Source organism: Talpa occidentalis, unplaced genomic scaffold (assembly GCF_014898055.3).
Source record: "Talpa occidentalis isolate TD23 unplaced genomic scaffold, MPIMG_talOcc4v2.1 talOcc4.4, whole genome shotgun sequence".
In the NCBI taxonomy this organism is placed as follows: domain Eukaryota; kingdom Metazoa; phylum Chordata; class Mammalia; order Eulipotyphla; family Talpidae; genus Talpa; species Talpa occidentalis.
This window is the reverse complement of record NW_023604295.1, coordinates 62,515,544-62,759,336: the sequence shown is the minus strand read 5'-3', so window position 1 is coordinate 62,759,336 and position 243,793 is coordinate 62,515,544. Positions and strand designations below refer to the sequence as shown.

Genomic DNA, 243,793 nt, shown 5'->3' with positions numbered 1-243,793 from the left:
TACTGCTCAAAAGTGTGACCTGAGGGGTACAGCAAGATACCAAGAAACTTTTTTTGAAATTTGAATGTGTGAACTCTTACAACTCTGCTAATAACCACTTAACCAATTTATTAACCATCTGTCCCCAAAATTAGGGTTGAAGAGTACTTTTAACATCTTATGTTAGAATACTGTGTGCACTTTGGAAAACACGGGTTTAAATAATATGCTCATGCTTATCATCAAGCTCCATCCCTGATACTCAAGACACACAGTCTTGATCCACAGTCTGCAGCATTAGGCATTAATTATCATTAAGTGTCATTTAGGAGCTTCCTAGAAATGTGGGTTCCCAGGCCCCACTCCAGGTCCACTGAATCAGAATCCATGGTTTGACAAGATGCTCAGGTGCTGTTTATAGGCATTTAAGTTTATTAAGCCCTGCTGCCCAAATCCAAAAATCCAAGTAGATTTTAGAATATAAAACTTAAGTAATGAGTGATTCACCATCCAACAATGCAATCTGTATTATCTTTAGGGAGCTGAAATATTAGCAAGTTCTTCTAGACTTTGCTCAAACATAACTCTGAATATGACATTCACTGGCCTTGGTTTGACCCCCTGTTAGCTTCAAAACCAAGCTACTGCCTCTTCTTGATGAGGGCCATTCAAACATGGCAATAAGCTATCTTATCTCCCCCTTGATTTAAGCATTGCCAGGTGTAACTAAATCCCCACCCTCTTAGCTTTTTCTCGTTAGGCTTTGAGTTTCTTTACTAACCTATTCAGACTAAATAATCTTAAAGGACTATCACAATTTCAAAGTTGTTTGCATCTAATAATAAGTAGTAATAGGTAGCAGTAGGTAGAAGGAGACAGAAACCCAGAAGTTATACTTTCCATGGGAATGCTGAGACACAAAACACTGTCTGATGGTGCAAACTTCTATTATAATAGCCCCACTAAAGAGCACTGCTTTATAATTCTTCTAGTTTCTGAATGCAGCAACTATTTAGCACTTAAAAGTGAAGTGCATATGTAAATAAATGAAAATAAGCATTTTGTTTCTGTGTAAATTTGAAACTTTGAAGAAAAAATCATGTAACCCACAACTCAGCAAATCAATTGATTTTGTTTTTCAGTAATGTGCCACACACACGTCTCACCCCTAGAAATAATCTTAAGTAGCTTTAAAATTTTTCTTTCTTAGTAAAAACTAAATATTTTTCCATATTATGATATAATTTTCATAATAACCAAGCGTAATTATTTCCTTATTGCAGGATGTTAACATTCATAGCTAGCTCTGAAAATGTCCTTTTTTCGGTGGTTTCGCATTTCGATAATTTCCTTTCAGAGAATTAAAAAAGAATTCTATTAACACAGGAAATAGAGGGCATGCAGATTTGTTTTGTTTCAGGGTTAGTCTTACATAAGAAAAGCTGTAGTTGGAAATGTTTGAGATTTTTTTTCCAAAATTTTTTGGAGAAAAGGGTTGAAAGCACAATTCTTTTTCTCTCTAGTTCCTCCCCATAGCTTCCTTTCCCTCACTTTCTTCTAGATATTTTTATTCTTCTTGAGGTTTTTCTCATTCTCTACTCTCCCTCCCTCCCTTCTTCAGAGGGTTTTCAGAGCAACAGCCCCATCTCTCACCTCGGCACTTAACAATAAAGCTTGTGTATGTGTGGAGAGAAGCTGAAAAATAAGACAGATGGTTCTTTCATTACCAGGTTATTTGGATTAATTGAGCTGGCTATCTTATTTTTTTCAAGGAGACTGACTTGGATCCTGTGCATAACCAGCCGTGAACTACAGTAATGTAATAGTACTGCTGGTTTGCTGTTTGTTAGGTTTTTTTTTTTTTTTTTTTGGTAATTTCATCATCATGTAAAGCACTTGTGGGGGGGGGGGTCAGAAATGAGTTTACTAAAATAATGTTTTCATTAATAATTTTTAAAAATCACTTTGTTTCTTGGAGAGCTGAGCCATTCTTATGAATGGGCTTATCTTTTCTTTTTTTCCAGTACTCGTGAGTGAAGAAGCAGCACAACCCATTGTCTTACATAAGTTCTTGTGGAAAGATTCCAACAATTTAGCAGATCACCTTCTGAGCCTCTTTGCCTTCAGGAACCGAGGGCCTTTGGGGAAGAGATTTCTAAAAGTGCAGGTAAGCCAACCTGTTGCCTGTGAGGCAACATTAAGGCAACATTAATGTCATAGATTTCTTAGATATATGCTTGAATTCTTGACATGTTCTTATATAATGCATTTTCCATGCTTAAACTACCCATAAAATACCCTCTCCTTTGTGTGCAACTGCCTGTTAATTTACCTTTTATTAGCTTAACATGTGGTCAGAGGGCCTTCTATTAATTTAGCCAGTACTGCTTAGCATATTCCAAGTTTGAGCTATGGAAATCTTAATTACTATATACTCAACCTGAGTGGCCCTTCTCTGGGTCTGTTATAAGCCAATATGGAAGTAAAAGGGTAAGAAAACTGAAGTTGAAACTAGAACATTATGCGGATCACAAGTATATGTAGAGGTTCTGCTGTTAAGAAGCTGTGTAATGTTGGGTAAGACCCTTCTCTCTCTGATCTTTGTTTTTTTGGTAGACATGGAAACAGCATTCATTCTGTCTTTAAATGCTATAATTAATAATAAATTTATTAAAGTACCTTAATAGGGCCTCCCCGGTGGCGCAGCGGTTGAGCGCTGGGTTGCGAAGCTGCCCGCGGCCTCTGCGGCGCCGGTTCGATCCCCGGCTGCTCCCCGGCCACCGGAGGAGGGTCCCACATGGCGTGCAGACTTCTCCTGCCGCCCGCTGCTCCCCTCAGCAGTGTACTTCGGTCCTTCTGCCTGCTCTGCTCCCCGCTCTGGCTCTGGTGAATTCTCTCACCCTCCCGCGCTTCTGACTGTACCCAGTGCATGTATAAACAAAACAAACAAACCAGCAAACAAATAAATAAAGCATGCCTCTATAAAAAATAATAAAAAAAAAAAAAAAAAAAAAAAAAATAAAGTACCTTAATACACTTTTTTGGACTTAGGTTAAAAATTATTCCTGGAACCTCATGTACAATTTTAGATAGTAATTTATTTATTTATTTATTCATTTATTTATTATGTATTTATTTTAAAGGATTTTTTTTAAAGGTTTATTTATTTATTTATACAAGCACTGGGTACAAGTCAGAAGCACGGGAGGGTGAGAGGATTCACCAGAGCCAGAGCAGGGAACAGAACAGGCAGACTGACGAAATACACTGCTGAGGGGAGCAGTGGGCGGCAGGAGAGGTCTGTGTGCCATGTGGGACCCTCACCTGGTGGCCGGGTATCGAACCGGTGCTGCAGAGGCTGCGGGCAGCTTCACAGCCCAGCTCTCAACCGCTGCACCAACGGGGAGGCCCTTAGATAGTAATTTATAAATTTATTCTGACAAAACTCTGGAACTCAAATGTCCAGGAGGAATTAGCTGCAAGTTTTACTCATGAATCCGTTGACTTTCTAATTTCTGAAGGCTCATTAGAAAACAATTATTCTACCAATAAATTTGTTTATTTTTATTTAAATTTTTAATTTTTTTTATTTTGTATATTTTTTACATCATTTTTCATTTTTGCACAATGTATGTACTTTCATCTTGGTTATATTCCCCATATAATTCCCACCCCCCTTATTTTGACCTAATCACTCCTCCCCTCCTCCCCACCATAGTGTGTCTCTGGTTTATAGTTGCTTGTTGATTTTGATTTTTACTTTATTATAATTAGTCTTTTTCCTGGTCCCTTATTTAGGTTTTCTAAATTCCTGCTATCAGTGAGACCATCCAGTATTTTTCATATTCTTTCTGGCTTATTTCGCTGAGCATGATCCCTTCCAGCTCCATCCATGTTGCTGCAAATTGCATATGTTTATCTTTTTTGATTGCTGAGTAATATTCCATGGTGTATATGTACCACATCTTCTTGATCCAGTCATCTATTTTTGGGCATTTGGGTTGTTTCCACAGCTTAGCTATTGTAAATAGTGCTGCTATAAACATAGGGGTACAGGTGCCCGTTTGAATTAATGTTTCTGTGTCCTTTGGGAAAATACCTAGGAGTGGAACTGTTGGATCATCTGGAAGCTCCATTTTTAGCAGGTTGAGGAATCTCCACACAGCTCTCCATAATGGTTGGACCAGTTTACACTCCCACCAGCAATGCAGGAGAGTTCCTTTTTCTCCACATCCTCGTCAACATTTGTTGTTGCTAGTTTTTTTAATATGTGCCATTCTCACTGTCTACCAGTAAATTTGTTACAATACTGTTTTGTTTGATCTTTGTGTAAAGGATACTTATTACTGAGAAAGTTATGCTTTAGTGGTACTGGTGAATTCTGACATTGACAATGGTTTTGGAATTTAGTCATTGGGAATCTCTTGAGCTTTTCATTGTTCACACCGAGATTATTCATGATTAGCTTCAAAGTCCTTCCCTAGCATAGTTCTGAGCCTGTGGATCTGCAGAGTTCTTGAGTACCATAAATCTTAACTGGAGAGAGGGCTAGATTCAGGTTTCTTACTGCTAGAAACATCCTCATTTAATGGAATCTGGGCTATAATCATCATGATTATTTGTGGAATGGCCTTTCCTGTCAATGTTTACATTGCCTGGCATCAAGAAGGTGGAAATATCTTGAGTCTTTATGGCATAATGGTGAAGGGGGTTCGAATCGCTCAGCCACATACTTATTGGGTGTCCCTGGATAAGTTATAACTTCTCTGGACATTTGTACCTTCTGATAGCTGCCTTTCAAAAGATAGTTGAACACTTTTTAATTTTAATTGTATAAAGAATTATATATTCTAGTATAGAATTGAAACATTTGAAACATATAGACGGGTTCTGTCTCATAAGTGTTCAGAAAATTTTAACCTTTTTATTTTGTCTTAGAGAAGTTTTATTATGAAAAGCATAAAAAGGAATGGTTTCTATAGCAGAGATAGATTCTAATTCTTAAGATGCCTTTTGCTCATGATATACTACTATTTTGATTGCTTTTCATTATGTATTCAAAAGCAGATGAGTAAGGCCTCTGGTTATGGAGTCTTTGAAATGTTGCAATGAATGCAGATTAGTGGAAGCTTATTTTTTTAAGATTAGTATTAGCATCATGAGTTCTTTACCAAGAATTTGAGAGTCAGTCTTTAATGAGGGTTCGGTGTATTGGGCAGAGCAACATTGTGACTTAAAATATGTATTTGGCCATTCAGATGAGCAAAACATATATTTCTTACATATATTTGCTCTTGATCATGGTTGCTGGCTCACAGCTCCTAAAACCTTGGGATTTCTTAAGTATCGAAAGTGATAAAGGTTTCTCTTGTTAAGTTAATAATGGTAACTTTTGGTAAACACCTGAGGATGGATGGGGCTAGCTGCCAGGGGAACCAACCATGTGATTAGAAGGTTAGAACTTCCAGTCCCATCCCCTGACCTCTGGGGAGGGGAGACGATTGGAGGCTGAGTCAATTGCCAAGGAGTTGATCATGCTATGTAATGAAGTCTCTGTAAAAACCCACGGGTAGGGGACTTCAGAGAGCTTCCGGGCTGGTGAATACATGGAGATTTGGAGAGGATGGTTGCCTGGAGAGGCCATGGCGATTTTGTGTCCTTTCCCCACACCCTGATCCATGCAGCTCTTCTAGCTGGGTATTCCTGAGGTACATATTCTTTTTTTCTTTTAAAAGATTTATTTATTCATGCATGCAAGAACCGGGGTACAGAGCAGATGTGCGGGAGGGTGAGAGGATTCACCAGAGACAGAGAGGAGAACAGAACAGGCAGGCTGACTGAAATACACTGCTGAGGGGAGCATTGGGCGAGACAGGAGAGGTCTGTTGCGCCATGTGGTTATCTCCGCGGCTGGCCGGGATTGAACTCGCGCTGCAGAGGCTGTGAACAGCTTCACAGTGCTGCACTCAATGGCCTGTGCCACCACACAGGCCAGGTACATATTCTTTGTCCTAAGTCAGTGATCTAGTGAGTAAGCAGGTTTCCCAAGTCTTGGGAGATACTCTAACAGATTAGTAGGACCCGAGGAGGGATTCTGGGAACCTTTGATCTCTAGTGAGTCAGAAGCACAGGTGACAGCCCAGGCTTGCAGCTGGGGAAAGGAGTAAGGTCTTCGTTGGCTAAGCACTCTACCTGTGGTATGCAGTAGAGAGATAGTGTTTAAATTGAGGTGAAGTCTCAGACACCCTGCTAGTGTTTATAGTGCTTCATCTTTGCTATTTATAGTACTATCAGATAGTATCACTATTCCCATTTTACAGTTGAGGAAACTGAAATATAAAGCAGTTAAGCGACCTCCCACGGTCATATGACTAGTCAAGATGTAGAGCTGAGACTCAAAACCCATATTGGCAGTTTTAATACCTAATTATGTTGCTGCCTACACAGAACAAATTGTATGAAGATGAGAAGATGGAAGGATCAAATTATGTGTAGGGTAAGGAAAAATGTCAGGCTTTTCTGCCCTCCCGCCATCAGGATAGATGATGGAACCCTGTGGTCCTGAATGCATGCCTGATGGCGGGCACCTGGAGTAGGGTGTGGGCATAGGTAGATGGGATTCACCTGGGCTGAGACTGGGCTTTTAAGGGCAGCGTCACGGGGACGCCAGCAGCAGCAGAAGCAGAGAACGCCAGAGAGCCCAGAGAGAGTGCGGATTTGCTGGGGGCTGGGAGGACTGCCAGCCTCCCAGCCCCCCAGCACCCCTGCCTGCCACGTACCCGCTGAACCCCAATAAAAACCTGCAAAACCACTGAGGACTCTGACTCCTCCTTTACCTGGTCTGCATGGGATCAGAAAACCTGCACTGTGTCCATTCCTGCCCTTACATTATGGAAGTCTTAAATTCCAGGCTATAGTAACTTTATGTTTATTTGGTAGAAAATGAGAAGCCACTGAAGATTTTCCTGTGGGGTTGGTGACAAAATTAGGCCTGAGCTTTGAGGATTTTTTGCCAGGTACAGCATAGTAGGTGGCTTAAGGGGAAGAAAGATTAGCGATCATTGCTAGTAGCTAAGAAGTGATGAGAATGTGATTTGAGAAATAGGATTAAGACTGGAGCACACCTGCATTTAGTTGTGCCAAGAAGGAAGAAGGACCTCAAGGCACAGGCAGAGAAACTAGAGGAATGAGACCATGGCCAGGGGAAGTGATTCCGGAATTGAAAACCATAGTTTAGCTAGTATTGGAAGGAAACAAAGACTGGTTATTACTGTGCACCATGATTGGACAGAAATTGGCCTGGAAGGGAATCCATGCAAAAATGTTCTCTGTAATAACTGACTCTGCTACTTTTAAGTGAGGTCAACTTTGGCAATTTTTAAATGTTTCTAAATCCTAGCTGCTTCTCCTGTATGACGGTAAAATAAGACCTTATTCTATCTAAATGCCCTGAACTCTTGCAGTCATTCCAGCTTTGAGAGGTATAATTCTTGGGTCCAAGTTGTAATAAATGGAAGTATTGTAAGGGTTTGACTGGTGATTCAGATGGCATTTTAGGTGAATCAGAAGATGCAGAAGGAGGTGTGTGTCCTCTATATTCTTAAAAATACCAGGAGTGTCATCGATAATGGTTGGAGAAGGAAAAATAAGACTGAAAATAATATAGAAATGAAAATGTCAAAGAAACTAAGAGAAAATACAAACATTCCCTAGAATGAGAAATTTTTCTCAAAGCCACTTATTTTCAGAGAGAATCTGACTACTTTCTACAGAAAAAAAAAATGTTGATTGTCATATTGTGATTTATAAGAAAAATATGTATTTGGTCATTCAGATTACCAAAATACACATTTCTCATGTATTTGCTTCACTCACAATTCCTGGCCCATAGCTCCCCAAACCTTCAAATTTTCTAAGTGTTGAGAGAGATAAAGGTTTCTCTTGTTAAGTTAATTAATTAGAGTAACTTTTGGAAAACACCTGAGGAGGGGGCTAGTTGCCAGGGGACCCACCCATGTGATTAGAGGGTTGGAACATTCAGTCTCCTGACCTTTGAGGAAGGCCAAGGATTGGAGACTGAGTCAATTGCCAAGGAGTTAATCAATCTTACTGTGTAATGAAGCCTCCATAAAAGCCTAAGGGGCGGGGCCTTCAGAGAGCTTCCAGGCTGGTGAACACACAGAGATTTGGAGAGGATGGTTGCCTGGAGAGGCCATGGCAACTCCATGTCCTTTCCCCATACCTTGGTCCATGCAGCTCTTCCAACTAGGTGTTTCTGAGGTACATATCCTTTGTCATAGTCGGTGACCTGGTGAGTAGCAAGTTCCCTGGGTTGTGTGAGATGTTCCAGCAAATTAGTGGTAACTGAGGAGGTGGTTCTGGAAACCTAACTCCTTTTAGTTAGAAACACAGGTCTCAGCTTGGTATTCCACTAAAACTGAAGTGGAGGGTGGTCTTGGTAGACTGAATCCCTTACTCTGGCATCTGATACTATCAGAAGTAGATAGTGTCTGACTTGAGTTGAATTATCAGTCAGGGTGCTGGTGTCTGAGAATTGCTTGTTAGTTTGGGGAAACCTCTACTTGTTGACATTGGAATTGGGTCTAGGAATGCTACACAACTGGAAATTTTAAAAGGTCAAACCCAAAAGACTTTCAAAAGACCTTAGACCTTAGAATGAGCTACCTTTTTTTGGGGTGAAACCCTGATCCTCTCATTGGGATTTAATTCCTCCTTGATCTTCTCCAGGGTGCTTCTCAAACACGGATCACCTGGTGATCATGCTAAAATGCTGATTTGACGTAGTGGACCAAGGTGTGGAGCAAAGACTGCACTTTCACCAACTTCCCACCTAATAGCCAACATTGCACATCCATAGATCAAACTTTGAATATAATATATAAATTATATATATAATATATAATATATAAATATAATATATAAATATAAATATAAATATATAAAATATATAAATATAAATATAATATATAAATCCAGGGTTCTAAAATATTTAGCTTTACTTTTTACAACAAATAAAAATAAACAGTTTGTAATAGTGTAACTTAGCTCTCTGGCCAGACTAAGCTCTATTCCCCTATACTAAATACTTATGAGAATTTGATTAATTAATTTGATTAATTCTGCTGAATTTGATTAATTTGATTAACCAATAGGTTAATTGATTCTTAACTCCTGTCAATGGTATTTGTATTTGTATTTGTATGTTCAATGGAATCAAAATTTGAATCGTTACAGGTAAGGACTTTTTTTTTTTTTGAGAGATTAAAGGTGGTGTTCAAAAATAGACACCAGAATAAAACATGATGTTTTCATATAAAGCTAAATATTAATTCATTTTGTGACCCTGAAGACATGTTTCTAATGAAAGACTTGTACTTGAATAGTCACCAGTTTTCCAGTAAGCAAAGACTGAAAGAAACCAAATGTCTATTAATTGGTGAACTGATAAACTAATAATGGTAAAGGCATACTATCAAGTATGACTTAACGATGAAAAGTAATGAACTTCTGGCACAAGCAACAATTTTTTCAAAAGCATTATACTAATTAAAATAAGTTAAAAATACATATTGTATTCCAATTATATGAACTTTTAGAAAAAGCAATACTATAGTGATAAACAAATCACGTTCTTCAGGACAAGAAGTGGGTGAAGGGAATTATTTGCAAAGAGGAACATGGGGACTTCTGGGATGAATGGAAATGTTTAATATCATGATTTTAGTGGTTTTATATGACCAATTTTCAAATTCATCAATTTGTACACTTTAAAGTGGTGAATTTTATTATATAAAGTTTTTTTGTAATAAAACTAATTTTTAAAATGGCCACAATCTTTAACCTGTTAACAATATCTAATACTACTTGGCACTATTTTATCAGTAAGATACTAATAAAAGGAAATAGAGAAAAATCCAGTCTGGAAGAAGAAATGGATCTCTGGGAGAAAATATGAATAAACAGTAGGAATATAATTCCCTTAAAAGCTACTTTGTGTATTTTCAATGTAACTGAGTCTAAAGGGAAAGATCTTGAAAACAGGAACTCTAGTTCATTTATTTTTAGCAACCAGAATAGTATGCTGTTAGCTGAATGATTTTAGTGTGTCCCGCTGTGCTATTTAAAAACAAAATTCTGCTGAAAAGTCATTTCTCTCATTTCATATTCTTTGCACTGAGCCCTCCAATTTTCAGGCAGGGGGAGGACTGGATTATTTATCCTTGGCAGCGAAGGTTTAGCTTTAATTAGGTGAAAAGTTCTGTCTACATATGCTAAGGCTGAAGTCTGGCAAGACTGGCCTGTGCAAAATACTGAAAGGGGATGTGCGTGCCTGTAGGAAGTAGCTGCACATCGCTATTAGCAGACCCCAGAGAGAAGAGAAAGTTCACTTGAATGTTCTGCCATGCGGAAAGAAAAGAAACTGTTTTAGAAATCAACCAGAATGTATACAGTTGGTCCAATTTGTTGAAACTATAGAAATATTTTGGGGTAGGAAGTAAGGTACTTAAACTATAATTTTCTTTTAATGAAATCAGTAATGTCAGATTTTTCCCTTAATTTTTATCAAATTGCAGTAGCTCAACATAGCAGATTGAAATGTAGCTATAGTATATAAATTCAGGTATATTTTTAATGCTATTTAATTTTTTTAATTATGGCCATTGAGTATTTTTAGATTCTTCTGGTAGAAATCTCAGCCAACAGACTACTGATTTCTTAAAATTATTTCTTTAGTTGTGAAATGGTTATTCACATTATGCTTTTAAAAACTAAGTATTTTAATAAATGGATACATTTTGTTTATTTCATTCCTTGTTTTCTTGAAGGTATTAAATGAATATATTTAGTAAGTTTATGATGTTATAGTTAAAAAACACAATAATTATAGTTTAAAAGTTTCCCATAATGTACCATTTAAGAAAAAAAAAAAAAAAAACAGACAAACCTGGGTTTTAATTCTGGCCTGTGCTCTGCATACTAAGCCTCTCTAGCATGGGATGATAATGCCCCTGTGTTCTTCATCTTGTATGACAAGGGCTTGGTGTGGTGCTCCACCTTTAGTAAATTCTATTACCTACATGATCCATACTGGAGGAGGAGGTCCTTACTATGTAAATAAGGCTACTGGTAAACTTGTATCATCCAATCAATAAAAACAACCACATATAAAAGAGGGGCAGTAAATGTATTAAGGAGGACGGAGGCCATTGTATGTGTCAATGTGAGGTGTCCTGTGTGTCTCCATGAAGGCTTGGTCTATGTGGATGGTAAGGTCTTAGCAGGCTTAGAGGACCTATAGAGATAGGCAAAAAAATTAGATACCAATGTATGGCTTGAGCTGCGGTTAGTGCAAGTTCTAAGTTTGTTGCCATGAGTATGGGGTTGCTGAGAGTAGTCATGAACTGAGCCATAAACCTCAAGAGGAAGGAAGGCAGGAATTGGGACAACTTGTCTGTTGGACAAGTTCACACAGTGTCCAGTGTATGTCATTGTGAGCACAGGATTGGTGGAGAAGGGCCTACCCCAGGGCTGACAACCCATCTGTCAGCAGTTCTGCCTGGTAAACCTGGGAGATTATCTGTGGACAGGACCCCTGGATGAGGGGAAGTCAGGGCTGAAATCCTGTCATGCATGTGTGATGTGTGTCCACAGTGCTATGTAGAACCAGAGGAAGTGGCCTTTTCTAGTCTGTACAGATACAGTTATTGGGTGGCACTTTTGAGTAACAGCTCACTGGGTGTTTGAGGAGAATGAGCAGCAGCAGAATTTACTACTACTTCTGTCATCAAGGAAACAGAATATAAGGTAAGAGTGGATGAGGACATGGTTAAGGACCCGAATAGTGATCTGGAGTTTTCAGCTACAGAGCTATTGGGGGGCTGAGAGAAAGACATTGGAAAACTAGGATGTCACTCAGGAACCCTGTAAGAGGAAGCCAAGCCCAGTATGTGAATGGGCAATTCAATGTGAGATCAGCAGGAATGGGACCAAACTGAGCTTCTTCCCAAGGTCTCCTTGGGCTCCTTGCTTTGAGCTAGGAACAGCCCCAGAGCTTGGGGTGGGGCTAAGCCTGCAGCAGGGCAATAGGAAGTACCAACAGCAAGGTCTAGGGGACACTGGGTGCAAAGAGGCCAGGCAGGTTGGGTCTGTCTGTACTTATCATCTGGAAAAGTGAATTTGAAGCATGTTTCTTCCTTACGTGGTGCATGTTGATTGAGATACCAGCCTGGTTTTGTATTTGGTGAATAGAATAATATTTCCCAAATTATTGCTAACCATGGTTTTTCTAGCTGGTTGTTGGAAAAGCTCTTTTCAGTTTGAGAGCATTAAAAGAGTCTGAAAATAAAAATCTAATTATTTTCAATTGTCATTCAGTGGGTTTGTTTGGTTTTTATAAACAGTGCTAGCCTGCTTGTGCTCATCGCTAAGACTCCAGAGATTCAGATCAAATAGAGGCTCGGGAATCAAGCCCCCAGGTGGATCTGCTGTTTTGGGGAGTGCTAGAGCCATTCCATCTTCACCAAATATCTTTATTTACCTTTCTGGGATTGTCACTGCCGATGGAGCAATCTCAGGGAGTTATAGCCTATGATTCTCTTTTGGATTCACCTCACACCTTTTGACTTGAGAAACAGGCTGACATGGAGAATAGAAGCCTGAGATAGAAATGGTCAGATTTGAGGCTTGTTTCAGTCTGTCTGAAACTATGTGATCTGAGATGATGTATTCAACCTCCAGAATCTTTCAGTTCCTTCCTTCTTTAAGATCGCACCTGCACATCCATTTATCAAACTGTTTTGAGCATTAAGTGATGTGATAGATGTATAAGTGTTTCATGAATTTTAAAAGCTCAGGCAAATAATGTGTAATACATATATAGTACATATATACATATATTTGAGAACAAAGCATGGTTCCACTATTGAGTCACTTTGGCATATGTGGATTATTCATATATTGGGTTATATAATTTAGTTTGAGAAGAAATAAAAATTCAGTGTCTATTGCTGAATCCCACTTGCCCTTGCTGCTCTTGACTTCAGAAGATAATTGCCTTTTTTTTTAGATTTATTTATTTATACAAGCACTGGGTACAGTCAGAAGAGCGGGAGGGCGAGAGAATTCACCAGAGCCAGAGCGGGGAACAGAACAGGCAGTCTGATGAAGAACACTGCTGATGGGAGCAGTGGCAGCGGCAGGAGAGGTCTGTCGCACCATGTTGGACCCTCGACAGTGGCCAGGGATCGAACCGGCGCTGCAGAGGCTGCGGGCAGCTTTGCAGCCCAATGCTCAACCGCTGCGCCACCAGGGGAGGTCCGACAATTGCTTTTTTATTTAAACTTTGTAAAGGACGTTTTAGGGACTCTGGTCTTCAGAGCAACTGCTGCCAAGAAGCTGGCCTCTGTCATGTAAACTTTTGGTAACTGAAGCTACACTGAAGGGCCTTATGTGTTTTGTTTTGTTTTTAAACAGGCACTGTGTTAAGTTCAAACTGCTTTTCCTTTGAATGCTTTTGTTCAAAACAATATGGTCATTCCATTTATAGAATTATAATCAGGGAACTCATTTGTTTGTGGAAGCTTCTTCCTGTGAGCAAGCAAAACTATACATGTTTATCACAAGGATATCCTGGCTGGGCCTGGTCTACTTTGCAACTTGAGTATGGATACTTTGAATCACCTATAAAATACCAGAGTGACTAAGTTCCCTAAATTTTTCTCAGATTCTGTGTGCAGTGGGTATTCAAGAGTAGGTTCATTTTATGTAGGACCTGAAACCATAAAACACTTAGAGGAAAACATTGTTGATAAGCTCTATGATACCAGCCTCAGAGTTGTCTTTGTGGATTCATCTCCAACAGCAAGAAACAAAGGAGAATATAAACAGATGGGAGTACATGAAAGTAAAAAGCTTCTGCACAGTAAAAGAAACCAATGTTCAAATGAAAAGGCAAACTACTGAATAGAAGATATTTGCAAACTGTCAGACAGGTGTTAAAATCAAAAACATAATAACAATACAACTCAACAACAAACATACAACCTGAAAAGGGGCAGCTGCTCTAAAAAAGCATTTCACCCAAAAAGACATACAGATGGCCAGGAGACACATGGAAAGATGTTCTACATCACTTACCATCAAGACCCCATGGAGATTTCATCTCATACCAGTTAGAATGACTTAACCGAGAGGTCAAGAAGGAAGGTACTGGTGAGGATGTGAAGAAAAGGAGAACCTCATGCACTGTTGAGAGGAATATAAGTTGGATTTTTAAAAAAGATTTATTTAATTATTTAATTATTTATTTATACATGCACTGGGTACAGTCAGAAGCGTGGGAGGGTGAGAGAATTCACCAGAGCCAGAGCAGGGAGCAGAGCAGGCAGAAGAACCAAAGTACACTGCTGAGGGGAGCAGCGGGCGGCAGGAGAGGTCTGCGCACCATGTGGGACCCTCCTCCGGTGGCCGGGGAGCAGCTGGGGATCGAACCGGCGGGCAGCTTCGCAACCCAGCGCTCAACCACTGCGCCACCTGGGAGGCCCATAAGTTGGTTTTGAGGTTACTCAAAGTTAAAAACAGAAGTACTATCTGATCCAGTAATCTCTCTTCTTGATATTTGAAAAATATGAAAACACTGATTCAAAAAAGTATATTTACCCCTTTGTTAATTGCAGCACTATTCACAACTGCCAAGTCATGGAAACAACCCAACAACCCAAGTGCCTGGCAACAGATGAGTGGACTAAGATGTGGTGCATATTCACAGTGGAATACTGTGAATACTACTCAGTCTTAGAAAAAAAAAAAATGAAATCTTGCCATTTGTGACAACATAAATGGACTTTGAGGGGTTTATCTAAGTGAAATAAGTTGGAAGGAGAAAGAAAGATAAATAACATTTGTAGAATATTTCTAAAAAGGCAATCAAACAATCTTACAAACTAAAAACCCTTAAGACATTACACAATGGTGGTTACACACTGGTGTAAGACATTATACAGTGGTGGTTACTAGAAGGGAAGAGGCAGGGAGGGAATAGATGGTGACTAGACATTTGTGGTGGGTGTGATATGAAATATACAGTTGCTGAAGTGAGAAACTGTACACCTGAAACCTAGACAGTGTAAACTGATACCTCAATAAAATGAAAAGAAAAAAAAAAAGAGTAGGTTCATTTTACTTTTTGAAGGAAGAAAAGTTCTCTCACGCTTCTGTGTTTTCAGGTAAGCCACATATTGCTGAATGAAAACAAAAATCTTGCTTAGCCATACTTCCATGCTTTGTAAAATAATACATAAATTTCCTAAAGAAGGTCTTTTGGGGGACAGATAAGTAAATTGAGTTGCAAATACTGACTTCTAAAGACTGAGTTCTTTTGAAACTGCCAATTGATAGTCCTGTGTGTTCTTGCATAAATGAAGTTATTCTGTGTGAGGACGTAGATATTTAGAGTATGTAAGCAGGTTGCTCTAGTGATTATTTTGGCCCATGGTAAAAATACTGTCTAGGATATTCTTAAGGCTAGTATTAGTAACTTTTAAAACCATCTCAGTACAAGTCTAACTTATGGATTCTAGAACTTCCAGAGCTGCTGGACACTCCTGATGGAGATGTTCAGCATGTATGACAAAAGTGGCTTGTAGTGATGTTTCAAAGCCACAGGGTACATACATAACTCCACTGTGGTTTTGGAGTATGTGTGTGTGTCCTGTATTCATGTTGGTTGATAACCTACATTAAAAAGCATTACGCTGGGCCTCTCCTGGTGGCACAGCAGTTGAGCGATGGGCTGCAAGGCTGCCCGCAGCCTCTGCAGCACCGGTTCATTCCCTGGCTGCCAGCGAGGGCCCCACAAAAAAACAAAAACAAAACAGAACAAAAAACCATTATGCTGAGGTCAGGTCAGTCAAAGAGATGAGACAAACCAAGTCCACATCAGCTTGCTGTCACCACCAATAGGCTCTTTTGTCGTCATGAAGCCTGGCTCAAGGCCTCTGGCCAGTACCTAATATTATGAAACCCTTCTATTTAAGGGATTGCCTTTTAGGGCCCAGATCCTTGACCCTTCTCAAGTCATGCAGTCCAGGAGGAGGAAGGCCATCTAACACCTGTTGAACGCATTGAAGGGCCAGGCCCTGGCCACTGTTTTATCTTCGATTCCTCAGTTAGCCACTTCAGTGATGCATCTAATGTCCCAAATAACTCATTGTCTGAAACTTTTACTGTGATAGCCTCAAACTTTAATTCTCTCCACCTCTTGGATTTAGCAATTTTCTAATAGGAAACCATATATATTTTACCCACTAAGTATCATGTAATTTGTTTCTTGCCTTTTTACCAAGAAGAATTGGAAAACTTTTTTGAATAACCTACCCTACATGAAGATAGCATACATTACAAATGGGTGAGGAAGACAGAGCAAAGTAGAAAGGGAGGCACAAGTGTGCTTGGCTTGCTTTGCCATGGAGGCTACTGGGCTTTGACCTAGTCATATCTTCCTAACAGGCTCCTTCTCTCCAGATGTGGGGCAAAAACAATCACATTTGTTAAGGTGAAACCCACATGATCAAGAAATACTTAAATTATGTTTAGTATATTCTGTGAAGGCAAAGGAATGCTTTGAGATTTCTATTTTAGCTAACTTTGCTGTTAACTGGCATGCAGTATTACATTATTACCTTTTGAATACTCTCTCCTCTCTAACACAAGAAAGTAGTACAGAAGCCACCAGCTTTGAAACCGTGGGACTGATTATTGGTCTAAATATGAATCACATTGTACTGGAAGGAGGATGAAGAAAGTCAGAGAAAACATTCTTGTTCTGCACAAAAAGTGCACATTTCCAAAATAACAGTTGTGTGTCCTTTCTGTTGGCTGTTCTCTGTTTATTCACTAATGCTTATATTTGAGCCATTGAGTACATCCATCTGTATAACTATCTTGCTTTTTTCTTTATTTTGTCCCTGTGTTTCAGGTGGGCCAGCCATGAAAGCCTACCTCGTGGCCATAATCTTGAGTGCTGTCTTCCTCTACTATGTGCTGCATTGTATATTATGGGGAACAAATGTCTATTGGTAAGTTTAATTCTTGCTTTTCATTGTTTTTTTTTTTTTTTTAACATTTTATTTATTTATTTATACAAACACTGGGTACAGTCAGAAGTGCGGGAGGGTGAAAGAATTCACCAGAGCCAGAGCAGGGAACAGAACAGGCAGACTGATGAAATACACTGCTGAGGGGAGCAGCGGGCGGCAGGAGAGGTCTGCGCGCCATGTGAGACCCTCGCCCGGCAGCCAGGGATTGAACCGGCGCTGCAGAGGCCTCCAGCAGCTTCGCAACCCAGTGCTCAACCGCTGCACCACCAGGGAGGCCCTTCATTCTTGCTTTTTAAAAGTAACTCCCAAACTGGCTTTTCACACAGACACACAAATGATATTAGAAGGCCCTGTAGGAAAAACCCCATGACATTCTTGGACTCTGGTACTTGACTTTTAGAACATGAGATACTTGGATAAGCGTCTGTTGATAAAATATAGATACCACATATGGTTTCGTTGTTTAAAAATGTTTGGTGACTGATGAAATATGTACATTTTAAAACAACTTAGACTTGCAGTATCACATGTTAAACTTCGAAGAGGCACAGGTAGCTTTTTTGCTGAGAAAATCTCTATAATAATTCTTTAACCTTTGTCATCATTGTCAGTCCTTTGACTCAGAATAACTTTGGTTGACCTATAAGTAACCAAAGTGGTTATGTGGCAATATATACTCACATGAAAATAAATCATGTGACAACTTCCAGTCTTAAACAAAAGTTCAAAATTTTTTTTTTTTTTGCTAGTGGTTTAATATTAGAGCCCAGACCAAGTTTCTGGCTTGTGCTTAGTATATAAAATATAAATTGATGTTTCTGCATTTAATTTCATCACAGATTGAAACATGGTTGTATGTTTTTCATGGAAGAAAGTTAGGCAAATCTTCCCTGGGGAGAAAAAACAAACAATGCTAGTGGGTAGGCTTGACTCTTAAGTTTTTAGGTTTTGAAATTAAATAATTGAGCTCAAGAAATATATAGCTTGATAAATACCACATGGATTATACCATAGGGATCTCCTATTTGCCACATTCTGTCTCTGTCCCACACTTACTGAAACACTAGAACGGAAAACAAGAATCTTACTAGTTTGCTAATTCTGTACAAATCCTATTGTTGGGCACATGGAAATGATAAAGAAGACAATGAAAAGGATCTGAATTCAGCACAGTCTTTTGTCATTGGGATCTGAAGAGTGTTTATGTCACTCCTAAGCTAACATGCTGCTCCAGTCATAAAAAGTACTGGCAAATTACCTCAGATGGGTGTTTGAACTTATGCTTTAAAAACTATTCAAGACAGAAAATCTCCTTTTGAAAAAAAGCCGAAGTTTGTCTTCACAATGTCCTAAAACAGTTGGTTTCTTATGTTTCAATAATCTTAAAAATTATTTTAATTATTGAAAGTGATAGCTTGCACTTCATCTTGTTCTCTGAATAAATTTATTTTTTATTTATTTTTTTCAAAGATTTATTTATGCATATGAGAACTGGGGTGCAGGCCAGAGGTGTGGGGGTGAGAGGATTCACCAGAGACAGAGTGGAGAGAGGAACAGACAAATCTACTAAAATACAATGCTGAGGGGAGCAGCAGGTGAGACAGGAGAGGTCTGCTGCGCCATGTGGGTATCTCCCTGGGATTGCTGCAGAGGCTGCAGATAGCTTCATAATACTGTGCTTAACCGCTTGCACCACCAGGGAGGCCCAATTTGCTTTTTAAAGATTTTTATTTATTTATGCATACAAAAACTAAAGTGTAGGCCAGAGGTGTGGGGGGTGAGAAGATTCACCAGAGACAGAATGGGGAGCAGAACAGGTGGATCTACTGAAATGCACTGCTGAGGGGAGCAGCAGGCGAGACAGGAGAGTTCTGCCGCACCAAGTGAGTTAGCTCCCTGGCTGGGGATTGAACTCAGTCCATGGTGGTTATAGCGCTGAGCCTAACCCCTGAGTCACCAGGGAGTTCCCCTGAATAAATTTGTTTTTATGGCCTGATTTAGCTGGTTATGTATCTTCCTTACATAAAGATTAAGGGATTCTTGCCATTTGTGGTATTCACAAAATATGCTGTTCTGTATATGTTCAGAAACCTAACAGTTCTAACTTTGGGGATTTGATACCAAAAAGATCGAGATTAATTCTGTCCATAAAAAGTTTAGGCTATTTTCTTTTCATTTGAATCCTGTGGATTGTATAAGAAAACTGCTTGATTTTCATTTTGAATGAATTCTTCATATAATTTATGATCATAATATATTCTTTCATTAAGCTGTTTTCTTCCTCCTTTGCTAGGTTTGGATACTGCCACCTCTACCCCCTACATTTATTTTTGTTGTGCTCTGCCTTTTTACAATACCCTTTTAAATTGTAGAGACAAGTGCTCCATTCAGGAGACACACAAGGGCCTAACCTGAGCCAAGAACAGAGCTAGATTCCACTCTAAACAGTGTGACTTCTGGAGTCCCAGATCACAAGGCAGGGTCTGTGGAACCTATAGTTTGGTGTTTGCTGCCAGTGTGTGTGCCCAGATGTGGCTTGAAGGACCTAGATAGCTGTGTGCACTTGGGGTGAGTGGGGTTTCTTAGGTTTTCAGGGACTTCTAAAAAGTGAGCCTGGCGGTGGCTTCCATGGTGCATCACTCCAGCCCTTCTCAGAGGGCCCTTTGATTCGCTGCTGTTGGAACCACTTTTGGGTTGCTCATCCCCTGAACCTTTTCCACTCTCTCACCTTGCGTCCATGAACCCTCAGTGTGTGCAGGATTTGGAGAAGGTACTGTCCTACCTCAGGGGATGATGTTTCATTGCCTGCCCAAGAAGCCGCTCTGGTGGAACCGACTGGGTTCCCAGAGCATTTGCTTCCCTTTGGGCTGGCTGCCCAGTTCTGGTTTCTGACTGCCACTATTTTTGTCTCACAGGGTGCCACCTGTGGAAATGAAGCGGAGAAATCAGATCCAGCCTTGTTTATCAAAGCCAGCTTTTGCTTCTCTCCTGAGGTAAAAATATAAGAGAAACTGTGACTTACAAAATGTTCAAAATGTGTTTGTAATAATTTTCCACACTTATTTACTTTTTTTATACAAGTCTTAGCATATAAAGCAGACACCCTATATTTAAGGAAGAGCTTGAATATCCTGTCTCTTTTTGTGCTTTTAGTCAGAGCTCTGCATATATTTTAAGAAAAGGCATTGAAGAACTCAATTAGACCAGTGTTCTTTTCACACAGGTGAGATTAGAGAGGTCTGTTTGTTTTGATCATAAAATAGTGAACTGTTCTTCAGGGTTTAATTTTTCCTCCTTGTTGTTCCCATGTATTTTCCACTCTTGTCATTTTGTGACTTCTTTCTTGTCTCTCTCCTGGTTAAACTTTATGGTTAGAAACTTGAACTGATTTTAAATGAACTGTATCAAATACAAATAATGGCTCATCTACGTAGAATGCAAATAAAGATAGTTTATTATAGTTATCAAAGCATGTAGAAAATATACTCTTTCATCCACAAGTGTACTTTTCTTCTGTGACCTAAACTTTGACAGAGTGCTGGTCAAATATTTCTAGATAAATATAAATAAGTGATGGTCTGGGTTTTGCTGAATTAAATGTATAAAACAAGTACAAGCTTCTTAGCACTTTATTCACTAAGAATAAAGATTTCTAATTTTTAAATTTATTATATTACTACACCTTTCTGTTTCTGGTCCCTAAGCTTGGGACTGCTTATACCTTTAAAATCAACCAACTCTGGAAAACTGTGGATCCTTAAAACCTTTTTGCATGTGACCACATGCTGCTCACAGTCCACCCCTGGGGTGTGGCTACTTCTGGCCACTGAAAAACTAGAACAGTGTTCTTAAACTTTATGAACATGACTCATAGTGAGGAATGCATTTTACTTTGGTAACTACTTCAATAGTACTTTCGATTTATAATAATAAAAGAGTTTTACCCTTCCTACTCTAGATAGCCCCTCTTCTGCCTATGCACTTTAAAAAATTGCTGATTATGCAATTCCACTCCTAGGTATCTACCCAAAGGACACAGAAACATTAATTCCAAAGGACACCTGCACCCCCATGTTTATAGCAGCACTATTTACAATAGCTGAGCTATGGAAACAACCCAAATGCCCAAAAATAGATGACTGGATCAAGAAGATGTGGTCCATATACACAATGGAATATTACTCAGCAATCAAAAAGATAAACTCATGCCATTTGCAGCAACATGGATGGAGCTGGAAGGGATCATGCTCAGCGAAATAAGCCAGAAAGTAAAAGAAAAATACTGGATGGTCTCACTCATAGCAGGAATTTAGAAAACTTAAATAAGGGATCAGGAAAGAGACTATAATAAAGAAAAAATCAAAATCAACAAGCAACTGTAGACCAGAGACACACTACTGGGGGGGGGGGCAGGGAGAGGAGAGGAGAGGAGGCATTAGGGTCAAAATAAGGGGGATGGGAATTATATGGGGAATATAACCAAAATGAAAATGCATACATTGTGCAAAAATGAAAAATGATGTAAGAATTACATAAAATAAAAACTATGCTCCCACTCCATGCCCAGGAAGCAAGATTGGGCGACTTGAATGGATAAAGGGAGTGAATGGGATTCCTATGGACACTGGACTGATAAACTAGAGAACCAGAACTTTAGTCAAGACACACCCAAGACTGATTGCCATAACAAGTCAATGATGCCTGGAGTATAAAAATAGAGGCTCTGGACCCTTACTGGGTGCAGCAGACCTTTCCTGTCTTGGCTGCTGCCCTCCTTAACAGTGTATTTCAATAAATTCACCTGTTCTGTTCTCCATAAAAAAAAAATTGCTGATTATGACTCACAAAATTGATTTCATGAACCACCTACAGGTTATGAGCTGCAGGGTTTAAAATGCTGCTCTCTAATTGAGGTTCTCTCCATCTTTTGAGAAAAAAGATTTTCTTTCTGAGAAAACTCAAAAGAGTGATTTATTCAAGATTGCCCAGCAGGTGCGTTAAGTCTACAGTTTTAGCAACGGTAGATTTGCATTTGTCCACTCAGAATAGTATTCTCTGGGGGCTGTGCTTTCTCCTTCCTAGTAGCAAGCAGGAGAATGTCTGCTGGGAAGCTTGGAGGTGTTATCTGCAGTGCTGAAAGGAGGAATCCTTTCCTTGGAATTAAACATGGGGGTGAGGGTTTCAGTTTAGTTAAATATGCGTTAGTGACCCCAGATAATACTCTATAGTTATTTCACTTGTCATTGCTTCAGTTTCTTCGTCTAAGTTGATTAATGAAATCTATCTTCCTTTCCAGGCTATTGTAGGAGTGACAACAGTAGAAATAATGTAATATGTCACATTATAATGTAATATAATATAACATAATGGGATAAACTCATATACAATGTAGTGTATAATTATTACAGGTAAGAATGATACTTAGTGAGTTCCTACAGTATGTGGGACACAGTGCTGAACAATTATTTCATGTAGAAATAAAATGTGTCACCTACATGACTTAGTCAGGTCTGAGTGAAAATAAAATTAAGCCTGCATCACCATCCTCACCCCTACCAGTTTCAAAGAACAGAGTTCTATATTGCTTTGCCCCCAGGGTACGAAAAGTCCTCTGGTTCACCTTCCCAAGAAGAGCAGGAAGATCCTGAGTCATCTTTTAGACTAAGTCAGTTGCTCTGACACTTCCTCTTCCTGTAGCAGATCCTGAATTTGGGGATCAACCCTGATCCCCAGAAAAAGATCTTTGAAGTTTGGCTGGAACCCCAAGGCTGTCATTTTTATGACTAAATCTGGGCTGTGCATCATGTCTCCAGCAGGAAGGGCTGGTCTCCTCCTGTTTCCTTAGTCTGAATTTGATGTGAGTTCTCAGCTCTAAAGATACAAAGCTCCAGTGAGGTGACTTGCCCAAGAGTAGTGGCTTTTGAGTGGTAAAGCCAGTATATAACTGACTTTGTTTTACCCCTTCTCCCTTACACAACTGCAGTGTGAAACCCAGTGTGAAACTCCGATCTCCACTTGTAGCTTTTTAGACTAAGAAAGGCTGGCAGGTCAGGCCCTTTGAGGGGCCCGGAAGGATGAGCAGGATTGGCAGTGCAGCATCCAGTCCTTGCTGTAGATGAAAATAGCATTTTAATATCAGCATTAAGATCTCAAATTAAAAAGACCTATTTTCCCCTCCTGCTTTTTTTTTTTTAAGATTTATTTATTTATATAGCACTGAGTACAGTCAGAAGCGTGGGAGGGTGAGAGAATTCACCAGAGCCAGAGCGGGGAACAGAACAGATAGACTGACAAAATACACTGCTGAGGGGAGCAGTGGGTGCAGCAGGAGAGGTCTGCGCGCCATGTGGGACCCTCGCCCGGCGGCCGTTCCCCTCCTGCTTCTTAATTGTTCTAGAAAGAATTAATTTGATTTAAAACTCAATCACTTATGAAACATACCATGCTGCTTTCTCTGTGCCAGGTGCTAAAAGCAATAAAAAGTGGAAGTAGAGCCCACCCTCATCAAACTTTCTTATGTAAGAGAGGAACTGAGGGAGAGGTAGGAGAGAGAATCTTTAAGACAGAGCTGGTGATGTGGAGAATATGCCATAGTTCTGTGATTGTGTCAATCTTAGCTTAATCACATCCTTTCTAGCATCATCTTTTATTTTTATTTTATATATTTTTTATACCGTTTTTCATTTTTGCACAATGTATGCCTTTTCATCTTGGTTATTGTCCCTGTAAAATTCCCACTCCTCTTGTTTTGATCCTGCTCCCTTCTCCCCGCCTGTAGTGTGTCTCTGGTTTATCGTTGCTGGTTAAATTTTGATTTTTACTTTATTATAATTAGTCTTTTAACTTTCATAACTGACCTAACTTGCATACATCATAGCTTTTCATTTGGGAGTGGCTTAGCACCATACTTTCATTTCCCCTTACTTCCTTTGTTTCTTCCTACATGTGGCTGTCATTTTACACTTGGCGTTGGTGAGATTTTTGACTTTAATTTCATACCCCACCCCACTCATGCCTCATCTCCGACCCTGACGCTGTAATATAATTTTGGTTTCAGTCTCTTGGTTTCTGTTCCGGATGTGTAGTGCCACTACATATCCCAGTCTGATGACTTTTTTTTTTTAAAGATTTATTTATTTATTTATACAAGCACTGGGTACAGTCAGAAGCACGGGAGGGTGAGAGAATTCACCAGAGCCAGAGGGGAGAGCTGAGCAGGCAGAAGGACCGAAGTACACTGCTGAGGGGAGCAGCGGGCGGCAGGAGAGGTCTGCGCGCCATGTGGGACCCTCCTCCAGTGGCCGGGGAGCAGCCGGGGATCGAACTGGCGCTGCAGATGCTGCGGGCAGCTTCGCAACCCAGCGCTCAACCACTGCGCAACCGGGGAGACCCAGTCAGTGTGATGACTTTTAAATGATTTTGAAAATAACTATACATTCATAGTCAGTGTAATGATATGAATGATAGGTGACAGATATTTTCAGTTGTGTTCTTAAACACCTGCAAATATTGTAAGCGTTTGAGAAAATCATTTTTTATCTTTTTCTTTCAGGTCTCAGCAAGTTCACCCTTTCCTGTGTGCAGCAGATTTTAAAAAGATTGCTTCCTTTTATGGTAGCGATAAGTTTGATTTGCCCTATGGGATAAAAACATCAGGTCAGTAGATCTTCTTACCCTGTTCTATTAAATTTAAATATTTCTATTAAATTAAAACCACATATTTATATAATTTTAGGGACTTTTAATCTTTCTGCTTCATAACGATTCCTAAAGAAGATGATTTAGGGGTCCAATGAAGGGAGTTAAATTTTAAAATATAAATCTTAACTTGTTTGGAGGCAATGTAGAATAAAAGTACAAAAAAGGTAGCTCTTGTTGAGAGGTAGCTTTTTGTTTTTGTTCTGATGCGTTGTTATTCACATGGGTTCTTATGCTTTATTTTATTCTGATTTAGAATAGCAGGATAACCCTGTGAGTTAACTTCTCCTTGTGCCCCATTTTACACTTTACCTGTGAGTTTATTTTATTTTATTTTATTTTATCAGAAAATTCTATCTTTGTCCACAATCCTTTAATCAATTGATATTTTAATTTTGCTAAATTTATGGGGAATTAGTTTATCTGCTAACGATAAAGCGCTTTCCCTCTGCTCATTGACAATTCATTGTTTTTGTACAACTTTATGTTCTAGATTTTTGAGAGCCTCTTACTGCCCAAGAGGCAAAATGCTGATAGTTTTCTGAGTTAGATATTGCTTATTTGATCCTCTGTGTGTGTGGTAGGGTGTGGGTAGGGGGTAAGATTTAAAACTATATCACAAAGAATTTGATAATAGGTTTAATTTGCTGATTTTTATATTAATGTCAATTTCAAATTCATCTATTATTGCTAATTTTGGGGTTACTTTTTATGACTATTTTCAGATGACATCTTAGTTTTCTCATGTTTTTACAAAGAAATCTTAGAGCATTTATCATTTTGAGTGTGCTTATTAGTGCTGGCTAATTTCAGTTGTATCATTAATTTTCATTATAGAATAAATAAAATGTGGCCATACCAGTCAGAAATGAGTTTGGGGGAGATGAGGGGGCAAACTGACTTACTGTGAACCTAAGACGCTGTGATTCTTCTTGTTAATAACAGTTTATTTGTTTTCTAGCGGAATATTTTCGACTTGCTCTTTCAAAACTACAGAGTTGTGATCTCTTTGATGAATTTGACAAGTGAGTTTATTCTTGTTTTCTATTTGACTTAATATTGGCTAAGGTGGTTCAACATGTGCACTGCAAGACACGAAAATTTATCTACTTAGGAGAATTCCATAATACTTGTGCATCACTTAAACCACTCGTTGTTATAACACTTAAAGTAAGTGACAAAATTTAGAAGCTGCATAATTGGTTGGCTCCAAAGTTTGCAGACAATCTTGATGAGCAATGCTGGTTCCAAATCAGGACATTTTGAAACCACATTCCTCATTTCTAAGCTGTTACTGAAGAAGTAATTCACATTCCTTGTTAACGAGCTCACAGTTTTCCCTCTGTGGACTATTCCCATATGTTCCCTCTGATTCCTATGAGATTCTTCCTGTTTCACATGAATATTGGATTTCAGGTTCAGTGCTCTTCTTTTTATTCAGAGTTCTATTTGAAGGAAGCAAATAGCTTGCTTAGATATACATTTTCTGACTATAGCAGGTAACTTAGTTTTTAGAAAATATTGGTGTCAGGTTAACCACAAGGAAATGAATTGCCAAAAAGTAGACTGTTTAGTAGTAGATGTGTTTTACAGGGGTAGATGTATTTCACAAAGCTTTAAGTGACAATTTAAAATTTATTTTTTTTGGAAGATTTATTTATTTATATAAGCACTGGGTGTATAGGCCAGAGGTATGGGAGGCTAAGAGAATTCACCAGAGACACAGCAGGGAGCAGAACAGGCAGAATGACTGAAATCCACTGCTGAGGGGAGCAGCGGGCGAGACAGGAGAGGTCTGTTGTGCCATGTGGGTCACCTTCCTGGCCGGCGATTGAACTTGTGCTGCAGTGGCTGTGGACAGCTTCACAGTGCTGATGCTTAACCAGGGAGGCCCCACATATGTTCTTTTCTAACCTAAAGTTTACATTTGTAGAATATGTTGCATGGATCTTTTGCATGTGTGGCTTGTCAGTTCTCTCTAAATTTTAACAACCACCCATGAAATATGTTTGATGATAATTCATTTTTTAAATGGAGAGACTGAGACTAGACAAAACACGCAGTTTGTTACAACCAGTGAGTGTGAGTCAGGGTGGGAACCTGGGTGGCTCTATCTGCAGTGCCTGGATGTCTGCCTTGAGAGTGGTAATTGTTATACCTTAAATATTGGCAGCAGGTGTCTGCAAATATTTATAAAGATTTTTGGCCCTGCAAATGTGAGCTACTGTCCAGATTCTTGACGCTATGTGGCTAGAAGTTTTGTTTTTGCCTGGTTTTTATCGCAGAACTGAATCACCTTATTTAATTGCTTTCAGAACCCCTTCTTGCTCAGGTGTGTGTGGCTTTGCCAGGCTCTTGCTTCAACCCGTGCCAACTTGGTCTTGTTATTCGTGCCTTTCCACCTTTGTCTTTGAGTGTGCCCCCAACTCTCATTATCCAACCATGTTGGATTCTTAGCATGCTCTGTGCTGGAAGGAGGCGGGGATGGTGGATTGAAAGTCATGCTGATGGCACAAAAATCTTGGGTCTAAGTTACCAAGAAACTGAGTGGAGGAAATGTATAGTCAGAGAGTCTTCAGATAGAGTGAATGGAAATGGTCATGGTAGCTAGCCTCATTCTAGGCTTATTCTTCTCTCCCTATGCTCTAGAAGATGCTTGCATGTTTTGGGGTGTAGCAACTGAACACAGACCTTCTCCCTACTTCTCATTCTCTCTCGATTCTGTCCCTTCCAGAAAGATTCAGCATTTTTGTTGCCTCAAATTGGTTCTCGCAGATCTAAGTACCAGTTTTGTTCAGCGATCTTACTAAGCATGCACAATGTCCTGACTTGTTCTGAGATTGCACTGAATAGGAACCGTCAAAATACCAATTGCATTTATGAGACAGAAATTTTTCTCTTTTCACAACTGTCATATAAGTGAAGTCTGCAGATGAACATTCCGGCACCCTCTGAGGAGTGCTGTGGTCATTAGGGACCAAGCTTCTTTATTGTGATTCTATCATTCCTCAATACACAGCCTCCTCCTTATGATCCAATGTGATAAGTGGATCTACTTTGTTGCCAGTAGGGAAGAGGAAGGGGAAGAACAGGGCATGCCCCACCCATTAAGACTTGCTTCCTCTTCTATAAGATATCACATCTAATACCCCATTACATCCAGCAATGTGCTGGAGTATTACATGGAGCCAGTTGGTCCCAACTTATGAAAGTTCCATTTCTTCCCAAATCCATGTCCAGTATCACCAAGATGGATGCTTGAAATGAGCCATGTACTTATACATGGAGTATTTATACTGTGGCAAATGGTACAAACCAGGCCTTCCTCTATCACCTGCATCCCCAAAGAGTATTGACTGTAAAACATTTGCCAGTAACTACTGATTATATCCCATTGACTAGGGATGGAATCACAAGGCCACACCGATCAACAAGATGGACTGGAAAATGTAGGCTCTGTTCTAGATGGCTATGTGTCCACTCTTCAGTATTTCCTACCATTTCCCTGGTCTGCTTCTGTTCCTGCACCTAGTGTCAGGATTTCGAAGTCCATTTTGTAACTATAGCAGCTGATTGTAGTGGGTGAAAATCTTGGCAGCCAACAGTGTTTTTTTTCTCTTGAGAAACTTATGCTGTGAATGATGTTGAAACATATTGGTGTTGTAGATCATTTTGAAGCAGTATTTCTCTCTCTCTCTCTCTTTTTTTGGAAATATTTTTATTTTATTTATGCATTCAAGAACTGGGGTATAGGCCAGAGGTGCAGGGTGTGAGAGGATTTTACCAGAGACAGAGTGGGGAGCAGAACAGGCAGATCTACCGAAAAAGAAAAACACATTTTTCTGTCCTCAACTCTCACCCTGAAAATCTTAGGTAGTAAATGTGCCAAGGGATCTCTCAGCTCCTGCTTCTGAGTCAGCTGATCCTAAGTTTGGGAAAGAGAAAAAGTCTCAAAGAAATGTTGACAATCCATTGTTGGGGGTGGAATTCACATAACATAAGATGGACCATTTAAAACTGAGTGATTGAGTGTATTTTGTACACGCATAGAGGTGTGCAAGCACACCTCTGGTTAGTCACAGAAAGAAAATCATTTTAAAAAACTATTATAGCAACCTTTTCCACTTTTTTTTTTTCATATTTGTCCTTTTATGGAAATACTCAGACTAGCTGTCAGAGAAGTACTTTGGCAGCAGAGGGGTGATAAATGTCTGCTAGAAAAGGACGGCTTGGAAAAATAGTTTGGGGGGGCATTTTTGGGTAGGACTATGCATGGGCCATTAAACCAAAAGGTCAGCATTTGTAACAAAAGCATTGAGTCAGCAGGTCATCCTGATTGCTCCTCCGCCTTGGACAAGTTTCTAAGTTTCTGAAACTTGGTTTCATATAAAAGAGGGGGGTAGTATTATACATGCATATTATAGCAGTGTCAATTTTAATAGTTGTTAATAGTTAATAGTCAGGTTAATGTAACCACAGGGGGAAACTGGGTAAAGGGTAAACAGGACTTTTCAGTACTATTTTTACAACTTCCTGTGAATTTGAAATTAATTCCAAATAGAAAGCTTAAGTTAAAAACACATAGGTGTTTTCAACTACTCAAACACATGTGCATGAATGTTTATGGCAGCATTTTCATAATAACCCCAAAGTAGAAACAATCCAAGTCTCCATTAGCTGCTGAAGGGATACACAAAATGTTCACCCACACAGTAGAATATTACTCAGGCACAAAAAAGAATGAGTACTGATTCATGCCACAGTGCAAGATGAACCTTGGAAGCATGGTGCTAAGTGAGAGACGCCAGACTCAAAGTCCACACACCGCATGGTTCTATCTATAGGAAATGGCCCAAGTAGACACATCTGGAGAGACAGAAAGTCGTTTAGTGGTTGCCAGAGACTGGGTGAGGGGAGAATGGAGAGCAACTACTACTGGCTGTGGGGTTTCTTCCTTGGGTGGTAGAACTGTTCTGCGAGCAGCCTCACAACACAGCGCTCAACTGCTGCGCCACCAGGGGAGGCCCTATAGAAGGGTGATTTTATGGATTATGAATTATATTTTGATGAAAAATTTTTTTTTCAAAATGGAGGCAGTTGGGGTTACCCTAAATTCTTTTCTTGACTCTGTACTACTTTGAAGACATTTATTTTTAATTTTTTTTTTTATAGAGGCATGTTTTATTTATTTGTTTGTTTGTTTGTTTTGTTTATACATGCACTGGGTACAGTCAGAAGCGCGGGAGGGTGAGAGAATTCACCAGAGCCAGAGCGGGGAGCAGAGCAGACAGAAGGACCGAAGTACACTGCTGAGGGGAGCAGCGGGTGGCAGGAGAGGTCTGCGTGCCATGTGGGACCCTCCTCTGGTGGCCGGGGAGCAGCCGGGGATCGAACCGGCGCCACAGAGGTCGCCAGCAGCTTCGCAACCCAGCGCTCAACCGCTGCGCCACCGGGGAGGCCCGGCTCTGTACTACTTTGTTAGGAGGGTGCAATGAGGCCTTGCACCTAGCAGTTAGGAGTGACAACGCTAGTTCTCTGGGCCTCTTTGTCTTGCTGCCATGGGTTTCTCAGAACTCAGATCCTTTCTTTATTTTCCAAAGCACGACTCACACAAGGTGACCATGTTTCATAAACTTCACTAGCAAATGAGGATATTTTAAGGGAATTGCCTAACAGGAAAGGAATACTTAAAATTCTTTTGCGGTCCTGACCCCACTCAAGCTTTGAGGTCCTGACCCCTCCTGGCTATTGTGTAACTCCCCAGCACCAGCATGCACCCCACGTCCAGGACTGGCTTGCTTCTGAGTGGGAGCACAGCCTCCCACAGGCAGAGCGGCAGAAACCCTGACTCATGAAATCTCAGTTCCCAGTTAAAAGGCACAAATCAATTCCCTATCCCTAATCACCATCATTGCATTCTGAAAGCATGCCAGACTCTAAGAAGAATGCTGGAAACCCAAATGGGTAGTTAGACAGTAACTGTACATAATTATCTTACCTGACAGAAGCACTATGCTCTATCAGTTGCCTGCTGCAGGGCCGGGGATTTGTGCAAGCTGCTGGGCAGCCCACCCAGGCAGAATCCTGGCAAAATCCGTCAGCATTAGCAGGGCAGGGATGGATCAACATCCAGCTAGGGTAGGAATACCTCTCAGGCCACATAAAAAGAAAAAGACCTGGACATCAGCAGTGATTTTATCAAAAAGGCCCCTAACTCTGTGAGGGAGGGTAAGCTCTGCATTGCTCCCTGGCCATCTGCTGTTTTGCAGGGTTTCCTTACAGGATTGCAGGTTCTGCCACGGGGAGAGCTGGAGGGAGAGGGGAAGCTGGTTCTGCATTACAGAGGGCACCCGTTTGGTGAAGATGCAGGAGCAGTTACTACCTATTCTGCAGTAGCTGCTGTGGTCAGATGAGGATATGTTATGTCCCAAGCAACACAGAGAAACAATATTCAGTGATTTCTTTGCTTCCCAAATGGGCAAACTGAGATCAAGAGATTAGGTCTGTAGGCCAAAGCCCAGGGGGCAGAGGAGGGAACCAGAACTAGCAGTCAGATCTCCACCCACAGTTCACTGCATGGTGTTTTGGGATCTTCTGGCTGCAAGTAACACTCTTCCTAAAAGTGATTTTAGCAAAGCAGACATTTATCATGTCCCATATCACATAGATATGTGGTTCGTGGCTCCAGCTGGTAGGGCTGGCTGCCTGCTCTGTGGCCTCGGGGTGGCATGGCTCCAGGTAGTCCCTCCACCCAGGTGGTTGATTATCTGATCTGCACACCTCACAGCTGGGCTGTGTGTGGCCTGCACATCTGCACACAGTGTCTCTGGTTCTGGGACTGAGCAAGTCAGTGATGTCAGGCAGCTTCTCCATGGCGCACTCTGCTTTCCCTCTTCATTGTAAAATGACTGCAGCTGCTCTGAACTTATGCCATCACATGTCAACATTCCAAGCAGAAGGGAAGGGTAGAGAAAAGAAAGTCCTCTTCTTTTCTGTTGAAGCTATTCTTTGGCTCCAGGCAAAATCTTTTCCAGAGTATCTAATAGACCTTCCTACTGTCTTGTTGGGAGGGTCACGTGGCCCTCTCTAGACCAACTATTGGCAGAGAAACGTGCTGACCACTGTTAGGCTTGGGAGAAGTAGCATCCGCTGTGAGGCACAGGGGGACTGGTGCTGGGAACATGACCAGTGGATCTGCCATAGAGGGAATAACATGTTTAAGTGTATGTGATGCTGCTGAGGGAATAATGAATGTCACAAAACATTCAGAAAAGAAGACAGATCACGTTTGCTTCCGTGTATTGAGGGTGCTGGCATTTCCTTCTGCATTGACTAGTGATTCTTTTGGATGTGCCTGACTTGATGAGAAAGAGACCTTCACCTGGCGGAAGTGTACTCTCTTACCATTATTGTTTCAGCAGCTTTCAGATTTTCCATTAACAGGTTCAGGCACTCGGGAATGATTTTGTTTTCTGGGTGAGTAGTTTGGGGCATGTGCTGTTTCCAGGGCGCAGGAGGAAAGAACAGGTAGGTACCTGCTTCTCCAGACACAAAATAGAAAAATGACACCCACACTTAAAGTAACAACCAAGCCGATTTAAAAAATGCACAGCCTATGTATCAGGAAGTTTTAGATTGGAGGATACAGAAATGTAGTGAGGCAGGTCTTCCCTCTGGGAATCCCCATTCACTGCAGCTGTTTTGCATGAAAGTTGTGTTCATTAATTTTGGTGAAGTTATACAGTCACCCAAATGATACCTGGAGTTCCTGATTCACACCCCAGGAAACAGGGGAAGCAGGAACCCGGGCCAAGTGGATGAAGCCAAGGAGAGGGTGAGTCAGCCCTTGCGTAATACGTGGAGACCTGCTGAGACATGAGGGGAGCCAGGAGTTACGACCAGGTGTGTGGGGGCAAATAGCGCGTCACCAACCATTTCACCTTTCCCAGAATCGAAATACTGCTTGCTGTTAAGAGGTTATTGCCCAAGAGTATTTCTAGGGACAACCCCAGGAGTTGCTAGTGTTATGTATGATCCTCAGTAAAATGTGTGGGCCTTGGCCATACCCCTTATCAGGCACAAAAGTGCAATTTCCTTGGCAATATTTCTTTCAAAGGCATTGACAAACTTTTCCTACAACAATGGGCCTTGCTGCCTTCCCCTGCCCGCTACAAAGCTGACAGAGAAGGAAATATAAAGTGAAATCCCTAAAAACATGAATTGTAACACATCATTAGAACTGGAGCTCTTGAGTGAGATGGTGTCTGAATGATTGCTTTGCCCCTTTTATTTAAGATTTATTATTTTTTTTGAAGATTTATCTATCTATGCATACAAGAGCTGGGGCATAGGCCAGAGATGAAGGGGGTGAGAGAATTCACCAGAGACAGAGTGGGGAACAGAACAGGCAGACTGACTGAAACACACTGAGGGGAGCAGCGGGCGAGACAGGAGAGGTCTGCTGCACCATGTGGGTCTCTCTCTGGCCGGCCAGGGATCAAACCCATGCTGCAGAGGTTGTGGATTGCCTCATAGTGTGTTGCTCAAACCCTTGCACCGTCATGGAAGCCCAAGATTTATTTTATTTATGCATACAAGAACTGGGGTGTAGGCCAGAGTTACGGAGGTAGGATGGGCTGAGAGGATTCGCCAGAGACAGTGGGGAGCAGAACAGGCAGATCTTCTGAAATACACTGCTGAGGGGAGCAGCCGGGTAAGACAGCAGAGGTCTGCTATGCCATGTGGGTTAGCTCCCTGGCTGGGGATCTAACTCATACTGCAGATAGCTTCATACTGCTGAGACTTAGCTAGTTGTGCCACCAGGGAGGCCCTGCTTTGCCTTTTTACTAAGTCCTTGAAACTGCTGTGACCATAAGTGTGAGGGGACTGAGAGACTGGGTGCAAGGAGGGCAAATCCTTGGGGCTGCTGTAGAAGAGACCTGGCTGTAGCCTTAACTCCCTCTTTTCTCTTGACTAGGAAGCTCCGTAGGCCTGTGAGTGTGTGTGTGGGGGCTGTGTCATATTATCATCATGACAACAGACAACAGCTTCTCTCATGATGCTCTTCACCCACACGTGGATCACACCAAGGGGGCATTCCTGAGAACATTGCCATAGAGCCTGTCAGGTTACTGCTGAACAGTGATTGTGGTTGTGTCTGGGAATGAGTTTAGTTACCTCTTTGGAGATCCAGCTTCAGAGATTGGGCTTCTAGTTCAAGAGTCCTTTGCTCCAGGATAAGAACCCTGGGGTTTGTTGGTAGCTGTGGCCTCTCCCTGGAAGGGGAGTGACCTCCAGCCTTTATTCCAGAAAGAGAGTTAATCTGGGCACCATGATAATAGATCTTCCCCCTCCACCTTCAGGAAGGTTACCTCACAGGATCAGTGCTACCACTGAGAGCTGGTCCTTTGCTAGCCGCTCTCCCTCCCTAGTGCCCAGCCTTGATCTGTGTGCCTTGGGGGAGGTGGAGGCAGCTGGGAGGTTTGGCCCCTGATTTGCAGTCAGTGGACCCCAAGGCTAGGGATAGAAAGGTCAAGCAAGCTGGGTGTGGGGATTGCCTCTGCTCCTTGGTGGCTCTGGTGTGAAGAGAGGAGGATTTTGAATATTTTCTAGTGTTCCCATCTCCCCCCTGCCACCTGCCCACAGAGAACCTTTGAAAAAGTAACCTTCCTGGGCCTCCCCGGTGGCGCAGTGGGTTGAGCGCTGTGCAATGAAGCTGTCGGCAGCCTCAGCAGTGCAGGATCCTGGCCGGCCAGTAAGAATCCCACATGGTGAGGGAGACCTCTCCTGTCACACCCGCTGCTCCCCTCAGCAGTGTATTTCTGTCATCTGCCTGTTCTGCTCCCCATTCTGTTTCTGGTGAATCCTCTCACCCTCCTGCGCCTCTAACCTGTACCCAAGCTCTTGTATAAAAATAAATAAATCTTTAAAAAAAAAAAAAGAAAAAGTAGCCTTCATGGAATAGGGAATAATGTTACATTTGCAAATAAAAGCATTTAGGGGTAGTGTCCCTTTCATAGTTATGGCCAAAACAAAAGGAGTTTGAAAAGAAACAAATGTAGGGCATCTTGTGATGCAAGCATCTCTGGAACACACAGGGGGTGTAGGGCCACAACCTCAGAATGACTGCTGGGCTCCCCTTCCCCCGAGACAAACACTCCCTATCCCAGGCTGTGCCTTCTGTGAAATTCTGACTCTTCTTGTTTCTATAACAAAATACACTGGCTTAGGCATGATTCTTTAATATTAGGGAGTTTAGAGCCCCAAATTAAAATGTATAAAAAAGTTTAAAGTGTTACAAACTTATCAGATAAATAGATAAGCTAAACAAATTCTAAGTTAAAAAGGGAGTCATGAATATAGGGATGTGGACACTGTCTCTTTCAACCTGACAGGGCCAATGCTTAGTTGTTTTCAGTGGCTCCTGTATTCCTGCATTCTCTGTTTAAATATTGTACAATTTTGCTACTCATTAATTTCTGATAAGCCTGACAGTCCGGAGTTTATCTGCTCTGCTGATTTCATGGTTCTTAGAAAGTTTATTTTTTTGCTGGGGGGTGGGGGGGAGCGGCTCCCAAGTGGCATAGGGGTTAAATCTCAGTGCTATCACACTCACCACTGGCCTGTGTTTCATCCTGGCCAGGGAGCTAATCTGTAGACCTTTCCTGTTTCACCCTATGTTCCCCTTAGCATTGTATTTCAGAAGATCCACCTTTTCTGCTCCCCATTTTGTCTCTGATGAATCATCTCACCCCACACGTATGGACTATACCCCAGTTATTCTATGCACAAATAAGTAAATCTTAAAAAAAACCCAAACAAACAAATTAAAGGGCCTCCCTTGTGGCCTAAGGGTTAAAGTCTCAGTACTAGCTATCAAGCTGTCTCCAGCCACTGTGGTATGAGTTCTATCCCCAGCCAGGGGCCAGGGAGGTGACCCACATGGTGCAGCAGACCTTTCCTGTCTGGCCCGCTGTCTGTTATGCTCCCTTTTCTGTCTCTGGTGACTCCTCTCACTCTCTCCCCCTTCCCTGCACCTCTGGCCTGCACCCCAGTTCTATGCAAAACAAAACAAAAAACAAAACAAACTTTGATTGTTTCTATTCCTGTATCATGAAGGCCCTGGAAAGACAGTCTCAACAGGCTTCTCCTTTCTAGTTCTGACTTTTAAGGAGAAGGACATGATATACTTTGTCTTTTCCAGGTGGGGCCTGTGGTGATAGATGGCTGACAGTGGGTAGGGCACGGCCATGTACTCAAATAACTGATGGGGCGTGAGCCATCTGGCCCTCGGCTGACTCCAGCCAGCGTGGGTTATCTCCCCTTTCCGCGCTACTTTACAGCTCTTTGCCAGCAACACAGAGTGAGCTCGTAGTATGTATTGGTTATGCCCACAGACCAGTACATTTGGGGTCTGAAGTGAGCATGGGCTGTACAAAGACGCTGCACTTACCCCACTGGATGGCATGGGGTTCATCTCTGTGCATACATCGTAGAGCTAGAACCTCAGGACATGGCATGGGCAGGCTGGTGAAGAATGTACACGTACGTAACATTCAACACACTCGTATCAGTGTTAATAGGCAGGATCCTATGTCAGTGGTGCTTTTGTAGGCCTGAATCCAAATCCACAAGGTCATTCTTTGTAGCATGCCTTTGAAATGATACCTGACAATTTTCTGAACCTTTTTTTGTTTGTGAAAAGGGGTATCAGGCTCAATTATCTCAGTGGGTGGTTGTGAAAATGAAATGAGAGACTGCGTATAGACTGGTAAGAGTTAATAATTGCTGCTTCTGTGACATAATATGTAATGTTACTTCTTGATCTTGTATTTTAATAATTTATCCCTAGGTCTTTAAGTCACAAGTGGTTCTTTTCCTACAAGTGTAACAAGTGCAATTTGGCAATGGGTTTCTGAAGATTCGAACAGGTTTTGTAATCACCCAGTTCTGTTAAAAATAGCTCAATTTCTCCCTTATCTATTTGCCCAACAGCGTGCCATGTAAAAAGTGCGTGGTGGTTGGTAATGGAGGAATTTTGAAGAATAAGACATTAGGGGAAAAAATTGACTCCTACGATGTAATAATAAGGTAAATATATTTGCTATTTGCTGACCTACAACTGTTTCAAAACAAAATGGTTTCCTTAGAGCTGTGCTTTAAACAAAAGGGGAATTGTTTTCATGTTTATATACATTACACAATCTCATCTTTCAGTTGCTGGTTAAAGGTGGCCCGATTTCATGCCATTCATTTAGCAAATACTTATATGGACCCCTTAATATGCCAGAAATGGTTATAAATACATTTGGTTGGTAGCAATGAAAAATATCCTTGCTCCCTCTGAATTAAAAAAAAATGTGATGATGATTAATTACTTTAGATGGTTGGGCTCTGAGGAGGAGGCATCTACGCTGGACCCAAGTTACCATGGAGGTGTAGCCCCGGGAAGGTTGAACAATGCAGGAAGTGAGAATGTTTGTTGCAGCTCCTCAGGAGGATGTGAGCCTGGCTGTGGGAGGTGCAGTGAGAAAACTAGTGTGGATGGAGGGCAGCAGGCTATGCCAGGCCCTCTAAGCTTAGACTCTAGGATTTTAAGGAATTTTTGGAAGATTTTTAAGCAAAAGTAATGCAATCTGGTTGTCTTTAACATAGTATGGCTGTATCTTGAGCAATGGCAGGTGAGAGACTAATGAGGTCAGGTATGTTGCTGTGTCAGGCAGAGATGGTGGTGGCTTAGAACAGGATAGTCATGGGAAAGGAGGTACGTGGATATAGACTGAGACATGTTTTAGAGGTAGAGTTATCAGAATTTGTTGCTGTATTTATTAGATATGGTTTTAGTTGAGGGTGGCTGGAATAGCGGTACCATTTATTGCGTTGGGGAAATTACAGTGGCAGTAGGTTTCAAGGAGAGTCACTATTTCTCTGTAGACAGGTTAGCTTTGAGATGCTTATTAGATTTGCCTGGTTAAATCAAGAAGGGAGGTAGATAAATATGATGCACTCTTGATGGTCAACAGTGTAGAAGCTGTATTTAAACCATAAACTGGCTAAAGATAACCCAGGGAGAGAAGAGTAAGAAGAGGTCCCTGGACTGAGCGTTGGAACAATCAATACCTTAGAAGCAAAGACAAAGGAATAAAAGAGATGGAGAGGATCCTTCAGTAAGGCAGGAAGAAAGTCAGGAGAAAGGTGAGCACAGACACCAAGAGAGCACTGTGCTTTCAAACAGAGGGAAGGATGGAACAGGTCACCTGCAGGTGACAGGTCATGCAAGAGAAGGACAGAGGTGGTCACTGGATTGGAAGCCTGAAACTGGGCACTCATGACAAAAGCAGGTTTGGAGACGGGAAGTGAGGGCAGTCGTGCGATTGAAGTGGGTTGAGGAGAGAATGCAAATGAGAACGGAGAGATACCAGCATGGGCACTCTTAGGGGAAATTTGTGGAGTTGAGAAATCACATCATAGGTGGAGATGGTTATGGACTCAAAGAAGAATCTTCTGTTTTGTAATATGCAAGAGCGTATTAATAAACTGTTGGAAATGAGTAGACAAAATGGTTGGTTTGGTAAAGAGGGGCTGGAGTTTGGTGCAGAGTATGGTTGATCCTCTGTAATGGAAATGAAAATCAGGGTTGTGGTTACAGTTTCCCAGCGTCCCGCACATATAGTTACGGGAAAATGGGGCCATCTCTGTTTCTATTTGGTTGTTGAAATGTTGGGGTGAGGTCCTCCTCTGTAGGTGGGTGTGTTTTGAGAGTGTCTGTGTATAGTCTTTTGAGAGGGAAAGCTTTTACAGTGGGGGCAATACCTCAGGGTCACCCAGCAGTGTTTGCAGGATTTGCTGGGGTACAATTTTACAAACATTTCCACAGAGAAAGGCGATCTTATTTTCTGTTTATCCCTTTTATTTTATTTTTTAAAGATTTATTTATTTATTTATACAAGCACTGGGTACAGTCAGAAGCGCGGGAGGGTGAGAGAATTCACCAGAGCCAGAGCGGGGAGCAGAGCAGGCAGAAGGACCGAAGTACACTGCTGAGGGGAGCAGCGGGCGGCAGGAGAGGTCTGCGCGCCATGTGGGATCCTCCTCCGGTGGCCGGGAAGCAGCTGGGGATCGAACCGGCACTGCAGAGGCTGCGGGCAGCTTCACAACCCAGCGCTCAACCGCTGCGCCACCGGGGAGGCCCCAGTTTATCCCTTTTAAAGCTGTAAAAATTTACCCACAGAAGTTTTGAAGCACTCACAAATTTCATTTTTTAAAATCTGATCACCTAGAACCACAGCAAGTCCTTGTGGGAAAATATCACAGCACATTATGAAAGTCACTTCAAGTGTTACTAAGACTGTTTTATGTTACATAGTCAGTGGCAAAGGTGAAACAGTGTTTATGCTCCTAGGGGACACGGTTGTGGAAACAAAGCATTCCTTTTAGTAGCATGCCTTCATTACATGCATAAATACTGCATGTCTAACCTTGGCATTGGGCATACACAACCCAACAGTGGATCCTTTGTGGTTTTTAGTTCACTCTAGCAATAGACATTCACTTAATTGCGCTTGGCTATAATACAGCAATTTTTATTATTAGTTTATTTCAGATTGCAGCAATTTTTTTAAAAAAAGATTGATTTATTTATGCATGCAGGAGGGTGAGAGGATTCACCAGAGACAGACCGGGGAACAGAACAGGCAGACTGACTGAAATACACTGCTGAGGGCAGCAGCAGGGAGCCAGGAGAGGTCTGCTGCTCCATGTGGGTTGCTCCCTGGCCTGCCCAGGGATCCAACTCAGAGGCTGCGGATTACTTGGTAGCGCAGTGCTTAACCCCTTGCGCCACCAGGGAGGCCCAGATTGCAGCAATTTTGATGGGACTTCACTTTAAATGTGATTACTCTCGCCTGTCAGTCACTTAGATGCACGGCCATGTCCTACATGACTCTGTAACCCTGGGCAAGTAACTTTATCTCTGGAACCTCAGGGCCCTTATCTGTACATCTGAGAGGTTTTGTCTGGTTATCGGTGTCTTAGCTCTAGTGTACTGTGGTTCTGTGTTCCCATTTGTTTTATTTAGTCTTCAATTTCCCTGGAGGTAATACTGAATTATCAGTGGCCCAACTATTTTCAAATAAAAGGAATACTTCTGCCTTGCATCAAGCAGCTGCCACAAGAAAGGGAATTATCTCCTTGGCTGTTAGCGTGAAATACCAACAGCTTGTGGCTCCTGAGCACTGACTATAGGGCTGATGATGCTGGTCCAATTCTGAAGCGTCTGAGAACTGGGATGGAGAAGGCTCAGACTGCACTTGTGTACAAATCTTGTGTTTTACCACCCACAGGATGAATAATGGTCCTGTTTTAGGACACGAAGAGGATGTTGGGAGAAGGACAACCTTCCGACTTTTTTATCCAGAATCTGTTTTTTCAGATTTCAGTCACAACGATCCTAATACTACAGTGATTCTCACTGCTTTTAAGCCACTTGATTTAAAGTGGCTGTGGGAATTGTTGACAGGTGGCAAAATAGTAAGTTGGCAAAATCAATCTACCTTAATACTTTTTTTCCTTAAAAAAAGATAAACAATGTTGTGTTTTCTATATTCTTATTTTACTGCAGAACATTAATGGCTTTTGGAAGAAGCCGGCCTTAAACCTGATCTATAAACCCTATCAAATCAGAATACTAGATCCTTTCATTATCAGAATGGCAGCTTATGAACTGCTTCATTTCCCAAAAGTGTTTCCCAAAAATCAGGTATGTACTTTTGTTCATTTTCACACGAAAGACCGCTGGGGTGGGTTGGCATGTCCTGGGGCTCCCAGACTGCCTGAGGACTCTGCCTTGTGAGGTGGCCTCTGAGGGCCAAGTCTGAGTGAGTGAAATAAGATATCTGTGGATACTGTTTCTCAGGTTGCAAAACCAAACCAAAAACAACAACAGCCTTTCCAAGGGCACTTCTGGGGTGCCTTTCTGCATGCCTTGTGGCTCAGCTGCCACGGTCTTATCCTCAGTGCTCTGAGGTGAGGTGTGCTTGATCAGGGAGAGGACGGCTAATGGGCAGGCTCCTGGACTCAAGGGAGCAGGACTGGCCTCAGGACATGTGTGTGATCTTTCAGGATCCAAAGAACTGATGCACTCTGTGATAACAGTATCACAGGAATGCCAGAGGAAAAGGTGAGAAAGGACAATAAGGTAGTCCAGAAATATTTCTGCAGTCATGGAGAGACTTTGGCAGTGACTTATCAAGAAATGGTAATTTTAGCAGTGTTGTTTAATTCTTTGATTAAAACCCACTGACTTTGACTTACAGCGTGTTTGTCCACATTCCCCAGGAGGCAACTCTTGACCCATCATGTCTGATATGTCTCCCCTTTGAAGCTTGAGTACTGTAGAACATAACTCAATGGAAATGAGGTTTTCCATATTTGTAAAGTAGGGGAAATGCAAAGAATTAAACATACACCATGTGTCTTTTTTGGCATGATAAAAATTATAAGAAATTCTAAAGCATTGCATGCTTCAAATTGACAAATTGACAATTGACAAAGGGAAAAGAGAAAAAGAAATCCTACTCCTGTAGCATGCCTCCCATTTTTGCTTTTTATCTCCTAGACTATTTTCTAGGCATTTACAAACATGCACATATAGGCTTTTCACTGTTCAGTAGAATTTTGACTATATGATCGTTCTATTTGTTGCCCTTTAATTAACTCTTTCCCTATTTATGGCCTTTTAGGTTTGTATCAGCTTGTCTTGTTTCAAGGGCTCCCCCTTTTTCCCCTTCCCCCTGCACAAATGTAGCAATGCACAGGGGTGTTTTTACACACTTGTGTGATTTCCACAGGACAGACTCCTGGGAGTGCAATTTCCAAATCAGAGCATAAATACTTTATTTTTAAAGATTTATTTATTTACATAAAGTAGAACCGAGGTATAGGCCAGAGGTATAGGGAGTAAGAGGATTCACCAGAGACAGAGTGGGGAACAGAATAGGCAGGCCGACTGAAATACACTGCTGAGGAGACCAGTGGGCAAGTCCGGAGAGGTCTGCTGTGTCATGTGGGTATCTCCCTGGCCGGGGATCGAACTCGTGCTGCAGAGGCTGCAGATAGCTTCATAGGTTGCATCTTAACCCCTTGCACCACCAGGGAGGCCCAGAGCATAACTATTTTAAATGTTAACTCGACTTCTTAGTAATTTTGAGGGGAAAGGACAACTTCTTAAATGTATGTTTTGTGATTTTTCATCCCTTATTTTCTTAGCTGAGACATGATCAGATTTATCCCTTGCTTTTTGTTTTAGCTGTAGCATCTCTAAATCCAAACACACAGAAACACCCTGATCATCCTTAGAGATGATGCTAGAACATGTAACTAGATAAAAGCTCTGGCAGGACATGGTAGCTGAGAAGCCAAATGAGGATACTACTATATTTCAAAGGAGAGGTCAGCCATGTTTGTTCAGAGATTAATCACAAATCATAAACCCTGGTTCTGGAAATAGGTCATATTGGTGATATGGGCAGAAAGGAAGAGAAGGAAAGCCTACTTGAATTGGGTTAGAGATATCATGGGAAATGAGCAAGCAGTGACAAATCTTTAATAATTTTGTCTTGAGAAAAAAAAAAAGAGTACCGAGAAGTGGAGTAAGAATTGGAAGAGGCCATAGGATAAGAAAGTTAATTTTTAAAGGATAAGATGCTATGTTTGTGTGCTGGAGGGATGGCTCAAAAGAGGAAAACCTTGATGAAGGGAGAAGGTGGATAATGGTAGAAGCAAAGTGACTGAGAAGTTAGAGGGGATAAAAAACAGTATACTAGAGGAGGTTGGCCACAGGTAGAACAGGGACATCTCGCTGAAAATATGGGTCAAGATGATTGATTTGAGTTGGAGGATGATATAGCTCATCTGCATGCTTCCGGTTTCTCTGAAAAATTATTGTCAATTCAAAGTAGCAAAGAGGAGAGGGCTATTGGAGGGTAGAACGTTGTTAACCTGAAGAGTAGGAATGGAAGCTTACTTAGGGAAATATAATTGGATTGGTAGATATACCGGATGTCCTCTTGAGACGTCAATCATAAATATAATGCGTGACCAGGCAAGTATATTGTTTCTTCTTGCCCTGTTCTGTTGCTGGGGTGTGGGCTTAACCAGGAATAAGTCTGTTAATAGAGGTTTTATGAGTGAAGAGTGCAGAAGAGAACTAAAGGTTTATGTAAGAGAATAATTATAACCTTGATGAGTGAGTGTTCTAAGTTGTGAAGACAGGACTTAGAGGATGTGAAACGGGACAGTGATGGGAAAAATGTGACCGAATCAATGAGATTGGATGACTCCTGGATTGTTAACTACTAACTTCCCTCTCCATCAGATGGTTAGGGCTTGAGGTGGGGTCACAGTTGTACTAGGGGTAAAGAAAAGCTCCTGCAAAAGGTTGTTAGCCTTTCAGACAAGCCTGCTTCCTGAAATTTAATTATTCTTTAAAAATTTTTTTCCTCAAAAATCATAATTAATCCTATGCAATCTCTATGGAGTCTGCAAGAAACATTTCTAAAGGAAATATCCTTAAATTGTTTGGTTTAAGATATATTTTGTTTTTGTTTTGTTTTGCTAAGTCCTGCCTGTCTAACATCTATTACAGTATTTTTCAGGATATATGTAATATAAAAGGGATGGCTGGATTTGATTTTGATGTTATTTTTAAATTAATAATGATCCAAATTGAGATTGTAGCTAAAATGTGTCTACATCTGAAATTTTTATTTTTTAGTCTGAAACTATTACAATTTGTCATTGAAACTCCTTTCCCTAGAGCTAAATTTATAATTAGAATTTTAAGAAATATTTTAAGGCTAACTTATGTGATGCTTCTATCCATTTGTAAATTAAGCTGTTTTATGTTTCATACACAGGTGCAAAATCCTCAGGCTTCACTTTTTTCACAAGGAGTCTAACTCAGCATGCCTTTTTTTTTTGTTTTTTAATATCCTTGTTTTATCACAATATAGGATTTTTTTCCCTTAGGTGTTTTGACAAATTTCCCCACACCTAAGCACACACAGTCCACCATGCTCTCCTTCCTTTCCCTCCCGCCCCCAATCTATGATCACCTTTCAAAGTTGGTCTTAAAGTTTGTCTTTGCCGGATTCTTTTCTATTTTCTCTGTATGCCACATATAAGTGAAACCATCAGTATTTCTTTCTCCTCTGGCTCACTTCATTTAGAATAATTCTGTCCGCTTCTATCCATGTTGCCACAAATGGCATGAGTTTATCTTTTTTTGATTGCCGAGTAGTATTCCATGGTGTATACATTTCACAGCTTCTTGATCTACTCATCTGTTCTGGGTCATTTAGGTTGTTTTCATTTCTTGGCTATTGTAAATAGTGCTGCTATACCCATAGACGTGCAGGTTTCCTTTCAAATTAGTGTTTTTGTGTTCTTTGGATAGATACCTGGGAGTTGGAATTACTGGGTCATATGACAAATCCATTTTTAAGAGCAAGGCAGCAGTATCCTTTTCCTTGAGCCTTACAATATTCCTTCATTTGATAATTGTCCTCTGGGCTAATACTACAGTTGTTTTATTTAAAGATTAAGATTTCAATCACGGGCCTCCCCGGTGGCGCAGCGGTTGAGCGTTGGGTTGTGAAGCTGCCCGCAGCCTCTGCAGTGCCGGTTCGATCCCCGGCTGCTCCCCGGCCACCGGAGGAGGGTCCCACATGGCGTGCAGACCTCTCCTGCCACCCGCTGCACCCCTCAGCAGTGTACCTCGGTCCTTCTGCCTGCTCTGCTCCCGGCTCTGGCTCGGTGAATTCTCTCACCCTCCCGTGCTTCTGACTGTACCCAGTGCTTGTATAAATAAATAAATAAATAAATCTTTAAAAAAAAAAAAGATTTCAATCACACCTTATATTCTTTTCAGTTAGGGTATTATCTGTTTGGGGTTTGAGCCTTAGGACACAATGAACATTTAGTTAAGTATTTCTCTCCTAATTAAATGTTCTGCTGTCCCTTTTAAAATAAGATTTAGCCAATCAAATATGTCTTGTAAACAATTATCTAGTTTGGATTCTTTAATTTTCATTTACTCTCCCAGAAACCCAAACACCCGACGACAGGAATTATTGCCATCACACTGGCATTTCACATATGTCATGAAGTTCACCTTGCTGGTTTTAGATACAACTTTTCTGACCTCCAGAGTCCACTGCACTACTATGGAAATGCCACCATGTCTTTGATGAACAAGGTAACAGAAATACATTTTTGTATAATCTTTGATGGAAAGCCTGTATTTCTTCTCACCCTGTCATTTTACGGAGGGAACAGGTCCTAAAAGGTTGTGGGCTTGACAGGGTTTCCAGACCTACTAAAATACTGAAACTAGGACTCAAGTCCAGAGTTTTTACGTAGCAGCAATTCCCAATTTGTGGGAATAAGTATTAGTTATTGTCAAGTATCATCGAACCCGTATTATACTAAGCCTTATCTTAGATATTGCATCTTTCGTTATTAATAGATAGACATCCTGCCGTTTGAAATAAGACAAATTCACTTAAAAGCACAGTCATGCTCATAGTAAATATTTTGTATTTTTTTCAGTTATGTAGATGATAAAGTCTGTAACATTTTAGCCCCAGGAAAGAATTTTCACGCTCATCTTGCATAGAGAGTATTGGTGGTAGATTTGTTCCTTAAAGATTTTTAAATGACTAGATGGGAAGGATTAGTCTATTTTCCTAATTCACAGACTAGTGGAGCATCAAAATGATAGGATTAAATGTTGCCTGTTTTGTTAGTGAAATATAAGATCAGTCCAGTTAAGGCATCATCCCCAAATACTATATATAAGCTGAAGTGAGTTTAATCTGGAAATCAATTTTTTTACATTTTAAGACACTTTGTTTTATTGAACTTCAACATACACTGTAAAATGCACTCTTGAGTGTATGGCTCAATAAATTTGTACATTCATATTATTTATGTAGCTATAAAACATTTCTGTCACCCCAGAAAGCTGCCTCATGCCTAACACTAATGTCCTGTTTTCTTAAGTAACCTGTTACTGGGTTATTCAAAAGCTTTTAAGATTCAGTATATTCCATTTAATGTTAAGATCTTTATCCCAGTCTTAAATTTTTGTCTTTTTCTTCTTTAGAATGCATATCACAATGTGACTGCAGAGCAGCTATTTTTGAAGGACATTATAGAAAAAAACTTTGTAATCAACTTGACTCAAGACTGACGCTACAGACTCAGAAGAGGATGCTAATGCTAACAGTATTAGTTTTATTTTTATACTGCAATTTTTAGTTTAAAATGTTGGCTGCACTCATCAGAAAATTATGTATATTGTTTGCTGTTACCTGGTGATTCATAATCACCAGCTTAATTTGTGTGAATATATTTAATTTAAGGAAACCAAGATAGATATATTTAGTTAAAATGTCAGGAAATGTTTTGTTTGCAGTTTTTTTTTTTTTTTTAAAAGCTCGTTTTCTGAGATGTTTTAAATGTCTTTTATAGTAAACAAGCAAATTTAGTTTAGCACAACGAATTGTGAGTATAACATGACATTTTGAAGCATTTCTGACTACTGTAAATTGGTGGGGAACTGGCAGGTGCTTGGGCCTTGATGTGGTGAACTGAAATGACTTCAGGCCTATATCTGGATGATTGTTTAGTAGTTCCTTTCTGTTGTCTCTGAAGAAACTGAATCTTAAACCAGTTCTGAATATACAGGAGAGTTATGGAAACTGGCTTTCCCCCCTCCCCTGCAATTAAGTTACCATGATAATGATGAATAATTTGGTTATTCACTCAAAATAGTATCTTTACCAAAGAATGTAATTACTAAAGTTGTGACTATTTTAAAGAAATAAAGTTTAACTTTATACAAAGATGTTCAGCTAGGCAAGCTCAAAGGGAAAAATTCTTAAACATTTCTTGCCTGGTTTAATTTATTCACTAAATTAGGAAAGATGAAGATGATACAGTAAGTAAATCCTTAAGAAGAGTCAAGCTGTTTTTGGATTTAAATTGTATTTTCATGAAAAACTGAATTGTCCACATGATTAAATCTCAACTTCAAATGGAAAACTTACCTACGTGGGTGCACCAGAAAAGAATCCTGTGGGCTGCAGATAAGCCAGAGTGAGTCCTGCAAATGTGGTGAGCTCATCTTTTTTCCTATTTTAATGAATGTGACCAAGTTAACTGGTGGAGGGGTGCAAAGATAAAGGAAGAGCAGTAGAAGTCATTAGGTGGAATTAAAATCTGTTCAAAGAGGTATGAATTCAAAGAGCTGATCTTTCAAACAATTATCACTGTGCAATACTTAATGGTGTTACTGAACCCTCTGTAAAGAGGTTTGTACGGCGTAAAATAGTAGATCAGGTTCAGAAACAGGAATCAATGAAATAATTAAAAGCTGACTAAAAGGGAGAAAACTAAGGTAAGTTAGCCAGATTAATTATGGATCATGTTAATATCTACATATGGCCACATGTGGACTCTAGTCTAGTACCTGCCTTTTCCACCTTGGTTTCCTTTGATTCTTCTAAACTTGAGGTACAAAAGGCAAGTGGACTCCACATACAGAGTTCTCATACCACACAGCTCTATGATGTTCAGCTGAGGGAAAGTAACTTGGTCTTAAGAATGACAGAACAAGTCCAAAATAAATGGTGGCATTTTCAGATGTTACTGGTCATGATATCTCAGTGTTAACACTGAATCTGGCATTTTCTGTAATAGGAGAAAAGCGTACAAACCTCAGAGCAATACATATATACAATTTATTAAAAACACACAAACACATTAAAATCTCACTATTTATACAATCTAAATTCTAGCAACATATACAAATACTGAGTGACTACAGTACATGCCGAGGTAAGAAAAGTACATTCTGGGAGATTATCACTGACACTCAAGCCATTTTTATTTCCAATATGCATTTCATACATGTTTTTTCCTACCTTTCCCAGCACCCCCTACCCTCCCTCCCCACCACCAAAAAAAAAAAAAATAAAAATAAAAAGAGATGAAAAAACTAGTCACAAGTTGGATTAAATAAGAGTTGGTGCCACAGTTAACCTAAAAAGTGTATTAAATAGCACGCAACTCTTATTTAGGTTTTGCAGTTTAGGGACTTCAAGTTCAAACTGAGAGGCAGGGACAAGGTTATTTTGTTTCAGGTAGAGCTTCACGTTTCTTATGGTGGTTTCAAAAGCTCTCTATCCCACCTACTCAGTTCTAATTTTATCATCTGACATGGTGTTTCTGTATTGCTCTTGCTCTCCAGGTAACAATGTGGAGCCAAGGCAGAGAAGTTCAACCATTATCACTTTCCATAGAATTATGTCACGTTTAGATGAGCTCATTTCCTGCTCCCCCCTGGGGGGAGGAAGGGCAAGTATATGCATAATGTCAACTTCAATTACTGTATAAAAAATTTTCTACTCGAACCATTTCATCAGTGAATAAACCCATTGTTCAATGCAAAGTGCAAATAGTGAAACATGAACTTAAATAACTGGACTAGATCCTGCACATACAATAGGATCTATTTACTTATAGCTTTTAATAAAATATAAATCAGCATTCACAATATCTTTAACTGTGCTGGTTTCCTAAGATCAAGTAACAGCGAAGTTAGTGTAATTTTATGAAACCTATAATGGCCACATTTGCTACACCACTGTCTGATTCTACTTTTATAATTGTATTGGAAAAAAAATCCAATAAAACACAGTGACTTAATTCTTGAAACACCTAAAAGACTTAAAATTCAGAATTTTTTATGGTTACTTTCACAGTTGTTACTTGATTGTCTCCAAAGCTATATATATAATACATGACATAAAAAGTAGAAAAACAACAAAAACACCAATTCTTCATTACTATGAAAACAAAAACTCAAAAGTACAAAACCAGAATCACCCTTTGTATCAGGCTCAGCTCTTCATTTGGAAAGTAAGATATATAAAAGTAGTAAAAACTTGTGTAAAAATCATTGGTAGTTTAACAGCAGAGTGGCAATTATGAATCAAGTCTTAAAGTATGCATTATTTAAAGAAAACATTTGCCTCAAAGTTCCATGGGAAAAACAATCAGGTGCACACAATTACATAAAAATAGCAAGCATCTTTGGAAAAATGAAATAGTTACTGGAAACATTTCTCTTAAAGCTTCAAACAGGCATGATTTGAAGAAAAGTATATTCTCTGTACTAAAGATGAATAAAAAAATAAAGCAATTGGTTTACTCTCTTCCCACCTGAAAGGGGATGACTGCATTAATACATGTGCTTTACACATTCATATGTTTTAAAAAGTTCAATATCTGTGCTTTTTGTTTCAAATATTTTGAAACAAAATATGTTCTGGTGTGGACAAGAAAAAGTAAATGAAAATAAATCCAACAATCACACAACTAGAAAGCAGAAATCAATAGTTCTGTTTTTGATCACTGATATTCTCGGAAGCAAGCAAAATGAACATTGTCCATTGTTATTCAATTTAGTGACTTGACATAATTTGGAGGCAGGGCAAAAGAAATGACTAGACCTTCGTGAGAAAATACATCTCAATATTAAATCTAAGTCTGTAGACTAAGATTTACAGAAGAGGGAATGTCAAATTTATATATTTTAATCATGTCACCTTGACAATCTAAAAGGTGGTTTTAATACTACATGAAGAAATTGAAGATGACTTCTGGACAAGTGACAAAGAAGTTGCCCAGAGATATATAAAAAATAAGACCTGAATATTCACTTGCTAGGATGCAATCACATCTGTTCCCTAGATTTGAGATATAGGGCTACTCACCAGACAGATGAGGGCACAATCATGCAGAGCTGAAGAATACATCTGGGTTTATATTATTATAGTTTACCATAAAAATTTTTAAAATTCTATTTAACAGTAAGATAGCTTGAGATTAAAAATCTTTAGTGAAAGAGGACAAATTCTGGTTACTTCTCGGCGGAATGATTTTGCCTTTCACTGTCATAAATGTAAGTATTTATGGGGTTCACTTAAAAGTCAAGTTTTAATCATTCTCCTAAGGAAATTCCCACTGCAAATACAGTTGGGTGCAAGGGACAAAATCGCCTTTATAACTTTAAATTGTAAAGTTGTTCCTGTTTCCACAGAGAAGTATACTTAGGATAGATTCATGAAGTTGATAAAGCAATCATTACCCACTGGGGGAAGAAAAAGTCTTATAAACTTAACAGAGTTGGCCTCCAAGGACCCCAGGAGGAATAAGCAGGCATGAGACCAAGCCATGTACCATGAAGTGTTAAAAGCTCTTAAGGGTGTTGAAAGTGGGAAAAAAAAAAAAAAAAAAGTCACCCTGCTCATTACAAGTCAGTTTCCCAGCTACAGATTTTCCTAAGGAAAAGACAGACAACTGCATATGATTGCAGTCAAAACAATGATTCTATCAATTTTTTAAAAATCCAGAAATCAATACAGGAGTAAAAGAGGAGGAAATCATGATAGTACCTACCTTTCACAAAGAGTAAAATTTCAAGCCATTAGACATTTCTAGAACAGTACCATGCATTATTGCCAGTCAGGCTTACAGAGCCATCTCTTAAGTTCATTAATGTATCTGCAGCATTGGTAATAAATACGTTCAGTGATTAATTTCTTTGAAGTGCATAGTAGGAAGCCTTTTCTGTATTAAAAAGTGTCTTACAGTAGTAACAAACAGGATGTTCAAAATGTAATAGGCAAGCAGTAATTGCCACATAACACTTTTAAGAGCAAGATGGCAAGATTAGTAGTTTCCTGTACCTCGGGCATCACATTTCCTCCAACCACATCTGTGACAGATACATAATACATTCTATATATTACTACCACTAATACAAAAAAAAACAAGGCCATGTGCTTTAAAATGATGCTTTGTAAAAAGCAGCATCACCCTCAAAGGATTTCTTTAAAAACATCACATTCACCATCCCTCCCTGCTCCTGATACCTCCTGTGTGCTCTGTGGCACCTGATACACCATTTCCTCTGGCGCACTTGGGCCCTGCTTCCCACCTTTTGGGGTATCATACTGGGCCTGGGCTGAGGAACAGCTGTCAGTCCTGGAAAGAAGAGTGTTGTATGTTCCCACTAAAGGGGGAGGCTGGTTTCCTGTACCTTTGAAAGTAGACGTTGAAGGCAGACCAACTGAAGCTGTGGGGTGTCCTGATATATCCATGACGATTGGGGTTGCATATTCTGGTCCAGTTATTGGGAGTGGTTCAGCGTAGGCATGATAGACTTCTTGCACAGGGGAGTTGTAAGGATCGAGGTCAGCGTAGCCCACTTCTTTCCCTTCTTCTGGTTTAAAGGTAGATCTTGGATGGAGTGTGCCAACAATTCCTCCCACAAGTGGCTGTGCATATTCTATAGATACCACAAAACATGACAAAAAAGTTATCTCCCTTATACAGCAATCAATTAAGGGTGGCAGGTATAGGTTCACACTAAAAGCACTTCTTTGTGGCACTTTTGCAGCTATCAACACAGACCTATGGATGTCCCTGAAAGAAACATCTTAAAAAATTAACAGTACGTTAATATGCAAGAAAGCCTCCTTCATGTAGTTTTGCATGAACAGTGTTCTTTACATGTATAGATAGTATTTTATAGGAAAAGAAATATTCCATGGTTGCTATAATATCAGTCTTGAAAAATGATGAGTTTTTCTTCCTTTTCCAATATTAGGAAATGTTTAAAATAAATATGTATTTGATTAATTTGATAAATACTGTAAGGCTTGCTATAGCTTCCCTACTCCTTTTAATACCCTGACAGCCCCAACAAAACCCAGGCAAACAGACAAAATGCCCAGAGTTTTCAGAAATTAATGCCCCAATTTTGAACAGAACATCTAAGACACACAAATAACTCTCAAGGTCATATTTTTATAAAGTCCTTCCAGGGCCTCCCCAGTGGCGCAGCGGGTTGAGCGCAGCGCTGTGAAGCTGTCCGCAGCCTCTGCAGTGCAGGTTTGATCCTGGCCGGCCAGCGAGAATCCCACATGGCATGGCAGACCTCTCCTGTCGTGCTCGCTGCTCCTCTCAGCAGTGTATTTCTGTCGTCTGCCTATTTTGCTCCCTGCTCTGTCTCTGGTGAGTCCTCTCACCCTTCCGCACCTCTGGCCTGTACCCCAGCTCTTATATAAATAAATTTAAAAAAAAAAAAAATGACAACAACTAACATTTAAAAAAAAAAAAGTCCTTCCAGAGGCCTTCCTGGTGGCATAGTGGTTAAGTCTCAGAGCTATCACTTTTACGGTCTGACTTCGATCCCTGGCCAGGGAGTTAACCCACATGGCGTAGCAGACCTCTCCTGTCTCGCCCACTGCTCCCCTCAGTAGTATATTTCAGTCAATCTGCCTGTTCTGCTCCCCACTCTCTGATGAATCCTCTCCCCCGCCCCTCCCCAACCCCACACCTCTGGCTTACACCCCAGCTCTTGTATGCATAAATAAATAAATCTGTGTGTTTCAGTGGGTCTGCCTGTTCTGTTCTCCACTCTGTCTCTGGTGGGGCCTCTCACCCTCCCGCACATCTGGTCTGTACCCTGGTTCTTGTATGCATGAATCAATAAATCTTAAGGAAAAAAAAAAATATATATATAAATAAAAAGTTCTATCTTTGGAACAACAGCTCATCTCTTACACATGAAAAAGGTAAAAGACACTGTACAAAGCAGTTTACAGCAAGCACAGCAGCTTCTCCCTCTACCATGTGTCTGAAGGCTACCATGTCATTACCTGCAGAGTCTGTCTGCAGCACTGTGGTGACTTCTCTTGGGCTCAAGTGATTAACCTCACTACTGCTGTAGCGAACTGGAGTTTCCTCATGTTCCACAGATTTGGCAGGGAGAAACTGCTTCATTCCTTTCCACCAACCTTTATTGTGATTGTAAGCAAAAGAGATCACTTAATAAAAACCAATGTCTGAAATAACCATATGTTAAAACAGCATATTGAGGAACAAATTCTGTTGCTTTCAAGTCATTTCTATAACAAGTACCTATACAAATTAGCCTTTATGCTTGAGTTTTTATTTATTTATTTTTATTTGTATTTGCTACCCGTATTGTGGTAAAATAAGAAAATGTGTCAGATTCACCATTAAATTGGTATTAAGGACAGTGGTATTAAGGACATTCACATTGTTGTGCAACTATCACTGCTATGAATTCAGCAAAATAACAAGACAGAGTCAACACTCAATAATCAGTTGCATTTCTGTACACAATGAACAATCTTAAAGTTACAAAAAAAATCCATTTACAACAGCATTAAAAGAATAAGATGCTTAGGAATTAACCAATTAGATGAATGACTTGTATAACAAAAACGATAAAACATTGCTGAAAGTGCTTCAAGAAGATATAAACGAATGGAGCACCACATCCCATATTCATGGATTGGAGAGCTTAATAGTTTAGATGTCAGAACTACCCAACATGATCAACAGATGAAATGCAACCCCTTCAAAATCCCAGTGACATTGTTTGCATAAATAGAAAAAGCCATCCTAAAAGTCATGAGAAATTTCAGGGAACTCTGAATAGCAAAACAGTCTTGAGAAAAATAAAAAAACTGGAAAACACACACTTCTGATTTTAAACCTTATTACAAAGTTAGTCATCGAAACTGTGGTATTGTCATGACAACCAACATATATAACTAGTGAAACAGAATAAAAAAACCCAGAAATAAAGCCTTACAAATACAGACAAAAGGCTTTTGACAAGGCTGCCAAGATCATTGGGAAATGTATACTCTTTTCAACTAATGATGCTAAGAAAGCTTAATCTCTACAAGCAGAAGACTGAAGCTGAACTCTTACTAGCAGCATATACAAAAATAAATTTAAAACTGACCAAGGACCAAACCTGTAAGACCCAGAACAATAAAACTCTTGATACTGGGTTTGGTAATGATCTAAGGGATATGACACAGAATACACAAACACAAAAGAAAAAAAATAAATTGGACTTCATGAAATTTTTTTTTTTTAATTAATGTATCTTTTTTGTGAAATCTTTAAGATTTAGCTCTTTAAGGGTAGGGTAGAATTCACTAGTGAATCTATCAGGTCCAGGACTTTATTTTGTTGGGGTAAGATTTTAGACCTTTGATTCAAACTCTTTATTAGTTATAGGTCTATTCAGATTTTCTATTTCTATGTGATTTTTGTCTTGGTAGGCTCTATGTTTCTAGGAATTTATCTGTTTGGTCTAGTTATCTAATTCTTTGGTGTAAAATTGCTTACTGTACTCTCATAATCCTTTTTATTTCTGTAACAAAGGAAGCTATGTACCCATTTTCATTTCTGATTGTAATGCTCTGTGTCCTTTACCCTTTTTTTTCTTAGTTTAGCTAATGGGTTTATGTATTTGGTGATCTTTTTTAGGAACCAATTTTTGGTTTCACTGACTTTATTGTTTTCCCATTCTCCATTTTATCTCCAATATTTACTATTTCCTCTCTTCTGGTAGCTTTGGTTTTAGTTTGTCCTTTTTCTAGTTCCTTAAGTTGTTCAAACTTATTTTTTCAGAACATGGTAGGCACCTCTACCAAAAGCACATACTATTATGGACATAGTTTGTCTACTGAAGGGTTAGTTTTAATAAGTTTTTCTTAGAAAGTATTTTCTAACACCCAGCCTGGGGAGCTGGCAGCACGTGATGTGTCCCACCACTGCTCTTTTCTGCCATGGCCTCAGCTGTGATTGGTTTTTTGGATCCTACCAGTTTTTCCAGTAGTTAGCCTACAAAGGGGGAGACCTGTAGGCTACGAAGGGGATGACCTCTGATGTCACCTGCAGCAAGCTGTCACACAGAACAGGAATTCATGACAATTCATCATGGTAGAGAGGGCAGACCTCACAGAATTGCTGGACTCCACTTGGTAACTATCCATGGTAACAACTCACTGTATTGCCAGGACCTCAGTCTTGTGCTTCTTACACAATGTTTGTAAACACTAGGAGGAAAACTAGTTTCCTCAAGAGAAACAGAAAATTGGGACACCAGGCAAGTTTTCCAGAAGAAAAAAGAATAAGCATTTTATAAGAAATTCTTACTCTCCACTTCATTAGTGACTAGAAAAAGAGTTTGCAGAAGAATAACGCTATTTTTCTAACAGTGCTGAGAATGATTTTCCTTTCTCACTACTGTTACCTGAAAAGCAAGGAATTCCCTCTAATGGAAAGAGATGGAAAGTTATGAGTTACCTGCCCGGTCCCAGTAAGGTAAGTCATAGGTGCCTTCAGTTTTTTTCTTTCTGGAAAAATACAAGAGAAAAAAGTTAGCATAGAATAGAATGAATTCACTAATAAGACAGCTTTGAAACTGTAGACTAAACACCAAAGTTAATAATTAGTCAAGAGTACACATTTCCAGATCTACCCACTGAAGTCTTCTATTTCATTTGACATTCACAGTTGCCACTGCTGAGGCTCATAAATTCTAAACATAAAACCAAACATTAAGCTAAACATAAACTGTCTCCTGAAATATTATAGTTAACTTGCTATCCAATTATTTCCCAGTCAAACTGGATAAAGGAATAAAAAAAGGCATTATAAAGACTAAAGACCCAGCCCTGACATGTGGGTTTATGGAGAAATCATGTTTAATGGTCAGTATGTTTTGGTTTCAAATATAAATTTCACAATCAGTTCACAAGGTTCACAGAACTGTAACACCTGAAGACACATTGTCTTCTGCATTCTTCTTTTTCCCCCACAGAAGTTACATAGGATAAGTCAAAGCTGTCACTAATAGGGACAAAGTGGTGGAGGGAGAACAGGATTCTCCAGGCCTGGGAGGTATGAGCCACTTGTGCAAGAAGGTTCTCTCCAAGCCACTCCTCATAATTCTGAATTGTCCTCCCCCAGGAGTAATCTCCCTTCCCTCCATTAAGAATTACTATTTACTAAGCAGCTTTTACAAAGAGAAAAGCAAATAGAACATTTTCTGATTCAAGAATTTAAATCCATTAAAATTAATGATTTGCAAGTAAAACAGAAAGCAGAAATTATTCTAGCGTAAACACGAGGACAGATGGTTATGTGATTTGCTTAAGTTCCCAAATGCAGCTTGCATAAAAAAGGTTCTATACCTATTTGGAAAGTCTTCTCTAGTACAATGCTGTTTTCATTCTTGATATTAAAAGCATCCTCATTTTGAAGTTGAGTTGTATTTAAAATACACTTTTATTGCTTCAAAATAAGGTACTATGTAAAATTTGTGGAAGAGAGGGTGGGGTGGGTGAAGTTATCAAAAATTTGAATTGGAAAGAAATAATAAAATGCTGGTGTAATTAATTAATTAATCTTTTCCCTTGAAACTCTTCTAATTATTATAAGAAAAGAAATCAATGATCTTTTCTATATGGAAATCATATGTTCAAATGGCCAGAACAACATCTTTAATGGTATAAATGTAGGCCAAGGTTGCACTATAAAGGATTTTTTTTTAATTTTTTTTAAAGATTTATTTTAATCAATTAATTAATTAATTTATACAAGCACTGGGTACAGTCAGAAGCGCAGGAGGGTGAGAGAATTCACCAGAGCCAGAGCGGGGAGCAGAGCAGGCAGAAGGACCGAAGTACACTGTTGAAGGGAGCAGCGGGCGGCAGGAGAGGTCTGCGTGCCATGTGGGACCCTCCTCCGATGGCCGGGGAGCAGCCGGGGATCGAACCGGCACTGCAGAGGCTGCAGGCACCTACGCAACCCAGCGCTCAACCGCTGCACCACCGGGGAGGCCCTATAAAGGATTTTATATACTTAATCTCAATTGACAAAACTTCAGCTTATTCACTGTAAAATGCTCAGAACAGCATTTGGCATGGGCTCAGAATTCACTAAGAGCAGCTGTTTTTATTCTTATCCGCCTTGCTCTTAATGACATCTCCTTTACTCCTTGTCACAAAGCCAGTTGTCAGCAACTTCAACTACATTCTTAGCAGTAACTTCAATTCTGCAGTTCAGATATTTTGTCCTGGACAGGCATGTAATTCCATCTGCCCCTCAGGAGTCTGAATGTCCATCCCAAACTGATCTCAGCACTTGTCTCTTGCCTCCCTCTCAATAGCTCTGCTCCTCAGTCCTCATCCCACGCCCCTGTGATTTAACCAGAGGATTAGACTCGACTGACTGATGACTTTTGGGAGCAGCCATGATTAAGAGCACAGGCACTGACACCTGGTCAGAAATTCTACTTCTCTGTGGTAGCCAGGTGACACAGGGCAAGTTATTTATGTGCTTGTGCACGCTTGCTCGCTCTCTTTCATTATCTGTCATCTGGGATTTTCAAACAGTACCTGCTTCATAGGTTGTTCTGAAGATTAAGTTAAAACATGTAAAAGCACTCAGAATACCTAAAAACAGAACTTCCTGTAAAAAATCAGCATTGCTGCTGTTCTTATTGTTGCTACCCAATGGCATGAAAGCATCATGAACTTTCCTTCCTGGACTCGCCTTTCCCTACCGCCCTCATTCTGATTCCACAAGTCTCTGCTCAGCCCCTCCAACAATGTGAATCTGGGATCCACATGCTCCTCCAGCACCCCCCCCAAAGCACCTATTACATGGTCAGTACATGGCAGATACTTTCTACACTGTGTCCTCTTCTGTTCTGTAAATTCTGGGGTTCCCCACTAGACTCCAAGCACATGACTCAATACTTGGTACAAAAAGCTCAATATTTAGATGAATGAATAAAGTCATTCTCTTTCTCAAACAAACATGCCCCTCCTGTTCTGTTATCTCAACTCTTTTTTTTTTTTTATTTTTTTTTTTTTATAGAGGCATGTTTTTATTTATTTATTTATTATATTTGTTTGTTTGTTTTGTTTATACATGCACTGGGTACAGTCAGAAGCGCGGGAGGGTGAGAGAATTCACCAGAGCCAGAGTGGGGAGCAGAGCAGGCAGAAGGACCGAAGTACACTGCTGAGGGGAGCAGCGGGCTGCCGGAGAGGTCTGCGCACCATGTGGGATCCTCCTCTGGTGGCCGGGGAGCAGCCGGGGATCGAACCGGCGCCGCAGAGGCCGCGGGCAGTTTCGCAACCCAGCGCTCAACCGCTGCGCCACCGGGGAGGCCCTGTTATCTCAACTCTTAACATCTCTACTGATCTAGCATCACAAGCCAGAGACTTCAGATCATCCTCGACCCCTCTGACCCCTCCCTATTCCTTAGCAGGCAGCCAGTTGTGTATTCCCTTGACACCATTATGAAATCTCTCCTCCATCTATTCTCCCTGTCCTACAACTCTGTGCTATGTCCTTGCCTGGCTTATCTTGCTGCCTCTTCTAGTCTCTTTCCTCTCCAGTTCACCCTCCAAAACTCCTGCCATTGTCTTTCTGCAATTATCTGATACTATCACCTCTACACTACACAAGCCTCAGTGATTTCCCCGTATTTGATTTCATTTACAGACTGAAATGTAAATTGCTCTCTTCCTACAAAGTCCTTTCTGATCCAGGCCCAGGCTACATTTCTATGATTACTTCTTTCATACCAAGCATCCTGTGAAATGACTAACTCTTCTGAGAACATCTCACATCTCTGTGCCTCCACCCAAGGAATTCCCTCAACCCCTGGGAATGCTGGGACATTCTCTACCCACCTCTGTCTAACCAAATCCAGCAACTTTAAGGCAAAACATGACAAACTTGAGAATTACTGTTTCTCCAAAAAAAATTTCTGATGACTCTTAATGGTTCTGTAATACTTCATAAATGAACTCCTCAAACCACATTAGTGAAATGTGAGGATCAGCTTGTGTCAATTAATCCTGCTAAAACCACTTTGAAGATAGGAATTGTGTCTCATTCTTTCATTAAATATTACTAAGCACCTACTATGTGTCAGATACTCTTCTTATTAATGTGTATATCTCAGTGTTTAATGCAGAATTTGATACAATAAAGGCACTCAATAACCATGGAATTAAACTTGCTCATTTTCGGGCCTCCCTGGTGGCGCAGAGGTTGAGCGCTGGATTGTGAAGCTGCCCCCAGCCTCTGCAGCACCGGTTCGATCCCTGGCTGCTCCCCGGCCACTGGGCGAGGGTCCCACATGGCGCGCAGACCTCTCCTGCCGCCCGCTGCTCCCCTCAGCAGTGTACTTCGTCACTCTCTCTGTTCTACTCCCACTCTGGCTCTGGTGAATTCTCTCACCCTCCCGCACCTCTGACTGTACCCAGTGCTTGTATAAATAAATAAAAATCTTTAAAAAAAAAAAAAAAAAACTTGCTCATTTTCATATAGGAACAAAGGAGAAACATGTATTGTCATTCTAATGACGTTATTACCTCTACTCTCAAAAAGGTGAATGGAATTTTAGTTCATGTTATATGATTTGCATTTGGAAACATCCCCTTTAGGAACAATAAGGTGAACTAGTTTGGACCTACCTGTTTCTCCAATGCCACGCACATACTAGTATGAGAATGAGAGTTGTGAGGACCATGACCAGCACAGGCACAAGGACAGCAGCCAGGGCTACATCTGAAATTAAAAAAAAGGTACATTACTTCCAAAGTCAGAATCATAAAGGAAATACATGAAGGTCAACCTATCATCATCCAAGATTTTTCTATCTCAAAAAACAACATACATATTATTTATGAGATAACACTAAGCTCGAGTTTGTGACTGCAGAACCTTTCATAAATTCATGGAAGTTGGTCATACCATTTTCTCTTTTCATATGTTTTAAATTTTTTTTCTTAGTAAGGTTCTAAATCACCAAGACAAATGATAAACTGGGAAATATTTGTTTTCTGCATATATGATAAGTTAATAAAATGAAAATGTTATAGGATTCACAAGTCAAAGAGCAGAAAAAAAGATGAATGAGCAGTACGTTAAAAAACACAAATGACCATTAAACATGTCAGTTTTACTAGTAGACAGACACAGACCTAAAATAAGATGCTAGTTCTGTTATTCAAATTGGCAAATATTTGAAAGAATGACTAATTATTGAAGAAGATTATCAGGAAACAGGTATCTGTGGAAATATAAATTGAGACAGATAAGCATTTGGGGGTAATATATATAAAAACCTCGTACGTGGCAATTCCTTAGCTAGAATTTTTTAGGAAAAAATTACGCCATTCAAAGATGTATCTTTCTTTCCCATCAAAATTTTATTGACTTGCCAGTCATTTACACAAATATACAAGTTTGGGTGCACTGTTTCATATCTCAACACATGCCCATGCTCTCCTTCCCTGCTACCAAAGCTCCAATGCCAGTACACTATTTCCTAACTCACTCTATATGCTCCTCCCTCCCACACCTTGCTAGTAACCACCGGAATTCAATGCTCAGAGATGTTTGTCTTTGTACCTGTGTAAGAGTGAAGTTAGAAATATTCATGTCCAACAAATGAAAGTAATTCATGGTATCACTCTTATAGTAAATAATTACCCAGCAATTGGAAATAATGTTGCAAAACATCATGCAAATTGTTTATAGTTATGGGAAGATAACGATGTAGTACAAGTGTGTATATCAACAGAGCAGAAATTCTTACAAACTTGGAGGCTGCGGGGACTTGGAGATCACTTAATTCCCTCATCTTACTGTACATATAAAGAATCCTGGGCCCAGATACAGAAAATGGTTTAAGGTATTGGGAATATTATTTATTCCTTTATGTCTCAACCCCCTCCTGGCCATAAAGATGATAATGCAGCAATAGCTGACACCAACTGGGGTCTAAGTGACTGGCTGGCAAGTGACATCTTAGTTACTCCTTATAAATGTATCCAAAAGATAGAAAGATGATCACCATACAGGAAAGGGAGAGGGTAATCACGATATGAGGCCTCTGAGAAGAAGGGTGGAAGGGTACAGATGAAGAGATCAGCCCAGGGCAGTTCAGTGCAGAGGAAAAGGGTACAGGTGAGTTTGTAGGCTCCTCAAAAGGAGTTTTCCTCTAATGACTTCTACGTTCTTTATGAAGTGGAAGAGGTAACTTAAAAGTGGGTGCAGATCTTTATTAAGAGTTTGGAAATTTAGGGAATGTTTACAACTATAGCTACCCAGGAAACAGAAAAGACTAGCTAATGCTGAGAGTGCTGCTGAGGGCTGGCCTGCAAGCTGTAGCAGCACAGACCTAGCCATGACAGGACTATCTCCAGCGTCTCTCTCGGCCTGAAGTGCGCAGAGCGGAAAGTATGACTCAGGCTAGAAAGCACTAAAAATTTAGAATGTGCCCTTTTCCCAAAGATTTGTAGATCAGATTCAGAAGGATACAACTGGACTTAACCGTAGATCTTAAAACATTGGCTTAGCTTTGAAAAAATAATAAAAACTCTATATATCACCATCCCAAAGACAAGGAAACAGGACATCTTGAATTTAAGAAACCTGCACATTCTTTATCTTTGTAGGCTTACAGGATTATAGTTTTGGAAGAAAGCATTTTAACAACACTATTAGTTGTGAGATTTTTAGCATTTTCTATCAGATTTTAAGAGGAATAATACTTCTAAATGACTACTTTTCCATCCAGGCACATGGTCTAGGATTCTGGCTACACACATGCTTCTGCAAACGGCTAAAAAGCTCTTTGTGGGACACCTGTCTCTGAGAACTCTTGCTTATCTCCAGTTTCCCAGCAGCATAAAAAAAGAAATTGGTCTTTTTGAAATACCTTAGAAGATAGGAAAGAAATCAACATGTGGAAAGTTGGAAAAAAAGTTAGCTGACTCAACAAATTTTCAGAAAAGGAGAATGATTAAAGTTCTATTTGGCACAAATTATTCTGAAGAATTGCTTCCTCTTCTCTGCACTGTCCTGGGAACAAGTGTTTTGTTTGTTTGTTTGAATCTGCCAACACTGAAATGAATTTGTCTATGATACTGAGGTTTTGTCCTTTCTGAATTCAACTGAAATTATTTTTCAATAGCTAGTAAAATCAAAGAACAAATGTGTTTCATCAATGTTAACACCTTATTGTTAATAACAAAAATTGAAAGTAAATTATACTGATACACTTGTATTTATAACTTTAAAACATATAACTGAACATTTTAAAAGCAAAGAACAATAGCTTTTTACGGCTATGTTATTTCAGAATTTCTTTCTAAGTACTAGTTTTCACCAAACCCTTTTTCCCCTCTTCTCTTTTTGCCACTGCATTTCCTAGCCAACAAATTAGTATGTAATTGGGAAAATAAGTTTATTTCCTATTATTTTTTTAAAAAGATTTATTTATTTATTTATACAAGCACTGGATACAGTCAGAAGCACGGGAGGGTGAGAGAATTCACCAGAGGCAGAGCGGAGAGCAGAACAGGCAGACTGATGAAGTACACTGCCGAGGGGAGCAGCAGGTGGCAGGAGAGGTCTGCGCGCCATGTGGGACCCTTGCCCAGCGGCCAGGGGTCGAACCAGCGCTGCAGAGGCTGCGGGCAGCTTCACAACCCAGCGTTCAACGGCTGTGCCACTGGGGAGGCCCGATTTCCTATTATGGTTTTAGTTATTTCTAGAAATACTATATTTCTGAGCCCAAGATTCCAAATATTTAGCTGTAAAAGGTAAAAAAAATTACAAGAGGAGGTCTAGAATGAAGCATACATGTCTAAATATTTAAAGACCAGGTTGACATAGAAGTCAGAGCAATGCAGTCAGTTTGTTCCCTAAGGAGGGGAAGCAAGTTTTTTACTGTACTTGAAAAATACTGTTAAGAAAAACTGAGGGCTTAAAAGCTGGAAATGCTTCTGAAAACATAAGCTTTAAACAAACACTACCAAGTGTCAAATCTTAGATTTGCCTACCTTTGGTTACATTTGGAGTTACAGTAGTATTTTTGATATCAGGAGTGGCAGTTGTTTGCTCTGTCTGTGCAGGAAATTCATTGCTACTGCGAGGTTGTAGTGGTTGAGTAAATTTTGGGGCACGACCTTGAAAACAGTTTTAGAAACTCTTTAATCTTTCATCTACAACAACTTGATTAAAATAAAGTTCTTTTATAATGTTTTTATTATATTTATGGAAAATTAAACCACAAGTTTAGGAAAGATCTAATTTTCACATTTAAAGCAGGCATACCTTTGGCTATTTTTGGAGGGGCTGTAGTGTTTTTGAGGTCATTGCTGTTCCGAGGAGGTGGCGGTTGAGTAAGTTTTGGAGGACGACCTTGAAAAATGGTTTAGGAGTTTATACATTTTGTTTACAAATATCAGTTAAAAGTAATAATTGTAAATGTCTTCAACATTTCCTAGAAAATTTAATTGTGCACAGTAATTTTAAATCTCAGAGAAATATGCCATAAATATAGCCTGTGTTAAAAGTACAAATTTACTGAGATTTCTCAGTTTTGAAAAAGCTGAATTGTTTAAAAGTAATCTTAGGAAGGAGAATGGGGAGGAGGATGACACTGAATCCTAAAGTCATAAAAAATGTCATTACAATATGACATAGTACTTATTCAGTTCATTTAATAAATATTTAGGGAGGGCCCCCTACATGTTAGGAACTACGATAGTTTGAATATATAACCATCAACAAAGTATTAAAATATTATGTAAAATTAAGGGAAGTTATTCCCACTTTTAATTCAAAGTGAAAAGCAAGTAGACTAAGGGTACTGCTATAATCTTGAGTGCTTATGTGATACAAATATACTAAATGAGACCTGATTAAAAAGTTATTAAGATGGAGACTAGATTTGGAAAGCATATTTTATTAGTTCATAATGATGTTATTGCTTCTTCCAATTTGTAATTTTGAAAATGATTTCAATCTAACTTCTTAATAGGACAACTTTCTTTTAAAGTATACCCTTTTATGAAAATATTCTAATTACAGCTTAGACACTTACATCATTATTACTTTCTCTGAGGACAGTAAAGTCATTCTTAATTAATCCAGTGAAATAACATGTCTTAAACATACTGTAACTTTACCTTTAGGAATAAACTGACATCCAAGCAGTTCCATTTTCATGGCAATTTTCTGCTGCCACTGAGTGGGATTCACTCTAATAAAACGTGCAATAATTGGTGGCAAAAAGTTATTACGCACATCCTGATGATAATCTTTGTTTCCTTGAAATATCTTTAAAAAAACAACAAAAAATTGGTACTTTAAATAAACAGAGGTCAGGCCTAAATTGCTCCACTGAAACAGGTTTTTTTGCTCTGGGATGTAAATGAGATCTGCAAAGTATGACAAGATGATTTAATTTCTAAGAAAATAAGCTAATCATAATTTGATAAACTGTATATTCTTCATCAAAAATTTAAAAAAGGAAAAAGTCAATAAAAATGATTTTTAGGTGATTTAAATGTCCCAAGAGTTCTATAACTTGGCAATTTCAGATAAGGGTTTCAACTGCAGTGAGATAGTTTATTGTTATTATAAGACACTCCAGTGCTATGCAATTACCAACTATTTAAATATAACTGATGATAAAGGTTTAAAAGAAAATACTCTATTGTATACTTGTTATAATTTTTCTTTGAATAAACAGATGCCCACACTCACATAACAGCTATATACCTCCACCTACTGGATACACTACAAAAAGACAGTTTCCCTATTAACCTTTTTAATTCCTTATTTCTACCTCAATCAGAAAAGTGACAATGAAATATTGTTTTCTGCCCAATTTAATGATCATACTGAATAGCAATAACTGTACTACCTTAATGATCTTTAGGTTAAAATATGATCTTAAGTGACTCATTATTTCAACTATTCAAGCAAATAACAGCAGCATCTCACACTACAGTTCATATAATGTAAGTGAATTGCACAGCCAGTCAACAATACAATAATGATTTCAAACTGTGTCTTCTGACTTAAGTACAGGGCTCCAGTAAGCAGAAAACAACACCCTCTTCCCTTTCTTCCTTCAAGTCAAATCACCTCGGTATTTTCTAAAAACCATGGATAAGTGCCCAAAATCAAATAGTTTATCATTTGAGGTGACAGAAAGTAAATGTTTAACTCCTCAATCAAGTAATTTCCAAATATTATAGTTATTTTCATCCCAGGACACTCACATGACATTAAATTATAAACTTCTAGGCTATGTTAATATTTGTCATTTTCTAAAATGTTTGACGGTACAATCATCTCCAAAATAATAAGCTTCTATTATTTCCTCAGCTATTACTGATACAAAATGAAGGCAATTATTTGCATTTTATTATATTAGTGGAACAAGAATAATAGCTAAACATCTTTTTAGTACATAAAAACTATTGCTGAGACCTTCCCATGCCGCAGCCTCACTTACACGAAAACCTTAAAGGAGAAAGATTTTATAAAGACTAGATAAAAATAAGGCTTGCTGATTCTAACCCATGCATTTTTTTAAGAATCCCTGTGTACAGGAAGTTCTGCAAGTTATCATTAGGGTAAAATGAAACTAGAACTTAAAAGTTCCCATTCTCAAGAAATGGAATTTTTAATATTGGATAATGCCACACAAATATGGCACACTATTAAAAAGCAATGCATCATAAAAACAAGTTGTATATATTCTCATTTTCTGAAAACAAAACCAAAATCTGTCTCAGTCTATATATATTTGCTCATGCATGTGTGCATGCTTAGAAAGGATGTGAAAATGAATATAAAAATTACCCTTGAGTTGGGGATGAAAGAGAGCAGATGATGGGCTAACACAAGTACAGGAAGAGGCTAATTTCATGTAACTCCACGTAAGTATTTCACTTCTATCTGTAAGAGCTTATAGGGACTGGATTTACCTTCCTGCCTTACACATCAAAAAAGCTGAATAAAATATACAGAATAATGATTTTCAGACACTGGACAATTGACAGCATAAGGCAATAATCCCTGAGTGAAGGGAAACAAATGAGATGAGGCTTACTATTATCACAATATTATGTGAAGACAGCTGATGGTGTCACTGAGTTGAGAAAGAGCTCAGAGGTGGAAAGGTCAAGCCAACTAGAATTTACAGAGTAAAATGCAGGAGAAAAGAGAATTACACAGAGAGAAAGACTTCTACGATCTGTAGGTTTCCAGTTCTATCTTAGCGGCATGTAAGAAATGATCTATGGACAGGAAAAGAATCACCACAAGGAAGCCAGCAGAAGAATTCTTCCACCATTATGGCTGGAAACAGCTCACTGTTGCCAAAAAATGGTTTCCCCAAATTTCATAATACAATGAACACTGGGTTGAATACTTAGAACAGGATTATCTCAGCAGTGGGGAAAATTAGAACTAAAGGCTGCCCAGGTCCCACCTAACAAACCTAAAAAGCTAGCCTTAGAAAGATTAAATGATTTCCAAATAACCTAACTACATCCCAGAAAAACCTTCAAAATATTTAAAAGAAATACTGAGCACTAAACAAGGTAAAGTTCATTAACATCTGACATTCAATCAAAAATTAGCAGGTACATTAACTATAACACAAGATCAAGTGACGTAAAGACCCAGATATGACACATAAGACAGACTAGATAATGGCATTTAAAAAGATATTATACCCTGTGTATGTTTCAGAAGTAGAAAAAAGTTAAATAAATATGGATGCTCTTTGGAGTAAAAAGTGGTCAAGCATGGGAGCATTAATAAGTAAGATAGTTATGGGGAAAATAGTATTATTTAATGAGTAGAAGCTCACCAAAGATGAAGCTCATTTGATATTAAATAGAAGAGAGGAAAAGAATATCTTGAACTCTAGCAAAAGAGTTTAGAACCATATAAAAGATAATATGGAGCCCCTGCAGTTTTCTGAACAGAGAATGAGAAAAGTGGTAACTGAAGATACACAAGCAAACCCAAAATAGAGAATTGATAATCTCATATAGTTGAAACAAAGCTCATGGAGAAATTTTACTGAAAAAAATGTGTTCATCACTTCAATTACAAATGAGAGATATCTGTTTCCCCTAGGACAGCTTTGCCCCTATTCATAAGATCCTTGTGGCAGAAGACACAGGCCAGGATGCCAAGTGAAAGTGATAAACGTTCAGAAGGGACTCAGCTTTTGCCTATGCAAAAACCCTTATCTGCTCTGGTGTATTCCAGCACAATAATTTTTTACTAACTAAAACAATTTCATAATGCCATAGAAGTTAAGAAAATTCTTCAGCTAGAATGCAAGAATACTAATTCAAAAGGAAATGCACTCTCATGTTCACTGTAGCACTATTTACAATATTCAAACTATGAAAACCACCTAAGTGTCCAAAAACAGATGAGTGGGTCAAGAGAACATGGTATATAAACACCCTGGCATACTACTCACTGATCAAAAAAGATAAACTCATGCCTTTTGCAGCAACATGAAAGGAGTTGGAAGAGAATACACTAAGTAAAATTAGTCAGAAGGAAAAGATAAATACTGGATGTTGTCACTTATATGTGGAATACAGAGAAACCAAACAAAGGGTCAAAGACAAACTTTAAAACTGAGCCTTGAAAGCTGACCCAAGAACTGAGACATCCAGAGCAGGAGACAGGATAAAAACCAGGGCTGGGGGGAGATGACAATGGAAGGTGACTATGGGTGCTGAGGTGGCGCCCTGCAGTGACTACATTAGAGGGGGGGAGAGCCTATACTTCCAAAACACTAACAAGGATGTAGACCAATGGTACCTCAATTAAAAAACCAATAATAAAAATTATTCCAGCATAAAAATCTTCAGGAAAAACTTCAGAAAAAATAGACAAAAGTTGGCGAGGTAATCTTGACATGACTTTTCAGGTATATTATAACCTATTATTTAATGCATTTTTGTATTTAGTTCTTTTGTCCCCCTTACCTAGAGAACACAACTCGGGGACAACTTATGCTGTTCATCATTCTGTGAGAAAAGCATTACAAAGAAGTCACAAATTCTTTTTTAGAATTTCTTAATAAAGTATCTAAACTACTGAATTAAAAAGGCAATAAAAAAAATCAGAAGCCTACTTACCCTAGCGACCTAGAACCACAGAGAGTTTTCTAAAACCAGAGGGGTAAGGCCAATAACTAACATTACCTAAAATAACCAGAAGAGGGCAGGGGCAGCTCAAATGATAGCTTCTGTAACTTTTGGCAAAGGTTGTTTTTTTAAAAAATAGCTTGGTAATTAATTATTATGTTACCTTATCCTGCTCCACACCAGGCTCTCTGTACACAGTCCATCTCTGCCCATTGTCACTGTACAGAATTCTGTAGGCTGACACATAGTAATTATGCTCCACCATAGTGGAGCCAGTGGTTACAATGCCTGAGGAAGGGACAGTTGCTTTCATTAGTGCTCAGTCTGATCTGTGAAGTTTACTCAGTGTAGAAGCACAAATATTTAAGAGGCAATGTTTAAACATCTTCCCCTATGGCACATCACCATATCTAAATGCAAGGTGTCATCACAACAGTAACTAAACTCTTGGCTTTGTTTCCTTGTAGAGACAGGAGGAATTACGGGTGAACATAGGGAAGAATTATTCTGTTTTGGCAGCTTGTATTCATATTATGATAAAACATATTTCAGCTGAATAAGAATGACTTCTTGGGAATGAACAGATTAAAGATGATTAGTGGCATTATTTTCAGCACCAAAACAAGATGAATCTTTAGCAAAATCATCTAAACTGATCCTAACCAACTATTCTGAACATTTGCCAAGTTACTCTCAATAAATTTATATTCAGCACACATGGAATATTATTTACAGCACTTAAAATAGACTCCTTGAACATAAATTTCCCTTAATGACTGTAAGAGATGGTTATTTCAGATGTCTCAAATCACTTTACTGTAACACTACCTTAAAAGAATCTTACTACAATGAAAAAGCTAGTAAGAATCAAACACCATGCTCTCCTCTGCCATGTTTTATAAAACCATCTTTAGTAAAACCATGTCATTAAATTCGCAGTGACCTGATTTTTGGACTCTAGGGAATGTGGTGAGATAAAACCTGATGAAAATTTTAGTGGTTATGAAGTTTCCAAATATAATTACTATTATAAATTGCTTTAGAAAATTTTATCCTTTAACCTGTTATCTTTTTTTCCTTATTCAAATCTATTTGCAACCACTGATACTCATCAGTGGCAAAAGCAGCCCAAGGAGGTCCAGGTTTTTTCAGCCTGGCCTTTTCTGGCTTCCAGCTGTTCTCCTGCCCCATGTGGTCAGTCCACTCCAGCACAGATGATGCTGTTATCTGAGGATCGGCTATCACCCCAGATTCCATCCCCAGTGTTCCATAACAACCTGAAACAAAATAGAAAATAATTTGATTTCCAGATATGAAATCAAAATCTATATAAACTTGTTCACTGCAAGCTATCATAGAGTCAACACAACCATACTAATAATATACTGTAATAGAGAAATGTCAAAAACCAGGCAAACAATTCTTAGACTGTGTCTGTGTCTTGTCAGGAAATGTATAGATGTGTATTTACAAGCAACACCCGTCAGGTTAATGGCAACACAATACCCTTGCCCGGGGAGATGGTCCTTACCACCTTCTTCAGGTATTTTGCTCAAATGTCACATTCTCCATGAGACCAGAACCCCACCCACCCTGCCTCTCCTCTTCCCTTGCCTTATTTGTCTATGTACCTTTTATATTATAAATAGTACATTCTAAGTAGTAATTTACTTACTCACTCATTACCAGAAAGTAAGCTCCAAGAAAGCAGGATTTTGTTTATTCTGTTCACTGTTGTTTCACTAGCTCAGGACAGTGCCAGACAAATAAGAGGCATATAATTAATGCCTTCTGTTGAATGATTAAATTCTTCAAATTCAAAAAATCACCTTTTTTAGGAAACCTGCTCCATTAATATAAAACCTCCACTTTATTCCAGTCACTACACTAGTAAGCACCTATCTTATGACATAGCGTGACTGTGAGAACCAACAACGTGCAAGAAACAGTTACTAGTGTTCCCACATTGGCATTTTGGAGCAGGGACCTTTCTTCCCTGGAGACTGCTTGAAGCTGGTGGACGGCTCCCGGAGGAGCCAGAGGTGAGCTGGGAAGTTCACCCAAGCCAGGCCCCTTGTGGCCTGCAGTCCAAGCCCAGAGGGGAGCGGCACCCACCGCTGGGGCACACCGGGCGTGTAGGGGAGCGTGTCCCCCGCATCGCCATTTTAGAACAGGGACCTTTCTTCAGTAGAGACTTTTTGAAACCGGCAGAAGGCTCCCAGAGGAGCCAGAGGTGATCTGGGAGGCTTGCCCATGCCAGGCCCTTTCTGGCCTGCAATCCGAGCCCAGAGGGGAGCGACACCCATCACTGGGGCAGACCGGGCGCGCAGGGGCATAGGCATTTTAGAACAGGGAGCTTCTTCAGTAAAGACTGCTTGACACCAGCAGAAGACTCCAAGAGGAGCCAGAGGTGAGTCGGAAAGTTCGCCCAAGATGCCAGCCAGTACCAGCAACACAGTGTCCCAAGGAATATGGCAAATTAGAAAACAGGCAGTAGGGAGTAGAAAAACCACATGCAACCCAGCAACTTCTCAGGAAAAAGGCACCCCACAAAAAGAAAACCACCTACCAGATACAACAACAGTAACTTGGAAGAACTTGTGAGCCTTCCAGAGAGAATTTAAAATTGCCGTCATTAAAAAACTGACAGAAGTCATAAAGGAAAACAATGATAAGGGAAAAATAATCAACGATCAGAAGAATGAAATTGAGTCCCTAAAGAGGGAAGTAAAAGAAATGCAGGAGATCAAAGAAGTAATGGAGGTGCTAAAGAACTCTGGGAAAAGCAATGAAAGCAGAATAGATGAAATGGAAGAACGAATAAGTACTCTTGAAAACACAGAAATAAAAAAAACTAAAACAGAAAAGGAAAGAGAAGCATGAAGGAAAAAGACCAAAGAAAGACTTCGGGAACTATCTGACTCCATGAGTAAAGGAAATATAAGAGTTATAGGAATCCCAGAAGGAGAGGAGAGAGATGTAGGAACAGAGAAAATATTCAAGGAAATAACTGAAGAGAACTTCCCAAATGTGAAGAAGGAGCTGAAAATTGATATACAAGAAGCAAGAAGAATACCAAACTTCCATGATGAAAGGAAAAATACAGCAAGACACATAATAGTAAAGCTCCCAAGGATCCAAGACAAGGAAAAAACAATGAAGCTGACAAGAGGGAAGAAACAGATAACATTCAAAGGAAAACCAATCAGACTGACATCAGACTTCTCCGAAGAAACACTACGGGCAAGGAGAGAGTGGAGGGACATAGTCAACAGACTCCAAGAAAACAGATGCCAACCAAGAATACTCTATCCCGCAAAGCTCTCCTTCCTCTATGAAGAAAGAATAAACCTTCCCAGACAATCAAAAACTCTGGAATTTCATCACGACTAAACCCCCACTCCAAAAAAATACTACAGGGAGTCCTAAAGCCAGAACCTCAGAGGGACGAATAACAACGAAAGAAGGCCAAAAAAAAAAAGTTATTAAAAGAATAAATAAATAAAATCAAAGGAAAGATAAACACAATGGCAAATACAGACGCTAACATATCAATATTAACTCTAAATGTAAATGGACTAAAAACTCTTCAATAAAAAGACACAGAGTCGCAGGCTGGATTAAGAAACAAAACCCAAACTTTTGCTGTCTCCAGGAAACACATTTAGATATAAAAATAGACTCAAAGTTAAAGGATGGAAAACAATCCTACAAGCAAATGGACCAAAAAAGAAAGCAGGAACAGCTGTACTTACATCAGATAAAACAGATTTCAAACTCAAAAAGATAAAAAGAGACCCCAATGGTCACTACACTATGATCAAGGGGACAATATTTCAAGAAGAAATAACACTCATTAACATATACTCTCCAAAGGAAGGAGCACCAAAATATATGAGACAACTATTGGCATCTTTGAAAACAGACATCAGAGAAAACACATATGTAGTAGGAGACTTCAACACACCACTATCAACAATGGATAGATCAACGAGACAAAAAATAAGTAAAGACATTAAAGCTCTAAATAAGGATCTAGAGTGCTTGGGCTTAACAGACATCTATAGAACACTAAACCCCAAAAAAATGGAGTACACATTTTTCTCAAGTACACACGGATCATTCTCCAGGATCGATCACATACTGGGACACAAGACAAACATCAACAGATACACCGGATTGAAATCATACCAACCATCTTTTCTGACCATGAAGGCATCAAACTAGAAATAAACCATAAAAAGAAGGCAAGGAACTCTCCTACCTCATGGAGATTGAAACCCACACTAATGGAAGACCACTGGACTAACGAGGAGATCAAAGAAGAAATTAAAAAATTCTTTGAATTGAATGACAAGGAGGACACTAATATCCTAAATGTATGGGATGCAGCAAAAGCAGTAATAAGAGGAAAATATATAGCAATTGAGGCTCACATCAAAAACCAAGAAAGAACTCAAAGAAACAACCTAATCTCGAAGCTCAAAGATCTAGAAAAAGAACAACGAAAATACCCCAAAACCAGTAGAAGAAAAGAAATAATAAAAACCAAAGCAGAAATAAATGAAATCGAAACTGAAAAAACAATCCAAAAGATCAATGAAACCAAGAGCTGGTTCTTCGAAAAAATCAATAAAATAGACAAACCCCTAGCCAGGCTCACAAAGGAAAAAGGGAGAAAACATAAATAAACAGGATCACAAATGAAAGAGGAGAAATCACAACGGACACAGCAGAAATCAAAAGAATAATCAGTAACTACTATTAACAGTTATATGGAAACAAGTTCAACAATCTAGAGAAGATGGACAAATTCCTACAATTCTACAATCACCCAAAGCTAGATAAAGAAGAAATAGAACACCTAAACAGACCAATTACAAGCAGAGAAATTGAAATGGTAATCAAAAACCTCCCCAAAAACAAAAGCCCGGGACCTGATGGATTTACAAATGAATTCTACCAAACATTCAGAAATGAATTAGTGCCTATCATTCACAAACTCTTCCAAAAGATTGAGAAGGAAGGGATAATACCAAACACGTTCTATGAAGCCAACATTACACTAATACCAAAACCGAACAAGGACAACAAAAGAAAAAGAAAACTACAGGCCAATCTCCATAATGAACACTGATGCAAAACTCCTCAGTAAAATTTTAGCTATCAGAATCCAACAATGTATCCATAAGATAATTCACCACAACCAAGCAGGTTTCATTCCAGGGACACAAGGATGGTTCAACATCCAAAAATCAATCAATGTTATCCAACACATCAACAAAAAGAAATATAAAAACCATATGAAAATATCAATAGATGCTGAGAAAACTTTAAACAAAGTGCAACATCCATTCTTGATAAAAGCCCTTGAAATTCTTGGGATACAAGAAACACATCTCAACATCATAAAGGCCATACATGACAAGCCAACAGCCAGTATCATTCTCAATGGTGAAAAGCTGAAAGCATTTCCATTAAGATCTGGAACAAGACAAGGATGTCCACTCTCACCACTGCTTTTCAATATAATACTGGAAGTCCTAGCCAGAGCAATAAGACAAGAGAAAGACATACAAGGAATCCAAATAGGAAAAGAAGAAGTCAAACTACCACTATTTGCAGACGATATGATAATATACATAGAGAACCCCAAAAACTCCACAGAAAAACTAATTCAACTCATCAATCAGTTCAGTAAAGTGGCAGGATACAAAATCAACACGCAAAAGTCAGTAGCCTTCCTATACACAAACAATAAATCTGGAGAAGAAGAAATGAAAAAACCATCCCTTTTATTATCGAAACAAAAAAAAATCAACTATTTGGTAATAAATCTAACAAAAGAGGTAAAGGACCTATACAAAGAAAACTATAAAACACTTTAAAAAGAAATAGAAGAAGACACAAAGAAATGGAAAGACATCCCCTGTTCATGTATTGGAAGAATAAACATTATTAAAATGTCCATCCTACCAAAAGCAATATACAGATTCAATGCTATTCCAATCAAAATTTCAATGTCATTCTTCAAAGAAATAGAACAATTATTGATGAAATTCATATGGAATCACCAAAAACCCCAGAAAGCCAAAGCTCTCCTGAAAAAAAAAAAAAAAAAACTGAAGGGAATGGAGGCATCACACTCCCAAACTTCAAACTCTACTACAAAGCCATAATCATGAAAACTGCATGGTATTGGAACAAGAACAGACACAGAGACCAATGGAATCGAATAGAAAATCCAGAAATAAACCCACAGATTTATGGTCAACTAATCTTTGACAAAGGAGCAAAGACTATGCATTGGAGCAAAGAAAGTCTGTTCAATAAATGGTGCTGGGAAAACTGGGTCGCTACATGCAAAAGAATGAAGCTTGACCACTACCTCACACCATACACAAAAATCCACTCAAAATGGATTAAAGAACTAGACATAAGACCTGAAACCATAAAATACATAGAAGGAAATATATGTGAAACACTACGTGATATGCACATCAAAGACATCTTTACAGACACTTCACCCAAAGCAGTGATAGTGAAGGCAAAGATAAACAGCTGGGACTACATCAAATTAAAGAGCTTCTGCACAGCAAAAGAGACAATAACAAAAGCTAAGAGAAACCCCACCGACTGGGAGAACATTTTTGCACACAACACTAACAGTAAAGGACTGATCACAAAAATCTGCAAAGAGCTGATGAGACTCAACAACAGCAAAGAAAATAATCCTGTCAAAAAATGGGCAGAAGAGCTAAAAAGAAACTTCTCTGAAGAGGAAATGCAAATGGCCAACAGACATATGAAAAAATGTTCAACATCACTTGTCATCAGGGAAATGCAAATCAAAACTACCATGAGATACCATCTTATACCAGTTAGAATGGCACATATTAAAAAAACTAGCAACAACAAATGTTGGCGAGGGTGTGGAGAAAAAGGAACTCTCCTGCACTGTTGGTGGGAGTGCAAACTGGTCCAACCACTATGGAGAGCTGTGTGGAGATTTCTTGACCTACTAAACATAGAGCTTCCATATGATCCAGCAATTCCACTCCTAGGTATTTACCCAAAGGACACAGAAACATCAATTCCAAAGAGCACCTGCACCCCTATGTTTATAGCAGCACTGTTTACAATAGTTAAGCTTTGGAAACAACCCAAATGCCCAAAAATAGATGACTGAATCAAGAAGATGTGGTACATATACACCATGGAATATTACTCAGCATTCAAAAAAGCTAAACACATGCAATTTGCAGCAACATGGATGGCGCTGGAAGGGATCATGTTCAGCGAAATAAGCCAGAAAGAAAAAGAAAAATACCAGATGGTCTCACTCATAGCAGGAATCTAGAAAACCTAAATAAGGGACCAGGAAAACGAATAACTATAAGAAAGTGAAAATCAAAATCAACAAACAACTATGAACCAGAGACACTCTATGGGGGGTGAGGACGGGGAGGGGAGGGATTGGGGTCAAAATAAGGGGGTTGCAATTGTATGGGGAATAAAAAATAAAATTAAAAAAAAAAGAAACAGTTACTAGCAATATCTGACACATCGTTTAAAAAAATGAGCTATTTTACGAATAAAATTAGTTATAATGTCCACGAGAGGCTTACCACTTGTCTTAAATGTAAAAAGACTTGTAGATAAGTGTCCCCTGAAAAAGAGAAAGGCTTTGTTGGTGACACATAACACATGACTTCCCTACATCTCTTTTATTTTGTTGTATAAAGAACAAAGAATATCAATGGTTAATATCAAGTGGTTGGAAAAGAAGTGTAATTTCTAAGCAGAATGAATTTCTTTAACCAGCATAAAGAACTTTCTCTGAAAATATTGTTTCCAGCTTCATACATGATTACTCAAGTGTATCAATATAACCTTTATATATGTATGTATTTCATTTCTTTTTCATGCCTGAAATTTTTTTTTGTGGCAACTGTTTTCAGTGAAAGCACATTGAAAGATGTAACTCTCAGAGAATGAGGCTCAAAGTTTCCTGGGGTAAACAGAAAAACAGATGATTGCTAACAGAGATCGAATCTGTAGCAGGAAATCAGTATGCCTAAGTTTCAGTATTACAATGCAGCACTGCATTTCACAGTGCTCGGCAGAAGGAGTGCCCTGGGAAAAATGGAAGGGTGTGACAGCAGTCTCAGAACTCTAAGGAAAAATCACCAGAGTATACTCCTGCTTTTAGCACAACATTCAAATTATTACAAGAGGATGCAACTTTTCCTTATTTTTATGAAAGAATTCATGAAAAAAAATCAAGGATCTATATAAAGATCACCTAGAAGAAACAAAAAAACCAAAAGTAGCTGACACTATGCCAGCGACAGGCAAATGCCTGCACATGCGCAGTCTATTTTGTATAGTCAGTGAGCAAAGAATGGTTTTCACATGGCTAAGGAGTTGTAAATCAAACAAAGAACTGCAGAAATATATGACCTATAAAGTCTAAAATATTTACTCTCTGCTCTTCTACAGAAATGTTTCCTAACTCCTGCTCTATACTGTCCTGTCTTGCTTTCTGAATGAAAACTGGCCTAGGGATGATCTCTGAAGAGAAGTCAGTTTCAGTTAGGCTTAGAACTGTTTGCAGGTCTGAGCATATCTAAGAGGGAATGTTTATAAAAATAGATGACAAACACCGCATTTCCATGTAATGTTTCAACTTTTCTTGATTTTGATGCCTAATCTGCATTTCTTAAAGTAGTAGAACACTGTAGAGAGCATGAAAATACATTTCAAAAATATCTTCTGGACGTCACTGGAATACATAATAAATCTCTCTTAAAGTATGTAACTTCAAGTACTTCATTTATCCTTAATTCATCCTGGCTATAGAGTAGTTACGCCTTCTGAGCTTTAAAATGAAGAATTTATCAATGGACTTCTCAAACTCTACTCCACATTTTCAACACTTAAAGAAGAAGAATCAAATCATGTTTCCAAGTGGCTACATTTTTGATGGAAAACAACCAAAGTAGTACACAACCTTGCCTGTATTTCTCAATACACTCAGACACAGAGCACATACACAAAGTGCTATTTTATTAACACCACTACCAGTGATACTGCCGAGGTTTAACTAGTCCCTAGCCCACCCTTACCTGGCATGTTTATGAGAAACAGCACAGATACTTACACCACAGATGTGACGTTGTTAGCCAAGGAACTTTCATAGTATGGGATACCTTTACTAATTACAACACTGATCTGGCCACCCAAAATGTTTGATATGACTCCTGCATGTATGCCAGCCATGCACAATGGTGAGGACTTGAAGGGAAAAAGGAAAGATGAGTTCATTTTCTTTTGACAGTTTACAGACAATACACACTTCCTCAAGAAATTAGTTGATCTGAAGGGCTTTCTAAATAAACATGGGGTGCATTACAGATGCCGTAATAGGACAGTTTAGCAGAAGAAAAATAATATTACAGGTCACCAAAAAGAAACACTTCTCTAGACAATAAAAATCAAGATCAAGATAAACAATAAGTAAACATCTACCTTGCATGGAGTTAAAAAAACAAAAAACAAACAAAAAAAAACTATATCACAACTTTGTTCAACTTACATCTCTATATCCATGAGGGATTGTTCCAGATATCTCAATAAAGGGAAGCAGACAACCAGCTGGGCAGTACTTACTGCAAAATGAAAATAAGTTAAAGAGTACATAGTGCTGTACTTTCTAGAGAAAAAAAATAAATATATCACATTATCCATTTTTTTAGTTCAATTAAAAAAACACAACCTCACTACCCTGAGAGAACCACTAGCCAAAAAAAGACCTTTCAATCTTTCTTTCATCCATCTGTACACAAAGTGTATCTACCCACGTATGTACAAATTATCTCATATTTGACACACTGCTTTATTTTACTTCATAATGAATGGTAGATATCTTTCTATTTTAAGATCTATTCATCATTTTTGTAGATAAACCTTTATTTTTACCAACCTCTGTTGATCAAAATTTTTTTATAAATTGTCTGGTATGCATTCACTCACTCACTCATGCATTATCCACTCAATACATTTACTTGAAAGGACACTGTCCTCACTAATACTTAATCAGATTATGATTATATTATGAAAAAAAGGCACAGACATAACTGAGATGAATGTGATAAAAGATGTTCGGTACATTTATTAAGTGCTGGACAGCAAATAATCCACATAAGAGCCACTATTATTCTGATTTTATAGATAAAGAAGCTGAGAAACTGGGTGTCCCAGTCACACAGCTTTAAGTGGCAGATCAGCTTGAGAGTCTGCATTTCCAGACAAAGCTCTGCACTGCCTTGGCCAGGGATGGGACTCTGGGGAAGGGAAGCTCAGCAGAGAAGTAATGGAGTCACTGGAGAAAATGGATGGAAATGTACTCCAGTCAGAAGGAAGAGGATGCCCATGAGTCAGGCTGGCCTTTCTGTATCTGGGACTGAGGATGCCCAGCACAGGCAGAATGCAATTAGCAAAAATAACATTAAGTCTCAGAGAAGGCCGGAGATCATGCAGGGGTCTTGTGGGAAAAGGGGAGGAGTCTGGAATATAATTATAAGCAGAAAGGAGAAGTCAATAAAGGATTCCGACAACTTACATACAAGATCTGATTCACGTTTTTAAAAATGAATATTCTGGCTCCTGGGAAGAAAAGAGGTTGTAAGGAACCATGAGTAGAGGGGTGAGACACGGTTAGGTAATAGTGCAGTAGTCCATGGGAGTGGTAACAGCAGCGCATTTGGGTGGTGATAATGGAGCCGGAAAGTGGAGGGCACAAGACATAAAACACATGTGTCTGCCAGCGCTGCGGCTGCTCACCAGGAACCTCCATGAGTGCTAAAGACACATACATTCCACACAGAGAGACCTTTCTTGAAGACACACTAGAGTTTCTTTGGGGAGTGGTAGCAAGCTTGGGCTGGGTGGTGGGGTTAGTGAAATAGATCTTAGAAGATGAGAATGATTTTGCCAAGCAGGGAATACAGTGATTCCAGGTGAATGCTCTAAGAGCTCAGATAATAATCCAGAGCTGTTTCAACACAAGTAATTAGGGTAAGATTAGAAAAATGGCCCAAAGACAACTTGTGAAACATGTTGAAAGCTAGGCTAAAGGATCTGGATGACTTTTTGTCATAATAAAGAGGTTCTGAAGATCTTTTAAGTAGGGAAATGATCAGATATATAGATTAGGAAATGACCTGGCAGCAATATGAATGGCAGAATAAAGCCAGCAAAGGTTAGAAATGGGTAAGCAATGAGAAGTTAATCCTGCTCTAGGCAAGATAAAAGGGCATAAAGCAGAGAAATAGTAATGGAAATCAAACACCAGAGAATTCTATAATAGCCTAAATCATCTTCCTGTTCTTCTACCTTTATTAACAATTTTGCCAGATTTAAAAGTTAGTTGCTCTTCAAAAGTATATTAAAATTATGTTTTAATATACCCAAAGAGGTGTATTCCTGGGCGTCCTGGTGGCCTAGGGGTTAAGTCTCAATACTACCACCTTGACTGCTCTCCATGGCAGCCTGAGTTAGATCCCCAGGCCAGGGAACTGACCCACATGGCACAACAGACCTCTCCTGTTTCACCTGCTGCTTCCTCAGCAGTGTATTTCAGTGGATCTGCCAGTTGTGCTCCCTACTCTGTCTCTGGTGAATCCTCTTACCACCCCCCCACCCACCTCCAGCCTATACACGCAAAAATAAATATAATCTTAAAAAAAAAAACAAAAAACAAAGAGATGCATTCTATACCTCTGAATCATACTGTGTTGTAAACCAATGCTGTCTCAAAAAAAAATTTTTTTTAAATTATGTTTTCATTGTGGAGAAGATCCAAATGCAACAACTAAATAAAAATTCAAACGTGGTAATTCAATGGTTTTAAATATGCTGATTTATTGAAGTCTTAAAACAATGCTATGTATATTAATCTTAAGTGTGTAAGGAGGAAATAACATTTAAGGAAAGTCACAACTATGGTCATACCTGAACTCGGGTTCCAAAAAATTTGCTGCAGTGTCCAAACAAGTAATTAAATCTAAAAACAAAAACAAAAACAAAACTACTCAATAATATATAAAACAAAACTACTCAATAATATAAAACTACTCAATAATATATAAAATTTTTAAAAAAATTTATTTTCCTTGTTGAAACACCAACTATTTCCAAATCCCAAGACTTTTTTATATGGATTATAGTTCTACCCTTTCCCCCCTCATTCTACTGTCAACGCAGTTGTAAGTATGAGCCCTATAATACAAAGGCCCTATTTCTCTCTGCTCAATGTCCTTAGCTCCAAGACCTTGTGGAGAATACGGTTTCTGACTGACTTCATCTTACTTTTCTTCCCCTTATTCACTCTGAACTTAAACATGCTGTCATCTGCCACCTCGCAGTCTTTGTGATTCCCTCCACCTGTCTTAGTTGTCCACATACCTCATACCTCATACTCCCTTACCTATTTTAGTTTTTTTATTCCAATGCCAACATCTCCATAGGGTCTACCCAGACTACTATGTTTAAAATTGCAACCCCTTAACTTCCTAATTACCTTCTTTTATTTGTCTAACATATCATCTACTAACACTACGTATTTCTTATTCATAATTTATTTTCTTACCCCACTGCCTACTGGCGGTATTTTCTACATGCAGTGCTTTTTAATCTTCTTGATTTCTGCTCTGTATCTAGTGCCTAGAAAAACACCTGGTCATCCAGACTTAAATATTTGCTGACTGAAGAAGAAATGATCACAAGAACTGCCAATCCTTGCTTTATCTTTCATTAGGCTTTATTTCATCTATCAAAGCAAATGTACCGCATATAAAAAGACACTTATCTACTTTGGGGAAAGGCTCTCAAAGACAGCTTAAAGTTTCTTAATGCTCTGCCTAATTGATGTTGTTTGTTTTGTGCAGCTGTAAAGGTCAAAGTCCATAATGTGACTTTCCCTATCTTTATTTAATCTTCTTGGTTCTCCTTGTAGCTATCTATTTTGAATTCTTACTTTCTTCCAAGGGAGCACTTCAAACTCTCATGGAATTTGAGAGCAAGGTAAAGTAAATTGCACACATTTGCATGGCATAATCTGCAGTTTTAGTCCTGTAGTGGTTTTTAGCACTGCATGGACCTATAACCAAAGCTCTATTTTGATCAAGTATAGGCATATTTGACCAGCTCTCTGGCATGTGGCTTGAAGGTAATGGGGCTAGCTGGCAGTTTCTTGTGGTTTGAATTCCATGTTGGACCACACAGGTGCCTTTTCATCCCCGGCTATTAGTCTTAGAAGTTCAACTTTTAATTTTAGAGGCTGGAAACACCTTTGATGGCAAAGGAAAGTGGAAAATCAATTCTTATTAATGCTGTATAAAGACTGCTATGAATAAGTGCAGCTCAGTAATTCAGTTTGTCTGCTTTTCCTAGTCAACCATGCAGTAAGCCCTATCCATTGGTTTCCTTGTGTATTACATGACAAAGGAGACGTTGGCTCTAAAAAACTGCTACTCAACATCTTGTCCATGGACAGAACTAGCAGCAGCCATATCTGCTGGGAACTTATTGGAAATTCAAATTCCTGACCACCATCTGGATGTACAGGGAATATGGTGATGGTTCACAGGTGGTAACTATGGAGACTACAATGATGTAAGAAAAAAATTAACACCAACCAAAATAAATAAATAAATATGAAAAACAGCAGCAAAAGAATATATCCACCAGAGAGCACAAGACCGCACACACACCTGCAGTCTCTTCACCTCATTTCTAACATATTAAAATGAAATACAGGGGCCTCCCTGGTGGCGCAGGGAGTTAAGCATCACACTATGAAGCAATCCTTAGCCTCTGCAGTACAAGTTTGATCTCCGGCCAGCCAGGGAGCAACCTACATGGCGCAGCAGACCTCTCCTGGCTCTCCCGCTGCTCCCCTCAGCAATGTGCTTCAGTCAATCTGCCTGTTCTGTTCCCCACTGTCTCTGGTGAATCCTCTCACCCCCTGCATCTCTGGCCTATACCCCAACTCTTGCATGCATAAATGAATAAAATCTTTAAGAAAAAAACTGAAATACATAAAAAAAGCACTAAAATCATCATGGTGCTTCCTAGGTTATCTGTCAGCTTGGGAGGAATATAATGGCATAAGTTGATTTGTCTCTGGGTTTAAGGTGATCTTAAACAGATTATAAAAAGTTTATGAAAACTTTTTCTCTGCAAAACTGGTAACATTTTGCTCATTGGTACCTCTGTTCTACAAATTAACATGAAGGTACGGATATTTTCTGCATGTGTACTATATTGTGGGCAAACACTACATATATTCATTTGTATGTAAATAAAGACAAGTCCAAAGTCATGCATATATTGAGACCTCATTAATAAAATCTTACAAAATAGTTGCCAGATACAACAATAACAGAGATTAGGAACACAATAGGAAAAGTAAAAATAGAAACCTGGCTAAGTGCTGTACTAAGGACAGAAGGAATTCTGTAAAACTGCTGTACAACTAAGGTAGCAAACAACCTAAGGAATTCACGCTCTATTTTCAAAACCAAAACATTCCATGCAGGAAAAAAACAACTATCAGAAATCTGGACTCTATTAGCAAAGAGTTCTGTATTCTGCTTATGTTTCATTTACAAGTTGATATATTCTGACATAAGGTTGAAGAAATGGAAAATATTTGCAAAAAGTGCGGGTAAAGAATGTGACAATGAGAAAAATTTTATACTATTGGTGTTAATTCTAAAAAAAATTTGACATAGAGCAACAATAAGCCTATCAAATGGGACTATTTCCCAGACCCAGCTGTTCACAAGTCTTCAGCATTCTGTTAGAGTCTAAGGGGTCAGCGAGCAATGAGTGAACTAGTATTTATGAGTTCAATTAGGGAGTATGTTAATATCTACACTGGATAAGTTTATTTCACATGAAATTTTAAACTACTGTTTTTCTCCAAATAAATGAAGGCAAACTTTAGACTGACCAATGACCACTACAATGTTCTGGATTAGTGAAATCTAGAGCAATAAGCTTTATCATCTTTTAGATGATGATTTCATGTTTTACAAAAGGAATATCATTTTTCAGTCATCACCCCCCCCCCCCAAGAATGGGCCTTGAAATAATTGAAATGTTTTTCTCTCTCAAATTTCATTAGTCATTTACACAACTGTATCACTTGGGGGTACATTTTACTGCCGTATGTGCACATGTTTCAGTCACCCTCCACCAAAGTTCCTATGCAGATGACCTACCCTCTTTCGTCTCCTAGAAACTTTCAATGTAAATGGAGATATGCATTCTGACTTCAATGTCTATAGCCAAAATAACAAAAATCATTGTCCAGAAACATCCAAGAAATATTGAGCTTTTCCTAGAAATTGCCAATGCTAAACAGATTCCAAACAGGGAATTTAAATTTAGATCACTTACCTATATATTTATTTTGTTTTTCAAGTCTAGTGGTAAATGCTGTTTTATGTTTTAGAATGAAAATGTCAGCAGCAGCCTTTATTATTATACTAGGTTAAATGGTCTGAGTTACTGAATTTGGACCTCTGAATGTCTGGTTCTGCCGCTCATTAAAACCAGGGATGAAGAGTTCCTCTTGTGGGACTTCTAAACAGTAGTTGCTAATATGACATCTAGGGTGTCTCTAGGGTCCACATACATCTTCAATTTTCAAATGAAAATTTCAGATTCTGAGTTTGCAGTTGGAAACTGAAGAACTTTTACCAAGTCCTCTCATAATTACTGGAAGTGTTGATTATTAATATCTGTCTTTTCCTGCTACCTAATGGGGAAGTGGGAAAAACTCTGCTTTCATTGGTAGACACAACTTTCAAAAATGAGATTCATAGGTGAAAATTAAAGAGAGCTAAGTGGAAACAGAAAAGACTGGAAATCGCTGTTCAAATATCATTAAACGTAACAGAGGAATAAAACAATAAAAATCATAAAAACTAGACACAAAAGTGAAGTGGTAAACAGGCACAGCGCCCCAGGCACACTAGGCATTTCAGCTTTACACAAAAGGGCTTTATTGCATCCAACTTCTCTTAGGACAACTTAAACTTACAGAGGATGAATCCCAATTCTTAAAATGTTTCCTTGTCGTGAATAAATGAGGCTCTAAAGTCTTTTAAAAGAATTAAATTAGAACATGGCCTAATCCTGAAGTTACATTTATAACAAGACCTCTTAATTCAATCATATCTGCTCCAGTCTCGTCTAATAGCCTCTTAACAGGCCTGCCTACATTTATTCTTGCCTCTTGTATGAACTCTTCATGGAGCAGGGAAGGTCTTGAAAACAAATCCAGTCATACCACTACTTGCTTTAACAGTTTCTGTGTACTCCTAGGAAAAGCTCTTACACTTACAGTTACGTAACACCCTAGATATGTCACCTACTCACCACACTCACCCCTCCCCAGTTATGTTGGCTTCTGTTCTCCTTCCCCCAAACAGCTCCCCACAGTAAGCCCCTTGCACATAATATTCTCTTTTCTAGAATGTTCTTTGTCTGCCTAAAACCTTAACCAAACCTTCGGTTCTCCGCTTAAAAGTGACTTCCTTAGGGGCCTTCCCCGGTGGCACAGTGGTTGAGCACTGGGCTGCGAAGATGCCCACAGTCTCTGCAGCGCTGGTTCGATCCCCGGCCACCAGCGAGGGTCCCACATGGCACACAGACCTCTCCTGCCGCATCCACTGCTCCCTCAGCAGTGTATTTTGTAGGTCTGCCTGTTCTGTTCCCCGCCCTAGCTATGGTGAATTCTCTCGCCCTCCTGCGCTTCTGACTATACCCACTGCTTGTATAAATAAATAAATAAATCTTTAAAAAACAAAAAAGTGACTTCCTCAGGAGAGCTTTGATTATCAGTCTTCTACTACCCATACTCCTCTGGTCTCCTATCAGTTGAACATTTCTCTAGCCATACTTAGTGTAATTACAATTAAGTAATCATGTATTTAATGCCTTTTTCCAATCCTGTACTGTAAGCCCCACAAAGGTGTGATTGTGTCTTATTTACTGCTGTTTTTGTGGTGTCTGGTACACAACAGGAAATGAGGCACTCACTGAAGGGAATGTAGTTTTGCAACAGGATCTTACACAAAGTAATGAAAATCTATCTTACACAAAAACTACAACTCCATCAACAATACATATGACATTAACAAGTCTTTGTGAGAGCTGAACAAAGAGGCTGAAGCAAGATTTTTCACAATCTTTTCATTTCCAAATATCTTAAACTTTCAACTAGGTTGCTAAGCTGGGCCACATGTAGTAATGTTCCTTGAAAATATTCATGGAATTCAGTATGGCAGTTAAGTTTCCAGGATGGAAACAAACTGAGACTCGCAACCAAAGCCAATCAGCCTTCAAATGAATGAGTCATTACAAGAAATTGTGACTGAAAGGCCGGCCACCCAAGAAGTAGTAAAAAGAAATCCAACCAGTGTTCTCCTGAATTTAGCCAATTCACTCCACTTCAAATAAAACAAATGCTTGAGGGGCATACAAAAAAACTAAGTAAAAACTCAGAGGAGAGCTGTGAAATAATGATCTCCCAAGACAACCATGACTATTGAAAGTGTTACTACAAAGAAGTTCCAGATATGGTGGCTATTTTAAAGACCTTCGAAACTACAATTCATCTAAGCTAGTAACACAGCTACCTGAAATTTGACATAAGTCTACAACATACTGACTCTTACCTGAGATCACTGTCAATTCCTTAGAAACTTTATGCAGGATATTCAGGTGTCTATGTAGCAAAGTCCATTATTTATTTATTTATTTTTAAAATAAATTTTTTTTTTTTTTAAGATTTATTTACTTATTTATACAAGTACTGGGTACAGTCAGAAGCGCGGGAGGGTGAGAGAATTCACCAGAGCCAGAGCAGGGAGCAGAGCAGGCAGAAGGACCGAAGTACACTGCTGAGGGGAGCAGCGGGCGGCAGGAGAGGTCTGAGCGCCATGTGGGACCCTCCTCTGGTGGCCGGGGAGCAGCCGGGGATCGAACCCGAGCTGCAGAGGCTGCAGGCAGCTTCGCAACCCAGCACTCAACCGCTGCGCCACTGGGGAGGCCCAAAGTCCATAATTTAAATATCCAATGTAAGAACCTTCTATCACAAGAGAGGATACTTATTTGTGAGAAAACTTCAACTTAATAACAAGAAAGGGAAAAACATGAGGCAAAATAATTTAACCTGTTATTGTGACCAAGAAATTTGAGAATAATAATTTTTCCCCCTAGTCTCTCACCTACCAACCTAAGACTTTTAGGAAAAAAAAAACAAAACAGAATGGAAATTGACCTCAGCTTATTCTGTGTTTCCTACTCTTTTGATGGCAAGGGGAAAATGAGTATATGTGCATGTGGACAGTGGTTAAGTGGAGAAAACTACCATTTCCTTTGTGCCTACAGGCACCATATGTGTATTATTTTAGTCTCACAACTAACCCATTTATAATGAGGATCACAGAAGTGAAATGGTAGCTTTGGATCTAGGGATACATAGTACCACTTACCACACTACCTTAGCTTTCTTGGGTTTGTCAAAAATATTATTCATTTACCATGATGTTTCCAGTTCTTTTCCTTCCGTTATTCCATCCAAATGTATTTTCTTTCTTATTCTAAGGGATTTACTAGTCCTAACACACTGGCTAGGGAACACTATTTCACAGCTTAGAAATTAAGGGCAGACTCCTCTCACAGAATAGCTCTCTCCTTTATCACATTTTCATGCAATTTTTAAATAGGACATACAGTGCTTATCCCAAATCCACTGCAGTTGAGAATGAACAGATTGTGTCACCCTCAGTCACTACCAGTGCCCAACATTCTCATATCCAAGAAGTTCTTGACCGTCTTTTTCTCCTTTGTACTACGTAAAGTAAAATAAAATTTTAATTTCAAATGCTCAACTTGGTTTGAAATCATTGTGTAATATCAAAATAACTACCTGTTTTCTAATTGAGATGACTGTTTTGCCATATCCTTGTACTAGCAACTTGTCATACATTTTCTACCCCTAATGGCAGAGAGGAATGAATACCAGACCATGTGAAAAGTTTCTTCAAGACTTGCACTGCATTCTATCCTAGAGATTCAGCTAAATTTTGGATTCTATTATACTTATTAGCTTTGCTTCAAAATTTTCCCCTTCAGATTCTAAACATCAACAATCTAGAAAATATCTTTTAAAGAGCAATCTCCAGGTTACTTACAGCAGTATGAAACTTTTTTATGAAGAATGGTGATATGATCTTTAACACAGTACTATGAAATGGTAAGCTCTATACAATAAAGTTTTAAATTGATATGAAACATTTAAGTGGCTGACATTATTTCTAAAAATTATTTGTTTCAACCTTACAAAAGTGAAAAATTAATAGTTCCTTTACTATAAAAAGGGAAGTATACGGACTTGATATAAACATTAATATACATCTAATTTAGGGATCCGAAACTGATCTAAATTTATTTTTCAAATTTATGCATGTGTTATTACAAGGATATGGCAAAAAAGTCTTTCTAATCAAAGGAACATTTCATTTTTGTTTTTAAAACTATGTGGAAGCCATGGTATAAAGTGAAAATTACCTTGTTTATCTATAACCGAGTATGAAGCCAAAAATCCTCGTCCAGAAATATGGATTCCACTCATGAACAGCACTGTAATTTCATTGCTTTTTGATTCAATTGAATGGTTCATTTGTAACCCCAGACCACAGTATTTCCCTAGGAATGAAAGAAAAGCAAGTATTTGGCATGATTCTCGAAGTCAATAGTATTTACAATGCAGATAACAAAATCAGAATACTACACAAACTGGACAATTAGTATAAAATGTAACTAGGTTTAACTGCTAAAAATCACATTATACTGGAGAAAAAAAAGTGTCAAGTAATACTTGTTCAAATAACTTAAAAAATATAGTCCAGATATATATAACCTTATAAAGATTTGATATAAACAAATGAGAGGTACATTTATTCTTTAAAAATAGTACCAAGGAATTCTGAAAAAATTTTAAAAAATTCACGCAGGAAGGTGGCTAACAATTAAATCAATAGTTATTAAGTAGTCTAATTAATATGTTTCCTCAGGGTACCCCTTGATTCCTTATATCAGCACACTACTCAAACCTTTTTCAGTTCTCAAGAACTTCCAAGAACAGCTGGACTTCTAGTCAGTCCCTTCGGGTAATTATATCCAGTCCTACAACTGTAACTGTGATCTGACAACTCACGTTTATGCTTCCTCTCACAGCTTTTTCCTTGAATTTCAGATGCATATCTCCAAATGTCTACTCAAATATATGTCCCTCAGAACAGATAAAACTTTCATAAGATAAAAGGGAAGGGAAAAAATCAAAATATCAAAAATAAATAAAAATGTTTTCTTATTGGTGGTAAACTATGCAACAGATTCTAACATAAGGAGTTCCAAAAATGTGTTAAGCTTCAGCCAACCTCACTTGAGTAATAGTAATGTACTTCCTGGATACCATTTTTGAGTTCTATCTATGATCTTGGGAGTAGAAAATCCTAAGAAACCAACAACAAAAAATGCACCAGAATTAGAAGGGAGCTTAGCTCTATCACAGGATCAACATACAAAAACCAATTGTGCTTTCTTTCAAAATCTAGCAACAATCTGAAATGAAATTTTCTAACTTCCCGTAATAGCATAAAAAGATTAAGATATGCAGATACATTTTTTAAAAGTAACTCAAAACTAGTATACTTAAAATTATAAAACGCTGCTGAGAAAAACTGAAGAACCAAACAAATCGTGGACTGGAAGGCTCCATAGTAAGATGGCAAGTCTCCCCAAACTGATCTGATTCAACCAATCCTTATCGAAAGCCTATTTTTTGTTTTTAAGAGAATTTAACAAGTTGGGTCTAAATGTATACAGAAATACAAAGGACATATAAATGAAAAGCCAAACAATATTAGAATAGAAGCTGAAAGTCTTATATCACTTTATCATGCCTCTTTCAATACTCATGTCAGCCACACTTTTGGAAGAAGATGAACAGCAACAAATTAAACTCTAGGAAGATACTAAGATAGAAATAGTCTATATTCAAAAGAAGGGAGAGATCCATTTTATTTTAAATATACTAGGGGTGGGATTAACACTGTTATGAAACTTAGGAGGTCTAATTATGTTCGTGACTAAGTGGAAGTTAATTTAACCAAATGAAAGGTGTGCCATGGAACAAAGTCCCTCTTCAGCACTTGTCACTTAGAAGTGGGAAGTTATTTACCAGAGCAAGTGCACATTAACTGTGCACTTCTCATAGGGATATGGAGCTTGCTTAAATTTCATAACTCTTAATTTACAAACTTTTTAAGGAAGTTATTCAGTCCCAGGTATAGAAATATCTCTAACCTTAAAAACAAAGATTAAAATTCTCAAAGGAATTCATCTGTTGGATTTATCTGATTAAGCCCCGGAATATCGAGGCAATGATACAGGTATGTGCTGGGGAGTCAGTGAAGAAACTAAACAGAGCACTGCCCTCAGAAAGCTTAGTATAGTGGGGTAGGGCAAATGTATAATTAAAACCTCTGAAGAAGTCATTACAGTGTCTGAAAAAATTTTAAATACCATCATTAAGTAATATCCATCAGTATAGTTTCTTTACAAAATCAAGCTTCCAGGATCACTGCCTGTGGCTTGTGGGCTAGAGCAAGACAAGCTGTAAAATTTAACTCTCTGCCTTAGAGTGATTTCATGTTCTTTTTCAATGATTGAGATGCCTTGCCACAACGATTTCTCTTATGCTGTGACTAACGATAAGCTGCTGCTTTTGACTGAATTTGACATTGTTTTTAGCTGCTGCAAAGAGTCACTTGTAAAGAAAAATGATAGAAGGGTACGGAACTAACTTCCTATTAAGCAATGAGATGATTAGCTATATATTTAAAAGGACTAGTAGCAGATATTTACTATGTTAAAAGGGATTTAGCAATGTCATTAAATCCTTTTCTTCTAAAAGATAGTGTGGCTAATCTAGGCTTCTCTATAATATTATAAAGTCATTGTATAATTTGATTTTAGGAAAGGTGGCCACTTCAGTGTTATTCTTCATGAATACTTAACAGATCTGGTAGCTGGCACTCTAAAATGAATAAAGACCACATAGGAAAATATACCTTTAAACCCTGACTCCTACTTCATATTGTCATACACAAAAATAAATTCTGGATGGACTGAGGGTAATATGTGTAGAAGGGGAATGCCTTGGGAACATTTAGGGGAATGCCTTGAGAACATCTATGACCAAGAAATACAAAGAAACTTTAAAAGACAACACACAAAGTGGCAATCATAAATGAAAATTAATAACAACATTGAAATTAAGTTAAAAGCAAAAATAACTGTTTATCAAAAGATACCAATGAGGCAGTAAAAAGGAAGACCATGAGAAGAACCCAAAACCAGAATATATAAAGAATTACTACAAATAAGAAAATGGTCACCCAGTAGGAAAAATGCATGAAAGCAAACAAAGATGCTACTGAAATGACTAACAAGTGCATGAAAAGAGCACAATATCATCAGCCAATCAGGGAAATGCAAAGTGCAGCAACGAGGTATCAGTGCATGCACATACACACAAATGTCAAAAATGGAAAATGGAGAATAAAAACTGGAGTTTACCTATATGGATTGGTAAGCATAAACTGGCAGAATCACAAAAGCACCTGGCAATATATACTAAAGCTCAACACACACAGAGGCAGTGACCCAACAATTCCTCTTGTAAATACAGAAATGTGCACTTAAGTTCAGGAAACAGGTAACAGAATATTCACAGCAATTAGTGACTGGATATATGATAGATACGCCTTAGTGTTAGAAATTTAGAGTGTGTCTCTTTTTTCGTTTTTTAAAGATTTATTCAGGCATACAGGAACCAGGGTACAGGCCAGAAGTGCAGGAGGGTGAGAGGATTCACCAGACAGAGCAGGGAACAGAACAGGCAGACTGACTGAAGTACACGGCTGAGGGGAGCATCGGGCGTCAAGAGAGGTCTGCTGCGCTATGTGGGTATCTTGCCGGCTGGCCAGGATCAAACCCACGCTGTAGAGGCTGCGGACGGCTTCACAGAGCTGCACTCAACAGCCTGTGCTACCAGGGGAGGCCCTGTGTCTCATTTTTCTATATGGGGAAAAAGGCTGCAATAAACATCTTTCTAACACCACATCTTCCGTCCTTTGAAACATTTTCTTAGGAGCTATTCTTAATACTCATTTCCAGACTGCTTGTAACCCAAGTGAGCTATACCAGTTAAAACATTCTCAAATTCTAGAGTCAGACCACTTAGGTGTGAATCCTGCTTTTCAATTTACTAGCTGTTTGACTGTTGACAAAAAATTTAACCTCTCTGCCAGTTTTCTCATCAGAAAATGGAGTTATCTACCACGAGTTCCTGTGAAGACTAAATATATTAATTGATAAAAATCTTAAGAATAGTGCATGGCATACAGCCAGCACTGAAGGCATAGTATTTTCATTATTAGCCACAGATGATTCAGCTGAATTAAAAAAAAAAAGTCACCCCTAGTTATCATCATTTAATACATAAGATTATCACTACCACTTTTTTCCAAGTGGTTTGGTGGGAAAGAGAAAAAAATTTTATTTTTTTCTTTTAAAATAGGAAGATATAAGCATATTAGAGAAAAAAAGACAAGCAATACACAGAGAAAATGAAAATACTAATGACATGGAATCATTTATGAAATAAAACCTTGAGGATCTGTTTTTCCTCCTTGTAAATATCACTAGGATATGAGACATAATTTTAAAAGGCACCTTGGATGAAGATAAAAGACAGATTTGTACATCTTCAAGTATAGCTTTGAGCACACATATGCATACTTTTAAATTTCTTCTTCTATAGAATTCATCTTCCTTTAATATCTACCAGGTTTTTAAACATTTAACTTCATTTTTATAGATCCACCTACAACCTCCCACCTCCCCCAAAAAGATTCATTTAAAATGGAAATTTTAAGCAAAACCCAGGAAGAAAAAATAAGAGTGGGAAAAGCTTACAAATAAGCGAAGGTTTTTCTCTTTAATGTTCATTTTTAAATTTCACCTTGGACTAAGTATCAATAATCTCCATAGGCAAAATTAGACTAACAGATGAAAAGATGCCTAAATATTGAGGAAAAAACCAAGTGACAAAATCACCTAAGGAAATATGTGGCTATATGTAGAAAAGAGTAATAACAAGAATTTTATAGCTCAACTCCCATCTTTATAGAGCAATTATGATGTCTCAGACATCAGGAATTAAAGAATAATCAAGAAAAAAGTTTTATTCAAGGCACAATAGAATTTTCTTAGTCTACCACAATCTGCTCTACAAAGAACAGATCTAGAGAGCCAATCTTAGCTCTATTATTAAACACATGTGTGTCAGTGTAGTACCACTCCACTATGTAATTTCAAAAAGATATCCAAACATTCTAGCAATTTTAGAAGTAGTTAGATAAAATCATAACCTATATTTAAATGATATTACACATTACTACCCTTTCTATGAGAACAGGAAATAACTACCAAACAAACAAGTTTTTTAATCATCAGTTTTTCTTTTAAATAAGTTTTTTTCCAACCTCAAACATCTTATAATTTTTAAATGAAGTACTTTTTTTCTTATGTTGTCAATCTTTGGGCAATATATAATTCCTCCCCTCAGGTGTGGTCACCTTAGTTTTCCCATCGCAAAAGCACTCACAGTCCATTATTACAGTCCTTTGTACTCTTTTCTCCCCCTCCCCACCTTGTTTTCACTCAAGATACTTTGTTTGAACTTCAGAATGCCATGAATAAACTTAAAACTTAGAACTTAAAAAATTATATGTAACAATTACATATGATAATACCACCCTTAAAACAATCATTCTTGACAATCACTGAATGCCAATTCCTCTTAAAATATCTGATTATCTTAAAAGATGTCTTTTTGTAGCTGGTTAGCTTGAATGAAAATCTAAACGAGGTCCATACATTCCCTATGGAAGATATATTTCAAAGAACAACAGTTCCTTCTCTTTCTCTTTTTAAATCGCCACATATATACATACATACGTATGAAGATGAGAGAGAAATGTATTATCAAATGTATATACACAAATGTATTTTATCAACTGTAAAGACTATCTTCTTTATTGCCTCTAAACTGGCACAGGCTTGATCAGATTGTGGTTTAGCCTCTCCATTGTAAGATTGCCCAGGTGGCACTACATACACCCTACTACATCGCTGCAGAAGGCATTTACTAAGCAGTTGTCAAGTATTTTCTCTATCATAGGTATATGAGTTCCAGAAAGTTCATCCAAGACCACATATTCATGGCAATTGACACATTTTCAGTACTTTCCCACATATCACCTTACATAGCACATTATTCAATGTTAAGTATCAATACTGCTTTAGTTTTAAAACTCAAGTTAATGATGTACGGTACATGTACATTTATAAGAAAATGTCCTACCTATTTCAATTCTGCTAACTCCAATTCCATTATAAATTCTCAGGTAATTAAAATGACAATCAGAATCTTCACTGTCAAAGCCATCAAAGCTGACATGCGCTCTGTTCTGCAACCATCCCAGGCCGGGTAGGTTCACGTTAGTTCAGGCAGCTTAAAAGAGAACCTTGAACCCTTGGTATCACCCCCACAGGTTTTTTAATAGTACGCAGGGGAAACAAGCAGTGGGGAGACAACAACTTGGGCCCCCCCACGAATCTCTAGGCTTTCTCTGTGGTCTCTTCCTCTAGCAGCATGGCTCCTGCTCTCACAGCCGTTCTGCTGCAGCCATTTGTGCACCGCCACCCTTATAGCCTCAGGCTCAGGTATGCACACTTATGCATGCCCACACCATACTCCACACGTGTCCACAATTAGGCACACGTGGCCCGGGCCCATGCGCCAGAGGGCCTCCTGCATTAGTATGATCAAGGCCATAGGTGATAGCCACAGAGGCTAGCAGCATAAAAAACTGCACTCACACACAGTACAGTCTCCCCCAACTTTACACAGAGATTTCACTCCAAGTGAACAGGTTAAGAGTGGGTTGGGAGAGGACAGAGGTTATCAATCAGCAGCGAGGGAGGCATTCACAGATAAGAGGTCAAAATACAGAGAATAGAAGGATCTTGCTAGAGATGAAGAGAGGTCACAGGATGAACATAGTATGGTGCTGAAAGAACAGGAACTGGGTTCTAATTAGCTATAAAAGACATTTTATACACTCATACAAATAAATAATAGAGAATTCATATTTCCAAATAAAATGACAGAGAATTCTTATTTTATGAATAAGAGTTCTTATTTTATGATGTCAGTTCCCCAAAACGGTCTTACAAATTTTCTTGTTCAAGAGAGATGCTGGTCCCTAAGTCAAATGTTCTCAACTTGACTGCAAAGTATATTTTCCTGGGAAGCTCTTAAATACTGAGAGAAGGGGGCTACCCAATCAATTCTGATGATTCAACTGATTAGGATGAGGACCAGGTATACAATAGTATTTAAAAGTCTTCCAGATGAGTCTAATAAGCAGCCAAATAGCCATACTTGAGAACCACTGCTCTTAGCTAAAATAACAATAGTAGCTTTTTCCTAGGCATATTGTTCATTCTTCATTTTACAAGTTAGGAAACAGAGAGTTTGTGTAACTTGCCCAAAGTCACATAGCAAGCTTACAACAGAGTTAGCACTCAATATCATCAAGTTTGGATCCAAAAACCACACTCAGAGTCAACATGATATACTGCTTCCTAGGCATTAATTTATACTGTATATTTCAGCAGCAAGAAAGTGATCAAAGAAAAAAATGAGATCAATAAATTCCTCCTTCTTAGAAGTACAGTAGCATTTTTTACAAAGTTACCAACACAGGCTTATTAGAAAAGTAAATAAACACACAAGTGTTTTCCCAAAAGAAAATTCAAATTTGAGATTTTCACACATTTTCAGTAATTTCCCACATATCCTATATAGCACAGCTACTAGTCTATGTTCAGTATCAAAAACAATTTTCAATTTAAACTCAGGGTAATGGTGACTATAAGAAAATTTCCTACCTATTTCAGTTCTGCTAACTCCAATTCCATTAAAAATTCTCAGGTAATTAAAGTGACAAGAATCAGAATCTTCAATGTCAAAGTCACCAAATTTGATGCGCACTCTATCTCCCGTCTTTACACGGATCTCCCATTCACAAACGGTGCTGTTTGGATAGGTCTGCGGGTAGTTTATGGACATAAGGGTTCCACTTTCAGGACCTAGCACAGTGTGTCCACATCCATCACCTTTAAAAAAAATTAAAAGAAGATTTAAAATACATCTGACATCAGGTATTTTATATCACCAATACTTTTCACAGAAGGCAAAACTGACAGTTCTATTTATCAAAGCCAGCAGAAGTCATGTTAGTTCAAAATAATTACTACCTTTATAATTTAAAATTTCAAAGAACTTCCAATCTGAATAAAAAGTAGTAAAATGCAATATATTTCTGTGTGTGTACACATGTTAAAATAAATCCAGCCCTGTCTTGCCTGCTGCTCCCCTCAGTAGTGCTTTCGGTCCTTCTGCCTGTTCTGCTCCCCGCTCTGTCTCTGGTGAATCCTCTCACCCTCCCATGCCTCTGGCCTGTACCCCAGCTCTTGTATAAATAAATAAAACAAAATTTAAAAAATGAAATAAATCCAGCCTTTAAAATTCCTATCAATTATTCAAAGTAAACAAACTAAAAATTTCATTATAAGTATATGATCAGCTTCATTGATTTATCTCTCAGACACCAACAGGAAATCAGACACTACCCAGAGATACATCAGACTCCCCAGAAGGGCTCAGTTTCCCAAGAACATTCTCCACCTTAGGTGCCATTTGCAAGCCCAGGCTGTTACCTGTGCTCTGACCAATCAGTTATTGATTGGAAGTTTCCCCTATTCTTTCATCAGACTTGAGGCGCCAGTCACAAGTCCAGCGCAATACCATGTGCTTCTAATCAACTGGCCACAAATCTGAAGTTTCCACAATTTCCTTGTTCAGGTACAATTAATTTGCTAGAATAGCTCACAGAACTCAGGAAACCCATTATTCACCAGATCACCAATTTATTATAAATAATACTAAAGATTTCAAATCAAAAGACAGAAGAAGAAAAACATAGGGTGAAGTCCCAAACAATGGAGTTTCTGTCCTTGCGGAGCGTGGGATTGAGCAAGGTGGCATATGGAAGTGTTCTGGTTCCCCAACTTGGAAGTTCTCCAAAGCCTGCCCTTCTGAGGTTTACATGAAGGCTTCATTATATAGGCTCAAGTGATTAAATCATTGGCCATAGGCAACTGAACTCAATTTCCAGCCATTTTTCTCCCCCAGAGATCTTCGGAAGTCCAACCCTCTATTACAGGGTTGAACCTCCTGGCAAGTAGTCGCTATAGCCTTGGGTGCTTCCCCAAAAGTCAGTTTGTTAATGTCTCATTAACACAATGAGACATCATTATCATTCAACACTTGGGTAGACTGATGGTTTTGGGAGCTGTGAGATAAAACATGGATGAAGACCAAATACATATAAAAATTATGTTTTAGTCATTGAATGATCAACTGTATATTTTTTTTTTTAAAAACACATGACGAAGAGTCTTTACTTTTAAATGACTGAGTACACCAAGTAATAACATGTAACAAGTTCTTGAATTCTATCTTCTAGTAATTTTGATTAAGAGAAACTAAAAGCAGATAAAACAATTATACTAGTTATTCATTGTTCTAAGCCTTAGCCAGAAAGGACTACGGTAAGGCTTGGTGCTGCTTCACATAGGTTACAAATAACTATTTACTACTTTTTCATAGATAAAGCCCCTGACCTTCAAGAAAGCATTAGGGAAAATAATATTTAATCCCTTTCTTTCTTTAAAAAAAATAACAAAACTTCTTTTTAACTACATCTAAGAAGGAAAAAGTCAGTTTTGATATATATGTTGCTTGAGTTAATAGCATAGGAAAACAGACAATGCCTATCCATTAAATTTCTAAAAAATATGAGGTAAAAAGATGAAATCTTTGGATAAGCTCTAAATCTGTACAAAGAAGCTAGATTTGCTGTTCCTCAAAAAGTGAAGGGACAGACTATATAATATATGGAAATAATTTAATGCCTTTACAGAAGAATATAACTCAAGCCTTGCTAGAGCTTCATATTCCAGGATCTAAAATGGCATCTAAAATGCCAATCCATGGAACAGGCACTTCTTTCTTCTCCCTTATCCATTTATGCGATAGTTTTGATGGATTTCTGGCTTGATATCACAAAGGCCAAAAGGTTATCTAGAACTTCATCCCTGTTTTGCTGGAAGTAGGCCTGGAGGATGGTCATCTTCTCCTGAGTCTCCTTCTCCACTTCAGTGCTGCAAGCTGCCCAGAGCCGCAGCTTCCTTGGCCTTGAATTCCTTCTCCCTCTGCAGGCGATACTGTTCAATCTCGGCCTGAGCTTCTTTGGCCTGCTTCTTTGGCCTGCTCCGGTTCTTTCGTTTGCCAGCCTCGGACACCTTCTTGGCGGCGGCGACTGTGAGGCCAAGGCAAGCGGCCTCTCAACTGTATATTTCTTATTAATCACAACCACAACTGGTATAAGTGGCAGGCACAGAGGCAGTCTGTTTTCCATATACCATTTAACTGAAATGCTTTTTTATTGGAAAAGGCATTCTTTTTTGACAGTATTAAGCAATATTTAATGAAATTTAATTTTACATTCTACTAATATTTGACTTTTTAAAAAATATTTGACTTTTTAGTAGTCTCTCTCCAAAAGCCTGATTTTCCTCTAAAAAATGAGAAAAAAAAAATGTGTTTAATGACTTATTAAAGATTAGGAAAAATGATCTTCATATTCTGGTAGCAGCATTATTTGCTCCAGAAATGACTTCAGCAACTGGATATGCAAATGGGTAATGCAGCATTGCTCGTAAAAATTAAATATTTGCAACCATCACTTTATCATAAAATGTGTTACTAAATACCTAGAAGGAGAAGTGTAATGTTAAATGTTTCTAGCTGCTGCTTAAATCATACCATTTAGCAGCTTTACAGATGGGATGCAATGACTGATAGGAAGATGAATACACATTTTTAAAATCATAGTATATTCTCTTTCAAGATTCATTTATAATCACCTTTCTAAAAAGTTCTTAGGAAAAAAGGCTACATTAGAAATGAAACTGCTGAGTTTTAACCTCAATATGGAAACAGATGACTATAATGAAATTTTCTATTATCCCGATTTATTATTTTTAAGTACAAGGGAGGGCTGATATCATTTACTAGAACACATGAATGCTTTAAAAGTCTATGTATAAGAATTTAACATAGTATCGGAGGACCCTCAAATTACTAAAAGTAGATCTGCCATGTGACTCAGCAATTCCACTCTTAGAAATCTACCCAAAGGACAAAAAAATCATAATTCAAAAGGAAACCTGCACTCCTATGTTAATTGCAACACTATTTACAATAGCTAAGATATAGAAACAACCTAAATGTCCAAAAATAGATGACTGGATAAAGATGTGGCATATATATACAGTGGAATACTACTCAGCAAGCAAAAAAGATAAACTCCTGCCATGCCATGCAGCAACATGGATGGGGCTAAAAGGGATTACACTCAGTGAAATAAGTCAGAAGGAAAAACAAAAATATCAGATGGTTTCACATCTATGAGGTATATAGGGAAACCAAACAAGGTATAGGCAAAGAAAAAAAATATACAGGACCTCCCTGGTGGCGCAAGGGGTTAAGATGCAATCTGTGAAGCTATTCACAGCCACTGCAGCACGAGATCGATCCCCAGCCACGGAGCAACCCACATGGTGCAGCAGACCTCTCCTGACTCGCCTGCTGCTCCCCTCAGCAGTGTACTTCGGTCAATCTGCCTGTTCTGTTCCCCACTCTGTCTCTGGTGAATGCTCTTACTCCCCACACCTCTGGCCTGTACCTCAGTTCTTATATGCATAAATAAATAAATCTTTAAAAAATTAAATACAAAACTAGCAGGAAAACTATAAATCATACAGCAGGAGAGGAGGAGGGAGAGGGATGCAAACAGGGGAGTGAAAAGCACAAGAGACTATGGTGATGGTTCATGGGTGACCTGGTTGGAAGAGTTTTGTGGGGATTACAACTGAGAAGAAAAATCAAACATTATAAAAAAAAAGAACAACAATGTAAAAAATATATATGTGTATACACATATATATTTAAATAAATATACTTAATAAAAATTAAAAAAGCAGTCGTGAGTAATCCCACACTCACAATTAACACACTATTTAGTGCAAATAGTTGAGAAATAATTATTAGCTGAATAAGGAAACTACATAAAGCTATGAAAACCAAATAGCTTGAAAACTAACTCTAATGAAGAAACAGTAACTCTGTACCTAGATTCTAATGACATTACTTCCTAGACTTTGCTCAAAAAGAAATTTTATTCTCAAATCCATACTACTATTGCTTCACAGTCTACTTTTAGGGTCAGTACTAGTAATCTAGGCTCCAAAACTACTATCTCAAATAAAGCTTAGTTTTTACTCAACATTAAACTTCAACTGTCTTCTACACTTGTTATCATAGCCCATACAGGAACCAGGGATAGCAGCTCAAATATATATTAATATAGACAGTGTCATGAAATAAATGTGCAAGTTTCTGTGATACTGACCTGTTGCAAATGCAACTTAGAATGTTACACAACTGAGATTTTAAAAATCCACAAATTTTCTTTTAAACTACCACGAAAATACCGTAAATATCTCTGTTGGAGATCATCTAAATTAAAAACAGGGATATAAAAACCTGTACTATGGAACATGGCGGCGAGGAGACGCTGCGAGTAAGATCTCCCATTAAAAAAAGTGAATAGGGAGGAAAAGCGGCAGGTCCCAGTGAGAACTGGGACACGGAAGATAAACGGGTGACGCCAGCGAACTGCCCGAAGAAGAAACTGGCCATAAAAGAGGACTAGAAGGGAGGGAAGCGCAGAACCCTGCTCCCCTCCCCCGCCCACAGAGGCGGCACTCTCCGACCGGCAGAGAGGAGGAAACAACAAACCAAAACAACCAACAAGAACAAACGACATAGCAAGCGGGACCATGAGTGGAAAGGAACTATTGCAGCCACCACACCCCGTGAACGGGAGCTGAGGCGAACCCTGCAGGATTCGCCGCGGCGGCGAGCGAACGGCTCCGGGCGCCAATAGAGAAGAACAAAGACCCCAGGAGACGCGCACACAGCCCGGGCTGCCGGTAAGCTGGCGCGGGAAAGCGGCTCGCTCGGCGCGCTTGAAAAGCAAGTGCAGACCTGGATCGCGGCTGCCCAGGTCCCCGCGCCTGCGACCTAGGCTTGCGGGGAGACGACCTAGGCTTGCGGGGAGACACGCGGAGGTCCTCACTGACATGAAGGTCCCTCCCTGAGTGAGCAGGAACCAGGCGCCCAGGCACGGGAGCTTGCAAAAGGCGCCCTTCCCGCGCCACTGAACTGGGCTACAGCCCACGTCCTGGAACTGAGGGCTTTGAACTGAGACCCGGGGCACGAAAATTCGGGGCGTGGTTTCTCCACGACGGTGGGGCACAAGGCAGACACAGCACCCCAAAGCTGTTGAGGTGTACCCTACCATTCCCGCTCTGTTCTCTGTCCCACGGGGTGGGGGGAGGCGAAAAACAGCCCCCCAAGGACAATAGGAGAGATCTCTGGCGCCACCTAGCGACCAGGAAAAAAAAGTCACTAACACCCTATAAAACAGGACATTTCTTAAGACTGCTTGAAAAGGGCAGAAGGTTTCTGGAGGACCCAGTGGCCAGCCGGGAAGTTATTCCACGCCAGGCCCCTTCCGACCAGCAGTCTGAGCCCACAGAGGGAGCAGGCACCCACGTCCGGGGCAGACCGGGTGCGCAGAAGAGTGTGCCTGAAACCGGAGGCGCAGGGACTGCATCCCGCTTCGCCATTTGAGAACAGGGACATTTCTTCAGTAAAAACTGCCTAAAACCAGCAGAAAGCTCCCCCAGAAGACAGAGATGGCTCCTGGAAGAGCCAGAGGGGAGCGGAGAAGTTCACCCAAGACGTCAGTCAGTCCGAGCAACACAGTGTCCCAACGCATACGACAAATTAGAAAACAGATAGTAGGGAGTAGAAGAACCACACGCAACCTAAAAACTCCTCAGGAAAGAAGCACACCACAAAAAGAAAACCACTCCCCAGATTGCAACGACAGCAACTTGGAAGAACTTCTGAGCCTTCCAGAAAGAGAATTTAAAATTGCCATGATTAAAAAAGTGATAGATCAGAAGAAGGAAATTGAGTCCCTAAAGAGGGAAGTAAGAGAAATGCAGGAGATCAAAGAATTAATGGAGGAACTAAAGAACTCTGGGAAAAGCAATGAAAGCAGAATAGATGAAATGGAAGAACGAATAAGTAATCTTGAAGACACAGAAATAAAAAGAACCAAAACAGAAAAGGAAAGAGAAGTACGAAGGAAAAAGAATGAAGAAAGACTTCGGGAACTATCTGACTCCATGAGGAAAGGAAATATAAGAGTTATAGGAATTCCAGAAGGAGAGGAGAGAGATGTAGGAACAGAGAAAATATTCATGGATATAATTGAAGAGAACTTCCCAAATGAGAAGGAGCTGAAAATTGATATACCAGAAGCAAGAAGAACACCAAACTTCCACGACGAAAGGAAAAACACAGCAAGACACATAATAGTAAAGCTCCCAAGAATCCAGGACAAGGAAAAAATAATGAAGCTGACAAGAGGGAAGAAACAGATAACATTCAAAGGAAAACCAATCAGGCTGACATCAGACTTCTCTGAAGAAACATTACGGGCAAGGAGAGAGTGGAGGGACATAGTCAACAGACTCCAAGAAAACAGATGCCAACCAAGAATACTCTATCCCGCAAAGCTCTCTTTCCTCCATGAAGAAAGAATATGGACCATCCCAGACAAAGAGAAACTCCGGAATTTCATTGCGACTAAACCCCCACTCCAAAAAATACTACAAGGAATCCTAAAGCCAGAACCTCAGAGGGACGAATAACAACGAAAGAAGACCAAAAAAAAAAAAGTTATTAAAAGAATAAATAAATAAAATCAAAGGAAAGACAAACATAATGGCAAATACAGATGCTAACATATCAATATTAACTCTAAATGTAAATGGACTAAACTCTTCAATAAAAAGACACAGAGTTGCAGCCTGGATTAAGAAACAAAACCCAACCTTTTGCTGTCTCCAGGAAACACATTTAGCTACAAAAGATAAAAATAGGCTCAAAGTCAAAGGATGGAAAACAATCCTACAAGCAAATGGGCCAAAAAAGAAAGCAGGAACAGCTATACTTATATCAGATAAAACAGACTTCAAACTCAAAAAAATAAAAAGAGACCCCAATGGTCACTACATTATGATTAAGGGGACAATACTTCAAGAAGAAATAACACTCATTAACATATACTCACCAAACGAAAGAGCACCAAAATATATCAGACAACTGTTGTCCTCTCTGAAAACAGACATCAGAGAAAACACATATGTAGTGGGAGACTTCAACACACCACTATCAACAATGGATAGATCAACAAGACAAAAAATAAGTAAAGAAACTAAAGCTCTAAATAAGGACCTAGAGCATTTGGGCTTAACAGACATCTATAGAACACTAAACCCAAAAAAAACGGAGTACACATTTTTCTCAAGCGCACACGGATCATTCTCCAGGATCGATCACATACTGGGGCACAAGACAAACATCAACAGATACACCAAGATTGAAATCATACCAACCATCTTTTCTGACCACGAAGGCATCAAACTAGAAATAAATCATAAAAAGAAGGCAAGGAACTATCCTACCTCATGGAGATTAAAAGCCACATTACTGGAAGACCACTGGACTAACGAGGAGATCAAAGAAGAAATTAAAAAATTCTTTGAATTGAATGACAAGGAGGACACCAATATCCTAAATGTATGGGATGCAGCAAAAGCAGTAATAAGAGGAAAATATATAGCAATAGAAGCTCACATCAAGAAACAAGAAAGAACTCAAAGAAACAACCTAATCTCGAAGCTCAAAGATCTAGAAAAAGAACAACAAAAAAACCCCAGAACCAGTAGAAGAAAAGAAATAATAAAAACCAAAGCAGAAATAAATGAAATTGAAACTAAAAAAACAATCCAAAAGATCAATGAAACCAAGAGCTGGTTCTTTGAAAAAATAAATAAAATAGACAAACCCCTAGCCAGGCTCACAAAGGAAAAAAGGGAGAAAGCACAAATACACAGAATCATAAATGAAAGAGGAGAAATCACAACGGACACAGCAGAAATCAAAAGAATAATCAGTAACTACTATGAACAGTTATATGGAAACAAGTTCAACAATCTAGAGGAGATGGACAAATTCCTACAACTCTACAATCACCCAAAGCTAGATAAAGAAGAAATAGAACACCTAAACAGACCAATTACAAGCAGCGAAATTGAAATGGTAATTAAAAACCTCCCCAAAAACAAAAGCCCAGGACCTGATGGATTTACAAATGAATTCTACCAAACATTCAGAGACGAATTAGTGCCTATCCTTCACAAACTCTTCCAAAAAATTGAGAAGGAAGGGACAATACCAAACACGTTCTATGAAGCCAATATTACACTAATACCAAAACCGAATAAGGACAACACAAAAAAGGAAAACTATAGGCCAATCTCCCTAATGAACACTGATGCAAAAATCCTCAATAAAATTTTAGCTATCAGAATCCAACAATGTATCCATAAGATAATTCACCACGACCAAGTTGGATTCATTCCAGGGGCACAAGGATGGTTTAACATCCGAAAATCAATCAACGTTATCCAACACATCAACAAAAAGAAATATAAAAACCATATGATAATATCAATAGATGCTGAGAAAGCTTTCGACAAAGTGCAACACCCATTCATGATAAAAGCCCTTGAAATTCTTGGGATACAAGGAACATACCTCAACATCATAAAGGCCATCTATGACAAGCCAACAGCCAGTATCATTCTCAATGGTGAAAAGCTGAAAGCAATTCCATTAAGATCTGGAACAAGACAAGGATGTCCACTCTCACCACTGCTTTTCAATATAATACTGGAAGTCCTAGCCAGAGCAATAAGACAAGAGAAAGACATCCAAGGAATCCAAATAGGAAAAGAAGAAGTCAAACTATCACTATTTGCAGATGATATGATAATATACATAGAGAACCCCAAAATCTCCACAGAAAAACTAATTCAACTCATCAATCAATTCAGTAAAGTGGCAGGATACAAAATCAACACGCAAAAGTCAGTAGCCTTCCTATACACAAACAATAAATCTGAAGAAGAAGAAATCAAAAAAAACACCCCTTTTATTATCGAAACAAAAAAAATCAAATATTTGGGAATAAATCTAACAAAAGAGGTAAAGGACCTATACAAAGAAAACTATAAAACACTGTTAAAAGAAATAGAAGAAGACACAAAGAAATGGAAAGACATCCCCTGCTCATGGATTGGAAGAATAAACATTATTAAAATGGCCATCCTACCAAAAGCAATATACAGATTCAATGCTATTCCAATCAAAATCTCAATGGCATTCTTCAAAGAAATAGAACAATTATTGATGAAATTCATATGGAATCACCAAAAACCCCGAATAGCCAAAGCTCTACTGAAAAAAAAAGAAGGAAATGGAGGCATCACACTCCCAGACTTCAAACTATACTACAAAGCCATAATCATCAAAACTGCATGGTATTGGAACAAGAACAGACATACAGACCAATGGAATCGAATAGAAAATCCAGAAATAAACCCACAGATTTATGGTCAACTAATCTTTGACAAAGGAGCAAAGACTATGCATTGGAGCAAAGAAAGTTTGTTCAATAAATGGTGCTGGGAAAACTGGGTCGCTACATGCAAAAGAATGAAGCTTGACCACTACCTCACACCATACACAAAAATCAACTCAAAATGGATTAAAGAACTAGACATAAGACCTGAAACCATAAAATACATAGAAGGAAATATAGGCGAAACACTACGGGATTTGCATATCAAAGACATCTTTACAGACACATCACCCAAAGCAGTGATAGTGAAGAGAAAGATAAACAGCTGGGACTACATCAAATTAAAGAGCTTCTGCACAGCAAAAGAGACAATAACAAAAACAAAGAGAAACCCCACCAACTGGGAGAACATTTTTGCACCCAACACTAATGATAAAGGACTGATCACAAAAATCTGCAAAGAGCTGATGAGACTCAGCAACAACAAAGAAAATAATCCAGTCAAAAAATGGGCAGAAGAGCTAAAAAGAAACTTCTCTGAAGAGGAAATGCAAATGGCCAACAGACATATGAAAAAATGTTCAACATCACTTGTCATCAGGGAAATGCAAATTAAAACTACCATGAGATACCATCTCACACCAGTGAGAATGGCACATATTAAAAAAACTAGCAACAACAAATGTTGGCAAGGATGTGGAGAAAAAGGAACTCTTGTGCACTGTTGGTGGGAGTGCAAACTGGTCCAACCACTATGGAGAGCTGTGTGGAGATTTCTGGACCTACTAAACATAGAGCTTCCATATGATCCAGCAATTCCACTCCTAGGTATTTACCCAAAGGACACAGAAACATCAATTCCAAAGAGCACCTGCACTCCTATGTTTATAGCAGCACTGTTTACAATAGCTAAGCTTTGGAAACAGCCCAAATGCCCAAAAATAGATGACTGGATCAAGAAGATGTGGTACATATATACCATGGAATATTACTCAGCATTCAAAAAAGATAAACACATGCAATTTGCAGCAACATGGATGGCACTGGAAGGGATCATGCTCAGCGAAATAAGCCAAAAAGAAAAAGAAAAATACCGGATGGTCTCACTCATAGCAGGAATCTAGAAAACTTAAATAAGGGACCAGGAAAATCAATATAAGAAAGTGAAAATCAAAATCAACAAAAAACTATGAACCAGAGACACTTTTTGGGGGGTGGGGGGCGGGAGGGGAAGGATTGGGGTCAGAATGGGGCGCTTGCAATTGTATGGGGGAATATAAAAATAAAATTTAATATTTAAAAAAAAAAAATAAAAAAAAATAAAAACCTGTACTATGAACATAAATGAATTGTAATATAATTAACTTTTGAATGTTTTCCTTAGAGAAAAAAGCAACTATCCCAACACAGAGAGACAGTAGTCTCAAGTATTATCTTCCTATTGAAAAGATGAAAATGATTTCTGGAAGTTTTCAAGCTTTAATAATAGCCACTGAACAAATGCAGTAACAAAACATAAGTGTAATTTCTTCCTGAACAGAAACTAAGATTTTTAAGTGATGGAACTGTTGATGAATTCAGAAAGCCAAGAATTTCCTATTAACAATTGAATTCATAACTTAGCAATGGCAAATTGTCATATTTAATGTATTCCCCATATGCTAATATTTTGCTCATAAGGTTGTCATTTTAAAATAACTTTTGCAAAGAGAATACAAGCACTGTGTCTGGAGTAATTTTTAGACATTTTTGTTGTCATTTTATGTTTGATTCTGAATACACAGAATGTTTCTTGCCCTTTCTTCCATAAAGTGTAATTTCTACACAAATTAACAAAATAAATACTAACTGATGAAAACCAGGGCTTTTACAAGCATGCTGATGAAGAAAATAATTAAAATGGAGCTGTCTTTTCTCAATATCTTGTGTAGGGGGATGGCATGAACAGTCCACAAGTAACGTGCCAAGAATGTTCTAAAATATGTGATAGAGTTCAGAGCTTCCTTCTCTTGCAAACAAGATGGTATGTACCAGAAACCAAAGCTAAAAGAAAGTCTCCAATCTACTGCAATGAATTAAGTTTGAATGTTTCATATTTCAAAGATTATTGGAAAAGTTTAACCTGACAAGATAAATTACTTGGCTGGCTGGTCAACACCTAATGCTATGAAGTATGTTTAGAATAATCATTCAAAAGGGAAGACAGGGCTTATACATATTCACTGACAGCAGTTTTCAAATGATTTGCTCTGTTACTCCAAAGTAAACACATTTCACATTGTGATTCTATACACCCTTGCATATATATTCCAGACTCACCTGTACTGTGAAACAGTCTAATAAATATCAAGTCATAATGCTGAATTCTCAAATCAAGGACCTTGTCCTCACTTTTATTCCCACATTAATAAAATTCCTTTATTTTTACAGTTATTAAAAGCAAGGCCTAGCCTATCAAGATACTTAAAATATGACAAAATATTTAAAAGCAAAACTAAAATTTAGAACACATTGTTTATTAACAAATCACCTAATTCACACTGAGCAGCACAGAGGACATAGATGGATGTAGATAAAGACGTAGATGGTTTTACCTCACATCCGGCCATGTGTGGAGCATTTTTGGTTGTTCCAACAGGAGGGAGTGGGGTACTACTGGCATCGAGTGGGGAGAGGTCAGGAATGCTGCTAAAACATGACACAACTCACCAGCCAACTCTCCAGAATGAAGACTGATCAATCCCAAAAGTCAGTAGCACCCAGGTCAACAAGCGCTCACTGGGAGCAAAGGCTAGGACTTCTCTGATGTAGTTCTGGGTCAGGTCTTGACTATTTCATTTGGAACAAAAGGTAATGCTGTTTTATTCATTAAGGGTACTATTTGGGGAATAGTTTAACCCGAAAGGTCAGAGTTGCATACAAAAGATCCTTTTTATTAGTCTACAGACCTCACATAATTTTTCTGGGTCTGGAACTTTTAACATGGGAGAGTAAAAGAGTGCTGATAAACTCAGGAATAACACTTCCCCCAAGTTTTTGTTTAGCTTCATACACTGGAAAGGATAATGATCAATGACCACCTATTACTCATTTTCACAAGGCAAAATTGACAAGGACAGTGTGCTCTGGAAAAAATACTCAAAGTGGACATCATAGGACCAATCCCTTTACTCCCATCAACGATTCCAACGTTCCCAACCCGATCATCACGACCATCACTATCAACCTTTCTCTCCTTTTCCCCTAGACGGCATCCACCAGATTATATTATAACTGACCACAAGATAGAAGCCTGTTAATGTAATTTTTGCACTTTAATTTTATTTCACTGGAGAAAAAGCACTGGAATTTGATCTTACTACTCCTGCATCTGGCTGCAGATTTATCAAGGGGATTGCTCCCAGAACTTATGTTCACTTCCTCTGAGAGTATAAGGTCATTATGTGTCAAGCCAGATACAAATTTTGATACTGTTCCAGGAAAATAACTATTTTTTTTTTACTACTTATCTCTAGGGAATATAGAAAGACCATTAAACATTAAATAACAATGAATTGATACAACAAAGAACACATGCTTATTTTAGGCTGCTCAAAATTTCAAATCAAATGTTTTATTGGACAAAGATGTGCGTCTGATGTTGACTACATGTAACCCTTCAACCACCCACGTTTTAGTCACATTACTAATAAAAATTATCTTAATTATTGAATTTTACTAATACGAACATTCCTAAAAATACTTTATCAGAAGGCAACACAAATGCAGGAAGTTTGCATAAATATGCTAAAAATGTAGACCACTGAAAACTTTTACTACAATTATCAACAGGGAAAGGTTGATATCTTATACCTTACCAGTGTGCTCTCAAGGATTTTCTTATCACTGAACTGGTAGATCGGACTAAGTCTAAATAAGTGTTGCTTTTGTCACATCTTATAATACACCTTTGCGATCTTACAATACACTGAAAATAGGCATGAAGTGGTTAAGAGTATAAAAGTCCTTCTTTCATTTGGCTACAATGAAGATTTTTTTAGTAAATTATCTAGCATTGTGAATATTTAGACCAGAATTGATATCAGTCCTACTACTGTAATATTTTTTAAGTTGTATCATTACAAATCCCAGACAATTCAAATTACTACTTTAATTTCACTTTTTTTTTCCTCTACTGAGAAAAATGGATATGCACTCAATAGCCTAAAGAGGGCCACTATGGCATTTTATAGGAAAGTAACTCCCAGCTTCATTCTTTTTAAAATCCAAACTCATCTCTGCATGTATGGTAATTTACAAAACTGAATTACGTAAAGGACTGTGAGATATAGCCATCCTCATCACCCTGCACCAAGCACACACTACACAGAACACAGCAGTAAAGCAAATGGGCTGTCATCATACAGTGAATTCAGGCGACCTATCCACACTCACTCTCACCTTGACCTTATTGCTGCTAAACCTGTTTTTTAACATGGGGACACTAACAACTCAAATCACAAGGGTTAAGAATGAAGTAAGGTGGTGTACAAAGACACCTTATATGAGGGACCTAACAGATAATGACGTGCTCAAAGGTTCAGCCTTCTATTTATCATCACGTTACACCAGACTTTTGCCAATCATACGGTGATTCAGTGTATCTGGCTATAACCTAGCTAAAAATAACAGAATAAATTTACAGCAGCTGTAAAGTTTCAAGTATAGAGTCTTGTGAAAGGAAAAAAAGTGCATGAGAACATAATTCTCCCCAATGACCTCGACTCCACTTCAGTAACTCACTCTGGAGACAACCACCTGGACTTTGTTTATGCCACTATTGGAGACTACTCCCACTTCTGAAATCCCAAAAACTTTTCTGGTCAGTCTCCTGACCTTTCAGTTCTTACACCCACTGCATACTTTGTGTGAACTTGACTTCTCACTTTTCTTGCCATCTATTAATCTTGTCCTGGCTTCATTTCTTTTCCTATTCTGCCGGGACCTGCTGTGCAATGTGTTTAGTACTCTTCCCGGTACCTTCCCTTCCTAGCCACTGTGTCCTTGAGTATTTGACTGGCAAATGCTTTATCCTAGATCAAAAGACCTTTCTTTACCAAGGAGATGAGCACTACTGAAGAATTAAACCACAAAATCCAGGGAGTGGGAGGGAAGGTGACATTTAGAGTAATGGGTTCCAATCTCACACGCGCATTCAAAGACATTCAGCATTACTCTGTGGTTGTCAAATTTTAGTCTATATTAGAATCGCTAAGAGCTAATTACATGAAAGATTCTGATGTTCTATCTCCATATATCTTTTTGTTTTTAATTTAAATTTTATTTTTATGTTCCCCACACAATTACAACCCCCTTATTTTGACCCCAAGCCCTCCCTTCCCCGCCCCCCACAGAGTGTCTCTTGTTCATAGTTATTTGTTGATTTTGATATTTTCTTTCTTATAGTTATCCTTTTTCCTGGTCCCTTATTTAAGTTTTCTAGATTCCTGCTATGAGTGAGACCATCCGGTATTTTTCTTCTTCTTTCTGGCTTATTTCGCTGAGCATGATCCCTTCCAGCTCCATCCATGTTGCTGCAAATTGCATGTGTTTATCTTTTTTGAATGCTGAGTAATATTCCATGGTGTATATGTACCACATCTTCTTGATCCACTCATCTATTTTTGGGCATTTGGGTTGTTTCCAAATCTTAGCTATTGTAAATAGTGCTGCTATAAACTCTATCTCCATATATCTTAACAAGTATATCGGAAAAAATTATCTAAAACTTCAGTTTTTTTTTTTTTAAATAGGGTGAGAAGCACATCCTTTATTTATTTATTTTTTTTTTAAATATTAGATTTTTTTTTTTTTTTTTTATAGAGGCATGTTTATTTATTTATTTATTTATTTGTTTGTTTGTTCGTTTATACATGCACTGGGTACAGTCAGAAGCACGGGAGGGTGAGAGAATTCACCAGAGCCAGAGCAGGGAGCAGAGCAGGCAGAAGGACCGAAGTACACTGCTGAGGGGAGCAGCGGGCGGCAGGAGAGGTCTGCGCGCCATGTGGGACCCTCCTCTGGTGGCCGGGGAGCAGCCGGGGATCGAACCGGCGCGGCAGAGGCCGCGGGCAGCTTTGCAACCCAGCGCTCAACCGCTGCGCCACCGGGGAAGCCCGAGAAGCACATCCTTTAAATGTCCCAGAGGTTAAAAGCCACCCAAGGATTATAGGGCAAAATAACTAGTTGGACTAATTTGAAACTTGCACTCCCATGTTCACAATAGCACTATTTACAATAGCCAAAATATGAAAACTGAAATGCCCCCTAATGAAAGAGTGGATCAAGAAGATGTGATATTTATACACAATGGAATACTATTTATCGGATTAAAAACACAATCTCAAGCAATGTGTGCCAAGCTGTTGGAGCTGGGATTATGCTAAGCGAGGTAAGTCAGAAGTAGCAAAATAAATACCAGTTGATGTCACCTATAGAGAAACTAATCAAAGGAAGAGATAAAGCCAAACTTAAAAAACTAACCCTGGAAAATTTATTACACACCTGAGGAATCCAGGGGGTGGGGGAGCGGAATGGAGGGACAGCAGGGTAAGGAGGAGCACAATGGACTAAGGTGGTGGACACAGGTGCTTGGGTGGTGGGGGCACCATGGTAACAGCACTTAAAGGGGGGGACTATACTCCCAAAGTTATAAAAAAATGATATAAACCTCGATTAAAAAAAACTGTTGGACTTTTATTTATCGTTGATGAAAGTCCCAAGTTGTGGTTACTTGGAGACTGCTGTCTGGTAGAAATGCACATAATTTCTGTGTAGTTGAAAAGTAATGCCTGCTCACTGTTATCCAATTTTAGCCATTTAACCTAGAGATAAGAGCAATACACAGCTAGCTTCTCAAATACTTATTTTTGCCAAATACTCTTTAGATAGGTTTAACAACTTACTAGTGCCTCATAATGAATGAGTTGAATAAAATATTTGACATTTGTTCATTTTATATTTGTATAACAGCTACAATTTTGCCTTTAAAAAAAATTTTTACTCTGTAGGGTAGCTCTTCAGTGGGGCCTAGGATGTACTCTTTAACGAAATCTTAAAACACTGACAATAACACCAATAACAAAAGAAAACCACAAAAATTTCTTTCCAGCGACCCCAGACATCTGCTATCTTCTTCCTTCCTTTTTCTTTATTATACAGAAATTTCTTCAGTTCTGTATTCTTGATGTCATATCTTTGCCTCTCACTCTAGTTTCAGTGTATTGCAATTCAGCTTCCAGACTATTGTGGGTTGGGTTGTCTCTCCCAAAAAAGTTGTGGTCAAGCCTTAATTTCTTCTGGCACCTGTGAATGTAACTTTATTTAGAAACAAAGTCTCTACAGGTATAATCAAGTTAAGATGTAGCCATGCAGATTTAGGCAGACTAAGCCAGTAACTGATGTCCCTGTAAGAGGAGGAAAATGTGGACACACCACAAAGGCAGAGAATGCAGTCATGCAGAGCAGCATAGAAGATAGCAACTAGGGGAAGCCAGGAAGAGACAAGAAACGCTCCTCCTCCATAGTCTTGAGAGAACATGGCTATGCCAATAACCTAATTTCAGAATTCCAGCCTCTAGAACTTTAAGACAATAAATATTTATTGTTTAAGCCATCTCAATTTGTGATGCTATAGGAAACACAGACTTACCTGTCCAAAGAAACTATTCACTACAGCACTGAGTTTCTGAGCAACCAAAAAAAAAAAAAACAATGGACACTGTCAAAAAAAGGATGGATACTTATTCTTCCTTATTATTTTGACCTTTCTACAAAGAGTACCTGGCATTGCTGACCCTTTTTTCCCTCCCATCTTCCCCACTTCTTCCCTCTTTCTTAAAACTCTCCTGACCCATGTAAGTTCTTCTTTTAACTCTAATGACAACTTTTCTAACATCTTAGCTGACTTATCTTCTTACTACTGACTCTGCTATTCTTGAGAGTTCTTTCACCACTCTGTGTATTCTACCTCACCTACTTGCATACTTCAGGCATCAAGGAAATGCAAAAAGTTCCAATTTGCAACCTTTCTCCTAGTTCTCAAAGCTGTCAATTTTATATTAAGCATTTCTGCACAGAAGTCCCACAGCATCTCACACTCAACATGTCCCAAGCATTCCATGAACATCTTCTACCAGTTAAGGCATGGTACAAGGTACTAGGGGACAATAAAAATGACAAAGTATTTGATTGGTAAATGCTTTATCCTAGATCAAAAGACCTTTCTTTCCCAAGGAGATGAGCACTACTGAACATACCTAAAAATACTTGTCTTTGCACAGCTCACAATACAGTAAATTAAGACAGTCATAGAAAGTAATTTCAGGATGACAAGTACCACTGGGAAGTAATGGACACTTAATGGTGTACATGGGTTTAGAATACAGCTGACTAAGCAGAGATCCTATTGGATGAGGGAGGTGGGGGCAGGAAGGATTCCAGAAAAGAAAAAAATACCAGCCATTTAATTTGACTCTGTGCTCTCTCAAACTTAAATGTTCTTTAAGTTTTATACTTTTTATTTCCTGAATGCCTGAATTTAGTCCCTCTGAACAAGTGCAGGACCTTGCAATGGCAACCCAACAGGTTCCCCCTTGCGTTCTTTCTCCCTTTAGTTCCACTGTCCATGAGTGCCAGTGTTTCCCTTAAACACCAATTGGGTCATGGAAGTTTTTTATTTGAATCCTTCAACAGTTTTCCACTGATGATACAATAAAAGTGAAACTTTTCAGGAAGGATAAAAAGTCCACTAAAATCTGGACCCTGATTCCCCCTCAGATCTCATCTCCTACCTTTTCCCACTTCTTTGTTCCAGCCCTAGAACTATGGGTGACTCCCTACATGTGCCTACATCCCACTGCATGTTATTCTACTCTGCCATGAAGAATGTCCTTCTTCCTCATATTCATGTAGCAGAGACTCAATGTTACTGCCTTTGTGAAAACCTTCTGAAAGCTCTGGTCTTTCCCTCCATTTCTATAATTAAAATCTCTTTACTGTACTTAATATGCTTAATTATGCATATTTACACCAGTTGACCATACCAAGCTACAAAACTGTTTGTCATGCACTGCATTCTATTTCCCTTTGTAGTCACAGATATAAACAGGGCATGTTAGATTCTTAACACATGCTAATGATTTAAAAAAACAATAAACCCAACAAGCCAGAGGTAGGTAGGTAACTTGGTGATATAATATAAAGTACATAGACTCCGGAGTCAGACAGACTTGGACTTAAGTGCTAGCTATGCTAACTTCTGAGGTGCTGGGCACTTAACCTCTATACCCTCACCTGTACATGGAGATAATAAGGTGCAGTTGCATCCTGTTTTTCCCTTGGTTTAGTTCTTAACTAAGATGACACAAGTTATCAGAGAATCCCAATACTCTTCCTTCCTGATTTAAATGGATTTGGATTTCTGTTCACCACAGGGCCCTAAGGCCCTCCGACCTCTATCCATGCAAGACAGGGTATGCCTCAAATCCAGATGCACGGTGTTAGCTTCTAGGGCCAAAGGGTAACAGGAAATAAGGACAAGCCAGGAGGAAAGAGAGAAACCATGAACTTAAAAATGATCTGAAGGTGGAGATCAAAGAAAGCTGAAACATATCAATAGGTAGAAGTGGGAGAGACAAAGCAGTGGTCAAAGGGAAGGGACAAAACCAGGATTAAGTTCTGGGTACGTTTGGCCAGGTAAGGACATATCGTGGGAATAATTATACCTTGCTATCACATTCCTCTACTGCATGGCTTTAATCTTTTCACTGAGCTAGGGAGAGAACTTCCCTAGATAATAAATGGGCAGGGATAAGGGGCAGAAGGAAGAAGCAGCACTGTGTCTCAGTAGACAGTTGAAGATTTTCAACTGCAGAGTAGGGAAAAGAGAATCAAAATTTTTATTCACACACTGATGCACTCATCAGTAAACTGAAAATTTACCAATTATCCACACAGATTTGATCCCAGCCTTCACATAGACGAGCTATAGATTTGAAAACATTTAAGAGTAGTAAGTGGCTTTCAAAAATAGGCGTGCTAGTATTTAAATCCTGGTATGTCTGACTCCAAAGTCTACGTAATTTCAAAGTGTACCAAAGTAAAAACAGCAAAGATACATAAAACTCATGTATTTCAGAGTAAATAAAAACCAAACCAAACTAAAACCTGACCATTTAAATGAGTCTCCACCGAGCAGAAGCTTGACTGCCAAAGTTAAGAAAGGAAATCATCATTTAATATTTGCTATGTGCCAGATGCTAAGAAAATGTACAGCACAGATGTATGTAGTCTGCTTTTTAGAAAGGTTGTCATTGAGAAAAAGCAGAGATACCCAGTACCTGGGAAAGCAAACGGTTGAAAATGTATAAAAGCTAGTGGTACTTTGAGCAAGTTTCCAGTTACAGAGTAAGAAGCACAGCAGAAATCTGAATTATACTGAAGCACAATTCACATCCCCTGATGAAGCAGTAGTCTGGACAAGGTAGAAGAGATGCTTCGGAAGGCGGAAAGGTCAGACAGCAGGCAAAAATCACACCTGCAGGGATGAGCAGAGCAGGAGCTCAGTTCTACAGATCAGCTCTACTAAAGCAGGAGAATCAAAGTGCTATTGTTGAGCAGGAATCTCCATTTGAGACTTGTTTAAAAGTCCTCTTCTGCATTGGTATTTTACATTCAAATTAATATTCTCCAACAAGCCTTCCACAATACAAATAAAGAAACTGAATTCCTGAGCTGAGGTGACACAAATTCACTCAGAGTAGACTCTCTACTCCCTATTAAATAAATTTATTCAGTAGCAAATATACAATCAGCTTTGGTTTTGGCAATTTAAGTTTTTCTGAAAGACATACTTTACAGAAAAAGCTGCTTTCAATTTGAAGATAAACTTAGTATCAACTTACAACTCAAAAATATACAAATATAAGCTCTATCTAAAATACCATCACAGTAAATGTGAACAGAATCTATTCAGAAGTATATTAATGAAATAAAGTTGGTTAACATGCATCTGTTATGAAAAGTCAACAAGTTTTCAGACCAATGATAAATTTTATTCTGGGCCAAATAAAAAGATAAATTACTCTGTCAGCAAAAAATCTGCTGAGGAATGGCTATGTGTGCATTAACTACAGGAGAATGAGGGTAGTGTCTTCTGTGATTTCAAAATGATGTCTGAAAGAGTAAAAAAAATAAAGCTCAAAGTACAGTTCTTTAAATGCATTTCTACACAGGCTGGCTGAGGTGGAAAAAAAATCTATATATCAAAGCATTTTTTTCCACAGGTTATTTTTTAATCTGATTATCTGAAAATTGCAGAAAGTTTGGAAAAGCATAAAGAAATTACCCACAATTCTACCAGCAAGAGACAACTCTTATCATTTTATTTCATTCCAGATTTTTCCCTAAGACCTCTTACAGAGTGAAAACTCCAGCTTGTAACTTATCAATACGTATATTCTCACTATTAAAAATTTTACAGGCATTTTAAAGCATTGCTTCCCATTTCGAAACTAGCTCTCATTTCAAATTATCAGAGGGAATATCAGAGGACCCTGAAGCACATCTGTTCAACTAATAACACTGGTTCAAAATCAATGCTACCACAGACTGCATCAGGGCCCTTTGGGTAAGAAATATAAATTTTAAAAATTAGGGAGTTCAAATTCCACCTCACTTCTGAGTTTTCAGATGAAATATAACCTAACCAGTTGTTGCATTACGAACTCAGTGAACAATGATCAACAATATAAGCCAATTATACCACAAAAAAAGGAACAAATGAAAAATATTAGAAAGATTTTTAAAAAAGAATCATTTATATCTATGATTTCCCTTTGCATAATTCCTGTGTTTGACATTTCATTTTCATTAAGTTATGAGAAAACTACGTATTCTCTTATCACCAATGTAGAAACTGCAGTACCAAATTAAATGACTTACCAACACTTACCCAATCAACTGAAAAGAACTAGAAGTCAAGTCTTTTAATAGCAGCACTATTTCTATTTTTGTTAAACAATACTGTTTACATAAAATGATATGAAAGAGAAATGTATTTGTTAAATTGCTGATAAAAATGGAAATAAACCTTAGAAACAAATGAGGTAACATTACATGCTTAATTAGATGGAGCTTGAGAAATTCTAGAAAGGAAATCATCTAATTTGAAAGGAAGATATGTAACTGATTCTTTACTATTTCAAGACTATTTTTAAGCATTATATATACTATTTGTGGATTTAGAAAGAAGTAAAGCATATACAGCTTATGTAGCTATCTCCTTTCTGTGTCAAGGTACTTATTGTGTCAGCATCCTTGCTTGGAAATGAGATAATACCTATCTCAGATGGTTGTGTTGACGTTGAGTAAAATCTACATAAATCACCTACTTCTGCCATAAAGTGAGTTCTAATAAATGTTAGCCGTATCTATTATCCTGTGTGTGTGTATATCTATATCTATATATATCTATCTATATATATATATTTTTTTTTGGTGGTGGTGTTTTTTTCTACCAGGGGGGAAATACAAATACAGGCTTTCATACTTGGAGTAAAGCACTTAATATTCTAATTGATTAAAAGCATATGTTTCAGAACTCATTTAGGATAATCAAACAAAAATCTAAACACTGGGCATCTAAAATTTAAATTACACTGTATGGAAATGTGCCTATATATAAAAAGGTCAGTTTACCAAACAGATTTTTCCTTAGATTCTATTTCTACAGGTGGGTCAAGGTTTCAGCATCTTCATAATGACAGGCTATGGCCATGATTTCACTTAACTGAAAACCACAAAACAGCAATTAGTTGGATTTAAATGTGGAGATCAATTTTTTAACAAAGAAAACCTCCCCAGCAATACATAACACTCCAAATCCTTATCCTTCCCACTGCAATAAAATGGGAAATGCAATGGAAAAAATGTGTTCAATAACAGATGCCAAACTGATTCAAAACTTGCGGCTCAATGCCTGCAAAGACTACTAAACAAGGAGAAAAACATCAGCCCTGCATTCTCTTTCCATTAATGATGATTATTCAATAAACAGTTCTGTTCGTTTCTGGAACAGGTTTCCAAGGACTGTAGGTGGAAAAAAAAAGTTTGGTCACTTTTTGGAAGGGCTTACCCTTCTAACGCGAAACGCGTTAAAACTTAGCACCTCGCCTTGGGTCTGACCCAACCAAGACATCCCCCTGAATAGCAGGCTGGATTTCCGGAGAAGTTCTTAATACAAGACTCGAAGATAACCAGAATGAATTACACCGGCTTCCACAAAGCACAGTAATTAACACTCCCCGCCTTTAATAGGTTTCAGATGCTCTTTCCTTGCTTTGCTTCTGTCCATCTGCCCATTTAACAGCTGAACTTTAGGATCACATCTCCAAAACTTTTTCCTGCCACAGATTTCCCCCCAGAAGAATCCAATACCAAAAAGGAGGTCTTCTTAGCGTCTCCCTTCTCTCTTCTCAGAAAAATAAATGGCCTTACCCAAAAGTAAAGCCGCGCCAACTTGGAGGACCGCAGGCAGAGCCCCAGCCCCGGGTGCTGGGCCGGGTTCGGCCGGGCACGGAGGCGCACGGCTTCTCCCCGGGGCGCAGCGGCTTCGGCTCAGCGCCCGGGCACCCCGGGGCTCCCCGAGGCCCTGGGAGCTCCGCGCGCCACACACTGCCCGGGCTCTGCTCACCTTGCTGGGCTCCAGCGTCCTCGAGCAGCAGGGGCAGGATGAGGACGAGCAGGAGGAACTGAGGCATGGGGAAGGAGCAAGAGGAGGAGGAGCTGGCGCGCGCAGGGAGGGCGCAGGAGCCGGAGGGGGGGAGCGCGGCCCGGGCGGGGGCGGCGGCCGCGGCCCGGACTCGAGGACCGTGCGGACTGCGCCCGGCTCTCACCACCGCCCGGCTCGCCATCGCGGTGGCCGGCAGTCCGCCTGCATGCTGCGGGCGCCCGGGGAGCCCCGCAGGCGCCGGGCCACGGCCGGAGCGCGAGCGGCAGCGCGCGCCTCGCCCCGCGCCGGGACCCCTCCGCCCCTCACTCGGCTTTCGGTTCCTCCTCCCGCGCCCCTTCCCTCCGCTCCCCGCCCCGAGACCCCAGGCCGGAGCGCAGGGGAGGGGAGGGAAGGAAGAGGAGTGCTCGGGCGGCGGCGCGCAGCCGCGGCGGGGCTGGAGGACGCGCCTCGCGCGCCGAATTCCTCCACCAGACCCCGCTCGCCCGCGGCTCCGGCTCGCTGGCTGGCAGGCCGGACGCCCGCTCCGCGCGCTCCCTCTGCTGCGCGCTGGCCACGCCTCCGAGGCCGCCACGGCCAATCCGCGGTCGGCTCTGGTCCGTCTCCCTCCGAGCCGCCCAATCAACACGCTCTCTCTTCGGTCGCCCCGTTAGTTGCCCGGCCCACTTCACGAGTTGCACCGCCCCTCATCTCTCTCCTCCAATCCCCTGCGGCCTTGGGAAACGTCCCACCCGCCTTCCCCAAGTCGGGTTCCGCCTCCGCACTCGGGCCCCCGGCAGCCCCCGCGCACTGCGAGCGCCTGTTATTGTTGGGACCGCAGCCCCGGCTGATCCCGCAGAGGCGGTCGCTCGCCGGCTCAATGACTTCCGGGACTTCCCCCACCCCGCGCTCCCAGCGCCCGAGGCCCAGCTCGCTCGTCGCTCCTCCCCCGCTGCACATCAGGCCACTGAAAGGGGTGGGAAACCTGGATCCTGGATGGTTTCTATCAATAGAGCTGAGTCTATTTTTTTTTTTTCCTTAAGAAGAGAATTTTTTTGGAGTACACTTAATTGTTACAGCAACTCTGAGTTACAATAACAGACAATATTCAATTAATAAAATAATGTATTTCTTGATTTTTACGCCTTTTACTTTATGGGGGGACAACAAAGTGTATGACAAGATACATGCTTCCAAGGACCTTTAAACCTAACACCCTAACATTCATTCAGACATTCTACCAAGCGCTGATGAACACCTGCTGTCTACTTGCGAACCTATGTAAGAGGTGTCGGCTTTGCAGCAATAGTATAGAAATCTTCCAGGATCTAGTGCTGAAACAGAGATGGAAACACAGGATGAAACACAAAATAAATTGTTAAAGTCACAAGCAATTTGATGGAGTGACAAGAAGAATTGGTCTTTGGGAAAAGGAATCCATAGGACTAGGCAGTGACTGGTTTCAGAGAGGAGGAGAAAGTGGCCATCCTGCATATTTTTAATGTGGTCTCCAAAGAAGAAGATGGTGTCATTCAGGAATACAGGAAAGTGGAATGGTGGAGCAGATTGTGAATTAACCTTGGACATATTGAATTTGAGATGCCCACTCAGCTAATAGGTGAAGTTATGTAGCAGGTAGACATTGTGGTCTAAAACTCAGATTGAAGAGTGCCTTGAAGTTATGGATGGAACTCATGAACAGATGCAATACTCAAACCATGAAAAGGACTGACATCCACAAATGAAAATTTGAGATTTGGAAAGCATTTTGGAGGTCATCTTTTCAACATCCCTGCAGATCCCTTATACACTAAAACTAAACTCTCTATGAAATGTATTCAATAAGCATTTAGTTCATGCCTATGAAAAATTGCTATGCTTTAAGGCACTGCTATGCAGTGGGCAATCAAAGGACTCTACGTTTTGGCAGAAGGGGCAAACATGCAAACAAATCCATTGCTATCAGTGCTATGCTGGCATGTGGAATGGTGCCACAATACCACTCTGGGAGGAGTTCAAGAATCCATAAAACTCCAGCTAAATCTTGAATAAGAGAACAAAGAAGGTGATCTCAGGTCAGAGAGAAAGTATGTTGGTTCACAGGTGAATAGTGTTTAAGCTGAATGTTATTTTGCTGACTTAATGGGAGCGGCTGAAGACTAGTCTGGAAAAGTGGGTGAGGGCAATATTTAAGATTATGGCTAAGAAGTCAGGATTTTTTTTTTGTAATTTTGAGAAGCAACTAAAGGGCTGTAAGAAGGTGACATTATCATACTTTCATTTTAGAAAATTCAGACAGGAGAGTGAGGAATGGACTGGAATAGGAGCAAGTATGGAGGCTGCTCCAGTATTTTATTTTTTTAAAAGATTTATTTATGCATACAAGAACTGGGGTACAGGTCAGAGGTGCAGGGGGTGAGAGGATTCACCAGAGACAGAGTGGGGAACAGAACAAGCAGATGTACTGAAATACACTGCTAAGGGGAGCAGCAGGCGAAGTAGGAGAGGTCTGCGGCGCCCTGTGGGTCACCTCCCTGGCTGGGGATCAAACTCAAGCTATAGTGGCTGCCTATAGCTTCATTGTGCTGAGACTTAACCCCTTGCACCACAAGGGAAGCCCCTTAATTTTGGTTCAGTATTTTAAAGGGTTATTAAAAGTGGAGAAATAGAGAAGTTAAGAGGTTCTCAATGAGGTCCGTGTTAGGAAATGGATAAGGGAGGAAGGGGCAAATTAGAATTGCATATAAAGAGGTGAAATCAAAAGCTCTTGGTGACAGATACCACTTGTCAATGTCATATTCTTGTGCTTCAGCTTCCTGGGTGTTGCTTTGAAAATACAGAGTATGGAACTCTGGCTAGAGAAGGCCTGTGGAGCCCCTAGTGCTGTAGGTACAAGGGACTTATAGGTACAGCTGAGGGGGAAGGGCTGATGCTATTTCTTCCCCTATTTTCTTCCTACTTATCATTGTTACTGTACTGAGTTGCAAAAACAATGACAGAAGTTAGCTCTGAGATCACCCAAATCTTCTTGTAGGACCTCACACCAAATGATATAACAGGCATTAATTTCTAGAATGATGCACTATCTTTTTTTTTTTTTCCACTCCCTGCATGCTGCTCTAGCCAACTTTGTCATCTTCCTTACCTCTGGAACATGCTGTGTTCAGATATTCACAGCTGCTGAAGCAATGCTAAAGTAAATGTCCAGGACCATTTTAACCACATGGCCCAGATAGATGGACTGGATCAGAAATGGGGGTTTTAATCAGGACCCAAAGTGGATAGGTCTGGATGAAGTCATCATCACAGTAGTCAGAACCCCCCAGAAGTTAAAGTGCCCCCACAAAGTAAGCCCAGGTCCCAGTCCCTTCCTAAGGACTTCAGGTGGTGTCTGTAGGACAAGACCAACAGCTGAGCTGTGTCTTCAGTGCACATGAGTTCACTGCATTGGAGCTAGTACTTGTAGCAGCCATGGTAGACTCAATTCATCAACTGGTAAATGAATTAAAACTTTGACTGAAGTCTCGGGGAAAGACTAGGGCTTTAGGAAAGGAACACATGAGATTTGTATAGAAAGTACAAGGAAATTTAAATGTGTATTATTTGAACATATTTATGTTTACTTGTTCCATGTTAGAAATTTTAAAATATAGTTGTCAACCTAAAATTTTATTCTCCAAATGTTCCTACCCTTTCCATCATCTCTTCCTCTTTTATTGTTCTTTTTTTTTCTTATCTTATTGTAATTAATAAGGACTAGAGGAATAGAGAAAAAAAGAAACATGACAAGAATGGTTAGATGCCACCATTTGAGCTTCCAAATGAATCTCACGACTCATCCATTGCTATCGAAATAAGATTGGACAAAAACGTACGTGGAGCTGATGTCTTTGATTTGTACAGAAACATCTGAGTTTTAATGGTATTATACAATAAGAGTCATTGGCACCATCATTGCTACTCAATGCTTGTTGAGCATTAATGAAACAGAAGGGGCTCATTTAATATGGCATTTATAATGGAAACCTTGGATGATAGTATGTAATGGATCATCAGTGGACTTTATCAGTGAGTGTATATTTCTGGCAGGATATCAGAAAAAGGAAACAAACAAGAATTTACCTTTGTGATCTATCAGTGGGGTGGAAGAGAGAAGAATGTGGAAATTCTGGGGAAATATGTCCAACTTCAAAGACCAGAGCCCTGGATCTGGTTGCTGCTCTCACAGGAGCAGTTCCTTTGTCCTGCTGATTGTATGGACAAATGTTTACAGCTCAATTTGTTGCTAAATTCTGCTGAGAGGACTTTTTCTTTCTGTGAACAGAAGTGGTTTGGATACATTTTTCTCTTCATCTTACAAGCTTTCAGTTAGTTGTTTTAGTCAAATCTAACTTTCAGGGTTATTACTCATATTTTCTTAATATTTATGAACTGTTTCTTTAGGAATTTGTTATAGCAAATTTAAGACAGAAGTGTTAGAAACCTAATTTATTATCAAAGATATTTAATTAATATTACTGGATAAGGATGTCAGTTATTTTTCTTGTAAGATTAACATTGGTGTATTTTAGTAACATGACTGAATTTGATCATTTTCCAATTGCCTTTCCCCCCCACTACAATTATATTTCTATCTTTCTACTTCTCCCTCCCTGCCCACACAGTCTCGTTTTTTTTCCAGGAATGTAAGACATTTATCTAATGCACTGTTTTGTAGGTCAGAAGGTATAAACTTAGTATTTTATATCTAATGGAGACTGCAAAGGACTTTGAGTAAAAGCGTGTGAAAGCTGTCCTCCATTGCATCACAACTATGTTTAGAAATTAGAGACTACATGAATGTTTAACAGAAAACAAAAAATGAATAGTGAACATGCCAGAGTAGATGAGATAATATGACATAGGTGTGCAGGAGCTCTGTTCTGCCCCTGCAATATGCTTGCATTCTTTCCTGGAGGACCTCTGCTGGCAATATAGAACAGAATTAAATGTAGAGTTGAAATGCCTAATTGGCTTCTGAGAAATTGACTTGTTTCAGAAAATCATGGAAACATCCCTGGACCAGACTTTCTGTTGAAAGTGCTATATAACCTCAAGCAAAGCTAATCTCTCTAGGCCTCAGTTCCCATATTCTCACTAGCCACGGCTCCCTTTCATCTCACATATAAATTCTAAATCCTTAATACTAAAATTTCTATCTACTATAGAAAGCGGAGACAACAAAAGCTGATAGCTACAGAGTCCCCCTTGGGAAAGCATGATCTGTGCTGAACAGGAGTACATGCTGGCTTAGAAAATAAACTTCCTGTTCCCTAGCCCTACCCAAACCATGCCTTCACGAACTGGGACAATATGAGTAGCCCCCATTCTTTGCAGTGAAGATACAAAAAGGACCTTGGAGCTGGAAGGGTAATCTTATCAGGGAGGAGGTGGGAGAGTCAGAGGAGACACAGTTGGCAAGAGATGTGGTCAGAAACTGGAGCAGAGGAGTAGTGAGAAATAGTGAAACTTCCCAGTGGCTGGAATACAAAAAAAGCGAGAGATACCTATTATTGAAAGCGAGAGATACCTATTATTAAATAAATTCAAGTTGTCTGATGTGTGTGCTGTACTGTGTTGTCTTTCTCCCAAACTCTCCAGTAAGTTTAACACAGTCACAGCCTTGACTGAATGAAAGTTTGGGAGAAGGGGAAAGTGACCTGCAAGAGAGTGGTGTGCATGTGTATTGTGTGGGAGGTGACAATCAGGTTGATGTACAGCTTATTGACGCCACATGGAAAAGGGATGCATCCTCAGGATGTGAAATGTGAAGCAGAGATCAAAACTCAGAGAAATCAAGAGATTGCTGGAACCAGAGGCTTTGAGAAACAAACACTCCCCATCCTCTCAAAAGGAAACTAGTTTCCATTCCTGGTAAGTCAGGATACTTGAACATGTTAATTTAAATATTAAATGATGAGGTGACTATAGCCAGCTAGGGGATTCGGAATCGCCTAGGCAGCTGACATCTATTACACTAGGACAAGCACATAACCATACAATACTTCTACATTTTATTTTCTAAGAACCAAAGGAATTTTAATAGAAATCAGGAAGTATTCCTAATGTGCAGACATTAGGAATGTCTGCAACTTCAACATTTTTTTTTTGGGGGGGGGAACACCACTTAAATTTTAATTTAGTTTCTTTAAATTTAATAAGTCAAAACAATAGGAACTAATATTTTAATCAATAGCAAGTCTTTGGAAATTCAGTGTTTGAAAGGAATACCTAAGGGTTTTAAAACAAAAGATTATGTCATCCTCATGTCATGTTCACAGACTAAAGTTAGGCTACCTCTTAATACAATAAGATATAAATGAGATGTAGAATGTATTAAACATTTTTCATTTAAATAAGATTTTTAATTTTGGCACTCCATTAATCATGGCTTGTGAAATAAAAGATTGTGAACTAAAAAGAAATAATATATTCTCAGATTAATCTGCCTTTACATGAACTTCCTTACTGGTTTTAAAACCAATATAAGCAATGCTTTACATTTGACTGCCATACACTGTCATTTTGATCATTGTTAACATACTGCACAAAAATGAAAATGTGAGAGTTCTCTGAAGGAACTGATTATGAACCAAGATAACTCCTAGAAAAGAAAGAAAGGAGAAGATAATTTCCCTGACCTAGGTAATTGTTGTTTTTAATCTTGAAGGACTGGATATACCCAGTGCTTATAGAATTTTGAATAAATAATTCCATTTTTCTCAACACATATCTGGCATGATTTACTGGTGATTTCTCTAAACTGATGCTTAGTTTGCTTTACAGATATGACTATAAATGCTGTATTTATATAACCAGTATATTTGGTACTACTGACTTAAATGGAAAGTGAAAACAGACCTTCATAAGAGACATACAATAAATTATTGAGTAACAAAAGCCATTTAGTTACAAAAATTCACGCATTTTCCATTATTTTGAGCTAATCTGTAAGATACCCAAGATTAATAGTTGCATCAAATGACAAAATGAAACCATAGAAGTATTTTTTTCTCCCCCGAATCACTTATTCGACATAAGGTAATTTGGGACTTACTTTAGTCTTGTTGTCATTTGCTATTATTATCATATTGATAAATAAATAATATTATTAGGAAAATACTTCATTATCCCAACATAAATAAATCTATTCACTCTGGGTGCTCTTAATCACTAAAGCATGCAATGAATTAAATCACCTACAAAATAATATCCCCACAAAAAAGCCATGCTAACACAGCCCCAGCTTTTATTTTACTAATAACTGCAACAGTGTATATAATTAAATTAAAATTCTCTCCAAGTGAACAAACTCAGTCATTCATCCATGCATATGGCAACCATCCATTTAGACAAATTATAGTTATATGGTTCAGAATGAAATTTTTAGTACCATCTGTGTCCTAGTGAGAAATAAAATGAAACAAACAATGTTTGAAGATATGTTAAAATAGTATATTCAAATCCCATCTGTAATCCTATCTTTTTTTCTGAAAATTATTTCATAATTATGTTGTCCTTATATCCCACATGAAGAAAATTTATGTTCTTTTTTACCTATCAGGATTTTTTTCCCGGTCCTGAAGTCATTTTTTAATTGTGGGTCTCATTTCATTCTATCATATGAAATAACCTCCACCTTTATTTTCTCAATGCAAACTGATACAAGAGGTAACTAACATTCATAAATAATAGAGAAACCTAAATATCTTTCTTTAGAAGTTGCCTTCATGAACTTCTTAGAGTAAAAAAAAAACAAAACACTGTATTTAGGAGAAGACAACATGAATTGTTACTGAAGGTATCTTGAAAATATAAAATCTTGAAAAAAAAGCAAAAACAAGCAGAATTCTACATCTTCACTAAAGAATGTTAGTTTCCCCCAATCAGGTTTCCAAAGTGATACAAAAACAAGCATAAAAATTATGACACATACTTTTATGGACTAAATTCTATTGATGTGGTAAGTTCCAACAGGATCGCCTACTGGGCTTTGTAAGTTCTGAGAGAACTCATGGAAACCTGTGACCACTTCTGGGTAGTGGCGGGAAAGAAACTGAGAACCAATGTACTAGATTTAATTCTGACAGCCAGGCTGTGTGAGTTCATTCGAGTCTTTGTTTTTTTTTTTCAGATTTACATTTAAAAATTCTAATGTGTCTGTTTCTGCCAAGTTAGTGTCCATCCTAAACGCTCTATCTTCCATATTCCTTCTCCTTTGCTGTAAGAGTCTAAATGAAAGACTTTGATCCATTAATGGAATGTAATTGACCCGGTGCCCACTCTGTCACAATGTTGATTCACCGCCACAAGGAGCAATGGGCAGCAAGCCAGGCTGTGGAGTGTATAAACCCAGGCAACAGGTCAAATGTGGTGCTTGCTTAATGGGCCCCTATGTCTCGAGCAAGTGTCTTGCCTGTCACAGTGGGTACAGCTTTCTCATGGTAGGAATTAGTTGTACACAATTTCCTGTCACCTGGATCCCTCAGAAGGATGAAGTACTCTCCCTTAGAAACAAAAGAATCAGGCATTCTAATACTGGGTCACCTCCCGGGTTCAGAGACCTCAGCCAAGACGGAAGGAAGAGAATTCATGTTTAGTACACATACACCTCTGCTGGGCATTTTACCTATGTGACATTAGTGATGTCCTGTGGCATTTCAGTGAGGTAAGTGTAAATATTCACACATGGTTCTGTGATTAGGCTGGATCTCAGCTGGGTTGAAACTCCAGGCCTGTCTAATGTGAGTGTTCATGTTTTTTTCCACTTGACCACACTGCCTCGTTATTCTGGGAATTTTACTTATATCACTCAGTGACCTAGATTATTTTCAAAGTGCATTATTTTTTTTTTTGGTTTTCAGTCACAGAATTGTTATTGTACACAAATGGGCTATTTTGAAAACTGTGCTAATAAATGTCCATTTTATCTCTTCCATTTTCTGACATTTCATAAAAAATTTAAAGCCTGAATATTTTGAAAGTTGCATAAGCCCAGGTTCTGTCAAATATAGTCTTCAGAGAATACACTGGCATTCTTCATCTTTTATTAAGGTAGGCCCACAAAGATGTGAAGAATCTGAAATGAATTTCCAGTTAAAAATAGTGGATTTACCACACATAGTTATTACCTCCTTGAAATGATGTTAAAATGACATTAGAAGAATGAAGAAGGTTTGTACTATTAAGGACAAGGGCTAGAGTTTTATAAATTATGGGAATTTCAGACAAAAGGACAAGATTTTAAGAATCAGCACTGAATATGGACTTGTGGGGGGATCTAATGCTTACATATTGAACTACAAGAATCTTACACCCTTTCACGTTCCTGCTTCACAATTCCAAAGACCAGGACACAGTGTTTATATGGAAAAAAAAAAAAAAAACCTATTCTGATATGAAACTTCACTGATATTCTGGAACATTCTGCCACACCAATACTATCCTGCTTCAATTTTGTCCTGGACCTGCCTGATTTGGTTGGGAAATACTTTTATCCCATATCCCTAGAGTCCCAAGAAGCTGTTTGCATTTTAACAGCTACTTACTGGGTGGGCAAGAACACATACTGACTTGGCACCAAGCTAACCTGAGAAGTGACAGACTAATTTACTGAATCAGTTTGGCAACATAAAATTTGTGAAATTTTCCAATAAAACATACAAGAATTTTGTGACAAAGTTAATTGGTTCCTGTGGCATTTCTTCTCAAGTACCAGTAGATCTTAGAATAATCCTAAACTACCATGACGCCCAAAGTGACAAATTCTCTGTCATAAATCTCTCTTATGTCTCTGTCTCGTGCTGCCTTTCCTCCATCATGCTTTCAGTGTGGTTTGCTACATCCAACTGCAAGAAGTACACCTAGACTTCTCCGTAGCGTGAGTGAATAGGAAGGAACAAACGATGAAGTGTTACTGCAAATCGCAAATATAGTTTTATAATATTGGGTTTCTTAGCTTAGGTTTAAGGCTTTAGAGAGTCTCTTCCAGGAGCTTGTCCTTTTTTTTTTTTTTTTTTTAATAGAGGCATGTTATTTATTTGTTTGTTTGTTTGTTTTGTTTATACAAGCACTGGGTACAGTCAGAAGCGCAGGAGGGTGAGATAATTCACCAGAGCCAAAGCGGGGAGCAGAGCAGGCAGAGGGACCGAGGCACGCTGCTGAGGGGAGCAGCGGGCGGCAGGAGAGGTCTGCGCGCCATGTGGAACCCTCCTCCAGTGGCCGGGGAACAGCTGGGGATCGAACTGGTGCCGCAGAGGCCGCGGGCAGCTTCGCAACCCAGCGCTCAACCGCTGTGACACCGGGGAGGCCCTTTTTTTTTTTTTTTTTAATTTTTACTATAAAGTGACCATTCCTTTAAGATCATGAGCATCTTAAGATCCAGGTTTATTTTAATTGTGAATATCACCTTACATACCTTCTCACACCTTAAGTCACTGAATTATTTGCTATTAGAAAGCATAGATTATTGTGTATTGATTTTAGTGTTTCCTGCCATTAGAAAAAATAATAGATTTCAATAAAGGCTGGAGGAATGAATAATGTATAGGTTAAAGAATTTTGACTCTTTTGGACTCTGAAAAAAATCTCTTTCTGGATAGATTTTAGGTATGACTCTTCTATTTCCAGGTCTTGCCACTTGCTTCTGTCCTGAGACAGAATGTTTCTGTTATTTGCAGCCAAATGCAATCCCAACTGATGTATTTGGGGGGGAGGAAGACACCACAATTTACTGAAACAAAACATATACTGAATATAGTCTAAGTGAATTTTGTGTTGAAAAGACTTTGTTATAAGTTGATAATGGTTCCTTTCATGGACACTGAGTACAGAGTTATAAGGAAGCATCTGTTCTCTATTCCCCCGTCTGATTAAATAAATATTAATTAGCTTCTAACATGTTTAACAGATTGTCCTCAATACTATAGCTAGACAGACATGTTAATAAGGAATGACTCTCTGATGAGCTCAAGAGGCTTATTGGGGATTAGATAAGCACACAAATAAACACTACACAAAATAAATTGCAGTGCATGCCATAAAATAGGTGTACATGTAAAGGATGGAGATACTGCATTTTGTTGAAAGGATCTGGAAAGCCTGGAAGAGAAGGACTGAAAAATGAACAGGATTGTAGGATTACAGGCTCTAGGTTGGAAGGTTAGGGCACTATCAAAAACAGATTGGCATAAAAGGTAGGAATATACAAGGTATGATCTTAAGAGTTATTAGTGACCATTTAACTATATTATTTTTTTAAGATTCCAGAAAACTATTAAAATATCATTTTAGGTCATTGATATCTCTTGTTCACATTTAACGACGCCACCTCTGACCCTTTGTCAAAGAAAAAATTTATTTCTCCATTTAGATATAGTAGCAAAAGTAGGGACTTGAAGACATTGTAGTCTGGGCGTATTAATGTAAAGTGATTCCTCCTTTGTACCTCTTATAATTGAGTTTGAAATAGACTAGTATATATTTTCCATGACAACTTGAAATATGACTATGTTAACAATATCAGGGTTATAATAAATGTAATCCTCTTGACTAGCCTTGCCTACTATTTAATATGGATGATCTTTAATTGTATTCCCTGTCAAGCAAAAGAATATTATACAAAGGAAATGACAGACCCTGTGAACTGATAAAAGTGTGCACTTTCTGAATTATTCTACATTGTAGAAGAATCCCTAATAAATCTTTTTTATCATGGTATCTCTCTTTAAAAAAAAAATTCATTCTATGACAGACTTTGTTCTCTGATGTGGAATGGAGAGATTTCCCTTCCTCAAGTCTGCCAGGACTATTATGAAATTTTTTGCACACAACCCCTCCACTACCATCCTTAACAAATCATCCAAATGATTGACTAGATTGTATGGGTTTCAGAAAGGAAATCTTATTAATAAAGTGTATACATAAAAAATTAGGTCAACATGTGGACACAGAGATGCTGGAATAATGCCACATGTAGCCTGCTCAACTCCAGAGAATGGCATCCTGTGGAATGCCACTCTGGTTACTCTGTGGTGCACGACCTCCATGGCCATATAAGGCAGACCAGACCATTCTATGGTTTGTCTTTTGTTTTATTTATTGTGGCTGATGGGATCTCCTTGCTAAGATTCCCTGTGTTTTCTGGTTTTCTTCCAGTTCTTATCCTGGAACCTTGGCAACAGGATCTATTGGCAGATGTTATCGTGGGCTGTCTTTGGCTGCGCCCTTGACCCCCTAGATTATCCTGAAAACTAGCATTCATATCCCCACGGTCTCTGTTGTGCAATTACTAGGGATATTTTTTCACTGTTGCCATTTATTTTCTCCTGCCGGATGCTGAGGTCTTCCCCTGTCAATGACTTTTTGCTTCAAAGAGAATCACATTTTGTCTTTGTGTTGTTTTATCAGGGTAACCATATCATGTTTAGTCCACTCAGGGATACTATATTGTTGAATCAGTTGACCATATATTATATGGTCAGCCTAATACAAGGGCACAAAAGTTAACCTGATTTTCTTTTCTTTTTTTTTTTTTTTAGTTTTAAATTTGTTTTATTTCATATCTTTTTTTCATTATTCTCTTTTTTCTTTTTTATTATTTAAATTTTATTTTTATATTCCCCTTACAATTACAACCCCCTTATTTTGACTCCAAGCACTCCTTTCCTTGCCCTCCACCCCCATAGAGTGTCTCTGGTTCATAGTTGTTTGTTGATTTTGATATTTTCTTTCTTATAGTTATTCTTTTTCCTGGTCCCTTATTTAAGTTTTCTAGATTCCTGCCAAAGGACATAGAAACATCAATTCCAAAGAGCACCTGCACCCCTGTTTATAGCAGCACTATTTACAATAGCTAAGCTTTGGAAACAACCCAAATGCCCAAAAATAGATGACTGGATCAAGAAGATGTGGTACATACACACCATGGAATATTACTCAGCATTCAAAAAAGATAAACAGATGTAATTTGCAGCAACATGGATGGAGCTGGAAGAGATCATGCTCAGAGAAATAAGCCAGAAGAAGAAAAATACTGGATGGCCTCACTCATAGCAGGAATCTAGAAAACTTAAATATGGGACCAGGAAAAAAAATAACCTGATTTTCTAAGAAAGAACTATTGGTAGTGATAATGACAGGTATAAACTAGGACTTTGGGGTACTATGGAGTGACTGACTAGCTACCCTTCCTTTTCTCCAAACAAGTTCACACCTTTAAGGATCCAAGCTATGAGTGAAGTATTTCCATTGAGTGAGCAGTAGCCATTGTTTCAGTGTCCCTGAATGCATCATCACCACCAGGGCACTTTCCTCAGGACTTTCTAGAACTCTCTACTCTCCTCCATCTACGTGGGTAATCCTGGACATGGTTGGAGGCCTCTAAGGCCCTGTACCAGATTTCAGTTTGGCATCTACTCTGATAGAGGCCTATCTAATACCAGTGGCTTAATGTTTTTGAAATCCACAACTCTTTCCCTGTCTTTTTGCAAAATGCTCCTTTTTCTAACTTACTTAGCTCTTCCTTCAGAGTCCAGCCTTAGAACTGTGAGGATACCCAGAGGTTCAGTTTTACTATTTCATCCTTCCATACATTTGTGTCACATCCAACTTTGTAGGTATTATTTATGCATGTCATAAAGAGCAAACTAGTTTTCTGCCTCAAGGAGAGGAAGCTACTTGTTTTTTGTTTTTATCAGTATTACAGAACTGCAGAGTGATTATGGTTTCTCTAAGCAAGTGCCTTTGAAAGGAGAACTCTGTCTTGCTTCAAAAGCACAACATTGTAGAAAGACTGTTTCTGTCTTATTCCACTCCCCTGAGTGGAATGTGGAGAAGAGAACTGGTCTCTGTGAATAAAATTAGGAAAATGAATGGAGAGTTTCAAAGGCAGTTATGACTCAATTGTAGGTAAAAAAACTATTGTGTCTTTTTCCAAAAATTTCAGATTACTCGATCAAATTAAGACCTTTCTAACAGCTGAAAAGGAAAACATTAGAATTTTGCAATTGATGGGGAAAAAAAATCTCCATTTTTTTTGAGATCTTTATTTATTTTTTTTTTTAAATATTAAATTTTATTTTTATATTCCCCCATACAATTGCAAACGCCCCATTCTGACCCCAATCCTTCCCCTCCCGCCCCCCACCCCCCAAAAGTGTCTCTGGTTCATAGTTTTTTGTTGATTTTGATTTTCACTTTCTTATATTCATTTTCCTGGTCCCTTATTTAAGTTTTCTAGATTCCTGCTATGAGTGAGACCATCCGGTATTTTTCTTTTTCTTTTTGGCTTATTTCGCTGAGCATGACCCCTTCCAGTGCCATCCATGTTGCTGCAAATTGCATGTGTTTATCTTTTTTGAATGCTGAGTAATATTCCATGGTATATATGTACCACATCTTCTTGAGCCAGTCATCTATTTTTGGGCATTTGGGTTGTTTCCAAAGCTTAGCTATTGTAAACAGTGCTGCTAAAACAAAGAGAAACCCCACCAACTGGGAGAATATTTTTGCACCCAACACTAATGATAAAGGACTGATCACAAAAATCTGCAAAGAGCTGATGAGACTAAGCAACAACAAAGAAAATAATCCAGTCAAAAAATGGGCAGAAGAGCTAAAAAGAAACTTCTCTGAAGAGGAAATGCAAATGGCCAACAGACATATGAAAAAATGTTCAACATCACTTGTAATCAGGGAAATGCAAATCAAAACTACCATGAGATACCATCTCACACCAGTGAGAATGGCACATATTAAAAAAACTAGCAACAACAAATGTTGGCGAGGATGTGGAGAAAAAGGAACTCTTGTGCACTGTTGGTGGGAGTGCAAACTGGTCCAACCACTATGGAGAGCTGTGTGGAGATTTTTTGAGATCTTTAAATATTAAACAGGGTGAAATACTTTCTCTTCCATACTGTAATTGTGTATTGAAGGATGAAATATGGATCAAAGGCTGATTCTTTTTTTCTGACTGCAGAAATGTGAGATCTGAAATATTTAAAAGACTAAGATATTTACCAAGAACTTGCTTGGAACGTTGCGTATTTTTTTTTGTCATACTCAGAACTGAGATGGAGAAAAGCATAAGGAAAGCCTGGAAAGTCTAGGATTATGATGAAGCTGTGGAAAGAGCACATGACCTAGAATTGAATGAAAATTTGGGTTCAAATCCAAGTTAGCCCCTTGCTAACTAACCTCTCTGATCAGTGACATCCTCATATTAGAACAAGGCAAAAAAATACTTTTGTTATGAAGTTGTCTTCAAGACTTAACAATTTAATGTAGACAAAATGCCTACTAGCATGTCTACACCAAAATAAATGCTTAATAAATTTGTACTTCAGAATCTGGGGTATTTTGATCAGCGCGGAGGAAGTAAGGGAATAATTTTTAAGAAAGAGCCCAAGACAGAGAATCAGTGTGAGCTGAAAACCGGCTGGGTCTGCACAAGAAGCGGTCTGTGGAATGTGTGAAGGGCTGGCAAAAGAGCCTGCAATGAAATAAAGATAAAGAATGAAATTGGCACTCCTGGAGGAATTGGTCCAGATACCAAATTAAGGCTAAAGACATCCTGGTGTTTACATGATGCCCTTGCTTCTCTAGAGATCAAAAGGAGGCTTGTGGCAATCTCTGGCCCTAGAGTATGAAAGACATACTCTTAGAGTGACTGTACTCCCGTGGGCCAGTGTTTAGAAGTTTATAGCCTTGAAATCACAGACTTGTAGGGCAGCTGTACATGTGCTTCAGAAAACCCTGTGAGGCCCCTGAGGTTGCATGAAAAATTTGGCCTACATCTGTTTTCTGGGGGAAGGCTTCTTTGCTTTCTCCAGATTGAACAAGAGTGTTCCTGGCAATTAACTCCCCAAAATTCATTCTATGGCTCCTCCATTAAGTAGTAGCAATGCAGTTTGGAGTGATATGTCACTTCTAGGGAGGTGTGTTTCAGCTAAGAATAACCCCATGTCATCTAAGGGGATAACCCCTTAGTTTCAAATAAGAGAGAACAGAAAAATAACCTGGTTATCCATCATTTAGCTGCTTTTTTTTCTCACTCTGCAGAGAGAAAGGCTTCCCTTTTACTAAGTGCACACATACTAGGCAGCTTGTAACCCAGCCTGGAAGCCTGCCTATAGCTATGAAGAATGACTCTGACACTGTGGCTGGAGATCAGATGCATGGAAAGAACTGGAGTCCTCATGACATTGCTGAGCCACTGGTTCAAATAAGTTTGAAGCCTGACCTACAACTGAACTTGCTCTTCTGTAATTAATGAACGCTCTTATTTAATCAAGCTGGAATAGAGTTTTCTGTTATGTCTAACCAATCATATCCTAGTGGATATAATGACCTTCAAATTTTGAGAGCTAGTGGTTTATACTCCATTGAAAGGAGAAGAATCATAGGAAAGGTTTAAATGAGTTGTATAATGGTTTAAAGTCATTTCAGTAGAACTGGATAACATGATGTATTTGTGCACTTTACTTCAATTATAGTAGTTAAATGATTTATACTTTTAACTATGATGCAATTATAGGAATGCCCTTTTATAGTGGTAACGGTATAAAAGAGCACTATCATAAAAAGAAGTGTTGATGGGAAACAAGGTTTATGTATGCGGTGTCATTAATTATGCAGTGCATACATTTTATGGAATCACAAGAGTTCAGAGAAACTCAGGTATACAAAATATAATTAGGAGAGTCTATCATGCAGATAGGTGCCTCAAGACATCATTGTCAGCTGTCTGCTTTTAGGACTTGATCTGCAGTCCCCTTTGCTAGCCTGTTGCTCCAGAGATAATACTTAGGGTGCTGGCAGTGGGTTGATTATAATGTTCTCACTTCACTGGATTTTTCTCTCTAGCATACTTTCACCTAAGCCACACATTCTATGCAGAGCCTATGGGAAATTTCAAATGTTTTCTATACCACTTTAGGTCATGGAAGACTGGAGGATGAGGACAGAAATCTGTGGCCCTCTTGTGGTTAGATCTGCTGTGCTGCTATCACCATAGCCCTTTTAACATTCTGGACAGAAAGCTAGTCAAACATCCACTCTGGGGACTTCAATTTAAGTTGAAATCTGAGGGGAATTCTGTGGGTCACCCCTTGCTACTATCCTCTTTGCATTTTATCAATGACATATACAAATAGAAATTTTATTCTAGTCTGCAGATGACACAACGCTGGGAGAAACTGCTGAACATAAAGTAGTAGCTACAAACATTTGTCCAGTGCTTACTAATTCAATTTTCATTAGCTCACTTAATTCTTAGTTCATAGGGGGACTTAAGAAATAGGGACATTAAGTTACTTGTCCAATACCACACAGCAAGAAAACCATAGAGTTAAAGTTGGAACCCCAGTAGGCTGGCTCTAAAATACATGCTCTTAACCATAATGTTCTGATGACTTAAGCATGGTACAATAGTTAAGTCATTAAATGGATTCATTTATATTTGCTGAAACAAATGGCAGAATGCAGTAAATAGAAAAGGACTGAATTTATGTGAAAAAAGGACAAGGGTTTTTGTTGATCATAATTTGAATTTGTACAGGAAGTATGCTGTTTTTTAAAGAAAAGGTTAACATAACCTCAGACTTCTGGCAAAGAAAATATGATTTAGCAGAGAGGAGGTAAATATTCCACTATATTCTAACTACTCTGACCAATGGATTATTCTGGAATGCTTTGTCCAAATCTCTAGTTTCAGAGTTCATAAGCAACAATATTAGACTCAAGATATCTAGGATATTAGCCAAAATCATGTTCAGTTTGATGACCTCTTCATATGAAATTGGACAGCAGCTTGCCAAAGAGGACATATAATAACGGTTTTCAGATACTGCAAGACTTGTCACAAAGAAGAGGTATAGGCTGTGAAGTTATAGGTTTATAGGGCAACATCTCAGCTCAAGACCAAGGAACACCATCTAAATGTCCGATGTCTCCCACAATGATCAGGGCTACCTCATTGTGCAGTGAGCTCCCAGGCAACAGAAAGTTTGAAACAATGTCTGGATGACAATTTATTGAAAATCTCATTTGTTGAGAAATATAATTGGAATATCATTCCAACAAAGCTGTTAGGAATGTGGCTTTTAAAAGGTGGGTTTGAGCCAAAAAATATTTTTTTCATAAAAATATGAACTAGGGGCCTCCCCGGTGGCGCAGCGGTTGAGCGCTGGGTTGCGAAGCTGCCCGCGGCCTCTGCAGCGCTGGTTCGATCCCCGGCTGCAACCCGGCCACCGGAGGAGGGTCCCACATGGCGCGCAGACCTCTCCTGCCACCCGCTGCTCCCCTCAGCAGTGTACTTCGGTCCTTCTGCCTGCTCTGCTCCCCACTCTGGCTCTGGTGAATTCTCTCACCCTCCCGTGCTTCTGACTGTACCCAGTGCTTGTATAAACAAAACAAACAAATAAAATAAATAAATAAAACATGCCTCTATTAAAAAAAAAATGTGAACTAGAAAAAAATCAAATTAGAGTAAGATTCTCAAAATTCATATTAGCTCATCAAGACAGGCAATATTAAACTTGAAATTTTAATTTCTAAATGGCTTACCATGTGTTTTATAAAAATGCTACAAGCCCTGTTTCAAATGGATGTATTCCTCCCACTTTATGTTAGTAAGTCTCTGTTTATGGGAGTATGCTGCAATAAATTAAAGAGTGACAGTTAAGTGGGTGACACCCTGCCAAGATGCCCGTGTAGTGAGTGCACATGTGATGACTGAGGAAGGGAGAAAAGGTTAATGTCATTAGAGAAATGAATTCTGGGTAACCCCAAAGAACATGTCTTGTGAGTCATCTATGTTCCAATTTCTTTGAACTTTGTCTCTCCTGAGGGAGATGAAGCAATTACATAGACAGAATGTCTTCCCTTTCAGTACAATGCATCCCACATTCCTCCATCCATTCATCATCATCAGTGGTATTTGTGTTCAATGCTGTCATGTAGAGCTAGTTGCCAACAATTATTAAAAAGAAAACCAAAAGGTTATGCATTTAGGAGACAAAGTAAAACCAATTTTCACAATGTATACTATGAAGTCATAAATCCATTAATGGGGAAAAATCACTAAGGAGCTCTTCAAAGATACTCTTGCATCAACAACTATCTCCAGAGACTGAAGAAATAAATGAAGTGATTATCTGTCTCTCACAATTTCTCTTCTCTGAAATGGAATCCACAGTGGCTGTGACAGCTACATAGTAGCTTCCCCCCTCTCTTTTTACTTTCCATGTTATTGACATTGATTCTCATTCATTGATTGTGAAAGCCCCTTTCCTTGGATTTTCTTCATTACCTGCTTATTTTCTTCAAAGTCAAACAGTATTAATACTCGTGATTTTATCATTAGAGACATTTCATATAGAAAACATCCTGTCTGGCACAAGGTTAGTACTATCCCTCCCAATTTCTTAGAGAAACAAAGTGAGTGCTTTATTTTTTTATTTAAATTTTATTTTTATATTCTCCATACAATTACAACCCCCTTATTTTGACCCCAAGCCCTCCTTTCCCCACCCCCCACCCCCCGTAGAGTGTCTCTGGTTCATAGTTGTTTGTTGATTTTGATATTTTCTTTCTTACAGTTATTCTTTTTCCTGGTCCCTTATTTAAGTTTTCTAGATTCCTGCTATGAGTGAGGCCATCCAGTATTTTTCTTCTTCTTTCTGGCTTATTTCGCTGAGCATGATCTCTTCCAGCTCCATCTATGTTGCTGCAAATTGCATGTGTTGATCTTTTTTGAATGCTGAGTAATATTCCATGGTGTATATGTACCACATCTTCTTGATCCAGTCATCTATTTTTGGGCATTTGGGTTGTTTCCAAAGCTTAGCTATTGTAAATAGTGCTGCTATAAACAGGGGTGCAGGTGTTCTTTGGAATTGAGGTTTCTGTGTCCTTTGGGTAAATACCTAGGAGTGGAATTGCTGGATCATATGGAAGCTCTATGTTTAGTAGGTCAGGAAATCTCCACACAGCTCTCCACAGTGGTTGGACCAGTTTGCACTCCCACCAACAGTGCAGGAGAGTTCCTTTTTCTCCACAACCTCGCCAACATTTGTTGTTGCTCGTTTTTTTAATATGTGCCATTCTCACTGGTGTGAGATGGTATCTCATTGTAGTTTTGATTTGCATTTCCCTGATTACAAGTGATGTTGAACATTTTTTCATATGCCTGTTGGCCATTTGCATTTCCTCTTCAGAGAAGTTTCTTTTTAGCTCTTCTGCCCATTTATTGACTGGACTATTTTCTTTGTTTTTGTTGAGTCTCATCAGCTCTTTGTAGGGGAGTGCTTTAAATATACTTTTTCCTCCTCTTATTCTCCTCTCTTTCCTCTCCTTCCCTTCCTTTCTCACCTCCCCTTCTTCCTCCATAATCTTATTTCCACTCACTGGAACTCACATTTCCCTTCAAGATGAAATTTTCTTCAATCCCAATTATTTTTCTTCTCCTAACAAAACAGCACTTATAAAACTCTTGCTGTGTGCCAGGCAGTGTTGTAAACACATTATATACAAAGGCTCATTTCATCTCAACAATCCTAGGAGGTATGCACTCTCTTTATACCATTTCATACAGAGAAAATCTAGGGATAGAGAGATTACATAATTTTCCAAGAGTTACGTGGATAATGAGGTCTGAACACAGGTGCTGTGTTTCCAAAGTCCATGCTTGAACCAGTCACATACCATTCCTCTAACTCCAGGGTTTTCCAGACTATGACTTCTGTAGAGACTGAAGAAGAAGGCTACTAACATATGCTGGCCCCCTCATTTGTGCCAGGCAGTTAATGTATGTTATTTAGTTAGTTCACTGCAACAACCTACAGGTCAGGCATTATTATCCCTCTTTATGATGAGTTAAAAAAAAAAAGCCAAAACAACTAATGTTATACTGTAGGCCACAAAAACAGATTTCTATCTAGCAAAATCTGTAAGTTATCCTCTTTAGGACACCAGATTGTCATCTGTAACTAGAAAAAATGTCAGCAGCCTTGACCTGTGGCCTCATCTCTGACATTGTTTTCTTTCTCTTTCTGATACCCTGACCTCCTGGGCACTCTAGAAAGCTTGAATTTGTTAATTAAGCCTTCATCCTTTTTACTTTCATTTGTTCTCAAGAATTTACTGTATTAACTGGTGACTTAAGAGACCTCCAACCTTATCTGGTCCTGAGTCATATTGCTGACTCTGATTTGCATCACACTTTTTTCCTTTTTTTTTTTTGGGTTACCCAAATTCTGAAATGGAATAATGAGAGGAAATGATTAAAGGATACTATATGTATCATATTATAAGAATTACTAAGTTGACTCATATAAGACTAACATTTTTGTAGATTAAAGTCAATTAGTGCAATTTAATGTGGCTCAACATCATGTAAATTTTATAATCCCCATTTTCACTTCCATAACTTGTATGAAAATAATTACAGAAAACAGATTAATGTTTAAGGAAACCATAATCCTATTACCAGGAAAGGACAGTCAGTATGTTTTATATAATTTCATTTTTTATCTAAAGCATTTTAAGTGTAGACCAATCAGCAACGGCAACTTAGCATCTACCTTGCTGCTATATCTTAAAGGAAAAACAATATTCGTCAAGCTCCAAGACAATTAAAATGCAGTATAAAGAAATTTGCAGGATACAATTAAAGCAATGCTGAGAAAAAAATGATAGCACAAAAAACTTACCTTAGAAAAGAGGAAAGTCTCACATCAATAATCTAAACTCCCAATTTAAGAAACTAGGAAACAACAGCAAGATAATCAACCCTAATACAAGCAGAAGAAAGAAAAAAAACATAAGAACAGAAATCAGTGAACTTAGAGGAGTCTCAATAGCCACTCCCACTTTATACCCTCCTTCTTTTCCTTCAGCAAGACCCACACTGCTTGGAATAAAAGATTTGTTCTTCCAGCGTCTCTTGCTGCTAGATGTGGCAATATAACTAAGTTCTAGTAATGGAACCTAAAATTGCTGCTATGGTCAGATAAAAATAACGAGATTAAAAGTAATGGTATGTGCAGTTTCTGAAATGTTGTTTCTAAGTGAGGGGTGTGTTCTCTTTCCCCTGTCTTTGTATCTATTGCTGAAAATGTAGATGTAGTTGAAGGCCCAGCAGCCATTTTTGACCACGATTTGATTTCCACAGTTTGAAAGCCACATGTGGCACAGCAGCAAGGTAGAAGGAGCTGAGTCCCTGACTCCTGGATCCCCATCATGAACTCTGAACTGCCTGCCTACACACTGTTACATGGGAGGCAAGTAATTTCTAACTCATTTAGTCTATTTGTAGCTGAATTTATCCTTACTGTTGTATCATTCATTTCAGTTTTTATCCTATAAATGAACAATGATATCTTATTTTTGTTATACATAGTTCTTTTGTCCATTGTCTGAAAGTGAAAATTTCTGGAAAGTTATTGCTACTTTTAGCTAACCAAAGGAGAGAACACATGGTTTTTGCCTCCTTTCATATCTGGGATGGTATATTGCTAGGGTTCTTCTAAATAAGAAAAAGTAATTTTGTTATCATCACCTTTCTTTTTAATTTAGAGATTGCCTGAAAGATAGGATTGGTAAAATCAACAGATACTTATTGAAATAGAGTATTCAACTGATACTTGGAAAGAATGCTTAGATTTTAATAGTGATGCTGTAGAGGATTTTAATAATGATAAAAAACTAAGGTGTCAGATCTTTCTGATTCTTTTAATAAAAATTATTTTAATAAAATAGAACCAACTGAAATTAGAAACTGAATCTACAGTCTAGCCAGTTTAAGCCTTGTTATTATTGTGGGGTGTGGGTGGGGAGAAAGCATGGTGAAACTCTGATATCTCGGTCTTGTGGTTTTCAAACTTGATTGTGCATTGCTATCAGGAGGGAAGCTTTCTAAAGACACAGATTGCTTGTTCTCATGACTTTGGGATTGACTGACCACATTCTCTTTGAACAGATAGAAAGGCAGAGTGAAAAATTCCAGTAAACAACTGCCTTATTTTTGTGGGCATTATGTCCATTTTGGAGTAACTCTGCCAACTCAAGGGACCAAGAAAAAAATTTAGAAAGCAACAGTAAGAAGCAGAAAGCATGACATTTTTTCAAGATCATTGCTAGTTTTCTTTAAGGTCTTGGACTGATTTCTGTCAAATTTAAAACATCATATATAAGACCAAGTCTCTACTGTATTCACAGAATTGTCTCATTTTGACATAAGGATATAGAGCCATTTGCCTTATTTACATCCCCTTACAGATCCTGTGATACAAGTGACTTTATGTCACGGTGTTCCTGGAGAACATTCAACCTCTACTATAGATACTCTTGTTGGGTATGCTTCTTGCTTTAATTACTCTTCCTATTCCATATGTCTCTTCCCCTTTACTGTATTTAGCATTAATGGAACAATTTATGTGGTTAAAAATAAATTTTCAATTTTTTGAATTTTCAATTTATTCAAAAGTGAAAATGATAGGAAGGTAAACTTAGAATGGAGGTTAAAAATAGTTGGATTTGGGGCCTCCCGGTGGCGCAGCTGGTTGAGTGCAGTGCTATGAAGCTGTCCACAGCCTCTGCAGTACAGGTTCAATTCCTGGCCGGCCAGGGAGATACCCACACAGTGCAGCAGACCTCTTCTGTCTTGCCTGCTGCTCCCCTCAGCAATGCTTTCGGTCCATCTGCCTGTTCTGCTCCTCGCTCTGTCTCCGGTGAATCCTCTCACCCTCCCGTGCCTCTGACCTGTACACCAGCTCTTGTATAAATAAATAAATCTTTTTAAAAAAGTGGCTAAATTTATGGCTAAATATGAATTTAGCCATATTGTTTTCCAGATTAAACAAATCTGAGGTTTAGAAAGGAGTTAGCTAACTTGCTAAAGACTGTACAACTAACCTAGTGACTGAGTCAGTACTAGAAATTGGTCTCCTAGGACTTGATTAAGTCAACAGTAAGTGAAATAAACTGAATTCTGGCTTTTCAGAGATGTATAAGTTATTACAATAGCTTCATCCCTATTTGAGGAGGCTTAAAAAGACACACACTTTGAAAAATAGCACATTGCAGGATTTAGATAATGAAGTCTTTCCAAACAGTTCCTTAAGATATTTGATTTAAACAAAGGAAAATTGATCATTAAGGATGAATTCCTGCTGATTCCCTGGAGAAGGGATGAAAATGCTAAAGTGAAGCCACTTGGGGAGAGAAATAGTCCAGTTGGAATGTGTAAATGTTTCTCAACATTTAATAGTATCAGTATCTCAGCATTTACATTTATCATTCAGATTTATATTTTTCTTCACTCCATGTCAGTTCTAGTATGACTTAAGACATTAAGCTACAAGGAGGGAAGGAAGCAAAAGGGTCTATGGTGGTAGAATATGAGTGAGTGAGTGGTGGGTGCACTATAGTGGTAATACATGAAAAGGGTATCCCATTACCTCAATAAAAAATAAATTCCACTTTTATCACTTATCTATCATATAGCAAACATTGTACATGAACCTGTTTCTTTTCTTCTTTCTGTTACATTAATCCATTTTTAGTTTTCTGCAATTGTGCTATAATGCTTTATTTACTGTAAAATTAAAGCATATATTTATAATTTTTTTTAAAAAAGACATATAAATGCTAGCACTAGTGACAATAATGCATTTTCATGGCAAATTAGTATTCTTTTACATGAGTGTTACTGATAATGAATGCTATTTCAAAAACATTTAAAATATCAATTCATATTTTAGAGTTGAGTTATAAAGGATAATGGAGTTGCTCAAGCAAGGGAAATTTTGGATGAAATCTGGCTTTAAATGACCAGTTTTCATCCTGACAAGTTCTGTGGTCACACTATTATATGACTGAATTATTGCAGGGCAAAAGCAACAAACCAGTTGTACTAAGTTGATTAAATTCCATTAGCTAACATACCAGTTTGATTAAAGACAATCAAATTAGGTGGCCAAAGTATAAGATATTGATGTTTTATTTATTCAATGCTTTAGGTAGACTTGAACATAGCACTGGGAGGGGATCCTCCAAAAGAATGCCTCAAACCATCTTCTCTGTTTCTACCTCATCCTGTGGTTGTGCCCTTTGGTCCCTATGCTTTGGAACCATGTTGATGAGAGGAATTTACTTCCTCTCGCTTCTGTGACTAAAGGAATCAGATTCATTATTTTCAGTCTGTTCCAAATTATGAATCATCTCAGACTGTGAAAATATTGCCCACAGCTATCTGTTCCAGATGAAAAATTACATCAAAGTCTGTATACTGTCTCCATGTTTGATTACTAACCCATAGAGAAATACATCTAACATGTATTTTGTGTTTACTATATAAAATTATTGCTTAATTTATGTTATTTAATTCTTTTTAAAAGATTTATTTATGCACACACAAGAACTGGGGTACAGGCCAAAGGTGTGGGGGTGAGAGGATTCACCAGAGACAGTGTGTGGAACAGAACAGACAGATTCACTGAAATGCACTGCTGAGGGGAGAGCGGGCGAGACAAGAGAGCTCTGCTGTGCCATGTGGGTAGCTCCCTGGCCAGGGATTGAACTCATGCTGCAGTGGCTACGGATAGTTTCATAGGTTTCGTCTTAACCCCTCGTGCCATCAGGGAGGCCCTGTTATTTAATTCTTAACATCACCTAAGAAGGAAGTTTCACTTATTGTTTATATTTTATAGATGAAGAAATAAAGGCATATTAAGCTTAAGATACAGGCTTATGATATACAACTCATAATTGATAGAAATGGTATTTAAATATAAATCTTAATTGTTCACTCTTATTTCTCTTGATCAGAGTTCAGATTACAAATGCTTAAAAAGAAAAAAAAATGTATGAATCAAAACAAAATGCTAATAGAAATTAAAAACCCATACAAAACGAGAAATTTAGTAGATGCATTGATATATTAGTACTTCTGGTTGTTTGGAAACAAGAATTGTAATTACATTTTCCATTAAAAAACCTGATAATCTAGTATCTGAGAAATATACGGATAGAAAGTATTTTATAAGGTAATCTAGCTCATTCTTTACCTTACATAAGAATTATCATAACACCAACACTGAAAGTTATTTAAATTTGGGGGATTTTTTTTTAACAAGCATCTACTTGTTAGTATTCTGAATAGTTCAAAAAATTTAATATATAGATCTTGTGTTCATCAAACCAGTTGTTAGGAAAAGTGGTCATTTCTATTACACATTTAACCTATTTAGTTAAGTATCACAGTGAATACGATAGATGACATATCCTTGTGATCTCTTTGCTAGATGTATTAAGTAAGGGTATGGGCCATTTATGAAAAGTTTCACAAAGGAAGTGAGCTTGAGCTAGGACCTGGATGCTCAGTAAGATTATGAGAGTGGTAAAGCAAGCTTACTAAGCAGGAGGTAGGATCTACTTGGTGTGGTCTGGAAATAGTGAGGAGATAGCTGTGGCAGGAACTAAATTGCTAAGAGATGGTTATGTCGGTTGGGGTAGGTATTCTTAGACTTAGGAGTTTGGACGAGATCTTAAAGCAGTGTAATTATGGCAGGATTTAAGGAGATACTAAAGTGTTCAAGGATGATAATAGCAAATATATATTAGAAAGGGACAACCTTAAGTTATGAGAAAATTTAAGAGGCCAGAGCACAAATTCCAGTATGGAGCAGGAGATGTGAAATAGTATGTCTTTCTTCTGCCTCCAAAAGGAATATCAGTCAAGCTAACTGATGTTAGCACTATTTCCTGGGGTGGAAAGATAGAGCCAATACAAATTGTGTGGTAAGAGATAATTGATTCAGAGCTCAAAATTAAAGAAGCCAAATCTATTTTCTGTTTATACAGCCATGCATCATTTAACAACAGGGACACATACTAAGAAATGCAATGTTAGGCGATTTTGTCATTGTGAAACATCACAGAATGCAATTCCACAAACCACATGGTATAACTTATCACATTTAGGCTGGATGGTATACCTGTTGGGTCCCCCATCATAGGTGCAGTGCATCATTGACCAAAGCATCATTAAGAAACACATGATTTAGAGGCAAAACATGAGGTTGAAAACTGGAGATGAAGTTAAAATGAGCTTGCCCAAGAGGTGAGAAGACATATGCTGGCAAGTAAGAAGTTTGTGAGGAGGGATACAGCTTTCCTTAGAAACAGCTAGATGTCTAGCTGGCTGTCCAGCTTCAGAGGATGCCAGTTCCAGGACTTACTGGTTAGCCATTCTTAGGAAGAACAGACAGCATCACTCTGGCTTATGGACAACTAGGAAGTCAACTGCAGTGGGTAGTAATCTTGTTGGGCACAGATCCACCACAATTTTGAGGACCTTGGGGAACCAATATTGGTTCTAAGAACTTTCTCAGAAATTTGCTTTTTTTCTGAAAGGACAGAATATTTTAAATGACCACACATTCTGCATGATTTTCAGTTTTGAACCTCAGAGAAGACTGCAAGATGGGAATGAATTCAAGAAACTTGAAAAACTAAACCAAGGTTTTTTTTTTTTTTTGAAAAAAACAGCAAAACCTAAAATTAGAATCATACAATTTTAGAGTAGAAGAGTTCTTAGAAAATCTTTATAGTTCGCTACTTATGGTCTAAATTGGATTTAAATAAAAAACAGTTACTATTGGCTTAAAAGTGTTTTTATATCATCATGAATATTCTATATATTTTGTAGCACTTAAATTCCCTCTAGATTGAACTCATGAACAACTGTCAAAGTTTACAAGAACAACCTATCATGTACAAGGACATCCTACTGCTGTGAACGCATTCATTAAGGTACAAAATAAATTGGACATTTAGATGTAGATGGCAGCATTTAAAAAAAATCTCAATCTATTACCCAAAATTGAAAAAGTTGCTTTAAAGTTATTTGGGGAGAATTCCAGTGAGAAATTTCTAGCCGAGTTTATAAACTATTCTACAGTTGCACCCCACATGTAAGTAGGTGTGAGATATTTAAGGAGTAAAATCTCATCTGTTGCTGCCAGAGAAAATAGCTGATAGGGTTACAAGAATTCATGCACAGCCAGTGATGTCTGCACCAGTAGGGAGACATTTTCAAAATTCATATAAAAAGAAATTTTTTACTTCCTCTGAACATTGACCATGTGGGGAAGACAGATATTCTGCTATTGAATTTTTAATCTTAGCATGAGAAAGCTAACAACCATAAAAATATGCCTAGGTTTTTGTCAACTCTCTAGAAAGGAAATGACATGAACACCAGGACCAAAGAAACCTATGGAATATTACTTTTAGTTTGTAAGTATATGTTTATGTCTATAAAGAAAATCACAATTACAATCATATTGTTCTATTATCTCTTATTTTAATTACCTATTATTATTCTATTTTCACTTTAAGTAAGAGAGGTAGGATTATGAACTGAAAGCATTGGATATCAACTGTCACAGGTTTCTCTTCAGCATGTTGAGTACCTCCTGGCTCATTTGCATCAATGTTTTTTTCTCATTAATTTCAGTATGAGGCATAGTCTTAAAGTCATATTTTAGAATCAATCACAGAGACGTGAAATAAATCATTTTTTTCTATGTAAAAAAGACCAAGTATCAACACATCCTAACCAGTGTGTTTACCCTAGAGAATAAATCTGCTCACAAAATAGCTGTACATCCCATCTTGTTCTTATTATAGTTTAAGTCATATAATGAACTGTGAAAAGAATGTTACATGCCAGTGTACCCTGTGCTCATACTAAATAGCTTTGGAGCACATTGCAGTAAATGTCAGTTTGTCATTCCATGTTTAAAATGTGATTCTTGTGGTTTCTTTGGAGCCACTACAACTTCAATGCTACTAAATCTTTCTTTGTTTCCTTTTCTACGTACTGCTGGGTAGCTTCAAATGTGTATCACTTTTCAATATAAGCCCTCATATATTATACATTTATAGTAGCATTTTTTACAGCAAGAATAGGGGAGTAAATTTATAAATCATGTGGTCAGTGTGCAAAGAAGCCTGACATTTAAATTTTGCCACATCCCTAACTTGTTAGTAAGGTACAAAGCTGATGTAAGACATTTTCTTAAAAAAAAAAAAAATCCTGATCTAGACGTGTCTGCCTTGATGAATTAGTTAATTTAGAAAATCAAATGAGTAACATGCATGCCCAAGATGACAGAAGTATGTGAATCATTTCTATAAAAGTGGAGCCTGTCCCTCTAGTCTTGCAAACATTCAAGCTTGATTTTACATGGAGTGAATGAAAACATTTGTGTCTTGCTGGTTCAGAGTGAGAGATGCAGATTACAATGCAGCGTTCGCCACTACAAGGTTTTCGCATTAGAAGTTCTCATTTATTGAACAACTTAGTTACACACCCAGTCTTGTGTTGGACTCCTGGGGGCTGAGTCACCGGCAATGATTAGTCAAACTGAGAGCTCATCGGAAATGTCTATGGACCATTTAGACTTGTAGGCATGAGGAAAAATGACCCAGGCTAAAAATTAGTGGTGAATAAGGGATCTGTAAGGGAGGGTGTTTTCCGATAAATTAGAGGCATACCAAGAATGTAGTACTTCGTCTTCTTGCCTGTTATTTTATTAATACTGATGAAGGCAGTTGCTAGTTACTGCCCAATATCAGTCAAACCTCAACGAGAAAAACATTAAATCTGAAAATAAATTATTTCTCCCTTCAACAAGAGAGATTGAATTAGTTGATATCAAGTGCTTATCCGTGTCTAGTAGTGAACCACTGAATTTGTGTGTATTCTCTTTATTTAATGACTGAGACGGGAAAAAACTGGTGTCTGAAACACAAACATCACAAACTTAAATGCATGGAAAGGATAAATGGAAAACTAACATTTCTGTAGAGTCAGAATGAATGACACTTTATCCAATTGCAGTTTTTTCTAAAATCTTTTTAATTACAGATGTAAATGTTCTAGAAACCCACACAATGTTGACTATCTTTCTTTACTAAATTGTCTAGGAATGCAAAAGTTTGGAGTTTACGGATATTCTGTTTTTGATTTAATGCCATATGGAGGTGTCTCAGAAGAAAATGATTGTGTGATATTTAAAAATAAAAAGTTAACAAATCCTTTGAAAACTGACCAGTGAGTAACTGCTAACTCTGGAGGTTCAGAAGAATAAGTCTTCTATTAATGAATCTACAGAGAATGATATAAATAATTTGTCTTGTAGGGCAAACTGTTCAATAAAATAGTTTCATGTGAAGTCATGGTTTCACTATTAGAATTCCCAAATCAAAAGACAATTAAGATTAGGAAGGAATGACCTCCTGTATAAATCCAGGTGTGGCAGATCATTTTTTATTAACTTAAAAAAACTTAATAATGCACATCATCTATGGAGTGTTTTTTATGAGCCAGACACTGCTAGTGTTTCATGTGCTACATAAAGGCTCTGTGTGAAATGCTTCTCATTTAGTGGTCACAGCAACACTGTGAACTACCAGTGCAGTTATTACCATGCAAGTGAAGAAACTGGACCATAAATGTGTAAATAATCTACCTAATATCACACAACAATGATTTGCATCTATATTTGTGTGGCCCCAAAGCAGGTACATACATGTAACATTACAGAAATTGGAGCAATAAACCCACTTTTAAAAGCAAGTAAATCAGGCCTCCCTGGTGGTACAGCAGTTGAGCGCTGGGCTGCGAAGCTGCCCGCAGCCTCTACAGCACCGGTTCGATCCCCGACCGCCAGCAAGGGTCCCACATGGCACAGCAGACATCTCCTACTGCACCCGCTGCTGCTCCCCTCAGCAGTGTATTTCCTCAGTCTACCTGTTCTATTCCCGCTCTAGCTCTGATGAATTCTCTCACCCTCCCGTGCTTCTGATTGTACCCAATGCTTGGATATTTAAAATAAAATAAAATAAAAATAAAAGCAAACAAACCTTTTAAGTGGAATTGCTTCCACTGAGCAGATGGATTCTTGTACAGTGCTGCTGCATCACCACTCACTATCATTATTATTCTTGCAATTTATATTCAGCACAGAGAATAGTTAATTATCAAAAGAATTATGAAGTTATGTATTTTTTTATTTATGCATACAAGAATTGGGTGTAGGCCAGAAGTGCGGGGGCATAAGAGGATTCAGCAGAGACAGGGTGTGGGAGCAGAACAGGCGGTGGCAGCGGGTGAGACAGGAGAGGTCTGCTGTGCCATGTGGGTTAGCTCCTTGGCCTATGCTGAGACTTTAACCCCTGCACTACCAGGGAGGCCCCTCAAGTTATTTCTGTTCCCTAAGTTGCTCTTCACACGCATGTCGTCATCCTCATCAATGGTATAATTTGTGGCTTTAAGCATCATTTAGTCAATATTTTTCTCAAGTTTTAATTCCTTTCCACATATCCAGTCTTGTGCTTAAATACCTTTCATAGGGGAAAAGTTCTCCCTACTGGTGCTGTTGATTTTATTTTTGGACTGCTCTGCAATGAAAAAGCTCATCATATATTAAAGCTAAGATCATCTTTCTAAAGGTCTCACCCACTATTTCTAGGATAAACCCATGACCTCACAGAATAAATCATTCTCAAAATACATCTGCTGAGTAGAACAAGTATACTTCCGACAGAGTAAGGTGCTTGTTAGATAAATATGGTAGAAATCTCATGATTTTGTACTCTTGGGAAGCAGAAAGAGGATGGGAGCCAAAAAGGTGAAAATGGTTTTGATAAATGCTTTTTAAATGAATGCAAAGCTATTCTTTTATAAAGATTCATCACACAACTAGTTAAAAATAGAAGGCACAATTTTCCACAGATACATCATTAAGTCTCAAATCTTAAAAAAAAAAAAAAAAACCCAACAAAAAATGAGTTGGGTTTTTTGTAAATGATAGCACATGTACTTGCTTAAAGACAATTTTCTCAAGAGGCTACTGCCTTTCTATGCTGGATCTTTTTAACATTAATAAACTTGGAAACCATTTTTCATAGTTGTTATACACAAAACATTGGTCAATTTTAAGACTGAATATTCTCAAATTCTGAGTAATGAGGTCTGATGTTTTATAGAAAACTTCATTATGTTTTATAGAAAAGTAAAAAAATATTCTCATGTTGTTACTATTCTTTCTAAGACATATTAATCTCTCACCCAACTCAATATCAGTTATATTGTCTCTGCTTTTAATTGTGGAACCAACAATGCTCATATTATAGTACTGGTACTTAACACAGAGTTAAGTACCTATTAAGTATTCTATAACATCTGTGAATATAATTTAATGAATTAAATCAGGTAATAGAGTAATTTTTATATGGACTAACTGGCCTTATAGATTTAATGAAAAATTATGTTTTAATTTTACCTGGACTCCACATAATGGCCTAAAGGCAACACAGATACAAGATTGGAATAGTTCAGCGACTATTTCAACAAGAAACAACTCATTGAAAAGGTTGTCTGGACCTGAAACCATAAAATATATAGAAGAAAATACAGGTGAAACACTACATGACATACAACTCAGCAACATCTTTAAAGACTCATCACCCAAAGCAGTGACAGTGAAGGCAGAAATAAACAGCTGGGACTACATCAAATTAAAGAGCTTCTGTACAGAAAAAGAGACAGTAACCAAAACAAAGAAACACCCCACTGACTGGGAGAAAATTTTTGCACACAACACTAATGATAAAGGACTGATCACAAAAATCTACAAAGAGCTGAAGAGACTCAACACAAACAAAGTAAATAACCCAGTCAAAAAATGGGCAGAAGAGCTAAAATGAAACTTCTCCCAAGAGGAAATGCAAACGGCCAACAAGCATGTGAAAAAATGTTCAACATCACTCATAATCAGGGAAATGCATATCAAAACTACAATGAGATACCATCTTACACCAGTGAGAATGGCACATATTAAAAAAGCTAGCAACAAGAAGTGTTGGCAAGGATGTGGAGAAAAAGGAACTCTCCTGCACTGCTAGTGGGAGTGCAAACTGATCCAACCTCTATGGAGAGCAGTGTGGAGATTCCTCAATCTGCTAAAGATGGGGCTTCCATATGATCCAGCAATTCCACTCCTAGGTATTTACCCAGAAGACACAGAAACATTAATTCAAAAGGGCACCTGCACCCCTATGTTTATAGCAGCACTATTTACAATAGCTAAGCTATGGAAACAACCCAAATGCCCCAAAAATAGATGACTGGACCAAGAAGATGTGGTACACATACACAATGGAATATTACTCAGCAATCAAAAAAGAGAAACTCATGCCATTTGCAGCAACATGGATGGAGCTGGAAGGGATCATGCTTAGCGAAATAAGCCAGAAAGAAAAGGAAAAATACGGGGTGGTCTCACTCATAGCAGGAATTTAGAAAACCTAAATAAGGGACCAGGAAAAAGACTAATTATAACAAAGTAAAAATCAAAATCAACAAGCAATTATAAACCAGAGACACACTACGGGGGTTGGGGGAGGAAGGATTAGTGTCAAAATCAGGTGGGTGGGAATTGTATGGGGAATATAACCAAGATGAAAATGCATAGATTGTGCAAAAATGAAAAATGATGTAAAAATATATAAAATGGGGCCTCCCTGGTGGTGCAGCTGTTGAGCACTGGGCTGCAAAGCTGCCCGCAGCCTCTGCATTGCCGGTTCGATCCCTGGCCACCAGCGAGGGTCCCACATGGCGTGCAGACCTCTCCTGCTGAGCCTGCTGCTCCCCGCAGCAGTGTACTTCCTCAGTGTGCCTGTTCTGTTCCCCACTCTGGCTCTGGTGAACTCTCTCCCCTCCTGCGCTTCTGACTGTACCCAGTGCTTATATAAATAAAAAAATAAATCTTTAAAAAAATATATATAATAAAATAAAATATAAAAAGTGCTACAAAGGCAAAAAAAAGAATAAAAAATGTCTAGAAACAGCATTTATTTTTGAAATCTAGAAACATATTACAGGAATTAAAATGCTAACAGTCACTCAAAATAAGTAACTAAAATTCTCTGAGTCTCCAATTTCTTAATTTATAAAAGTTTGATGAAACTACCTTACTGTGTAATTACTGTGTAATTGGACTACTTAATTATGCAGTTACCTTGCAGCATGTATATTATCATATTATTTTGTAGAATTAATGTGTAGTAAAATTCTGGAAAAACCCACAGTATTCCAGAGTGTCTAACAGTGACTGCTTTTTACTCAGATAGGACCTTAGATTATCCCTTCAAACAATTAAAGGGATATTTATTTTGTTTAAATAATGTGGCTCTTTGGACATTAACGTCCCAACCTTCTATCATTAAAAAAACAGTTTAAAGCAGAAATAATCATCTGAAAGTAAACTCTCCGCTTCTCTTTTTTTCTTATTATACTTCATGAATTTGCTATCATCTAGTCTCTAGTTACTTTGTTGTTGAAGGAAGCAAGTGGGTGTTTCTGTGCCGAGTTTCTCCTAGGAGCAGTTTATAACAAAAGCTGTAAGATTAATGAATAGGAACTTCCTCCAGTGATGTGAGTAGATAGGAACTGTGGGAAAAAGATCTATAAAGAATGCAGTACTGGTTCCTCTGAGTCCAGACTCTCCCAATGCTCATAGCTAGAAGAATTCAAGGAGCATTATAAATCTATTCTAGCAAAGTAAGCTGGAAATTCACTCACTAAGCAATGCTGATCACCTAGTTTATGGAGAGTATGGTGTTGGGCACAGATTGGAAAACAAATATGAGCAAAAGGTGACCCTGTATTTAAAGATTTTATAATCTAATTTATAACCTAGGCATTGGAGTAACAATGCCATAAAGGGTCCTAAGAAAAGATGAAATATTGCATTCCAGGGTTCAGAACAGCGACTTGTCATTTGCTATGACTTGACCTGGGGTCATGAAAATTGAGCTGACCCTTGAAGTTGGGTTGGATTTAAGAGGTGAGCACAGGGAGGAGGAAAAAAATGTAAGGGAGTGGAGTGAATGACATCTGTTTGCCTCTAAAAATGTTCTTTAGTTTGCCTCTTTCCATCACTGCCACTGATCAATCCCTTGTTTCTTCTTGCTTGTCCATACTGTCTTCTTGTCTCCAGGCTTACCTCTGATTTATCCTTTTGAAATATATTGCCAAATATGTTACTCTACTAAGAAAACATTAACTATTTCTCACTGTGTGCCTAAAAACTAACATCCATATACAAGGTAGAATGTAGCCCTATTCTACCAGTGGTAATTTTACATCTTCCAGGACACAACGAACAATGTTTGGGGATATTTTTTAAAATCTTAGTTTAAGGGTAATAGCACCTGCTAGAAGTCGGGGATGCTGCTAAGTATTCACACATATGTGAATAGCCTCATATTCACACATATGTGGGAAGATAGCCTCCCACAACATAGAATTATTTGGCCCCCAAATGTCAGTAGTACCAAGATTGAGAAACCTGGGTCCACATAAAATTTAATTCATAGTGCAGTTATTATAATAAGGACAGCAGACTTGGGAAAAGAGATCACTGACTCTTAATAAATGTAAAACTCAACCATAGTTCTAGATTTCCATGAGCAAATAGAGAGTAACCTAATGGCCCAAAGCATTTAGCGTGTCCTGTGCATCAGCCAGTGTGTTTACACTGGCAAGGCAGTGCCTGTTTAATCCTCACTATTGTTTTTAGTGGATGTTAATTAAGGAAGCTTTTACAAACTTTATTTTCCTGAAAAAGTGACATCTCTTCCCCAATCCTGCACTCATGTATACATTTTTCTCTATGCCTGAATTTCTTTTCTTATTTATTTGTCTGGCAAACAGACTTATCTTTCAAGTCCCAACTTAAATATCATTCAAGGGGAAACTGTCTCCACACAGTGAGTTGGTCTAGCAATTTTCTATGCCTCATCTATAACTTGCTTCACAGAGAATTATGATTACTTATAATATATGTTTCTTCTACAGTTAGCATGAACTCTCTGAAGAGAAGGTTCAGGTTTCATTCATCTTTGCATGCCTAGTACTTATCATAATACTGGTACAAAAAAGAAATTGATATATAGTGATTTAGCAAATGACTAAGAAGTGATGAAAAATTATATATATATATATATATATATATATATGCTAGAAACAGGAAACAGTCTATTTTGGATGTAAAGGGAGTTATGAATGAAAGAGTAGTAAAAGGTCAGACCCCAAAGGCATTTGAGGAGTAGATTATAGAGTGATATGAAGGGCTGGAATTTGTGGTTTATTTGGGAGGATTTAGAGAAGCTATATTTTTTTCAAAGCATGACACCAAGTGGCACTTTAGAAACATAAATATGTTAATATGTTGGAGATATTAGAGAGAATTTGGTAATTACAAACCATTTAATCATTTAATCATAATGCATGTGGGGTTTATGTAAATACTGTGGTTTTTAGTGCTCAAGAGATCATGTGAACTTAATCTGGGGTCACTCCCAATCCTGCAAAAGTAATGACAAGGAGGCCATAGACTATCACTATAATCACAGTACTTGTCCCTGGGGATCTATGTTTACTGAAGAGTGATTTTAGATCAAAGTGGGGAAACCATAATGGGGAGTCTGAATAACCATTAGAATTGACCAAAGTCAGGTATGCCCTAGATGAAGTGTCTGTGCCTCTTCTTATAGACATGCTTTCTTGGTATATTTCTTGGTTAATATTGCTATTGGTATCGAGATTATCATACAGGAATCCAGTAGCTCTTATTTCTGACCACTCACAGTTTTCATTTTCCCTTTTTTATAGTCACAGCATTTTCTTTCCTTGGGGGAATTCCTGTATCTTTTTTTTGTTTGTTTGTTTGTTTTTGTTTTTTTGTTTTTTTTTTATTTATTAATTTGTTTGTTTTGTTTATACATGCACTGGGTACAGTCAGAAGCGTGGGAGGGTGAGAGAATTCACCAGAGCCAGAGCGGGGAGCAGAGCAGGCAGAAGGACCGAAGTACACTGCTGAGGGGAGCAGCGGGTGGCAGGAGAGGTCTGTCGCGCCATGTGGGACCCTCCTCCGGTGACCTGGGAGCAGCCGGGGATCGAACTGGCACTGCAGACAGAGGCTGCGGGCAGCTTCGCAACCCAGCGCTCAACCGCTGCGCCACGGGGGAGGCCCGGAATTCCTGTATCTTTCACATGGTTAAGGTACACCCACTAATCCCTGTACTGCTAACCTCTCTCTTCCCAGGCATATGTTTGAACACTTGACTCTGGCTGGGCCGATCATAGTAGTGCATCCACCTGGGCACCTAATCACAGGGGTGTGCATATCAGAATTCTGGGAGGGATCACTTTCTTCCACTTAATAAACTGTGAGGGTAAGGACTTGGATTGTCAGTAGCCATCCTCTCTGATGCATGGAGAGATTTTGCATGACGTAAAAAATAAAGTAGCCAACATAAAAAGAGAAACAGAGACCAACAGGTATAAGAACTGGATAGAGACAAACATGGTAGAGACACTAGACTCTAAACTAGTCTCTAAATCACTGGTTTCTGTGGTCTCTCAAGTTCATGACCTAGTTCAGTGTGCTTCCTAACCAGAGCAGTGAATTCATTTCCCATTTTTGCTTAAGGTACTTTTGGAGGGGGTTGTGGTCATATGCAATCAGAGGAATCTTAACTAATAGAACCATCCCTTGCCTAAGAATGCAATAATACAGGGAACATGAATCTAGCAGCAGGTAGGGAGCTGAAGTGTCGGCTCGAATTGTTATATATAAAATTTCCTTTGTTCAAGACAGTTTGTTCAATAAATGATGCTGGGAAAACTGGACTTCTACATGCAATAGAATGAAGCTAGACTACTACCTCACATCACACATAAAAACCAACTTTAAATGGATTAAAGAATTAGATATAATATCTAAAACCATAAAATATACAGTAGAAAAGAAATAGAACAAATATTGATGAAATTCACATGGAGCCACCAAAAACCCAAATAGCCAAAGCTCTCCTGAAAAAAAAAAAGAAGTCAATGGAAGCACCAAACGCCCAGACTTCAAACTATACTACAAAGCCATAATCATCAAAACTGCATGGTATTGGAACAAGAACAGACACACAGACCAATGGAACTGAATAGAATATGCAGAAATAAACCCACAGATTTACAATCAACTAATCTTTGACAAAGGAGTAAAGAATATGAAATGGAGCAAAGAAAGTTTGTTCAATAAATGGTGCTGGGAAAACTGGGTAACTACATGCAAAAGAAAGAAGCTTGACTACTACCTCACACCATGCACAAAACCCAACTCAAAATGGATTAAAGAACTAGACATAAGACCTGAAACCATAAAATATATAGAAGAAAATACAGGCTAAACACTACATGACATACACCTCAGCAACATCTTTAAAGACTCATCACCCAAAGCAGTGATAGAAAGGCAAAAATAAAATAAGGGGGTTGTAATTGTATGGAGAATATAAAAATAAAATTTAAATTAAGAAAATAAACAGCTGGGACGACATCAAATTAAAGAGCTTCTGTACAGAAAAAGAGACAGTAACCAAATCAAAGAGACACCCCACCGACTGGGAGAACATTTTTGTACACAACACTAATGATAAAGGACTGATCACAAAAATCTACAAAGAACTGAAGAGACTCAACACAAACAAAGTAAATAACCCAGTCAAAAAATGGGCAGAAGAGCTAAAATGAAACTTCTCCCAAGAGGAAATGCAAACGGCCAACAAGCATGTGAAAAAATGTTCAACATCACTCATAATCAGGGAAATGCATATCAAAACTACAATGAGATACCATCTTACACCAGTGAGAATGGCACATATTAAAAAAGCTAGCAACAAGAAGTGTTGGCAAGGATGTGGAGAAAAAGGAACTCTCCTGCACTGCTAGTGGGAGCGCAAACTGATCCAACCTCTATGGAGAGCTGTGTGGAGATTCCTCAATCTGCCAAAGATGGGGCTTCCATATGATCCAGCAATTCCACTCCTAGGTATTTACCCAGAGGACACAGAAACATTAATTCAAAAGGGCACCTGCACCCCTATGTGTATAGTAGCACCATTTATAATAGCTAAGCTATGGAAACAACCCAAATGCCCAAAAATAGATGACTGGACCAAGAAGATGTGGTACGCATACACAATGGAACATTACTCAGCAATCAAAAAAGAGAAACTCATGCCATTTGCAGCAACATGGATGGAGCTGGAAGGGATCATGCTCAACGAAATAAGCCAGAAAGAAAAGGAAAAATACGGGGTGGTCTCACTCATAGCAGGAATTTAGAAAACCTAAATAAGGGACCAGGAAAAAGACTAATTATAACAAAGTAAAAATCAAAATCAACAAACAATTATAAACCAGAGACACACTACGGGGGTGGGGGGAGGAGGGATTAGGGTCAAAACAAGGGGGTGGGAATTGTATAGGGACTATAATCAAGATGAACATGCATACATCGTGCAACAATGAAAAATGATGTAAATAATATATAAAATTAAATTAAAAAATATAGATGAAAATATAGGCAAAACACAAGATGACATATATCTCAGTAACATCTTTAAAGACACATCACCTAAAGCAAAGAAAGTAAAGGAAAAGATACAAAGCTGGGACTACATCAAATTAAAGAGATTTGCACAGAAAAACAGGCATTAACCAAAACAAGGAAATACGACACTGATTGGGAGAAATTTTTTTTTTAATAGAGGCATGTTTTATTTATTTATTTATTTGTTTGTTTGTTTGTTTGTTTTGTTTATACATGCACTGGGTACAGTCAGAAGTGCAGGAGGGTGAGAGAATTCACCAGAGCCGAAGCGGGGAGCAGAGCAGGCAGAAGGACTGAAGTACACTGCTGAGGGGAGCAGCGGGCGGCAGGAGAGGTCTGCGCGCGATGTGGGACCCTCCTCCAGTGGCAGAGGAGCAGCCGGGGATCGAACCAGGGCTGCAGAGGCCACGGGCAGCTTCGCAACCCAGCGCCCAACCGCTGTGCCACCGGGGAGGCCCTGGGAGAAAATTTTTGCACACAATACTAATGATCAGGGAATGATCAAAAAGATCTGCAAAAAGCTAATGAGACTCAATCACAACAAACTAAACAGCCCAGTGAAAAAATGGGCAGAAGAGCTAAAAAGATACTTTTCCAAATAAGAAATGCAACTGGCCAATAAACATATGAAAAAATGTTCAACATCACTCATAATCAGGGAAATGCATTCAAAACCACAATGAGATACCTCCTTACATCAGTGAGAATGGCACATATTAAAAAAACTAGCAACAACAAGTTTTGATGAGGATGTGGAGAAAAAGGAACTCTCCTGCACTGTGGGAATGCAAATAGGTTCAACCACTATGGAAAGCTGTGTGGAGATTCCTCAAATGACTAAAAATGGAGCAATTCCACTACTAGGTATCTACCCAAAGGACCCAAAAACATTAATTAGAAAGGACGTCTGTGCCCCTATATTTATATTTTTTAATTTTATTTTTTTATTTAAATTTTATTTTTATATTCCCCATACAATTACAACCCCCTTATTTTGACCCCAAGCCCTCCTCTCCCTGCCCCCCACCCCCTATAGAGTGTCTCTGGTTCATAGTTGTTTGTTGATTTTGATATTTTCTTTCTTATAGTTATTCTTTTTCCTGGTCCCTTATTTAAGTTTTCTAGATTCCTGCTATGAGTGAGACCATCTGGTATTTTTCTTTTTCTTTCTGGCTTATTTCGCTGAGCATGATCCCTTCCAGCTCCATCCATGTTGCTGCAAATTGCATGTTTATCTTTTTTGAATGCTGAGTAATATTCCATGGTGTATATGTACCACATCTTCTTGATCCAGTCATCTATTTTTGGGCATTTGGGTTGTTTCCAAAGCTTAGCTATTGTAAACAGTGCTGCTATAAACATAGGGGTGCAGGTGTTCTTCAGAATTGAGGTTTCTGTGTTCTTTGGGTAAATACCTAGGAGTGGAATTGCTGGATCATATGGAAGCTCTATGTTTAGTAGGTCAAGAAATCTCCACACAGCTCTCCATAGCGGTTGGACCAGTTTGCACTCCCACCAACAGTGCAGGAGAGTTCCTTTCTCCACAACCTCATCAACATTTGTTGTTGCTAGTTTTTTTTAATATGTGCCATTCTCACTGGTGTAAGATGGTATCTCATGGTAGTTTTGATTTGCATTTCCCTGATGACAAGTGATGTTGAACATTTTTTCATATGCCTGTTGGCCATTTGCATTTCCTCTTCAGAGAAGTTTCTTTTTAGCTCTTCTGCCCATTTTTTGACTGGATTATTTTCTTTGTTGTTGTTGAGTCTCATCAGCTCTTTGCAGATTTTTGTGATCAGACCTTTATCATTAGTGTTGTGTGCAAAAATGTTCTCCCAGTTGGTGGGGTTTCTCTTTGTTTTTGTTATTGTCTCTTTTGCTGTGCAGAAGCTCTTTAATTTGATGTAGTCCCAGCTGTTTATCTTTGCCTTCACTATCACTGCTTTGGGTGATGTGTCTGTAAAGATGTCTTTGAGGTGCATGTCATGTAGTGTTTCGCCTATATTTCCTTCTATGTGTTTTATGGTTTCAGGTCTTATGTCTAGTTCTTTAATCCATTTTCAGTTGGTTTTTGTGCATGGTGTGAGGTAGTAGTCAAGCTTCATTCTTTTGCAGGTAGAGAAACTGGGTCTCCTAGTCTTTTTAATGGTAATTGAACCACTGTATTTTAACTACACATCTGCCCTTCTCATCCCCTTTTCTGCAGCAGATTTGAGAAAGTGGAGGCAAGTTATTAGGGACCATGTGGACAAGAAAAAGCATTAGGGATGGTGAAGCAAGAAGACAGAGATTCCTGAAGTCCTTACTCTGTGGAACCAACCTAACAGTTTGGACTGCTGAAGCCTAGACTGATAGACTGAGAAATAAACTTTAATCACATTTAGGTCAATTTTAATGTTGCTTTCTCTAGGACCAGCTGAACCTGTGCATATCATGGAGTGTTTCGCCTATTATTTCCTTCTATGTATTTTATGGTTTTAGGTCTTATGTCTAGTTCTTTAATCCATTTTGAGTTGGTTTTTGTGCATAGTGTTAGGTGGTAGTCAAGATTCATTCTTTTGCATGTAGTGACCCAGTTTTCCCAGCACCATTATTGAACAAATTTTCTTTGCTCCAATGCATATTTTTTGCTCCTTTGTCAAAGATTAGTTGACCATAAATCTGTGGGTTTATTTCTGGATTTTCTATTCGAGTCCATTGGTCTGTGTGTCTGCTCTTGTTCCAATACCATGCAGTTTTGATGATTATGGCTTTGAAGTATAGTTTGAAGTCTGGGAGTGTGATGCTTCCATTCTTCCCTTCTTTTTTTTTTCAGTAGAGCTTTGGCTATTTGGGGTTTTTGGTGATTCCATATGAATTTCATCAATAATTTTTCTATTTCTTTGAAGATTGACATTGAAATTTTTATTGGAATAGCACTGAATCTGTATATTGCTTTTAGTAGGATGGCCATTTTAATAATGTTTATTCTTCCAATCCATGAGCAGGGGATGTCTTTCCATTTCTTTGTGTCTTCTTCTATTCCTTTTAACAGTGTTTTATAGTTTTCTTTGTATAGGTCCTTTACCTCTTTTGTTAGATTTATTCCCAAGTATTTGATTTTTTTTGTTTCAATAATAAAAGGATGGTTTTTTTTGATTTATTCTTCTTCAGATTTATTGTTTGTGTATAGGAAGGCTACTGACTTTTGCGTGTTGATTTTGTATCCTGCCACTTTACTGAACTGATTGATGAGTTGAATTAGTTTTTCTGTGGAGTTTTTGGGGTTCTCTATGTATATTATCATATCATCTGCAAATAGTGATAGTTTAACTTCTTCTTTTCCTATTTGGATTCCTTGTATGTCTTTCTCTTGTCTTATTGCTCTGGCTAGGACTTCCAGTATTATATTGAAAAGCAGTGGTGAGAGTGGACATCCTTGTCTTATTCCAGATCTTTTTTTTTAAAATAATAAATTTTATTTTTATATTCCCCATACAATTGCAACCCCCCCATTCTGACCCCAATCCCTCCCCTCCCGCCCCCCACCCCCAAAAAGTGTCTCTGGTTCATAGTTTTTTGTTGATTTTGATTTTTGCTTTCTTATAGTTATTCATTTTTCTGGTCCCTTATTTAAGTTTTCTACATTCCTGCTATGAGTGAGACCATCCGGTATTTTTCTTTTTCCTTTTGGCTTATTTCGCTGAGCATGATCCCTTCCAGCGCTATCCATGTTGCTGCAAATTGCATGTGTTTATCTTTTTTGAATGCTGAGTAATATTCTATGGTGTATATGTACCACATCTTCTTGATCCAGTCATCTATTTTTGGGCATTTGGGCTGTTTCCAAAGCTTAGCTATTGTAAACAGTGCTGCTATAAACATAGGGGTGCAGGTGTTCTTTGGAATGGATGTTTCTGTGTCCTTTGGGTAAATACCTAGGAGTGGAATTGCTGGATCATATGGAAGCTCTATGTTTAGTAGGTCAAGAAATCTCTACACAGCTCTCCATAGTGGTTGGACCAGTTTGCACTCCCACCAACAGTGCAGAAGAGTTCCTTTTTCTCCACACCCTCGCCAACACTTGTTGTTGCTAGTTTTTTTAATATGTGCCATTCTCACTGGTGTAAGATGGTATCTCATGTTAGTTTTGATTTGCATTTCCCTGATTACAAGTGATGTTGAACATTTTTTCACATGCCTGTTGGCCATTTGCATTTCCTCTTCAGAGAAGTTTGTTCCAGATCTTAATGGGAATGCTTTCAGCTTTTCACCATTGGGAATGATACTGGCTGTTGGCTTGTCATACATGGCCTTTATGAGGTTGAGGTATATTCCTTGTATCCCAAGAATTTCAAGGGCTTTTATCATGAACGGGTGTTGCAATTTGTCAAAAGCTTTCTCGGCATCTATTGATATTATCATATGGTTTTTATATTTCTTTTTGTTGATGTGTTGGATAACATTGATTGATTTTCAGATGTTGAACCATCCTTGTGTTCCTGGAATTAATCCTACTTGGTCGTGGTGAATTATCTTATGGATACATTGTTGGATTCTGATAGCTAAAATTTTATTGAGGATTTTTGCATCAGTGCTCATTATGGAGATTGGCCTGTAGTTTTCTTTTTTTGTGTTGTCCTTGTTCGGTTTTGGTATTAGTGTAATGTTGGCTTCATAGAACGTGTTTGGTATTATCCCTTCCTTCTCAATTTTTTGGAAGAGTTTGTGAAGGATAGGCACTAATTCATTTCTGAATGTTTGGTAGAATTCATTTGTAAATCCATCTGGTCCTGGGCTTTTGTTTTTGGGGAGGTTGGGATTACCATTTCAATTTTGCTGCTTGTAATTGGTCTGTTTAGGTGTTCTATTTCTTTATCTAGCTTTGGGTCATTGTAGAGTTGTAGGAATTTGTCCATCTCCTCTAGATTGTTGAACTTGTTCATAGTAGTTTCTGATTATTCTTTTGATTTCTGCTGTGTCTGTTGTGATTTCTCCTCTTTTATTTATGATCCTGTTTATTTGAGCTTTCTCCCTCTTTTCCTTTGTGAGCCTGGATAGGGGTTTGTCTATTTTATTGATTTTTTCAAAGAACCAGCTCTTGGTTTCATTGATCTTTTGGATTGTTTTTTTAGTTTCAATTTCATTTATTTCTGCTTTGGTTTTTATTATTTCTTTTCTTCTACTGATTTTGGGGATTTTTTGTTGTTCTTTTTCTAGATCTTTGAGCTTTGAGATTAGGTTGTTTCTTTGAGTTCTTTCTTGTTTCTTGATGTGAGCCTCAATTGCTATATATTTTCCTCTTATTACTGCTTTTGCTGCATCCCATACATTTAGGAAATTGGTGTCCTCCTTGTCACTCAATTCAAAGAATTTTTTAATTTCTTCTTTGATCTCCTCGTTAGTCCAGTGGTCTTCCATTAGTGTGGGTTTCAATCTCCATGAGGTAGGAGAGTTCCTTGCCTTCTTTTTATGGTTTATATTTGATGCCTTCATGGTCAGAAAAGATGGTTGGTATGATTTCAAACTTGGTGTATCTGTTGATGTTTGTCTTGTGTCCCAGTATGTGATCGATCCTGGAGAATGATCCGTGTGTGTTTGAGAAAAATGTGTACTCCATTTTTTGGGGGTTTAGTGTTCTACAGATGTCTGTTAAGCCCAAGCCCTCTACATCCTTATTTAGAGCTTTAGTGTCTTTACTTATTTTTTGTCTCGTTGATCTATCCATTGCTGATAGTGGTGTGTTGAAGTCTTCTACTACATATGTCTTTTCTCTGATATCTGTTTTCAAAGATAATAGTTGTCTGATATATTTTGGTGCTCCTTTGTTTGGTGAGTATATGTTAATGAGTGTTATTTCTTCTTGAAGTATTGTCCCCTTGATCATAATGTAGTGACCATTGGGGTCTCTCTTTACCTTTTTGAGTTTGAAATCTGTTTTATCTGCTATAAGTACAGCTGTTCCTGCTTTGTTTTTTGGTCCATTTATTGTACTATTGTTTTCCATCCTTTAACTTTGAGTCTATTTTTATATTTTGTAGCTAAATGTGGTTCCTGGAGACAGCAAAAGTTGGGTTTTGTTTCTTAATCCAGCCTGTGACTGTGTCTTTTTATTGAAGAGTTTAGTCCATTTACATTTAGAGTTAATATTGATATGTTAGCATCTGTATTTGCCATTGTGTTTGTCTTTCCTTTGATTTTATTTATTTATTCTTTTTAGTAACTTTTTTTTTTTTGGCCTTCTTTCGTTGTTATTTGTCCCTCTGAGGTTCTGGCTTTAGGACTCCTTGTAGTATTTTTTGGAGTGGGGGTTTAGTCATAATGAAATTCCAGAGTTTCTGTTTGTCTGGGAAGGTCCTTTTTTTTTTTTTTTTTAAGATTTATTTTTTCATTATTTAAACAAGCACTGGGTACAGTCAGAAGCACGGGAGGGTAAGAGAATTCACCAGAGCCAGAGTGGGGAGCAGAGCAGGCAGAAGGACTGAAGTATACTGCTGAGGGGAACAGCGGGCTGCAGGAGAGGTCTGCGCGCCATGTGGGACCCTCCTCTGGTGGCCGGGGAGCAGCCGGGGATCGAACCGGCACTGCAGATGCTGCAGGCAGCTTCGCAACCCAGAGCTCAACCACTGCGCCACCTGGAAGGCCCTGGGAAGGTCCTTATTCTTTCTTCACAGAGGAAGGAGAGCTTTGCGGGATAGAGTATTCTTGGTTGGCATCTGTTTCCTTGAAGTCTGTTGACTATGTCCCTCCACTCTCTCCTTGCCCGTAGTGTTTCTTCAGAGAAGTCTGATGTCAGTCTGATTGGTTTTCCTTTGAATGTTATCTGTTTCTTCCCTCTTGTCAGCTTCATTATTTTTTCCTTGTCTTGTATTCTTGGGAGCTTTACTATTATGTGTCTTGCTGTATTTTTCTTTTTGTCATGGAAGTTTGCCGCTCTTCTTGCTTCTTGTATATCAATTTTCAGCTCCTTCTTCACGTTTGGGAAGTTCTCTTCAATTATTTCCTTGAATATTTTCTCTTTTCCTAGGTCTCTCTCCTCTCCTTCTGGGATTCCTATAACTCTTATATTTCCTTTCCTCATGGAGCAGATAGTTCCCTAAGTCTTTCTCCTGTCTTTTTCCTTCGTACTTCTCTTTCCTTTTCTGCTTTGGTTATTTTTATTTCTGTGTCTTCAAGAGTACTTATTCATTCTTCCATTTTATCTATTCTGCTCTCATTGCTTTTCCCAGAGTTCTTTAGTGCCTCCATTAATTCTTTGATCTCCTGCATTTCTTTTACTTCCCTCTTTAGGGACTCACTTACTTTCTAAGCATTGTTTTCCTTAATGACTTCCATCAGTTTTTTCATCATGGCAATTTTAAATTCTTTTTCTGGAAGACTCAGAAGTTCTTCCAAGTCACTGTAGTTGCAAGCTGGTGTTTTTTTTTTTTTTTTTTGTGGTGTGTCTTCTTTCTGAGGCATTGCTGCTTTTTCTTGTAGTTTTTCTTTTCCCTGCTGCCTGTCTTCTAATTTGCCTTATGTGTTGGGACACCGTGCTGCTGGTACTGGCTGGCATCTTTTTGGTGTATTCTTTCTGGAGTTTCAGAAACTGGCCATCCAAACGAGTCAAAAACTGTTATGCCAGAAGTCTAGTGAGGTAGTGGTACTTTGAGTATGTTAATGGTCACTGTCACAGAATCTCTCCTCCTTCCGTGTTTAGTTACAAATGTGCATCTTAAAGTCCCACAGACTTCCCTGGAGGTGGGGTAGCTGGATTGCACTCTGGGTTCCAAATCTCTGGATCCTCCTCTGGGCTCCGACTTCTTGCCAGGTGGGACCTGACTTATGGGAGCCTTCAGCTCAACTCTGACTGCGCAGGGAACCTTCTCCCTCTTGCTCCACGGGGAGCCCTCTGCCAGATTCAAGCAGTCTTTATTGAAGAAAGGTCCCTGTTCTAAAATGGTGCTTTGGAGACAAGCACATTCTTCCATGCACCTGGCCTGCCCCAGCCATGGTGCCCGCTCCCCCTCTGGGTTCAGACTGCTGCCCTTAAGGGGCCTGGCCTGGGCAAACTTCCCAGCTCACCTCTGGCTCCTCCGGGAGCCTCCTGCTAGTTTCAAGCAGTCTTTATTGAAGAAAGTTCTCTGTTCTAAAAAGGTGATGTGGGTACACACTCCCCTGTGCACCCGGTCTACCCCGGCCTTGGGTGCCCGCTCTATGTTTATTGCAGCACTATTTACAACAGGTAAGCTTTGAAAATAATCCAAATGCCCCAAAACAGATGATAATATCAAGAAGATGTGGTACATATATACAATGGAATATTACTCAGCAATCAAAAAGGATAAACTCCTGCCATCCACAGCAACATGAATGGAGCTGGAAAGGATAATGCTCAGTAAAATAAGCCAGAAAGAAAAAAAAATATCAGATGGTTTCACTTATAGGAGGAATGTGGAGGAACCAAATAAGGAGTCAGGGGGAAAAAAGTGACTATAATAAAGTAAAAGTCAAAATCAACAGGCAACTATAGATCAGAGACATTCTGTAGGAGGAGGAGGGAGAGGGATTGGGATAGGGTGAGAAGAGCACAAGCAACTATGGTGATGGTGCACAGGTGAAATGATGGTGGGAATTTCACAGGGAAATCATACATTGTACAAATATGAAGAATGATGTAATAAATATATAAAAAATAAAATTTCCTTTATTCTTGATCAGGGACAGAAAGTGGGGATAATTCATCTTTAATCCTCACAATTTTGGAATTCCTTTCAAAATCCAATGTAATTATTAAAAAAATAAAATGCAAACATTCTAAATTGTAGTATCTAAGTAGCTCAAAATGTTTAAAAATACTAAAAAGAATTTTTACCTTCACCTTGGTAGTGATCCAGAGTGTGTGCCATGATAGTTAAGTCTGACAGTTTCAAATAGGACTCCTCTTTTTTGGAAACCTAAGAATTACAAAATCAGGTAATCTCCCTCTCCTTGTGATATGATTTATAGGAAATATATATATAGCCAGTCAGAGGAACAAAATACAGTTCTCATATAGATGTGGTACTTATCCACAGTTCCCAGATCACAGCTCCGAAATCCCCGGTTTCAGAGTTATAAGTCTATCGTTTGTTACGTTAATGAGGTGATTTGGAAGTACCTAAGGTTGGTGGCTAGTTGCTGGAGAACCAACCTTGTGATTGGAGGATTACAGCTTCCAGCCCTACACCCAGGGTTATCATGGAGGAATATGCCAATGGTCAATGATTTAATCAACTTTGCCTAAGTAACAAGGACTTCACAAAAATCCAAGAGCGTGGGTACAGAGAACTTCATGGTTATGAACACATAGAGGCACTGGGAGAGGGCATGTCACAAGGGTATGGAAGCTGCACACCCCTTCCTCCTAACTGGCCCTAAACATCTCTTCCATCTTACTATTCATAACATATTCTTTTATAATAACCAGTGACTTAATAAGTAAAATGCTTCTGTAAGTTCTGTGATGTGTCTAGGAAATGAATCAAACCTAACAAAGGTATCATGGGAACCTCTATTTTATAGCCAGTTGGTAAGAAGTATAGATAATAGCCTGGCTTGCAACTGGCATCTAAAAAGGAGGGTGGTCTTGGAACACTAAGCCCCTTTCTTGTGGCATATGGTGCTATAATTGGGTGGGTAGTGTCATAACTGAGAAGAATTCTCCTCTGGACATTCTGCTGATATTTGAGGGTTGTTATAGATGTGGGGGGACATCACCACTCTCCACCCTCCCTGGCTCCAAACACACATGTTGGTAATTCCTTTCAGAAACTGATTTATTCCCTATTCCTCAGTAGATAACTATGGGAAAAAAGGGCAGGATGACATCAATATACACTGATTTGGAGAAAGAAGAATGCAGACAGGGAGCAGTCACTGTGGTATGGAATTTCTGAAACCCCACTGAGTGGTCATGGTGAATAGTGGGCTCTGGGGTGGGACAGTTTCCTTAGTTCATTAGGTGATAATTCTATGTTTTGGAGGAACCTCTGTGTTTATGTATATTTGCAAGATGTGTCCTTTCCTCTTTATTATTCAGTATAGCTGAAGAGGGCAATGGGAATATATGCTATTTGGAAAGAAGGGCTAAATAACTTTCTCAGCCTATTCTTTTTAAGGATATTGAAAGCTTGGGCACAAGACTCATTCTAAGTGAAATTTTTACTTTTATTTTTGGTCAAAGCTCCTGTTTGTTTTGCAATTCATTTCCTTAATACTAGGCTTCTTATCTATTTACTTCCAGTAAATTTTACTGGTAGCCTCACTCTTTTTGAATTGTGTTTCTTTCTTCTGTAAAATAAACTGCCTTATTTCTGTGCTTCTTCATCCCCATGTCTTAATTTCTGTAGACTACTTCTGGACTATTGAGTTTAATTGGGACGATTATATCTTTAATCTAACTCTGCTTAGAAGCATTCTAACCAACTGTGTTAAATTGGGTATTTGTCACTCAGAACTTTTTTAGTTCTGAAGTACAGAAATAGTTGACTAACTTAGACACTGGAGTTTCTGGTCTTTCCCTATGATTCCCTTCCAGAATGCTTTCAAATGGTCAATTCTTTGAGTTCGCTTCTTTTTGGAACCACCACACTAAAAGCAATGAAAAGTCAACAATACATATTATTACAATATTTATTTTCTAACATATACCTCAGAAATTCCTGGCTCAATACTCCAGTCATTGCAAGCAATAATTATACCACTAGTTATACCAAATATTTTACCATTGCAAAACACATATTTTTTCAGTTTTTGATATCAGGTTACTTGTTCACTATGCACTAAGCAAATTTCATCTATTATGTTTTTTGTTACACCAATACCCCACATTCAGGTACTAGTTTCTTTACTGGGATAATTAATGCTAGCTATCACAACAGATATTTTGAAATCTCAGTGCTTATACAACAAGGTGTTTTTTTTTTTTTTTTCTCTCCACATTATATGTCCAGAAAGAGTTGGTAGACAGGAGGTAAGGGAAGTGCTGCTCCACATAGTCACTCAGGGAACCAGACGAATGGAGGAAGCACTATGCTGTAGCTACATTACCTGAACACTTAGCCCTTGAGATTTCCCTGGCACAGAAAGGGAAGGATGCATTGTCACACCACTTCTTAACCCTACTCATGGCCTATTTGCCTTAACTACTCACCCAACTCTAAGCTAATTGCAAGAGAGACTGGGAAACATAAAAAAGCACACGAACGTGGGATAGTTGGTGAGTCCAAACTGTCTCTACCCCTGGGAGCTACTATGGGAATATGAAGATGTGAAAAGAAGACTAGGCATTAGGCAGCAATGTCCTGGCAGCAAAGTGTCTGGCAGTCATTAGTTCTGCTCAACAAATATTTACAGTTCCCATTCCCAGCCTATTTATACTTCTATTTCCCTGGAGTAAGAGTAATCATTTGCTTTGGTCATTTATTGCTTGGGCAGTGAGATGTGAACAGAAGGATATGTGTTTCTTCCAGGTGGCCTCTTTAAGTGCAGCATGCGCTTCGTTGTGTAATCTCTTTCTGTTTGCCTCAGTGGTCAGTAGTGCTCTAGACAGAGATTGTTTTATTAGCCTGGGTTCCACAGTGAGGATGACTTGAAGCAGAAACCCAGTCAAATCACAATAGACATGTGGTGAGACTGCATAAATATTCCACTTTTAAGTTGCTGAAAAGTTGGTGGTGGTTTGTTACTGAAAAAGACTTCTTTCCATTCTGATTGATACTGTGTCTTCTCATCTTTGTTTCTTTAGTGCCAGCAATTCAACAAATATCTGCTGAAGGAATTTTTAAGCGACTTCATTGATTGTGATAGTATTTCTCTTGAGTACCCTTATATCTCTTATTAGTAATGACATTTCCAACTAGTCGAACTGACTTTCCTAAGTTACCAGCCTTGAGCTATATAATAAAGAATATGGACAAAGACACCAGTGGCTCTTCTTAACCTTGCTTTCAAATTTCTTTCTGCAAGTGAATTTTTGCAGAATGTTCTTCAAACACAAACCTGTACGTTGCTTCTCTTTTCTCCCTCTCATTCTATTTCACCTTCTCTTTTTGCTTAAATATTCCCCTTCCATTTCGCCAGAGGAAAATTTGTTCTTCATTTTAACAGCAAATTAAATATTAAAGTAATGCTAGAAAATAGATATGATTTAATTGTACATCTAAGTTTAATCATAAGTAGAAAATTTAATAGATTAAGATTCAAAAAATTTAGAAATTTGGACTGGAATCCTGTCTGCTGCTTAATTGTGCAGATTTTAGTTAATTTCTTCATCTATAAAATGGGAGTAATATGTGCTGAGTCTTCCACATTGTTGCTTTGAAAATGAAATTATAATAAAGATGAAATACAATGACTGTAAAGGCTCTTTTTACTACCACTATAGAAACCAAAGGTACTATTATCATTTTTTCCTGTAATTTTTGCTCATTAGTATTAAGTGGTTTTAAATTTGATGAAACCTAAAAGAAAGATTTACCTGATTGCAAATTGTCTTGGTCCTTTACACTTGTCTACTCTGCACAGAATATTTGGTATAATTAGCCAGGAAAAAACTCAAGGCAACATTTTTGAGAACCGTTCTTTACCTGCCAATTTGAAAGAAACAACTATAAACTGCAATTGAAATATGGGATTTACTCAATCCAGATTTATATTCCCTGGGAGGTTTTAGCTCTTGAACTCTTTACAGCAACAAAAATGTTAAATGGAAAAGACAGGATGCACAAAGTTATAAGGACTCTACACAGTTCACCAAACAGTTCATTTAAGCAAAATTATATTTACAAACAAGTTTGCTTTTTACTTCAGTTCTTCTCACTGGGGACTGGTAAAACTTGTAGGCAGTAGTACTTAAAGGAAATGTGGCTAATATTTTTTTTCCTGTTGCTTTCCAGATGCTCTTCTTCAACTGTACTTCTTTGTATAGTTTTGACTCATACAATGACTTTTGTGTGCTGTGCTGTGCTGTTTGTTAAACCTTACCTAACTGTACTGGAATGGTTGGGTTTTTTTATTTGCCTTTTTGGCAGTTTCAAAGAATTTTTAACCTCTTACTGAAATTTTCTCAAAGACATAAAATAGAGTCCTTCCTTACTGATAAGTATTTCTATAGAGCAAACATTGCTTTTCTTTCATATGTAATATTTGAGGTAGGTAGGCAAGATTTCTTCCTTTAACCCCCTCAGATTTACCCTCAGCTCTTATGTACCTTGCCTTTTCCCTAGTCAGGCTGGAGTATACACGGCATCAGTGGATTTCCACTCCTCTGGCTTTCTATTGAATTTGCCAATGGGACACCCTGGCAGTATATTGGAGGGAAGTAAGGAAGGAGACACTGGCAGCCTTTCTGTAAGGCCTCCTCCAGCTGTCTCCCCAAAGTGTACCCATTTATTCCCTAAGGCAGCAGGTATGACTCTCTGGGTTCCTGTGCTTCCCCCTCTCCTCTTCAATAGTTTGAATATCAGGCTCTTCTAACACTTGGATGTAGGTTACCATAATCCACATCATTGCAAATGTCTGTTTTGTAAATAAACCCTCACAAAATTAATCTATCTTGACCGCACCATCTGTTTTCTTTTGGGACACTATTCAATAGTTCAGTGACTGTCTCTGTTTGAATCTATTTTCCATGTTCCTCCTTTCTCTTTCATTGTTGCTGCTGGCACTTAAATTGTGTTTTTATTTATTTTTATTTATTTATATATATTTTTTTGTGGGACCCTCGCCGGCGGCTGGGGAACGAACCTTTGCTGCAGAGGCTGCGCGCAGCCTCGCAGCCCAGCGCTCAACCACTGCGCCACCAGGGGAGGCCCACTTAAACTGTGTTTTATATCTGCTATGCAAGTCCTTTCCATGCATTTCTCTGTGCATTTCTCTTTAGTATTGTGTCTCCGAGCTGCCATTCTCTGCCCAATGAGGGTTGTAATTTTCAGATCTGTAGACTGTTTCTTTATTTTTCCTTTTATTTTGAAATTAATTAAAAATCTAACAACAAAAGTACCAAGAATAGTTGGAAGAGCATTTTCATTCCAAATTACTTTGGCAAGTAGTTTATAAAATGCCCCATAACTTCCAAATAATTCAGTGTACACTTTTCTGCATAAGTACAATTTTCTGCATAACCATAGTAACACCACTGAAGTCAGGGAATTAACATTGGTGACTTGCTACCACTTAATCACAGATATCATTTAAGATTTGCCAATTGTGGGGCCTCCCCGGTGGCGCAGTGGTTGAGCGCTGGGTTGCGAAGCTGCCTGCGGCCTCCGCGGCGCCGGTTCGATCCCCGGCTGCTCCCCGGCCACCAGAGGAGGGTCCCACATGGCGCGCAGACCTCTCCTGCTGCCCGCTGCTCCCCTTAGCAGTGTACCTTGGTCCTTCTGCCTGCTCTGCTCCCCGCTCTGGCTCTGGTGAGTTCTCTCACCCTCCCGTGCTTCTGACTGTACCCAGTGCATGTATAAACAAAAAACAAAACAAACAAATAAATAAATACATAAAACATGCCTCTATTAAAAAAAAAAAAAAGATTTGCCAATTGTCTCAATAACATCTGTATACTAAAAGATGTTAATCTAGGATCACATGTTGCACTTAGTTGTCATGATCTCTAGTCATCTTTCATCAGGATTGGTTCCATAGTTTTCCTTTCATGACTCTGAGAATTTTATCAGGTAAGTTTATAACATGTGTCTAATATTTCTTTAGGATTAGATTTTAGATGTAGATGGAAGACTAAAAAAAGGTATGAATACCCAAAGGCTTTCTTTAGGGGATCACTTTAGAGGCTGGCTATTACAACATGTATGTATGTATGTACCTAAACTATGTATTAATGCTAGTGTCACCAAATTCATTCCAACACCACAGGATTCATTCTAGCCATTCAATGCCAGTGAGAAAGCGCCATTATCCTCATATATTCTCAATATATTTACTTATTTGATCAATCCCCTCTGTATGTAATCAATCTTTTGACCCTATGCCTAGCTTCTAGCACCCCTGTAAGTGCTCCCCTTACTGACTTGGGCTCTTATCCCTTGCCAGGTCACTGCAGTCCCTCCTCTCGTACACTTCATTTATACCAACTGTTACCTCTAATACCCCACCTAATGGTTTTTGCACTGAGTTATTCAGGAAATTATTCCTTCCTATCTAGGAAGGAAGAATAGTAGGTGTGACTATTGTGAATTATAATGTGATAGTGGAAAGAATTTATAACACTTAGATTTGGACTAGAGAAACAAATCTCTGGACTTAGCCTAAACTTTAAATACCTCCCCACTGCCACACAATTCCTGTGTATGTGGGACAGGCACTCTTTCCCTCTATGAGGACTTGCTTGTTTTAATCTTTTAGGAATATCTGTATATAAGCTACATTTATATATTTTTTACCTTCTCTTTTATTCCTTTTCCCTTTTCTCTTCCCTTCCCTGCTCTTTTCACTTGTCACAACCTTTATCTTCCACCACATATTTTGATCATCACTGATATCTATTGGCAGACTCTAAGACATTGTGTTTCATGTAGCAACCCTAAGGTTAATTGTGCAACCCTAAGGTTAATAATGTGCGAGCGCACGCACATGCACACACACACACACACAGAGACTTTTCCTATTTCAGCCCTCTATTTCAAATAAGAATGCTTACTTTGAGAACATGGCAAAAGAATTTTTTTTTAAAGTCATCATTATTCTTAGGTTTCTGCTGAAAAGCTTATTAGTGACCTGAGGATTTCAGTTTCTGAATAAGAAATATGAAGAGGCAAGGCAGGATTTCTAGTACACAATTGTACTTTTCTAACAATTTACCTTTAAATTACATACTGATAAATCACAAAACACATCTTTTCTATTCTGGTCCTTTATCTGCCCAGAATATTAGGATGATTTCTGAGGATTATGATACAGAGGTTGCAGGCACGTCAGAGGAAAAAGCTCATGACTGAACAAGCAGTTAAGACATTAGTTCCTTTAAGAAAAAGAGGGACAAAGAAACTTTTTCCTGTGCAAGATTCAGAATTGGAGGTTGTACTTGATTAAATCACCCAGAGAATTGCATTAGGTTTGGGGAATGTGGATATGAGTTTTCTTCTCTATTTATAGAAACTTATCAGCATATTTATTATGCTCGGACTGCAGAGAGAAGCATGGTATGAGGGACAACACATAGAGCATGTCAGAGCCAGGGTCTGACACCTCTGGGAACAACAGCTCTTACTCCTCACTTGAGAATGAGAGTGGAAGACTTAGGGGAGAGGCTACCTGCGCAAATGCACACAGGGGTGCGGGTGCGTGCCAGTAGGTAGCTGGGGAATGTGAGCAGATTAATACTCTGCACACTTCATGAGCTCCGAAGTAATCACTGCACAAAGCTAGTGTGTCATGGCAGTTTTTGCTGCAAGGATTTCACCACAGTTTGTAAAATGGTCTACATTTTAAAAATAAGGTAAATGCTAAATTTTATCCAAAGTAACCTCTCAGAACTCTAATTCTAGCAGATTAGGAAAAGAATAAGTTAAACCACTGTAGAATTTAAATATTTTAAAATGTTATGACTGACATAATATAGGAGCACAGAGAAATTCCTAGAAAAGATGGTATGGTAACATTAACCACATTATAGAATATAGGGAGTTTCCAAATACCACTTTCATCTTGTGCCTTTGTCTAACTATACTAAGATTTCATGAAATGAACCTAAAACTGGTTGCTGATCACTGTTCCTTTTAATTTAAGATGGTAACAAATTAGCAACGTTTCCCCAGTATGAATTCTGACATGAAAGTTTCTTTGACTATTTATCCTAACTCCAGTTCTTCTGGATGTATATAATGAGTCTGTTTATGTGGAAAGAAAGGCATTAATTTAAAGAAAATGCACAAAGAGCTATGAACTCACTCTGAGTGGGGGGTAGAATGTTCAGAAAGGAATATAAATCTCGGTAATTCTTTTCTAGTAGTGATCATGGAAAAATTAAAAGAAAAACAAAACCAAAAAACTTGCTTTTACTGCACTTTCAACAAGTCAGTTGGTCTTTCACCTTTTTGAGTTTAAATTTAGTTTGTCTTTATAAAAGAACTAAAAGAAATGAGTTAATGGAGTTTCCAACTGAACTCACATATTGTTAACAAACTTAAAAAATGAAAATGTGTATTAAAAAATTTCTGCTTATGAAAAGCATCTTTCCTCTCAGCAGGGAGAGAACTCCAAAGGAACAAGATGCTCAGAATTTCTTAATCTTACCATAGGGTTTGTCACTAGTTTTCAAAATATGTATGGGATTTCTCTTTTCAATGCAGTTTTTTGTGTCACAAAATTATCAGTCATTATAACAGAGATTTACTGTCATGTTTCTCTAGCATCAGAGTTAGCTTTTCTTATAACTTCCTTAATTTTCCTAAAAATTTAATCTTTCCCAACTCTCAATTTATGTGGTGTGGGTGGGACTGATTCTCTCTCTCCTGGACTGAGAGATTGGGATCTGGCCTATCAGTACATTCTATCCCTCAATTTCAGTGATTGGTTCCAGGATCATCATGTGACCCAATTCAAGCCAATGAGAGTCAGTTCTTGGACTTGACTGTACATATTGGTAATAAGAATCTTTTTTTCTCTGCAATTTTTAGCTGTAGGATGATGAGGGAGAGAAACCCATGGGTGCTGGGAACCACCACACAGATTAGTCTGAAAATAGAGGCAACAGAGAAGAAAATGCTGTTGGGAAGAAGAAAAGGACAGAGTGTTGATGACCAAATTTAAGTTCCTTTACAGAATTGCTAAGGATCAAGGTGGATTTTTAGATCAAATTTCTGGTTAAAAAATTAGGTGAGGGCCTCCCTGGTGGCACAAGGGGTTAAGATGCAACCTATGAGGCTATCTGCAGCCACTGCAGCATAAGTTCGATCCCTGGCCAGACAGGGAGCTACCCACATGGCATAGCAGACCTCTCCTGACTTGCTCACTGCTCCCCTCAGCAGTGTACTTCAGTCAGTCCGCCTATTCTGTTCCCCATTCTGTCTCTGGTGAATTCTCTCACACCTCGCACCTCTGGCCGGTACACCAGTTCTTGTCTGCATAAATAAGTAAATCTTTAAAAAAATTAGGTGAGGGCAAATATTTGTTATATAGAGAGAGTATCAATTGTTAAGCAACAAGTAGCCCATGCATACTGAAGTTCTAACACTTTTTACCTTAACACCTATGCAGATTTTTAAAACATACTTGACCAGAACATTTTAGTATTTATTATATGCCAGCCATGAATTTAACCACTTTATCAATAACAACTCATTTAATATTCATAGTAAACCCATAGTATAGGGATTATTTCCATCCTTATTTTTCTAGGAAGGAGGATTATACAAAGAGGTCCAGCATACAGATCACACATAACAAGGGGCAGTCTTGACCTGGGAATTTGACTCTGTCAGTCTGACTTCAGATCTGTCTTAGTCACTATGTTATGTTGCCTTTTCAGAATAGTGCTCTACCCTGTCTAAGCTCATAAACACACAAAAAATGTATTACTGTGAATATATAAATAAAAGTGAGGCAGATGGATATAGTCACACAATTAATTAGTGGGAAAAAAAAGACACTCCAAGAGGCAATATGGTATTGTGATGAAAAATGTGGACTCTGCATTCAGACAGTCTGGGTTTAAATCTCGGCTACACTACCTACCAACTGTATGGGCAAATTACTCCATGTCTTTGTTTCCTCTTTTTATATATTAGTAATCAAAATCTATCACTCCCAGTGAAGATTAGGTGTAACAGTGTCTAAATAGCATTTAGCAGAGTATTCTAATTTATTATTAGTAGTAGTAAATCTCACCCTTTTTTGTTATATCATACTTAGACGTATTTTTTCCTCTTTCAATATATATGGATCTTTTGCCCTCATTATGCAAATGTTTTTATTTTCTCAAAATTTTATTCTTCTAATTAAGTCCAATCTTTTAATTATCTCCGATCTTGTCCTAATTATTTCTTCAAGTTTTAATGGGCTTCTCTTTTGAAACAATGAGGTGGGATACAGAAAAAGGCAAGTCCCTGACTCTACATTTTTGCCTGGGTCCTCAGAGAACCAAGGTACTCAGTCATTTCTAGTTCCTGTAGAATGTGAGAGATATTGGTGTCATTTGTTTGTTCAGTCTTTCAAATCATTTTCTCAGGAGTGGGACTATAAGATACTTGTTAGGGAGCTGCTTCTGATCCTCATGATTCTGTATAGGATGCCAGTGTGAATATTGACACAGTTTTTAAGGAGAAAGGCCAAGAATCAATCAGTATGTGAGCTTTTAAATTTCGCTGCTTTGAATGGCCAGAATGAAAGTATTTAAAGATACATAATGATATAGTACTATTGGAAAATCTGTACAAGGTATTACAGATTGTGATTGTTTGGTTCCCATGCTTGGTGGGGTCACGGGCAATCATGATTAACAGTGCTTCAGAATATTCTCTCAGCTAGCTCTGTGATGGACATTTCACATTTTGAGAAGGGCAAAAGAAGATTTTCTCTCCAACACATCTGAGCAAAAAGGATGGTCTACTTCAGAAGGAATTTTTATGGCAATTAAAAGCAATCAAATGATGAACTGCTACAACCATCTTTCTCCTCTTTGACTTTCTATATTAATCAGCTATGGGGAGAAATTTAAATATAATTATCATATTTTACCATAACCGCATAGAAATTTAATAGTTTACTTGCCCTGGACTTTAAGTCAAGTTAATGGCAAAAAGTGACCTAACTAAAATTACACAGTTCTTACATTTGGTGACAGTTATATTTTAAGTTGAGGAGAGAACTGACCTAGTACTCATTTTCCCTTAAACATTAATCTTTTATATTTTCTCATGTGGTAAATAAATGTGAGAGGAAAATATTTTCACTTCAGTGTTTTATCTCACTCTTAAGAAGAAGTGTTAGGAAATGAACATCAGCCCTTTCTCTGAGGAATTCTCCTTGGCTGTTGCTGGTGGCAGGATGTGGCATTAGATGGACAAACATGACCTCAGGCTTCCTCTGTTCACATGGACCTTTAAGAAAGATTGTTTCTAAAAAAGGTTTAAGTTTTAAGAGCACTGAGGTAGACAAAGTGGGAGCATCGCCCTGCTTCCCCTTGGCACCAACTTGTCTTTGAAACCATGAGTCATCTTCCTTTTAGCAAGTGAAAATGTTCTTAAAATCACACATTACTCAATCACTCAGAAAGAATTTTGAAAAATGGATGACAATGTTGTCCATTATTTAACAAATTTCTCTGATTTTCCCATATCCTAGGGAATTTTTCTAATTCTTTGTCTTATAATAACCCTAAGGATGTATTTGTACCCTAATGATAGCATTTGGAACTGGCAGAGGTTGTTTTTTGGTTGAGATGTTGTCTTAAGGTAAGTTTCTACTGGTCATGTATGGTCAAAATACTTGAATCTATAGACTCTCTGATGAATTAAGCCATTGATGAATTAGAATAAAGGAATTCTTCAAATTGTGATTTGTTGTTTCAGCTTATTAGATTGTTTGACACTGTGGGAAATAAGATGAAACAAGAACTTTCAATATGAAAGCTGACTTCTTGTGTAACTGAAAAGAAACACAGGGGCAGAGACGGTGGTTCAATTCACTCAAACAAATTCATACACACAATTTACTGAGGAAAAACAAGTTCATTAAAGGTGACTAAATTTTTCTGTTGACAAATAAAATTTGCTTTGCCCATCTCTCCTGTTTAGCATTCAACAAATTACAAAACCCTGATCTAATTTGGCTAGTGATGGATTTTATAGATGAATGGAATAGACCCGTGCTAAGATATAAATCATTTTCTTCTAGTAAAAGCAAGTGATTCTGCTTATTAACACACATAATTGATTAGGGAAAGGCCTCAAGTAGCACACATCACACTCGTGAAAGTGATAGTCTAGCAAAGGAAAGTCTATTTGGATGAGGCAGTGCCCTGGCAAGTGAGAATGCCAGAGTGATGGTGAAGAATTGGGAAATGCAAGAAGTTGGAAAATTTTACCATTCTCAAAAATGTGTCTGTAGAATGCTCACTGAAGGAATTTAGGTATGTGAGTGAATTATCAGGAGTAAGAATGGGCCCTGGGTCTGAGAAGACTAGTGAGCTAGGAAGGTAATCAGCAGGGATCAGAACAGGGATAAGGTCACCAAACTATTGGTGATTAGATTTTGCCAACAAAGCAGAAGCTCAGTCCAATTAGGCAGTCAGTTACTAAACACTTATTGAATGTCTACCTTAAGCCATGAATACATTAGGTTCTTCAGTTGCAAAGATGAATGACATCGTCATTGCCTCTAATTGCTCACAATCAGAGATTGGAATGCAATTTACTCCCTAAATAGAATCAAGAATCACAGGATGATGAATGATAGAATAGAGAGTTGACATTACTTGTATCTTTTCTGTATCTTTTCTGCCAAATGTCAGAATTGGTCTCTGAGATTTGAGGTGAGGGGTGGAATCTGTAGGTGGGGATCAAATAATCCTATATATGAGGAAAAGAAGGCTTCAGACATCAGGAAGATTCGGACCTATTTCCAAACACCGTTTCAATAGAATCAAGAGCACACAAATGGCATCTTCAAAGTCTTGGCAGCTATTTCCTTGCTTTAGATCCTATCATAGCTTTAAAGGAGCGAGCAGATGAAGAGCTGTGAACAGAGGTGGAGTTCTCCTTTACTCTCACCAAACAGTGGATTTCAAATATTTTAGTTAATTTGAATGTCAAAGAGTTTCATGGGGGCAAAATATCTAAGAAATACAGATTTGGACTTTAGGGATGAATTGGTAAGCAAAGGCCCCACCCCTGCTTCCAGCACACCTGGTATCACAGCCTGGTACTATTGCAGTAAGTGTTGTCCAGTCTACTGTTGGCTGCCGCGGTGCTGCTCAGCAGCGCCACCTATGAGCACCTTCAGCTGCCACCATGAGTTGGGTCCTGATTTACCACTTCTTGGTGTGTCACCAGCTCTGGGTTCACCATCTCGCATGAGCAGATTTTGGCTTAGACTACTGGACACTGGAAACAGTATGAGTCCCCTTCCCTTGAGGAGCCGATTGCCTTTTGATATAAGATTTGACTACAATTCAACAGTATGTGAGATTTATGTTTGTTTGTATTTCCTACCATTGGATAGTTTGGACTGATCAGAGAGAGGTGAGGTGGTTCTGTAACATCTTTGGGGGCTCGTTGAAATACATAAAACAACATTTTGAAATCTAGAATGATTTCAGTTTATTACAATTTATTGAAGGACTGGTGGGTTATTCTTCATCAAATTTTCTCAGGGGCATATTGATCTGATCAGAAAAATTGACTATTGTTTTCTTTGGTATGATTTTGAAGTAATAATTATTTATTTTCATTTTGATTACATTCAATTGTTAATATATATTACTTGAACAAAGGCAATATTTATTGAGAATCATAATTATCTGCCAGATTTAAAATGTTACCAACCTGATTAGTCCCCTTGAAGGTAAATAAAGTTCAGAAAGTCTAAGTAAGTTAATCATGTCATATCATTATGTCTCTGACAGGATTCAAACCCAAGTCTACCTGATTCTAAAATGCAATTTTTCTATTAATGCCTTGGGGCAAATTTCAAGTTTATCTTCAAGTACTACTTGCTGAGTCTGGAGTCAAATTTTGCTTATTTTAAATGTACATGTTTAAAATGAATATATTTTTTCATCTCCTGGGTTTGGCACATAGTTGAACTCAATAAATATATAGAACAAGTTAAGAAATGGGTCATAGTTGTGCTAGGAAACAACTTTGTATGCACATTTCTGACACTGGTGTGCCTTTGGCACATGCATAGAGCAGCCTTGGTGCTGGGGTGGGCTGGTGGTGACTCCTCTGTGGTAGAGGGAGGTGGTTTCCTAAAGGAAGAGGGTTGGGTAATAAAAACCACAGAGGTTTGCTAGTACATTTGCTTGACATGACTTCTAGTCATTAGGAGTTATTTTGTGGCTCCATAATAAGGTGTTTCTTAGCATGTCCACTGGAGTGGAAGACTCCCTGGTCTGTGGCAAGGGCAGTTATTCCCTCTTTGCCATCCCTGATGTCCAGGTCATTGGAGCCCAGTAATAAGCAGAGGAAATAAGAACTATCTGGGAATCACTTCCTGCAAGACATGGAATATCACTATCATTTTGATTATGAAATATTGTCAGTATATAGGATTACCTGAGTATTTTCTGAAGTCATTACCACTGTTATTTATAGAATTAGCAGATGGAAGCTAAAGTACTCTCTTTGCATGGAAATTGTATATTTTCTCTTTTCCTTTATAAATGTTTTCTAAGATATTGCAAACATATGAGAGACTATTATAACATCACTTACAATTCCACTACAATGAAAAGCCAATTGCTAACATTTTGTGATTTCTTTCTAGTCTTGGCAGATGAGATTGTGCTAAGCATATAATTTTTATGTCTTATTTTTCATCTTCATTTAATAGTGCGCATGTGACCATTAAAAATGCAAAAAATTCCAATTGATTTATTACTTGCTGTTATAATTATCTCAATGTTATTATAATGCCTCTTAAATATGCATAATAAATAATTATATAATGCTTTTCTCTAAGTCACATAATTGCCCAATGTCACATACTAGTTATTTACAGAACTAGTACTAGAAACACTTTTCTCCTACTCAACTAAAAACATAATCCAAGTAAGTGTTTTCCTCCTACATTCTCAGATGAAGGGTAATATTAAAAGTACAACTGGAGTTTGAGTAATACTGAAAGTATTCAGTCTTAAAGAGTTTCACATTCTATATCTTTAGTCAGCCTTTTTTTTTTTTTTCATGTTTCCCACAAGATCATTCTGTTTTGAAGGAGTTAAAAGAATTCAGGGAAAGAACAATGCCAGTACTACACTCTAATGGAATTTATTTTATTGTTTAAAGAATACATCACCTTTACATCAGTACCAGATAGAATATAAGCAGATTTTTAGTGACAAATGATATAATAGTATGGCATCTACTGTAGGTTTGTGGGACTGGATTATGTTGTGGTTTTAATTATAACAATCTGATCTATAGTTTGAGTATGAACATTGAGATCCTCCCCCAACCACAAAACTTTCCTTGTCATTTTTTATAGATGAAGAAATAGGAATGTGGAAGTATAATCATTTGTCTGAGGTCACAAAGGGAAATGATTGCACACCTGGAATGTAAGCCTTGGACTTGACTGCAACCTTGGCTCTGTCCACTGCTTCAGATAGAGGTATATAACTTTTCTCTTCCCCAGCAATGACTTTTACCAGCTTTCAGAGATTTATTTGACATTGAATCTAAGCTTTGTGATTAGGATTAGCAAGAAAAGAAGGGGAGGAATTATTTATCCATTGGAATATATTAGTATGCAAATAAATCCTTTCTCTGCACTGTGAAAGGGTCTGAAATTATTACATATAAAATATATCTTTTATCAATGGCCCTGAATACAAATGTCGCTTTGAAGAATCCATGTTTAGAAATCTTCTGCCAATATTTACAGTGCATCATTTTCTTAGGACTAGACTTCTGTCTAGTGTAATTTTTAACAAATGGAGAATTATGAAATTACTTAATTTATTCATTTTTAACATCCACATTATTGTCCCCAAATGTTTTACTATGACTTGCTCTGAGACACGTATACAATATATGTACAATGCACATACATATACAATAAAGCTTCAGATTTAAATAGAAAAATTGGAATTACAGAAAGAGAGTATATCTATTTAACCTGCTAAGGTTTCTAATGGAGAGGCCAGAATATAGTTATGTTTTCCTTGCACTTTTTGTCTGTCTGATTGTGGCAACCAAGACTGAATGAGGATATGCAAGGAAAGACAGCGAGAAGTTTTACAACTCTGAAATAACCTTGTAAGCAGCGAGGAGCCTGTTTTACTCCAAAGAAAAATCTAAAATTTGAGTTTATAAATCAAACACAAACCCACATTCTATTCACATGGTTTTGTGATTGAATTTTTAGTTCTGGGTTTTTGCTGTTCAGGTTATATCAGGATCAACTGCTTGAATTTCATTTGATTAATAGAAACGGAATCATTTCAAGTGTGAGAGGTTTTCTGTATTAATGTTTAAAATAAATTTATTCCAAATTCTTACATAAGGGCATTACATTTATCTATAGAGCATGATTCTTGTTGTTTGAAGACTAGGGAAAGATTTGATGTAACCAGATATTTATCCGATGGGAAACTATTACTGCAGGCAACAAGATCTGAGGATGTTTGCCTAATCTATTAACAACAAAAGGACCAAGCTACAAAGTAATCTAAATTTCAAAACTCTTTATGAGTGGTAAACTGACTTGGAATTTAAAAAATAATTATTACTTTTATGTTTCTTTTCTTTCTTTTTTTTTTTTTTTTTAAGATTTATTTATTTATTTATATAAGCACTGGGTAGAGTCAGAAGCGCGGGAGGGTGAGAGAATTCACCAGAGCCAGAGCAGGGAGCAGAGCAGGCAGAAGGACCGAAGTACACTGCTGAGGGGAGCAGCAGGCGACAGGAGAGGTCTGCGCGCCATGTGGGACCCTCCCCCAGCGGCCGGGGATTGAACTGGTGCTACAGAGGCTGTGGGCAGCTTGGCAACTCAGCGCTCAACCGCTGCGCCACAGGCGAGGCCCTTTTATGTTTCTTTTTCTAGCTGTCCATGTTTTAACTATTTACAGGAAGTATATTAAACATGCCAACCATCTCTGATACTAAGCAAATATTTTTTTCTAAATACATTGTTTGCTTAATTTCTGGATTTGTATAAAACATGGCTGTGGGTCAGAGGCAATGGTTCTCAATCAAGGGTGACTTTGTAACCAAAGTGTTATAGGACAGGGAGAGGGGCAGCCCATACCCTGCAAACCTGCCTATTCTAAATGGGTTCTGCCATCCGCCGCATCAACACAAAACATATGAGACTTTAATGGGAAGGAACTTTAATACAATTAGGAAACAATACAGGAAAGGCAAAGAATCTAGTTTCTAAATCAAGCACCCAAAGTTACCCGTTCCCTCGTGGGTAAAAGTCCATCCATATGGGATCGGCCCAGAACAAGGCCCCAAAGCCTGCCACAAGTCTAAAGCATCTTCCAGTGGGGACCCACAGAAAAGGGTCAGAAACAACCAGACAAGTCCGGAAGGAAAAGAGCAAAATCAACATCAAAATAAAAGCTGCCATTGTCACCTTTCACCTCCCCACGGGTCTCACCCACGTCTGTGTCACCCAGTCCACGACCAAAAGACAAGCGCAGTTTTTTCACGTGTCTCTAGGCTCCATGCGCCTCCTCCAGGTCTCCTTCTGGCTCCATCCTGCTTCCTTCCTCAGTCTCCTCTGCTGCTTCTCCTCTCCCTGCTCAGCTCCACCCTCTCTTGGGTGGGGCAGGGAACCTCCCCCTTTCCTGGGGACCACCCTGTTACAAAAGGACATTTAGCAATTCTGAAACATTTTGGATGTCACAATTGGGGAAGGGTGCAGCAGGCATCTAGTGGTTAGAGGATAGGAATGCTGCTAACCATCTTGCAATGCACAGGGAATCCCCTTAACAAAGAATTCTCCAACTCCAAATGTCAATAATGCTAGAGTTGAACAATTCTGGCCTAAACAACCATCTGCCAAATGATAGGCTTGCCATGTATTGTTTTTTCTAATAGTTCCCTCATTTATAAAAGAGTACATGAAGATTTCCTCATAACTTTTCAAGACTGTAGTATCTATATTTCTTGATCCTTAAGACTTACTTGCTAAGTAATCAATACTGGTTGAGGAAAGCCAGATAAAATCATCCATATTTGTTCTTCTCTGTGAATTAAGGTCACCAATATTATTTTAGAAGACTTACACAGAAAACTGGTCAAAACATAAAAATAAAACTTCACATTAAGCTTCTCAAACCAGTATCCCTGTCCTAGAAGACTTCCCTTCTGGAATGTAGAATATCCACAACCTCTGTATAACTGAGTTGAGTTCCTAGTCCCCAGGGAACCCTCTCTGGTGAAGGAGCTCACTCTAACTGGCTACCATTTGGCAGAATCTTTCTTTTTGCTCTTTGGTGACTTCAGTGTCAGAAACCTGATTGCAAATCCTTGTTCCTCCACCACTGAGCCCTGAGACCTCAGGCAAATGAAAACATCTTCTATTTTCCAGGCCTAATGTTGTTCAAAAACTTGACTGAGAGATAACTGACATACAATACACTGTACATGGTTAAAGGACACAATTTGGTAAGTTTTGACAGCATACCCTTAAGAAACCTTCATCATAATTAACAGTGAACATACCCATCACCACGAAGAGTTTCCTTTGGCCCCATTGTAATGCCACCTCTCGTCCTTCTCTGTCCCCTTCTCTCATCTTTAGGCTACCCATGGTCTGCTTTCAGTCAGCATGGATTAGCTGCATTTTCTAACAATTTTATATAACTGGAAGAGCCATACAGAATGTATTCTTTTTGGTTTGGTTTCTTTGACACAGCATAATTATCTTGAGATATGTTCATGTTGCTAAGAGTATCAATAGCTTAGTCCTATTCAGGCTGAGGAGTTTTTCCTTGTATGGATAAACCATAATTTATGTATCCATCGACTTAATTCAATTATAAATTCAATAAGATCTGGGACTACACCTGAGGGGGTGGGGGAAAGGAAATATTGTTTAAAAATGAACAATGATGTACAAAATTAAAAATTAATTATTAAAAATAAAAAAATGAAGCAAAAAAAAGAGCTCTTTAGAGTGGGGAAAAGGACATGACTATACAGTACCTTTCTATACATTTTCTGTAATAAAGTTTTACACTACCTCTTTATGCTATGTTCTTAAGTATTGGACAGTCCATTTAAAGTATGTAAATTAAAAGGGGTCATTGTCACAGAAGGTAATTGCCATGTTTTTTTTTTTTTCCAGTATAACGGGTATATACTAAGGAAACCTCTCTACAATTCTAATCTGTTTATTTAAATTATTGTTGGAATATAAATATTTTTGGTTGAAAGATGACATCTATTTTGAACAGACTCTTATCAAATAGAAATATACTGGGCAAATATTAATGTGATCTCCACTGGCACCACAAGAACAATAACAACATAGGGAATAATTATAACACTAACCACCTAGATCATCAGCTGTTGTTCACACATCTTTTACAGCCATTGGTACTGTCATGTTTTCAGCTTGAAGGAATGAGATTTGTTCTACTTTAGGAAGGGGGAGCAGGCAGTAAGATATGAAATCATTTAGAAAAAGTAAAGCACTTGACTTGTGAAGTTGGGTAACAACTCAACTAAAATTAGAATAATGGGGCCTCCCTGATTGCACAAGGTGTTAAGTCTCAGCGCTATCAAGCTATTGCCAGCCACTGCAGCATGAGTTCAATACCCACCAGGGAGCTAACCCACATGGCGCAGCAGACCTCTCCTGTCTCACCCACTGCTCCCCTCAGCAGTGTATTTCAGTAGATCTGCCTGTTCTGCTCCTCACTGTCTCTGGTGAATCCTCTTCACCCTCCCTCCCTTTAGGTACCCCCCCCACCACGCACTTCTGGCCTACCCCCCAGTTCTTATATGCATAAATTAAAAAAATCCTTAAAAAATTAGAATAACAATCTGCCTTTTTCACCTGCATGAAATATTGTCAGTTTCTAATCTCAGCATTCCGATTTTTAGTACTGTTTTGGAAATTTTTTCATCTCTCTAATGCAAAGGAAACACAAAAAACCTGCTTCCCACAAACTGTTTGATTTGGAAGATATTAGTTAACAATAACCAACCAGGAGATAGATGTAATCCTTTCTGATCTTTCACTTTATGTTGCTTAAAATGACTTTCAGAGATGCCAACCATGGTGCTACAACAAAGGATAGATGTTAAGAACATTAAAATATTAAGTAATTTCTGGTTATTCCAGAATTTTTGAACAGAGGAAAATCTGTAATACTGAAAGCTTTTCTATCTGTGAGTGGAAGTAAGCAGGTCAGGGAAAGAATACTCAATACACAACTTCTGCCACTAATGTTCCACACATTCCTGGACACATGTGAGTGTGTTGTCTGCCCCTTATTGTGGAATCTTCACTATCACTGCAACAGTTAAAACAGTCAACTGAAGAGAATGTCTCATAGATTATTTTATTATTTATTTTAGGAAAAAACTAGGCAATTAACCTAGCCATTAACAGACTAAATTATTTATTTGGGTCTAAGATATCTCATGGAAACAGAATACAATAAGAATGTAAATCCTACTATCTCTTTATGGAAAATCAGTAAATGCATCATTTTAAAAAGGTGAATTTTTTATCTTTTATTATTAGAAACCCCAAAATACATATTTCTAATATTACCAAGAAACATCAAAGGACACACCCAACTCCCAGGTCTCTCACTGTTCTTTTTTTTACTTGCTTTTACATTATATCCAAGTCTGAGCATTTGCATTTAACACATGCTTGATAAGCTTTGTCAGGCTGAAGGACACTTCTCTGTTTTACATTCCTCAGCCTGTGAAGCCCTTTTTCTCTGCTTCACAAGCCCATATGGTCAAAGGTCAACCCCCCTCAGGCTGCAGATGAGGTCATTCTTGCTGATAGTCTGCAGCTGATCACAATAAAAACAGACTCTCCCATGTGACTGGACCTCCCCAGCTAGAAGCAGTGATATCATCTCTGGTAAGACAGGATGAGACATGCAACTTGTTTTAAATTGAACTACAATAAATTTTTCTTCTAGCTTCACTGAAACTTTTTCTTTATTTTAACAGAAACACTAGTTTGGTCATCATTCAAACTAAAAAAAAAGATAAAGGGAACTTATATTTTACAAGCAAACATATCTATTAAGTTAAGCCAGGTGAAATTACGAATTTTCTACTTAAAAAATAATTAAGTATTGGCAATTGCATATGGTTCATTCTAATGCTTCCAAAGCACCTTACTTCTAAGAAAAGTACAAAGTTCACAGTCATGTAGACCTTTAGTGTAAATCCCAGCTCTGCCACTTACCGTCTGTGTGAATTAAAAAACATTAGAATAATTCTGAACCTTACTTTGCTCAATTTTAAAATGAAGAAAGCAATATGTAAGGTACAGGGTTATATTCAACATGTATGAAGTGCTTGGGGTCGGTAATAATCAGAGTAGTACAGTGTAGTAGCACAGGCTCCTTAGCCAAAGCCATAAAGACAGATGTATTTTAAAATTCATAACTCTTCAGATTTTAGAAAAATATGTATAACTAGAATTAGTTGTTTAACTTGCAGGGCTTGCAAAATAAAAAGTGCAAGACCTCTGTTTAAAGTTTTTAAAGAGTTCAAGATGGTAACAGTAAAACTTTAAGTCAAATGCAGGACCTTTCTTAATGTGAAATGGTGTGTGACTGCCTGGCCTGCACAGTGGCTCAGTAGGTACCCCCAGCAAGAGTCTAATAACAGTAAAGAAACACATTAATATTTCTCTAGTGAAATGTATGATCATTCACACCAAGTGGGATAAAGACTAAATATTCTCATGTTCATTCAGGTCAGATTTAGCACCTGAATTTACAAAAAAACTTGTGTTCACAGCTTTTTGGATTTTGGAATTCTAGATAAGGGATTGCAGTGGGTTTTATATATATATATATATATTTTTTTTAAAGATTTATTTATTTATTTATGCAAGCACTGGGTACAGTCAGAAGCATGGGAGGGTGAGAAAATTCACCAGAGCCAGAGGGGAGAGCAGAGCAGGCAGACTGACGAAATACACTGCAGAGGGGAGCAGCGGGTGCCAGAGGAGAGGTCTGTCGCGCCATGTGGGACCCTTGCTGGCGGCCGGGGATGGAACAGGAGCTGCAGAGGCTGCGGGCAGCTTCACAGCCCAGTGCTAAACCACTGTACCACCAGGGGAAGCCCTGCAGTGGGTTTTATATTATATTTTCTGGACCAACTATATATCGGACATTATTGTGACAGACCTAAATGCCAGTAAGAGAACACTAAAACCAAGATGAATGGGTTAGGTCCTCATATCTTAGTTGTAAGACTTTAGGCAGACAAATTAGAGACAGAACTATAGAGTGGTTATTCCCTCAAGGGAAGGAGTCTAGGATACAGGAGAAGAAGGATGAGAGGGAAGCCAAAGCCATTATTTATTGATGGTTCAATGGGCAGCAAGTTTCTAAAATTAACAACAAAACAACTCCCTTAAATAAGTCTACCTTCTACTTACCTGGAGTCCTGCTTTCACACGCTTTCCTCTGATGTCTTTTATTACGGTGTTAACTGTCATGGAACACATTTTCCTTAAAAATGTGCTCACATGTAGGATGTGCACCAGAGAGAGAGTAACTGCTCTTTAGGCCAGGTTCACAATTTAGCCCCATCTTTGGCTAGAGTTTGAGATTACAGAATAATAATGGCTACCATTTATTGAATTGTATCACTTTGGTGAACTAAGGTCAGGTAGATCCATAACTAGTAGGGATTTGGATTTGAACATCCTATTAGTATTTGTGATTTATTTGTCAGGAACTATACATACATGTGCTCTCTTTTAATGATCCAGTAGAATGATTCCTGAGGTAAGCAGTTTTAAGGAAACAAAATTAAATATATATATAATTATATTTTTCTCAAAATTTAGGAAATGAGATCATTTTACTATGTATAATATGTACTATATTATTAATATATAACCCTACTAGAATACCAAGTAAGCAGGCAGAATTTTAAAAAGTTTAAGATGATGGGATTTTAGTGGATCGAAAAACAGAAATGTATAAAAATAGAAGCACAATCATATACCCAGAAAATAATACTAGTTTTTAATATTTTTCTGGAATAAAATATAAAACAGATGATGGGATTTTCCTAGCAGAATACAAGACTATGCAATCATTTCAAGAATGTTGGACTGAGAAAATTAAGGGCAGGACCTATATTCTACTCATTTGCATCCTACATAATGAGGCTATCTAAGAAAGACATACAACTAACTCTAATTATTTTTCACAAGCAGATGTACAATTGTGTTATTATTCAATAGAAGTTCAGAGTGAGAAAATATCTTATTTTAGCTTAGCTGGGGACCCACCAAGAAATTTTCAATTAGAACAGCTGGATTGTTAGAGTGAACAGAAAATTAAAAAATGAGTATGTTTACCTTAAAATCTCTAAATACTAGATGCAAAATGTTTGAACATAAGTCACTCACTTAATAAGCAGAAGTGAACATATAATATGCTTATTGAGATCAAGAAGATGCTGGAATTATTTGATAATAACTGTGAAGATGAATATTTTATCATGTAAGAGAAGTTCTAATGAATTGTCAATTCTAAACCAACAATATATGTCCCTATAAGAAGCTTTGTAAATGGTACCAACACTGAAAGATGGGCTTATAAAAAACTAGTAAATCTCATAAAACAGCAGCATTTTATCAAAAAATGCCCATGATCCAGGCCTGCAGAAGACTCTGCCTTTATTAGAGGTTCATTAAATTGAACCCTTCATTCCTTAGGCTGCAGAAACTTGGGTTGATGATTTCCTATGACTACCCCCTCCTGGTCTCAGGCTGCACCTTTTCATTTCTTCTGACAGTTTTCTTTCATTTATCTTTTTTTTTTTTAATTCTTCTCTTCTCTCTCTCTCTTTTTTTAAAGATTTATTTATTTATTTATACAAGCACTGGGTACAGTCAGAAGTGCGGGAGGGTGAGAGAATTCACCAGAGCCAGAGGAGGGAACAGAACAGGCAGACAGATGAGATACACTGCTGAGGGGAGCCGCGGATGTGGCAGGAGAGGGCTGCGCGCCATGTGGGACCCTCACAGGTGGCCGGGGATCGAACTGGAGCTGCAGAGGCTGTGGGCAGCTTTGCAGCCCAGCGCTCAACTACTGAGCCACCAGGGGAGGCCCTCTTTCATTTATCTTTGATAGGGAAGAGGTTTTCATAAGTTATAAGGAGTCAAAAGGGTAAAACCAACCAACCAAATAAACAAAAAATAGCCCCCTCCCAAATATAAAGAGCATATCTTGAAAAGTTTCTTATCCAAGCTTGAGGCACTCTATCCCATGTGGCTATGCTCTGCAGTAGTCCACTAGTTACCCCTGTTCTTATTTTCTTGAGAGAAAAGGAGAATCCTCCTATCTGTCAAAGCCCTTTCTCATTTTGTGAGGAATGCTGGATGTTGTAACTTCCTTCAAAATTCTGTACTAACATTTTGAGGGGGAGCTTCATGTTTCACAATGTTTACGGATGTGGAATTTCTAAATATGTTTTCATTTCTTCCACAGTCTTCTTTCCAATTTCTAAAGATGGTTTTGGCTTTACTCTCAAAATCTTTCTCTTCATTTTACTTTCTATTCTGCTGTACAATATCAATATAAGAATAGTCAACTCTTAGATAGTACTGACTGTGGCAAACACTGTTTTGAATGCTTCATATATATTTACTCATTTAGCCTCACAACATCTCTCAGAGATGCCATGCTTATTGTCTCCATCTTAAAATGAGGATTAAAGCAGAGAAAGTTTAAATACCGTATTCAAGCTCACACCTGTATTAAGTGGCAGAACCCTGAATTCAAACCAAAAAGCCTGGTTCCAAACCTATTTCTCAACTACTTATATGGCATGCTCACCACAAAGACTTTCCCTCTATAGTTATTTTTATTTGTCCTTTAATTATGGATCATTTTATTTTCTTTTATTTAGAATGTCTTTAATTCTTACAACAAAGAAATGAAATCTAGAAGTAGTTTGAAGATCTTTAATCTTTTCCTAGGCAAGACTTTCTGGCCCTGTTGCCATGGATTTAATTTTCTCTGCATCTTGATAACCCCCTTCGATGTAATATAGGAATTTTAAGAACATAATGCCTACATAAAGAAAAACAACAAACAAAAAATGTAAATAAATAATCTAACTCTCTATTTCAAAGAACTAAAAAAAAGGAAACCCAATGTTAGTAAAAAGAAAGAAATAGCAAAAATAAAAAATAAATGAAATAGAGATTAAAAAAAAGACACTAGAAAAGGTCAATGAAACTAAGAACTGATTTTCTGCATAGTCAAATTTTTAGCTAGACTCACCAAGATAAAGGAGAGAGGGATCAAGTAAAAATCAGAAATAAAAAAGATGTTACAACTGATATCACAGTGATAGCTGCATGACCATCATATGGCAATCACATGACATTAGCATAACCTCCACAGGACATTACCATAATCATCACATGGCATTAGCACGGCCACATCAAACATTAACATGGTCATCGCATGACACTAGCATGAACATAGCATGACATTAACATGATACAAGCATGCACATTGAGTGGCATTAGCAGGTCATCACATGACATTAGCATGACCACCACATTACAATAGCATGATCATCAATTGGCATAAGCATGGCACAGCAACAGCATATGACATTAACATGATCACAACATGGCATTAGCATAATCACCACATAACATTAACATGACCATCAAATGACTACCACATTATGTTAGCATGGCCATCACATGATATTTGGATGGCATTCACAACACTATACATAGCTCATTGTATACAGCCTACTGTACAACTCACAGTAATTCAGCTTTAAAAGGAAGTAATCAATCATTGCATAGGTGTCACTACACACAACTTACTGTACAGTGAGCAGAAAAAACTGACTTACATTGGCTAAATTCAATTATTATCAGAACAATCTGGTGTTGACTGGTTCAAGCCATTTCTGACTGGCTCAAACTGGTCCTGAGCAGGTAAAACTTGTTTAAACTGGCTCAAATAGGTTCTGACCAGATCAAGCTGGTTCTGACTGGATCAAACTGGTCCATACTGGTTCACATGGGTTCTGAATGGGTCAAGCTGGTTCAAACTAGTTTACCTGGTTCTGATGAGATCAAACCCATTCTGAACAGATCAAACTGGTTTACACCAGATCAATCCAGTTTTGACTGAATCAGGCCATTCTGACTTAATCAAACTTGTCTGACTGGATAAAACTGGTTTAAGCCAGTTCAAAAAGGCTCAAACTGGTTCTGATCTGATCAAACTGGTTCTTACCAGATCAACTCCCAAATGACTATCATCTCAGAGCTTCCTACATTCTCCTTCCTGCCCCTGCAAAACAACTGTACTCTAGGCATAGGAGAGAAAATTCCTTAAATTCCATAAATAAGAAAAACAAGGAAGAAACATTTATCTAGTATTTACATAAGAATCTAGAATTTACATAATGAATAAAATGCAGAGATTCCATGTCTTTTTCTAAGACAGTATTCCCCTCTACTGGTGAAAGCCTGTAATTTCTCTCCACTCCCGCCCCCCCACCCCGCCCCAACACACACAAATTCAGCTATAAAAGGAAGTAATCAACCAGATTGTTTCTCTATTCTAGGGAAACATTTGGTGTTTTCTTGCACATAATGTGTTGTTTTTAGAGCTCAACAGAATCTCCAAGGAAATCATGTGTTACTTTCCTCTTCTTTCATTTTCTCACATATTCTATTCTGAAATTTTCTTCTCAAAGCATTGCCCTAGCATTGGGAAAGACTGTATTTATTTGTCACCTGAGCATTTCTCTCCCACATGTGGTTTAATTTCTAGAGTCCAACTAATTATCATTTAGAAGAAAGCTCTTTCAATGCTTATCCTTGGAGACTTTCTGCTCAGTATCCTCAGAGAGTTAATAGTACAGTTTTATTTCAGAGTTGAGAAATTATAGGTATCTTATATTAAATTCAATTGATTTATTAATATCCTGGTGACTCAAACTTGAGGCTATCCCATTGATTTCTGTCTTTTGAGAAGGGCTAGGTCAAGCCATTCTGGCAGAAGTGGCCTATTTTAATGACTCATCTAGGAAAGCCCAGAGGAAATGCCTTATTATTAAAACTCAAAAGGATAACTGAGTCCTATAACATACACATTTAAATACTAGCATGATTCTTGCATAGGTACTTAACTTGAGAAAATAGGCAATAAATACAGAGAAAAGGGAAACTGACATTTGGATTAGACTCAATGTCGACACATTTTTTTTTTATTTTAACATTTATCATTTTTTACATTTTTTAGACAATATTTCCTTCCCCAAGGCACCTGTGCACCATCACCACAGTCCCCTGTGCTCCTCCCTCCCTCCCTCTCACCACTCTCCCTCCTCCTCCCCTGAAGTATGCCTCTGGTTTATAATTGTCTGTTTTTGCTTTGTTGTGTTTTGTACTGTTATTTTTTTTACATTGATGTCTTATTCGGTTCCCCTATATTCCTGTTATAAGTGAAACTATCCGATATTTTTCTTTTTCCTTCTGGCTTATTTCACTGAGCATAATTCCTTCTAGCTCCATCCATATTGCTGCGAATGGCATGAGCTTATCTTTTTTGATTGCTGAATAATATTCCATTGTGTATATATGCCACATCTTCTTGATACAGTCATCTATTTTTGGGCATTTGGGTTGTTTCCAGGTTTTACCTATTGTAAATAGTGCTGCAATAAACATAGGGGTACAGGTGCTCTTTTGAATCACTGCTTTTGTGTCCTTTGGGTAGATCCCTAGTAGTGGAATGGCCGGATTGTATGGTAGCTCCATTTTTAGTAGATTGAGGAACCTCCAGACAGCTTTCCACAATGGCTGGACCAGTTTGCACTCCCACCAGCAATGTAGGAGAGTTCCTTTTTCACCACATCCTCGCCAACATTTGTTGTTGCTTGTTTTTTTGATATGAGCCATTCTTACTGGTGTAAGGTGGTATCTCAATGTGGTTTTGATTTGCATTTCCCTGATTATCAGGGATGTTGAACATTTTCTCATATGCCTGTTGGTCATTTGCATTTCCTCTTTGGAGAAATGTCTTTTGAGTTCTTCTGCCCATTTCTTGACTGGATTGTTTATTTCGTTTTTGTTGAGCCATGTGAGTTCTTTGTATATCATTGTGATCAGTCCCTTATCAGTTGGATGGAGTGCAAAGATTTTTTCCCAATCAGTGGGATATCTGTCTGTTTTGATTAATGTCTCTTTTCAGAAGCTTTTCAGTTTGATGTAATCCCAGGTGTTTATCTTTGCCTCTACTATCACTGCTTTGGGTGATGAGTCTTTAAAGATGTTTCTGAGATGTATGTCTTGTAGTGTTTTACCTGTATTTTCTTCTATACATTTTATGGTTTCAGGTCTTATGCCCAGTTCTTTTATCCATTTTGAGTTGGTTTTTGTGCACAGTGAGAGGTGGTGGTCTAGTTTCAATATTTTGCATGTGGAGGTCGTTTTCCCAGTGCCATTTATTGAACAAACTGTCCGTGTTCCATCGCATGTTCTTTGCTCCTTTGTCAAAGATTAGTTGTTCATATAAGTGTGGCTTTATTTCTGGGCTCTCTATTCAAAAGAGTAAAGTAAATCAAATTCAAATCTAATTGTCCTAAGCTACAATGAATTTAGCACAAAATATAAACAACATATTGTAATTTAATTAGCTTTTCTATTTTACTGGCTATTTAAACTCTACCAAGGCCTTAGTAACCTATAATTTTAACATCTTTATTAAATTTATAGAGCAGTATAGAACATGAATTCTGATTAGGTGGTACAAGACTAGGCATCCCATCAACACAGAGCAACCGTCAATATCACAGCTGTGGTCATTTAATGCTTTCATAACAATCTGATGAGGAATGTGGAGATGTTCAGTATCATGTGAAGGGTCACTGCTGTGACTCCAACAGATAACTTTGCAGATAAGTTAAAACCTGCCCTATATTTAGAATGAGAAAGGTGGCATTTCTATGAAAAATTATTTTCTCTTTTGGGTCCCTAGTCTCACACCTCCACACATATTCCCTCTTCAATCTGTCTTATTGTCTATTTCTAAGATGACCCCGGTGGTATTCTCTAAGTAAAAGTGGTATTTAGAGTTTAGCTCACTGCAGGGGAAGTGGGTGGATGGGTGGATGAAGGACAAACTGACGGAGGGAGGGAAAAAAGAAAACATTACAAGCCTTTTTAATAGAACATTCTTCATGACACCTCCCAGGATGTAAATAGAGCGTGGTGTGAAGAAGTTCATTCTGATGATTAAAGACTTATGTGACCGAATAAGGCTGTTTCTTGACTCATTTCCACTCCCTAATAGATCTGCTGAAAATCTGTGGGACAATGAAGGAAGATGCATATGAAGGAAGATGTATATGAAGGAAGACAATGAAGGAAAATGCCCCCTTTTCACTGGGGGCTATGTGACTCCTCCCAGGTCATTTAGAACACCTGCTACTGAAAGCAATCACCTCCTGTCAGTCATTTCTGATGCAAAATGCAGCTATAACTGTATGCAAAGGAACCTGTCAAGTCTCTGGAGGCTGATGTCTAAAGAGCATTTCTGTTCAGTCCACTTCAGCGAGGGTCTGGGGCATCTGTCAGCCTCGGTCAGTGTTCTAGCCTTTGATAACAGCAATCGATCTCAGTTTAATGGCCTTCTTGCTGATTCCAGCATCGTGGCAGGTGTTCACCATGTCAGTCACATTCTTGTAGGACTCAGGAGCCTCTTCCATAACCAGTTTGGGTGAGGCAACACGAATCGCAATGCCCACATCTGCCAATTTGTCTAAGACATCCTGGAAATCTAAATTACCTCGAGATTTGGCTCGGGACAGTTCACGGCCCACTCCATGACAGTTTGTTCCAAAAGTCTCAGTCATGCCCTGTTCAGTGCCAGTAAGAACATAACTACAGGTTCCCATGGTGCCACCAACCCCATCAGCACTGGCTAGCCTGTGAGTTGGTAATCAATGGCAATGAAGGGGTGGTGAGGAGGGAAAGCCCGGGTGGATCCCTTGCAGTGTACCAACAGTGTCTATTCCGTTTCGTCCACCACATGCTGTTCCACTTTGGCAATATTGTGAGAAACATCATAAATCACATGTAGGTCCAAGTCGTCAGGGGTTGTGTTGAAGACCTTGGCAAAAGCCTGACGGGTTAAGAAGGTCACGAAGAGCGGTTGACCCAGTCGTAGTTCCCAGCAGCTGCCATTCCCTTGAGATATCCTGACCCTTGGGGGATGCGATTTGTGCACAAGCCAGGTGGAGGTCATTGACAATAATCTTGTCTCTCTTCATGGCCTTTTCCATAGCAACCAGTGCATCTGTGGCTACTTGGTGGCCCAATCCTCTGCTTCCGCTGTGGATCATCACACACACCTGTCCCTTATGGTTGATGCCCATCTTCTTAGCAGCGTACTCATTGAAAATCTCATCTACAACCTGGATTTCTGCATAGTGGTTGTCTGTTCCCAGGGTCCACAACTGAGGAAGGCCTCTTTTCTTAGCCCTTGCAGAGACCTTATTGGAGTCAGCTTGCAGCATCCCTCCATATTCTTCACAATGTTCCTTGTTTTCAGCCCATGCATAGCCTTCTCTTAAGGACCAGTCTACGCCCATCTCCAAGGCCTCCTCTAAGCCCATGGCATTCATTGGGATGACACCCTTAGATCCCACTCCAACAGGGATGTGGTCGAACATAGCTTGGGCAAGTTGCTCCTTCACAGGCTGGACATCACTTTCATCTAAATTGGTTCTTAGCAAGCAGACACCACAGTTGATGTCAAATCCTACGCCACCTGGGGACACTACTGCTTCAGAGTCATTCATATCAAAGGCTGCCATATTTCCAATAGCAAGCCCATAACCTGAATGGACATTAGGAAGTCCAAGAGATTGATGAACAATCCCAGGAAGAGCTGCCACATTGCCAATCTGTTTCATGGCTGGCAGGAAGCCACCAACACCACCGCCTCAACAGGCATTCCTTAGTTCCTCAAGCATTAATTTTTCCAGAGCATCATTCACATAGAAAACTCCTTTAACCTGCATGTTGGGGATAAAGCCCTTCTTGATTCTCCAGCAGTTTTTATTGATCTTTCCCAAGAACTGTAGCTCATCATTGTAGTTGCGACTCATGGCTGCGATCACAGTGAGGAAAACCCTAGGCCTCGTTTCACGGACCAGCTGCCACGCACTCCTGCCGCTCCCACCAGCGCCTTCCGGGGCCTCGACACATTTTGATAAGACAAATGGAGTAAATAATCAAAACTACGTATTAACCTAGTACTGTTGCAACCAAGGGGTTTGCATCATGTACTAATGTGTACAAATGGTTAAATGCATCCTTACAGCACACTGATAACTATTCCAATCTCATCTCTCAATTAGTTTCGACAGATTGGTATCACTGTCCACTCTGTGCTCTCCCTCTCCCATGCTTGGAATGGAATATTCTTTTTCCTAAAACTAATACTTTTTTGGATTATTAAGAGATTATTTTCAAAAAAAAACATTAAGATTGGGCCTCCCCGGTGGCACAGCATTTGAGCGCTGGGTTGCGAAGCTGCCCGCAGCCTGTGTGGCGCCGGTTCGATCCCCGGCTGCTCCCTGGTCACTGGAGGAGGGTCCCACATGGCGCGCAGACCTCTCCTGCCTCCTGCTGCTCCCCTCAGCAGTGTACTTCGGTCCTTCTGCCTGCTCTGCTCCCTGCTCTGGCTCTGGTGAATTCTCTCACCCTCCCGCGCTTCTGACTGTACCCAGTGCTTGTATAAATAAATAAATAAATCTTTAAAAATAATAATAAATAAATTTAAAAAAAAAAAAAACATTAAGAGCATGACTCTTAGGAGATAACAATGAGCTGGTGTTAAAGATTTTACTCTACTAGTTGAACGGAACCAGCCAGACGTTCAAAAGAGAATCTGAAGAATCAGACACATTATTAATCAGGACTATTGAAATGAATGCACAAATGAAGGCCAAATTGATTTTTCCACAAGAGGTTGAGAAGAATCAACTGAATCTTCACTGGACAGAACACAATTTGCATGTCAACAGATAAGAATTATTCTGCATTGTTATTACTTATCTTCACTTCACAGAATTGCAAAAGAACTCAAGGAAAAGACTAGAATCAATTAATCTTGAGAGTGTTCTCTAGAGCCTAGACAAGGCATGATTTTCTAATGAGACACAAATTTTTCCTACAAAGAAAAAATAATTTTCTGGTTGAGACTCTTTCCTCTATTAGATTTCTTATGAAACAATCCCAGACTCACTCTGCAACCTCTGGGTTTCTATATCAGACTCTTGTTAATTCTCTCACTAAGGATATAGGAAACCAGGGTGACAATTCGCACAGTATGAAGGTGAGATAGTTCATAGTAAGAATTTTTTTTTCTCCAGTGAAGTTTTATTTAACTGCATGAAATATCTAATACCCTTTCGTTGCTTAGCATTTGCTCTGTTCCTTTAGTAAATATTTTCCAATCACCTACTTATCCAGCGTTGGGTCTAAGAAAAGAAAAGCAGATCACACAAGGTCTCTTAAGAACTTGAATACAACAGATATGTATTTTATTTCAGAAACACAGAGGTGTAAGAAATATGAAGATGCTTTATTTTCTTTAAATCAAATGTGTTCTGAGTCTGAGACCCAGATAACTGCTTGGCAGATTACTGATCCTTGGTCATTTACCAGCTTCCTTGGGGTCATACAAAGGTCCAAGTATTACTAAAAAGCAAAATATTTGAGGACTTTTTCTGTGATCTTTGCTCCAATAGGGGAAAATTGTGCAAGACTTTGTAATTCAGTGGAAATTCTGGATAGCTCATTCATGAAGGCTGTTTCTGTGTTTGGTTAACTTGTGTTATTTTATATACCTCTATAGAGTTAGGAATTAACCTGTAGAACACTGACAATAATGCAAATATTTCCTGTGCATAGGTAAGCACATGATTCCTATTCAAGCAATGTAAGTAATTTTGCCAAATAGAGAATATAACTCTCTGGAAGTGAAATTTAAACTGGTTGTTATGTAACTTTACTGGTTTCATAATTAATGACTGAGTTATATATATCAGTAATATATATAAAGCATATTTATATAAAAGTATATAAAGAAAACCCCTGATGTTTTCACTTTACATAAGTGTCATGATTTTTATCCTTTGTTAAAATGTATGCAGTCCCACCATATGATCCCACTGAGGTTCACATGTCATTTGAAATGATTTCTCTGCCACTGCAGGGATGATAAACCTTGCCAGGGACATGCACTTTCAGAGTAGCTGTGGACCATGTAGGTTTTGCAATACCAGCTCTAGAAAGTATCACTTAGGAGTAAACTTTTACACACAGTAAATATGTCACAGACCATTAAGTCTCTGTCAAAACTACACAGATGTCCAGAACAGTATTTTTTCCAATATGTGTCAATTTGGGATGCAGAACTGTGGTCAATCATGATACTGCAGGCTTCAAGAGACACTGTTACTTTAGCTTTAAAGAATAAAGATTACCTAGACTTAGGGTGATCTTTTTTTCCAAAGAAACCTAACTTATGGAATGACAGACATCTGGACCATCAAGTTTTGTCATGAGTAACCCACCCTTTGTGATATGAGACTTCCCTCATGTGTTCTTGATGTCCCAGGCCTCTATCCTATGTATTAGTTCAAGAATATAAGACCTCAGTCTGTCCCATTTACTTTAGATTTTACTGCCATATAAATACATATGTAATTACATTTGTTCTTTTCTTCTAATATGTCTAATAATAAATTTGATGTTAATTTGTCTGTCTGACTAGCATGACATGAACCAAAGAGGGATGGGGAATTTCTTCCCCTTACCCAGAGGAGATGATTTAGAAGATATTGAGTACATTAAATTGGTAATATGTGATAATCAGTTTGTATCTGTGGGGTCAGTGTTTCCAAAAGAGTCATCTAGACATTTCTCAATAGACTGAGAGTAGGTCTTTGTCATCTTAGTAGAGAAAAAAATCAGTCAAATCACTGTGAGCCTCAGGAAGACTATTACCATTGCTTAAAGAATGCAGTTAGTTTTTATCTGACTCTTAACTTAGTTACTTTATATTCCACATATTAGTGACACCATTTACTATTCATCTTTCTTCTTCTGACTTATTTCACTTAGCATTAGCCCTTCAAGTTCCATGCATATTGCTGCAAATGGCTTGAATTTATCTTTTTTGATCACTGAGTAATATTCCATTGTGTAAATATACAACATCTTTATCCACTCATTTCTTTTTTGGCACTTATGTCATTTCCATAGTTTGGCTATTGTAAATAGTGCTGCAATGAACAAAGGAGTACAAGTTTCCCTTCAATTTAGTATTTTTGTGTTATTTGGGTAGATATCTAGGAGTGGAATTGCTGGGTAGTATGTTACATTCATTTCTAATCATTTAAGTAACATCCATACTGGAAGGCCAATTCTTGCCCTCTCACAAGATGGGGACAAATGAATAGAATAGGGAGACCATTAGATTAGAACTGAAAGGATTAGATTTTTGTTTTTTAGGTTTTCTAGTTCTGAAATTAGTGCATATAGGAGTACAATTATAAACATATCCAGCCACATGAATATTTAAATGGTGTATTTTTAATTTAAAGGAAAATGACAGTGTTCTTAGACTCAAATTAAATATGAGACCTGGCTCCTAAGCAGCGAGTAAGCTGGGCTATGTGGCTTACAACTCATCATTGTCTGAAGTATTTGCTTCCATCACTCTATTTATAAAATAAATGAGCAGAAATTGAATTTTTAAATATTTAGGCATGTTTTGGGGTTTCCAATCAAATGTTATTATTTGTTTATGTTACAGCTTCTGCTTCCATCAAGGAGAACTATTTTTCCCAGGTTGAGGTCACTGTTCCCAGGTCTGCAGAGCACCACAGAGACTAAAGATTTAATTTTCTCTTACCATGGTTATTAAAAGTGGCATTTTTTAATTCTTTGTTCAAATAAGGACAAAAGACTGAGAAGCTGAGCTACTAGCAGCTCTTACAGAAGTCAGCAAGTATGCATGTGCCACCCAAGCAATACAGTGGAGTTATGAATTGAATTCCCCTCTCATCACAAGTGGCCAGTGCCCAGCCAACTCTGCAGTCCAGCAAGGAAAGAATTTTTTTTTTCCTTCTGGGACTGCAGTTCTGCCCCCATCATTAAGTACCTACAGGTCGCTGAGTTTCCTGCAAAACTTTTGTGCTGTACCAAGCATGACCAGGACCGCAGGTTATGCTCTTAGACAACTGGTGCTGTCTTGTTATCTCCTTAATTCAGAGGTTTACAGAAATCATAATTTAGAGAGACCACTTGCTAGACAAGTTCAGAGATTGAAAGGTCAGCCAATCTCTGAGTCACAGGTCATTGAGTCCCAGATGTTTCTAATCCCCTACTGATGGAGACTTTATCCTTGACAAAGACCTGATATTTCAAAGACATGAGGTTAGTCACCAGATAAAATCTTCCGCTGATACTCATGTTGCTATCTGTTTATATCAAAATACTGAGGAAGTGGGAAGTACTATAATTAAAACAGTGTGTAGCATAGCTAAAAATTTTTAAATAGTCAGTAAATAGGTTGATGGATGAGAGATCCTTAAGACAGGAAGGGATGAAAAGAACAATGAAAAAGAGTTGTTCAATGCCATGTACTGGGTATGGAGTATCTGCTGACCCCAAAGGAGATATGTGAGAATTCTGCTGCACTTCTAAAAATAAAGTTGACATAATCCATATGGTAGCAGCACTAGGAATAGATTTGGGTTCTGCATCTCTCCCCAAGCCAAAAGTAGCAACTTTTCCTCTGCATCTTACAGTCTGAAGCCATAATATCTGGATACCATGTCCTCATTTTATAAAAGTTCAAGTGCCCCCAAATTCTTGCACCAAAACAGAATTTTGTGCAGAAGTTCAAAGAGCCATACTCTTCTTTTTATTGGGGAAATTTAGTCAAAATGTGGATGGTTAGTGGCTCATTTGTGAAGTAATACAAGTGAGAATAAAGCTGAAAATAATTCTTGGCACATTATCTTTTGACTTACTACTAAAGAAGAGAATGACAAGGGAGAGAATGTATAAAACTGAGTTGTAAGCTAGGAAAAGAAATGAGGCTTGATGAAAATTTGGGGAGAGTAGACAAAGTAATAGAAAAAGAGACTGGATCTACAAAATCTCCATCCTATGTAATTAGAGATATAGTGGTGCCACTGTCCACAGAAAAGGAGTAGTTTTAAAGTACATTAGGCAAGGACATCATGATAAATCACTTGGCAAATATAGATCACGACAGAGGCAATGACTAGAAGTTGCCAATGGTCTAGGGACACAGGATGGATAGTTCAACACCCAAAAATCAATCAATGTAATCTACACCAACAAAAGGAAAGATAAAAATCAATAGATGCAGAGAAAGTATGTGATAAGAGCTAGATGGGACATGGCTCAACATAAGACCATTATGACAAACCCACAACCACATCATAATGGACTATTCTGGAAGACTATGGGTGCCTAGGTGGTGCGTTTGTGATCCTATGCTTCTGAATCATATACAGTATTATAAATGAATGTTACCTCCATAAAAGGAGGGGGGGGATAAATTTCCAGTGGTCTGTGGTAACATACAGGGTGCTTTGGAGGTGGGCATGGTGTAGTGGTACACATATAAGAATTGAGATTGTCCCATTTGTGAAGAGACCACACTAGGACTCTAGAAGTAGGTGATACTGGGAAAACTGGTGTGGGAAATAGCATCTAGGAAATTTGCTCCAAAGAATCAGAGTTTCAGGCAGGGAGCAAGAGATTAGACTTGTGGGAGGGACTGTTAAGAGCTGGTAAATTCTTCAGATTATATCTAGAAAAAGGACATTATTAACATTCAACAGAGTAAATAAGGGACCCTATAATTTTATAATCTTTATTTTTCCTAAAATAGCAATCATACTTTTTTTTACTTATTCTCTAAATTTTGTTCTTGAAAGAAAAACTCAGCATTTTCACAAAGGACATTTAAAAACAAAAGGTGAACAGTAGTGCAATACCAGACCAATTCCAACAGGTGGCTGTATTTCTCAAAGTTTCAAAAGTAGCCACAATGCCTGCAGCGCGCACATTTGTCTTGGTTTGCATTTACCGCACATAAATTCTATGATTCCAGGATAACTAATTTTATAACAAAGGCCTAAGCAGTTGGGGTGGGGTGGGGAGGGGAATAGAGGCCATCATATAACCAGAGATTTTTTTCCCACTTTATCCAGATCTGTGTTGGCTTATCCAACAGGTTCAAAAACAGTATCTGTCCATATCCGCAGGCTGGTTAGTCACTCTCAAATTAAAAGGAAAGTACACAAAAGAGTTGAGAATCTGTAGTTACAGACATTCAGTGGTGCCTGGAAGCATCACAAAACAACTGAGAGAATTTGGAACATATCTGGGCCCCTAGACTATTTTAATTAGTAAAAGAATTAATTTTGCTTAAAAGATTTTGAGTTCATTATTACTCACTTAGCACTGGCACATGGAAATCTTAATCCATGTCATTCCACATTTTTTCCAGGTATTTTCTCCTGAATGTATTTGTACCTGTGTTTTTCTCCTACAATGTCATTATCCAAGATGGAATCTAGTTTTACTTCAAATTACTCTTTTAGGAGAGTATGGTTTTAAGTGATTTCCCCCCCCCGCAAAAACGGTTTTTCTAGTCTTTATAAAATAAAATTATATTCCAAGGCTGTAATTTTTATAATATAAGTCAAAATGAAAACATGAAATTTAGCAATTGGTATATTCTCTAAGACACTGTGCTAAAGGTTTTAGTATATAAAATTCTAACTCCTGGGAGGGCACAATCCAATGTGAGATATATCAATAATATATCATTATCAATTACATATAGAATTATATATAGACAATTATACATATAATTATCAAAATATATTAATAAGGGGAGACAATTCTCTATACTACAAGTCAGGATAATCTTCCCCCCTCCCCAATCAATTACTGGATATACACTTCCCACATCACTATCTACAGAAAAGGTATAGAACATATTGTGGACTTAAAAAAATGTTAGCAAGCTCTTTAAAAAACTCAGATTTATGCAAATACCTCAGATTAGAAATGTGAAGTTACCATGCAGACTTCACACCTCTCTACCCCATGTGCCTTGGCAGTTCATCCTGAAAAAGTATCTTATACTGTCCTACAGGGAAGAGATTTCTGTATTTTTTAACTTTCAAAATATGGTAGTCTATTCTGATCATCTGCCCTAAGTCAGAGTTTGAAAAAGTTTAAAGAGTAAAATAAGAACCTATATTGATTAGAGAAGATTAATGGAAAAGATTGGGATTTCTTCTCAGTATTAAAAGATACTGAGTTAGAATACAAGCTTCTACAATCATTGCAATGTGAACAGCAGATGGGACCACAGTTATTCACTAAAGGTTTACTCACTAAAGCTTGGAAGAGTTGTAGTTATCTATTAATTCAACAAACATTTAGTTAATGTTTTTTTATGTGTCAGGCACTATAGTAGATGATGTGTACATAATAATAAACAACACAGATATAATCTTTGTCTTCATGTACTGTATTAATTTTCTTTAATTGCTGTAACAAAAAAACACAAAGTTCGTGATCTGAAACAATATAAATTTATTATTTTATAATTCTACAGGTCAAAAACACAAGTTGGGCTAAAGTTAAGGCATTGAAAAGGCTATATTCTTTCCTGGAATCTCCAGCAAAGAATTATTTTCTTTGCCCTTTCCAAGTCCAAAGGCTGGGCATGTGACCGCCTTTCTGTCATCAAAATCAACAACAGGGTGTCTCTCTGATTCTTTGTACTTCTTTGTGTTCTGTGACCACAGCTGGCAATGCTTCTCCACTTTTAAGAACTCAGGTGATTAGGTTAGATAACTTGAAAAATCCAGGGTGCTGTTCCCATCTCAAAGTCTGTACCCTTAATTACATTTGCAAAGTTCCCTTTGCCTTGTGAAGTAATGTATGCACAGGTTCTGGGGAGAAGGATGTGGAATCTGAGGGGGGCATTGCTCTGCATATTACATGGAGCTTACAGTGCAATGGGTGAGTATCGAACTCAAATGCCACAGGGCAGGCAGGTGACTGCAATGAGTGAAACCAGTGTGTGAAGGCCGTGATGAACCGGAGAGTTCACACTGATTATTTACACAGGAGAATACTGATTCTATGTTATTGGGTCTTCTAGATTTGAAGAAAAAATAGAAATCCAAATCATGGGAAATATACCAATATTTAAAATATGAGCAAATGTTTTAGGTTTTGTTCCCCAGAAGCAAAGCCTGAGTTATTTATTTAGATGGTCCTCCAGGGAAACTGGAAAGGGAGCAGTGGGGGAAGGGAAAGAAGGGAAAGAATCCCAGCAAGCATGAAGCGTTAGGCAAAGTCCTACAGCCTGATTCCACAGGGGAACTCTGGAGCATAAGTAATATCTCACAGTTACCTCCATGCAAATCAAGGGAGCTAGGGCTTTCATAATCGTGTGCTACTCAGTCATTCGTTAGGAAACACTTGGGCATATAAACTGTCTGGGATTACTTGGACGATCAAGGATAACATTTCCCATTTCCCATGTTGTTTTCTTAGTTGACCTAATCTTCATATGTTTCTTGATATCAGAGTAACAACTGCTTGTTAAAAGTATCTGTGTGGTTAGCCGACAATCCTAATTCTATATGCCCTTCTAAGTCTACAGAAGTACGCATGGAAGACTGTAATAATGACTTACGTGTCAGTAAAAGGCTTTCTAGCTTAGCCAGTTGAGCTCACATGTTATTGCATAGAGGGCATGAGAAGCAGAGCAGGCTAGGGCTGGTGAGAACAGTTTTCCACTCACTTTGATCCTTTTTTGGAAATTACTTTCCATTGTCTGAGACTATCTAACATTGATCTTTTCTTTTCAAAAGAATTTCATCAGCACCTTTGTTACAATTTCATGAAGTAATTTAACTTCTTTTGAGATGGATGATAGGTTTTCCGTGTCTTCTGAGGGCCATGACAAAGATGCTAGTTTTTATTTATGTATCTTTTCAAAGCATTAAAGAACTCAGATAACATTGAAAACTTGTCATCTGTTCACTAAGCCAACCAGATAAATTAGCCAATTTTCAGAACTTAAAAAATGTCAGCTGATGTTTTAAAAATATTTAAGAATATTTGTGATTTTTTTTTTCTCATTCCTTTCTACAAGACTTTCACAGGAATTTTGATGATGAACAGATTTGATGAACACATTTTAGTTACAAGTGAGCCTACGTATTTTTGGATGTACCAAAAGGGATGGAAATGGCATTAGAAAGTAATAATAAGGCAGCTGAGAAATTGGGAAGCCAATATTTTAATTTAATTCTATTATTTACAGAGCTAAATGAAACTGGAAAAAGAAAGCAGTTGACTGTCATGCCCAGGAAAACATGTGGTGCCAGTCTGGGGATATTCTCATGAGTGTTATTAAAGAAAGATTATATGACTGTGAATTGAAGCTTTTGGCTCAATACTGATTGTCTTTACTTAACCCGGGTCATAATTATATCTTCAAAATATTCTAGGTGTTGGAAACACTATCAGTTGCCCAACTAAACAACAGATTCCTTAGGGACACATTTGTCTGGTGGAATTCACATCATAATTTTTCATTTTTAAGAAATGTTTTTTAATTGATTTAAGATACCAATACCATGTACCAAAGGCTACTAGTGCATTAATTTGAAGACCAATTCATGAAAAAAAAAAAAAAGCCAGGAATATGTATGTGCATGCTAAATTCCTAGAAGTTTTTCATGAGGTCAATAACTTAGATTTGTTTTTATAGAATACTATTGAGTAAACTGTAAATATAATTTATGGTTCATATTCACACTATCAGGTGTTGGGTCAGTCACATACTGTCAAATCTAAAAAATAATCTTGGGAAGGTGACTCAGCTGACAGCACATGGAGTATAGTCTATTTATCGAAAAATGGTGATAGGGTCAAAAGGACACAGACTTGGAATTAGGTTTGGTTGTCACTTTTACTAGCATGTGACGACACATGAGTGTCTTAACCTCTTGACATCTTTGTCCTCATCTCCAAAATGAGGAGTTTAGATTTAGACAAATTTTTAGGTATTTTCCAACTCTTAATAAGCCTCATTCTTTATACTCCATCTAGACAGACTAGAGACAGGTCAAGATGACATCACTGTCTCTTCCCTTGCTCAACTGAATTACCCTGTACTTGGCTGGCCATTTTCTTACTCGTCTTGAAATACAGGATTAGGAAATCCTCTCTGGTGTTCTGGAATTGCTGGACCCTATTAAGGGAAGCAAAGCAATGGGTTTTCTCCTAGTCATTTATGGTTTTCCCTCCACTAATACTATAAACATCATCATTTTGTTTTTGTGCCTTAGGCTTGGAAGACTGGAAAGTGAAAAAATTGCTCCCAAGATACCAGCAAAGTTTCTTTTTTCCTGGCCATTTTCAAGTAGTGGAACTGGTAGGAAAGACAAAGGAACTGACAAGCTGATCTCTGGGGGACATGTATATATGGATTGTTCTTTGTACAGTATCCAAGCCTTTACTGGACAGACCCTGCCCCCAGGGATTGAGGATTAGGGCAAACACTTGCCTTTGAAAATAGGGACATTATTCTTTTCCAAGTGAGCACTTTTTCTTTCCTAATCTTCATGCTTGCTTAACTAGTCCAAAACTGTGTTCACAGTAATTATTTGTTTTTTCCCCTTATCTCTTTGGTTGTGTGCTCTTTTTTTTTTTTTTGATGCATGTTTGTTTTATTATTTTTTATATTTTATTGCTTTTGAAATAGAAATACCACAATTTCTTTTAGACTCTGGTATTCTTTCTTTCTAAAGAATTATGTAGTCTGTAGAGGAAGGGAAAAGGGGAGACAAGAAAGGAGAGGGGAGGACAAGAAAGGAGAGGACAAGAAAAGGGAGGACAAGAAGGGAGGACAAGAAAGGAGAGGGGAGCCACTTTTCTTCCTTCCCAGGTCATCTTCTTGTTTTGAAGATTTATATCATAAATCACATAGGTGGAGGACATGGAAAAGAGATACCTCTCAAACACAATAGAGAAAATATTTTTGTCCAGAGAGACATTATGTCAGAGGAGACTCGAGTGTAAACCACAGGTTCCTGCCTTCTAATGCCTTGGCTCTGCTTCCAGGCATGTTTACATTGGGACTAGGTTCTCGAAAGTTGTATGAGACTGTCAATCCCAAGAGCCTAACACAGTTGCTGAGCATCTATTTCCTGTCCATTGCTTCATTTCAAGTACTTATTTGTCTCAAAACAAACAAAAAAAGGAAACAAAACCCCAACAGTAAATTTAATAAAATAATTCTCAGTTTTAAGATTACATGATAAGGATACCTAGCCCAAGGTGATGCAGAAAGATGTAGGAAAGAGTTAGAGGGAGGTGTCTTTTGTATCTTGAGGTCTCTCCTTGGCACTATTAACATTTTGTGCTGAATAATTCTTTGATAGGGGTGAGAATGCTCTGCACATCATAGGATGTTTAGAAATATGCTTTGCTTTTACCTGCTGGACATTAATACTCTCCCTTCACTCCCCTTCACAGTTGTGACAACCAAAATAGGTCTCCAGACATTGCCAAATGTCCAGTAAGGAACACAATCTTCTTTGGTTGAGACTGCCACCCTATTTTGAATAAAGCTTGGTTTTATACTAGTCTATCACTTTTGACAGAATGGTCCTTGCTCATTGGAAGCAAGTTGATGTATATAAAGTCAATTTGACAAAAGCCAATTTCACCAACTACTCATTTGCTAAAAATCAAATGCCAAATAAGTAACCAAATTTAGAAGAATACATGTATTCCTAAGAAATTTATACTCAAATTATTTGAATATACTTAAAAATAATATCCTCAAAAATGTTTTTTGGCAAATCAACTAAGACAGTTAACATAGCAAATTGTTTTGGTTTTCAGAGAAGCAATGTCAGGAAACTGACTTAGACTCTTACCAACTTTGTTACTAAGGTAGCCAAAGTGGTATCTGTCTTTGGAAAGGGCTCTAGTGGCTATAAAGGTAACTCAGTAAACATGTTAAGGAGATGCTTGACAAGAATCAAACAATAGGTATTTTTATTATTTTTTTTTTTGGTAGCATAGAAAATCAACCATATCTTACCTTGAGTTCATGTGTTATACATAAAATTCACAAAACAAACATGTGGATTAGAGGCATTTTTGAGGTAATGTCATGGTTCCTGTGCCGGTATTGAAATAGTAATTTTGCCTTTCAACTGAGGTAACAGATAATACCTTTCCAGATGGAATTCTCCTTGCTTGGCCTCCTTAATTGACATAATCTACAGCTATTTGTTAAAAGATGAGCATGTGTTTAGGACTGGACAAAAAAAGCAATTATGTCGTTATGCTTACTGCATTCCATTTAAGATATGGAGATTTTATTTGGGTAGCTTATATGGGCAGAAGAAGTATAATGGAAAATATATCCGGGAGGAAGGAGAAATGCCCTGAGAATTGTTTTGCCCTGAAATAACCCTAAAGCCAACAGATTGACTCCTTGGTATTAATTAGTAAAATGAGGAGGAACATACAGGAGAAAGCAAGGTCTCTGAAAAGTCAGACATTATTTTAGAAGGGGGAATGATTCTAGGGATGCCACTAAGATTTTAGTCTCCTTTAAATTCAAGAAAGACTTAAATTGATCAGATTACCCAGCTGCTATTATGGGGAACGATTTCAGACAGGTGGTAGATGATACAAAAGTATAGGAACATATTCTTATAACTGACAATTTGTACCCTTCACCTTTATTACCCCAACTTTCCCATCCCCCATTTCCTGGCAACCACCATTCGATTCCCTTTTCCTATGAAATTAACTTTTCTTTTTTTAAAATTTTATATATTTTTTACGTAATTTTTTCATTTTTGCACAATGTATGCATTTTCATCTTGGTTATAGTCCCCAAACAATTCCCACTCCCCCCTTGTTTTGATCCTACTCCCTCCTTCCCCCCCAATAGTATATCTCTGGTTTGTAGTTGCTTGTTGATTTTGATTTTTACTTTATTATAATTAGTCTTTTTCCTGGTTCCTTATTTAGGATTTGTAAATTTCTGCTATGAGTGAGACCATCTGGTATTTTTCTTTTTCTTTCTGGCTTATTATGTGCTCAGTAAAACTTTTCTTTTTTAAGATTTCCACATATAAGTGATAACATACAGTATTTGTCTTTCTTTGACTGGTTCATTTTTCCTTGCATAATGTCCGCTAGGTTCATCTTGCTGTCATAAATGGTAGGGTTTCCTTTTATTATGTGGCAGATTATATCTATCTGTAGATATAATCTGTATACATATGTAATATTTTCTTTAGTCACCCACTAGAATGAAAATTGATGGGAAAGCTTAGAAACATAAAACCAATTTTTTAAAAAAAATCTCTAGATGGGTTTCTGGAAGTCAGAGATATTAGCCAGTAGGGATGGGTGTGGACATGGAAGTACTAACCACATTGGTTTGTGTCAAACTATTTCTCATATTTATTTTTTATTTTTTAAACTAGAGTTACCCTGATTGGCAAAACTTAGAGAAGACGATTTTGGATATTTGGATGTAAGTTGATTTCATTACTCACCAGCATGTAATATATATTTAGAACTGCCATAGAAAATAAGATGCTGATTTTCCATCCATATCAGATATGACTAATTCAACATGTCACCTTTTCCTGATAAGCTTACACTCAACTTCAGGATCTTTCTGTTTATAGTAATTTAAGCAACCACTACCAGATTATTAGAGTTGGCACCAGAGTTAAATTCACTTATGACTTCTGATGCTTGAAGGTTAAGATGTATGCTTATCATTACTGAAAAGTTATCTTCTAAGAAATCTCTATAGTACTCACAAAATTTCTGTCAAACCCACATCCTTGTCTTTGTTAGTACCACTTTTTGGCACATATTTTGGAGTACACTTGGCTGGAGATTAAATTTTTTGGAAAATTTTCCCTGATATAGCACAATGTCTCATTCTTGCACTGATTTTGAAAACTGCAAATCTTTTATTTAAACACAGAGAACTTAAAACACTCGATACATCGTGTTTGTTTTTGTTCAAAATTCTCACATCATCACCAACAGTAAATGGCATTCAAAAAGGACATTTCTGTCCACCTCACTATTCATTTTAGGGAGCCCACCTCTAGTGGGAGTTGTTCTAGCATGCTGCACTGACTCATCATGTTGGGACTTACCAAGGACAGGGTTTTAGAAAATGGATAAATAACTTTATCAGCTTCAGTTACATTGAATTCTCTCTTTCAGAATAAAATTGATAACTATAATCAAAATAACTATACTCATTCCTTGCCCATTCTTTTTTCCAGGTTTCCTCAATTCTTTTAGAAATTTTTCCTTAAATATGATGGCAACGGTGCATGGGTGAATTGATGGTGGGAATTCTATGGGAACTACACCTGAGAGGAGAAAGCAAACATTGTAGAAAAATGAACTATGATGTAAAATATATATAAATAAATAAATTATATAAAATTTTTTAAAAAGTAGGTACAGATTTATGCTCTCATGATTTAAAATAAAAATGAGATTTCAGGGCCTCCCTGGTGGCGTAGGGGATTAATTCTCAGAGCTGTCACAACTATGGCCTGAATTCGATCCCTGGCCAGGGAGCTAACCCACATGGTGCAGCAGACCTCTCCTGTCTCGCAGCTACTCCCCTTAGCAGTGTATTTCAGTGAACCTACCTGTTCTGCTCCCCATTCTGTCTCTAGTGAATCCTCTCACCTTCCCCCACACCTCTGGCCTACATCCCACATCCCAGTTCTTCTACACAAATAAATAAAATCTTTAAACAAAAGTCACTTGGTTAATTTTGTAATCTTTTGAATACATAATGTATTCTTTATTTTATGCAGATATTCATTATACATACACATCCATGAAATAGTCATTATTTGTGCATTGTATTTACACATTCATGAATACAAATATATCCATACATGAACCTGCATTCTGTGAGATATGTTAATGGTACTCTTAGTAGGTTTAGGTCTGTGACTATATCACCACTTGTCCATGTATTTTTTATTGAAGCAAAAATACATTAAACTTCTACTGAGAGTCAGGAACTTTGCTAGGAATAGAAAGATGATGCTGGGAGACTGAGGCATTTTTCCTTTGCTGGTCAGTGCAGAACCAACATCAAACTCTTTCAATAGAATAACAGGCTAGACCTCATCTCTTAACTTAGGAAACATAAATTAGTTTTGTGTCTTATATACAAAAGGAAATTTAATTTTCCTTAAAAGTAGTTTCAGATTACATTATCTAGGTCCTATTTCTTGCCTGTATTAGTATTAGGTTCATTGTCAGCTAATATCTTTTACATTCTCATAAGAACTGGCGTTACGCTACATTCCTTCTTTACTAAATTGTACAATTTATATTCCAAGTACAGTTTACTTCACTCTCATAAAATTTCATGTCACTGTTAGTCATATTTTCATACCCAAAGATCTTTTGAATTCCTGTTTTGAATTCCTGTCTTGTTGATGTAGATCTACAAAGTTTTAGTTTTCCAAAGATTATGTAAGCATACATTAGGCTTCACACAAGTCACTGATAAACACATGGTCTACGATAAGACCAAACACAATTCTTTCAGTCAGTCACAAATCTCCCTCACTCTGACAAAATCTAGTTTACATTTCTTCACCTTATCTTAAACTTATTTTGAAAGAGTTTGTCAAATGTTTTAAGACATTTTCCCTCATCTACAAATATGTTCCTCCAAATTGTAAATGAAATTACTTTACTTTGGAATATCTTCACCTTAACCCTGGGGATAGGCTATTTCTAGTTCTTAAGAAGGAGCAAAATGTGGAAAGTATCACTCGAAGAAAAATAGTAGGTACATCTTAGGTTGGTTAGGAGGTAAGTTACATGAAAAAGGAGCACAACAGTGATAGCCATAGACACAATCAAAACAATGAGGAAAGTCCCAACTAGGATATAGGGAGTAAACATAAAAATGATGAGAAACAATAACATCATCTAATCTCTCCCACACAAATTATTTCAAAATGGACTAAGGAATTAGATCTAAGACCTAAAATCATAAAATACATGAAGAAAATATAGGCAACTCAGTTAGTGACATTGACTTTGCAATGTCTTAGGGGACTTTACAATGGCAAAGGAAACAAAAGTGAAATAAATGACTAGAATGACATCAAACTAAATAGCTTCTGCATAGCAAAAGAAACTATCACCAAAGCAAAAAGATGTCATACTGAAAGGGAGAAAAGAATGGCATATCATATACCTGACAAAGGGTTAATATCCAAACTATATAAAGAACTCATACAATTCTACAACAACAACAACAAAAAACCAAATAACCCAATCAAAAAATGGACAGGAAATCTGAACAGAAACCTTTCTATAGAGGACATACAGATGGTGAAAAAGCACATGAAAAAAATGCTCATTATCACTATTATCAGGGAAATGCAAACCAAAACCATAATAATGCACACCTGTAAGAAGGGCCCCGTACCAAAAAGATCAGAAACAACATATGTTGGTGGGAATGTGGAGAAAAGGAACCCTCTTTCATTGTTGATGGGAAAGCAGACTGCTCTAGCCCTTATGGAAAACAGTATGGTATGGAGGTTCTCAAAATACTAAAAATAGACATGATCTGGTAGATATGATCCATATGACCTGATCATCCCATCGGTAGGTATCTGCCTGCAGACTGTAAACACACTAACTTAAAGAGATACATATGCTCCTATATTCATTATAGTACTATTTACAATAGTTAAATTATGGAAACAACTTAAGTGTCCAATGACATATGAGTAGATTAAGAAGAAATGACATATATACACAATGGAATACTACTCATCTATAAGAGAAGATGAAATCTTGCTATTTTTGACAACATGAATATAATTTGAAGGGCCACGTTAAGCGAAATGTCAGAAGGATAACTACCAGGTGATTTTACTCATATGTGAAATACAAGGGAAAAAATCCAAAGGAATAGACAAATCTATACCAGAACAAACCCTAGAAACCTGACTGTAGAATTGAAGCTACCAGGTGGGGATTACGGGAATGGGCAGCAAAAGGTGGGCATAATGGAGTATATGGTGGAGAACTATGGGTGCCATGGTGGTGTGATAGCATATATCTGAACAGGTGTGAACCTGTACCTCTGTATCATATACAGTGTTGTAAACTGATGTTACCTTAATTTAAAAAATACAATTAAAAAATGGGCCTCCCCTGGTGGCGTAGTGGTTGAGTGCTGGTCTGCAAAGCTGCCCGCAGCCTCTGCAGCACTAGTTCGATCCCCAGCCACCGGTGAGGGTCCCACATGGCACAACAGACCTCTCTTGCTGCACCTGCTGCTCCCCTCAGTAGTGTATTTCATCAGTCTGCCTGTTCTGTTCCCCTCTCTGGCTCTGGTGAATTCTCTCACCCTCCCGCACTTCTGACTGTACCCAGTGCTTGTATAAATAAATAAGTAAATCTTTTAAAAAAATACAATTAAAAAATAATGGAGAAAATCAATACATCATTGAAGAAAGTATTGACAGAACTCTTTGACTTTAAGGGGGATTCGAGGAAATTCTGGGCTTAAAATGAGGACTTTGAAGGACCATTGAATATTCTACTATGCAGAGGTTGTGTAAAGATATCTCTAAGAAGTTTTCATTAAATCTTTCATACCATTTTATCTTCTGCAGAAGATAAATAAAGATAAATAAAGCACTTTGTATATAACAGGAAACAATAATCAATGTTAATTCCATTTAAAATAACAAATATGAAGACATACACTATTCTTTCATCCATGATATATCACTTTATTGCTACTCTTCTTAGCTACCCCCTCATCCCCAACTTTTCAGTTTCTAAAACAAGTGTGTTTGCAATTCAAATGTATGGTCATTGAAGCTTTGATAAGAAGAGGAGATTCAAAATCATACAGGAAAAGAAACAGGCCTGAAGATCATCCTTTCAGTTAAGTGAGTAAAGGATGAAGAAGATTGAAACAAATATGTACTGGTCCATGAGGTAGGAGAAACAAAATATAATGAAGGAAAACCTAGACAATGTTTTCTGGTAGAAGAGAATGGTCAAACATATAAAACATTACTCAAATGAGATACATGGATTTGTTAGAATGATATTACTGGTAACTTTATAAATTGATCATAATATACTCAAAGTGATAAATACCAGGTTACAAGGAATAGTTGGTAGAAAAGAATTGGATTGGGGGGATGTATGGATTGACAGGAAGAACAACTGCATTGAACTGCTTATATTTTCAGAAGGGAAAGACGAGAGTAAAGGCAGAAGAGAAGAAAAGAGGCTAGTTGAGAGAGGAAGGCTGCAAATGCTAAAGAGTTTTACTGTAGTATTAATTGCAATAAAAAGGCATTTTCAGAAATAGGAAGAGTTTGGATGAAAAGGACAAGAGGAAATCTTGTCATTAAGATAGGTGGTAGTTTTTTCCTGAGATTTGGTGAGAAGGATAAATATGGAAATGGTAGCTGAAACAGATGTCAGGAAACTTAAGAATTCTTAATTTCAGAACTTCTCAAGCATAGTTCCATTATTTTGAAGTTTGATTTTCCAACATTCACTTGCTCATCTCATTGTTACTTCATTTAGGATGTTGTCAGTCCATCCTGTGTGTGATGATCAGCATCTTTAATGTCCCCTTCTCCTAGTCTTCTGAAAACCCCACTGCAAGCAGTTATGAACAGATAGTACAGGAAAGGGAACATTTACTTGGACCGATATACTTTCAGGTCCTAAATATGGGGTGATTTAAGAGCTACTGAGGGGACTTTTTAAAAATTTTTTTTAAAGATTTATTTATTTATTTATACAAGCACTGGGTACAATCAGAAGCGTGGGAGGGTGAGGGAATTCACCAGAGCCAGAGTGGGGAACAGAACAGGCAGACTGATGAAATATACTGCTGAGGGGAGCAGCGGCCGTAGCAGGAGAGGTCTGTCACACCATGTGGAATCCTCACCGGTGTCCGGGGATTGAATCGGTACTGCAGAGGCTGCGGACAGCTTCACAGCCTAGCACTCAACCGCTGCGCCACCAGAGGAGGCCCTGAGGGGACTTTCTGACCCTGAATAATTATTCTACCAATGAAGCAGATAACCTGAAATATCACCTTTAAGAAATATCACCTTTTTTTCCTGCATAGTGGAGTGTAGGCCAGAGGTGTGGGGGATGAGAGAATTTACCAGAGACAGAGTAGGGAGCAGAAAAAGTGGATTTACTGAAATACACTATTTAGGGGAACATCAGGTGAGACAGGAGAAGTATGCTGTGTCATATATGGATTAGCTCCCTGGTTGGGGATTAAACTCAGGCCTTATTGGTGATAGTGCTGAGACTTAACTCCTATGCCACCAGGGAGGCCCCTCAAATTTCTTTTAAAAATACAAAAATTCCTTGGGGTTTTGTCATTTTAAGTTTGATCACAAGTTGTTTTTATTTTAAGTATTTATTTAGGATTGTATTTCTTGTAGATTTTTTTCTTACTTTGTTTCATTCTCCCTTAGTTTCTTTTCTTCTGTCTTCCCTCACTCCTCACTTCCTTCCTTACTTCTTTCTTTTTTTTCCTTCCTTCCACAAATAACAAATCCTTATTGGGCCTCCCCTGGTGGTGCAACGGTTGAGCGCTGGGCTGCGAAGCTGCCTGCAGCTTCTGCAGCGCTGGTTTGATCCCCGGCAGCTGGGCGAGGGTCCCACATGGCGCGCAGACTTCTCCTGCCACCCGCTGCTCCCATAACCAGTGTGCTTCGGTACCTCTGTCTGCTCTGTTCCCTGCTCTGGCTCTGGTGAATTCTCTCACCCTCCCGTGCTTTTTGACTGTACCCGGTGCTTGTATAAATAAATAAATAAAGATTTATAAATAAATCTTAAAAAAAAATAAATCCTCATGATGTCCCAAGTATTACATGAGGTTGGGAATACAAAGATGAATATGAGACTCAAAACCTTAGTCTAAAGATACATGTGGATATCAATCCAGTGACATCATAGCTAAGTAGCTAGTAGCATGGAGGTGTACTGGTGTCAGTGTGCTCAGGCTCAGGAGTTTTACTGGAGAGTAAGAAAGAATATTTAGAACACATTGTACTACTTGAAGAGGGGTGACTTGGAAGGAGAATCCTTGCATAGAAGCTCAGTGATCAGAGGGCAGCATCATGAGACAGGAGAATATAGGATCCCTGATCCATGTGCTTGTACAGTGGGTTGGCCTGATTGCAGGGGTCTGCGTGTCGCATTGGTGGCTATGACAGCCGAGTGTTGGAGTGACTGCAGACAGAAACCCTGAGGGTTGGGCGATTACCCCCAACAGTAGAAGAGAATTGCCAAACCCAGAGTGAGTGCATCCTGGGGTTGGATGCTGTGTGTGGCTTGTAGCCGAGACTACAGCCAGAGAAGGCCAGGAAGCCTGATGGCTCCTGGTGTGTTACAGCAGATGCCGTGCGTGGTTCCCCTCCCTCGTATGAGCAGTGCCTTCAGCAGCAAAAGTGGTGGCTCATCTGCTGGTACCAATAATTGTCTTTTGCCACTAGGTTGGGGCCCTGCCTGGACATATTTGTGTTCTGTTGTATTTTGTTGTTGTTGTTATATTGTGATGTATTTGCTTTTGTGGGCCATGGCAGCATTGTTTATGTTTGCTAAGAAAATTGCATATATATGAAGACTATATGGCAGAAAACCCTGAGGGGGTGGACTGTAGGGTAAAGAAAATGTCAGGCTTTTCTGCCCTCCCGCCATCAGGATAGATGATGGATCCTTGCGGTCCTGAATGCATGCCTGATGGCGGGCACCTGGAATAGGGTGTGGGCATAGGTAGATGGGATTCAGCTGGGCTAAGACTGTGCATTTTAAGGGCGGTGTCATGAGGACGCCAGCAGAAGCTGAAGAGAAGCCGAGAGAGAGAAGCAAAGAAGCAGAAGCAGAGAACGCCAGCGAGCCCAGAGAGAGTGCGGATTTGCTGGGGGCTGGGAGGCCTGCCAGCCTCCCGGTCCCCCAGCACCCTTGCCTGCCGTGTACCTGGTAATCCCAATAAAAGCCTGTAAAACCACTTGAGGACTCTGACTCCTCCTTTACCCGGTCTGCTGGATCAGAAAACCTGTCCTGTGTCCTGCCGTTACACCAGCCCAGGGTTAGAATAAAATGTTTCAATAAATTTTGTCTCTACTTTCAAACAATAGCATCATAAATTTGCCAAGCTGATTTTGGAAGCCAAAATAGCCCACACAAATCAATTTTAACTGAGGTTTAGATCTAATCTCCATTAATAATGAACTTCAAATGGGCTGTTATTGTTCCTCCAGCAGTTACCCAAATAAATATAGATCATTTATATTTTGACTTATCCCCATGGCTCTCATTGTTAGGACACTGGAATTATTGTCAATGGCAAAACACAAAAGGGTAAGGAAAGAAGGGAACTGGGAAAATGAATTTAAGTCCAGCTTTTTCTTACTAAACACTTCCCTTCGGTTCAATTTTATTATTATTTTCACAGAGCTATTAAATGTCATGTTGGGAGTATATGTCATTAAAAATCCAGAGGCAAATTAGAAAAATAACATCTGAGTTTAATAATAAAATATTTGCTTAGAACTACACAAACTGGTGGAAAGAGGATTCTTGTACCACCACCCCTGCCATATATCTCCAACTCATCACCACACCCAGTGCTTTTTAAGAGGACATCAAGAGACAGTATACAAACCCAGTGAGAGACAACTAGCTGGCTGGCTTAGAATTTAATTAACTGTTAAGGTTATGAAGAAAGAACTTCATTTTCCCCAAAATAATATCCTTAAGACATGAGGTAAACAATTCCCTAAATTGGTGATTTGAGAAAATGCACGTGACAGTTAGCAGTTTCATTTTTCTAAATAGACCAGCCAATACTCACATTATAGGGGTACTTTAATTTTCGAGATTTTTTTTAAGGGGAAAATTTTTGCTCCAAACTCACACTGAACTATGGTGAGAAATGACTTTAGGTTGTTTTCAAAAGACTGACATAATGTTCAGATGTCCTGCTTAATGATAAAAACCAGTTCACTACATTGTCTATAGCTTTGTGGAAATACTGACGTAAATGTGCTATACATTGTCATGGGAATAGAAATATGAAAAATATTTGTTTTCTATTAGATTATAACTAGATGTACAAATTCATTTTAGTACTGATTCCAGTTAATTATTTTAATTCTTCAGATCAAGGCTAATCATAAAGTTTTGGAGAGGAATGGAAAAGGTGCAAAATTTAATTACTTTGTCCTTTGGGGGAACTTAAGATTAACTTATATTTTAACATATTATTCTTCATCCTTTTTGATAGCAATATAAATTATTGAACAGCATAAGATGACAGATTTTTTTGCTGAGAACATTCCATGTATTTTCTCTAAACCTCTCAATAGCTCTGCAAGCTAGGCATGATTAATTCCCTTGTAGAGGTGAAATGACAGAGCTAGGATTTGAGTTCAGGTTTAGTGAATCCAAGGCTCAAGCTGACGAGGTTCAAATGGTTTCTCCAAGCCAAGAAAGGATGAGTCCTCTCAGACTTGGCTTTCTGTTCACATGTTCCCGCAGAAACACCACCCATTAGACTACAGAAAATATACTTTACTTAGTAAATGGAATTTATTTATTTTTTTTTAAATAATAAATTTTATTTTTATATTCCCCCATACAACTGCACATGCCCCATTCTGACCCCAATCCCTCCCCTCCCAGCCCCCACCCCCCAAAAAGTGTCTCTGGTTCATAGTTTTTTGTTGATTTTGATTTTCACTTTCTTATAGTTATTCATTTTCCTGATCCCTTATTTAAGTTTTCTAGATTCCTGCTATGAGTGAGACCATCCGGTATTTTTCTTTTTCTTTTTGGCTTATTTCGCTGAGCATGATCCCTTCCAGCGCCATCCATGTTGCTGCAAATTGCGTGTGTTTATCTTTTTTGAATGCTGAGTAATATTCCATGGTGTATATGTACCACATCTTCTTGATCCAGTCATCTATTTTTGGGCATTTGGGCTGTTTCCAAAGCTTAGCTATTGTAAACAGTGCTGCTATAAACATAGGGGTGCAGGTGCTCTTTGGAATTGATGTTTCTGTGTCCTTTGGGTAAATACCTAGGAGTGGAATTGCTGGATCATATGGAAGCTCTATGTTTAGTAGGTCCAGAAATCTCCACACAGCTCTCCATAGTGGTTGGACCAGTTTGCACTCCCACCAACAGTGCAGGAGAGTTCCTTTTTCTCCACAACCTCGTCAACATTTGTTGTTGCTAGTTTTTTTAATATGTGCCATTCTCACTGGTGTAAGATGGTATCTCACGGTAGTTTTGATTTGCATTTCTCTGATTACAAGTGATGTTGAACATTTTTTCATATGTCTGTTGGCCATTTGCATTTCCTCTTCAGAGAAGTTTCTTTTTAGCTCTTCTGCCCATTTTTTGACTGGGTTATTTTCTTTGTTGTTGTTGAGTCTCATCAGCTCTTTGCAGATTTTTGTGATCAGTCCTTTATCATTAGTGTTGGGTGCAAAAATGTTCTCCCAGTTGGTGGGGTTTCTCTTTGTTTTTGTTATTGTCTCTTTTGCTGTGCAGAAGCTCTTTAATTTGATGTAGTCCCAGCTGTTTATCTTTGCCTTCACTATCACTGCTTTGGGTGATGTGTCTGTAAAGATGTCTTTGATATGCAAATCAGTAAATGGAATTTAAATCCAGAAGAAAATTAGAAAAAATATCTGAATTTAACAAGAAGTTTTCTGCTTAAAACTGTATAAACATTGGTTCTGTGAGAAAGGACAGCCAAATAGTTTGAAATGTCCATCCCACCTTCTACCAGCAGCCCCTCAGGGAGCTGAGAATCACGGCTATTGAGATAAATTTATGGCACCAGGATTCTTAGATTAATCATGGACCTGTATAGAAAGGGCCATCTGAAAGACATTCAGTAATATGATGTCCATCAAATCACTGCCAAAAACATGTGCATTGTGACTTAATGTCTGTTAGAGATCAGGTAGAATTGTTCTCATAGTTCAGTCTAAGAAAATTTGCCTTTCCCAATGAAAGAAATAACAAAAATTAAGAATACTAATGACAAAATAACTCTGAAGACAATAGCATGAAGTGTGGCAAAGAGTTCATTAAAGGTGGAGACCAACCATGTTTATGTTTTGCTTTGCACCTTGGCCCTCAGAAATCTCAGATTTATATTTTGTATTAGATTGTAGCATTTATCTTTATCTTAGATTGCTGGTAAACGCTCTTTTTATTGCTTCACTTATTTGATACTTAGTCTTTTGTTATTAATTTAATGTTCTCTTTTAGATGTCTTGACTTTAAGCTGTCTCCAATAACTTTTTACAGAAAAGAACCATACATAATATGATTAAAAATGAAACTCTCTATTTGTTCCATTTTAGATTGCCCAAGTCTTTAAGTTTTTTCTGATACTTTGTTTTCATTAATCACTCAAATCTAATCATTTCTTTGATTCTTTCTATTCTTTCTTTCTTTAATATATTCTTTCGATTCTTTCTTTCGATTCTTTCTTACCTATTTACTTCCTCTTATTCTCACTATTATTACCTGCTGCATTCTAATCCAAATTTTCCTCATTATTGAATGAATGACAAAAACTTCTCTAACTGATGTTTTGCTTTCGTCTCTCTTTTCTTGCCAACTCTTATCTCTCTCCTGCCCATAAATGGGCATTGGTCTGGCTGATATGTACTTGGGATTTAATGATAAACAAGAGAGACACCAAATATGACTATTAAGTAAATAATACTATAAATGTGATGAATACTGTAACAAAAAAAGTATTCAGATCTAATAGAGGGTTTCTCAGACTTGGAATCATTAACATTTTGGTGGTTAACTCTATTGTGGGGGCTGTACTGTGTGTATTATGGATTCTCAGCAGCATCCATGGCCTCTCCCTACCAAACACAGTAGCAATCTCTAGTATGACAGACAAAAACATCTTCAGACATTGCCAAATATCCTATGGGAGGAATTTGCCCCCCTCCCTCATAGCCTTGAGAATCTCTGCTCAATTGTAGCCTGGGTGGGGCTTAGGGTGAGTTTAGTATAAATACATTTACCTGTGGATGGGTCATTTATATCGCAAACTGAAGGATGAATAGGAATTAGGGTGTAGAAGAAAGGGGGTAGGAGGCTTTGGGAGTGGGAGGGTATAAGTGATGTAGAAAGGCAGCAAAGTACATGCAAAAGAGATAGTGGAGAGAAGAATGTGGCTACTACCAAGGTCAAGAGATGCATCCATTGGTGAATCTCTGTAGCCCATGCTCAGAACTATGAGCAGCGAGAAACACTTAATGGTTTTTAACAGAAAAATAAGACATTGCCTCAACCAGGGTAAAGGCAGAAATTGGAGTGAAGGGGCAAAGTGAGCAAACAAGAGTATTTTTAGTAAACGTGGTTTGGACTGGATGGGTCTGTTGATAACAGCAAGGAGTATAGCAGGGGTATAATTTATCAGCTAATGGCATAAGCCTTAGGAGCAAGGTACTGATGCATATATTTGTATATATGATATCTCTATTTTAATAAGAGAGCCACTTTTCAAAGAATTTTAGAAGACCATTGTGGGATGATACCACCTCATCTCCCAACCACCTACCCCTTGGAACCCGTGGGGAGAGGAGGTGGATATGTTACAGAAAGTGCAGTTTCCGTGAGACAGGAGCACAGAGCAAACAATCCCACAAGAGACAAGAAAGAGAGGGTGTGTTTGTTGAAGACATTGAGGATAAAGGCAATTTTCTCCCTGTGGAACTTCTAAGGATATTTTTGGAGACAGGAGAAAAGAGAAGTAAATTCTGGGGTTAGAGGGGAAAGTGGTACACATTTTTCTAAGTATAATAGCCTGAACACAATTCAAATGTTTGGGGATCTTGTCCTTTCGTTCAAAGAAGAGGGAAGGGTGGGAATGTAGTTCACAGGAGATTAGTTCTGAGTCACTCTTAAATTGTGGATGCTTCGATATATTAGAGACCTGGAGATTTTTGTATCATGAAATAAATCTTTTCAAATTCCCACCTTTATAATGATGTTCTCTAGCCCCTTCTTCTCTCACCCATGCAAAAACCTGAAAAATAAGTAGGAACTTTACAGTCTATTTTTCAAACCTAGGCTTACACTTATGCTTTACATGAACTTTGTTCTGCCTGACCTCATCTTATTTTTCTCAAACCATATTCTTCTGCCCTCCCTCCATGCCCCAAATCTGTTTTTTCTTCTTCAAACCCTATGCATTTATAAAGGCCTACATCATATCCTGCCTTTTCTGTGATACCTTCCCAGACCACTATGCCCACAAATGTTTCCTGTTCCTTTTAATTGACACTTAAACAAAAATTGCCTGTGGCTTTTTTTTTTTAAATCAGCATCTCATACATTTTCAACTTTTCATGGGTATGATTTATTATTTCTAAAATTAAGTTGCACATTTCTTGAAAGCTGGGATCAGCCTGTATGGCTCTTAATACACTTGAAAAGGCCTAATACAAAACTTGACACATGAAAGTCACTGAACTATTTGTCTAATTAACACACTGATTAAGATACATATTACTTTGCTGGGAGAGATGCAGATGAGTGTTGGAGTCTTATGTCACATGCAGATGTGACACACCTTTGTGAAACTTTTTTTTTATTTCTGCACAAAGGCTCTAGGAAGGATCTGATTCATTAATTTTCTCATTTTGTAGAGAATACATTGCTCCTTTTCAGATAATGCTGGGATAGACACTGATTGGCAACGTCATACAGACTGGCAACATCACACATATTGGCCATCGCTAATGTCTTCAGCTTTAACAAAAGAAAGCAACAACAACATTTTTAGTATGGGGTGGTCAGGAACATAGGGTAGGACCTGACTCATAAGACTATGTAAGGGAGACTTAAGTATACTGGAGTCAGGGGACAAATAAGATGTTGAGTGATATCAAAAGGAGGTGATTATCACTCAACTATTCGCCTTAGGTTTATTATGTTGTAAATTGTAAACTGCAGCAAGGAACATTTCAGAGAGTGAGCAAATGAACAGAATTTTATGTTCATGATCACAACGGTAAGTACACTTCTCTTCTGAAATTTACACTTACAGAGCCTTAACTGAAAGCAATAGGTGTGGGGAAGAGGGAGTTTGGTCTCAGCAAAGAAAGAAAAAATGGTGGCATGTGTATGTATGTATGAAGAGGGAGTTTGGTCTCAGCAAAGAAAGAAAAAATGGTGGCATGTGTATGTTTGACCACTATCAACATTATCAAATGAAAATAAAGTTTTGTCTCTGTTGTAAAATGACAATGTCTATTTCAACTTTCTTCCCTATCAATCAGTACAGCTGATGGAAGAGGATCGTTGTCTTTGTTTAGTTGCTCTTTTATTATTGGCAGATTTTCCATCTCCTTCCGGGTTGCAGTAGAGGCAGCAGACCCATAAGCCAGGCATAGACAACACTCTAGCAGGACTAATACCAACCATACTGAAATGATTTGCATTGTCTTTCCAGATCTCCTTTCTATTATTCCCACTTGGGTTCATTTTCAATTATAAAAATAACACTGGTGTGGGGATATGGAGAAGATGGTAGTATAGGAGGTTCCCTTTTTCACTTCTGGGTCAATAATCTGAAAGTCATCCAGAAGGGTACTGGACCCAGAGGGTCCTGTGACTTGGGGCAAAATTAAAGCACCTCTTGGACATCAGAGACCAGGACAGACCCAGCCAGAAGGAACATTGAGGAAATTCAAATTTTCAGAGATCTTAGTCTAATTTAAAGCTCATTCTCTTTATTGTTGCAATAAGGAGGCTCTACAAATCCAGCAGTTTGTAACTCTGGCTGCATATTAGAATCATTTGGTGTGGGAGGAAGGTGGATGGATGTTAAAATATATTGATGACTGGGGTCTATACAAAACCAACTAAAGAAAGATCTGCATGTGATGAGCACAGGGATCTCCAACTTGAGATACTGACAGGGGCACACCTACTCTTTCCACTATGCAAAACTTCAGAAACCACTATTTTCTCCCTTGCTTGACAAATCAAGTGTAATTGAATACAGTTATTGCTAACTGTCATTTCCTATGATAGGTCCTGAGTCTTCAAAGGTTTGGGTTCATCAGTGCAGCAATATTTGCTATTAGAGATACTATCTTTAGATAAACTTCTGGTCTAAAGACTGATTTCCCATAGATGTGTTAATAAGGGAATAAACACATTTGTTTTCTTTTGCATGCCCCCAAAATACTATTCTTATTCTGTTCAAGTGTATATACACAACAATAAACTATAATACTTTAAGAGCATGGATTAAATAAGTTTAAAACAAACTGAGATAGACTTTGATTCTCAGAATTACTGTTAAACATTGATTAATTATGGTTTTGTCCTGCCTGTGCAGAAATAACATGCTCTTTAATATCTTACTCAAAGTAGGTTAATGTGTCAATCTCAGATGCTTCCCTACCTTGACAGTTCCACAAGGAGTCAAAACTCCTAAAATCCTTTATTCAGGTTTTATTTTTTTTAACAAGTATTTAATAGTTTCATAGAAAAGACGACTGTTTAGTTTCTCAGTGTCTTTGCATTTTGTCCATATCTGATTTCAGTTGGAGAAAACAGAAAACCGCAGAGAAAAGTTATATAGCTTTTGACCTTGGTAAGACTAGTCATTGTTTCCCTTCTCATGGAAAACTCTCTTTGAGTATCTTTCCCATTTCTGGTTCCCTTTCATCTGGTATTTGCCATGAATTTATGTGCCTTGGCACTCTTACCAATCAGCTCAAACCTAGAGGCATAGATAGACACAGTTTCCTCTTTAAAGTCTTAATTATAGAAGTCTGAGCTTACTGGGATAAGATAAAGAAACAGAACATTTTTTTCTTAGAATTTTAAAATCTTAAGTATTTAAATATACATTTAAACAGCATGGTTTCTCAACTGCCCAACAGAAATAAGACTCCTTTTTTCAAAGAGCATGCTGAAATTATAATGAAAGTTACTTAATATTCTTATATATAAAAATATTTTCCAAGAATACCAAGATTTCTTTTTTCCCATTCTTTGGATCTCAGTTGAAATAAAATGTTTTCATTGATATGATCTAGAAATTAATTAGATGTTTATGAAAGTTAATTTAATTGACAAAGGACATGTCAAGAATTTTCCATGTTATTGTATCATTAAGGGTTGGTTAATGTCCATATTGGTAATGGAATATTGTTCCGTATCTGCAGAAGAAAATGTATCTTTCAAGAATGTATAAAAAGGCACCACTGAAATTATACATGTAATGAAGATAAATATAAAAATCTTGAAATAAGGAATTAATGTTGCCCATTATTTTTCTTATTTTTTCCGTTTAGGAATTGTATAGGGTCTTTACATAACGAAAAAAGAATGTTAAGTTTTACTGAGTGAATTCATATTTTCACTGATTAGAACACAATGATTGCTTACTTATAACAAAAGTAGAAATGAAATAAGCACTGTGACTATGGCATTGTGCATATGATATACCACCAATTTTGGCTATGTATTTCCTATTCAGGTATTGAAACTGTTGATTACCATCAAACACATCAGGTGAGTCACAAAGTCAACATAATTGAGCTCAAAAATATTGCTGTATTATTTTAATAGAATGTCACAAGAAATTAATTTGTTACTTCTAATAATTTCAGGGTATACCTAACCTTGAACAGGACAGCCTCTTGTATTCTGACCAGATACCCCAATTTTCTATATAATTTCATACCTTGTGTCCCTCATGTTTTTTTAGTCAAACATCCAAATATTTTCAAGAATATTTTGAAGGTGCATTACCTTTAAAGCTAGATATGAGTGAAAACAATCCCTCAAAATAGTAGATTATGTTTAGTGTGAAGGATGAGACGAATCCACCTATAACTGCAATATGAGGGAAAATATGTCACTTAACAATAGGAAAAAAATTAAAGCTTATTAGTTGTTCAAAGGAAATAATTACCTGGCTTGAGAACTAAATAAATCTAATAGAAGAAATTATACTTTACTCATTCATACATTCACTCATTAAACAAATACAACAATAAGTATAGCATAAGACTTAAGGAATTTGGGGGAGGATAGATTTTTCAACAAATGAAAAATTTCCAAGAAAATAAAATGGTGTAAATATGAGTTCTTGAAGGAATACTCATCTAAATGATACATAATTTTTATAGATCAGAAATTAGAGACAAGATTTTAATCAGAGGTTTTAGGTCTGATGCGATATCAGACCTAAATTTAGAAGGTCCTGAATTTAGAACCAAGAGCTTAAATTCCATTCTGAATTTGATAGAAATCCATTGCAGATTATTGTATAAGAAAGAGCACTGTTTCTGGGAAAAACCAATAATGCAAACTTCACAGACAAATTTGAAAAGTGGGGAGTTGACTAGTATGAGGGAGACCTGAAGAGCTATAAAGACTGTTGCTGTAGTAAGAGAGTGTGAGAAGCTGACAAAGATATTAGGAATAAAAAAGGAATGGGAGGAGAAGATATGAGATATGTAATGAAGTTGTCTTCTACATGGTATACATGGAAACTATTCTTATTTTAGAGTCACATTTTTATGGATATACACAAATGCACATTACATATACTGTGATCACATACATCTAAAAATGTTAGGTAGTGAAGTATTGCATGTAAGTTTATTTTTCATAAAACCAAGTTAACTGTAAAATGCTGTATTTCCTTGGTTAAAATGTTAATGTTTTGATAAACATTCTCTAAGATGTATTACACACTTCATGTCAGATTTGAAACAATTTTTTAACGGTTCATGGTATTCATTTGATTTTTAATAACCAGCCCTCCAAATCTTCAAGGGACTGATTCCAGCACTTATTTGGTTACAAAAATCCTCAGATGCTCAAGTTTCTTATGTAAAATGGCACAGTATCTGCATACAATATTCACCATACTCTCGTACACTCTAAGTCATCTCTAGATTACTTAGAATACCTGATATAATGCAAGTGATGCGTAAGTAGTTGTTAAACTATATTGCTTAGGAAATTATGACAAGGAAAAGAAGTTTATACATATTCAGCACAGACACAACTACCATAGGTATAACTGCATAGTACAGATTTGTTTTTTAAGATTTATTTATTTAGGCATACAAGAAATGGGGTACAGGCCAGAAGTGTGAGGGGTGAGAAGATTCACCAGAGACAGGGTGGGGAACAGAACAAAAATATTTAATGAAATACACTGCTGAGGGGAGCAGCAGGAGAGTCAGGAGAGGTCTGCTACACCATGTGGGAAGCTCCCTGGCTGGGGATCGAACTTGTGCTGCAGTGGCTGCAGATAGCATCATAGGTTGTCTTAACCCCTTGCGCTACCAGGGAAGCCCACCACAGCATGTATTTTCTAGTCATAGTTTGTTGAATCAGAGATGTGGAACCACAGATGAGGGTAGTTTTTAAAGTCTTTAAAAACTTGATAATGTATATGCATGTATATATATACACATATCTAAATGTATAATTAACATACAATAAAACTCATCTTTGAGGGCCTCCCCTGGTGGCACAGTGGTTGAGTGCTGGGCTGCGAAGCTGCCCACAGCCTCTGCAGCACATGTTGGATACCCGGCCGCCAGCAAGGGTCCCACATGGCACGACAGACCTCTCCTGCCGCACCCGCTGCTCCCCTCAGCAGTGTATTTCTTCAGTCTGCCTGTTCTGTTCCTCGCTCTGGCTTTAGTGAATTCTCTCGCCCTCCTGCGCTTCTGACTGTACCCAGTGCTTGTATAAATAATCTTTTAAAAAAAATAAAAAAACCCCTCATCTTTGAAAATGTATATTATCTTAAGCAACATACAGATCCAACACAACCTCTATCAAAATTCTAATGGCATTCTTTACAAACATCAAACAAAAAAAACTTATGAAATTTATTTGGAATTACAAAAAATCTCTGAATAGCCAAAACAATCCTGAGAAAGAAAGCAGTATGGAGATTCCTAAAAAATTAAAAATAGAAATTCCATATGATTGAGTTTTCTTACTTCTGTTATATATACCCAAAGACCATGAAAACACTAATTTGAAGAGATATATGAATCCCTTGTGGTCATAATAGCATTATTTACAATAGGCGAGAACTGGAAACAACCTACTGCCACCATAAAGCATAAGGAGAAGCAGCATATAAACAGCAATGGAATACTACTCAGCTACAGGAAAAGAAGAAATCCAGCAATTTGTAACAACATGAATGAACCTACAGGGTATTAAGCTTAGTGAAATATATCAGATGGAAATATGAGTGGTACATAGAGAAACAAAATAAAAGATGTTAATAAAACAACACAACAAGAATACTTTTAGACTAGAAGGACAGATTAGTGGTTACCAAAAGGGAAAGGAGTTTCGGTAAATCAAATAAAATTGGTGAACTGTAGAGTGAAAGATAGAATTGGATTTTAGTGGTGAACTTAATATACACACATACTGATTTTTAATGATGCACACCTGAAACTTATATAATGGTACTTCAATGAAAAATAAATGAATTTGACAAATGTATGGAGTCATATAATCACCACCATGGTTATAATTTTGAACATTTTTATTACCCCCCCAAATGTTCCTCATGCACATTTGTGATTAATTTCTTCCCCTTTCTCCTTGTCATGGAAATCTCCAACCTGTTTCTGTGAAATGTGTTTTTCTTTTTCTCCAGTGATTTGTTTCTTTTAATTGCTGACTAGTGTTCATTGCTTAGATCTACCACAATTTATGTGACTATTCACCAGTTAATGGACATTTAAGTTATTAATTACTTGTGATTATGAATATAGCTGCTGTGAATATTCAAAGGCAAGGTTATATGTTAATTTCTCTTGGATAAATATCTATGAGTGGGAATTCTGGGTTTTATGTTAAGTATATTTTTAATTTTATGAGAAAGTTCAGAACGGTTTTTCCAAAGTGTTGTGCCATTTTGCATTTTTACCGGCATTGTGTAAGAATTGCAGTTGTTCCACATCCTTAATAGCCCTTTGTATTGTTAGTCTGTTTAATTTTAGTCATTTTAGTAGATATATGTGGTATTGCTTTGTGGTTTTAATTTGCATTTTATTAATGACTATAATATATTGAACATCTTTTCACATGTGGTGAAGTCGGTTCAAATATTTTTTGTACTTTTGTTGGGTTATTTGTTGCAAGATATTTTTAATGTATTAATTAAGAATACAAGCTCTGTATCAAATATATATTTATCAAATATTTTCTCCCTGTGACTTTCCTTTTACATATTCTTAACAGTGAATTTTAAAGACTTACTTTTAAAGTAAATAAATACATAAAACAAATATAAACACCTACATTTGATAAAGAGACAATTTAAATAGGTTGAAGTGAAGTATAGCAAATGTGTGGCTACATTAGATAATATATAATCAAAGCACATCTCTGTGAAAATAACATTTAAATTTAGACTTGAATCAGGGGAAAGTGTATTCCAGGAAATAACAGAAAGCTCCAACACAGGTACACACATATTTGAAATGTGGTAAAAAGATGAATGTAGTAACTAAAGCACAGTGAATGAAGGAAGAGTTATAGAGACTGAAATCACAAAGGACATTGGAATCTTGATTTTATATGACTTACAGGCTATAGTAATGGTTTTAAGTTTTATCTTAATTATGATGAAAAATCATTGGAGAGTTTTAAGAGATTCATCATGCAGAGATTTACATGATCTGATATATTGTTTAAGAAAGTATGATGATCACTGAGAAGAGAATGGATAATGGAAGACCTAGAGTATAACCAGAAATCTGATATGGAGTTTCTTGAAGCTATCCAGGTGAGTAACAATGGTACTTGGCCTAAGATGATGACTATTGAGATGGTGTGAGGTAGACAGAGTCATTATTGGTTTTGAAGATGGGGTCATAGGATTTGATGTTCAAGTCACCAAAAGAGGGTCTAAATGTACAGAAATTAAGAATAGCTCCTAGATGTCTTTACTTGAAAATGTGTTGGATGGGAATACTATATGCTGAGGTTATGAGAGATGGGAAGTATTAAATAAGATGTCCACTTGATATCAAAAGAGGTGGCAATTAAACAATTCAATCCACAAGCAAAGTGATGTTAGAACTGGAGATGTATAGTTAGGAGTTTGGTGCATGGAAGTAGGATGAAAGCCACGAGACTGGATAGAGTCACTTGGGGAGAATGTTCAACCAGAGAATTGTACAAGTGCACAGCCTCAGAAAATCCAATGATTAACAGATCATCAGAGGAGGAGAAAACAACAAAGAAAAAAGATAAGAGAACACATAACTGTAATCATCAATTATCATATTGGATGCTATGTTGGGGCGTTCTCAGAAGCTACTGTAAAATAAAAAGAAATTTTCATCCTTTTCTGTCTCTGCCAACTGACTTTAGACGGCTATCCCTTCTCTAGTTACTTACCCAATATGTGAGCACTTAATATGCTTCCGATGTAGAGTGTGTCAACACAGATTAGATTTTTTTTTTCTTGTCAAGATAGAGTAAAAGGCTTAATTAGAAAAAAAGCTCACTCTCACTATTTCCATTTAACATGGTACAGTGGATCCTACTTAGTACACTATGACAAGAAAATAAATAAAAGATGGGTAAACTATTATTTGCAAATGATGGGTTCAACTGTTAGAATCCACAAAGTAACTGGACATAAGAAAATACAGAAAATGAAATGCATTTCTATGCAGCAGTACAAACTGAAAGCATATTTAAAAACAAATAATTTATAATAGTAACAAGAAAAATATTAATAATTACAAGAAACAATTTAAGACCACTACAGAAAAAAAAAGTCAAAACTTCAAAATAAAGATACTATTCTCACCAAATTGATCTATAAATTCCACACAAGTCCCAAAAACTGAACTAGTTTTGAGGAACTTGATTAACTGTTCTAAAATATATAAGGAAGAGCAAATATCTATGACAGCCAAGACACTGCAAATGTAGGGTAAGGTAGGGAGATTCATGCTTCCAGATATCAATATTTATTATAAAATAGACCTGTTGGAAACAAGGTAGTGTTTTGTTGGGGCAAGGATGCACACAGAGCTGAAGAGACCACAGAATCGGGTATATATCCAGTCCTTCTGAAAAACTAATAAAGAGGCAGCTTGACATCTCACTGGAAAATGCTGAACTATTTATACATAGAAAAATTTGAATTGGATTCTTACTGCACACAAAGTACACAATTCAATTTGAGAGTGATTAAAAGAGTTAAATGTGAAATGCAAAACTTCAAACTTTTAAGAAAGCGTAAGAATATTTTTACATGTATGTTGAGAGGGATTTCTCAAATATAACACAAAACCACCAATGGCTTAAAAAAAAAGGCAAGTAGGAAACATTAAAATTTAGAATTTCTGTGCATCAGAAAGCACTATAAATTCAGCAAAAAGGTGGGCCACATACTCTTACAGAACATATTTGTTACATATAAAATGGACAAAATATTAGTATCCAGAATGAGGGTGGTTGCGCTGCACTTTGAGGTAGACAAACTCCTTCTAAGTAAATGGCAGCCTCAGGATTTGTGCATGTGCATCTTGTAATTGTGCAGCACTGTCTAAAATACATAATGAACTTTTATAGAGTAAGTTGAAAGACTTGAACAAATATTTTACAAAAGAACAAATACAAATGTTCTATACACATAAAACAAGATGCTAATCATTGTAATTAGGAAAATTTAAATTCAGATCAGAAAGAAACATTAATTTATACTGCAATTAGCAAGTTTAAGCTGACTGACAATACTTAGGGTTAGTAAGGATGTTGATGAATTAGAGCCTGGAATGTACTATAAATTTGTACTGATCAAATTTCTGACATTTGGCACTCAAACTTGTTTCAGGAATGTGTTGCATAGGGAATTGAAAGCCCTCCTAGAAAAGAAAATTTATAATAAAATCCCCAGTTTCCAAACAACTTAAAAAAATTTCCTACATTACAGAACAGTATGAAAAATTTCTTGAAAAAATAGGATCCTGTAACCTATGGGTCTAACAAATAAATAACTTTGGAAATATCATTGAGGGACCTCCCTGGAGGTGCAGGGGTTAAAGACTCAGTTATATCAAGCTATTGCCAGCCACTGCAGCATGAGTTTCATTCCTGGCCAGGGAGCAGCAGACCTCTCCTGTCTTGTCCACTACTCCCCTCAGCAGTGTAGAGTCACTTGTTCTGTTCCCCACTCTATCTCTGGTGAATACTCTTACCCCACCCCCACCTCTGGCCTAAGTGCCGGTTCTTGTATGCATACATAAATAAAAAAGAAATCTATTTAAAAAATCTTTGAATTTTACTTGAAAATAAAAGATACACAGTATATAGGTCTAACATGAAAGTGGATGGTTTCCTAAAATTCTCCTGTGAAATCTCAAATAAAGTAGTTCTTCTGAATGTAAATAACCCCTTTTTTCTCCTTGTCTGTGGTGCCTTGGTAATCACAAGATACATTCAGCTTCAGGGTAGAAATGATCTTCTGAACTTTCCAAACCTCTCTAGAGGTTGGCTGAATAGCAGTCTGTCACACAAAAGAAAGGTATTCTCATTTGAGAGGAATTTAAATTTCATTAAAAAACAGAGTCCTTCCTAAACAGTTTTGTGGTCTGAGCTTTTTGCTTGCGGTACATGCTGCTCTTAAAAGTGGCTCAGTTTTATTTTCTGAAAAAAAAAAAAATCTTCCAAGGAAAATAATAAATACATTTCTAATTTTGTCCTTGTGGAATTATTCCATTGGAAAAAATTATGTGAAGCCGTGGGATAGGTATCCAAAAACAGCTGGAAGTCCACAGCAGTGGGGAGGGCACTTAGTCTGAATGTTTTGTCTGCAGAATCTGAACTACTTTACTTTTATTTCTTCTAAATTTTGTTTGAGACGCCCCTGTTTCCTCCAACCTTACCTTGGAGAAATTTATTTTTAAAACTTTGGTTAAGGATTATTTTCATGGACCTGCTCTATAGATGCTTGAGTAACTGATACAGAAAAATGTTTTAAGTTTACTAATGTAGATATGCCCTGTACACCATTACAGTAATTTTTAATATTAATGAGGTTACAGATTAATGTGATCCACCTGCTAAGGATATTTTTTAATAGGGGCATAGAAGTTGAAAACTATTGTCTTCAAATTAAGCTTCTTAAGCTTTCCCTCCTAGATTTATCAAGATATAAATTGATATATAACCTTGTGTAAGTTTATGGAATACAATATATTAATTATTATACTCACATATTGTAAAATGATTCTCATCACAGCATTAACTAACACCTTCATCACACCATACAATTACTATTTCTTTTTTATGGTAAGAGCGTTTAAGATTTATTCTCTTAGCAACTTTCAAGTACATGGCCCAATATTATTAACAACTATCACTGTGCTATACATTACATCACATCCCTAGAATTAATTGATCTTATAACTCTCTACTTTCCCTGCAAAGATTATAGTTTTATTGTCATAGGACATTAACTACTTTTGTTCATTTTTTTTTACACCTTAAATATATACAACTTTTGTTTGTCCATTATACTTCAGTAAAGCTGGAAAAAATGTAAGTAGGATCAACAACTATATTTGTACTTTTAAACCAATATCTCCCTACCTACCAAGCCTATAACTACCATTTTAATCTATTTCCATAAGTCCAACTTTTTCAGATTCCACATATAAGTGATATTACACAAAGAATGTCTGTCTCTAACTTATTTCATGTAACATAATGCCCTCATGAACAATCCATGCATTTGCAAAGAGCAGGATTTCCATTTTTTTTCTAATGGCCAAATAGTATTCCATTGTATGCATATACCATCTCATTTTATCCATTCATGTGTTGGATAAAACACATGAATGTGTTTTATCTGTTTCTGTATCTTGGCTATTATGAATAATGTTGCAATAAACATGGGTACAGATATATCTTTGAGATTTGTTTTTTATTTCCTTTGGATATATACTCAGAAATTGATTTGCTGGGTCATGTGGTAATTTTATTTTTAATTTTTTGATAAATCTCTCATAATATTTCCATAGTGGCTGCATTAATTTACATTCACACCAACAAAACACAAGGTATCTCTTTTCTTCACATCCTCCTCAACACATATCTTTTGTCATTTTGGTGATATCCGTTCTAACAGGTGAGAAGTGATGTATCACTGTGGCTTTGATATTCATTTCCCAGGTCATAGTGATGTTGAGCATCTTCTCCTGTAACTGATGGCACATGTATATCTTTGGAGAATTTCTATTCAATTCCTTTGATCAATTTTTATGTTAAATTATTTTTATTGAGGTACCATTGGTTTACAACCCTGTATATATTTTTGGGGCACAGGTTTACACCTCTTCAAATGTATGTTACCAAACCACAACCTCTGACCATTTTTCAGTAAGCTCTGTGTGTGTGTGTTCTTTATGTATTTTGGATACTAACTCTTTATCAGCTATATTAAGTGAAAATATTTTCTCCCATTTCATAGGTTTTCTTTTCATTTTGTCAATATTTTCTTTGTTCTATGGAAGCTTGTTTGTTTGGTGTAGTCTTGCTTGTTTATTTTTGCTTTTGCTCCTTTGCTTTGGTGTAAAATCCAAAAAATTAGTGACAAGACAGCCATCAAGGAGCTTACCCCTATCTTTTCTTCTAGCCTGTTTTATGGTTGTAGGTCTTATTTTCAAGTCTTTAACCCATTTGGGATGATTTTTGTGTGTGGTACATGTAAAGGGGTCCTAACTGCATTTTTCTGCATATATTTCCCAGTTTCCCAGCACCATTTACTGAAGAAACTATCTTTTCTCCACTGAATATTCTCTTTCAAATATTAGTTGACAAGATATGGGTGGGTTTATTTCTATGCTTTGTATTCTGTTCCATTAGTGTATTTTTATCCAGTAAGTTCCTTTTGATTCCTTCTTTAACCCATTGGCTATTCAATAGCATGTTGTTTAGTCTCCTTTAATTTTGTTTCTTTTAAATTTTTTGTCATTAATATTTCAAGCATGGAACTGTCATCATTTTTTGTACTTTTAGAAATGCAGGCTAAAATATATTAGGTGGAAATCCATGATACATAATATTATTTAAAATAGTTTAGCTTTAATGAGAAAATGAAAGAGTTAAAATTATAACTAGAACAATAGTTACCATTTTTTCTAACACTATATATCTGGTACAAATATAATAGATACATGCTGAATTCAGATGGTAGGTTTGCATGCATATACATATTTTAAAATCAAGGACAGTGCATCATTCTATAGCTGTTTGAAGAATGTTTTGGTGAAACAAAAAGGAATTATTAATTAATAAGATTATTTGGCATACATTCTTTTGTATTCTGGTCTTCTAAAAGATTTGTTCATTTTACTTATATCAGATGTTCAAAAAGTTCACTGGCCTATTTTTGATGAGCACAGAATAAGAGTAGTAATAAATGTGATTCCTGAGAAATTCCAACTTTTTACTAGTGTAATCTTGATTGGTTTGCTGTAGATTTCTTCAACCAATGTTTAAGTCATCTCCCAACTCTGAATTACCTGCTTATTACTGCCAAATGAAGATTTAAACTATGCAGGTCCCCCCAAGTCATGTCCTATGGGTAAAAGTGATTAAGAGCAGAAGTTAATGAAAGTTAAGTGAGAACATTCCTTAAAATACATTTATATCAAAAGAATATAAGGAGATTCTTCTCAGCAAGATAGAGTCCTGTGGCTGATGAACATTTATCACATCAACATCTATGACTAATAGGTAGCTCAAATTTACTTATCACAACTCATCTAAATAACCATTCTTTTTCAATTATGTGCTATTTCCTCATTTCCTCCTGTAAACACATTTCACATAAGAAGTTACTGTAAAGTGAAGTTAGTTTAGTTCTTGGAATTTTTGTTAAGAAAATATTTGCACATAAAATGAAAAGACCCCATTATTTGGAAATTAGCACAAATCTTTTATCCTGCCCCAAAGGCAGAATAAATCCTTAATTGTGTTTCCTTAATTTTCCCTATGTCCTGTATATTTTGGACTTGACAGCATTGCGTTGTATCCTGTGTTGGTGTTTCTGTTTTGGCTAACCATACCATATGCAGGATTCAGGATTTTTAGCGCCCATCCCAATGCATGTTAAATCAATTATGGAGGCACTGGGTACAAGTGAAAGCATTTCTTACCCCAAAGGCCCTGCTAAAGCTGTTAGATTCAATTAGACACAAATTCTGTCTTCAGGATTAAAGTTTCATATTCCAGGTCAAAGCTCAGCTCCTTTTGTTCTTTCCTAAATCCACATATATACTTTGCCACTGAGGCTATGTGTTCCCACCATGCTGTCTAGTCTTGAAAAGACAGTGATACACAACTGTCCTTCTGAGAAACTGATTACATTTACCAATTGGCTTTGGAAGAATTCTGAAGACTTCTTTCTGGGGAGAAGTGAGTGAGGGCATTTTCTTGTTGGTTACTGCAAGAGGGATTTGGTTTTGGGCTTTATTTTCATACCAGGGTTGGGTTGCTGAGCCGGAAATCAAATTAAAACTGGCACGTCTCTATTGCTTCATTTGCTTTTCTTCCCGCCATGGGACAAGCTGGCACCAAATCCTTGTTTTGAAACTCTGAAATTCAAGCCTTACACAGTCAGTGCCAGTAGTGTGAGTTGAAAATGCTTGGTTTGAATTTCCATGGGATTGTGGGGACCAAATAGAAAGGTTGAATAGGAGTTTGTTTCAGCAGTCAGTAGATGATCTTCTTTGGGCAGACTTGTAATGGGATTCAGGAATTGTTTTAAAATGTTTAAAGGTTAAACTTGTGCCACAACTGTGTACAGCATCCTATTTATAGGAAAAAGTATTGACTTGAGAAGGCCAAAAGAGAGAAAGTATGGATTATTGTGTTTTGAAGGAGAATTTCGGGGTGTTTATAGAAGGAATAAAGGAAATTTGGGCAACTCAATTCGTTTGGTGTGGTTTGTTGGGAGAAATTTGGGTGAAGAAGATTTTTAGAAACATTTTTTTATATATCACAAGTGGAATAACCTTTGGAAACACTTTGAGAAATTTGAGTAATGGTATAAATTGCTTTGAAGCCCTGAATTTAAAAAAATTCGGATACCTTTAAAAATAGAGTGCTCAAGCATTTATGTGGGTTTAAAGAATGACATCACTTTGGACTTATTCTCATAATAAATTTCACAGTTCATCTACTATCCTAGCTTCATATTCAGGAAGAGTTTAAAATATCTCTTTTTATTATTTTTTATTCAATATTAGATTGTAAAATTAGAAATATCTCCAATCCAAGTCAATATTATAGGATATTTAATTATTTATCTTCATTAGTTCTTATTCAGTATTAGGTTTTGTAATTGGGAATATTTCCAGCTTCAGGCAGTATGATATATTGATTAACAGAGCAGTGAGAACATGTATGTTCATTGTAACTGCAGTCTGATGAGCTATTTTTATGTAAAAAAAATAAAGATCAGGTAAGAAACTGTATAAAAATATAGTCATGTGACTCCCTGGACTCATCTTCTTTTCTATTCTTCCCCCTTTCTTTTATATCAGAAATACTTTAAAAATAGTTAGACTATGAAATATGAGAGGGAGAAAAAATAGAGTGAAGATGCTATTACATCTATCATGTGCAAATTATAATTAACTAGATTATTCAAATTGCCTTGAGTCACATTCTACTGAAAGAACGAAATGGGATGAAGTTGATATGCCTTTAAATATTCCTTTCCCAGAAAACTGCCACAGGGTTCAATATTTACAGTTTGGTCCAGGTATGAAATTGAGATGATAAAAATTAATTTCGGTATTTCCTATGGATTAATTTTTTGAACTTTCACAGATGTATCTAAACTACACAGAAGCACATTATTACAATTGAGAAATATAACAAAGGCCCAATTTTTTCTTCCCTGAAACAAAACTTCTCAACTTACCCATAGGATATTAAAAATCAGATTGAAAAACTTTCTATGAATGGTGGTCTTGGTGTGATATTGAAACTTTCATTTAATTCCACTTACCCCATATGCCCTTTATAATTATCTCCTTATGAGGTATATTGAAGATGCTTTGGTCAAAAGGAGACAATTGATAGGAGTATGAGTCTTGGACCAATTATATCTCACATGATTTAACAAGGAGTGTTTTTAAGAAAACCTTTCAAATTAGAGATGAAAGACAAATGCTATGTGTCTTTGAAAAACATGAATGCTTAAAGTCCCACATCTGTACCTAATTTCATTAATCTGGTTATTCAAGTCTGACTCAGTGTACATTCCAACCCTACTTCCAGGCAAAGCACAAGCTGTTGGTTTACTATAGTCTGACTGTTTGGTTAGTAACTCTTGGAAGAAAAGTGCTTAACTCAGACATTGGAAAATATTATTTAAGATATCACTTTAAGAATGATTAAAATGTTTTTAATCAATACATTATAAAAACTATGATGTTGAAAAGTGGAATGAAGGAAGAAAGCTTCTGCTTGTTTAGAACTTAATGTGGTCTTGCTTTTCATGTCACTCCTCAGAGAGGAAGTAAGAAAAGAGTGGAAGTCACATTAATCATTCTTAGACTGAGTGTCTGGTTAGGCCCAATTAATTTCTGCACTTGGTAGATCATGGCTAACCTAGTCAACTTTTAGGTGAATTCAGTCTTTAATAAATTTCAGAATCAAAACATCTCTGAGAAGTGAAAGACTGAACATAAAGACCATCCTACTGAACTGAAGAAAACAAAGTCAGTGAATCCTAACTTTTGGGGATGGACGGGATCTTCAAGCTTAAAATAGTCTTGAGGCCAATTCCAGAAAAGACTATGCTTTCACTCTTGCTCACAGGTGAGTATAAGTCCAACTCTTAAAAAAAAATTGTTCTTTCTGAAGGAAAGAAGTCTGTTTTGTTCTTCAATGGATACCACTTATAATGGTTTTAATTCTCAAAACCTGAATCACTATTATTTTAGCAGGTTTCACAGTAGACAGTTATCTATTCTGGTATGATTCTGAGAGCACACAAATAAGAACATATAATCTCTTGATATTGTTATAAAGTACTGACAAAATTGAATTGAGAGGAATATTTTCAGTCTTTTCCTCCCTGATGATATGTTATTTTGCTCGAAAGGGTATCAGAAGTTCAAGAATCATTGATTAGTCTCTGCCATCACACCTTTCAGTTGAGTATCAAATGAACCAGAGATGAAAAAATATTTGAGACTCTTAAATTTGTGTTTGAATGAAAGAGACTGCATTCACTCTGATGGGCTGTAGCATGTTAGGGCTGGCGTTACCACTCACTATGACTTGGTGACCTCATAAAAAAGAAGGAGGTTGGACTTTTCAGTTAATTCAAGTCTGTTCTGAGAAAAAATGATGAACTACTAAAAGTAGCTATCCCCGCAATTGTGTCTTTAAGCCACGGGTTTGGGTATATTTGTTCAGTAGCTATGTATTTCTTTTAAAAATTAATTTCTTTTCTCCTACAAGCTGGGTTATTTGGGGTAGATTTTAGAAGACTTGATACCATATTACTTTAAAAAAGGGCCAAATTTTTCTGTTGAAGAAGTCCCAATTATACAGCAAACAATCAGAAGGATCTGGCAAAATATATTGCCCACAGTGTCCAGAATTTTCACATTCTATGCTGGTTTGGGAGATTGGTTTTTGTTAAGTATTTTCCAACATCTCATTGCTCTTAATTGAACCCTGAAGGCTTTTCTTGGCAGTTGATTTCAGCCTTCACTAAGCCTGAGAAGGTCCCAAATGTGGGCAGAAGCAGGATGCAGTTAGGGTACTTGATTTCTCTTTCAAGGCTCTGCTTAACCAAACAGAGACCATCTCCTGCTGCTTGATTGATGCCCAGGAAGGATTTTCCAAGATAGAGATTGCTGGTGCATAGGGTTTAAAGCAAACCCATAATGGCTGCCAGGGAATGTGGTTTTGAGACCGGAGGTTATATATTCACATTTCCCTATTCCTCTTGGAGTAACTTCTGCTCTCTAGAGGGTGAAAGAAGCTGGCTAACAAAATTGAGCTAATTAGTGATTGATGGTATTTTTCCCTCTATCAAAATTCATTAGTATTTCTCAATATCTGCAAATAAATGGTTTGAAAATTCTTGAAAGATCTGAATGGTGACCAAGTTTAGGTTCTGCCATCTTTGTGATTTCCTCTCATGAGGCTAGAAGTGATTTATTTTTTAATGAAAATAAGTCTGTAGGAACATGAGCATGTTTTACTTTGTATATTTGCTTATGTAGAGGCAAGTTGTGGTGATAACAAATTCAGATTATGTTACTGGCTGAAAGTCAGGTCATAGTCTAGATTATAACAACGGAAAAAATAATCTCAGAATTCTGAATGGTTATGAAGGGCATGTAAAGTCTAGTAAAATATTTTCAGATTCCATCAGTAAGAACCTTATTAAAAAATGTCAAGAGGATGAGAGAAGAGGAAAGGAGGTGATCTCCAGGTTCTCTATCACTAGTCAGTCTAAGTCCCACCACGTGACACAAGATTAATTTACTAGAGTATGTGCTGATGGTGAGTACTAGGACCAAGGCTTGCTTGTCCTCTGTTACCTAGTGCTGGCTGCAATACAAAGTATCTTAAACTTATAAGATAAAAAAATCCCCAAATAGATATGGGTGATCAAAAATTCTATTTTACTTCTAACTTTTATAAAAATATCACATTCATAGAAAATCAGAAATGAGAAAAGACGTGTTTTTGGATTTGACTTCAGTGGCAAGGGAAACAAAGTAAAAAATAAAAAATGGGACTCCATCAAACTGAAAAACTTCTACACAGAGAAAGAAATCATCAGAGGCAACTTACTGAATAGGAGCCATGTCCATGATCACACTCATTCTAGGTACTCAACTTACACCTGGTAGTATTATAAAAATACCCCAAATTGCCTCCTTGACTCTTTTCTCTCCCTTGTAAAGTACACTCAAACAATGCTCACCTGAAACCTGAAATCTGATCTCAACATTTGTTTTTATTACTATTTTATATTACCCAGAGGGCAAGTTCAAAATCTTTGATACAGTCTAACAAATTGCCTCTTGCTACTTCTGACACTAACCACTCACTGAAACTTCCATGTACACTCTCATCTCATTGCGATTTCCCTTAGCCAGCACTGCTCCTCCCTACTTAATTATCTTCTACTCATTTTGTTAAAGCCCAGACCACTGCCATTTAGATTTTCTTTCAGGTCTAATTAGTCATTTCATATCATTACCCCTGCTGTAGTATCAGATTCTTCTTGCATTGATCCACGTAATTATCCTCGATCCACGTAATCATCCATTTGTCCATGCAATCTATTTCTTTATCCAAATATTTATTGAGTGCCACATATTTTTTTCTTTTTCTTTTTTTCAAAAGATTTATTTATTTATGCATACAAGAACTGGGGTACAGGCCAGAGGTGTGGGGGTGGGGAGGGCTAGAGGATTCACCAGAGACAGAGTGGGGAACAGAACAGAGAGATCGATGGAAATACACTGCTGAGGGGAGCAGTGGGTGAGGCAGGAGAGGTCTGCTG

At 38.0% G+C, this 243,793-nt stretch overlaps 2 protein-coding genes, 1 long non-coding RNA gene and 2 pseudogenes across 4 annotated transcripts; 2 read left to right on the top strand and 3 right to left on the bottom strand.

Moving 5' to 3' along the window:
• The first annotated feature begins 2,047 nt into the window (after positions 1–2,047).
• ST3GAL6 (ST3 beta-galactoside alpha-2,3-sialyltransferase 6) lies at positions 2,048–46,276 on the top strand. The gene is made up of 10 exons (XM_037525664.1): positions 2,048–2,146; positions 16,976–17,075; positions 20,012–20,089; positions 24,649–24,752; positions 25,756–25,819; positions 36,789–36,884; positions 40,136–40,322; positions 40,414–40,551; positions 44,896–45,048; positions 45,958–46,276. The coding sequence occupies exons 2-10, from the start codon at positions 16,987–16,989 to the stop codon at positions 46,042–46,044; spliced, it is 996 nt and encodes a 331-aa protein (XP_037381561.1). The 5' UTR covers positions 2,048–2,146; positions 16,976–16,986; the 3' UTR covers positions 46,045–46,276.
• A 1,278-nt stretch (positions 46,277–47,554) lies between these two features.
• DCBLD2 (discoidin, CUB and LCCL domain containing 2) lies at positions 47,555–119,007 on the bottom strand. Of its 2 annotated transcripts, XM_037525661.2 has the most exons (16): positions 118,475–119,007; positions 94,940–95,167; positions 87,422–87,559; positions 79,787–79,838; positions 77,370–77,442; positions 76,935–77,068; positions 75,400–75,440; positions 68,833–69,048; positions 67,935–68,059; positions 63,764–63,914; positions 62,907–62,993; positions 62,633–62,758; positions 59,255–59,348; positions 55,062–55,111; positions 52,586–52,723; positions 47,555–51,210 (listed from the first exon to the last, which is right to left on the bottom strand). In XM_037525661.2, exons 1-16 carry the CDS (start codon positions 118,692–118,694, stop codon positions 50,741–50,743), a joined length of 2,343 nt encoding a protein of 780 aa, XP_037381558.1. In that variant the 5' UTR covers positions 118,695–119,007; the 3' UTR covers positions 47,555–50,740. The 2 variants fall into 2 exon arrangements, with proteins under 2 accessions (XP_037381558.1, XP_037381559.1); XM_037525662.2 differs by lacking the exon at positions 94,940–95,167 and having other exon boundaries at positions 118,475–118,585.
• Positions 96,475–117,979, bottom strand: LOC119257048 (V-type proton ATPase subunit G 1-like; annotated as a pseudogene).
• A 63,233-nt stretch (positions 119,008–182,240) lies between the features above and the next one.
• On the top strand, positions 182,241–211,595 carry LOC129146681 (uncharacterized). Its single transcript, XR_008553709.1, has 3 exons — positions 182,241–182,346; positions 185,275–185,351; positions 211,566–211,595. It is a non-coding gene; the product is annotated as an uncharacterized LOC129146681 (long non-coding RNA).
• LOC119256846 (RNA-splicing ligase RtcB homolog) lies at positions 196,523–198,065 on the bottom strand (annotated as a pseudogene).
• Positions 211,596–243,793: the final 32,198 nt, after the last annotated feature.

Coding starts and splice junctions, on each gene's coding strand:
- DCBLD2 (XM_037525661.2), bottom strand. CDS start 118,694: ATGGCGAGCCGGGCGGTGGTGAGAGCCGGGCGCAGTCCGCACGGTCCT. Junction 95,168..118,474: donor GGACGCTGGAGCCCAGCAAG/GTGAGCAGAGCC, acceptor TTTTTTTTAAAG/GTGATGGATGTGGACACACT. Junction 52,724..55,061: donor ACCTTACTGGGACCGGGCAG/GTAACTCATAAC, acceptor ATCACAATAAAG/GTTGGTGGAAAGGAATGAAG.
- ST3GAL6 (XM_037525664.1), top strand. CDS start 16,987: ATGAAAGCCTACCTCGTGGCCATAATCTTGAGTGCTGTCTTCCTCTAC. Junction 40,323..40,413: donor TGTTGACAGGTGGCAAAATA/GTAAGTTGGCAA, acceptor ATTTTACTGCAG/AACATTAATGGCTTTTGGAA. Junction 40,552..44,895: donor AAGTGTTTCCCAAAAATCAG/GTATGTACTTTT, acceptor TTACTCTCCCAG/AAACCCAAACACCCGACGAC.